General features: G+C 44.2%; 2 protein-coding genes and 1 long non-coding RNA gene across 6 annotated transcripts; 1 reads left to right on the plus strand and 2 right to left on the minus strand.

The window, feature by feature from the left end:
- Positions 1-282: 282 nt before the first annotated feature.
- Positions 283-145,527, minus strand: LOC141050066 (uncharacterized). 2 transcript variants are annotated; one of them, XM_073546932.1, is made up of 15 exons: positions 145,435-145,527; positions 145,142-145,272; positions 141,319-141,404; positions 137,543-139,810; positions 133,491-133,685; positions 93,122-93,289; positions 92,253-92,354; positions 85,365-85,475; positions 69,892-70,005; positions 50,951-51,129; positions 14,928-15,085; positions 13,864-13,906; positions 11,913-12,099; positions 5,085-5,220; positions 283-665 (listed from the first exon to the last, which is right to left on the minus strand). In XM_073546932.1, the coding sequence occupies exons 3-15, from the start codon at positions 141,371-141,373 to the stop codon at positions 566-568; spliced, it is 3,816 nt and encodes a 1,271-aa protein (XP_073403033.1). In that variant the 5' UTR covers positions 141,374-141,404; positions 145,142-145,272; positions 145,435-145,527; the 3' UTR covers positions 283-565. The 2 variants fall into 2 exon arrangements, with proteins under 2 accessions (XP_073403033.1, XP_073403102.1); XM_073547001.1 differs by lacking the exon at positions 69,892-70,005.
- On the plus strand, positions 50,110-51,489 carry LOC141050221 (uncharacterized). The gene is made up of 2 exons (XR_012220501.1): positions 50,110-50,845; positions 50,967-51,489. It is a non-coding gene; the product is annotated as an uncharacterized lncRNA (long non-coding RNA).
- A 22,873-nt stretch (positions 145,528-168,400) lies between the features above and the next one.
- Positions 168,401-217,926, minus strand: NUDT12 (nudix hydrolase 12). 3 transcript variants are annotated; one of them, XM_073547185.1, is made up of 7 exons: positions 217,791-217,926; positions 212,079-212,274; positions 197,931-198,499; positions 193,460-193,627; positions 176,243-176,356; positions 171,970-172,169; positions 168,401-168,595 (listed from the first exon to the last, which is right to left on the minus strand). In XM_073547185.1, the coding sequence occupies exons 2-7, from the start codon at positions 212,270-212,272 to the stop codon at positions 168,485-168,487; spliced, it is 1,356 nt and encodes a 451-aa protein (XP_073403286.1). In that variant the 5' UTR covers positions 212,273-212,274; positions 217,791-217,926; the 3' UTR covers positions 168,401-168,484. The 3 variants fall into 3 exon arrangements, with proteins under 3 accessions (XP_073403286.1, XP_073403294.1, XP_073403302.1); XM_073547193.1 differs by having other exon boundaries at positions 217,826-217,923; XM_073547201.1 differs by lacking the exon at positions 217,791-217,926 and adding an exon at positions 216,278-216,342.
- Between the last annotated feature and the right edge of the window lie 70,432 nt (positions 217,927-288,358).

A 288,358-nucleotide genomic window follows, 5' to 3' on the forward strand; every position in this document is an offset into this window, starting at 1 on the left:
TTATGGGTACCACACTGTGCGTATGCAACGTTTACTTAGATGATACGTTCTTAAGTACTATCCAAATAAATCCCAGGATTTGGAGCATCATCACATTCCTTTCTCTATCATAATAGGTAGATTTGTGAATACAATTTTTCCTCCAGAGTAGTATATATAAATCACAAAATAACACTATAATAACATTTATATTATTTTTCATTACCAATCATCCTTATTTTATAAAAAAAATATTCCAAACCCATTAAAATAGTTTGTTGTATAATGTGATTTAGACTTAAATAACAGAAAAAAATTACCTTTATTATTCACCAACATGCCATTTACAAAAGAAGAAAATAAATATTTGTATGTTTGCTATATATATTCATTCCATAAATCTTGTCTTCAGGCCAGCACATTTATGTGTTTACAGTGATCTAGTCCAGCTTAGAACATGCGATCAACATCTGACCAAGGGAACACAGAACTCATCTTGTGTCATGTAGCAAAAGAAAGACATTTCCTGCATAATTTCGTCCATTATTTCAATTCTACAATGTGAAGAAATAATAACCAAGTTCCTTTACATTCTTGTCTCATCTATTGGCCGGCTCATGAAATCCTGAATTGCTTGATGTAACGGTAGCCACTTGTTTATCGATGTCTTCAGAGCTGTAATCCAGCTGGTAAAATAATAATTTATATTATTGTTATAGAAGAAGACAAGATGGCATGTAACAATTTATATACTAAACTACAGGATGGCTATATGTATTTTCATATACCTACTATTCGGCCACCCCTAAACAGTGCTCACAAGCAGAAATGGTTGCAGTGGCCCCAGACATACACGAAGACTAATTTTCAAACAGTCTTGTTTACTGATGAGTGTCGAGTAGTGTTGAGCATTCCGATACCGCAAGTATCGGGTATCGGCCGATACTTGCTGTATCGGAATTCCGATACCGACTTCCGATATTTTTTCAATATCGGAATTCGGCATCGGAATCGGAAGTTCAGTTGATTGACGGCCTGACGTCATCATGATGCGCGGTGTGTGCGCATCATGATGCGCCGTCATTTCGGGCCTTCCGGGGGTCTCTGCCGGCCTGCCGGGGGGCTGTGCCGGCCTGCCGGGGGGCTGTGTGGACTGCCCGGGGTCTCTGCCGGCCTGCCGGGGGGCTGTGCCGGCCTGCCGGGGGGCTGTGCACCCTGTGGGGGTCTGTACCGGCCTGCCGGGGGGCTGTGCCGGCCTGCCGGGGGGCTGTGCTGATGTCCGGGGGTCTGTGCAAGCATCGTCCGATGGGACTACAAGTCCCATCGGGCGATGCCTGCTACCATGACAGTGATTGACACATTAGCCAATGATGGGACAGTAGTAGTCCCATCATCCGGCTAATGTGTTAAATGTTAAAAAAAAAAAAAAAAAAAAAAATACTACATACATACTACATGCTACATACATACTACATATATACTACATACATACTACATACATACTACATACATACTACATGCATGCTACATACATACTACATATATACTACATACATACTACATACATACTGCATGCTACATACATACTACATACATACTACATACATACTACATGCATGCTACATATATACTACATGCTACATACATACCACATACATACTACATGCATGCTACATATATACTACATGCATGCTACATACATACTACATATATACTACATGCATGCTACATACATACTACATGCTACATGCATGCTACATACATACTACATACATGCTACATATATACTACATACATACTACATATATACTACATGCATGCTACATATATACTACATACATACTACATATATACTACATGCATGCTACATATATACTACATACATACTACATACATGCTACATATATGCTACATATATACTACATACATACTACATATATACTACATACATGCTACATATATACTACATACATACTACATATATACTACATGCATGCTACATATATACTACATGCTACATACATACCACATACATACTACATACATGCTACATATATACTACATGCATGCTACATACATACTACATATATACTACATGCATGCTACATACATACTACATGCTACATGCATGCTACATACATACTACATACATACTACATGCTACATACATACCACATATATACTACATACATACAATACATTCATACAATACATACATAGACATACAGTACATATAACATAGAGTAACATACTTACCAATACTTGTCACATTGTTCCCCGAAGCCATTGTCTTTCCGGAATAAATATTAACATAACAAACCACAAAAATACTCACCCACGATCCGAAGCAGTCCACGAGTGTGTCCCACGACGATCTTGGGTAGAGAACTGCAGCATCAGATGATGCTGCCGTTCTCTACGGGCTGCAGGAATCCAATGACGGAAGGTAGGTATCCTTCCGCACTGTATTCCTCCGCCACTTAAAAAAAAAAAAGTCCCTAGTCTCACTTTATGCCATTGCTGTGTGGGAAATTCCCACACAGCAATGGCATAAAGTGAGACTAGGGACTTTTTTTTTTTTTAAGTGGCGGAGGAATACAGTGCGGAAGGATACCTACCTTCCGTCATTGGATTCCTGCAGCCCGTAGAGAACGGCAGCATCAGCTGATGCTGCAGTTCTCTACCCAAGATCGTCGTGGGACACACTCGTGGACTGCTTCGGATCGTGGGTGAGTATTTTTGTGGTTTGTTATGTTAATATTTATTCCGTAGACGACAATGGCTTCGGGGAACAATGTGACAAGTATTGGTAAGTATGTTACTCTATGTTATATGTACTGTATGTCTATGTATGTATTGTATGAATGTATTGTATGTATGTAGTATATATGTGGTATGTATGTAGCATGTAGTATGTATGTAGCATGCATGTAGCATGTAGTATGTATGTAGCATGCATGTAGTATGTATGTAGTATATATGTAGTATATATGTAGTATGTATGTAGCATGCATGTAGTATATATGTAGCATGCATGTAGTATGTATGTGGTATGTATGTAGTATATATGTAGTATGTATGTAGTATATATGTAGCATGTATGTAGTATGTATGTAGCATGCATGTAGCATGTAGTATGTATGTAGCATGCATGTAGTATATATGTAGTATGTATGTAGCATGCATGTAGTATATATGTAGTATGTATCATGTAGTATGTATGTAGCATGCATGTAGTATATATGTAGCATGCATGTAGTATATATGTAGTATGTATGTTGCATGTAGTATGAATGTAGCATGTATGTAGTATGTAGTATGAATGTAGCATGTATGTAGTATGTAGTATGAATGTAGCATGTAATTTTTTTTTTTTTTTTTTTTTTTTTTTACATTTAACACATTAGCCGGATGATGGGACTACTACTGTCCCATCATTGGCTAATGTGTCAATCACTGTCATGGTAGCAGGCATCGCCAGATGGGACTTGTAGTCCCATCGGACGATGCCTGCACAGACCCCCGGAGCCTGCACAGACCACCGGCAGGCCGGCACAGCCCCCCGGCAGGCCGGCACAGCCCCCCGGAGCCTGCACAGACCACCGGCAGGCCGGCACAGACCACCGGAGCCTGCACAGACCCCCTGGCAGGCCGGCACAGCCCCCCGGCAGGCCGGCACAGCCCCCCGGAGCCTGCACAGACCACCGGCAGGCCGGCACAGACCACCGGAGCCTGCACAGACCCCCTGGCAGGCCGGCACAGCCCCCCGAAAGGCCCGTACAGACCCCAGAGAGGCTGTACAAGGGCAGGAAAGGGTTTTTCTTATTCCGATACCGGAAGTCCCATAGACTTGAATGGGACTTCCGGTATCGGAATCGGCGATACCGATACTTTTTTTAAAGATCGGCCGATACCATCCGATACGATACTTTGAAGTATCGGATGGTATCGCTCAACTCTAGTGTCGAGCAATCCTGGATGGTCCAGATGGATGGAGTAGTGGATTGTTGGTGGATGGCCACTATGTCCCAACAAGGCTGCGACGTCAGCAAGGAGGTGGAGGAGTTGTGTTTTGGGCCGGAATCATGGGGAAACAGCTGGTAGGGCCCTTTAAGGTTCCTGAAGGTGTGAAAATGATCTCTGCAAAGTATATAGAGTTTCTGACTGACAGCTGTCTTCCATGGTATAAAAAGCAGAAACGTGCCTTCAGGAGCAAAATCATCTTCATGCATGACAATGCACCATCTCATGCTGCAAAGAATGCCTCTGATCATTGGCTGCTATGGGCATGAAAGGAGATAAACTCATGGTGTGGCCACCATCTTCCCCTGACCTCAACCCTATAGAGAACCTTTGGAGTACCATCAAGCAAAAGATCTATGAGGGTCGGAGGCCGGTCATATCAAGACAGCAGCTCTGGGAGGCTATTCTGACTTCATGCAAAGAAATACAAGCAGAAACTCTCCAAAAACTTCCAAGTTCAATGGATGCAAGAATTGTGAAGGTGATGTCACAGAAGGGTTCCTATGTTAACATGTAACTTGGCCTGTTAAGCTATTTAACTCCAAAATATCCTTTTTATTCAGTGAATGTGACCTCCTAATGCTGCAAATTCCACAAATGAACATTTTCAGTTCTTTACAACAGAGCAAATGTTTAGAAATTCTACTGTGCCTAATAATTTGGAACAGTGCAATTTGAGTTTTTATTCATTTTGGAGATTATACTGTTATCATTGGGAGGTTTCTTCAATAAAATTTGATGCATACTCTAACCGGTGATGACTTTTATTAGACTGACTGTCATTTGTACCGACTATTTAGGAAAATCAGAGAAAAATATAATTTGCATAATAATTTGGAACACAGTGTATACTTTGACTTATTCCTGCCATGAATCAATGTTGAAAGGAGACAAGCCAATGCTCAAAGCGGGTTTTGTTTGATGTAGGCTGATAAATCCACTGTATTCTGTGATAGGAACAATATATATTTTTTGTTTTTGGCTAGTAGAGCAGACCTGTCTACAAGCCACAATGCACACAAACAAAACAGTGCAATTTGGTGACAGATCTGCTTCAATGGCTGCATCTGTATGCCACTCACCGTTTGTTTTCTGCTGCGTGTCCTGCACTGAGATAGAATGTTTTAAACTCTTCAGACGGGGGTCTTAGTTCTATAATACAGCGACGGGAGTTCACTGATTGCTCGCTGACAGTATATCCTTGCAGATAGATGCCACCTTTTAATTAGAAGGGGAGAATCAACAGCAAGAGTTAAATTATGCCAATGGAATGGGTTTGTAGGGGGTCTACCCCTGTCAAGAACTGAATTACACTGTGACTCAGAGAAGATGCTCCCCTCTGATTTGTGTACATTTTGGACTAGTCCTTTCCCCCCTTGCAGTTTGCTGTGTATTGGTTTGAGCAAGAAGCAGTTAGTGTCTGTTCAGGAAGGGTATAGAGGGACTCATGCCTGGGTGAGAGACATAGGACAATAAGGGCAATGTGTCTCCTAAAGGTATTGTCACACTTAGCGATGCACCAGCGATCCCGACAACGATATGACCCGGTCAGGATCGCTGGTGCGTCGCTAAGTGGTAGCTAGTGAGCTGCCAAACAGGCAGATCTCACCAGCGACATAGCAGCGGTCGCTACTTACCTGTCAGACGAGGCGATGAAGACGTCCTCCCTCCCGCGTCCACGTGTCGCTCATCGTCACAGCAGGAAGCTGACGACGAGAAACGGTCCAGGACGTTCTCGCGCGATCAGTGATAACCAGCGGGGGAGCCAGTCGGAGGTAAGTATCACACATAGCGATATCACTAGCAATATCGCTGCTACGTCACAAAACCAGTGATGTTATAGCGATATTGCTAGTGATATCGCTTAGTGTGACGGGCCCTTTACACTAAGAGACTGGTAAATGAACTAATTGCTTCAATGCAGAAGATAGTACCCATTTACCGCATGATTGCTCACCAGGACCGCGTCAGTAGGAAAGCGTACCATCGCACAGCCAAGGTGGGTCTCCCCAACCACCTGTAACCTGTCTAACTGGGTGACCAGATTTCAGAGCACTGCTAAGATTTATAATGTCAGCTCAGGCCGCCCTAGAGGGTGAGGCCCACAGAAAAGTATTCCTGCAACCGGAGGCCACGCGTAACACCTTGAAAGAGATGGTGACATTTCTGGAGGAGATATACGGTGAGCATCTCCGGCCAAAGTTCTTCTACCAGCTGCAGCAGGAAGGAGTCACTCAATATGCCATGGCGTTACAGGAAGTACTAGCAAAAGAGCAAAAGAAAGAGGCAGATGGAGTAAGTGGCATAGGATCTGTGGACCAGATACTACGAGAACAATTTATCCTGGGACTCTACAGTATTCCCCTGAGGCAGGTCCTGTGTGAGCAAGGTAGAGTGGACCCTGCCTTTAGCTTTCGACAAATATTGGCAGAAGCAGTGAACCGAAGCAAAGAAGAAAGCTATGCTTCTGGAATGGTACAGACTCAGACAGTCGCAACCCTTATAGGCGTAAAGAATGAAGAGGTTCTGATCAGAGTAGTACAAGATCTGCAGAGTTCCCTAAATATTATGCAAGAGAAGTTGACTCAAATGAAAAGCAGATGGTGACCAGCTTTGCCTCTCCTGTCGCCTACCTGGCACTACAATGTCCCTATTGGGCCTTCCCCCAGGCTCCCAAACCTGAGCCTCCCTACACAAGTCTGCTGAACCCCTACGGTCCTCCACCCACTACACCTTTATGTGGACCATTCCTCAATATCATCCACCGACAGGACCTAGGCCTGAGCCGATCTATCCGGGACCCCAGTGTCCTCCACCAAGGCCTGCTATTCAGGTTCTAAAGTCACCTTCCATATGCAGATGAAGAGTATATTGTCAGGATGCACAGTGTTGGTGATGTGGAAGCAGAGGACACTTCGCTAGAGGTTGTTGAAGTGATTTGTAAGGACACCCAGAACTGCAGTTAAACTTCCGGATCCCGCACTAGTGGGATGAAGTGCGGGGGGGGGGGGGGGAGTTGAGGGTCAAACCACCAAACACAACTCTGAACATCTGGTGGCATTGTGTCCTATCCTGCAAGCTGAATTTGAAGATATCATACTGGACTGCTTAGTGGATACAGGGACACAGGTGATGACATGCCCGAGTCTTACTTTACCTATTACTTTCTAACGATGGCCAAGCCAGAATGGGAGACGCTGATCCAGTTAACATCAGCTAACCAGCAACCGATCCCCATCACGGGGGTCATGTGGATGAATGTGCAGCTATGTGGACAAGATGTGGGAAGAAAAGGCATCCTGCTGGTTCCCGAGCCATGCAAAGAAGATGTACTGGTAACAATGGGCATGAATATCCTGTGAGAGTTGGACCAGATCATGTTCACTAAACGGGGGCCTAGCTACTGGAAACAGACATCTCTGCACAAAACCTCCTGCAAAGCATTCAAATGGCTAATCCGTGTCTGTGGGACACAAAAGAGTATCCTGGTACACCAGTCTGTGTGAGTGATCCCCACCCTACTATGCCTTTTGAAACCTTCTATAACCTTGAATATATGGAGGGGGTTATCGAACCGGTGAGCCTAGCAGAGGTAGGCCAGTATGCCCTGGCAGCCCGTACATTAGCAGTGGTTCATAATGGTCGAGTACTCATCAGAGCCGTGAATGTGAGACAGAGAAAAGTCTGCTTATTTCTACATCGAAGTGAAGCACTGAGTCAGAAAGAAGTGACCCTAGCCCCTGTCTGGACCCTGGCAGTCACGGCCGAAATGCAAGAGGACCCAACCTCAGAATGGAATGTGCAAGTCATCGTGGCCCAAATGGGGGTGGATGTGAAGGCTCTCGATCCGGATCATATACAAGCAGTTGAAGCAATAGCGTTTGAGAATCAGGCCGCGTTTGCCTGACACGTCGACTACTTTGTCTGCACAGACGTCATCACCCATGCAATATCAATGGGGGACACTTCTCCAATCCGAGAGTTACCTCCCAAGCTTTACCAGGAGGTGAAGACCTTATTGAAGACCTTGTTGAAACAGATGTTGGATTTTGTGAGTGTTGCAGAGTAGTCAGAGTTCATAGTCGGCCCTATTGGTGCTTGTCAAGAAGAAAAACGGAACCATTTGTTTTCGCGTGGACTACCAGAAGTGGAATGCATGTACTGTGAGACTCATTCCTGCTTTCCCACATCGAAGAGCCCTTTACAGCTCTAGGGAAGGCTAAATACTCCTCCACTCTGAATCTAGCTTGTGAGTACTGGCAGGTAACGGTGGAAGAAAAAGGCAAAGATAGTATTCGTATGCCCCATAGCAGTGTTCCCCAATTCCAGTCCGCAAGGCCCACCAACAGATCATGTTTTCAGGATTTCCTTAGTATTGTTAAGGTGATAATTGCATCATCTGTGCAATACAAAGGAAATCCCGAAAACATGACCTGTTGTTGGGCCTTGAGGACTGGAGTTGGGGAACACTGCCCCATAGGACTGTTTGAATTTAACAGAATGCCAATCGAACTATCCAATGCACCGGGTACGTTCCAGTGTCTGATGGAAAAGTGTCTGGGTGACCTGAACTTTGAAGCCACTCTGATATACCTGGACAATATCATTGTGTATTCCCCTGCCTTTCAGGAACACCTGAATAGACTCGGGCAGGTACTCAGGCTATTATGGACAATGGCCTAAAGATGAAGCCAAAAAATTGTTATTTTTTCAAGGAGCTCGAGTACCTGGGTCATAAGGTGTCCTAGGATGGAGTCCTGCCTTGTCAAGACAAAGTAACTGCAATGCAGCAATAAACAGCACCCAATGGTGTCGCGTACAAGATGAAGATGCAGGGTTGCACCAAGATAAAGGCAGGGTTACCTAGTGAAAGCTACTCAACAAGGAATAAAGTGCTGACCTAGATGTTTGAGATTAAGTCCGTGCTGCGCCAATGTGACAGTTTGAAAGTTTAAGGAGCTGTTGTATACCGAACGTCGCAACAGCCTGCTGAGTTAGAGACAAGGTGGCAAGTAGTAATCAGGGAAAGTGTGGCACGAGAAATTGCCAAAGAAACTCATGAGTTTGGAGCCCACTTTGGACCAGGAAAGACTTTCTAGTGGCTGCAGCGTTAGTTTTCCAACATAAAATCCTGTTTTTGAATAAAGTCTGTGTTTTGTTTCTGCCTCCTCATCTACTGTACCGTATTTGAATCTTGCCAGATGGTATCGTTCAGACACCACTACAGATGGCATAGCGAAATCCTCTACCACTACCTGTGAGCTATTGTATAAAGCCTAATAACAATACACAGTCATGGCCAAAAGTGTTGGCACCCTTGAAATTTTTCCTGAAAATGAAGTATTTCTCCCCCAAAATTATTGCAAATATATGTTTTGCTATACATATGTTTAGGAATAACACAAAATAACTGGGAAAAAAAAAGGTAAATTGGATTTAACTTCAGGCAAAACCCCCAAAATTGACAGACAATAATTTCCTCTCAAAAATATCTTTACCGTAAAATAGTTGTCCCTTACAAGACAAACCTTTAATAATAGGCCCAGGCAGGTAAAAAAAGCAAAGATATTCACCTGCTGGCCCAGCGTTGGTCTTCACGTACTCAGTGCAGTGTCCACACTGGTCTGCTGGGATCAATATCCAGCAAGGGCATCATGTGAGTGCTGCAGCCCATTTATGGCCACTTTTTGGCCGTATAGCCAATGTTATGCCCTTGCTGGATGTTGAACATGTCTGGCAGGGACACAGCACTGAGTATGGATGAATGACACCAGTCCAAGAGGTGAATATCTTCCTATTTTTCACCTCCCTAGACCCAGGAATTTGTCCAGTACTAGATAACCCCTTAAAATTACGATAATGCCAGGCCAATGCTTGAGTGTAATACGATGTCCGTATCTTAAGATATCCCTATATTAAAAAGACTCGATGTGTGGATGATGAATCCTTGGGTCCTAGTACGAGGCTGGGGGCAGAAAAGAATGAATCTGAACCCCGGCAAAGGTAAAAAGAAAGCTTTTGTGTAAGAATCAGGCCATAGAGGGGCATCTGAGGCTGGCAAACAGAGAAATTAAGTGACAGGGTCTCTAGGATTTTAAGGACACTATGCAAAAAAAGCCCTATCACCTGGCTCCAATGTGTAAAAGTAGCTAGTACAGTTGTGGCCAAAAGTATTGACACCCCTGCAATTCTGTCAGATAATACTCAGTTTCTTCGTGAAAATGATTGCAATCACAAATTCTTTGGTATTATTATCTTCATTTAATTTGTCTTAAATGAAAAAGCACAAAAGAGAATGAAGCAAAAAGCAAAACATTGATCATTTCACACAAAACTCCAAAAATGGGCCAGACAAAAGTATTGGCACCCTCAGCCTAATACTTGGTTGCACAACCTTTAGCCAAAATAACTGCGACCAACCGCTTCCGGTAACCATCAATGAGTTTCTTACAATGCTCTGCTGGAATTTTAGACCATTCTTCTTTGGCAAACTGCTCCAGGTCCCTGATATTTGAAGGGTGCCTTCTCCAAACTGCCATTTTTAGATCTCTCCACAGGTGTTCTATGGGATTCAGGTCTGGACTCATTGCTGGCCACCTTAGAAGTCTCCAGTGCTTTCTCTCAAACCATTTTCTAGTGCTTTTTGAAGTGTGTTTTGGGTCATTGTCCTGCTGGAAGACCCATGACCTCTGAGGGAGACCCAGCTTTCTCACACTGGGCCCTACATTATGCTGCAAAATTTGTTGGTAGTCTTCAGACTTCATAATGCCATGCACACGGTCATGCAGTCCAGTGCCAGAGGCAGCAAAGCAACCCAAAAACATCAGGGAACTTCCGCCATGTTTGACTGTATGGACCGTGTTTTTTTCTTTGAATGCCTCTTTTTTTCTCCTGTAAACTCTATGTTGATGCCTTTGCCCCAAAAGCTCTACTTTTGTCTCATCTGACCAGAGAACATTCTTCCAAAACGTTTTAGGCTTTTTCAGGTAAGTTTTGGCAAACTCCAGCCTGGCTTTTTTATGTCTCGGGGTAAGAAGTGGGGTCTTCCTGGGTCTCCTACCATACAGTCCCTTTTCACTCAGACGCCGATGGATAGTACGGGTGTCAACACTGTTGTACCCTTGGACTGCAGGGCAGGTTGAACTTGTTTGGATGTTAGTCGAGGTTCTTTATCCAACATCCGCACAATTTTGCATTGAAATCTCTTGTCAATTTTTCTTTTCCGTCCACATCTAGGAAGGTTAGCCACAGTGCCATGGGCTTTAAACTTCTTGATGACACTGCGCACAGCAGACACAGGAACATTCAGGTCTTTGGAGATGGACTTGTAGCCTTGAGATTGCTCATGCTTCCTCACAATTTGGTTTCTCAAGTCCTCAGACAGTTCTTTGGTCTTCTTTCTTTTCTCCATGCTCAATGTGGTACACACAAGGACACTGGACATAAGTTGAGCCAACTTTAATCCATGTCAACTGGCTGCAAGTGTGATTTAGTTATTGCCAGCACCTGTTAGGTGCCACAGGTAAGTTACAGGTGCTGTTAATTACACAAATTAGAGAAGCATCACATGATTTTTCGAACAGTGCCAATACTTTTGTCCACCCTCTTTTTTATGCTTGGTATGGAATTATATCCAATTTGGCTTTAGGACAATTCTTTTTGTGTTTTTTCATTTAAGACAAATTAAATGAAAATAATAATACCAAAGAATTTGTATTTGCAATCATTTTCAGGAAGAAACTAAGTATTATCTGACAGAATTGCAGGGGTGTCAATACTTTTGGCCACAACTGTATACCAGTGTATACCAGTAACGCACAGCACTGCACAACAGCTAAAACGTCTTGGACCGTTCAGACAACATCTCATATCATTTCATGTTCCAACATTCATTAAAAGATAAGCATTACCAAGAGCGCTTTTTGAGCGAATGCTGGAGTAGAAATACAAGCAGCCATCCTTCAGGATACAGTAATGCTCTATCCAAGTGTCCTTGTTTCTGTCCATTTGATGCAGGAGACCTAAACATTCTGGGTTCTTGATTGCAAGAGGAGGAAGGGAAATATTGTGCATGGTGACATCAACCCACACGTGGTTCTGTAAAAGTGATGAAAGGAAGCAGTGACAACATGTTGAATAAAATGTTCTCTTCTTGCCACCTGTACAGATCATTATGTTGAGCTAAAACTGTTCTTTTTTTACAAAAAATGCAAACAGAATCTTCGGTAAAAATTTGATATCAATGGGCGTAAGTAATGATTCGTTATCAACAAGTTCAATATTACAACCTTCCCACTTATTACAGATCAATGTAAAACTTAAAGGGCCCTGCTCTCTTTACAATTAATATTTAAAATAATTTTTGGCACAACCAACCAAACAGCTGACTGAGCAAGCCATGATATTGTTTTATTCTGAGGTCTATGGGGTCCTCCTCTGGCTTCCTCCAGCCTCGCACAGCTTGGTTGTCAGCTCTCTATTTGTATATGGAGACACCTTAACTTAAATATCAAGTTTTAGATCTTCCCTCTACAGTTTCGTCATGTAACAACAGTGGGTTTTGTTTTGTAGTTTGCAAGGAGGAACACATATTTGGTCATGGTATGCTAGCTATGTTTAATAGAAAAACATAGGGAGCGGGCACCACCCATGCAGTATGTAAAAGTAGGTGATGAAACCCCATACAGCAAACACAGCACGTATGACACAGCTATATAGATGGGTCCAGCACACTGAAGAAAAACCAAATAATTCATGTGACACAGAAAATACCATTGAAAACATTGAATATTCAATATAAGATCCATAAAACCCCCAAAATACTATCTATCTCACCATGTAAGGTAGCAAAACACCATCATAGAAAATATAGAAAAAAGGCAAAAAGAATCTGTGCATAATTGCATAATGCTTGATTATCCAAAATAGTAAAATAACCAAAGTAGGCCAATAAATAATACAGCAACAGATGAAAAAATGTGTAAATCTATAAATATTACCAAATAGAAAGAAACAAGAAGGGATGCCAAAGAAGAATAAGGGGGTATTGTGATAACATTTTATCATGGTACGACGGTATTAATCATTATGATATGATAGTGATATTTGATCATGCATAGCGCTATTCCATCACTATATGAAGGTAATATTTGGTCATGGTGTGGGGATACTTTTCATTCACTGTATGATGAGAGGATTATGGAATAACAATAATTCAGTCATGATATTATGGCAATACTTTGGGACAAGTTGACGGTATTCACCAAGGTATAAAAGTGAGGCTTGGACATAGTATAGCACTATTATTTATTTGTGGTATAATGGCAGTATTTAACCATAAAGCAGAAGTATTATTGCGTTACTGTTGCAAAGTATTATTTGCCGATATAAGTATGATTTAGAATATTTGATCATGATGGGAAAACTATTTGGTGACAGTGCTAACATGGGACACATGGGGTGCAATATTTGGCTGCCGTGTGAATTGCTAAATATTAGCTTGCTGGGAGACCACTAATGCCCTTGCACAACACTGTTCTTTTCCTCAAGGTGCCCTGACTTTTAATAGTCTTGTATCGCTGTGATTTTAAGTCTTTTACGCAAAAAAAATGACAGTATAGCATTTTAATAAAGCACTTAGCATATTTTGGTTGTCTTTTTCTCTAACGAATCCAAGCACTGCCGCCTATATACCAGGGACAGATTGGGGGCCACTGCTGTAAATCAGACTTGTTTCAACGGAAAACATAGATCCCCTCATTCTTACAATCGGCAACTTGCTTTCCCCATCTGATCATACATTTATAATATGCCTAAATCATGTTTTATTGACGTATTTCTCTGGAACATTTTGCTTCTTACCTGGCTAAGGGGATGTATTGCTTTATCCATAGCTTCCAGCCACCTACAACACAAGATACATGATGAGACCACCCATTAGATGCATCTGCCACATAAACTCTAATCCTGTACGGAATAACACCCTTAGGTACCTGAAAAAAGAGATCCAGTAATATTACAAAAAATAATATTTATTGTTAAAATATTTTCAAAATTAATTAACAGCAATGCCCAGTAGGAGGCACAAAATTCACTGACAGGGTTATATGTGGCCACTGAAATCATGTGTATACAAATATAACAAACAGTGCAACATATTTATATTTCTCAAATGATACGAACATTAACAACCAGTGTCTGTAAAAAATACTCCTTATATGTAACACATTCCCCTATACAAAAAGTCAATCACATGCCCATTTCAAAAGGGTTCCCATTATAAATAAAGCAATATACCCATATAGCTATGCATGGAAAATATTATGGCCATTGAAATAAATGCGCTAGTCCAAAGAGCCAGGGTAATTCTGGTGTAAATAATAAACAAGGAACCTATAATGCTACCTCAAATAACAGGGCATAAGTGGCGCAGTGTAGCGTGTCCTCCGTCACCCCAACGCGCGTTTCGCACAGGCTTCATGATTTCAGTGGCCACATATAACCCTGTCAGTGTACTTTTGTGCCTCCTACTGGGCATTGCTGTTAATTAATGTTGAAAATATTTTAGCAATAAATATTATTTTTTGTAGTATTACTGGATCTCTTTTTTCGGGTACCTAAGGGTGTTATTCCGTACAGGATTAGAGTTTATGTGTTTAAGTGCCAGTATTTTGTATGTATATTTTGGGACATTTTTGAATTTAGCATCTGCCACATAGTACTATAATATGATATAACTTTGGATTCAATATAACTTTTGTTTGATTGAGTTTGTACTTTTTGTCACTTCTTAGCCAGTCTTGTAAATAATATTTCTATATATGCCTCTAGAACAAAGTATGGGATTCTTGACATTGTTAGACAATGTCATGTTTGCCATGTACAAGCTGGTGAACAGCTAGCTAAATACTGCTGTAAATATCTACCTTTTCATTTCTTGGTTGGATGTGGCACAAAAATAGAATATCCGATTTCCAGATTGTGGGACACATCTAAAGACAAATGGTTTCCCCAGAGTAGTATCAACGCCAATTTCAGAGCCTTCTAATTTGGTCACCTCAAGTGGACGGCATTTTCCTTCATCCTGCATTGGAATAAGAAATATTACTCTATTAATTTGTAGTAAAATGACAAATATCATGTGGTATTTGAACACTTTTTTTATGTTCCTCTGTGTATGTACCGATGATCCAATCTATCTGCATTGTCCTGGTAACACCATCAGTGGTCATGGACTTGAATTTGAAGAGGAATTCAGTATAATCATGGATTTTCATCTTGTCTGATAGTACCTCATATTTATAGGCCAAAAACACAGTTTTATTTGACAGTGGTTGAGCGTTTCAGTGCATTTCTAATGCAACAACATATTGAACTATGTCAGGCTTGAGATATCCTGTGATATATTTTACTTGACATCAACTCTCAGAAAATTCACATGACAAAAACATTTGTGCAACTTGTCTGTGACTTGCCATCAGTGACTATTTTAGGTCTTTGATTTTGCCAGGGGCGCACACTGACAGCTTGGGGCCCCTGTACAAGAAATGTCTGTGCCACCCTCTTTACCCGGCACGTTGCTTATTAATTAAGCTAATCTGGCTACTTACCCCTTGGAGCATCGAGCTCAGAGCAACAGGCCACATTGCCTTCATTATTACCACCCTGCAAGCAGGCGCACACATAGAAATCACCGGGCCCATAGCAACAGTTCTAATTGGTCCCCCCAAACCTGTAGAATATATATACTGCTCAAAAAAATAAAGGTAACACTAAGATGCCACATTGTAGATATTACTGAATGAAATATCGCAGCTGCAAATCTTTATTCATCACATAGTGGCATGCGTTGAGAACAAGAAAACATAAAAATGATCAATGTAAATCAAAATTAATATCCCATGGAGGTCTGGATTTGGAAGGTTACTCAAAAACAAAGTGGAAAATCAAATTACAGGCTGATCCAACTTCAGTGAAAATGCCTCAAGATAAGGAAATGATGCTCAGTAGAGTGTATGGCCTCCACGTGCCTGTTTGACTTCCCACCAACACCTGGGCATGCTCCTGATGAGTCGGCAGATGTTGTCATGAGGGATCTCCTCCTTGACCTGGACTAAAGCATCTGCCAACTCCTGGACAGTCTGTGGTGCATGAAGCGAGACATGATGTCCCAGATGTGTTCAATTGGATTCTGGTCTGGGAAACGGGTGGGCCAGTCCATAGCTTCATTGCCTTCATCCTGCAAGAACTGCTGACACACTCCAGCCACATGAGGTCTGGCATTGTCCTGCATTAGGAGGAACCCAGGGCGAACCACACCAGCCTATGGTCTCACAAGGGGTCTGAGGATCTCATCTCGGTACCTAATGGCAGTTAGGCTACCTCTGGCGAGCACATGGAGGGCTGTGCGGTCCTCCAAAGAAATGCCATCCACAACCATTACTGACCCACTGACAAACCGGTCATGCTGATGGATGTTGCAGGCAGCAGATCGCTCTCCACGGTGTCTCAAGACTCTGTCACATGTGCTCAGTGTGAACCTGCTTTCATCTGTGAAGAGCACAGGGTGCCAGTGGCGAATTTGCCAATCCTGGTGTTCTGTGGCAAATGCCAAGCGTCCTGCATGGTGTTGGGCTGTGAGCACAACCCCCATCTGTGGATGTCAGGCACTCAGACCATCCTCATGGGGTCGGTTTCTAACCGTTTGTGCAGACACATGCACATTTGTGGCCTGCTGGAGGTCATTTTGCAGGCGCTGGCAGGGCTCCTCCTGTTCCTACTTGCACAAAGGCTGCGGTAGCGGTCCTACTGCTGGGTTGTTGCCCTCCTACAGCCCCCTCCACGTCTCCTGGTTTACTGGCCTGTATCCTGGTTGCGCATCCAGCCTCTGGACACTACGCTGACAGACACAGCAAACCTTGCCATAGCTTGCATTGATGTGCCATCCTGGATGAGCTGCACTACCTGAGCCACTTCTGTGGGTTGTGTCAGGAGCACCGCACTGCACTTGCTCACTGAGCCAGTGCGCGTGTCCTGAGTACAAAGACTGTGCACAAAGATACCTGCGGAGCGGGCAGCAGTGGTGACAATGCATGCTCCAGGACCTGAAGCACGTGACTGCTGGGGGCGTGGTCTAAGCTCAACAGAGCTAGGAGCTGCAGGGAAACTCCTAGAAAGGTAACTACAGGACAATGTTACCAAGGGGCATAGACAGAGACAGAAACCAGATCAAGCCGAGGTCAAAGCACGAGATAGCAATACAGTACCAAAGGATTAGACAGAATGGATAGTCAGGACGTAGCAATAGGTCAAAAAACCAGAACAGGCATTAGACAGTACAATAGGGGTAAACTGTAACGGAGTAACGATAGCCAAGCCAGGAGGTCAGAACCAGAAAAGACAATAGTACCAAAACGAGAGATGGAGTACAGAGTGAAGAAACAAGCCGGGTCATACACGGGAAGCAAACAAACAACGCAGAGTACACGCACACCAGGGGTCAGACACACGAGAACAGCAGTATAACTGACAGAGAATGCTAGTTTGGAGTGAGTATAAATACCCCTCCCAGATCCAAAGAGAGGCCGGCAAAAGTTAACAATGTGAGAACAGAACATTAACCATGTCCTAACCATGACAGGTTGTAGAGTCCGTCTCATACTACCACGAGTGTGAAAGCACAACCAACATTCAAAAGTGAGCGAAACAAGAGCCAGAAAGCATTGGTACTGAGATGTGTTCTGTGGTCCCCACCTGCAGAACCACTCCTTTATTGAGTGTGTCTTGATAATTGCCAAAGATTTCCATCTGTTGTCAATTCCATCTGCACAACAGCATGTGAAATTGATGGTCAATCAGTGTTGCTTTCTAAGTGTACAATTTGATTTCACAGAAGTTTCATTTACTTGGAGTTATATTCTGTTGTTTAAGTGTTCCCTTTATATTTTTGAGCAGTATATATATATATACATATGTTCACCGTGCATACATAAATCCTTTCATTTGATTCTGTTGGTTCTAGCACAGTCATACTTGCAGTCTAGTGACAACTCATACAGAACACTGCAGACGTGGCTGACACTCTGGTTGGCAAATGACAGCAAGTGTACAAAGCGCCTCTTCGTGCTTATGTGATAACTGATGGAACCAGCTGAGCCCTACCATGTATATATTACATTAAATTATATGACTGGTATATATTCTATCTGGTATCTGGTAGTAGACTACAAATGAGAGTATGGTATAATGTAGCAAACTGCACTATTACATACAATGGTATCCTGTAATAGATGTACTTAAAATGTTTCCTTTCTTTCACCATGGCTGTTGAAACCACTGTATGACATCCATAAGAGGCACCTGTTTAACATATGCATCATGGTGTATATGCTGAACAGAGGCCAAAAAAATAACGTTATCCCCAATCCTAATGATAGAGATAACTTACTGATTGTTGTACATCTGACCACTGGAACCTACCTTCACCAGCGATCCTGAGAACAGGACTCTGCAGCTCAGCCACAAATGGATTGGAGGGGCACATGCCTGACTTCTGCTTTATTCAATATCTATGGAACTGATGGAAATAGCCAAGCGTAGAGTTCAGTAGCTCTATAGAAAATGAAGACAGCAGAGGCCAAGCATGCACAACTCTGCTCCATCCAGGACGAGACTGCTGAGCCCTGTTCTCAGAGTCTACAGGGGATCTAGCGGTCGGATCCCCAGTGATCAGCAAATTATCCTCGATCCTATAGGTTGGAATAAATTGATTATTTGATGAATAACCCCTTAAAGAGCCAGGTTGATTTTCCTTTTCTTCACAAGTACAGAACCAAAAATAAATAAGTTCACACGCACACGCACGCACGTGCTTCTCACAAAATTAGAAATACATCAAAAAGTTAATTTATTTCAGTTCTTCAATACAAAAAGTGAAACTCATATAATATAGAATCATTACAAACAGAGTGATGTATTTCAAGTTTTTATTTCTGTTTATGTTGAGGATTATGGCTTACAGCCAATGAGAACCCAAAAGTCATTATCTCAGTAAAATAGAATACTCTATAACACCAGCTTGAAAAATGATTTTATAATCAGAAATGTTGGCCTACTGAAATGTATGTGTAGGGAAGGTGACCTGACGAACGGACGGACTTGTCAGAATAGAGAAATATAGGTTTGCACAGGTGTCAGTTATTACAGTGGGGAAACAGCTAGGAAAGTGTAGTGGACGTGCAGTACCTTGGGTTGACCATTAGAGGGCAGGGAGGAGTGTCAGCATAGGACTTGACATCAGCTTAGGGCTTAAGAAACCGTTGGTCATGGGGGGCGGAGTTAGAGGGAACCGGGAAAGATATAAATTTGACAGGAAGGTTCCAGAAAGTTCCAGTCCCCAGGGGGAGCTCAAGTGACGAGGAGTGTTATGATTGAGTCACCGTAGGAGGCAAAAACAGAAATGCTAGCTTAGTCCAGAAAACCAGAGAGGTTGGCAGCTATCGGATTGCAGACCCCTGATCCTATCCACAACAACTAACAGTAGCCGTGGGGGGTTCCTACGATGCCCTAGACCCCTCGATCACAGCCGGAGAATTAAATAGGCCTAAAGAAAGAAAGGGGAAATCTAAACTGCCCCAGAGCAGACCCCAATGCAAAAGGCAGCCCCCAACAAATAATGACGGTGAAGCAAGATGAAAACACTAACACAGACAGAAAGATAGACTGAGCAAAGACGGGGCCCAAGCTAACTAGATAGGAAAGGACAGGAAGGCTGCTGTCTGCAATCCGTGAAAAACCCTATGAAAATAAGAGCCAACAAACTGACAGTGAAAAAGGCCCTGAAGACGCTAGGCTTCAAAAAAGCTATGTCAGTACTCAGGGATATTCTGAAGACAGAGGAACCGGCAAAAGGAGATTCAGCTCACCCCAGCAGGGAATGGCAGAATCCAGAAAAGCAAGGAAAACAAAAACAAAACACAAATGCTAACAGGCAAAGCAGAAAACTTAGCTTTAGAGGAGCAGGAATCAGACTGGTGTCCTAGAAGTCCACAGAGAAATCACCAGCAGGGCAGAAGGGCGTCGGCAGCCTTATATCCAGTCTATGACTCCACTCAGCCAGTCATCCTCATTAGGCTCAGGTGCCTGATAATCAGGCTCATTACCTTCCTTTACCAGAATAAGGAGTTCACCAGACCTCAGTGACGAAGGGGAAAATGAACTCACAACAGTACCTCCCCCTTGAGGAGGGGTCACCGAACCCTCAACCACGCCACCAGGGCGATCAGGGTGAGCCCGATGAAAGGCACGCACCAATCTTTTGGCATGAATATCAGAGGCAGAGACCCAGGAATTATCCTCCTGACCATAACCCTTCCACTTAACCAAATACTGGAGTCTCCATCTAGCCAGACGGGAATCCAGTATTTTCTCTACCTCATATTCCATGTTACCTTCAACCAATACAGGGTCTGGAGGTGTCACCCCAGGAACAACTGGTTCAACAAACCTCTTCAACAAGGACTTATGGAACACATTATGGATTTTAAATGTGACAGGAAGAGCCAAACGAAAAGAGACCGGATTAATAATCTCCAAAATCTTGTAAGGTCCAATAAATCTAGGCTTAAACTTAGGAGAAGCCACCTTCATAGCAATATTTTTTGATGATAACCACACCATATCACCAACCTTAAACTGGGGACCAATGGTCCTATGTCGGTTGGAAAACCGCTGGGCCTTCTCCTGGGAGAGAGATAACTTATCCACCACTTGGTCCCAGATCTGGTGCATTCTCTCCACCACAGTGTCAACACCTGGGCAGGCAGAAGGCTCCACCTGCCCTGAAGAAAATCGAGGATGAAACCCAAAGTTACAAAAAAAAGGTGACATCAAAGTGGCAGAACTAGCTCTATTATTTAAAGCAAATTCGTCCAAGGGCAAAAATGAAACCCAATCATCCTAATCAGCGGAAATAAAACATCTCAAATACGACTCCAAGGTCTGGTTTGTTCTCTCTGTCTGCCCATTGGTCTGAGGGTGAAAAGCAGAGGAGAAGGACAACTGAATTCCCAGCTTGGAACAGAAAGTCCTCCAAAATCTAGACACAAACTGAACTCCTCTGTCAGATACAATGTTCTCAGGAATCCCGTGTAAGCGAACCACCTGTTGCAAAAACAGGGGCACCAACTCAGAGGAAGATGGCAACTTAGGGAGTGGTACAAGATGAACCATCTTAGAGAACCTATCACAAATCACCCAAATAACAGTCATTCTTTGAGTGACCGGCATATCAGAGATGAAATCCATTGAAATATGGGTCCATGGCCTCCTGGGGACCAGCAAAGGCATCAACAACCCACTAGAGCGAGAACAAGATTTAGACTGGGAGCAAGTCCCACAGGACTGCACAAAATTCCTGACATCATGAGACAAGGTGGGCCACCAAAAAGAGCGACTCACCAGATCTCTAGTACCAAAAATACCTGGATGACCAGCCAATGCAGAGCAATGAACTTCAGACATCACTCTCTTCTTCCACTGGTCAGGAACATACAACTTTCCACTGGGACAATACTCAGGTTTGTCCTCCTGGAACTCTTGCAGAGCAAGTCTCAAATCGGGCGAGATGGCAGAAAGAACTACCCCTTCGCCTAAGATGGTAGCAGGCTTGGTCACCACAGGAGAATCAGCAAAGAAACTCCTAGAGAGGGCGTCTGCCTTGACATTCTTAGTTCCAGGAAGAAAAGAGACCACAAAATCAAAACGTGTAAAAAACAAGGCCCACCTAGCCTGTCTAGGGTTCAAGCGTTTAGCCGACTCTAGGTAAATCAAATTCTTGTGGTCAGTGAGGACCACAACTTGATGTTTAGCTCCCTCCAACCAATGTCTCCACTCCTCAAATGCCCATTTCATGGCCAACAGTTCCCGATTCCCCACATCATAGTTACGTTCAGATGGAGAGAACTTTCGGGAAAAGAAAGCACAGGGATTCATTTTAGATGTTACAGGATCCTTTTGGGACAAAACAGCTCCTGCACCAATCTCAGAAGCATCCACCTCTACCTGGAACGGGAGTGAGACATCAGGTTGCCGCAAAACCGGGGCGCAGGTAAATCTTCGCTTCAGCTCCTGAAAGGAAGCAACAGCCTCCGGAGACCAATTCAACACATCAGCACCCTTCTTAGTCAGATCAGTCAATGGCTTGGCAATACTAGAAAATTTTGCTATAAATTTCCGATAAAAATTAGCAAAACCCAAAAACTTCTGGAGGGCCTTCAAAGAAGTGGGCTGAACCCAATCATAAATGGCCTGTACCTTGGCCGAGTCCATTTCAATAGTTGACGGAGACAAAATAAATCCCAAAAATGAAATCCTCTGTACTCCAAAAAGGCATTTCGATCCTTTGACATACAGGGAATTCTCCCTCAAGATCCGGAACACAGTCCGAATATGCTCCACATGTGAATCCCAATCCTTGGAGAAGATCAAAATATCATCCAGATAGATAATCAAAAATTTATCGACAAAGTCTCGGAAAATATCGTTCATGAAGCACTAGAAGACAGAAGGGGCATTAGTGAGCCCAAAAGGCATCACCAGGTACTCAAAATGTCCCTCCGGAGTATTAAACGCTGTCTTCCATTCATCCCCCTGCTTAATGCGGTTAAGATTATACGCTCCCCTGAGGTCAAGCTTGGTAAACCAGCAAGCACCTCTAACTCTAGAGAATAGATCCGAAATCAGGGGTAACGGATACTGATATTTAATAGTAATTTTATTGAGGGCATGATAATCAATACAAGGCCTTAAAGAACCATCCTTTTTGGCCACAAAAAAAACCCCGGCACCTAAGGGTGAAGAGGATGGTCTAATATGACCCTTCTCCAACGCTTCCTTAATATAGGACCGCATAGCCTCGTGCTCGGGTACAGATAAATTGAAGAGCCGACCCTTGGGAAATTTACACCCCGGGCTTAGTTCAATTGCACAGTCATAACTCCTATGAGGAGGCAAGGACGCAGACTCATTCTCACTAAATACATCATAAAAGTCCGCCAAATAGTCAGGAACATCATGCGACTGAGGAGAGGTGGAAAAAACCGGAGCCTCACTAAAGGCACACCGACAACCCCAACTCACCACAGACACAGATTTCCAATCCAAAACTGGATTATGAATTTGCAACCAGGGAAACCCCAGAACAACGGCATCATGCAGACCATGCAACACCAAAAATCTGCAATTTTCTTGATGGTCTGGGGCGACCCGCATGACCACCTGGGTCCAAAACTGAGGTATATTTTTAGCCAAAGGAGTAGCATCAATCCCCCTCAAGGGGATAGGCGTCTGCAGAGGTGTCATCGGAAATCCACAACGTTTAGCAAAATCCAAGTCCATTAGGTTTAGCGCTGCTCCCGAATCCACAAAAGCCTTGGCGGAAAATGTGGACAGGGAGCAGATCAGAGTAATTGCCAGAAGAAACTTAGGTTGAACACCACCAACAGAAAACGTGTGTGCAAAGCGTTTCTCTCGTTTAGGACAAACAGAAATAATATGCGAGGCATCTCCACAGAAAAAACACAGCTTATTACGCCTTCTGAACTCCTGACGTTGCGCCCTAGACAAAACTCTATCACATTGCATAGGTTCAGACGTCTGTTCAACCGGTGGCAACACCTCTCGTGCAATCCTGCGTTCACATAAACGCCGATCAACCTGAATGGCTAATGACATAGAATCGTCCAGACCAGAGGGAACAGGAAATCCCACCATAGTATCTTTTACGGCTTCTGACAAACCCTTCCGAAAGAGAGCAGCCAAGGCATTATTCCAGGTAGTAAGGACCGCCCACTTTCGGAACTTTTGACAGTACAACTCTGCAGAATCTCGACCCTGGTTCAATGCCAACAGGGTCTTTTCAGCCTGATCAATAGCATTAGGTTCGTCATACAACAACCCCAAAGCTTGAAAGAATGCATTCACATTAGTCAGAATAGGATCATCTGGTTTCAAAGAAAACGCCCAATCCTGGGGATCACCACGCAGCAAAGAGATGACAATTTTAACCTGCTGCGCGGAGCTCCCTGACGAGTTAGGCTTCAAGGCAAAAAATAATTTACAATTATTTTTGAAACTCAAAAATTTAGATCGATCCCCAAAAAATACATCAGGTGTAGGGATCTTTGGTTCAACAGCATGCGAACGAGCAAGGTAAGCGGAAATTCCCCGCACTTCCGCAGCGAGCTGCTCCACACGATCAGACAATTGCTTTAACTCCATTGAGAGAAAAAAAAATTCCCCCTACGGCCTCAGAGATATAGAGGAAAGAATATATACACACTTTTTTTTTTTTTTTTTTTTTTAAACACAATTCTTTCCTGCTATTGAGTACCCTAGGATCTGCGGTATGGCGGGTGATTCTGTTATGATTGAGTCACCGTAGGAGGCAAAAACAGAAATGCTAGCTAAGTCCAGAAAACCAGAGAGGTTGGCAGCTATCGGATTGCAGACCCCTGATCCTATCCACAACAACTAACAGTAGCCGTGGGGGGTTCCTACGATGCCCTAGACCCCTCGATCACAGCCGGAGAATTAAATAGGCCTTAAGAAAGAAAGGGGAAATCTAAACTGCCCCAGAGCAGACCCCAAAGCAAAAGGCAGCCCCCAACAAATAATGACGGTGAAGCAAGATGAAAACACTAACACAGACAGAAAGATAGACTGAGCAAAGACGGGGCCCAAGCTAACTAGATAGGAAAGGACAGGAAGGCTGCTGTCTGCAATCCATGAAAAACCCTATGAAGATAAGAGCCAACAAACTGACAGTGAAAAAGGCCCTGAAGACGCTAGGCTTCAAAAAAGCTATGTCAGTACTCAGGAATATTCTGAAGACAGAGCAACCGGCAAAAGGAGATTCAGCTCACCCCAGCAGGGAATGGCAGAATCCAGAAAAGCAAGGAAAACAAAAACAAAACACAAATGCTAGCAGGCAAAGCAGAAAACTTAGCTTTAGAGGAGCAGGAATCAGACTGGTGTCCTAGAAGTCCACAGAGAAATCACCCGCAGGGCAGAAGGGCGTCGGCAGCCTTATATCCAGTCCGTGACTCCACTCAGCCAGTCATCCTCATTAGGCTCAGGTGCCTGATAATCAGGCTCATTACCTTCCTTTACCAGAATAGGGAGTTCACCAGACCTCAGTGACGAAGGGGAAAATGAACTCACAACAGAGGAGACTGTGACAGTTGCCGCACTGTGAGGAAAACCCAACCAGGGGGACTGAGGAGAAAGGAAGTCAGGGGGTGGTCCTGACAAGAAGTACCGCAGTACAGACGAGGCCCCGGGGAAACACATACCGAGTTGAAGACGATACCTGACCAGAAAAATTACTGTTGGTGTACGGGCCTAAGGCGGCCACAGTGACCGAGCTGACAGGAACGTCGTTAAGCAGAAAGGGACAGTACGTGTATTTACGTCCCTGGTGATAAGTACGGTGTGTGTGTAACGGGGCCTGGACACGGAGGGCCGTGAAGAGAATTGGCGGTGTATTGTGAGGGCCGTCAGTCGGACGGTGGGAAATAAACTTGGATCTGTTGCACCCGAAAACTGCCTCCATCTTGTGTCTGTACGTTACTGCGTGATATACAGAGTGACCACCCCCCAGCCCAGCCCACCGACCCTATACTTGGCGTAGTCGGCAGGATCAACACCGCTAATACAATATCTTCTGCGGCAGGCCTGCCTCTGAGGGATGTAAACAGACTTGGACTGCACTGTTTGGATTATAAACACCTGTGGATTACAAATTGCCAACCAGTGGATTACAAATTGGGAGCGCTGTGGCGTATCTGCGTTGCCAACAGAGGATCCGGGGCGGTACCAGGTTTGGAGCAAGATGGCGGTGCTGCTTCAGCGCAGAGGAGAGGTCCGGGTGTTTGCAGTCATTCTGGATGGACTGGGACCACCTCCTACGTACCCCTGGGGACAGCAATATGTACCAGGAGGCCGACGCTCCCGCATACTGGACCCTGGAAGGTGGGTGGAAAGGTCTGCCGTCGCCCCACCACCCAGCAGAGGGAGTGGCACCGAGGAAAAGATTGGCTGCGGCTGTTTGGCGCCATTCGATTGCAGCGGAGTGAAGAGCGGAGACTGCAGGAGCGGCCGCGGAAAGATGTGACGGAGACCGCGGCGCCAGGGAAGGTGAGAGTTCCCCCGGCTCTGCCAGCGGCTCTGCGGGTGGCCCCCGCAACTCAGCCACAGCACGCGGCCTCCTGTGATCCCGAAAGGCTGGCCAAGGAGGACTCCACTGTCTATGCGGAGCTGAGTGGGCCCTCCACTCCCAGCCCCGAGCCACCCCGCCCAGTGACGCCACGCCTGATGTTGCCGGTGCAGAGCCTGTTTCCAGAAGACGCTGTTGCGTCACCCCTGCAAGGGGTAACATCCTCCCTGAAACCAGCTGTTACTCCGGTTATGCTGGCTCCGGCTGAAGCTCCGGATGGAGCCCACCCTGCGGCCGCGGTTATGCCGGCATTGGAACTGGCTGCGGCCTATTTATCAGGCCCTGTGGCCCAACATCCGGAAGACCTGTTGGCCCCTATCCGCCACCCGGCCCCAGCGGCTGCTGGGCTGCAGACATCACCAGCTGCCTCTGCCCTGTTTTTTTTCCCCAGCTAAGTCCCGCCCACCGGACTCCCAGGCTCACACCAGACCCTCCATTTGGGTCGCCGAAGTGGTGAAAAGGAAGAAAGCCAGGGAGAAGGAAGTATGGAACCTGCTTCATGCAAAGGGGGAGGCTGGCATGGCGGCGACATGATCTATGGGACGGCTCGTGTATACGAATATACCCAGGGGGTATGGGTTCATACACGATCTGGCTACCGGCCAGAAGGTTTATCTTAATGTGGCCTCTATTCGTCACGGCCAGGCTCTACACAAGGGGGACTTGGTGTCATACTACAAAGAGTACTGTCCTCGCGACTACTACGCGGTAGCTGTGATTGATGAGTCCGAAGGTCACGAGCCCCCGTAGAATGAACTCACAGGACATTCCTTACATCCCGGGAGCTCCCCGGCTGTGGGGCCCCTCGCTGCTGGCCACTAGGAGGTGGCTTGAACTTTCAAATTTTCGTTGCACCGTTGTGCAAATCACAAGGACAGTTTGCGTCCAAGTTAATGGAAAAAAAAAAGTTTAATATAAAATTTAAAGTTTTTGTGTGTTAAGCCTGACAAAAGCGGGGATATAAGGAGAAAGGAAGTGTCCATGTTAAAGGAAGGGGGAGGAGAAAATCTGTTATGTTTATGTTTATTATATGTTGGTTTTAACAAGCAATAGAAAAAATGTAAGAAAATGGGGTACTTGTGATATTAAAGAGTTGTTCTGATGTATGATATGCACAAGAAAATGCGACAGGTCCTGGTAAGAGAGGGTTTGAGCGACCAAAGGGAAGTGTGAGATCCAAAGGGGTCTATGTGTTGAGAAGGTCTGGGAGACCGAGACGCCGACCATGACGTGTAACCAAAAGAAAGGCCAAGAGATGGAAGACGTGAGAAAGACAGTCATCCTAGGTCAGGTCCCTGACACCACGGACACCCCTGAAGGAAGAAGGCGGAAACCGACAATGATCTGGTAGGTGTAAGGCCTCGATCATGGTGTACCGGATAGTGGAAGGTGACAGTAGGGGAGAGTAGGGGAAGGTACACGCTGGAAAGAGAATCCAGGTGTACCTAGCCCAATTTGAAAGACGTTGTCATGTGGCGTGCGCGCTGGCGAGTAGCAGTAGGCTGCTCGGAGCATGGTGCTCCCGGTTTGGTTTGGCCCCCGCGGGTAGTGGGTTTGGCCCAACAGCTGGTCCGACAACAGAAGGTAGGGTAAGCTTCAGAACGACGAAGGCAGGGATTACGATTGTCGAGGACGACAATAGACAAAGGAAGGGTGAGTGTAGGGAAGGTGACCTGACGGATGGACGGACTTGTCAGAATAGAGAAAGGAAGGTCTGCACAGTTTAGTCAGGTGTCAGTTATTACAGTGGGGAAACAGCTAGGAAAGTGTAGTAGACGTGCAGTACCTTGGGTTGACCATTAGAGGGCAGGGAGGAGTGTGAGCATAGGACTTGACATCAGCTTAGGGCTTAAGAAACCGTTGGTCATGGGGGGCGGAGTTAGAGGGATCCGGGAAAGATATAAATTTGACAGGAGGGTTCCAGAAAGTTGCAGTCCCCAGGGGGAGCTCAAGTGACGAGGAGACTGTGACAGTTGCCGCACTGTGAGGAAAACCCAACCAGGGGGACTGAGGAGAAAGGAAGTCAGGGGGTGGTCCTGACACGAAGTACCGCAGTACAGACGAGGCCCCAGGGAAACACATACTGAGTTGAAGACGATACCTGACCAGAAAAATTACTGTTGGTGTATGGGCCTAAGGCGACCACAGTGACCGAGCTGACAGGAACGTCGTTAAGCAGAAAGGGACGGTACGTGTATTTACGTCCCTGGTGATATGTACGGTGTGTGTGTAACGGGGCCTGGACACGGAGGGCCGTGAAGAGAATTGGCGGTGTATTGTGAGGGCCGTCAGTCGGACGGTGGGAAATAAACTTGGACCTGTTGCACCCGAAAACTGCCTCCATCTTGTGTCTGTACGTTACTGCGCGGTATACAGAGGGACCACCCCCCAGCCCGGCCCACCGACCCTACATATGTTCAGTAAATGCACTCAATACTTGGTCCGGGCTTCTTTTGCATCAATTACTGCATCAATGCGGCGTGGAGACGATCATCCTGTGGCACTGTTGAGGTGTTATGGAAGCCCAGGTTGCTTTGATAGCAGCCTTCAGCTCGTCTGCATTGTTGGGTCTGGTGTCTCTCATCTTCCTCTTGACAATACCCCATTGATTCTCTATGAGGTGGTGGTCAGGCGCATTTGCTGGCCAATCAAGCACAGTGATACTGTGGTTTTTAAACCAGGTATTGGTACTTTTGGCAGTGTGGACAGGTGCCAAGTCCTGATGGAAAATTACATTTCCATCTCCAAAAAGCTTAGACGGCTGCGCTGACTTTGGTCTTGATAAAACACAGTGGACCTACACCAGCAGATTACATGGCTCCGCAAACCATCACTGATTGTGGAAACTTCTCACTAGACCTCAAGCAGCTTGGATTGTGTGCCTCTTCACTCTTCCTCCAGACTCTGGGACCTTGACTTCCAAATGAAATGCAAAATTTACTTTAAACTGAAAACAACACCATGGACCTAACAATCCAGTTCTTTTTCTCCTTGGTCCAGGTAAGACGCTTCTGGCGTTATCTATTGTTTATGAGTGGCCAGACACCAGGAATGCGACACTTGTAGACCATGTCCTGGATACTTCTGTGTGTGGTGGCTCTTGAAACAATGACTCCAGCGGCAATCCACTCCTTGTGAATCTTCCCCAAATTTTTGAATGGCCTTTTCTTAACAATCCTTTCAAGGCTGTGGTTATCCTGGTTGCTTGTGCACCTTTTTCTACCACACTTTTTCCTTCCACTCAACTCTCCGTTAATATGCTTGGATACAGCACTCTGTGAACAGCCAGATTCTTTAGCAATGACCTTTTGTGGCTTACCCTCCATGTGCTTGACTGCTGTCAAGCCAGCAGTCTTCCCAATGATTGTGGAGCCTACTGAAACAGACTAAGGGACCCTTCAGAAAATGCTGCAGTTCTGCTAAAGTGTCATGTATCTATTCAGCATCAACATATACATAATAAAAGCATGCTAGATAGCCCATATTCTCTGCTTTAACACAGAAAATGCTGCAGTTCCATAAATAGGAAAGTAAATAATTTCAGATTGCAGACACAAACATGCCCCAAAAAAACCCAAAACCTTTGTAGGTCACTTATCTGAGTATTGTCAATGTCATCGTCCCGTCGCTACGCGTTTCACCCCCTGTTAATTTAAGGGCTCATCAGGGGACCACAGATAGGAGCACGCCATAGTGGCTTAGTTGTCAATGTTGATGCTGAATAGATGCATGACACTTTAGCAGAACTGCAGTATTTTCTGTGTCTCATTAAAGCAGAGAATAAGGGCTATCTCGCACGCTTTCATGATGTATATGCTGATGCTGAGTAGATGCATGACGCTTTAGTCCATTAGGACAACTGCATATTTGCACTTTATTATTGAGCAAGTTATTAAAACACTGTAGGGAAAGCTCTTAGATAGTAATTCAACAATATCTAGGTAGTGGAATTCTTGGCCAGCTAGTCTTTTATATGGCCCAGTATACGGGATAACTGGTCGGCTCAAGAATACCTTCTTGTGAGGGTCCGTCTGAACATTTACGTCTATAATGGGACTAATATCCTTACAAAAGAATTAGCGTTTTACTATGCTCAAATTAAGGCATTGTTCTTGACTCAATCTAGGAGCATTAAAGAATATTGTTGTTCATACAAGCAATTTTATTTGCCATTGGTTACTCAGCATCATATCTGTGTCAGGTTTGTGGTCTAGGTGTGGTTTTGTTAAGTTTTGTCTTTTTGCATTGTCTATTGTGTTACGTGTGTAGTCCTTTATTTATAGGGGACTATTTTACATAAAAAAATAAAGGAAAAAATTAATTGTGGGAAATTATTCTCACTTGTGGTTATTGGTTTCAAAACCTACCTGTCAAATAGTTGGTTTTAGCATTTTTCTTTTGTAATATATCTAGCTAATTGAGTAAACAATAAAGTTCATTTTTTATGGGGGTTTTCTCTACGGTGTTATCAATAAGTATTCCCAGTATAATAGAAGTATTTAAGGTGTTTTTAGGAACCATGAATACCAACATGTACTGTGACATACTGTAGCAGAGCATGATCCCCTCACTTCGGAAACTGGGCCGCAAGGCAGTACTCCAACATAACCTCCAAACACACCTCCGAGAGGACCACTGCCTTCCTAAAGAAACTGAAGGTAAAGGTGCTGGACTAACCAAACATGTCTCCAGTCCTAAACCATACTGAGCATCTGTGGGGCATCCTCAAGAGGAAGGTGGAAGAGCGCAAGGTCTCTAACATCCACCAGCTCCGTGATGTTGTTATGGAGGAATGGAAAAGGATTCCAGTGGCAACCTGTGAAGCTCTAGTGAACTCAATGCCCAAGAGAGTTAACCCCATCACGACCAGTGACACAGCATATGCGTCATGAAAGTCGGTGCCATTCCGACCAATGACGTATAACCTGTGTTATGACTTCAAAGCCACCCTGCGGGTCGGGTGACTGGGGTCAATGAAAGGTCACCCAACCCCCAGATACAGGGGGCTTTGTACTTCACCACAGGGGGCGTGGCTTCGCCCCCACATGGCTACGATCGCTCTGATTGGCTGTTAAAAGTGAAACAGCGAGAGTGATAGTAATATTTCATCAATGAAAATTGATGAAATATTACAATCCAGCCATGGCCGATGCTGCAGTAGCATCGGACATGGCTGGAGACCCAGATCCGACCCCCCCCACGACTCACGCCGCCGCCGTCATCATCTGCTCCCCTCCCCCTTCTTTCCGCTCTCCCCACCTTCCGACCCCCCCTCACCCCCCGGGTACCTCCGATGTCCCGCTCCGGCTCTCGGTGTCCCGTCGTACTGCTTCATGGGCATCGCCATCTTGGAAAATGGCGGGTGCATGCGCAGTGCGCCCGCTGGCTGCAGATTCATTCATTTTGATCACTCTCACAGTGATCAAAATAAAATAAAAAGTAAATAACCCCCCGTTTATCACCCACATAGGTAGGCACAACTAATAAAATAAAGAAAATATTTTTATTTTTCCGTTAGGGATGGAATTAGGGTTAGGGTTGGAATTAGGGTTAGGGTTGGGGTTAGGGTTGGAATTAGGGTTAGGGTTGATATTAGGGTTAGGGTTGGAATTAGGGTTAAGATTAGGGTTACGGATGTGTTGGGGTTAGGGTTGGCATAAGGGTTATGCTTGTGGTTAGGGTTATGGTTAGGGGTGGGATTAGGGTTGTGGTTAGGGGTGTGTTGGGGTTAGGGTTGGAGTTAGAATTGAGGGATTTCCACTGTTTAGGCACATCAGGGGGTCTCCAAACGTGACATGTTGCCACCATTGATTCCAGCCAATTTTGCGTTCAAAAAGTCAAACGGTGCTCCCTCCCTTCCAAGCCCCAACGTGTACCCAAACAGTGGTCTTCCCCAACATATGGGGTATCAGCGTACTCAGGAGAAATTGCACAATAACTTTGAGCATCTCTTTTCACCTGTTACCCTTGGGAAAATAAAAAATTGGGGGCTAAAAAATTATTTTTGTGGAAAAAAATGATTTTTTTAATTTCACATCTCTGCGTTATAAACTTTTGTGAAGCACTTGGTGTTTCAAAGTGCTCACCACACATCTAGATAAGTTCCTTGTAAGGTCTAGTTTCCAAAATGGGGTCACTTGTGGGGGAGCTCCAATGTTTAGGTACACAGGGGCTCTCCATACGCGACATGGTGTCCGCTAACGATTGGAGCTAATTTTCGAAAATGGGGTCACTTGTGGAGGGTTTCTACTGTTTAGGCACATCAGGGGCTCTGCAAAAGTAACAACGACCGCAGACCATTCCATGAAAGTCTGCATTTCAAAACGTCATTACTTCTCTTCCGAGCCCCGACGTGTGCCCAAACAGTGGTCCCCCCCACATATGGGGTACCAGCATACTCAGGACAAACTGGACAACAACTTTTGGGTCTAATTTATCCTGTTACCCTTGTGAAAAAAAATTGCGGGCTAAAAATCATTTTTTTGAGGAAAAAAATGATTTTTTATTTTCACGGCTCTGGGTTATAAACTTCTTTGAAGCACTTGGGGGTTCAAGGTGCTCACCACACATCTAGATAAGTTCCTTGGGGGCGTCTAGTTTCCAAAATGGGGTCACTTGTGGGGGTTTCCACAGTTTAGGTGCATCAGGGGCTCTGCAAATGTAACATGACGCCCGCAGACCATTCCATCAAAGTCAGCATTTCAAAATGTCACTACTTCCCTTCCGAGCCCCAACGTGTGCCGAAACAGTGGTCCCCTCCCACATATGGGGTACCAGCATACTCAGGACTAACTGGACAACAACTTTTGGGGTCCAATTTATCCTGTTACCCTTGTGAAAAAAAAAATTGCGGGCTTAAAATCATTTTTTTTTGAGGAAAAAAATGATTTTTTATTTTCACGACTCTGCGTTATAAACTGCTGTGAAGCACTTGGGGGTTCAAGGTGCTCACCACACATCTAGATAAGTTCCTTGGAAGGTCTAGTTTCCAAAATAGGGTCACTTGTGGGGGGTTTCTACTGTTTAGGCACATCAGGGACTCTGCAAACGTAACGACGACCGCAGACCATTCCATCAAAATCTGCATTTTGAAACATCACTACTTCCCTTCCGAGCCCTGACGTGTGCCCAAACAGTGGTCCCCCCACATATAGGGTACCAGCATACTCAGGACAAACTGGACAACAACTTTTCGGGTCCAATTTATCCTGTTACCCTTGTGAAAATAAAAAATTGCGCACTAAAAAATTTTTTGAGGAAAAATTTTTTTTTTTATTTTCACGGCTCTGCGTTATAAACTTCTGTGAAGCAACTGGGGGGTTCAAAGTGCTCACTATGCATCTAGATAAGATCCTTAGGGGGTCTAGTTTCCAAAATGGGGTCATTTGTGGGGGAGCTCCCAAGTTTAGGCACACAGGGGCTCTCCAAACACAACATGGTGTCCGCTAACGATTAGAGCTAATTTTCATTTCAAAAAGTCAAATGGCGCTCCTTCCCTTCTGAGCCCTTTCGTGCGCCCAAACAGTGGTTCCCCCCACATATGGGGTACCAGCGTACTCAGGACAAACTGGACAACCACTTTTGTGGTCCAATTTCTCTTGTTAGCCATGTGAAAATAAAAAATATCATGCTAAAAAATCATTTTTGAGGAAAAAAAATTATTGTTTATTTTCACTGCTCTGCATTATATACTTTTGTGAAGCACTTGGGGGTTCAATGTGCTCACTACACATCTAGATAAGTTCCGTAAGGGGTCTAGTTTCCAAAATGGTGTCACTTTTGGGGATTTTTCACTGTTTAGGCACACAGGGGCTCTCCAAACATGACATGGTGTCCGATAACGATTGGAGCTAATTTTCCATTCAAAAAGTCAAATAGCGCTCCTTCCCTTCCGGACCCTGCCGTGCGCCCAAACCGTGGTTTATGACCACATATGAGGTATCGTTGTACTTAGGAGAAATTGCCCAACAAATTTTAGGATCCTTTTTATCCTGTTGCCCATGTGAAAATGAAAAAACTGAGGCTAAAAGAAAATTTTTGTGAAAAAAGTACACTTTTTTTTACGGATCAATTTGTGAAGCACCTGGGGGTTCAAAGTGATCACTATGCATCTAGATAACTTCCTTGGGGGGTCTAGTTTCCAAAATGGGGTCACTTTTGTGGGGAGCTCCAATGTTTAGGCACACAGGGGCTCTCCAAACGCGACATGGTAACCGCTAAATATTCCAGCATATTTTCCATTCAAAAAGTCAAATGGCGCTCCTTCCCTTCTGAGCCCTTTCGTGCGCCCAAACAGTGGTTCCCCCCACATATGGGGTACCAGCGTACTTAGGACAAACTGGACAACAACTTTTGTGGTCCAATTTCTCCTGTTAGCCATGTGAAAATAAAAAATATCGTGCTAAAAAATCATTTTTGAGGAAAAAAAATTATTTTTTAATTTCACTGCTCTGCGTTATATACTTTTGTGAAGCACTTGGGGGTTTAATGTGCTCACTACACATCTAGATAAGTTCCGTAAGGGGTCTAGTTTCCAAAATGGTGTCACTTGTGGGGGTTTTTCACTGATTAGGCACACAGGGGCTCTCCAAACGTGACATGGTGTCCGATAACGATTGGAGCTAATTTTCCATTCAAAAAGTCAAATAGCGCTCCTTCCCTTCCGGACCCTGCCGTGCGCCCAAACAGTGGTTTATGACCACATATGAGGTATCTTTGTACTTAGGAGAAATTGTCCAACAAATTTTAGGATCCATTTTATCCTGCTGCCCATGTGAAAATGAAAAAACTGAGGCTAAAAGAAAATTTTTGTGAAAAAATGTACATTTTTTTTACGGATCAATTTGTGAAGCATCTGGGGGTTCAAAGTGATCACTATACATCTAGATAACTTCCTTGGGGGTCTAGTTTCCAAAATGGGGTCACTTGTGGGGGAGCTCCAATGTTTAGGCACACAGGGACTCTCCAAATGCGACATGGTAACCGCTAAATATTCCAGCATATTTTCCATTCAAAAAGTCAAATGGCGCTCCTTCCCTTCTGAGCCCTGCCGTGCATCCAAACAGTGGTTTATGACCACATATGAGGTATCGTTGTACTTAGAAGAAATTGCCCAACAAATTTTAGGATCCATTTTATCCTGTTTCCCATGTGAAAATGAAAAAATTGATGCTAAAAGAAAATTTTTGTTGGAAAAATTAAAATGTCCATTTTTTCTTTCCACGTTGCTTTAGTTACTGTGAAGCACCTGAAGGGTTAATAATCTTCTTGAATGTAGTTTTGAGTAGCTTGAGGGGTGCAGTTTTTAGAATGGTGTCACTTTTGGGTATTTTCTGCCATATAGACCCCTCAAAGTGGCTTCAAATGTGAGGTGGTCCCTAAAAAAAATGGTTTTGTAAATTTTGTTGTAAAAATGAGAAATCACTGGTCAACTTTTAACCCTTACAAAAAAATTGTTTCCAAAATTGTGCTGATGTAAAGTAGACATGTGGGAAATGTTATTTAGTAACTATTTTAAGTCACATAACTCTCTGGTTTAACAGAATAAAAATTCAAAATTTGAAAATTGCGAAATTTTCTAAATTTTTGCCAAGTTTCTGATTTTTTCACAAATAAACGCAAAAATTATCAACCTAAATTTACCACTGACATGAAGCCCAATATGTCACAAAAAAAACAATCTCATAATCGCTAGGATGCGTTTAAGCGTTCCAGAGTTATTACCTCATAAAGGAACACTGGTGAGAATTGCAAAAAATGGCCTGGTCATTAAGGTCAAAATAGGCTTGTTCATGAAGGGGTTAAGGCAATGTTTGAAAATGATGGTGGCCACACAAAATATTGACATTTTGGGTACCATTTGGCCATTTTCACTTAGAGGTGTACTTGCTTTTGTTGCTAGTGGTTTAGACATTAATGGCTGTGTGTTGAGTTATTTAGAAAACACACCAAATTTGCCTGCAAGGGCCCCCCTCTACCTCTGGACCCCACTGCAGTTGCAACGGCGGTATGTGAGCCTTATATTTTGCTGTAAATAAAACAGGCAAGTTGTAAGTAAGTTACATGGCAATTGTGTAGCTTCTAACGTGCGACCAGCGACAGAAAGTCCAATCTAACACATTTAGACTTTGTGATGTGGTATATTGCAGGTTGCAGTAGCACACGGTGAGAAATCAATACATTCAATGTTGTAATATGCCACTACGATTTCAGTATCGCCGTGTCACCTTAGCCTATATCTCACACTGAGAAACCTGCTCTAAGCTATTGGGGGCATATTTTCTTTTCACCACTGTGCTGATGCCTGCTTATGTTTGACTAGCTGCTGGCCGATTCTAAAGCATCAGGTACTCTACTGTAGACTATGACCTGCGGGAGATTAAAATAAAAAAAGTGATATACTCACCATCCGACGGCCCCCGGACTGTGTCCCTCCTTTCCACGCTCCCGACATCTTCCGTTCCCAGTAATGCTTTGCGCCAAAGACCGCCGTTGACGTCACTCTCGCGAGAGCGTGACGTCATCAGCGGTCTTTGGCGCAAAGCCTTACAGGGAACGGAAGATGCCGGGAGCGTGGAGAGAAGAGAAAAAGTCCGGAGACCGTCGGAAGGTGAGTATATCACTCTTTTTTATTTTAATTCTATTTTTTTACACGTTTATGGTACCCAGGGTCCGGAGGAATCTCCTTTCCTCTGGACCCTGGGTACCGCTAGCCGGTCATCTCCCGGCTGTGTCGCCGCTGACGCCCGTGCGCCCGGACATGAGTCGCGGCAACCGTCGGGAGATCAGCGGCTAGCGCCGCTGATCTCCCAATGGTAGCGGTGGCGTGCGTCCTTCTAATTGAGGACTGTGCCTGCGCACTGCGCCTGTCGCTGATTGGTCGAGGCCTGGCGGCCGCGATCAATCAGCAACGCAGGATTTTGGTTACAGACAGACACCATAAGACGATTATACAGTTTATATAGATTAGCATCATACAGATAGAAGAAGTACAGGCCCCAGTGAAAACTACCCGATAACATCCACTTTGAAAAAATAACTGATTAGGTGCCAAATACTTTGCTAAAATCTTTGCAATGGAAAAGGGGAAAAAATTATTCTGCTTTGTAGTCGCTATTACGTTGTGTAGTGAATAGTTTTGAGGCGCATGCTCGGGTTCTATCCGAGTATCTTGTAGTGCTTTACTAATATGCTCGAGTCCCTGTGGATGCATATTTTGTGGCGGTAGACAGATGTAACATGTGAGGATTGCTTGTTTGTTAGGTAATACCTGCATGTGTCACATCTGCCAACCGCCACAAATCATGCAGCCACAGGGACTCGAGCATATTAGCAAAGCACTACAAGATAACACCTGAGCATGCTTGGATAATACCTTATCCAAGCACTCTCGCGCAACACTAGTAGCCAGTTCAACATCAAAATTTGGTGAAAGGCTGTTAAATGTCCTGATTTTGCAAATTAAATAACGGTGAGCATGAACTGGTATGATTCACATACACATGAGGCAATGCAAAGTTCAACTTTATATGGTAGAGGCACAAATAGCCCACAGGACATACTGTAGGCACCTTCAGATATAGAACAATACTGTAAGATACTGTATGATGTGGTTGTAGTGGGAGAAATGATGGCAGCTCGCCTGCAATCTTATGTACTCTTTGGATGTGGCAACTGCTGTGAATCTGGATGGATTAAATAGCATTTAGAGCGCGCTCTCTCTCTGACATGTAATGAATGGTTCCTTTTAACAATTGTACAGTTAGACATGTTCTTTTATTCATAGATAAAAAGTAATGAACAATCACAGTGAGCCAGGATTAGAATAAAAGAAGACGTCTAACTGCTCGATTTTCTATAGGAACCATTCATTATCATTATCTGTTGGAGAGACAACATGCTCTAACTCAGTGTTTCTCAACTCCAGTCCTCAAGACCCACCAACAGGTCACGTTTTCAGGATATCCTTAGCATTGCACAGGTGATGGAATTAATGCTTGAGCAGGTGTTTTAATCACCTGTGCAATGCTAAGGATATCCTGAAAACATGACCTGTTGGTGGGTCTTGAGGACTGGAGTTGAGAAACACTGCTCTAACTCCTAATATTTTTTCTTTAATACAAAGCAAAGTTCAAGGCTCTCATGGCACCATGATACCTATCCACAGTTACTCTCTAATTTAAGGAATCCTAGAGTCAGAAACTCCTTGATTGTCCCTTTCTGCACTGCTAACGCTCCTCAGATGCTAGGAACATAGATATGGACACTTTCTCTTGTCGCCAAATCTGCTCATCTTAGCTGGGAACCTTCCAATAAAGCCCAGCCACCTTCTTCTCTTACCACCAGCACAAACTTCACTGGCCCTCCCCGCACAACACTGTAATGGCAATTGGGCATGCCTCTTTACTTAAGATGGACAAACATATCTTCTTCATTGTTGCTCTGGTAGATGAATCAATATCTCTCGTGTGCATCAATTACTTCACTTTTAAAAGGGCAGCTTGGTTAGACTCCTCTGGCTGCTTGGATACATCTGCCAACAAATATTGCTTTGTGTAAGGGTTTGCACTGTTCCACCCTACTAAAGGGTTCTTCTTATTTAAAAGTTGGTGTTCACTCACTCTCTGTAGCCTTGAGGACCATACATTTCCTGACTTATATAAAACACTAGATGGAGGGCGGTAATGTCACGATGGGGGGAGGCTTTGCAGTGTTGCGAATCTCTCCCCCCATGTGCTCACCCACCTGTCCACGTTCTCTTTCCCCATGTGCTGACTTCTCCCGTCTGTGCTCTCTTCTTTGACTTGTCTACCCCATGTGCTATCCCCCTTGTCTGCTGTCTCTATCCTTCCTGTGCTGTGTTCTCCCCTCATGTGCTGTCCCATTTGAGCTGTCTCCCCACTGTGCTCTGCCTCTCTCACCCCTGTGCGCTTTCACTCCTCCAGCTGCTGTCTTCTCCTCTCATGTCATCTCTTCTTTGACCTGTGTACCCCATGTGCTCTCCCCCTTGTCTACTCTCTCTCTCCACCACTGTGCTGTCCTCTTCCTTCATGTGTTCTCTCCGTACGGTCAGACAGACAATTTTTAAAATGAACTTTCGTTCGTGGAAAAATCACTTTATTGTGACCAGCTTGCCTGTAGAAATGTCGCACATCTGCCGCCGGGATCAACCGAATAATTCACTGCGCCTGCACGGAATTCGTGCAGGTGCAGTAAATCAGACCACCGCCATCTTTGCGCAGACAGATAGTGGCGGTCACATTAAAACTGCGCATGCACTCCTCTTGTACAAAGATGGAGGTGGTCAGTGAATCATTCGGCTGATCCTGGCGGTGGCGGGTTCGCGACGGTGTGTTCGCGACGGTGTTCCGCTGGTGGTACCGCGCAAGAGGCTACGTACGGCGTATACAGTGTGTTTGTGGTGTGTACGGTGTATACAGTGTGTTTGTGTATGTGTGGTGCGTACGGCATATACAGTGTGTGTGTGGTGCGATGGTGTTCCGCTGGTGGTACCGCGCAAGAGGCTGGTACTACCAGCAGTTTCCATATTGAGACACCCATCACTTGGGTGTCCCAATATGGCGCTTGGTGAACTTCCGCCGCTTGGAATTCTGGTATCCGGATCATCTGGACGGAACAGGATGTGAAGACATTACAAGGTAAGTATATATTAGATAATCCAAGTTTGTCCAATGTTGGGCAATCATTACTGTTCTATCAAGAAGCCCATAAAATATTTGCACTTGCCCCAAGCAATACTAATTGTCTATCAATGTTCTGGACCATCTGACAAGTCTGGCTGTGACTGTCACAAACTTTATCTAAGTACTCACAACAAGGTTGTTGCTCCCTCCTTATGAGCGTAACAGAATATAACTCAGGCTTGCCAAATACTTCAGTAGTTCAGCTCAACAACAGAGTTCAAATATACATATTCCTATAAGGGGTTGGGTCGATACTTCTCAGTTTAATCTTCTTACAGACATGCACAGGACAAGACACCAATGAGATGCATAATAATTTATTGACTATCACTGTCCCATGATTTCTTGTTTCTTACACATCTGTTTCCTGGCATTGCAGCTTGTAAGTAGGAGAAGTAAGCATGGCAGGAATACGAACTTGTTTTGAAGGTTCGCACAGCCTGTAAAAAAGGACCCAAACTGATTTTTCCTCTTTCTAATGTATAGGCTCCATAATTAACAGTTACAGTAGATATAAAGATTATGTTCAAATTACGTGTGACATTAAAGGTGGAAAATATGCTATGATTCTTTTCGGTATGATTTTTTTTATATGACAATATTATAAGAGGGGTATATGGCGTTTTTTATCCACTGTATATACGTCCTTGATTATATAGTTTCTTGAACACAAAAGTGCTTTGCAGCCGAGTAGAGCTGAAGAGATGAAATGAGAACGACCTGAGCACTTTATATTTTTGCTCCAAGATGATATATACAGTGCCTACAAGTAGTATTCAACCCCCTGCAGATTTAGCAGGTTTGATAAGATGCAAATAAGTTAGAGCCTTCAAACTTCACACAAGAGCAGGATTTATTAACAGATGCATAAATCTTACAAACCAAAAAGTTATGTTGCTCAGTTAAATTTTAATAAATTTTAAACATAAAAGTGTGGGTCAATTATTATTCAACCCCTAGGTTTAATATTTTGTGGAATAACCCTTGTTTGCAATTACAGCTAATAATCGTCTTTTATAAGACCTGATCAGGCCGGCACAGGTCTCTGGAGTTATCTTGGCACACTCCTCCATGCAGATCTTCTCCAAGTTATCTAGGTTCTTTGGGTGTCTCATGTGGACTTTAATCTTGAGCTCCTTCCACAAGTTTTCAATTGGGTTAAGGTCAGGAGACTGACTAGGCCACTCCAACACCTTGATTTTTTCCCTCTTGAACCAGGCCTTGGTTTTCTTGGCTGTGTGCTTTGGGTCGTTGTCTTGTTGGAAGATGAAATGACGACCCATCTTAAGATCCTTGATGGAGGAGCGGAGGTTCTTGGCCAAAATCTCCAGGTAGGTCGTGCTATCCATCTTCCCATGGATGCGGACCAGATGGCCAGGCCCCTTGGCTGAGAAACAGCCCCACAGCATGATGCTGCCACCACCATGCTTGACTGTAGGGATGGTATTCTTGGGGTCGTATGCAGTGCCATCCAGTCTCCAAACGTCACGTGTGTGGTTGGCATCAAAGATCTCGATCTTGGTCTCATCAGACCAGAGAACCTTGAACCAGTCTGTCTGAGTCCTCCAAGTGATCATGAGCAAACTGTAGACGAGCCTTGACATGACACTTTGAAAGTAAAGGTACCTTACGGGCTCGTCTGGAACGGAGACCATTGCGGTGGAGTACGTTACTTATGGTATTGACTGAAACCAATGTCCCCACTGCCATGAGATCTTCCCGGAGCTCCTTCCTTGTTGTCCTTGGGTTAGCCTTGACTCTTCGGACAAGCCTGGCCTCGGCACGGGAGGAAACTTTCAAAGGCTGTCCAGGCCGTGGAAGGCTAACAGTAGTTCCATAAGCCTTCCACTTCCGGATGATGCTCCCAACAGTGGAGACAGGTAGGAAAGGGTTTTGTACCCCTTGCCAGCCTTGTGACCCTCCACGATCTTGTCTCTGATGGCCTTGGAATGCTCCTTTGTCTTTCCCATGTTGACCATGTATGAGTGCTGTTCACAAGTTTGGGGAGGGTCTTAAATAGTCAGAAAAGGCTGGAAAAAGAGATAATTAATCCAAACATGTGAAGCTCATTGTTCTTTGTGCCTGAAATACTTCTTAATACTTTAGGGGAACCAAACAGAATTCTGGTGGTTTGAGGGGTTGAATAATAAATGACCCTCTGAATAAACTTTTCACAATTTAAAAAAAAATTAAACAAAGAAATAACATTCTTTTTTGCTGCAGTGCATTTCACACTTCCAGGCTGATCTACAGTCCAAATGTCACAATGCCAAGTTAATTCCGAATGTGTAAACCTGCTAAATCTGCAGGGGGTTGAATACTACTTGTAGGCACTGTATTTTTCCCAGTATTGGTAGTGGTTTGATTACGCAGGCATTCGGCATGTACGCTAGCAGAGGTTTAACCATAAGCCTATTTCATTGCTAAGCTGTTTACATAAAGTACTTAGGCTTACACCCAGGAAGATGGAAGCAGAACAAAGCATTTCATATACAGAATATACAATTATATGCTAATGTTATCATTGTCGCGAACATTTTAGGGAAAGCCCTGTCATGTATAACTGAAAAGGTAAAATATATGGTACTGTGTGAAAATCAAGGACCGATTCATTACGAGAGGAACAATATTCCTTCATTAATAAAGTGTAGCTCATACAGTATATAGAACCCTAATAGATTTCCTGGCCTGATGAAGATGATGTACTTACTTTGCCAATCCTTAACAGGATGTCTCTGTAATAATGTGTGAGCAAAAGTCACTTTCTCAATGAAAGTCTATGAGAATCAGAAGGATAATGTTAAAGACTTACATTAAAAAAAAAGAACTACCGTAACTGCCTGTGGCGTGAACCAGGAAGAAGGAGCTATGGTCACACGAGGCAGGAGGGTGCTGAAGCTCTGCTGCAAACGGCAGAAGACGGCCATTTGTAAGTATTGTAATGAATGCACTGTACATACATTACAGTTATCTAATGGACAGTAAAATTAAAAAAGTGCTGGAATGGGACATTAACATGATTATATATTTGCTAGGAAAATGTGTTTTAAGGAAAAAAGCCTAGAAAAATTCCAACTATCTATGTGAACAGTGTTCAACCCCTTAATGACCGACAATGTGTCAATTTATGAAACTTGCTTGGATGCTGAGCCGGCTTCATACCAGGCAGATATCGGCTGTGTCACATAGCCAGCATTCTGTATGTAATGGCAGTGGCCAGAGCTTGCTGATTGCTGCAGTCTACTCATTTAAATGTCGCTGACATTCTCTGATGCAATCACTCAGAATCGATTGGTTACCAGTTAGCCATGGGCCTGAAGAAGGTCCTAGAATCATAGAATCATAGAGTTGGAAGGGACCTCCTGGGCCATCTGGTCCAACCCCCTGCTCAAAGCAGGATTCGCTAAATCATCCCAGTCAGATGTCTGTCCAGCCTCTGTTTGAAGACTTCCATTGAAGGAGAACTCACCACTTCTCGTGGCAGCCTGTTCCACTCATTGATCACTCTGTCAAAAAGTTTTTTCTAATATCTAATCTGTCTCCTCCCATTCAGTTTCATCCCATTACTTCTAGTCTTTCCTTGTGCAAATGAGAATAAAGTTGATCCTTCTACAATGTGACAGCCCTTTAGATATTTGTTGACAGCTATTAAGTCTCCTCTCAGTCTTCTCTTTTGCAAACTAAACATTCCCAAATCCTGCAACCTTTCCTCATAAGACAGGGTTTGCAGACCGGTCACCATTCTGGTCGCTCTTTTCTGAACTTGCTCCAGTTTGTTGATGTCTTTTTTAAAATGTGGTGCCCAAGACTGGACACAATATTCCAGATGAGGTCTGACCAAAGAGGTGTAGAGGGAAATAATGACTTCACGTGATCTAGACTGTATGCTTCTGTTAATACATCCTAGAATTGCATTTGCCTTTTTTGCTGCTGCATCACACTGTTGACTCATATTCAGTCTGTGATCTATTAGTATACCCAAGTCTTTTTCACATGTGCTGTCACTTAGCCCTATTCCTCCCATTCTGTATATGCTTTTTTCATTTTTATTGCCCAGATGTAGTACTTTGCATTTCTCCCTGTTAAAAACCATTCTGTTAGTTGCTGCCCACTTCTCCAGTTTATTTATATCTTTTTGAATCCTCTCTCTCTCTTCTCTAGTATTAGCTATCCCTCCTAGCTTTGTGTCATCAGCAAATTTAATCAGTTTACCCTCAATTCCTTCATCTAAATCGTTGATAATGATGTTGAACAATACAGGGTCCAGGCCAGAGCCCTGTGGTACCCCACTTGAGACATTCTTCCAACTGGATGTGCAGCCATTTACGACCACTCTTTGGGTCCGATCACTAAGCCAATTATGAATCCACCTAACAGTTGCCTTGTCCATTCCATAATTAGTCATTTTTTCAATAAGGATTGTATGAGAGACTTTGTCAAATGCTTTGCTGAAGTCAAGATATACTATATCTACAGCATTTCCTTGATCCACCCAATCAGTGATTCCGTCATAGAAGGAAATTAAGTTAGTCTGACATGACTTATTAGTTACAAACCCATGCTGACTCTGTTTAATCACTTCATTCTGATCCAGGTACTGACATACATGTTGTTTAATAATTTGTTCAAAGATCTTTCCTGGTATAGAAGTCAGACTCACCGGCCTATAGTTGCCTGGGTCCACCTTCTTCCCCTTTTTGAAGATAGGAACAACATTTGCTCTTCTCCAGTCTTCTGGCACTTCTCCTGTTCTCCAAGAATTTTCAAAGATTATGGAGAGGGGTTCAAAAATTTCTTCTGCTATCTCCTTCAGTACTCTGGGGTGTAATTCATCTGGATCTGGAGACTTGAATTCATTTAGGTTAGCTAAGTGCTTCCTCTCTATCTCTCTGTTTATAGATATCCTGGATTCTTCTATTCCCTTAATAGGACAGTGAAGAACAGTTGATGTTACATTTCCTTTCTGAGAGAAAACAGATGCAAAATAGGAATTTAAAAGTTCAGCCTTCTCAACGTCCTGTCTTACCATTTCATCATTTTCATCCTGTAAAAATCCTATAGCATCCTTGACTTTTCTTTTACTTTTGACATATCCCCAAAATCCTTTATTATTGCTTTTGACATCTCTTGCAAGCCTCAATTCATTTTCAGCTTTAGATAATCTGATGTGTGCCCTGCAGGTTCTGCAGACAGCATTATATTCTTCTTTAGATATGCCTCCCTCTTTCCATTTTCTAAACATTTTTTTCTTCCTTTTTAGCATGTGCTTAAGTTCTGTGTTCATCCATCCTGGTTTCCTTAAATGCTTCTTATTCTTCCCTCTTTTCGGAATTGTTAACAACTGTGCTTTAAGAATTTCATTTTTCAAGATTTCCCATCCTTCCTGGACATTTTTGTCTTTAAGGATATCCAGCCATTGGATCCCTCCAATTCTCTTTCTGAATCCCTTAAAATCTGCCTTTCTGAAATCTAACCTTGACGTCTGAGTCTTCACAGGTCTTCCGCCTGGAGTTATCCAAAATTCTAAAATAGCATGGTCTCTACCTCCTAGGGTCCCAGCCACTTTTACCTCCTCAACCATTTCCTCCCTGTTTATAAGGATTAGATCCAAGGTAGCAGTTCCCCTTGTTTTCTCCCCAACCTTTTGGAAGATAAAGTTGTCAGCAAGAGAGGATAAGAATTTCCTTGACCTGCCATCTGTCACGGGGTTACTGGGACAGAACAGAGCCAGAAGACCGCAGCATCTGCTTTGCCGCTGAGAAGAAGCACTTCTTCGGCGTATTAAGGGTGTTTGTTTTCTTTCTGCAGGACAGGGGTTAATCGGTCACGTGGGAATCCCTGCTTTCAGCTGTGCTTGGTTAACCACTCCTCTCTCCTATAAAAACTAGGCCTGCAGGCCAGATCATTGTCTGAGATAGCATTTGCTACAAGGATCTGGAGAGAAAGAGGAGCTGGTGTTTGGAGTGCTGGAGGAGTTTATTGTGCGACGGTTGCTTGGTTTGTACTCTTGGAGATTCCTCATCCATTCCAGCTTTGTTTTCTTCCCCCATCCTTCACACCCTAGTGTATACCTCTGCTGCTTGTAAGAGTATTATTTGAGAGTGGAATTTTCTTTTACCCTTGTCTCGTTCCCCTGTCTGTCGGGTTGGTGTACTTCGGTACACGGTAGCGCCTCTCTTCCCCGGGAGGGGGGAATGGGACAGACGCAGGGCTAAAGCTAGGAGACAGGGCTAGGGCGGAGGCCCCGGCATCCATGCCATCTGTGGTATCCCGGGGAACAGGGCGAGTTAGGGTGCCCCCTAGTGTCAGGGCCAGGAAAGGTGCCCCTGGTCTCAGTTTACTCGCCAGCCCAATCGTGACACCATCTTAATCCTTCTGTGCAGCTCAGGGGAATAAAGTAAAAACACAAAAAATATATAATAAAATTTAAACCACCTCTTTCTCCCCATTAAAATAAAAAATGTAAAATTATATATATATAATTGGTTTTGCCATGCCCACAAAAGTCTACTATATTAAAATATAAAATTGATACCGTACTAGAAAAAAAAATAGAAAAGCCAGAATTACTGCTTTTTGGTCTCTGAACTTTCTCCCCTAAAAATACAATAAAAAGTGATGAAAATATCACATGTACCCCAAAATGGTATCAATAAAAATGTCAACTCAGCTTACAAAAAACAAACCCTCATCCAGCTCCATAAACAGGAAAATAAAAAAGTTACAAGTCTCAGAAAATGGTGACACAAACAGAAACTTTTATTTTTGTATTATATTTTGTTGTTTTTTTTCAACATTACAATGACAGTATAACTGGACATGGTATCACCATAATTGTACTGGGCTGGAGAATCGTGTTGCCAGGTCATTTTTGCCATTAATCCAAAATCTCAAAAAACAATGGTGGAATTGCATTTTATTTTATTTATTTTTTTGGCAATTTTGACACACTGGTTCTCCAGGCTTGGGACAAAGTCTGCGGTCACTATATGTGACAGTGTGTGTCTACTCGGCATGTGGTCACATCACCCATCACGGCAGTGTCGGTGATTTATGATACCGTGAGTACTGAGTAATGTACCGTCACATAACGACTGCAGCTCTTAGCTCTCTTTATTTTTTGTGGGAATGGTTTCTATGTGTGGTTTATGACACTGCACCGTGTAAATGTTACAGCAATTTACATTCTATTGAATGAAGACCCTTTAGCTCAGATGAACGTTAGGAATATTGCTCTGCATTCATTTAGTCAACCTGATATTTTCCGAATTGAGTTTTAAAAAATCCTAATAAAGAAAATATTCTAAAATATTCACATTACACCAGCTGGGAAATGAAAATAAACTGTTCTCCACCTTCCCAGTAAGTGTCAGTATTACTATCACACATGGATAGACAGTGCTGCTGAAATGTCCAATGCAGATAATAAACGCCACCTTGTGGACGCACACTGAACTGAGATGCAGAAAAATCCTGCAATTATTTCATTTTCATTGTAACAATGATTTCCAAAATGTCCAGTTTAATATTTTTTTTTTTTTACATTTATGTAAAATAAATTGTCGCTTCAAATTGTCTGAAAATGTATCCTTGAAAGTGGATACACATTGTAATATTGAAAATGGCAACAAACAGATGCAGCTATGTTAACTATACCGTGATGCAGAATTTGACACTTAAAGGGGTTGTCCAATCATATGATACTGATGACCTATCATGAGGGTAGGGCATCAATGGGCATCCATATTGGATCGGTATGGTCTGATACCAGAAACCCCACCAACTAGCTGTTATTAGCTCTGGCGGTGGCCGGGTATAAACACAGCATGGAGCTGCTCTGCACAACTCCATTCAATGTGTAGAGTCCGTTGCAGAGTACTGCAGATCAGCTCGTATTCAAGAAAAGGTTTATTCCGTCCTCTGACTCAGAATATGTTCACTAATTTTGTAGCAGCTCTACTTTTTTAGATAATCTACCCCCAAAAAATGTAGGTGTACCTACACATGAATTTGAGATTTTTTTTCCTTGACAGGGGTATTATGCAGTTCCAAAACAAAATTTTTTTTCGGGTGCCAATGTTTTTTTTTTTTAATGGATTTAGGGTACTTTGAGTCTAGTGAATTACTTTTGCTGAATTAATTCTACTTTTTGTGATAATTCATCCATGAAACTAATGCATTCCCCCAATGTGACTTGTGTGTGATAAGAAATGCAATAACTTTTGGCCTTTTGACTCTTTAACAGTGTCTTAGGTAATTACGTATCCCATATAATTGTTTTGTTTTTCAATTTGTAGGCTTACAATGCTATAAAAGCAACTTTTTGGAGCCAGAGCCAGAATTCTACTGTAATTAATTAATTAGCCATTGAATATCTCAGAAACTAGGTTCAATCTGGCAAAACCAAAGTCATATTCTTAATCAGTACCATAAACTTAATATAAAACCGTTCAGACATCGTTGGCACCAAAATCATTATATACCAGTGTTATAGAATCAAAGATGGTTATTAAATACAATGTGCATTTTAAATTATTATTAAGGTATTAGTCAAATATATAACTGATCATCTGTGATTCAACATCGAATTTGTCAGCGGAGTGATCCATAGAAATGTGTGGCAACGCAGTAGAACACAGGGCCGTATTTCCCATTAGGCACTCTCGGGCACGTGCCTAGGGCGGGACTCTGCGGAGGGGTGGCACCTCAGCAATGTTTTTTTTTTTCTCCGGTCGGTCCATCCCTCCTCCCCCCTCTCTCGATGACATCATACTCACCTCCTGGCTATGGTTATGCTATACCCACTAGCGCAGATGATTCTGAGTCCGAGGCTTTGTCAAAGAATGACGTTACATCACAGAATGACATGCTTTACGGCATGCGTTGTGATGTGCCAAATAATAGGGATCAATGGCAGCGTTAACGGACTGCGTTACACTGCGTTATACCATGGTGTAACGCAGTCCGTCTAACGGACTGCCTAAACGCAATGTGACCCCAGCCTAACCCCGCAGCACTTTACATACATCATCAACAATGTCCCGATTGGGGCTCACAATCTAAACAGCCTATTAATAGGTCTTTTGAGTGTGGTAGGAAACCCACACAAACACGGGGAGAACATATAAACTCTTCTCAGATGTCATCCTTGTTGGGATTTGAACCCCAGACCCCAGTGCTACAAAGCTGTTGTGTTGACTACTGAGCAACTATATACAGTACTAAGCCACCATATACAGTGCTAACCACTGAGCCACCGCGTACAGTGCTAACCACTGAGCCACCGTGCTGCCATAATAGCTATGCAAGAATATTTTTTCTGGCAGCATTGTATATTAGCTTCATTTCACCCCTTCAAACTTTTTATATGTGCATGTAGCTCTTTCCAAGACAAACTCCATAAATACCTTTATATGGTCAGTCCCTTTCTCCCATATTCAGAAATCAGCATTTCAATTGATATATAAATAATGCCTAACGACTATGGTGGATATTATCTGTCACTCCAGCTCTATCTCCCACAGAGTGCCACCTCCTTCACTGACAGCCTCTATGCTGTGTTTCCTTCTGGAAATAAGAGCTGTAAGTCGATCAGGAAAAGGTGGCACTGAGCGGGTATAGAGCTGGAGCAACAGATCTACTCCCTCATTTGAATATGTATGCAAACCGATTTCAGATGACTGGACTGAACATGTGAAAATATTGCTGGAATTGTCTTTGAAAGAGCTACATGGGCATACACATAGATTCGGACTCTATTCCCTATGGGACTTGCGAACATGTGCAGCACTTGTGGTTTTGCACTTGCGGTGAGACAAATAAAACGCAGCTAGTAGCGTTTTTTTCCGTTGCTGCAAGTACCGCATTTGCGGGATCGCGGCAAAACTGCAAGTGCCGCACATGTCCGCAAGTCCCAGAGGGAATGAATGAGGCCGAATGCAGCGTTGCCATAAGTGATCCGTTACGTGACAGATGCAGAAAAACTGCCGGATCTGCCGCGAATGGCGAAAATCGCTGATGTGAAAGTAGCCTAAGTCACTGCCGACAGTGTCTGCATTAGTCATACTCACCAATGGGGGGGGGGGGGCAGCACGAAAAGTGCTTAGGGCAGCACAAACTCTGAATACGGCCCTGGCAACCCCATTGACGTCTTTTCACTTCAAGCTGAGTCAGTGTGCTCCTGGTTTTGAGAGTGAAAGGTTGGTATTAACTAGACGCTGTCTGTTCCTTCCTAAATACTTAAGAATTCAAAGCGGCGGTGCTTACTGATTAAGCTGACAACCATTCTTAAATGTATTTTTGATTTTGTCTAATCTTTATATTTTTCACCCTTGCAGGGTGTCCTCACGAAGACACTGTTTGAATCATTCCAATTGCTTTTGCTACGTTTGTGGAGTATATACATTGAGGAAACAAAGAAAATCCATATCTGAATTTGTGAAAAGAGCATTCCTAAGCTATTTCAAAATAAAACTAGGGGACCATAATAAGACATGAGCTCCACACATTGTCTGTAAGTCTTGTATTGTATTGGGCACCATCAGCAATGAACAAGTGGTACAAGGAAATGTCTGAACTTTGACATATCTATGGTTTGGAGAGATCAGAGGAAACACAGAGATGATTGTTACCTCTGTGTGGTTACCATAAAGGACATTAATTGATGTTATCGGAGTAAATTATAATTACTGATCTGCCACTACACATTGACTGCAGTTGTTCGGTGCAGCTCTACTCAATGTTTACGTCCAGCCACTGATGGAGGTACTAACATCTGATTTGTTTGGGTCTCTAGGTGTTGGGTCTCACCAATCTGACACTGATCATCTATTTCAGAGATGGGTCGCCAATATTTTACTCTTAAAGTGTAAGTTAAAGTGTAAAGTGCCGGATAACAGTTTTCGGCATTGTAACATATACATCGTTAGAAAATGTTACATCTACAACATTGCATGCGATATCTGATATTTACCTTTTTATGCTTGTAGTAGTGAAGACTCCCATCATGTTTGAGAACGAACCACCTCTTCCTCCATCCTTTCAACAATCCTGAATGAGTTCGCTTATGTAAATAACCCCGGCATGTTGGTCTGGGAGTATTAGGAAAGCGGCTGATGTCTGATCCAACCACCAAAGTCAAAACATCAGGGCCTGAAGAACACAATAAATTAGAAAAGATAATAAACCAAAAATATTCTGTACTCAAGTACCCCGCGGAATCAGGAATCAAGTACCAAGGAATCAGGCGCAGGTTCAGACACAATAACAGGCATAAACTTCCATCATTAGACTGATCTGAAGATGGGGTTTAGGGCCAATTATTAGTGATTTCTCATATGGGTTGATCCACAAGTAACTCATTAGAATTTATTGATGCCATCCTGTGGGCACAGGATAACAACATCATTCAGGATGTAATAACAAAATGGACTTATGTTTTAAATACACTGCAAGTTGGCCCTTAAAATAAATATCCTGTTGTGGTCAGTTATGCTGGTCTGACTGCCAGCATTGCATGTTTTCAGGATTTCCTTAATATTGACCAGGTAACAGAATAATTATCAGAGCATTGCCATGGCTTTCCTCTCTATTGGATACAGTCGTGCTCAAAAGATTAGATACCCCAGCAGAATTTTTGCTTTCTTGGCCTTTTCTCAGAGAATATGAATGATAACACTAAATTTTTTCTCCACTCATGGTTAGTGGTTGGGTGAAGCCATATATTGTCACTCTACTGTGTTTTCTCTTTTTAAATCATAATGACAACTCAAAACATCCAAATGACCTTGATCAAAAGTTTACATAGCCCATTTCTTAATACCATGTTTGCCCCCTCTAACATCAATGACAGCTTGATGTCTTTTGTGTTAGTTGCGGATGAGGTTCTTTATTATCTCAGATGGTAAAGCTGCACACTCTTCTTGGCAAAAAGCCTCCAGTTCCTGTAAATTCCTGGGTTGTCTAGAATGAACTGCATGCTTGAGATCTCCCCAGAGTGTTTCAATGATATTGAGGTCAGGACACTGATATGGCCACTCCAGAACCTTCACTTTGTTCTGCTGTAGCCAATGACAGGTCGACTTGGCCTTGTGTTTTGGATCGTTGTTATGTTGGAACGTCCAAGTATGTGCCATGCGCAGTTTCCGGGCTGATGATTGCAAATTTGCCTCTAGTATTTGCTGATGAATGCAACACGTTATCTTTCCTTCAACTTTGACCAAGTTTCCTGTGCCTTTGTAGCTAACACATACCCAAAACGTCAGCAATGCACCTCCGTGCTTTACTGTAGGAATGGTGTTCCTTTCATCTAAGGCCTTGTTGACCTCTCTCCAAATGTAACGTTTATGGTTGTGGCCAAAAAGGTCAATTTTGGTCTCATCACTCCAAATTACCTTGTTCCAAAAGTTTTCAGGCTTATCTCTGTGCTTTTTTGCGTATTGTAGGCGAAATACTTTGTGGCATTTGCGCAGTAATTGCTTTCTTCTGGCAACACGACCATGCAGCCAATTTTTCTTTAAGTGCCTCCTTATTGTACATCTTGAAACAGCCACACCACTAGTTTTCAGAGAGTCCAGTATTTCAGCTGTTATTTGTGGGTTTTTCTTTGCATTCTGAACAATTTTCCTGGCAGTTGTGGATGAAATTTTTGTTGGTCTACCTGACCGTGGTTTTCTTTTTACAGAGCCCCTGATTTTCCGTTTGTTAATCACAGTTTGAACACTGCAGACTGGCATTATCAATTCCTTGGATATCTTTTTGTATTCCTTTCCTGTTTTATACAGTTCAGCTCCACCTTTTCCCGTAGATCCGTTGACAATTCTTTTGCTTTCCCTATGACTCACAATCCAGAAACGTCAATGGCTAGAAGTAAGATGCAAGAGTCTATCTGGATCCCAGAAACTCACTCAGCTTTTATGCACACGCACTGATTGCAAGCAAACAGGTCACAGGTGAGAATGTTACCTTTAGTAGCCATTCAAACCCATTTGTGTCAACTTCTGTGCATTTTATCATGCCAAAATCAGCAGGGTATGTAAACTTTTGATCAGGGTCATTTGGATATTTTGGGTTGTCATTATGATTTAAAAAGAGAAAACAGTAGTTTGACAATAAATGGATTCACCCAACCACTAACCATGAGTGGAGAAAAAGTTTTGGTGTTATCATTCATATTCTCTGAAAAAAGACCAAGAAAGCAAAAATTTGGCAAAGAAATCTGCTTTATGGTTTTTCTTTAATCTCCTTGCTGTCTGTGATTCTTCAGTCATTCTCCCTGTCTGTTAACGACAGGTGACTGCTGAGATTTCAAACTTCAAACAGAGGTTGCATGTCATTCACAGACTAGAGGCAGGTGGAGTGGCCGGGGAAACACACACAAGAAGAAGACCCCGTGTACAGTCCAGCCCCTGAGCACCAAAATCTATTGGCAGAAAGCTTCAAATGGTGATTAAAGAAGAACCACAAAGTGGATTTCTTCACCAAAGATATCAATTTAGTCTGTATTACTGCGCGATTACAGCCATGACTTTACTCTACATTACAAATCGTTCTAACAGGTTCTCTTTCCAACATTACAATTAGGTTGAACTTTGTAACTTATCAATTAAAGACAATAAGCAATTCAAGCCAAGCTTATTTTGGTAAGGAGCCATACAGTAAGGGAAAACCTTAAGGCATCCATGCACATTAGATGAAAATGGGAAAACAAATGATTGTTTGTCGAAAGCCCCAATCGTACTTCGGCCTACATCAGTCAATCTTGGCTTTTTTCCAGCCAGTGCTTATCAACATCTGAAACAATTGAACTGTTTATATTGATCGTTCTTTTCCCCAAGTTGAAATCATCTACTTAATTCCAGTTTTATCTAATGTGTATGGACTCCCTACAATAGACTTACAAAACCATGGAAGGTGGCCCAAAGGCACATGCACATGATACACTGAAGAAGAAGAAGAAGAAGAATGCTAGAGTGACTATCGCACATATCCACATATGTTGTGGATAGTATATCTGTAGAAGTTATAGGGTGGGCAAAAATAAAGAAAATCAATACCCAGATGCATGATATCCATTTTTCAAAAGATGATTATGTGATTTCTGTTTTCTATATTTCAATACAATTAATGTAAAATACAATAATATCATATATTGTGTGTCTGTAATTAGGGTCAGCTTCAAGCTTTACTTTGTTTCACTACATTTTTGCCAAGTTTTAGATTCATTTTTGGTAGTTTTAAAGGGGGATTTACAAAATAGTCAAGCCCCCTTTGAAGAAAAAAGCTGTCGTAACCATCAGTTATCACTGGGGGACACCTGGGTTGATGCATCGCCTTCAGTGTCCACTAGAGTGGATGAAAGTGGAGTACCTGACGGAGAACGTCCTTTGGTGATGTCGATATACCGATATCTTGTTGAAATAAATGCAAAAAAGGGCTATTCCAGGGCTGAATTATGTCCGTCGTAGGATTGGTGGTTGTGGCTGTGCCTTGTACTGCATTTAAAATGAGGAGACTGCAAGCACGTAGGGTGCAGTAACGGACTATACACAGACCAAGGGTGAAAGGGGTTTATTATACAGTAGAAACTCCACGCAGGGAGAAAACGGAGGAATAATATTCCCTAATACAGCAAAAGGCTAATGGGGATAACTTGAGGAACAGGGACAAGTAAAGCCGACAATACAATAAAATATAACGTATCACTCAGGCGCCAGTCACGGTTGAACTTCTGTCTGTGACTGGTGCTGCCTAGATTGCATCACAGTGGAGGTCTGCCACAATCCTGAGGTAAATGATGTAGTATCTTTTGATGTTAGAGGTGTCCTCCCGTGGTCCTGATGATGGCGGCAAATCCTCGGGATACCCTCCATTAATTTATCAGTGGGCGCGGCGGTAGTCGGACCGCCACCGATCACGTCTTTATGGCTCATCCAAAGACGCTGAATTTATCAAACCAGTCATGTTCACAAATCGTGGACGTGATGTTGACTTTGTGTGCCCGTCTGCATGTTGGACGAGCATGTGAGCTACCTGCTATTTACCTACACTAGCTTGTAAATCGTATCCATGTGGACTGGCACATAGGATTATATTGGTCCCTGTGCTGTCCGTTCTCCACATGGACAGCACAGGGACCAAATACATGTTCATCTGCACGTACCCTAAGTATAGGTCATGAATATGACAGTCCAGCAGAACATTGATAAAGCCGCACATAGCCTTAACATTTAATTTTTCATCTCCAGTAAAATGGCTCTGCTGGCAGGGATAGGGTTAAACATCTGATTTCTCGTTATTGTGACTTCATTTGTCAAAGTCAGCTGCGCGCTGCACAAAAGAAATGGGAAAATAGTAGATATTTTGTGCAATGATTGGCACATTTCATCTTTGATTTGACAGACGAACAAAATGGTTGCAGTGAAACAAGAACAATGATTCAATCTGTTTTGTTCTGGATTTACAAACTGCTCTAGAAATTAATAAAAATTTTTATACATTTACTGTATCATACTGAGAAGGCCTGAATATAGCATTTCAGCAGAAAAGACTGCAAATTGGTAGCTGTGCTAATATTATTATCCGAAGCTTTTAGTCCATAAAGTGATGACGATACGAAAGAAAAAAAATTTCTGTTTGAAGAAATGAAACAAAATTATATACTTTATTGGCAAAAGATGAAAAATGGGACATTGGGCAACGATAAAGATGATTATATGAAGCTGCTTAGAAACCTGTAACTAGATTTTTGTCCCCCCCCCCCCCCGAAAGCAGCCTGATGTAGGGGCAAAGATCCCGATTCCAGCAATGTATCATTTACTGGGCTGCTTGCTGCAGTTTTGATGAAATCACTCTTTTCTCTGATGCAGATAAAGCAGTTCTCTGAATGTTGAGCTCTGTATAACCTCACCCATACCACTGAATGCCAGCTTCCTGTTTGCCCTGTGCATAGGCAGAAAGATGCCAATCTGTGGTGTGAACAGGGTTACAGAGGTAATGAATATGGAAGACTACATGGCAGAAATTACTAGTCCATTAGTAATGATCTTCGGCTGATAAAACAATGACTTTGTCAAAACTGTAGCAAGGGTCTCTGTCTCTATATCATGTTGTCGTAGATGGGGTTGTAAAAACTTTGTGATGGATTCCTTTTAAGTGAATTGAATAGATTTCCTTATTCGTCACCTCTATCAAGTAACCTTAAAAAGAGCATCACCTTCTCTGGAAAACTCAGTATGTCCATAAATTGCATAAATAGCACAGTAGTGCAATCCTCATGTGCGTATATAATATAATTTTAGGGAAAAATAGCATTTGTGGTGGCGAGAGGCAAATATACAGGACATAAACTGGCGGTAATACAAAGGAAGTGGCTTGATTCAGCTAGTAAATGGCTTGGGCATTATAACAACCTTGCCCACACACAGGGCACATCTACTTAGGGCTGGCATCACCACCTGGCACACCCAGGCAAGTGGACTAACGGGGGGGCACGCACTATTGGCACCAGGCCCCCCTCACATCGTAATTTCAACTGCTTCAAATACAGTCATATGTTAAAGTTCGGGCACCCCTATTAATGTTAACCTTTTTCTTTATAACAATTTTGGTTTTTGCAACAGCTATTTCAGTTTCATATATCTAATAACTGATGGACTCAGTTATATTTCTGGATTCAAATGAGGTTTATTGTACTAACAGAAAATGTGCAATCTGCATTTAAACAAAATTTGACCAGTGCAAAAGTATAGGCACCCTTATCATTTTCTTGATTTGAACACTCCTAACTACTTTTTACTGACTTCCTGAAGCACTAAATTGGTTTTGTAACCTCATTGAGCTTTGAACTTCATAGCCAGGTGTATCAAATCATGAGAAAAGGTATTTAAGGTGGCCACTTGCAAGTAGTTCTATTTGATTCTCCTATGAAGAGTGGCATCATGGGCTCCTCAAAACAACTCTCAAATGATCTGAAAACAAAGATTATTCAACATAGCTTTTCAGGGGAAGGATACAAAAAGTTGTCTCAGAGATTTAACCTGTCAGTTTCGACTGTGAGGAACATAGTAAGGAAATGGACGAACACAGGTACAGTTCTTGTTAAGCCCAGAAGTGGCAGGCCAAGAAAAATATCAGAAAGGCAGAGAAGAAGAATGGTGAGAACAGTCAAGGACAATCCACAGACCACCTCCAAAGACCTGCAGCATCATCTTGCTGCAGATGGTGTCACTGTGCATCGGTCAACAATACAGCGCACTTTGCACAAGGAGAAGCTGTATGGGAGAGTGATGCGAAAGAAGCCGTTTCTGCAAGTACGCCACAAACAGAGTCGCCTGAGGTATGCAAAAGCACATTTGGACAAGCCAGTTACATTTTGGAAGAAGGTCCTGTGGACTGATGAAACAAAGATTGAGTTGTTTGGTCGTACAAAAAGGCGTTATGCATGGAGGCTAAAAAACACAGCATTCCAAGAAAAACACTTGCTACCCACAATAAAATTTGGTGGAGGTTCCATCATGCTTTGGGGCTGTGTGGCCAATGCCGGCACCGGGAATCTTGTTAAAGTTGAGGGTCGCATGGATTCAACTCAGTATCAGCAGATTCTTGACAATAATGTGCAAGAATCAGTGACGAAGTTCAAGTTACGCAGGGGATGGATATTTCAGCAAGACAATGATCCAAAACACCGCTCCAAATCTACTCAGGCATTCATGCAGAGGAACAAGTACAATGTTCTGGAATGGCCATCCCAGTCCCCAGACCTGAATATCATTGAACATCTGTGGGATGATTTGAAGCGGGCTGTCCATGCTCAGCGACCATCAAACTTAACTGAAGTGGAATTGTTTTGTAAACAGGAATGGTCACAAATACCTTCATCCAGGATCCAGGAACTCATTAATAGCTACAGGAAGCGACTAGAGGCTGTTATTTTTGCAAAAGGAGGATCTACGAAATATTAATGTCACTTTTATGTTGAGGTGCCCATACTTTTGCACCGGTCAAATTTTGTTTAAATGCAGATTGCACATTTTCTGTTAGTACAATAAACCTCATTTGAATCCAGAAATATAACTGAGTCCATCAGTTATTAGATATATGAAACTGAAATAGCTGTTGCAAAAACCAAAATTGTTATAAAGAAAAAAGGTTAACATAAATAGGGGTGCCCAAACTTTAACATATGACTGTACTTACCTATCCCTGTTCCCTGCTACTCTTCATCACCTTCTGACTCTCTGTGATGTCTCAGGAGCACGCCCTCTGTGCCGAGCAGAAAGAGAGAGACCGGAGCAGCGGGGAACGAGGACAAGTGAGTGTATTTCATTATTATTTTTTATGTATGAAGCATTATTTGGGGCTCATTTTACTGTATGGAGCAATATATGGGGCCCATTATACTGTATGGAGCAATATGTAGGACCCATTGTACTACCTAGAGCAATATATGGGGCCCATTATTCTGTATGGAGCATTATGTGGTGCCCATTATACTGCATGAAGCACTATGTAGTGCCCATTATACTGCATGGAGCACTATGTTGTGCCCATTATACTGCATGGAGCACTATGTTGTGCCCATTATACTGCATGGAGCACTATGTGGTGCCCATTATACTATGTGGAGCTTTATATGGGGCTCATAACACTGTATGGAGGACTATGTGGTGCCCAAAATACTGTATGGAAGACAATACTGCCCGGTTTCTGAGCTATTGTAGAATTTACAATAGATATCACTCATGTAATGTAAGAAATAAGTGAAATAATTGGCATTGTACTATACCTATATTTCTCTGCTGTATCTGTGCATCATGAATGATGGTATGAGATGAGGCCATGTGTAGACCCTTCAGCCTCACAGCATTGCTTCACCTACGAAATGCTAAAATTCCAGTGGAGGTTAGAGATAATCTATTATGGTTGGTAATCTTAGGATGGCGTCAAGCTAGACGAGTTAGTGGTCTTGACCCCCACGTCTCGATGTTTCTTCCCTTTCAAGGTAATCCCTGTTTCCTACAAGGCAAGCCACCTCCCATTTACTAGGTGCTTGGAAACAATGGGTGTAGACTGGTCCGAGATACGTTAACAAATAATCAATGCCTTCTTACCTTAGAGGACATGGTTTTCAAATACCCAATCCTTACAGAAGACAATTTTACTATCTCTCAAATTAGACATTACGTAAGCTCAATATTGCGAGACATACCGGATGATGCTAGAACGCACCCTCTAAATTTAATATCCATTAAAGCCCAATTGGGAACTTATTCTATGAGTCTTATATATAAATCATTAAAGCCTTCTATACATTGGTCGAACTCTTCACCAGGCCCAGGAAAATGGGTTGCTCAGTTAACGAACTGTCGGGTAAATGACCTTTTGAAAGCCACACTGCGTATTAACTCTATATTACCATATGACAGTTACATAACCATGTCTCTTATGATATTTCATAGAGCATACATCTCCCCGGAGGTCAAGTCTAAAATGTCCCCCTCAGGGGACTATCCCTGCCCTAAATGCTTACACTCTCCAGCTGATTGTTACGGTTGTGCTATGGAGAGGTAAGGAGACTAGTACAACCCGGAGTGGACCCTCTGGGTCACGGCTCCAGAGCCCCTGCAGGCGAGCTCGCCAGGTGGAACCACCCCCTATACAGGGAGTGTTAGGGGCAGGCCCACAAGGGATGAAACCGTGACAACCGGAGCCAAAGGGACGACTGGGTAGTCACCAGGGAGGCAGAGGCAGAGAATCCGAGATGCAACAACAGAGGGAGGTAACAGACTGCGGAACTAAGAGACAGGGAGTTCCCGGGTCAGGCGGAGACTGGAGGCTGCAAGAGAGGGAGATATATGATAACATATAAGACACGGAGCTCAGGAAGAACAAACCAAGACTCTAATAAGCAAGAGACACACAGAGAGCCTACCCAAGATGGGAGCAGGGAGAGACACAAGAGCCGGAAAGACAGGGACACAGGGAGAGCAATGGGGGAGGACACAGAGGCTGCTAGCAGTAGAACCGGCAGAGAATACACAGAAGCAGGACAGGGCCTGAAGAATGGGCGAACGCTGGCCGAACGGACAGCGACACCTAATAAGATTAACAGGCGTCTTACCTAGAGAGACGCCGGGAAGATATAGCCGGTGGGCGCCGCCATGACGGGGGCGGAGCCACCGCGTCAGAGGTCCCATCAGTCTGAGCGCCGGGTGGAACGTCGGACGCATGCACGCAGGACCGACGTCTAGGAGGCCGGATGTCGGGAGCGGGGACGCACCGTGGAGTGGGAGCACGGCGGGTGGTGCGCCTGGGGCTGCGCAGGTAAGTGATGGTGCCGGTAGGGTGCGTGACACTGATATTTTCCATTGCCTTTGGGACTGCCCAAAAATAAGGGAGGTGTGGGATACACTTCTGCAACATCTTATCAACACTTTTAGCAGATCTATCTCCCTCTCCCCGGAATAGGCCATATTTAATACTCTCACACAGGACCAGTTGGTGAGGCTTTCTGTCCAGAAGCGCCGCATCTTGTCCATATGGGCGGGAGCCACACGTAAAAGCATTCCTCATTTGTGGGCACAAGATGTAACACCTTCTTTAAGCCTAATTACTACAAAAGTAACATATCTCTTCAAAATGGATTGGACAGAGGCCTTACTTAATAAAGAAAAAGACACCGAAAGCTTTTTTTTCACATGGTCCTCTTTTATTAATACTCTCTTCCACAAGCCAGGCGATACATAGTTGTTTCCAGCTCACCAACTGGTATATGAGAGAGCAGCTTGCCGACTGGATTGAAATTGTGTTATTGAGTAGCTTGTTAAACTGGATTGAAATTGCGTTACGAAGTTATAGAGTCTGCCCGGGGAGTGGGGGGAGGAGGGGGAGGCTTATAGTTGAAAAATGCCATCTAATGTTAATAATATTGCATAAATGTTCTTCTGTTATGTTATTGGACATTATATGTATACTTTGTATTACACTCAATAAAGACGGTTTAAAAACAAACAAACAAAAAAAGAATGATGCTATGTGTTAAAGGGGCCCACTGAGAATATTTCCTCCGGGGCCATAGAAAACCTGCAGCTGGCCCTGTACCGCCCTTCTTGAAACCTACCGTATATACTCGAATATAAGCCAAGATTTTCAGCCCATTTTTTTGGGCTGCAAGTCCACCTCTTGGCTTATACTCAAGTCATATACCGGAGGTCGGCGGGGGAGCGGGGGTGTCAGAGATCATACTCACCCCCTCCTGGCACGGTCTCTGCAGCCCCCTTGCTTCTACCATGGTCTCGGTGCCCCTGCTCTTCCTGCGTTCAGCGGTCACGTGGTACCACTCATAAAAGTCATGAATATGTGCATATTCAAGCCTTTAATGAGCGATACCATGTGACCACTGAACGCAGGAAGAGCAGGGGCACCGAGATCATGGAAGAAGCAGGGGCTGCAGAGACCGTGCGCCAGAAGGGGGTGAGTTTGACAGGGAAGGACGGGGAGCAGTGCAATATTCACCTGTCCCTGTTCCACCGCCGCATGCTGCTCTGTCCTCCTCGTCCTCTGACTGTGACGTTCAGGTCAGAGGGCACAATGACATAGTCAGTGCACGCCCTCTGCTGAACGTCACTGCAGAGACCCGGGAGACAGAGTGGCACGCAGTGGTGGAACGCGGACAGGTAAATATCGCAGGCGCCAGGGGCCTGAGCCAGCGGCAACACCGGCACCTGGCCCACATAGCGCGCCAGTGTCCCCACCTGCTCAGGACACTGGCACCTGGCCCCCAGCGACGAGAGGTGAGTATGTCTTTTTTTTTCTTAATAGCAGCAGCAGCGGCAGCAGCAACATATGGGCCGCATTTATCTATGGAGCATCTTCTTGGGCCACCATTAACCCTTGTGCAGCATTTTATGGGGGTATTTATCTATGGAGCATCTTTTTGGACCACCATTAACCCTTGTGCAGCATTTTATGGAGGGTAATTATCTATGGAACATCTTTTTGGACCACCATTAACCATTGTGCAGCATTTTATGGGGGGGTATTTATTTATGGAGCATCTTTTTCGACCACCATTAACCCTTGTGCAGCACCACCCTCGGCTTATACTCGAGTCAATACGTTTTCCCAGTTTTTGTGGCAAAATCAGGGGTCTCAGCTTATACTCGGGTCGGCTTATACTCGAGTATATACGGTAATGGAAAGCAATAGAAAAGTGACACTACTGTTATATGGCAGTTCTAAAGTTTCATTAGGTTCCATGGAATGGACTATTAAGTGTCAAGCCAAAAAATAGAATTACGAGCAGTATGAGAACAGTTGAAAAAGGCTTCCTATAAACCAAAATGTGTCATCTTAAGGCTATGTGCCCACGATGCGATTTTTAAGCGTTTTTGCCGCGATTTTCGGTGCGAAAACACTGTGAAAACGTCTAAAAATCTTGTACAGAACGCACCCCATGCATTCCTATGGCATTCCACACATGCTGTGCTAATGCTGCGCTTTTTTCCGCGGCGGAATCGCATCGCAGAAAAAAATCACAGCATGGTCATTCTTTTGTGCGGAATCGCAAAGAATTGCCGCGATTCCGCACCCATAGGAATGCATGAGAATCGCTTACTTCCCGCATGTGGCTATGCCCACCATGCGCGAAGTTAAGCGTCTCATGTGCGGTTGGTACCCACGGTGTGGAGGAGAGGAGACTGTCCTCCAGGCCCTGGGTACCATACCCCTGTAAAAAAAAGAATAAAAAATAAAAAATCGGGGTATATTTACCTTCCGACGTCCCGCGCTGCCTTCCCGGGCCTCAGCGATCCCAGTAATGCCTTGCGGCAAGGTCCTGTGATGACGTGGTCTCGTGAGATCACTATAGCAACGCGAGACCAACGTCATCACAGGTCTCGCAAGGCATCGCTGGGAACGGGAGCGTCGCTGAGACCCCGATTTTTTTTTTTTAATCATTTTTAACATTCTATTCTTTACTATTAAGGCCGCATAGGCGGCCTCAATAGTAAAAAGCTGGTCACACTTGTCAAACACTATGTTTGACGAGTGTGACCAACCTGTCAATCACTTTCCAAGCGATGCTTCAAATCGCTTGGAAAGTGCTTGAATATCGCACGCGAAAATCGCGGCAAAATCGAGAACATAATCGCGGTCAAATCACGCGGAAAAAACGTGCGATTTCTGGGAAGGGGTCCGGTTTTCAGTGTCCGGATTTAATCACATCGTGGGCACATAGCCTTAATGTACTGTATGGATTATTAAATAAATCTGGATTTTGAATATGCTGACATCATCCTGTGTTGATTGTACAGCAGACGATATTGTCAACTGCAGCATTTGGCAAAATGATATTTGTGAGTTAAACAATCAATCTAATATTTAATTTATAATTTGGAAGTGACTAACTGTATATATCTAATATAGCATAGTTACATATTATTGTGTCTTGTATTATACTGTATGTATAGCGCCAACACATTCTCCAGTGCCATACAATCCGGGAAAGTAGCAAATACACAGAATTGCCAACAATATTTGATAAAATGGCTACTAAGCAGTAATATAATAAATCATTGTTCCCAAGAGCTTACAATCTAAATGATACTAAGGCAAGTTGTTACATGTTACAACAGATAGGCTGGATGCAATGGCGTAACTACCGGGGTAGCAGCCGAAGCGGTTGCTTTGGGGCCTGGCCCATATAGGGGCCCGGGTCCCCAGCTCCGATCAGCGCTACCCCAGGGGCGGACCTACCGCCCGTGCACAGTGCAGCCCGTGCATTGCACGGGGGCCCCAGGGGAGAGGAGGCCCCTCCAGCACCGCAGAGCTAATTACTCAAATTAGCCATGTGGAGCGCCAGGCGCAAGGAGGAGAGGAGTCAGCCCTGAGGTGAGATGATATCAGCGTCAGTCATGCTGTGTTGCACTGCTGCTGTGGGGGAGGAGAGGAGGAGACAGACTGTCTCACTCACTGTGCCTGTGGCGCCGGCAGGATGGTGGCTGCAGCTGCAGGTCTGGCTAGTTTCATACTAGCGTTTATTCCCTGCAGCGCACGGCGCCGCTAAGCCACGCCCCTGCCGCCTCCCTGCCCGCCCAATCCGGTTATCGCCGCCTACTATCGCACACGGCTGCATGCGATCTGCGCACCCTATCTTTAGCATAGGGTGCGCAGATCGTGCGCTGGCCGTGCGCTAGTAGGATTTTAGCGTGCGCTGCGCACTTTTGAAGGTGCGCCGGTATGCGCAGAACGCAGCATGTTGCATTTTGGCGCGCAAGGCGCACCTTCAAAAGTGCGCAGCACACGCTAAAATCCTACTAGCGCACGGCCAGCGCATGATCTGCGCACCCTATGCTAAAGATAGGGTGTGCAGATCGCATGCAGCTGTGTGCGATAGTAGGTGGCGATGACCGGATGGGGCGGGCAGGGAGCCTGCAGGGGGTGTGGCTTAGCGGCACCGAGCGCTGCGTGGAAAATAAGCTAGTGTGAAACTAGCCTTAGTCAGTCACTTGTGTGTGTGTATGTATGTGTGTATGATGCATGTGTGTGTGAGTCTGTGTGTATGTATGTGTGTATGATGCATGTGTGTGTGTCTGTGTGTATGTATGTGTGTATGTCTGTGTGTGTATGTATGTCTGTGTGTATGTCTGTGTATGTATATGTGTGTATGTCTGTGTGTCTGTATGTATGTATGTGTGTCTGTGTGTATGTCTGTGTGTGTATGTCTGTGTGTATGTATGTATGTATGCATGTATGTCTGTGTGTATGTATGTGTGCATGTATGTCTGTGTGTATGTTTGTATGTCTGTGTATGTTTGTGTATGTGTGTGTATGTCTGTGTATGTCTGTGTGTGTATGTATGTGTGTGTGCATGTCTGTGTGTGTATGTATGTGTGTATGTATGCATATGTGTGTGTATATGTATGTGTGTGTGTCTGTATGTATGTGTGTCTGTGTGTATGTATGTGTGTGTATGTCTGTGTGTATGTGTGTATATATGTGTGTGTGCATGTGTGTGTATATATATGTGTGTGTGTCTGTGTGTATGTATGTGTGTATGTGTGTGTGTGTATGTACAGTGGGGAAAAAAAGTATTTAGTCAGTCAGCAATAGTGCAAGTTCCACCACTTAAAAAGATGAGAGGCGTCTGTAATTTACATCATAGGTAGACCTCAACTATGGGAGACAAACTGAGAAAAAAAAATCCAGAAAATCACATTGTCTGTTTTTTTTTCATTTTATTTGCATATTATGGTGGAAAATAAGTATTTGGTCAGAAACAAGCAATCAAGATTTCTGGCTCTCACAGACCTGTAACTTCTTCTTTAAGAGTCTCCTCTTTCCTCCACTCATTACCTGTAGTAATGGCACCTGTTTAAACTTGTTATCAGTATAAAAAGACACCTGTGCACACCCTCAAACAGTCTGACTCCAAACTCCAATATGGTGAAGACCAAAGAGCTGTCAAAGGACACCAGAAACAAAATTGTAGCCCTGCACCAGGCTGGGAAGACTGAATCTGCAATAGCCAACCAGCTTGGAGTGAAGAAATCAACTGTGGGAGCAATAATTAGAAAATGGAAGACATACAAGACCACTGATAATCTCCCTCGATCTGGTGCTCCACGCAAAATCCCACCCCGTGGGGTCAGAATGATCACAAGAACGGTGAGCAAAAATCCCAGAACCACGCGGGGGGACCTAGTGAATGAACTGCAGAGAGCTGGGACCAATGTAACAAGGCCTACCATAAGTAACACACTACGCCACCATGGACTCAGATCCTGCAGTGCCAGACGTGTCCCACTGCTTAAGCCTGTACATGTCCGGGCCCGTCTGAAGTTTGCTAGAGAGCATTTGGATGATCCAGAGGAGTTTTGGGAGAATGTCCTATGGTCTGATGATACCAAACTGGAACTGTTTGGTAGAAACACAACTTGTCGTGTTTGGAGGAAAAAGAATACTAAGTTGCATCCATCAAACACCATACCTACTGTAAAGCATGGTGGTGGAAACATCATGCTTTGGGAATGTTTCTCTGCAAAGGGGCCAGGACGACTGATCCGGGTACATGAAAGAATGAATGGGGCCATGTATCGTGAGATTTTGAGTGCAAACCTCCTTCCATCAGCAAGGGCATTGAAGATGAAACGTGGCTGGGTCTTTCAATGACAATGATCCAAAGCACACCGCCAGGGCAACGAAGGAGTGGCTTCGTAAGAAGCATTTCAAGGTCCTGGAGTGGCCTAGCCAGTCTCCAGATCTCAACCCTATAGAAAACCTTTGGAGGGAGTTGAAAGTCCGTGTTGCCAAGCGAAAAGCCAAAAACATCACTGCTCTAGAGGAGATCTGCATGGAGGAATGGGCCAACATACCAACAACAGTGTGTGGCAACCTTGTGAAGACTTACAGAAAACGTTTGACCTCTGTCATTGCCAACAAAGGATATATTACAAAGTATTGAGATGAAATTTTGTTTCTGACCAAATACTTATTTTCCACCATAATATGCAAATAAAAGGAAAAAAAAACAGACAATGTGATTTTCTGGATTTTTTTTTCTCAGTTTGTCTCCCATAGTTGAGGTCTACCTATGATGTAAATTACAGACGCCTCTCATCTTTTTAAGTGGTGGAACTTGCACTATTGCTGACTGACTAAATACTTTTTTTCCCCACTGTATGTGTGTATGTCTGTGTCTATGTGTGTGTGTATATATGTCTGTGTGTGTATGTATATGTGTATGTCTGTCTGTGTGTATGTCTGTGTGTGTGTATGTATGTCTGTCTGTATGTCTGTGTATATGTATGTGTGTGTGTCTGTGTGTGTGTGTGTAGGTTAGCCTGGCCCTGGAGGAGATGCGGACATGAGAAGACTGTGATGAGGAGAGAAGGCCATGATGCCCGGGGTGATGGGAGAAGGCCATGAGGGGTAATGGGAGAAGGCCATGGGAGGTGATGGAAAGAAGGCATTGATGGGGAGAAGGCAGTGATGGGAATGATGGAGAGAAGGGAGTGATGTGGAGAAGGCAATGATAGGAGTGATGGAGAGAAGGGAGTGATGGGGAGAAGGCAATGATGGGAGTGATGGGGTGATGGAGCAGGCAATGATGGGGAGAAGGCAATGATGGGAGTGATGGGGTGATGGAGCAGACAATGATGGGGTGATGGAGCAGGCAATGATGGAAGTGATGGGGAGAAGGCAATGATAGGAGTGATGGGGTGATGGAGCAGGCAATGATGGGAGTAGGCAATGATGGGAGTGATGGGGAGTCAGTCACAGAATGTATAGCTTCAGACTAGTTCAGTCCCGCCCCTTCCTTGAGCCCTCGCTGTCTATTAGCTCTCTGCAGAGCTGCCTGCCGCATGGACCTCTGGGAATGTCTTGAAGGGGGTGTGTCTTTGAGGGGGCCCCGTTTAAAAGTTTGTTATGGGGCCCAATCAGTTCTAGTTACACCCCTGGCTGGATGTCTTTAAAAGACCAAAGGGCTTCAAATTCTGGACTTTTTAGGAATTGCATAGGCCTTCATGACGAGGTATTTTTTCAGGGGACTCAAAATATGAAATGAGGAAGTATGCCTAATTGTGTGAAATAGTGCAGTCTAGAGAACAGTCTTGTATGGAAGATGTACAATAAAGAAGTAGGACTCCATTCAATAAGAAATTAAAGAGCATGAGTAAAATAATAAAAGAAGAGATGGAGGAAGGTGTCTTGTGGAATCCTCTATAGGTGAAGACCTTAGGTTTAAATATTTATTTGGGAGAATAAACATAAAAAAAACCAGTTCACAGATTTCTAGAGCAATAGGTATAGTTTTCTTTAAGGGCCTGTCACACTAAGCGATATCACTAGCAATATCGCTGTAACGTCACTGGTTTTTGTGACGTAGCAGCGATATTGCTAGCGATATTGCTATGTCTGATACTTACCTCCGACCGGCTCCCCCGCTGATTATCGCTGATCGCGTGAGAACGGCCTGGGCCTTTTCTCGTCGTCAGCTTCCTGCTGGGCTTCCTGTGGCACCGGCGAGCGACGCGTGGACGCGGGCGGGAGGACGTCAGGATCGCCGTGTCTGACAGGTAAGTAGCGACCCCCGACCCCTGCTATGTCGCTGGTGAGATCTGCCTGTGTGGCAGCTCACTAGCGATCACTTAGCGATGCACCAGCGATCCTGACCGCGTCATATCGCTGGTCGGGATCGCTGGTGCATCGCTAAGTGTGACAGTACCTTTAAAGGCGTAACTGCAGACTTCTGAATCCTTACAGCAGAGGTCCCCAACCTTTCTGACTTTGAGAGCCACAGTCAGCTTAAACAGAGGGTTGCGAGCCACATTCAGCACTGAGAGAGGGCTGCGAGCCACATCCAGCTACTGTCCTCTTCAAAGTAGTGTCAACCAAAACCCCCATTACAGGTATAATGATAACCAAAGCTTTTCCACAAAAATCACTCCAAAGCAGTTCACTGAGATCCAGGGGTTCCCACAATCCCCCCATTCAGTATTCTCCCATCAAGCACTCCAAACAAACTGTCACATCCAGCTTTGCGCACCTCCTCTAACAGGTAGCACCATCCTCCAGTGTACCATACCAAAAACATGTCTAAACCCCTAAGGCCAGTAAATGTGCATCCATATCTGTTCTTCTGAGCAGGGCTACTCACAAAATTCACCATTTTGACATGTGCTAGACCTGGAGTTAATGCACCAAGCTGGCAGACGTCACGAGCCACAATTCATGGTACCGCGAGCCGCATGTGGCTCCCGAGCTACAGGTTGGGAACCCTTGCCTCACAGTGTGCAATGAGCTTGCTGTCAAGATTCACCGGTGTTGCCGGAAAGAGGAGGAGATCAAGTGACAACAAGTATTCAATATACATTCTTCTGGCCACATTCAGGGTTGCTAACTTGACTTTATTTTTTTTTAAACATCTCATCAAAAATTATGGACAAACGATATTTTTTATGGACACACTAGAAAACCATAATTACCGTAATAATTTGGATTATAAGTGATACATATCTACAGCCCATAATCTGATATGAAGACATCAGCTGCATTCACTGTAAACTGAAATGTAAGGGTGATGACTACAGTCTAAATAATCTGTAGAAAATCCTTCAAGAAAGGATTCAAGAAAACCATGGACACCTTCAAATTTTTTTTCCAGACAGGGCAAAAAAAGTGCCCTATTTTTATAGACTGCCCAGGAATTTCTGGATGGTTAGCAATCCTGACTACATTGATAATACAGAACTTGAAATATCACAGCAGTTTCTTCTGTAAATGCTGGGTGCCTCTAAGAGCGTGGAGGCCCTGGGCAATTGCCCAGTACACTCCCCAACACTAGTCATGAGAGTAACAACAGACTTATCAAAAGACCAGAAAACTGCTTTAAGTTTCAGTTCAATGTCCACCAGCCATATTCAATGTAAATACCCCGGCTTTGTTGGAACCCCCTGGCGTCCAGCACGTAAGGCACATGCCCCAAAGCTACATCTCTGCAGACTTCTTCCACCAAAAAAGGCCCATCTCTGGACCAATTATATAGTAAAAATTTGTCCTCAATGCCAGGCTGGCTATTGGCTGCCCAAAAATATTTTGACAATGGGGGAGACTACATCTTCCCACAATCCAAGAGTTTTATATAATCATCTGGACTAAAAAAAAAAAGAATCATTTTGCACTGCAACCACTGATTCTCAGGCAAAAATACTTAAAAGGTATTTTTGCTGCATGCATTTACTAGAATCATCTACTGCATACCCATGCGTGATTATATACTGCATATACAGTACTCTGCATATACAGAAACACTAGCTAGACTGAGGAATAATTACATAGTGCAAACTAGCTAGCGATTTGGAGCAAGGGATTTTGTAGGGTAAGAATAAAAGCCAAAGTTGTCTTCAGTCTTACCATGATTAATGTCGAAAGTAAAGAATTGATGTATATTTCCTATTTTGGGGCCATACATAGGAGAAATGCGTTTTGTAAGCACAGCGAGCACAGTTCTGTAGCTGCAGTTTTTTTCTGATGAGAAAAAATGAATGTACAATTAATATTGCTGCCAGCCTGCAAATGTTATCTGCTTTATATACTGTATTCAGCAGCTAAAACAATGCTACAGAATATGTTGGCGTTATATGTACAAAATGGGAACAAAACAGTGTAAATAATAATTATTCTGTAAGTATTTTGTGCATATACAGTTGAAACCACACTATATAAAAAGACCCATATGCATGTTTTTCTCAATATCTGAAATGAAATCAGAATAAACCTTTCCCGTTTTAGGTCAATTAGGATTACCATAATTATTAATATTTGCCAAATGCCAGAATGATAAGAGAGAGAGAATGTTTTAAGTCATTTTTATTACTTACTGCAAAGTCAAAAGTTTACATACACTAAGATTACTATGCCAATTCTGGGACTGCCCATATGATGACATCATGTGTTTGGAGTCTGAGTTAATTAGAGACACACCTGTGGATGTATTTTAACACACACCTGAAACACACTGCTACTTTGTGTAGCATTATGGGAAAGTCTAAAGAAAGCTGCCAAGATATGAAGAAGAGAATTGTGGACTTGCACAAGTCTGGCTCATCCTTAGGTACAATTTCAAGATACCTGACAGTACCTCATTCATCTGTACAAACAATTATACGCAAGTACAAACAAGATGGGAATGTCCAGCCATCATACTGCTCAGGAAGGAGATGGGTTTTGTGTCCCAGAAATGAACATGCTTTTGCCCAACATGTGCATATTAACCCAAGGACAAAAGCAAAAGACCTTGTGAACATGATGGTGGAAGCTGGTAAGATTCTGTCAATATTCACAGTGAAATGAGTACTGTATCAACATTGACTGTAACGCCACTGTGCCAGAAAAAAGCCATTAATTAGTTCAAAAGAAACATAAAAAGCCAGAGTTTTGTTTGCAAATGCACACAGGAACGAAGACCTTCATTTTTGGAGACATGTCCTGTGGTCTAATGAAACTGAAATTGAACTTTCTGGGCATAATGACCATCGTTATTTTTGGAGGAAAAAGGGGTGAAGCTTGGAAGCCTAAGAACACAATCCCAACTGTGAAACCTGGGGGTGGCAGCAGCATGTTGTGGAATTGTTTTGTTGCAGGAGGGACTGGTTCACTTCACAAAATAGATGGCATCATGAGAAAAGAAAATAATGTGGCAATACTGAAGCAACATCTCAATACATCAGCCAGGAAGTTAAATCTTGGGCAGAAATGGGTCTTTCAAATGGACAATGGTCCAAAGCATACTGCCAAAATGGTAACAAAGAGGCTTAAGGATAACAAAGTCAATGTTTTGGAGTGGTCATCACAAGGCCATGATCTCAATCTTATTGAAATTTTAAGGGCAAAGCTAAAAAGGCAGGTGCGAGCAAGGCGACCTACAAACCTGGATCAGTTACACCAGTTTTGTCATAAGGAATTCCGACCAACTATTGTGAGAAGCTTGTGGAATGATATCCCAAACATTTGACCCAAGTTATTTAGTTAAGGATATGCCTTAAAACATTCTCTCTCTCATTATTCTGACATTTGGTAAATATTAATAATTATGGTAATCCTAACTGACCTAAAACGGGAAAGGATTTTCTGATATCATGTCAGATATTGAGAAAAACATGCATATGTGTCTTTTTATATAGTGAATGTAAACTTCTGGTTTCAACTATATATATACATACACATTTATTATTGGGTAGTATAATTATCCTGATTTGGGAAAAAAAACAGTGTTATTACAATTATATACACAAACAATATATTTCTAAAAAAAAATTACAAAACAAAGAAGCACTAAACCTAAACAAAGTGAAAGCTTTCAGGTCCACAGACCTGAGACTGAGAAAGGCTATCTATCTATCTATCTATCTAGTCACATACCTCCCAACCGTCCTCAAGCCTGTGGGAAAGTCATGAAATTGGGGAGATATCCTACTGTTCCAGTAGGTCAGGGGTGTTTCTCAACTTTAACTGTACATTGGGGAAAATAAGTTTTTGATACACTGTTGATTTTGTACGTTTTCCCACCTACAAAGAATGGAGAGGTCTGTAATTTTTAACGTAGGTATACTTCAACTGTGAGAGACACAATCTAAAAATATAAAGCAGAAAATCAGGTTGTATGATTTTCAAATAATTGAATTGCATTTTATTGCGTGAAATAAGTATTTAATCACCAACCAGCAAGAATTCTGGCTCTCACAGACCTATTCGTTTTTCTTTAAGAAGCCCTCCTACTCTGCACTCATTACCTGTATTAATTGCACCTGTTTGAACTCATTACCTGTATAAGAGACATGTGTTCACACCATCAATCACACTCCAACTTCTCCACCATGGCCAAGATCAAAGAGATTTTTAAAGACACCAAGGGCAAAATTGTAAACCTGCAGAAGGCTGGGGTGGGCTACAAGACAATAGGCAAGCAACTTGGTGAAAATGCAACAACTGCTGGCACAATTATTAGAAAATGGGGGAAACACAAGATGACTGTCAATCTTCCTCAGTCTGGGTTCCATGCAAGGTCTTGCCTCGTGGGGTAAGGATGATTCTGAGAAACCTCAGGAATCAGCCCAGAACTACAAAAGAGGATGTGGTCAATGACCCGATGAAAGCTGGGACCACAGTCTGAAACTTTAGCATTAGTAATATATTACGCCATCATGGAATGAAATCCTGCAGGAAACACAAGGTTCTCCTGCTCACACTAGCACATATGCAGCCCCATTTGAAGTTTGCCAATGAACATCCGGATGAACCAGAGGAGGCATGGGAGTAAGTCATGTGGTGAGATGAGACCAAAATAGAATTTTTTTTGAGGAAGAATAAGGATGTGTACAACCCCAAGAACACGTCTCAACCATGAAGCATGATAAGGGAAACATTATTCTTTGGGAGTGATTTTCTGCAAAGGGATCAGTACGACTGCACTGTATTGAAAGGAGGATAGATGAGGTCATGTATTGCTAGATTTTGACCAACAACCAACTTCCCTCAGTAAGATCGTTAAAAATGGGTAGTGGCTGGGTCTTCCAGCATGACAATGACCTGAAACACACAGTCAGAGCAACTAAGAAGTGTCTCCATAAGAAGCATTTCAGTGTCCTGGAGTGGCCTAGCCAGGACCCAGACCTGAATCATTGGAGGGAGCTGAAACTCAATGTTGCCAGCTACAGCCCTGAAACCTGAAAGATCTGAAAAAGACTTGGATGGAGGAGTAGGCCAAAATGCCTGTTGCAGAGAGTGCAAACTTGGTCAAGAACTACAGGAAAGTCTGATCTCTGTAATTGTAAACAAAGGTTTTTGTACCAAATATTAAGTTCTTTTTTTCTATTGTGTCAAATACTAATTTTATGCAATAAAATGGAAATTGATGATGCAAGAATCATACAATGTGATTTCTTGAATTTTTTTTACGCTTCTGTCTCTCACAAGTGAAGTGTACCTATGATAAAAATTACAGACCTCTCCATTTTTTGCAGGTGGTAAAACTTTCAAAATCGGCAGTGTATTAAATACTTTTTTTGCTCACTGTATATGTGTCCTTGAACACTAAGGGTGGAGCAGGGAACCATCAGATCCCTGCACCACCATTATGCTTGTGTAGAGATTGAAGAAAAAAGCAAAGACATTCAGGTCACTTTGTATTCACAATTCACGGGAATGGAAACAGACAGCACCTAGTAGTCAAGGAGTAGCGATGTGAAAGGGCATGCACAGGGCCGCCATTAGGGCATGACAGCCCTTACTGCTATATGGGGCCCGGTGAACAGCAGTACAGAAGGGGGGCCCGCATGTCAGGGGCCCCACTCCTGTGCTCCTAGTCATTGGGCCCCAAGTAATGTGTGCCGCGGCCGGGCCCTAAGTGCTGTGCGCTGTGGCCGCGCCTGCTGTGCGGCACGCACACATCAGAAGAGCAGCAACAGCGGCCGACGTCAGATGAGAGCTGCGCAGAAATGAAAGAGGTGAAGGACCTGTGGTGTCGTCTTCAGCTCCGCCCCCTGATCACATGACGATGACGTCACCACAGGTCCTTCAGCTCACAGCAGCAGCTGCATCTTCACTGCAGGAGCGCGGTCAAGTAAGTAGAAAGTTTTTTTTTTTAATTTAAATACTGAAAGCGTCCAATATGTTTCCCTGGCAGGATGGAGACACATGGACCATGTGTCTCCATCCTGCCAGGGCAGATTGAAGGCACACAGGCAGATTGGAGTGTGACACTGGGGGCAGGATGGAGACGGGGCAGGATTGGAGATACAGGGGGCAGAATGGAGACGCGAGGCATGATTGGAGACGCGGGGCAGAATGGAGATGCGGGGCAGAATGGAGATGCGGGGCAGAATGGAGACACGGGGCAGAATGGAGATGCGGGGCAGAATGGAGACACGGGGCAGAATGGAGATGCGGGGCATGATTGGAGACACGGGGCAGAATGGAGATGCGTGGCATGATTGGAGACGCGGGGCAGAATGGAGACGCGAGGCATGATTGGAGACGTGGGGCAGAATGGAGATGCGGGGCATGATTGGAGACGCGGGGCAGAATGGAGATACGGGGCATGATTGGACACACGGGGCAGAATGGAGATACGGGGCATGATTAGAGTCATGGGGCAGAATGGAGATGCGGGGCATGATTGGAGACACGGGGCAGAATGGAGATACGGGGAAGAATGGATATGCGGGGCATGATTGGAGAAGCGGGGCAGAATGGAGACATGGAGCAGAATGGAGATGCAGGGCATGATTGGAGACACGGGGCAGAATGGATATGCGGGGCATAATTGGAGACACGGGGCAGAATGGAGATGCAGGGCATGATTGGAGACGTGGAGCAGAATGGAGACACGGGGCAGAATGGATATGCGGAGCATAATTGGAGACACGGGGCAGAATGGAGATGCGGGGCATGATTGGAGACATGGGGCAGAATGGAGATGCGGGGCATAATTGGAGACATGGGGCAGAATGGAGATGGGGCATGATTGGAGACACGGGGCAGAAAGGAGATGGGGGCATGATTGGAGACACAGGGCAGAATGGAGATGCGGGGCATGATTGGAGATATGGGGCAGAATGGAGATGTGGGGCATGATTGGAGTCACGGGGCAGAATGGAGACACGGGGCACAATGGAGATGTGGGGCATGATTGGAGACACGGGGCAGAATGGAGACACAGGGCAGAATGGAGATGCGGGGCATGATTAGAGACATGGGGCAGAATGGAGATGCGGGGCATGATTGGAAACACGGGGCAAAATGGAGATACGGGGCATGATTGGAGACACGGGGCAAAATGGAGACACAGGGCAGAATGGAGATACAGGGCATGATTGGAGACACGGGGCAAAATGGAGACACGGGGCATGATTGGAGACACGGGGCAAAATGAAGATGCAGGGCAGAATGGAGATACGGGGCATGATTGGACACTCGGGGCAGAATGGAGATACGGGGCATGATTGGAGACGGGGCAAAATGGAGACACAGGGCAGAATGGAGATACAGGGCATGATTGGAGACACAGGGCAGAATGGAGATGCAGGGCAGAATGGAGATACGGGGCATGATTGGACACACGGGGCAGAATTTAGATACGGGGCATGATTGGAGAAACGGGGCAAAATGGAGACACAGGGCAGAATGGAGATACAGGGCATGATTGGAGACATGGGGCAAAATGGAGACATGGGGCATGATTGGAGACACGGGGCAAAATGGAGATGCAGGGCAGAATGGAGATACAGGGCATGATTGGACACACGGGGCAGAATGGAGATACGGGGCATGATTAGAGACATGGGGCAGAATGGAGATGCGGGGCATGAATGGAGACACGGGGCAGAATAGAGATGGGGGGCATGATTGGAGACACAGGGCAGAATGGAGACACGGGGCAGAATGGAGACACGGGGCAGAATGGAGATGCGGGGCATGATTGGAGACATTGGGCAGAATGGAGATGGGGCATGATTGGAGACACGGGGCAGAAAGGAGATGGGGGCATGATTGGAGACACAGGGCAGAATGGAGATGCGGGGCATGATTGGAGACATGGGGCAGAATGGAGATGGGGGCATGATTGGAGACACGGGGCAGAAAGGAGATGGGGGCATGATTGGAGACACAGGGCAGAATGGAGATGCGGGTCATGATTGGAGACATGGGGCAGAATGGAGATGTGGGGCATGATTGGAGTCACGGGGCAGAATGGAGACATGGGGCACAATGGAGATGTGGGGCATGATTGGAGACACGGGGCAGAATGGAGACACAGGGCAGAATGGAGATGCGGGGCATGATTAGAGACATGGGGCAGAATGGGGATGCGGGGCATGATTGGAAACACGGGGCAAAATGGAGATACGGGGCATGATTGGAGATACGGGGCAAAATGGAGACACAGGGCAGAATGGAGATACAGGGCATGATTGGAGACACGGGGCAAAATGGAGACACGGGGCATGATTGGAGACACGGGGCAAAATGAAGATGCAGGGCAGAATGGAGATACAGGGCATGATTGGACACACGGGGCAGAATGGAGATACGGGGCATGATTGGAGACGGGGCAAAATGGAGACACAGGGCAGAATGGAGATACAGGGCATGATTGGAGACACAGGGCAGAATGGAGATGCAGGGCAGAATGGAGATACGGGGCATGATTGGACACACGGGGCAGAATTTAGATACGGGGCATGATTGGAGAAACGGGGCAAAATGGAGACACAGGGCAGAATGGAGATACAGGGCATGATTGGAGACACGGGGCAAAATGGAGACACGGGGCATGATTGGAGACACGGGGCAAAATGGAGATACGGGGCATGATTAGAGACATGGGGCAGAATGGAGATGCGGGGCATGAATGGAGACACGGGGCAGAATAGAGATGGGGGCATGATTGGAGACACAGGGCAGAATGGAGACACGGGGCAGAATGGAGACCACGGGGCAGAATGGAGACGCGGGGCAGAATGGAGACGCGGGGCAGAATGGAGACGCGGGGCATGATTGGAGACACGGGGCAGAATGGAGACACGGGGCAGAATGGAGATGCGGGGCATGATTAGAGACATGGGGCCGAATGGAGATGCGGGGCATGATTGGAGATACGGGACATGATTGGAGACACGGGGCAAAATGGAGACATAGGGCAGAATGGAGATACAAGGCATGATTGGAGACAAGGGGCAAAATGGAGACAAGGGGCATGATTGGAGACACGGGGCATGATTGGAGACACGGGGAAAAATGGAGATGCAGGGCAGTATGGAGATACGGGGCATGATTGGAGACACGGGGCAGAATGGAGATACAGGGCAGAATGGAGATACGGAGCATGACTGGAGACACGGGGCAGAAGAATGGAGATACGGGGCATGATTGGAGACACGGGGCAGAAGAATGGAGATGCGGGGCAGAAGAATGGAGATGCGGGGCAGAAGAATGGAGATGCGGGGCAGGATTGAATACACTGGGGGCAGGATAGGAGACAGATGGGGCAGGACTGGAGACAGATGGGGCAGGGTTGGAGACAGATGGGGCAGGATCATGGGGCAGGATGGATACGATGGAGACAGATGGGGCAAGATGGGGAGATCATATGGGGCAGAATGGATACTCATGAGGGCAGGGTGAGAGAACATATGGCTGAAGCCAGGAATGAGACACACGGGGGTCAGGATGGGGGATATTATTACCATAGGGGCTAATTAAAGAATATTATTACTGCAGTGATGTATTTATTTTATTTTTTGAGTATACTGTTTTAAATGGGGGGGCTTACCTGTTACTGTGCAGAGTGATACTATGTCACCTTTTTTTCTTCATGTGGTGTAATGTAGAAGTTGGGAAAAAAATAAGTTATGTGTTCTGTAAGCGGAGCTCTAGATAACTGTGTTATTTCCTGCAGAGCCCTAGCTGGAAGACGTGATGGCGATCTGTGCTGGATTAAAGATGAAAAGCGAAGATGAAGGACTTCACCTAGAGACGTCACTGGTGAGTTAGTGTGTTACCTATATACTGTATACTATATACAGAGCTCCTGTGTATAATGTCATGGATCACTGCATTACCTGTATGTAAATTGCCTCTTCAGAGAAAAAGAGGACTTGAACTCTATAGCGCCACCTGTTGGTAGTAGCGATCCTACAAGTCACATTCAACCCTTTAACGAGTCTTGTACTATGACTTAGGATAAGTCATATGACTTATCCCAAGTCATATTACAAGACTCGTTAAACGGTTGATTGTGACTTGTAGGATCGCTACTACTAACAGGTGGCGCTATAGAGTTCAAGCCCTCTTTTTTGCTGAAGAGGCAATTTGTATATTATTTTCCCAGAGGAGCACTGCACGGCGAATAAGCCTCCTTACCTTGACAAGCCAGAGCTGGCATGTCACTCTCCACAAGGAGAAACCTTGCCCCTTAGACCTGTATTACCTGTACACAGACACTGCATACTAAGTACAGGTCTCCTGTGTATAATGGCACTTATGGTGAAAGTATTGTGTTATTTTATTACTGATCAGTATTGTAGTATTCAGTCACCATGTGGTGGTAATATGTGGTCTGGACATGGTGTAGCGGTATTTGTTCCTTGTATGTGGTATTATTCGATCACTGTGGTGGTAAAATGTGGTCTGGTCATGGTGTGGCGGTATTTTTTCCTTGTATGTGATATTATTTTGTCACTGTGGTGGTGTGGTGGTATTATGTGGTCTGGATATGGTGCGGTGGTATTTGTCCCTTGTATGTGCTATTATTTGGTCACTTTGTGGTGGTAATATGTGGTCTGGACATGGTGTAGTGGTATTTGTTCCTTGTATGTGATATTATTGGTCATTTTAAATATTGAAAAATAAATAAAAATATATCTAAATTGTATTGCATATTTTAACAAATATTTAATACAGTAGAGTAGAGCTCGGCCAAAAGTGTCTACCCTGTTATGGTGGTGGCTTAAAAAATCTTTTGGCCAAAACAAAAGCTGCCGGCTATATGTGTGATCTGGTGATGGGAACTGTTAATGTGTGATAGGTGAGAAGTGGAGCTTTTCCAAGAGAGAGCGGTGGGACTGTGGACAGTTCGAGGGGTGGAGGGCAGGGCTGGGGTGGAGCCTGGGTGGAGTATCAAGGGGGCCCCGAAAATTTTGCCAGTATGGGGCCCCGAAATTCCTAGTGGCAGCCCTGGGCATGCAGGCAAATGGGATGCTTGCATGGGACATCATGATTTCTCGGATAGGCAATAAAGACATCGTAGTGAGTGAGGAGGACTGTGGGAGAATTATACTTTGTGTGGTCAGACTGTAAGAGCACTATGGGGAATCCATATTGTTGGGGACATAGTGGAATGGTGATGGTATTATTCTGTGTGGAGAGAGTGTATGAGTATCATACTGTGGATAATGGATTGTGGCACCATGATACAGTGTAAGGAACAGTGAGGGTTATCCACTAAGGGGGCATCATAATGTTTGTGGGAGACAATATGGGAGCATCGATTTTAGGAGGTATGGTAGTTTTCTTTGTTTTTATTTTAAAAACAAATTTTAACTTAACTTAAAGGGGTTTTCTCATGAACAAAAGTTCATTTTAACCCCTTAATGTCCAATGACGGACACAGTCCGTCATTGGACTTCTCCCCTGCTTTGATGAGGGCTCCGGCACTGAGCCCATATCAAAGCCAGGACATGTCAGCTGTTTTGAACAGCTGACATGTGTCCGCAATAGGCACAGGTGGAATCGCAATCCACCTGCACCTATTAACCCATTAAACGCCGCTGTCAAACGCTGACAACGGCGTTTAAACGGCGCTTCCGGCTGCCGGGCAGGAAATGAGGTCATCGCTGACCCCGTCACGTGATCGGGGGTCAGTGATGCGTTGGCATAACAACCAGAGGTCTCTTGGAGACCTCTATGATTGTTGATGCCGCTTTGCTATGAGCGCCACCCGGTGGTCGGCGCTCATAGCTATGCAGTAATTCTGCTACATATAGGCGATCTGCTCATCGCCTATACGTAGCAGAGCCAATCAAGTATGGCATGCTTATAGCCTCGGCTATTGAAGCATGACAAAATTTAAAAAAAAGTATTTTAAAAAATATGAAAAAAATAAAAAAATATAAAAGTTCTAATCACCCCCCTTTCACCCTATTCAAAATAAAACAATAAAAAAAATTACACATACACATATTTGGTATCACTGCGTTCAGAATCACCTGATCTATCAATAAAAAAAGCATTAACCCGATCGCTAAACGGCATAGTGAGAAAAAAAACCAACCCAGAATTAGGTTTTTTTGATCTCTGTGACAATGCTTTAAAATGCAATAACGGGCGATCAAAAAAACGTGTCTGCATAAAGTGGTATCATTAAAAATGTCAGTTCGGCACGCAAAAAATAAGCCCTCACCCGACCCCAGAACACGAAAAATGGTAACGCTATGGGTCTCGGAAAATGGTGTTGTTTATTTTTTAGCAAACTTTGGATTTTTTTTCACCACTTAGATAAAAAAGAACCTAGACATGTTTGGTGTCTATGAACTCGTAATGACCTGGCGAATCATAATGGTGGGTCAGTTTTAGCATTTAGTGAAAAATGAGGATGAATGAACTCATGGAGATCAACATCCAACACTGCGGAGACACAATCACATGTTTCTCAACGCAGTGATTCTAGAGCAATGCCCCCATCCCTTATGGGAAATATGTAAAAGCATGAAAAACACAAGCCGCGGAGACACCATCACATGTTTCTCAACGCAAGCAATGACTAGCCAGGTCTTTCCCCGGGAAGGAACAACCACGGGAAGGGCAGTCTCCAATGAAGGAAACCACCTATGCCAAAACATGGTATCCATCCACAGACAGCTGTTTCGGGGTATTGCTCCTCTTCAGTGTGGAGTAGGAAACTGGCCAGTAGGAGCAATGCCTAGTAGAAGACTGTGAAAAATGAGGATGAATGAACTCATGGAGATCAACATCCAACACTGAGGAGACACCATCACATGTTTCTCAATGCAGTGATTCTAGAGAAAGGAACAACTGCAGTAGCTCTGATGGTGTTGAGGTGGCCGCGTGGTTATTACAGATTGTAAGCTTTTTTAGAAGAGATAAGTTTTCAGGTTCCATCTGAAGGATCCAAATGTGGTGGTTAACTGAACATGTTGGGGCACAGAATTCCAGAAAATGGGGGGTATTCGGGAGAAATCTTGGAGGCGATTGGGTGAGGACCGAATAAGTGTGGAGGAGAGAAGGAGGTCTTGGGAGGGCCGGAGATTACGTGAGGGAAGATATTGAGAGATTAGTTCGGAAATATACGGAGGAGAAAGGTTATGGATGGCTTTCTAGGTCAGTCTTAGTAGTTTAAAGTAGTTTAAAGTAGATACGCTGGGAAATTGGGAGCCAATGAAGGGATTTACAAAGAGGGGAAGCAGGAGTGTAGCGAGGAGAGAGATGAATTAGTCGGGCAGCAGAGTTAAGGACGGACTGGAGGGGTGCAAGAGTGTTAGAAGGTAGGCCACAGAGGAGGATGTTGCAGTAGTTCAGGCAGGAGATGATTAGGGCATGCACAAGCATTTTGGTGAGGGTTGAGAAAAGGACGGATTATGGAAATAATTTTGAGCTGGAGGCGACAGGAGGTGGCGAGAACTTGGATGTGTGGTTTGAAGGACAGGGCACAATCAAGGGTTACTCAGCGGCAGGGGATTTCCGGGACAGGGGAAAGTGTGAATTAATTTATTGTGATAGATAGATTAGGTAGGGAAGGTATGAGAGATGAAGGAAATATAATTAGTTCAGATATGTCCATGTTGAGCTTGAGGAAGTGAGAGGAGAAGAAGGAGGATATGGCTGATAGACATTCTGGGATTCTGGAGAGCAGAGAGGTAGATCTAAGTGTCATCAGCATATAGATGGTACTGGAAGGACTTTATGAGTTGTCCCAGGCCAAAGGTATAGATTGAGAAGAGAAGGGGTCCTAGGACAGAGCCTTGACAGACACCATCAGAGAGAGGGCGAGATGAGGAGGTAGTGTGGGAGTAGGAAATGCTAAATGTGCGGCTGGTAAGGTATGAGGAGATCCAGGATAGGGCAAGGTCTTTGACACCAAAAGAAGAGGATCTGTAGTAGAAGGCACTGGTCAACTGTGTCAACGGCAGAGGACAGGTCTAGAAGGAGGAATATAGAGAATTGTCTGTTAGCTTTGCTGTTAGTAAGTCGTTAGTAAGTTTGGTCAGGGCAGTCTCAGTGGAATGTTTTGAACGGAAGCCAGATTGTAGGTTGTCGAAGAGGGAGATTGATGCAAAATGAAAGTAAAGTTCAGTGTGGACTTACTGCTCAAGGAATTTAGAAGCAAATGTGAGCAAAGATATGTGGCGATAGCTGGACATAGCGCTCGGGTCAAGGGATGGCATTTTGAGGATAGGTGTGATTGTGGAATGCTTGAAAGCAGAGGGAAAGGTACCAGAAGTTAGTGATAGGTTGAAGAGATGGGTTACGGATGGGTTAAGTGTAGTGGCGAGGTTGGGGAGGAGGTGGGATGGGATAGGGTCAAGTGCACAAGTGGTGGGGTGTGATTTGGAGAGAAGATGAGCAAGCTCTCCTTGAATGATTTTGGAGAGTGAAGTTATGGGGTTAGGGCATTGGTCTGGTATACAAAGGGGTTGTGGTGGTTGGACAACAAAGACTTGCCTTGTTTGGTCTATCTTATTTTTGAATTGCATGGGAAAGTCCTCAACAGAGGATAGGGAAGTTGGAGGGGGCAGTGATGGGCAGATAAGGGAGTTAAAAGTGTTGAACAACTATTTGGGGTTGTGTGATAAGGTAGATACAAGGTATGTAAAGTAGGCCTGTTTAGTAGAGGTGAGAGCTGATTTGCAAGTGTTGCTTGTTTGAATGAGATGAAGTCACCTTGCGAGTGCGTTTTCTTCCAACGCCGCTCTTCAATTCTAGATAGTTGCCGAAGCTTTTTAGTCATGTTATTGTGTCAGGGTTGTCTTTTGATTTGTCGCACTCTGCTATGCATGACAGTGGCGTCCAAGTCGATGGCTGATGCAAGAGTGGCATTGTAGAAACTAGGGGCAGTGAAGCTATGGAGGACAGTGGTAGATCTTGGAATATTAATAAGTTCCACAATTGGATGTGTTTCTGTGCTGAGATAATCTTATAAATGAGCCCCTGCTGTGTACTGTGTAGTGGCTGTGTCTAACCCTGCAAGAATGTGGTCTGATCACATCTCCAGGGCAGGGGGGAAGCAAAGGCGTATACTGACATTACAGAAGGGAATCGCAGCTAATCAGTTTGTGAGATAAAGCATTTCCCTGCCTGTTTCTAAACAATATTTTACTTCAAAGAAAGTACTTCAAAGATTTCTGATCCCATCCTGTCTGTATTCTCTCTTTTGTTTCCTCTCCTGCCCAGGAGATGTGGTATGATCAGACCTGTACCTGCACGGTCAGATTCGGCCATTACACAGTACACTGCAGGGGCACATATATAAGATTATCTCAACACAGGAACATTTCTCTTAAATCAAATTGTGGAACTTATTATTGTTTCAAGATCTATTAAAATATACTTTTGTTTGTGGAAAACTCCTTTAAACAAGTGAATGGGCCTAAGCTGCAATAATGTGTACAGTCACCTTCATATATTAATTGTGGCTTCTTATTTCAAAGGATTGAAAGATTTCCCAGGGATTGGTTCCTTACTGATATAACAAGAATACGCCATCAAGGTTTGACTCCCGAAATCTCATTTAACTGCATCTTAGTGAAGCTGCAGAGGTAGCTGGGCTTAACGTCTGCAGACACTGTAGACGAGAGGCTTCACTACGGCCCTTTCAGTTTACAAAATCCTATTCAGTATTCTAGTTGAATAAATAGGCTAAATACAGAATATATCTAGCTGGTTATGGCTAAGAACCACAGAGTACAATGGTTTGAAATACGTAATAAGTCTCATGTCTTGTAGACCTTTTGCCTAATCTTTTATAGAATATACACCAATGAAAATGTTTTCAACAATTTTGCTTTAAACATTAATTTTATCTACTCAGGTATGTGGATTCCCTACTGCCTGGAACCATATATACAATGTATAAATTACATGATGACACACTGAAATGGTTTTCTTCGCTTTCCCATGACTTGACATACACAACTGTACTTTGATTGGAACCAATGCATGTATATGAGGACTATATGTTATAGTCAGATCTCAGTAATAATAATGTTTGAACCCACCCCTGTGAATCAGCATCCTGTTTTATGATCAGCAATATTGTTATTAATTTTTATATATTTTTTTTTGTAGGAAATACCACTGAACTTTAGAGACAGCACAGTGGTCGGCATTTCTACACTAAGGTTTCAGGGTAATGTGGTGATCAGTATGATAGCTGGAAGAGTCTGTCCACTTCTCTAATTCATAAGGCTCTTAGCAATGGAAATTCCTTGAAGGTAATTGAATGAGAAAAAAAACAAGGCTGCAGCCATCAGATTACTGAAAAATTAAAATTAAAAACAAGTTTGCAAACAGTCAAATTGAGGATGACACTGAATTCAATCTTCACTCTTTAGCATGAAGTCTTTAAAGGGTTATTGTCATATGTTGGAAAGTGCTTCTAAAATAAGCATTTTATAATTCCCTACTCATTACAATTCCCATACTTTCCATGGTTCCGGTAATTTCAATTTTATATTTTACTATTAACTGCCTATTGAGGTTGAAAACACTGCACCAAAGCTGATACATATTGATATATAATATAGTAGAATACACATTGCTATATACAGTACTACACCGTGGGCAAGGTCCAATCAGTGTTATGAGGACAAAAGACAATACACAGTGATTTTCCAATTTGAGGAGGACATACACAGGAGCAGCAGCTCTTTTGGAAAATTATGGATCTCCATCATTGAGATGCAATTTATGATTTTGTGCCTAGAAGACAAGGAAAACTATAAATGTACTGTATTTATTTTTTCAGCTCATTTCTTTAGGGAGTGCATCCCTTTCTCTTTCATTAACTCTTTTAGCTTCCGATCTCTGCCATCTTCTCCTCTATGATACTCCCCCGAAGCTGCAGTTGCAATCCTACTTCAAGTATCAACATCGGGAGAGCACAGTTTGGGAAACTGCAGTAATGATGCTGGTGGCTTGACCTGTCAATCAAGAAGGAGTTCCCACCGCTTAGCAATCAAAAAGTCGACTGGTTAAGAAGCAGTTCCCTCCTGAACAGACAACATGGGAGCAAACCTATTAAGCCAAACGCAACATATTTCATGGATACAATCACATGAGATCCCTAAATCTCTATATAGGTTCATGCTTACCTTGCCTTGCTAAACTTGCAGCTTCAGAGTGAGGAATACTAGTGACGTCAGTTCCATTTACAGCCATTACTATATCTCCAACCTGAAGTCCAGCTTCTTCTGCAGCACCATCTGTTTTATATACATGATTAAAATGAAGAAACAGATGGCATTAAGGCATTAAAGAAAAATCTTACATCCATACAAGTAAATATAAAAAGCCAGTCAAACATAGAAATATGCGTGTGTCTAGTCATGTAGTGAAGCATTTTACACAGTAAATCCATATATTATCTGTAATATACCAGGACTCATCATAAAGAACCAGCATGCAGTTGAAATAGACATAGGCATTTTGCCATTTCTAGGGAGTAGGATTGGCCATTCTCCAAACCAGTTATTAAACGGACTGTCAACTCGGAGAACCAGTATAACTACGGCCTGCTGCTACAATTGAAGCTATAAGCGCCAGCCCTTCCAGAGTCGAGACAACATGCAGCAGTGTCATGCGTTCACCTGATCTCGCTTGTTCACTGCTGTGCTTCAGAAGAGGCGAGAATGTTGGGAAGGTAATCACTCCAAGGAATCAAAGAAACAATGTACTTTTAGTGATATGTTAGCATCACACATACCATTTGGAATTATGGCCAAAAAGGTCAACCTTGATCTCATTCAGACCATAATGCTTGTTCCCACATGCTTTGGCAGACCTGATGTAGATTTTGGTAAAACATAACCGAGCTTGGTGTTTTTATTTGTTAAAAAAAAGCTTTCCATTGGACCAACCTACCCCACAGGCCGAACATATGAAAAATATGGGAGATTGTTGTCACATGCAGTACACAACCAATACCTCCAAGAAATCCTGCTAGAATAGCTTTACTTTATATGGAGTTAATCTGAAATGTGCCATCGTTGGTGTGACGACTCCTGGAGTGGACCCTCTGGGTCGTGACACCAACCCTCCCAGGGCGAGCTGACCTAGTGAAGACCACCCCCTATACAGGGAGTGTCAGGGGCAAGCCCCAGGGGGTGAGGCACCACGACTGCTGGCACCAGGCGGCCGGCTCACAGGAGACACGAGTGGGTGAGAGTGTCTGCAGGAACGTGTAAAGTGTGGACACGGGAACACGTGGTATACAGAGACTTCGTTCGTCGGGTGTGAGTGAAGCAGGAAGCATGCAAGGAGCACGTCAGAGCACTGAGTCAGGCAGCAGGTGTGCCAGGAGGTGTAACAGAGTAAGAGACTGAGTACAGGATCAGAGTGTGTGCCCGGAGGCACAACTGAGTATAAGACAGAGCACGGAATCAGAGTGTGTGCCAGGAGGCACGACTGAGTACAAAGCAGAGTGCAGATTCAGAGCGTGTGCCAAGAGGCACAACAGAGTGCAAGGCAGAGGACCTGAGTACAGCGCACAGCCAGGCAGGGACACGGCAGACCAAGCCAGGAGCACAACAATAATCAGGCACCTCCCCTAGGGGGAGGTCGTCTGATATAGCACATGACTACTACTGGTTCCGGGTCAGGACCTAGCCAGAAAGCACATGACCACTACAGGTTCCGGGTCAGGTCCTCCATTACCATAGAGAGGACCGAGCCCTACACAGCACTGACAGGAGCGCACAAGCGCAAACGTGACATGTAGGAGGAGGCCCGGGGACGGGAGCTGCGCGTGCGCACCCTACGGGAACCCCGGAGTGACCGCAGCTCCGGAAGAGATGACGTCGGGACCGAGGTCCCGCCCCCAGGTGAGCACGGCGTGACAGTACCCCCCCTTTACGCCCCCTCTTTCTAAAACTGGAGAGGAACTTAGACAAAATCTGGGGTGCGAGGATATTCTCCCTGGGTTCCCATGACCTCTCCTCGGGGCCAAAACCCTTCCAATCGACCAGGAACATGGTTCTCCCTCTTACCTTCTTCATGGCCAAAATGTCATTCACCTCAAACTCATCCCCCAAGCCAACAGGCTGGGGTGTGTGGCCTGGAGAAGGATGAAATCGGTTAAGAACCACAGGTTTTAGGAGAGACACATGGAAGGAATTGGGAATACGGAGTGAAGGAGGCAGCTTCAATTTGTAAGCAACATCATTAATCCGCCTGAGGACCTCAAAAGGACCAATGTAACGGGGACCCAGTTTGTAAGATGGTACCTTAAGGCGGACGTATTTGGTGGAGAGCCACACCTTGTCACCAGGGAGAAATGGAGGAACGTCCAGGCGCCTCTTGTCAGCGTGTAATTTCATTCTGTCCCGTGCTTTCTCGAGAGCGGTTTTGGTCTCCTGCCATACCCTGGAGAACTCCACAGACTGAGAATCGGCAGCAGGTACCCCCGAGACAGGAAGTACCGGTAGAGGCACATTGAGATGCTGTCCAAAGACGATGAAGAAAGGAGACTTGGTAGACGATTCACTGGAGTGATTATTGTAGGCGAACTCAGCCCAAGGAAGTAGACCGACCCAGTCATTCTGATGAGCATTAGAAAAATGCCGGAGATAGGATGTAAGGATCTGGTTGGTGCGTTCCACCTGCCCATTGGTTTGGGGGTGATAGGCGGAAGAGAAATCCAATGACACTTTCATGAGTCCGCATAGAGCTCTCCAGAACCGGGAGGTGAATTGGACCCCTCTATCCGACACGATGTGCTGGGGGAAGCCGTGAATCCTGAAGATATGGGAAATGAAGATCTTCGCCAAGTCAGGAGCAGAGGGTAGTCCGGGAAGAGGAATGAAGTGAGCCATCTTTGAAAATCGGTCTACAACCACCAAGACCACAGTACAACCGGAAGAACAAGGCAGATCAGTAATGAAATCCATGGCTATGTGCTGCCATGGAGCCGACGGAATGGGAAGCGGGAACAGAAGACCGGAGGGTGGTTGTCTGGGTATCTTGTTCTGGGCACAGGACGGGCAAGATGCTACAAAGTCTTTAACATCCTGGGAGAGTGAAGGCCACCAATAATGGCGAGAGATTAAGTCCAAAGTCTTTTTGACACCAACGTGGCCGGCAATCTTGGACGAATGTCCCCAATTTAGCACTCGTTTTCGGTTATTCTCAGCCACAAAGGTTCTTCCCAGAGGTAATGTGGTTAACTTGACAGGAGCCACAGTAATTACTTTGGATAAATCAATGATATGAGAGGGTTCTTCCTCTGCATCAGACGACAGGAATGATCTTGACAACGCATCCGCTCTAACGTTCTTATCGCCGGGCCGAAAATGTAGCTCAAAGTCAAAGCGGGCGAAGAATAGGGACCACCTGGCTTGCCGAGGATTGAGCCTCTGTGCGGACTGGATGTACGCCAGGTTCTTATGGTCTGTGAAGATCTTGAATGGATGTATGGCACCCTCCAGTAAGTACCTCCACTCCTCCAAGACCAACTTAATGGCCAATAGCTCTTTGTCGCCAATGGAGTAGTTCTGCTCAGTGGAGGAAAATACTTTAGAAAAGAAGCCACAGGTGACAAAACGTCCAGAAGAGGATTTCTGCAGAAGGACTGCGCCAGCCCCAGTAGAGGATGCGTCTACCTCGAGAGTGAAAGGTCTACTAACCTCAGGTCGGTGAAGCGCCGGAGCAGCGGCGAAGGCTTGTTTCAACGACTGGAAGGCCTCATCAGCCTCAGAGGGCCAAGCCTTTGGGTTAGCTCCCTTGCAGATAAGGGACGAGATGGGGCGAACCAACGAGGAAAAATGAGGAACGAACTGTCGGTAGTAGTTCGCAAAACCAAGGAAGCGTTGGATTGCCTTCACCCCATGGGGCTGTGGCCAATCGAGGACGGCGGACACTTTTGCCGGATCCATGCATAGAACTGATTCTGAGATAATGTACCCCAAGAATGGCAGGGACATTTGCTCGAAGGCACATTTCTCGAGCTTGGCATAAAGGCGGTTCTCCCTCAGGCGCTGGAGGACTTGACGCACGTTCTTTCTGTGGGCGGAGAGGTCTGGAGAAAAAACGAGGATGTCATCCAGATAGACTACCACGCAGGAGTACAGCATATCCCGGAAGACGTCATTCACGAACTCCTGGAAAACCGCTGGGGCATTGCAGAGGCCGAAGGGCATGACCAAGTACTCGTAGTGACCGTCTCTGGTGTTAAAGGCGGTCTTCCACTCATCCCCGGAACGAATGCGGATCAAGTTGTAGGCCCCACGAAGATCCAGTTTGGTGAAAATTCGAGCTCCTCTAAGTCGGTCAAAGAGCTCCGGGATCAATGCCAATGGGTACTTGTTCTTGACCGTGATATTGTTGAGGCCTCGGCAGTCTATGCAAGGATGGAGGGAGCCGTCCTTCTTTTTTACAAAGAAAAATCCCGCTCCCGCGGGCGAGGAGGACTTACGGATGAAACCTCTAGCAAGGTTCTCCTGGATATAGTCAGACATAGCTTGGGTCTCAGCAGGGGATAGCGGGTATATCCTACCCCTGGGTGGCGTAGAACCAGGAATGAGGTCAATCGGACAGTCATATGGCCGATGGGGGGGCAGAGTCTCGGCCTCCTTCTTGTCGAAAACATCTGCAAAGGACCAGTAAGCCGACGGCAGACCTGTAGGTGCCGGGGATGGACCGGCAGAGTTCATCAGACAGACGGGCAACAGGCACTTCTCCTGACAGAACGGTCCCCACCGGAGTATCTCGCCCGACCGCCAGTCCAGGGTTGGCTCATGAGTCCGTAGCCAAGGGAGGCCTAGAAGAAGTGCGTGAGACATGGTGGACAAGACGAGGAAGGAGATCTTCTCCAGGTGCAGGGCTCCGATCTGCAGCTCGATCTCTTCGGTGGCCTGGGTAACGGACTCCAGCACGGACGTACCATTGACCGAAACAATCGACCGAGGAGTCTCCAGGGATCTGACAGGAATCTGGTATTTTTTAACCGCCTCGAGTGTGATAAAATTCCCCTCCGCGCCAGAATCCAGGAAAGCCTCCTCAGAATAATGCTTGGCACCGAGATTCAATAATACGGACACGAGCAGGGGAGGAGAGGAATCACGTACACCTAGGGAGGCCTCTCCTATCAACCCTAGGCGGAGAAGTTTCCCGGCTTCTTGGAGCAGGAAAGGAGGAGGGGAGAGGAGCTCCTCTCTCTGGCTAATTCACGGGCACGTTCCTGAAACCGCAGGTCGATGCGTGTTGCCAGTGAGATCAGATCCTCTAAAGAGGTGGGAGTATCCCGACCTGCCAGTACGTCTTTGATCCGACTGGACAGGCCACGCCAAAAGATCCCTACGAGAGCCTCGTTGTTCCAACCGAGTTCGGAGGCCAAGGTACGAAAACGGATGGCATACTGTCCTACCGGTAGCATACCCTGATGGAGGTTAAAGAGGGACTCGGTGATAGAGGCCAGCCGACCCGGCTCGTCGAACACCTTGCGGAAGGTGTCCAAAAAGGTGGAAAGCCGAGAGACGAGTGGGTCATTGCGCTCCCAGAGGGGGTTCACCCATGCTAATGCCTCCCCCTCTAAGTGTGAAACAATAAAGGCAATTTGGGCGCGCTCAGTGGGATAGTGCTGCGGCAAAAGCTCAAAATGTAACCGGCATTGGTTCAGAAATCCTCGACAAATCTTAGGGTCCCCGCTATATCGGGGTGGCTTGCCGAGGCGCGGTATTGGGTGCGGGGCCGAGGACTGGGCAGAAACGGATTGTATGGCCGACAAACGAGACTCCATGGATTTCAAAAAGACCATAATCTTGGTCTGACTCTCCCGTAGGAACACCAGTTCCTTTTGGATGGAGGTGGTGGCATCAGCGGGGTCCATGGCCTGATTATACTGTGACGACTCCTGGAGTGGACCCTCTGGGTCGTGACACCAACCCTCCCAGGGCGAGCTGACCTAGTGAAGACCACCCCCTATACAGGGAGTGTCAGGGGCAAGCCCCAGGGGGTGAGGCACCACGACTGCTGGCACCAGGCGGCCGGCTCACAGGAGACACGAGTGGGTGAGAGTGTCTGCAGGAACGTGTAAAGTGTGGACACGGGAACACGTGGTATACAGAGACTTCGTTCGTCGGGTGTGAGTGAAGCAGGAAGCATGCAAGGAGCACGTCAGAGCACTGAGTCAGGCAGCAGGTGTGCCAGGAGGTGTAACAGAGTAAGAGACTGAGTACAGGATCAGAGTGTGTGCCCGGAGGCACAACTGAGTATAAGACAGAGCACGGAATCAGAGTGTGTGCCAGGAGGCACGACTGAGTACAAAGCAGAGTGCAGATTCAGAGCGTGTGCCAAGAGGCACAACAGAGTGCAAGGCAGAGGACCTGAGTACAGCGCACAGCCAGGCAGGGACACGGCAGACCAAGCCAGGAGCACAACAATAATCAGGCACCTCCCCTAGGGGGAGGTCGTCTGATATAGCACATGACTACTACTGGTTCCGGGTCAGGACCTAGCCAGAAAGCACATGACCACTACAGGTTCCGGGTCAGGTCCTCCATTACCATAGAGAGGACCAAGCCCTACACAGCACTGACAGGAGCGCGCAAGCGCAAACGTGACATGTAGGAGGAGGCCCGGGGACGGGAGCTGCGCGTGCGCACCCTACGGGACCCCCGGAGTGACCGCAGCTCCGGAAGAGATGACGTCGGGACCGAGGTCCCGCCCCCAGGTGAGCACGGCGTGACAGTTGGAAGTAACAAAATCTTTCATTGCCTACTTTTGACCTGGTGACAGGTCCTGTTTAACTACTTAATTCACTAAAACCCGTCACTGATTTGGCATTCTATAAAATAACCAGATTTGCTGAATGTGCGTGTTCTTTTAATAGGGAGATTTCTGCAGAGCTCTTGTAAGATCTCTATTTTGCCCAGGCATTGAGAATTATAATATAACACCTAGATACTGCCATGCCTCTAATTATATCACACACATACATCTTGGTCATAAACTAAGCTATTCTTTTTGACAATAAATAATGCACTTACTTGTATCAACTTCAGTAACCAGAATAGGCTTTGAAAATTGGATCCGAAATCCCCATGGGTAGTCGCCTGTACCTTTTGCAATTCTCACAGTACGTTCACGAACTGTTCAAAAGGGAATACATATTCAGAGTTTATTCATTTGCTGCTACAACTGGGAAAAGAAGCCAATTTGAATCCTAAGTATGTTTTCCCTAAGTATGCAGGTCAACTGTCAAGGAATGGAAAATGGAATTAATTAAAATAATGGATTACAATAATAACAGCTGGCTACTCTCAAAGGATCACGATGTCAGAAAAATTAGGACAACAGAAGTCATCAAGATATCTGCTTATCTTTAAAACTGATTTGTGTTATGGAATGTATGCAAATTGGTATTTGGATCATACCATACCTGAGAAGAACGGCACCCCTATTCTTAGACTTAGTAGAGGTTATCCCAGTGGGCATGTTCCCAATCATTGAGATCTGATGACTGCAGTAGGAGTGCCGTTGCTCAAATCTCAATGACTTAGACTTTCATGGCATAGCCAGATGTTCTGCAATATTTATATAAAGTGACAGCGTTTTTAAAGGTGTTGTCTGTTACTTTTATGATGATGGCCTATCATCAATATCAAGTCTGTGGAGGTGCAAGAACCCATCAGCCCCACCGATTAGCTGTTCCTGGTGTCAGAATGTGGCCAGTTGTGGAGCGAAACAGCACAGCTCCATAAACTATACAGTGGCCACATTGGCCCTATTCATTCAGATACAGTCTGGCGGTCATTATGCAGTTGACGGAGTGGAACAGCACAACTCTGTCAACAGCATAGTGGCAGTGGCTATATCAAAATAAAGAGGAGCTGATCAATGTGTTATACATAATTACCCGCTACGGATCTTGGTCTTTTGCTGAGACATCGTGGACTGTTGTCAGGGCTGCAGTCATCACCTCGAAATATCCATGAGGCTGAGTGAAAACTCTCTGTATATAATCCTTTATCTTTACTTTCAGACCGTGAAGCGAGATCTACTGAACGAGTTTCTTCTGAGTTTCCTGAAAGACATAATGGAAAAAAAAAATGTTCAATGAGATGTTACTTTAAGAGTACGGTCACATTTACACAGTGCATGCCAATGGACGTCCAGTATATGCATGAAAACTGTCAATTGATATAAATGCACCTATAGGCTAAAATATTCAAGACATATTTAATAAAATACTCTTTTGACCATGTTTTGATCAGTTTACATAACAATGAATTTTTTTTATACATACTAAAAGTATAGTTGACTATGTTTTTCATACCCATTATTCTTTATTAATGGCAATAAAACTTTTAGCTGTGTATTTCAATTATTCTAAAGTATATATGTTTTTACTAATTAGGTGGAAAAAATACTCTTCTAGGCACACACTCCTCCCCATAGAAAAAAAAAAAAAAAATATATATATATATATATATATATATATATATATATATACCACAGTATATAGCTTTCTATGAAATTCTGATTTTTAGAAACACTGACATATTAGTGTTTACCTCATTTATGCCTTCTAAACTCCAATAATCTCCCCCTTCAAAGGCACAAATTGTGTATTTTTTGCTTTTTGCTTTATGAGAGGTATGAGTTGAAGATTGTTTTTTAAAGAAGTATGTCCATATCTCTTTGTGGTTTGAAGAACTTGGTAGCTCCAAAGGCATCTCTAGGATGGCTCGCATTGATGTTATCCAACTTATGGTATAAGACGCTCATATGCAGCTACAATGAAGGCCCTCATTTATAGTGAAATTAAGCACATATAGCCATAATGTAATTTTATCAGTTCCTTGAAAAAGTCAGATTGACTGTATCTCTTGGTAATCGGTAATAGTTTAAGCTGATTATTTCATGAATCTGCTGGAATATCTTTGGAAGATAGTCCTGGCAAAATGGGTCTTATGTTGAATAGACTTTAGGATGAAAGGATGCGTATAATAGAGAAAATAGTCTTCACTATTTGAAATATTTGGACAAAACAGGATAAACATTGTATCTAGATCTGTGATGTGCACAAGGTTGAAAATTAGTAAAACATGGAAGAAAAAAGGCACAAAGTAACTTCTTCAACTGGCAGGAAGGTTGGACCTGGAACTCCTGTGGTGGTGGATACTACTTGTCTACACTTTGCACAATTGACACAATGTTCAACAGTCCAGTATTTAGGTATAAAAAGATCAGAGAATAATTAGACTTAGATATTGCTTACAGTGATGGCGCCAACTGCATGCTGTGTGATAATGTCACGATGGTGCTGGAACTATGGCCACTAAACAAGTCCCTAAAACTATAGGCACCCTAATCTATCCCTGTCCCCTGAATTGCTCCTAACGGTGGAGATGCCGGGTTCACGTACCTTGCTATGCTCTTATATCAACCCCTATCTGACCCCTCCCCCACCCAAGGTAGTAGGAAGCTGAAGTGTATAGGAACACAATATCCATACAAACAAGAGAAGATGACAGGGATAAATGAAAATATCAACCATTCAAAATACACACAACAAACAGAGTGGGACACAAGAGAGTTTAAGGAAGCAGAAAACAAATAGTAGAGGATGAGGATGTGCACACATACAGTACAAAACTCTTCTGAACAATCTCTAAACGCCAACTCCAACCACAAACTGCACCTCCAACTCCAGAACCAGGCAGTAAGAACACTGGCAATCCCTAGGTGCCAAAGGCGAGCATATATAGCAGAGGGGAGTGGCCAATACTGAACAGCTGAGATAATCCAAGTAAGAAAGCTTCAGGAGATCAACTGATATATCAGAAGAAAAAACCAACGATCAAAAAATCCCAGAGAACCATGTCGAAATTGCAAATATAATTTATTAATAATTTACAGACCAAGGTAAATAGAAAATAGTGAGGAGCAAGGAACCAAACCAATTGCACATGTAAGAGAAAAAGGACACATACATGGGTGGGATAAAAGGGAGAAAAGATAAATGTAATCAATATTCAAATCCTGGCTGTAAATACATGCTCACACATAAGATTACAAAGCTCCCAATTAGCCTCAATAAGATCACAAGAAGATGGGCATAGTATTGCAAAAGAATCACAGACAGTGCTGTAATGAAAGAATTAAGTATTAGAGGTTTTTACCTGAACAATAATAGGAGGCAGCCCACCCGATGTGTCCCTCCCCGACAAGCGTTTCAGCGTGATTGCCTTTCTCAAGGGGTGATGGGAGGAAGGGAAGTGGGGAATTTAAAAAGCGCTGTCATCACCAATCACAGACAGAACCCTGGACATGTGATCTATGCAGCCAATCATATCCCAGTCAGCCTCCGAAACTTACTTGAATAATGCCCCTGTTGTCATGAGGATATCAGATATCCAATTCGCCATAGCTGCGTCCTGTATGCCTTCCAAGACGTATGTATAACTATGGCAACATAAGACGCAAAGCGGCATCCGAGCTCACTGCAGCCATGTCCAGACCGCCTTTGATGACACGTGTGTTACCGCGGCAACACAGGACGCTCTATTATAAGCTCGTTTAATAGACCGTCTACTATAGCCTCTCTCTTTAAACCTATAGAAGAGGTCCTGTGCCTGTCTTTCGAAGCCACGATCATCGGAACAGATTCTGCGTAAACGCAGAAACTGCCCGATTGGGATAGAATTAATAAGTGGTTTAGGATGCGCATAACAATTATATATATATATATATATTATATTTAAGTTTGTCTAAATTGTTGCCCAAATTGTTATGATCTCATATTTGTGATTTCATATTTTGCCAGGTTTCTATTTTTCAGCGGTCCTATGCCGGCTTAATTATGCCCTAGTGATTTTATGCTGGTTCAGTTATAATTTCCTGTATTTATGATCATTTTAACGCCGGCTTCATTATATTCTATTCTTATGCCTCAACGGCTGTTGTCCGGCTGCTAGCACGAGTGTGCTTCGCTGATCCCGGGGCACCCGTCGACTTTCGGCGTCCTTTGTTGTCCTGGTGAGCAGTCACATGTCTGTGACGTCACCGGTCAGCTGACGCCGCTTCGCGTCCTGTGTTGCCGCGGTAACACATGCGTCATCAGAGGCGGTCTGGACATGGCTGCAGTGAGCTTGGATGCCATTTTGCGCCTTATGTTGCCATAGTTATACATACGTCTTGGAAGGCGTACAGGATGCAGCTATAGCGAATTGAATATCTGATATCCTCATGACAACAGGGGCATTATACAAATAAGTTGCAGAGGCTGGCTGGGATATGATTGGCTGCATAGATCACATGTCCAGGGTTCTGTCTGTGAATGGTGGTGACAGCACTTTTTAAATTCCTCACTTCCCTTCCTCCCATCACCCCTTGAGAAAGGCAATCACGCCGAAACGCGCATCGGGGAGGGACACACTGGGTGGGCTGCCTCCTATTATTGTTCAGGTAAAAACCTCTAATACTTAACTCTTTCATTACAGCACTGTCTGTGATTCTTTTGCAATACTATGCCCATCTTCTTGTGATCTTATTGAGGCTAATTGGGAGCTTTGTAACCTTATGTGTGAGCATGTATTTACAGCTAGCATTTGAATGTTGATTATACGTCTATTATCCATCTTTATATATTTTTTGCCTAATATTATCATGACACCTTGTAGTATAAAATCTCCTTGGTGAATAACATCTATGGGCAATTATATTGTATCCATGAAGTGTATAAGGAGATCAACTGATCAGATTAACCCTTGCACTCCTAGCAGGGAAAAAACCTGCACAGTTTAATACTGTGGTGAAGTGCTTCTAACCAGTGCAGGAGTACTTGAAACCAAATGCTGTGGCATCCCTATGCCAGTACTCCCTCTTTCAAGAGGGACCTCCAGAACTTGAGTGCCGAGTTTATCAGAGTGTGTTGCGTAAAAAGATCTGACCAACCTGAACCAATGGAAGTCAGATGAAAGTACTCACATTATTTCTTCAGGACTGTAACCCTTTCAGTGTACCACAAACTGAAGAAAGTGATGAACCAAGTGAGAATCAATAATCTTAGCAATCTTCACAATTCCCATCAACAATGACCGGGGAAGGTGGTGGTGGAGATGGCCTAGAGGAAGCAATGTATTTTTTGAGTAGAGATCTGTGAAGCACATTATGAAACCTAAAAGTGGGTGACAAAGCAAGGCTAAACACTACTGGATTCGTGACAGTCACAATCTTATAGGGACTGAGGAACCTGAGGCCAACTTCCAAGCAGGAATCATCAACTTAATGTTCCTCGTGGACAACCACACTAAATCACCAACACACATGTCTGGACCCACCAAATAACTCCGATCAGCCCCATTCTTATATTTGGGCCCCATCTTTTTCAAATTATTATTATTAAGAGCACCTTGCCACACTGATGAAATAGGTGAAGAAAACTATTCCTCCTAAGGTATTCCTGAAGAACTATTCCTATTGGAAGAGCAGAAATGAGGATGAAATCTGTATGCTCCAAAGAATGTTATTCACTGCAAATTCAGATAGTGGTAAGGAAGTAACCAAATCTTGCTGATTCTCAGACAAAAAACGCTTAAGATAAGTTTTCAGATTCTAGTTTACACATTCAGTGGATGAAAGGCTGAAGAAAAAGAAAGATGGATCCCCAAATGAGCGCAAAATATTTTCCAAAATTTAGAAATAAATTTCTTTGACAAAAACTTGTGCTAAGGTTTTAGCCTTAGGTAAAGGTAAAGATAGTAGTGCAATGAAGTGAGACATCTTGCTGAATGTGTCCACTACCACCAATATAACCTGCAGATACAGGTAGATCCATGACAAAATATACCGACAAATGAGTTCAAGGTCTACTGGGAATCGGGAGCCCCAGATGGACGAGTATGAAGGATCATCCTGGTCCACCGCAGGCCACCAAAAACGCCAAGTAAGGAAATGTAAGGAGGCTTTATTACCAGGATGTATGGCCAAGATCAAATCATGATGTTTGCATAAAACTTTAAGATGGATATTGAGAGAAACAAACAGATTACCTAAAGGTCAGGCAGCAGGGGTGTCCCCCTGAACCTCTACAACCTCCCTCTCCAGATCAGAGCAAATAGTTGCAATAACTACCCCTTTCTGTAATATAGGAACTGGTTCACAATTATCTCCTCCAACAGGAAAACATTGAGATAAAGCATCCTCCTTAATGTCCTTATTCCCTGGCCTATATGTCACAAAAAGATGAATCTGGTGAAGAACATTGATCATCTTGCCTGTCTAGGTGTCAGACGCAGATTTTATATATAAACATTTTTATGATCAGTGATTACCATGACTGGATGTACTGCTCACTCCAGAAAATGTCGCCGCTCTTCAAAAGTACATTTCATTGCCAAGAGTTACCTATTACCAATGTCGTAGTTTTTCTCAGCAGACAACAGTTTCTTTGAAAAGTAAGCACATAGATGCCATTCACTTGAAGGTGCACCCTGCGACAATACAGCTCCACACCCATTTCTGGGTCAACCTCTGCAATGAATGGCTGAGTGACGTCAGGTTGTATAAGAATCGGCACGGAAACAAAACATTTCTTTAAAGTATCAAATGCCTTACTAACTGGACTGGACCATTTGGAAAAGTCAGACCCTTTCCTGATCGTATCCAGCCTCTATCAAAAAGTTTTTACGAACTTATGGTAGTAGTTGGCAAAGCCTAAAAACCTTTGAAAAGCCATTAAGTCCTCAGTACGATCACAGTCCAGTACCACCTGGACTTTTGCCAGATCCAAGCAAAAACGGGTGGATGATAATAACCCAGAAAAGGGATCTCCTGAACTGAGAACAAACATTTCTCTGGTTTTACAAATAATTTATTCTCTCTGAGTATCTGCAAGACCAGCCTGACTAGTGTCAGGAGGAAGACCGGGCTACGGGTACCTGTTCAGTAGCCAAAAATACAGAGAAAAATTGTATCTATCAAAAGTTATGCTTTAATAAATATATATGGTACAAACATTATGTAATAACAAACATGCATGTGCATATATCAATATCATGTGACTAACTCCATAGGTCAATATAAAGACCAGGAAAAGCGGGACCCAAAAATATAATAACACATGCACCATTCAAAATAGGTCACACAGAAGGTTAGAAGTTATTTAAGGACACATGTTATTTAGCGATAAGGAAAGAGTAAATGAATAAACAATACTAAGTTCCCTAAAGCATATCAATCACTATACCGCTAGTTGAACATTATATAGTGAGGGTAAATAGACATACCAATACTGTGAATACCTCCCATTGACACAAAATAGCGCCTTTACATGTATATAATCCTATGCACGGTAAAGGAGGCCCCCTGAGGAAGCGACATCCTTTGTACGCGAAATGCGCGTCGGGGTACATGACCAAGGTCCAGACGGGACGTCATATACACCACCATGGGTAATTATCTCTTACCAATCTTTTATTAAATTCCTCCTTTACCATGCATTGGATTATATACATGTAAAAGCGCTATTTTGTGTCAATGGGAGGTATTCACAGTATTGGTATGTCTATTTACCCTCACTATATAATGTTCACCTAGCGGTATAGTGATTGATATGCTTTAGGGAACTTAGTGTAGTTTATTCATTTACTCTTTCCTTATCGCTAAATAACATGTGTCCTTAAATAACTTCTAACCTTCTGTGTGACCTTTTTTGAATGGTGCATGTGTTATTATATTTTTGGGTCCCGCTTTTCCTGGTCATTATATTGACCTATGGAGTTAGTCACATGATATTGATATATTCCCATGCATGTTTGTTATTACATAATGTTTGTACCATATATATTTATTAAAGCATAACTTTTGATAGATACAATTTTTCTCTGTATTTTTGGCTACATATACTTGTTGTTCCTCCTTGTTTGAAGTATGATATTGAGTCGCCTTATAGCATGGACATTTGAGATTTTTTGCTGGTGTTTCTATTTGCAATTGGGTACCTGTTCAGTGCTGGGTCCGGAACTGTTGAGGCTGCGTCCAGTGTTGCTGGGGGGAAAGAATGGGGAACCGGACAGGACCCATGACATGGTGAGCGGGGCGTCGCGAGAAAGGGGAGAGAGCAGGAAGCACGGGAAAAGAGTTTAGTTTCCCGCCGGCAGAGGAAAGAAGGGGATGTGTTCCACATGCTGCAAAGCGAGAGGAAGTGCAGAGCTGAGACCTGGCAGAGGTTACTTGAGGGTCTCCGAGAGCCAGAGAGCTCGCAGAGCAATGGGCGCACAATGAAGCAGTGTGCAGCGCTCGCATTGAGAAGCAAGTGCCAGGTACAGGATCGTGTGGTGTGTTCCCCCTCACTGACAAGCGTGCAATGGAGCACGCACCGGATAGAGACTTCATCCAACCCCTGCTTTACAGATTAATGGACTAGGGGCTCAACGGGCAAAAACCGGTGACCTCCCATTGCCACCAGAAGCTAGATCGAGTGTTGGCAAGTTATGCCTGAAGACGCAGTGCCGGCCGCTGCTGTTATTTCAACTCTCATCAGACTGTATATGAACGAGGAGCAGAGAAGTCACAATAAGTGAAGTTTAATAATAAGACTGTTGTGTTATTTCATAATTCTACTGTTAATTACCCGTTACCTCCCTGCGAGAAGTTCATTATTGTTATAAATTAAACTGCACTGTTGTTAATCCTTGCTCTGCATTCCCTATGTTACTGCATCCTTACACCTGCTAACATTTGGCACAGTCGACAGTATGCAGTCTAGGAACGCAGAGGCAGCAGATCAATCTGTCATCAGTGCCCCGAGGTCCAGCTTGCTGCTGGGGGCCATGCTCAGCAATCTCCCAAAGTTCATGGGGAGTAATTTAATGCTGTGGGACTGGACTGAGCAGGTTAAAGGCATGTTGAAGATGCACCTTATGACTCCTGCTATGCAAGAAGAGATTGCTGTGATGGCCCTGGGCAGTGAGGCTAGATGTTCTGTAATGTTTCGCCCCCCTCATGAACAGAACACTCAGTGACTCAATATATTAATGCACTGCAAGAGGTAAACGTGTGTATCACCAAACGAGACAATTTGGGGACAATAGGAGTGGGACCTCCTGATGGGATATTGCGGGATCAGTTTGTGGCGGGCCTCAGGGACGTGTCGGTTAAGCAAGCCTTGCGGGAGTGCCTGCGTGCCAAACCGCAAATTACCTTCTTAGAAATTGGGGCGGAGGCACGCGTGAGAGGGCAGGAGCAGGTGACAGCAGTCTTTGCAGGGCTGGACCGGAGAAATGAGGTACCTGCCTCGCCCGCGGCTGAACCTGAATGGGCCCAAGAGATCCGGAAGGAAATACAGAAAATGCGGGAAGAGTGGTCCAGCTTCAGAAGAGCCCCCATTGTAGCTCAAAATATGCCTAGAGACAGGAGTGACTCCGAGTCCCGCTTGCTCGTCGAACATCGCCAGGGAATGGGACAATCTCATTCAGAATAGAATCCGACTTGTTTCAAGTGTGACCAAGGAAGAAAAAAAAAGACCGGGTATTTCAATGTATCCGCGCTGACCACACAAGGACAGGATTATTCTTCAAAGCTTTATTGTGCCAACGTGTTTCGTGGCAAATATGCCACTTTCTCAGGGCCAAAGTATTACAGTATCTGTTTACAGCAGTGGTTTTATACAAAGCCTTCATGACATCACAATTACAAACAACAGACATCGCTTTTGGAAACGCCCCCTCCAATGTCAAAATGTCATACACCAGTCACAATAACTTTATATACTGTAAAGATCTAATCTATGATAAAACACATTAAACATCTAAACAATCAATCTTTAATTTGAAAAAGTATATGAAACCTATAATCACTACATATTAAAATTTTATAAAAATAGAGTTAACTAGAATCAAACCCACAGGTTTTAGGCAAGACAAAACACTTAAGGCTTCCCAATACCATCATACTATTTCTCCACTTGCTAGGAATGATTGTGGCTTTATACAAAACCTTCATGACATCACAAACAGACAAAACATCAATTCCTGTGAAAATGCCCCCTCCAATGTCAAAATGTCATACGCCAGTCTCAATAACTTTATATCAAACTATAACCTCTGATAGAACACGTTAAACATCTAAACAATGTTTGGGGTATCTGCTGGAATATGATCTATAGGTGTAACTCATAGTGAGGCTTTATTCCCATGTTTTTCAATACAATGTCGAGACAAGCCATGTTTTGGATATCCTTTAGAGATATTGTTTCTAAGTGAGTTCATCCTTTGTTTCAAGTGTGGGAATGCCGGACACGATGCCGGAGGGTGTGTGAGATGGGGACCGTCCCTACCTCGGCAGCCATTAAACTAGTGGGCTCCGTGTCTGGGGGATGCTGCCCAGAGCCGGAGAGACCAAGGAGAGAGGACAGTCCCAAAAGTTTGATTTATACAAGTCCTACAATCTGGGCGAGCCGTCCGTTGCTTGATTGATACTGGTTCGCAAGTGATCACCATGCCGGATGTGTACTTTAGACGTCATTTTCCAGAAGTGTCGCGGACAGAGTGGGGCCCAGTGATCAGATTGACGGCAGCCAACCAGTTGCCCATTATGGCCTCAGGGGTGCTCTGGATGGAGATTAAAGTGTGCGGAAAGGATGTGGGCCACAAAGGAGTCGTGTTGATTGCCGGAGATGTTGGAAGCGGGCCTACGATGACTCTCAGGATGAATGTACTGAAAGAAATTGGAAACTCCTGACCAGTGAGCCATAAGAGGCCTTTCTGGACCATTGAAGCCCCCAAACCCCCAAAAGAAAGGTATTTCAGCAACTGATGTGGGCTGCTCAGGCCCAGGAAATGTCAAGCAAAGGGAAAGTTTGGGGAAAGGTGGTTCCTGCAGCTGCTAAACTCATTCTACCGCCTGGTCAGACTGTGCTCACGTTGCCGGTACGAGCCTGTTGAGGGACTGGAAGTGCAGATAGAGCCAACAACGGTGGATCTGGTACCCCCAGGATTCCTTGCTGCTTGGACATTAGCCATGATCCATGATGGCAACATTGTGATGCGGTGCGTCTACCTGGGAGATGATAATATCACCCTCCCGCCTAGGAGTTAAGTGGCTCAGGTACTAGGAATGCTGGAAATGTTAGTGCAACCGAAGGCCATACAGTTGGCAGTAATGCAAGGAGATCCATGTACCCTAGCCGTAACAATGACACTGGAGAATCTGTCTGAAGCATGAAGGAGGGTCGTTGGACCAGACGTGGGCCAAATTGACAGGATTCTCACCGCAGCAGGTTCAACAGGTGGAAGATGTACTGGAGCGCTACCAGAAGGTCTTCACTCACCGTGAAGATGACTTCGGGTGCACCCAGGCTATTGCTCACAAGATTCCCACTGGAAATGCCTCACCAGCTTGGGAAAGATATTGACAGATACCTCCTCAGATGTATAAGGAAGTGAAGGAGATACTGGCTCACATGTTGCAGAGTGGAGTCATACGGGAGAATCAAAACCCGTGGGCGGCTCCGATTGTTTTTGTTTGGAAGAAGGATGGAACCCTGCGCTTCTGCATTAATTACAGACAACTGAATGCTTGTACGGTGCGAGGCGGGACTAACTATTGCCCAGAATTGAGGAATCTATGTTTGCCTTTGGAAAAGTGAAGTATTTTTCATCCTTGGATCTGGTCTGCGGGTACTGACAGGTGGCAATTGCTGAACACGATCGGCAGAAGATGGCGTTCATACTGCCCATGTGACTGTTTGAGTTTAATAGGATGTTCTTTGGCTTGACTATCTTTCCCGGGACGTTTCAGCCGTTAATGGAAAGATGCTTGGGGGACTTGAATTTCAAAGCAACACTCATCTATCTCGATAATATCATCATCTATGCGGCCACCTTTGAGGAACATCTTCGGCAGCTGGAGCAAGTGTTGAGTCGACTGCAGAATCAGGGCCTGAAAGTGAAGCCCTAAAAATGTCACCTTTTCTGCAAACAAATTGAGTGTCAGGAACACATCATATCCGCTGAAGGTGTGAGGCCTATGCATGAAAAGATAGCAAGAAAGGCCCGCCCCGACCACAGTGAAAGATGTTCTTGGAACTTGCTAGGTTATACCGAAGGTTCGTAAAGAATTTTACCCATCTCGCTAACCCACTGCTGGAACTACTAAAGGGAGTGCCATCTGGTTCGAGGAATCGAGATATCCAATGGGGAAGCAGCCAGGATGAAGCCTTTCGAGCCTTGAAAATGGCCTTGACGGAAACCACAATACTCGCCTATGCGGATTTCTCACAGCCCTTCATCCTTCACACTGATGGGGGCCATTCTATCACAAATGTGGGAAGGAAAGGAATGACTGATAGCCTATGCGAGCCTGTCTCTTCATGACTCGGAACAGAACCAGGACAATTACAGCTCTTTCAAGTTGGAAATGCTGCATTGGTGCGGGCAAAGATCGAAAAGTTTGCAGAGTATTTGTCGGGGTCTGATGTCCTGGTGCACACTGAGAATAATCCCCTAGCCCACCTGGAAAATGCAAAATTGGGGGCCTTGGAACAACGATGGGTGGCCTGCATGGCGAAGTATCGATGTTAGATTGCTTATCGGTCCGGGGCTGAGAATACACAAGCTGATGCTCTCTCTCTCTCGAGAGTGACTCATGAGCAGCCTGAACGTGACCGAGACGAAGAATTGGAGGCTGAGGAGATTCCTTTTTTTTCCCGGGACCTTGCTAGGTCGTTGGTAGAGACGCAGGGACAGATCGGAGAGGCGTCTGGAGAAGAGGTGCTAGGATGACCTCAGGATCACTGGGTGCAACTCCAGCAAGCAGATAAGGAACTTGCCCAGCTGAGACAGTGGGTGGCTCTGAAGCAACTTTCCAGCCGGCGAAAGAGAGAAGCTCTGTCCCCAGGGGCTCTGCATATTCTGAGACAGTGGGAGAGGCTCCAGTTAGAGGATGGATTGCTATACAGAAGAGTACAGCTAGTACAGGAAATGGGGGTCACTTGGCAAGTAGTGCTCCCAGAAAAATTGATCCGTGTGGTGGCTACGGAGGTCCATAAGAGAAGGGTTCACTTTGGTCCAGAGAAGACATTCCAGTGGTTATAGAAGTGTATCACCCTCGATTGAGGACGGCAGTAGAGGAGGCCTGTCAAAGATGTCAGAGCTGTGAACTAGCTAAACCTCCAGAGCAGAGAATCCCAACGCAGACCATCTTAAAGTTATTGATGATTGACTACTCAGCTGTAGGCCCGGCACATCTCGGTTATGAACACTGCCTGGTGATGACCGACCACTTCACCAACTTCGCTGTGTTGACTCCGACCCGGGGCTAGATTGCTGAATCAGCTTCGCAGGCCATGTGCGGCCGGAGTTCATGGCTGAATTAGTCTGGGTGTACAACAATCGAGTGCACAGTACAACAGGATACACTCCGCATACTTTGCTGTCCGGGCGAAAGGGATGGGTGATCACAGAGCTGGAGTTGGACCCGGAAGAAGAGTACTCGCAGACAGGGGTGTCTTCCTGGGTCCGAGAACATCAACATCAACTACAGACTCTTCGTCTGCTGGTACAGACGAAGTTCCGAGAAATCCAGCACCATAAAACAACACCTACGCAAGGGACAGCTCTAAGGGCAGGAGATCTGGTGTTGATCCAGGACCAGCGGCCCCACGGAAAGCTGGAACATTGATGGGAGAAGACCCTGCATCGAGTGAAATGCCGAGTTAGTGCTGACGGGCCGGTGTATGAAGTTGAACCCGAACTGGAAAAAGGCACCCCTACTCGAATAGTTCATCGCAGTATGTTACGGCCCTGTATGTCACAGGGTCCGGAGAAAGGAGAGAGAGTGCCGGACGTAGCCTAGGCACCCAGTTTAATGGTTCTCGACTGATGAGATAATCGCCTTAGCACTAGCCTTGAATAATTCACCGTCCACCGGTCCCAGGGAAATGTATGGGCCTGAAGCAACAGAGAAGGCAGATTCATTGGACTAAATATTCTCTCGCCTCCTATTGGTCAATCTGAATTACGCCGGTCAGAGAACCTCCCACTCGTTATGGACAAAATCAATTTATTTGGCAACAAATTATTCAAGGAGTGGAAGAATGTGAGCGTCTGCTGAAGGAACTCTTGCCCATGGAATGGTGAGTTTAAGGAGGGTGGGAGTGTAAGGAGGAAGACCGGGCTGCTGGTACCTGTGCAATGCTGGGTCCAGAATTGTCGAGGCTGTGTCCAGTGAACTTTTTTGAAATTACCAAATGGCTGCAATGAAACAAAGAGTAACAAATTTAAAGGGGTCTGAATACTTTCTGAACCCACTGTATGTCCCACTGAGGTCCAGTTTAGAAAACCATTTTGCCCTGATGATCTGGTTTAAGAGGTCCAGAATGAGATGAAAAGGATATAGATCCTGGACCATGATAAACCCCCATCTTTTTACTTAACAAAGAAAAAACCTGCTGCAATGGGAAATGAGGATATAACCCTTTGCCAGACTTTGTGCAATATAGCCCTCATAGCCTGCCTCTCTGGACCAGAAATATGATATTACCTACTCTTAGGCAGCTTGGCCCCAGCAGTAAGAATAACAGCACAATCACAAGGATGATGAGGGAATTTTTGACACCCCTGTTCCGAAAACACTTCTCCAAAGTCAGATAGGTATTCCGGGAGAGATTGGTTATCCACCCAGGCTAACCTGGTGACCAAGCAGTGTTCCTCAGAGTACTCACTCCACCTTACCACCTCCCAAGTTTGCCACTCCACTACAGGATTATGCAATGTCAGCCATGGTAATCCAAGAACCACAGGAGAAGACAAGCCCTCTAGCATATAACAATCTATAAATTCTGAGCGCATGGCCACTACCTGCAGATGTATACATCGGAATATCTGATAAAATACCCTGGACTCAAGGGTGCTGAGTCAATGTCGATTATGGGTATAGGTCTGGATAACTTATGTGGCTGGAGACCCTGGTCCTGGATCAACCTGGCGTCAATCAGAATAAATCCCGCCCCACTGCCCAGGAAGGCTGAAAAAGCACCTTACTTTTGTCAAAATGGATCTCAATCGGTAAAAAAACTGTGACCTACACACTGAGGAAATATGTACACCCAGGTTGCTAAAGTCTCCATAACCTGGGCTCCTTAGTTTTCCGTTGGCTGATTGCAGTTCGGTATGAAGGACTAGTACCCACAAAATGACCCTTCCTACCACAGAAAAAACACACTCTCCCTTTTTGCTGAACTACAGAGTGACCAGTAAAACAAGTCATTACGACCAACTGCATGAGTTCCATGGTTGACGCAGCTTAGATTTCCTTGACCCCAGGCCCCCCTCAAAAGTTGAAGGGTCTCATTATGTCTCTGACTAAGGGGGTGGTCCACAAGGATAGCTGATGTAAAATACTGACCCTACACTGTAGGTGTGAACGTGGCCTTAGAAGAAGACACAATTGAAGGCCTTTTCACTGCCAATATCTGTACTCCAAATGAGTACATTCTGATATCAATGCAGCAGAAGGCAGGCAAATTGAATGTAGTAAAGCAGTGGTTTTGCAGCCACTTAAATGTGTAATGTTTTTCTTTATAAAGTATGAAAGCAAATCCACTAATAAAGTGATTTGCAAAATCATAACTATTTAAAAAAAAAAGATAAAAAGTTTAGTTACTCATTAGGGCAACATTTTCAATTCTTTCATTGATTTAACTGCTTTTTTTCTCAATGAGATGAAAGAGAAAAAATGCTCCATTTTCAGTACCAAAGATTACTAAAGCTGCATTGAAAACTTTGGTATTTAACTGGGTTTTTCCTGCGGGAAACAAATAAAAATAAAGAAATACAGGAAAAAAAAAGCCACATGTGAACATACATTGTTAATTAAACAATAACAACTAAGTAAATAAGATTTCTTGAAAGGTTATATACATATTGTGGAAAATTCCTGTATTGCAAAGTCCTTTAGAAATGTTAAAATCTGCAAGAAATCAGCATCAAAATCCACAGCAAAATTATCAGCAAGTTTTGCTGCAGAAAAGCTGTAATTATGCTGCGGAAATATCTGCAGCAAATCTTATAGGCATGAACACCAAAAAAAACGTTGGTTTGGCCCTATACAAAGAGGATGTGATGTCATAGAACCTGAAATGATTGCAATAAATGTAAGAATAAATTCTGTGGAAAGAAATGCACTAAAAATGCAAATGCAAATTTGCTTGCAGATTTTCATTCATTTTTATGCAGTTAAAAATTGCACTGATATGCATTAAATGAATTGACCCCCAGAATCCGCACTTCAATTTAGCTAGCAAATGTTTGCCGGCACGAGGATCAGCACTCTAAGGCCGGTGTCCCACTAGCAACTGCAATGCGAGAAACTCGAGCCAGTCTCTCACCTCAATACCCGGCACTGCCGCCAGCGGTTCGGACCAGAACGTTCAGCTGCATAGAAATATAGTACATTCCGGTCCCGAGTGCCGGCGGCAGTGTCGAGTTTTAGGGCGAGATTCTCGCAGTGTAGTTGCAAGCGGGACACCGGCCTAATGGTCTGATTATACTGTGAGCAGCACTGTGTTAATCGACCCCAACATGCTTGCCAGTCGGCAGTCTTTGGGTATGTTTCCACGGTCTGTAACGGCAGCGCTTTGGACCCAGCTCTGTCCAAAGCGCAGCCGGCTTTTGTACGTGTGGTGATTCTGCATGTGTTCATTGAACCATGTGGAATCACTGCATCCTATACATAGACTGTGATATTTATCTTGCGGAGACTGAGTGTCTCCGCAAGATAAATAGACCTGCTGCGGTCTAGGAAGACGCGCTGCATGTCCGGTTACGCAGGGAAGCCATGTAATAGTACATAGCATCCAGTATGCTGTAACATCTGGACGCAGCGTCCAATCCGCAGCGTTTCCTGACCGTGGAAACATACCCTTTCAATAGACTGTTTACAAAGGCTGACCTGGCTTCAGATGCATACTGAATGATCAATAATAGATCATTCAGTGCACATAGAACAATGATTTTTTGTGTGCAGCACAACAGATAATTTCACATGGCAGTTGACCGTTTTGCTCATTCTTCAGATGATCAGCATCTTGCTTTGACTGCACAATTAGAGAGAAATGAGCATTGCTTATTGCTAATATACAGACTATGCAGATCACAAAGTTTCTTTCTAGTACCTTTATGTCTTTTTCAATCTCTATCTGAGCTTTAGATAGCAGAATGGGCAGTCCTATTCTTATGTGCTAAAACTACATTTCCCAGCAACACTTGCTTCTCCTCAATGCTGCAGACCAGTAGCACTTCTGATGTATACTTCTGACAAGACCCAACTTTCTAAATTATCATGAAGCTAATCTAAGTGTATTATTCACCTTATACTTCTGCATATTCTCTGCTCCTGTACAGTACCCTGTTTGACCGATTTCAAATTCTGACATCTATGTCAGTAGAGCCACAATGTGGTTTTACACGATTAGCTAGTTCTAGCAGGACTCTACTTTCCTGCACTTTACCACAACAGTTGTGCAGAACTGTTTTTTTTGCCTCCTGCAGACAGATCAGTAATTTAACATTGCAAATACTGCTCTGTTAATGCAAATTACAGAAGATAATCCTTTGCATTGTGCATCAATAGAGCAATATTTGCAGTTTCACATTACTGTCTGTCTGCAGCATCAATAAACACATCTCAACTTTTCTGAGGTCCTGAAAACCGAGTTCCATACTGCAGTATTTCTCTCATTTTAATTCCATCGTTTTACAGACTATTCTGTAGTACAACTTTCCTTTATGTCCCCTCTATACACAGCCCAACTTGTGGTATATATCTCCTTTCTGTCCACTTTATGTACAGCCCATCCTGCAGTTTATCTCTCCTCTCTGTCCCCACTGTATACAGTCCATCTTGTAGAATATTTCTTTTTTCTGTCCCCTCTATATCCATTCCATCTTGCAGTATATATCTATATATATATACAGTGGGGAAAAAAAGTATTTAGTCAGTCAGCAATAGTGCAAGTTCCACCACTTAAAAAGATGAGAGGCGTCTGTAATTTACATCATAGGTAGACCTCAACTATGGGAGACAAACTGAGAAAAAAAATTCCAGAAAATCACATTGTCTGTTTTTTTTCATTTTATTTGCATATTATGGTGGAAAATAAGTATTTGGTCAGAAACAAAATTTCATCTCAATAATTTGTGATATATTCTTTGTTGGCAATGACAGAGGTCAAACGTTTTCTGTAAGTCTTCACAAGGTTGCCACACACTGTTGTTAGTATGTTGGCCCATTCCTCCATGCAGATCTCCTCTAGAGCAGTGATATTTTTGGCTTTTCACTTGGCAACACGGACTTTCAACTCCCTCCAAAGGTTTTCTATAGGGTTGAGATCTGGAGACTGGCTAGGCCACTCCAGGACCTTGAAATGCTTCTTACGAAGCCACTCCTTCATTGCCCTGGCGGTGTGCTTTGGATCATTGTCATGTTGAAAGACCCAGCCACGTTTCATCTTCAATGCCCTTGCTGATGGAAGGAGGTTTGCACTCAAAATCTCACGATACATGGCCCCATTCATTCTTTCATGTACCCGGATCAGTCGTCCTGGCCCCTTTGCAGAGAAACAGCCCCAAAGCATGATGTTTCCACCACCATGCTTTACAGTAGGTATGGTGTTTGATGGATGCAACTCAGTATTCTTTTTCCTCCAAACACGACAAGTTGTGTTTCTACCAAACAGTTCCAGTTTGGTTTCATCAGACCATAGGACATTCTCCCAAAACTCCTCTGGATCATCCAAATGCTCTCTAGCAAACTTCAGACGGGCCCGGACATGTACAGGCTTAAGCAGTGGGACACGTCTGGCACTGCAGGATCTGAGTCCATGGTGGCGTAGTGTGTTACTTATGGTAGGCCTTGTTACATTGGTCCCAGCTCTCTGCAGTTCATTCACTAGGTCCCCCCGCGTGGTTCTGGGATTTTTGCTCACCGTTCTTGTGATCATTCTGACCCCACGGGGTGGGATTTTGCGTGGAGCACCAGATCGAGGGAGATTATCAGTGGTCTTGTATGTCTTCCATTTTCTAATTATTGCTCCCACAGTTGATTTCTTCACTCCAAGCTGGTTGGCTATTGCAGATTCAGTCTTCCCAGCCTGGTGCAGGGCTACAATTTTGTTTCTGGTGTCCTTTGACAGCTCTTTGGTCTTCACCATAGTGGAGTTTGGAGTCAGACTGTTTGAGGGTGTGCACAGGTGTCTTTTAATACTGATAACAAGTTTAAACAGGTGCCATTACTACAGGTAATGAGTGGAGGAAAGAGGAGACTCTTAAAGAAGAAGTTACAGGTCTGTGAGAGCCAGAAATCTTGATTGCTTGTTTCTGACCAAATACTTATTTTCCACCATAATATGCAAATAAAATGAAAAAAAAACAGACAATGTGATTTTCTGGATTTTTTTTTCTCAGTTTGTCTCCCATAGTTGAGGTCTACCTATGATGTAAATTACAGACGCCTCTCATCTTTTTAAGTGGTGGAACTTGCACTATTGCTGACTGACTAAATACTTTTTTTCCCCACTGTATATATATATTATTTCCGCTCCCTCTATATACAGCTTGTAGTATATCTTTCCTTTCTGCCCCCTCCATATTCAGCCCATCCTGCAATGTAGCTTTAATATCAGCTCCCTGTATATACAGCCCCATCCTGCAGTACTTTGCTTATGCACTGCTTCCTGTAATATGATCTGCACTGTAAGGCAATGTTCACACATTGTGTTTTTTCAGCATTTTTTTAATGCTAATTTTCAGCTGCATTTTACAGTACCAGCATAGTTTGTGAGATTTCAAAAATCTCATGCACACAGCTTGTTTTTTTTATCCTAAGTATTTTGTGCAAAACCTTGTCACTTCTTTCTGCATTTTTCACCCATTGAAAGCAAAAAAATGCTGAAAAAATTTAGGTATCAGTTTTTGCTGCGTTTTTGATGCCAAAACCTGATGAAGTAGAATTATATATTTTTATTTGCACTAAACTTGATCAGCATGCACAAGAGGTAAATGCACCGTGACAAAAATGCAGGAAAAAAAACACAACAAAAAGTAAGAAAAACATGCTTTTTTGGAAGCAAGTTTCTTACTGCGAAGAGAGCAGGTTTTGCCTGTGGGAAAAAAAACATATCAAAAAAGCAAAATGTGGACATAGCCTAATAAAACCTGTTATCCTTTCTGAGATTTTCATCAGTCACAAAAGAAGTTCCACTCTAGACATATAGTACATCTATGTTGGCAGGAAGCCAGCTGAGAAAAAGACTGCATTGAGCAGGATCAACTAGGACCCCTGGAGCTACAGGACAGTTCCAACAGCAAGTGAAAGGCAAATGGAACTTGGAGGGGCATCATTAGTAGGGTGATATAGGCAAAATGTGGTGATTTGAAAAATGGGTTATTATATTGGCACAAATTACCGCTAGATGTGTAGATTACTATAAGACCACATTGTTTTTTTGGGAATACTCCTTTTAAGCCAAAAGCTATTTGACAATAATAAAGATTATAATCATAACATCTTCTTATACAATTAGCTTATATTATACACGGTAAACTTAAATCTCACTGGTAAAACGCACAGAGACAATCCGCATGTTGCCTAAGGTCATTATTACCCCTAAAATAAAAGATATCAACAACGTAATACACTAAGGCATTAGAATCATCATTGCTATAATTGTAAGCAGAGAATGGCATTGCTTCTGGAGAAACTCACAATACATGAGAATTTCTTAAACACCAGTATCTTAATCATAATGATTAGCAGAACAACATGTCCTCCCGATAAACATTTCAGTCTATTAAAGTGTCTAGGATAAACACACATGCATTTACCTTCGCGGTCATTCTGCAAGGTATAATTCTCCATTGAACATAATGAGAGCGTGATGCCAAGGCCACATGCAGAGGAGTGGTACTTATAAAGCACAAGTACATGTATTTTTATCTGGCTGTACTCATTTGAACAGTACGCATGATGAATCATGAAGAGATCTAGTTAACAACACAATGCTAGAAAACAGATGGTTATATAAGCTGCAAAGTTACGTGAAGCAGCTAGTGCATTAGTAAAAATAAGCGTCACAAATACCACTGTGAATTTGTCATTTTCAGCAATTAGTTAAGCTATGCTAGACAAAGGTGTAAGGAGCTGGGCTGCTGCTGTTGCAGTCATTTCCTTGAAGACACCAATCGCGTTCTCGTAATGTCGTGACAATTGTGTCCTGCGTCTTTTTGTAAATACCGTTATGTGATGTAATATGTATAGCTTGACCATAGGGATAGAGTGGATATTTGAGACTAGCCCAGAGTGCGAATGGCTGGGTCACAGGAAAAGTTAACATTTCCTGTCAGAGAGTCAGATAGGGCCTGGAGTGCGTAGTGAGTGGACCTGAAGGTCCAAGGTGAGCAGTGCCGCATTTTGAGGTGACTAAGTGAGAGGAGACCGAAGACGAAGGATAGCAATTTCCGGAGCATAAGTGCAGAAATGGGTCCTAGGAGAGGATAACTAGCCATGAGACCCCATGCTTATAACGCTGGAAAGTAATGTGCCTAAACAGGACTGAATACGTGGGACGAGTAGAGTGTCCCGGGCAGGAGTTCCAGGGTGTTAGCATTACCAGCCATACTGGCAATCTGAAGGGAAAGAGGACGCGGAACTGCAGAAAAAATAAAGGACGCTTGTTAGTCGGGACTGTAGTGTTAAACCTGGATTGTGGGGAAGTAGGGAGAAACAGTAGATGTAGAGAACCCAGGTTATAGGGATTGAAACTGTGAGGAAAATGCTTTTAGTTGTAAAGGAAATGGTCATAAGACTGTGTCCCCGCTGTCTCTTGCATCTACTGTAACTCTTATCAATTTGTCGTTCAGTAAAGAGTTTATTTTTGAACGGTGGTCTCCCTCATTGAACTGTGAAACCAACAACAATGGTTAGGCTGGGTTCTCATTACGTTTAGGCAGTCTATTAGATGGACTGTGTTACACCACGGTATAACGTGGTGTAACGCAGTCCGTTAACGCTGCCATTCAGCCGCATTGTCGGGCGCATCACGACGCATGCCGTAAAGCGGCATGCGTTCGCAATGTGCCATCATTCACTGATGGAGCATCGGACGTGGGCTGCAGCGTCTGAGGCTCCGTCACCGCTAGCGCAGATGAATCATCTGTGCTAGTGCAGATATGAATCTTCTGAGCTAGCGGGTATAGCATAACGTGATCGCATTATGCTATACCGTTAATGCAGCCCGTCATCGCTATGCGTTGAACGGGCTGCTTAACGTAATGTGAACCTAGCCTTACATGTGGCCTGCTCAGGTGTAATGCCCTCACAGCACAAGTGCACACATCCAGCCAGGACCTCTACTCTCATGTAACGTGTCGGGGCTTAAGATACGAGTACCTCACTCATGGCTACCAACCCACGCCTCGTTACAAAGTCCCGGACTATTTATACTTCAATGATGTGTGCAAAACAGACATGAAAAATAAAACAGTGTATTGGAGCACATTGGAGCATTCACACCCAAATTGATCAATGGATTGGATTCCTTTAGGGTTTTTAAGGGGTTGTTTATGTTAGGATATGTGTGACGTCCGCCTGCGGGTCTGGGCTGCTGCCAGGCAACACCCCGAGAAACACTGATACCCTTTACCCCTATACAGGGATCTGGATTTATAGCAGAGCCCAGGAGGCGCTGTCTGAATAGGAGCAGTGACCAGAGCAGGATGGTCGCCAGAAAGGTGTTCCAATACAGGACACAAACGTGGAGATATGCGAGTCTAAACCAGTCGGGCAGCAATGGTACAAAAATGGTAGACAGAAGCAGAGTCAGATTCAGGCCGAGAGTCATAAACCAGAAGAGTAGCAGAGGTACAGAATCGTTAGGCAGAAGCAGAGTCAGATTCAGGCCGAGAGTCATAAACCAGGAGAGTCGCAGAGGTACAGAATCGTTAGGCAGAAGGAGAGTCAGAAGTCCAGGCCAAAGTCAGTCAGTCAGAAAGCAATTCACACAGTAACACACAGGGGAGCCAAGAATATATCCGGCGGCTTGCAAGACCAGTCCCAAGGTATTTCAGGGATCAGGTCACCCCTCATAGGTTCCTGGACTGATGATGTCATCAGTACCGCCCCCAGGACCAGGCCAGATGGAGATGCAGTAACCTCTTGATGACTGACAGAGGGGTGGAGCCTGCGTCCACCAGATGCCTGCGCAGGTGCCCTTACTCTGTCAGCACCATAACTCCCGGGCGAGCCATGGCGCCTCCTAGTGACCGCGACAGGAGCAGCAGACCCAGAATTTAACGGCGACGTGACAGACCGGCGCCTCCTAGAGGCTAAAGCCGGGACAGTAGGCTCTGAGCCTGACGTGACAGAACCACGGCCCTGTCCGGTGGCCGAGGCAGGAACAGCCGTCCCTGAACCTGACGATAAAGTGGCGGTCCGGCGCCTCCTAGAGGCCGCGACCGGAGCAGCAGGCCCTAAGTCTGGCGGAAACGTGACAGTACCCCCCCTCCAAGAGGGGCCTCCGGACCCTCAAAACCCGGTTTATCAGGGTGAAGGAGGTGAAACCTTCTAATCAACCCCTTGGCATGAATGTCACTAGCGGGGACCCAGGACCTCTCCTCTGGGCCATAGCCTTTCCAATGAACTAAATATTGCACAGACTTTCTCACTAAACGGGAATCAAGGATGCCCTGGACTTCGTACTCCAAGGCACCCTTGACCAAAACTGGAGGAGGAGGGGACTGGACGGGATGAATTGGGGAGCGGTACACCTTGAGAAGGGATTTGTGGAAAACATTAGGAATTTTAAAAGACTGAGGGAGCCTTAAACGAAAGGCTACCGGGTTAATTACTTCTAATATCTCGTAGGGGCCAATAAACCTGGGCCCCAGTTTGGCAGATGGCACCTTAAGCTTAATGTTTCTGGTAGACAGCCAAACTTTGTCCCCAACTCCTAGGTGCGGCCCCGTGGACCTCCGTTTATTTGCGGCCGAAGCCTGCCTGATCTGGGACCCTTTCAAGTTTGTGTTCACCTCCGACCAGATTGTCCTTAAGTTACGTATGGAATTCTCTACTCCCGGAAGCTCCGACATCTTGGCCGAAAATGAACCAAAACGTGGGTGCAAACCATGATTGCAGAAGAACGGGGTGGTTTTGATAGATTCCTGGTACTGGTTATTTAGAGCGAACTCAGCTAATGGGAGATGTTCCGCCCAATCAGACTGATGTTCCGAGACATAGCAGCGAAGATATTGCTCTAGAGCCTGGTTGGTACGCTCCGTTTGACCATTGGTCTCAGGGTGGTAAGCGAATGAGAAGGATAATTCAATACCAATACGTTTGCAGAATGCTCTCCAGAATTTGGAAACAAACTGGGTACCTCGGTCGGACACAATATTCTCTGGAGCGCCATGCAGCCTTATTACATGAACAATAAACAACTTACTCAGAGTTTCTGAATTAGGTAATCCAGAGAGGGGAACAAAATGACATTGCTTACTGAACCTGTCCACCACCACCCAGATACATGTCTTCCCCTCTGTGGGTGGTAGGTCAGTAATGAAGTCCATGGAGATGTGGGTCCATGGACTCTCTGGAGCGGGCAAGGACTGGAGCCAGCCGGCAGGCCGATTGTGAGGGGACTTGGCGCGAGCACAGATTTCACAAGCTAGTACATAATCCTTGCAGTCCTTAACTACCGTTGGCCACCAAAAACTCCTAGTCACAAGTCTGGCGGTATTATTAACCCCAGGATGGCCTGCCAGGACGGAGTCGTGCGACTCCTTCAGAACTTGTAGGCGAAACGGCGCTGGAACAAACAATTTCTGGGGGGGCGTCGAGTCAGGGGCTGGTTCTGGGGACCTACGAATCTCCTCCAGAAGGTCCAGAGACACAGCCGACACAACAATACCATTGCTCCGAGTCCTCAGCCTGTGAGGGGCAGAAACTTCGAGAGAGAGCATCAGCCCTCACATTTTTGGTACCAGGACGAAAGGTTATTAAGATATCAAACCTAGAGAAGAACAAGGCCCACCTCGCTTGTCTAGGATTTAATCTTTTTGCTGACTCCAGGCAAGTCAGATTCTTGTGATCTGTAATCACAGTGATCTTATGTTTGGCGCCTTCGAGGAAGTGGCGCCATTCCTCGAAGGCCCATTTGATCGCCAATAACTCCTGATTACCTATATCGTAATTCTTCTCAGTGGCAGAGAATTTGCGGGAGAAAAAGGCACATGGGCGAAGCTGAGTGAGTGATGCAGTGCCTTGCGACAGCACTGCTCCCACTCCGACCTCAGAGGCATCCACCTCTACAATAAACGGGCGGTCCAGATCAGGCTGAACCAAAACTGGGTTGGCTACAAAGCACTCTTTTAACGTAGCAAAAGCCTGAATTGCCTCAGGGTTCCAATTGGTCACGTCTGCCCCTTTTCGGGTCAAATCCGTGAGTGGTTTAGCAATTTCGGAGAAACCCCTGATGAATTTTCGGTAATAATTTGCAAACCCTAAAAATCGCTGCAGCGCTTTTAGCGACTTGGGTTGCACCCAAGTTTTAATAGGTTGGATCTTGGCAGGATCCATACGGCAGCCTGTGCTTGAAACCACATATCCTAAAAATTGTACCTCCTCCGCAAAAAAAACACATTTCTCCAGTTTAGCAAACAGGGAGTGTTCTCGCAGTCTCTGCAGTACAGAGCGAACGTGCTGAGCATGTGTCACAGGGTCAGCAGAATAAATCAAAATGTCATCTAAATACACGACGACATACACCCCACAAATGTCCCTGAAAATGTCATTTACAAAGTGCTGGAACACGGCAGGTGCGTTACTGAGTCCGAAGGGCATTACCAGGTACTCAAAGTGGCCAAGAGGGGTATTAAAGGCTGTTTTCCACTCATCCCCGTCTCTTATGCGGACTGGATTGTATGCCCCCCGGAGGTCCAGTTTAGTAAACCAACGGGCTCCCATTAGCTGATTAAAAAGATCAGGGATGAGTGGAACCGGGTACTGGTTCTTTATAGTGATTGCATTCAATTCCCGGTAGTCAATGCAGGGTCTGAGACCACCATCTTTCTTTTCTACAAAGAAGAAGCCAGCTCCAACTGGTGAAATGGACGGTCTAATAAACCCCTTTTTTAAGCTATCAGCTATGTACTCGTTCATAGCCTGACGCTCTGGACCTGAGAGATTAAATATTCTCCCTTTTGGGAGACGGGCATCTGGAATCAGATCTATAGGGCAATCATACTTTCTGTGAGGGGGTAGCTTTTCAGATTTTGCAATAGAAAAGACATCCTCAAAATCTCTGAAGGCAAACGGTATGTGGAGGGGTTTAACTTTAACTTGGTTTACTGTTAGCGACATGCAGTTTTCCTGACAGTGTGAACTCCAGCGTATAACATCGCCTAGGTGCCAGTCGATGACTGGATTATGCTGGCGTAGCCATGGCATCCCCAAAATGACTGCAGCAGACAAATTATCCATCACAAAAAATGACATAACCTCGGTATGCAATGCTCCCACCGACATAGTGATTTTGTCAGTAACAAATTTAACCCCCTCCTGGACAATAGATGTGCCATTAATAGCCGTAGTTTTTATAGGGGCATTAAGTCTTAATAGGGGTACACCGAGACTTTTAGCAACCAAAGAATCCATAAAATTCCCTTCAGATCCACAATCCACATATGCGTTCACACACTGAGATTTCTGACCAAAAGAAAGGGCAATAGGCAATAAAACTTTAGCCGCATCTGCGGGCAATACCTGTGCCCCTGGGCAACCATAGCCAGAGTTGCCCAGAGGCCGATGTCTCAGTAGTATGGATCTCTGATGCTCAGCTCTCTCTCTGAAGGCTCCAGACTGCAGCATACTGGTGCAGGAAGATGAAAGTGCTCCTTCAGGCTGTGCACTGAACCAGGTGTTTAGGCCAGAAATCAGCTCAGTCAGAAGAAGGGAGAGAAAAAAAAAATTCAGGGAGACTGCTTTTGTATATGCTGGATATATACACAAGAAGCAGTTTTTTTTTATATGGCCGGATATAATGTGGCGTCCGCCTGCGGGTCTGGGCTGCAGCCAGGCAACACCCCGAGAAACACTGATACCCTTTACCCCTATACAGGGATCTGGATTTATAGCAGAGCCCAGGAGGCGCTGTCTGAATAGGAGCAGTGACCAGAGCAGGACGGTCGCCAGAAAGGTGTTCCAATACAGGACACAAACGTGGAGATATGCGAGTCTAAACCAGTCGGGCAGCAATGGTACAAAAACGGTAGACAGAAGCAGAGTCAGATTCAGGCCGAGAGTCATAAACCAGGAGAGTAGCAGAGGTACAGAATCGTTAGGCAGAAGCAGAGTCAGATTCAGGCCGAGAGTCATAAACCAGGAGAGTAGCAGAGGTACAGAATCGTTAGGCAGAAGCAGAGTCAGATTCAGGCCGAGTGTCATAAACCAGGAGAGTAGCAGAGGTACAGAATCGTTAGGCAGAAGCAGAGTCAGATTCAGGCCGAGAGTCATAAACCAGGAGAGTAGCAGAGGTACAGAATCGTTAGGCAGAAGCAGAGTCAGATTCAGGCCGAGAGTCATAAACCAGGAGAGTAGCAGAGGTACAGAATCGTTAGGCAGAAGCAGAGTCAGATTCAGGCCGAGAGTCATAAACCAGGAGAGTAGCAGAGGTACAGAATCGTTAGGCAGAAGCAGAGTCAGATTCAGGCCGAGAGTCATAAACCAGGAGAGTAGCAGAGGTACAGAATCGTTAGGCAGAAGGAGAGTCAGAAGTCCAGGCCAAAGTCAGTCAGTCAGAAAGCAATTCACACAGGGGAACCAAGAATATATCCGGTGGCTTGCAAGACCAGTCCCAAGGTATTTCAGGGATCAGGTCACCCCTCATAGGTTCCTGGACTGATGATGTCATCAGTACCGCCCCCAGGACCAGGCCAGATGGAGATGCAGTAACCTCTTGATGACTGACAGAGGGGTGGAGCCTGCGTCCACCAGATGCCTGCGCAGGTGCCCTTACTCTGTCAGCACCATAACTCCCGGGCGAGCCATGGCGCCTCCTAGTGACCGCGACAGGAGCAGCAGACCCAGAATTTAACGGCGACGTGACAGACCGGCGCCTCCTAGAGGCTAAAGCCGGGACAGTAGGCTCTGAGCCTGACGTGACAGAACCACGGCCCTGTCCAGTGGCTGAGGCAGGAACAGCCGTCCCTGAGTCTGACGATAAAGTGGCGGTCCGGCGCCTCCTAGAGGCCGCGACCGGAGCAGCAGGCCCTAAGTCTGGCGGAAACGTGACAATATGATTCTATAGTTAAGGGAGTGATCAGCTACAAGAAACACCTCTTGATCTGGAGGAAACGCGGTGCTTTACATGGACAGCCCATTCATTTAACTGTGTAGTGGTTCAGTTCCAATCCATTCTGTTCATCTGAATGGGGTTATTCCTGCAGTAACCACAGGATTTCTTTAAGCCTCATTCACATAAATAGGACAGTTGCTGAAATGTTTGTGTCAAATCTGCTCTATATGAGCTTACCCTAATGATTTATTTCTTTTGTTGTGTAGATACAGGGAAAATGGATACTAAGATGCAAATTTATCATTGCTGAATGTGCAACATTTTAAAGTTTAGGCTATGTTCACACAGCGTTTTAGCATACATTCAGTGGCTATTTCCGTAGCCCCCCAAATCTGGATTTTGGAGTATGTGCTGATGGGGCCATTGGCTATATTGATGCAGACAGTCACATTCTGCTCTGTCAGGCATCATTTTGGGCCATATATACCTAGTGGAGGTTTGTAGTAAGATGTAGTTAACTATGTCTTGCTGCCTACCTCCAATAGGCATATATGGACGAAAATCATGTATGACAGAGCACACTGTGACTCCATATTCATCATGATTATCAAAGGCCCCGCTAGCGCATATCCCCTAATCCTATCTTTGCAGAGCTTTGAAATGAAGCCTCGACGGAGTCACGGAACAAATGCTAAAACGCTATGTGAACATAACCTTATTGAAGGAACATTAAACTTTTTATTCTAAAGATGTGGAAAAAGAGCCGCAAAGATAAGCATCTTAGCATCTTATAAGTAGTGACAATTCATCAAAACTGTCACTTTTTAGTTTCAGTCATTACAGACAAGGTGATACCAATTATGACAACTTTATTTACATGTTATCACTTTTTAATAATAAAATCCAATATTTCAAAAAATAGTCTTATTTCTCGCCATATTCCAAGAGACATAACTTGGGACAGGAGTAGATCACACATCATATCTCTCCTGTCCCTGCTGCAACCTGCTAGCTCCATCAAAGCACTTTTAGAAGGCAATATAGCAGCCTGAATCACAGCTATAGAAGCAATGGAGGGCGCATTAGAGATGATCAGATTTAGGGCTCGCTCACACTGGCGTATGTTCTCTCATGCGAGAGAACCAGGCCGATTATGCTAATGACACTTGGTTCAAACTCAGTCACAGTTTGATCCGAGTGTCATCTGGGTGTGATCTGAATCTATCACCTGAATGAATCACTGCACAGGTGTGAAGAAAGTTGAGAATTTAATTTCTCCATATTCTTAATTGTCATTGTGCATGTATATCGAACTGCACTTGGATGACAAAATGAGACAAGAATCACAAATGCAGTTGTGATTCACCCCAAGATATCACGAGTTAGGCCGGGGTCACACCTGCGAGAAACTCGCACGAGTCTTGCGTCTCAATACCCGGCACTGCCACCAACACTCGGGACCGGAGTGCTCAGCTGCATAGAAGTACATGAGCAGCACACTGCACAGTTTTTATCCTGTTAAATATTGCAGTCACCATGCTATATAGCACTGTGTACTTACAATTGCTCATTTTGCCTTTCTACCCAGATAATTCTCTTTTTTCTCCTCTATGTAGAAATGGAAAGTGTATTGTGTCTGCATTTATCATTCTCATCTTTAATTCCTGACCCAGCTGCTCCCTCCTGCCCCTGACATGGATTTTTGCAGTGACTGATGACTCATACTGGGAAAATTGACCTCCTGTTTCTACATAGAGCTTAGAAGAATTCAGCTTGTCTTTTTTTTAATAACATGATGTCATAGTATTAATGGAAGAGAGAATATTTAACTGGGTAAAAAAAGGTAATATGAGCAATTGAAAGTACACAATGCTATATAATTAGATGCCTGTAATATATTAAGAGGATAAACATTTGATAGCAATTCTTATTTAATGGAGTTTTTCTTCTTTTTTTTTGTCGTCTATAAAACATGTTTTGCTGCTATTCAAGAATCACATTTTTCAAATTGGCAGGGTAAAAAGAAAATTTTATGTTCTACTTTTAGGATTATTATCTTCAATATAATTTTCATAATTTTGTAATTATTTATAAAAAAAAGCCTTCATGTAATGTTGGTTGCAGCAAAAACACAAGATATTTTATTAGAAAATAAAATCATCTGAATGTGTAATTGTTCTCATACACAAACAAGGATTGCTTTGGTGAGTTTCAAGGTCTTTATAGATTGTTAGATTGTCAGAGTCAAGGTACCAGGTTAATCCATGGGCTACTTCTAAGGGTTCTGTTACACATAGCGACGCACCAGCGATCCCGACAACGATGCGACCTGGTAAGGATCGCTGGTACGTCGCTACTTGGTCGCTAGTAAGCTGTCAAACAGGCAGATCTACTCAACGATGCAGCATCGATACGGCGATCTGTATAACGACCTCGACGGTCGTTGGGACCTTGTCACACCGCAGCTATTCTGACGACAGACCTCAATAGGCGTGCTTCAGCGTTGCCTTTTCCACGCCCCTCTGCTCCTATTGGTGGCCACTACTGCGCTATCACTACGCGGTTTGCTTCAGAGTCCCTGTCTGAGTCGCTAGTGCGCTATTTATTCGTGGGTCCACAGTCACTGACACGGGGACACACGATTATTATAACTGTACATGTTAAATGTTATGATTGCATATAATTGATAGCTGATCTATAAAAGGAAACGCTACAAAGATCTTAATTTGAGATCACCAATCAGAGCTGAGGGGGCGTTGAAAAGACAAAGCAAAATCACGTCTGTGTCCCTGAGTTCTGAGTCGCCAACGAGGTCACTTGTTGTTGTTATGGCATCAAACACGGCGATGCATGCTGGCCAGCGGGACACCAACGATCAAAAAATGGCCTAGGATCAAGCACGATCAGCGATATAGCAGTGGGGGGCCGAGATCGCTGGCGAGATCGCTGTTGCATCACAAAACCTTTGACATTTCAGTGATCTCGCTAACGATCTCGCTATGTGTGAAGTACCCTTAAGGGTCACTGGTTAATTAGAGGAGCTCAGCAGACTATGGATTTGCCTACTACTTCCATTGTAGGGCTACATTCACACATCCGTGTGATATGTCCTAGCTCTGTCTTTTTTTTATGGGCAGCATAATGACCCATACAGTTTCATTAATTTATAAACACATCAGTTTTAAAAATGAATCCATATCTCAGGTGTGTGAGACTCAGAGCATGTACCTATTCTCACCTGTTTTGTGAATCCAACTCAGCCATTAAATGTCTGTGGGGATTCATGTAAAACACATGACAAACTGAAGATGGATTTTGTGCTTCAGAGTTCCATCCAAGTTTCATCCATTTTTAACTGATACATTGTTAGGAGTCAATGGATAATTGAAAGGTCAGACGGTCTACCTGCTTTACTGAAAAAAACTAGGACGCAATATAGATGACAGCTTAATTTACCCTATATTTTGATAGATTAGGTTTTTTCGGATATAACATCCGAAATATGTTTTTTTTCCATTTATTTTTAAAAGAGGAATACTGAGGGTAATTTGATTTTTTATATTTATTTTGTTATATTCTTGAAAACTTTTGTTTTTCTTTTTTTTATACTGTACTTTGCACAAAAACATAGGAACTATCGTGCAGAAAAATGTCAGGAAGTGCTTTGGATTGATGAGTCCAGAAATAAATGTTGAAACTATTTTTTGTGATACACAGGGCCTAGTTTTTATGTCATTTAATGTCGGGAAAAATAAAAAAAAAAGGAAATATGTGTCTGTTTTTCAACATTTGCTCATATTTTCACAACCACGAGGGACCACTAAAATATGTTTCAAAATATGTTCCCCTTTGTTTGACAATTATTCTTTATATTACTATATGTAATTATTTGTATTACATTCTATATAAACTTTTGTCCAGCTCCTTGTTTGATATGCCAGGAGAAAGAGCTACATCAGATCTGAAATATTTTGCATGTTTTTATGCCTCATTAACAATTTTAATCCAGTATATGTGCACCCCATTCCTTTCCAAGGATTGGATTTATCCTATTCGACAGGCGTAGTAAGTAACAATTCTAGAGTACCACACATGCTTCAACCCTCACTGTTTACCGGTGAGGGTTACGCTTGTTCATCCACCACCAGTAAGTGCTTCCTATCCATTTTCTATCATTTCCTGCAGTTTTACTCTATTAAGTGTTTATCTTGTTATATTCACAGTTATCCTGTATGCTGCAATACTATGGTATTGAACTATACAGTATAAATGACCAGATGATCGCAGGTTCATGTCTCCTAAGAGGGCTAAAAAATAACGTTAAAAATAAACTATAGTTTTTAAATAGATACAGTTAAGTCCATATATATTTGGACAGAGACAACATTTTTCTAATTTTGGTTCTAGACATTACCACAATGAATTTTAAACAAAACAATTCAGATGCAGTTGAAGTTCAGACTTTCAGCTTTCATTTGAGGGTATCCACATTAAAATTGGATGATAGGTTTAGGAGTTTCAGCTCCTTAACATGTGCCACCCTGTTTTTAAAGGGACCAAAAGTAATTGGACAGATTAAATAATTGTACATAAAATGTTCATTTCTAGTACTTGGTTGAAAACCCTTTGTTGGCAATGACTGCCTGAAGTCTTGAACTCATGGACATCACCAGACGCTGTGTTTCCTCCTTTTTGATGCTCTGCCAGGCCTTCACTGCGGTGGTTTTCAGTTGCTGTTTGTTTGTGGGCCTTTCTGTCTGAAGTTTTGTCTTTAACAAGTGAAATGCATGCTCAATTGGGTTGAGATCAGGTGACTGACTTGGCCATTCAAGAACATTCCACTTCTTTGCTTTAATAAACTCCTGGGTTGCTTTGGCTTTATGTTTTGGTCATTGTCCATCTGTAGTATGAAATGACGACCAATCAGTTTGGCTGCAATTGGTTGGATCTGAGCACACAGTATGGCTCTGAATACCTCAGAATTCATTCGGCTGCTTCTGTCCTGTGACATATCATCAATAAACACTAGTGACCCAGTGCCACTGGCAGCCATGCATGCCCAAGCCATCACACTGCCTCTGCCGTGTTTTACAGATGATGTGGTATGCTTTGGATCATGAGCTGTACCACGCCTTCACCATACATTTCTCTTTCCATCATTCTGGTAGAGGTTGATCTTGGTTTCATCTGTCCAAACAATGTTCTTCCAGAACTGTGCTGGCTTGTTTAGATGTTTTTTAGCAAAGTCCAGTCTAGCCTTTTTATTCTTGATGCCTATGAGTGGCTTGCACCGTGCAGTGAACCCTCTGTATTTACTTTCATGCAGTCTTCTCTTTATGGTAGATTTGGATATTGATATGCCTATTTCCTGGAGAGTTTTGTTCACTTGGTTGACTGTTGTGAAGGGGTTTCTCTTCACCATGGAGACTATTCTGCGATCATCTACCACTGTTGTCTTCCGTGGGCGCCCAGGTCTTTTTGCATTGATGAGTTCACCAGTGCTTTCCTTCATTCTCAGGATGTACCAAACTGTAGATTTTGTCACTCCTAATGTTATTTCTCGGATGGATTTTTCCCGTTTTTGCAGCTTAAGGATGGCTTGTTTCGCCTGCATGGAGAGCTCCTTTGACCGCTTGTTTCCTTCACAGCAAAACCTTCCAAATGCAAGCACCACACCTCAAATCAACTCCAGGCCTTTTGTCTGCTTAATTGAGAATGACATAACGAAGGGATTTCCCACACCTGTCCATGAAATAGCCTTGGAGTCAATTGTCCAATTACTTTTGGTCCCTTTAAAAACAGGATGGCACATGTTAAGGAGCTGAAACTCCTAAACCCTTCATCCAATTTTAATGTGGATACTCTCAAATGAAAGCTGAAAGTCTGAAGTTCAACTGCATCTGAATTGTTTTGTTTAAAATTCATTGTGCAATTTACAGAGTCTCACCCTTCCGCTGACTCACCGGGATTAGAGCTGCTTCCAGTGCTGAATACCCCCACCAGTGGTTCCCCACTTTTGGCATGCCCCCACAGCGAGGAGATAATGACCAGCTTAGGAAGCTAACTGAGAGCAGTGAGCTATGTGGCCAGGTGACCTGATTGTCCCAACCTGGATTGTTTAAGATGTCTCTGAGGTTTTAGTGATGTCAGCGAAGCAGTCCTGTGTTCTTCCAGCCGGGGCCATAGTCCACTAAACTAATCTTGTCGAGTGACATGGACCAGAAAAAAAGTTTCTTTATATAGTTCACAAACGAATGAATGAGGCCAACCTGCATTGTTAGATTATGTTGTAAGGGGTGTACTGGGACTGCCTTGTGCCCCACTCCCTTTGCCATAGTCCCTGTTATTATGTGTTATGTCATATATGTTTTGTAATGCTGTTACTGTGTAAATACACTGCTCAAAAAAATAAAGGGAACACTTAAACAACAGAATATAACTCCAAGTAAATCAAACTTCTGTGAAATTAAACTGTCCACTTAGGAAGCAACACTGATTGACAATGAATTTCACTTGCTGTTGAGCAAATGGAATAGACAACAAATGGAAATTATTGGCATTTATCAAGACACCCTCAATAAAGGATTGGTTCTGCAAGTGGGGACCACAGACCACATCTCAGTACCAATGCTTTCTGGCTGATGTTTTGGTCACTTTTGAATGTTGGTTGTGCTTTCACACTCGTGGTAGCATGAGACGGACTCTACAACCCACACAAGAGGCTCAGGTAGTGCAGATCATCCAGGATGGCACATCAATGCAAGCTGTGGCAAGAAGGTTTGCTTTGTCTGTCAGCGTAGTGTCCAGAGGCTGGAGGCGCTACCAGAAGACAGGCCAGTAGACCAGGAGATGTGGAGGGAGCCGTAGGAGGGCAACAACCCAGCAGCAGGACCGCTACCTCCGCCTTTGAGCAAGGAGGAACAGGAGGAGCACTGCCAGAGCCCTGCAAAATGACCTCCAGCAGGCCACAAATGTGCATGTGTCTGCACAAATGGTTAGAAACCGACTCCATGAGGATGGTCTGAGGGCCCGTCGTCCACAGATGGGAGTTGTGCTCACAGCCCAACATCATGCAGGACGATTGGCATTTGCCACAGAATACCAGGGTTGGCAAATTCACCACTGGCGCCCTGTGCTCTTCACAGATGCAAGCAGGTTCACACTGAGCACATGTGACAGATGTGACAGAGTCTGGAGACACTGGGGAGAGCAATCTGCTGCCCAAAACATCCTTCAGCATGACCGGTTTGGCTGTGGGTCAGTAATGGTATGGGGTGGCATTTCTTTGGAGGGCTGCACAGCCCTCCATGTGCTCGCCAGAGGTAGCCTGACTGTCATTAGGTACGGAGATGAGATCCTCAGACCCCTTGTGATACCATATGCTGGTGCGGTTGACCCTGGGTTCCTCCTAATGTAGGACAATGCCAGACTTCATGTGGCTGAAGTGTGTCAGCAGTTCCTGCAAGATGAAGGCATTGAAGCTATGGACTGGCCCACCCGTCCCCCAGACCTGAATCCGATTGAGCACATCTGGGACATCATGTCTCGCTCCATCCACCAACGTCACATTGCACCACAGACTGTCCAGGAGTTGGCGGATGCTTTAGTCCAGGTCTGGGAGGAGATCCCTCAGGAGACCATTCACCGCCTCATCAGGAGCATGCCCAGGCATTGTACAGTAGGGAGGTCATACAGGCACGTGGAGGCCACACACAATACTGAGCCTCAATTTGAATTGTTTTAAGGACATTACATTCCACTTTAATTTTGTGTGTGACTCCAAATCCAGGCCTCCATTGGTTAATAAATTTGATTTCCATAGATGATTTTTGTGTGATTTTGTTGTCAGCACATTTAACTTTGTACAGAACAAAGTATTCAATGAGAATATTTCATTCAGATATAGGATGTGTTATTTGAGTGCTCCCTTTATTTTTTTGAGCAGTGTATATACGTTGCAGGGAAAGAGCATTACTTTAGTTAGCCCACTAGATGGGGGCACTTTAGCACACTTTTAATAGGATAAGAAGAGGTTAATTTAGGAGGGGCCAACTGTGGGTAAGGCAGAGAGTTTCCTGCATTTTAATCAGTAGGGCCTGAGAGCCAGGACAGAGCAGTTGGCAACGTAACAGCAAGTATAGCCCAGTCTTCCAGGGCCTGTGGGCCGAAGGTAACAACAGTAGTGGAATGCAGGGCAGCTCCAATAGGCAGCAGCTAACTATGTGGGCTGATGCCCTTTTCTCTGGGCCAAAACGGACAGGGGAACTCCTGAAGATAGTTAGGCTGGCCAGAAGGAACGCTGCGGCGCCAGACGAGTCGGTACGACCCTGTGACATTCCGGACAAGGCGAGGGAAAGCAAAGGGACAGAAAGGAATGTGCTCTGTGATGTTCCTTTTGATGTTGCTGTGACTGAGCTGGACGTGCTGAGAATGGAATCAAGTAAACTTGTTTATTTGAAGTTGGAACTGGACTCTGTCTCTCTTTGTTTAAAACCGTCAGAAGGAAATCCTCAGCAGAACAGAGAGGACCCTGATGGATCTGAAAGCGCAAAGAAAGGTACGCTACAAAGGGGACATTGTGTACATGTGACGGAGGGCCAGGGTGCACTGAAACAGCCACCATTGTGGGCCACGACTATGGCCTTGAACTCCCTCACACTTGTAGTGCGGCAGAATCCCCTAACCTTGCAACATGGGGATGCCATTGATGTGACAAGGAAAGGTGAAGATACCCTGGATGTGATTGATACTCTGGATGTGACTGATACCCTGGATGTGACTGACACTTTAACTGTGACAAAGATGGAGACTCTGAAGATGTCTGAAAAAAAGGAACGAAAATCGAGGACAACTTCAACCCCATCCCTCGTAGGCGTCCGGACTCAGAAATGGCGCGAAAGTCTGTCCAGCAGAGTTGGCGGCCTAAGCTAGAGATACATTCCTCACTGAACTGTGCCCACCTATGGTGGGCATGATGGAGGAGAAGAAGACCTCGCCCCTTGCAACAGATCTCTAAGGAATAAGTGACCCCACCTTGGAACAGGTGGGGTCCAGAAGAAAACCCCATATGCAGATGTGTGGCACCCTAGCAAGATATGGCACCAGCAGCGATGAACCACTCATGCACATGGAGTTGTGGCGACATAGGCCACATCGAGTGGAAATGGTGACAGGAGGAAGAACAGGCCCGACCCAGAAGGCTGAGGGGAGTCGCCGACGAATTCTGGATCGACCAATTTCCTGTACCTGCAGAGGAGCGGTGCTGGCGACTGCCAGAGCCAGAACATCATTGTTGGGAGCTGGAGGAAACAAGAGACTGCCCCAGAGGAGCTGGCGCCAGAAGTGGAGGAGTCGGTGTGCGCAACTGCACTGGTGGAAGGATCCAACGGTAGCGGGATGGTCACGGCCGGGATGCTTGAGCAGATGGTGGTGAGTGGATCTTGGCCCCTGACTCCGGAAGTCTGGACTGCCCCAAACTCCGGAGAGCAGGCCCATGCGTAGCAGCACTCTGTCCCTCGGTCTGTCTCATTTCCATCAGGAGACAGAGGGCGCCTTTCCATCCCCCAGGCAGGCCGCCTGGATTGCGGGGGTCATTGAGCATAAGAAGCAGCAGAAGGAGGTGTGGGCAGAGCTGCGCTGACCAGAAGGGGGCGCTATGGCCAGACGTCGCACCAGTGAGCAGCTGGTGTACGCAGATGTGGACCATGGCTACGGTTTCATTTGGGAGATAGACACGAACGCAAAGGTGTACGTGAACGCCAGCTCCATAAAATATGGAAGACCTCTTCTTCAAAGAGGATAAGCCCTCGAGGATATTTTGCTGTGGCCGTTAACCTCTATGAGGAAGATGATTTGGAACTGTCATGGTTTGTTTGGAAGTTTTGGCTGGTACTTCAGGGGTTAAGGCTTTTAGCCTCTCTCTGGCTATGAGAGGGCTTTAAATAGCCTCAGCTGGGCTCCGGTCTTTGTCAGTTAAACTTCTGCTCTCGGCTGAGTAGTTTGACCTTTGTGCGCTTGTGCCTTGTGCCTGCTATTTGTATGTTATCCTGTTACTGACCCGGTTCATCTCCCCGTTTGGCTCTTGTCTATTGATTCGGTACTGCTCATTGGTTTGCCTGGTTTCTGACTTCTGCTCCGTCCTGACTGCCCGTTTTGCCTGTCCCCTGGTACTTCTGCTGCCCTCTACGGTTTCTGACACTTGGCTTGTATTTGACACCTCGCTCTTGTACCTCATTGGCTCTCCTGACCTACCCCTGTTCTCTCGGCCTCCGCCGCTCTCCTCTTTCTTCCCCGGGAGAGTTGCAGCTGGCTCCGCCCCGGTTCCACCCCCTGCGGTCATGTGCTGCAGGTCTTGCAGGTCAGCGATCGTGCCCCGTCCCGGTAAGCTTTCTGTGTGCTGCCCAGCCCCGCTCGTCTGTGACACAGAGGGACACGTATTTGGTAAGGTTGTCTTTAATTGCACATTTGGACATATGCTGCTGTTTTAACTAAAATTAATACTTTTTCTGGTTCTTTATGGGTTATTTTTTTCACCTGTAGATTTGTATATTTCTGCCTAAAGAAAATATGGCTAAAAAAAGTCCCTTAAATAAGAGCCCCTTAAATAAAAGTATCTCCATTTACCAGTAAATATTTTATAATATTCCCGTTCTCAATTTATCCCACAACTGTGGCCTGTGCTGTGTATTCTAACACACGGACACTGCACTCTGAGTGTGTCACTGTGGTTTATAGCTCTATGGCATTTATCCAGCAGGTGGTAAAAATCCTTATACAAGGGCTGTGCATGTGATGTCTGGGCAATTATCAGTTTAGGTAAGTGAATCTTTTCTGGTTATTGGATATAGTCTATTATCATGTGCTGGTGTGACGTAAAGTAACTTAAACTAGAATCACACATGCTGGCCAAATCACTATCCACAATATACGGTAGACCTCATCTTCAAAATGGGATTAAACAAACTAATTTTGCATTAATGGCTGATTGCAAAGTATTAGCAATGTACACAAGACATAAAAAAATCAACAGCATGTTGCATGGGGAATTAACAAAAACATCCTGTTGGGCTAAGTTCACACTAGGCGTTTTTGCAGCAGTTTTTTTTTTTTATGCACATTATCAGCTGTGATTTACAGTACCAGCAAAGTTAATGATATTTCAGAAATCTCATACATCCACAATGTTTTTTTTCCAGATTTTGTGCTTTGCATGTTTTTTTGCACAGTGGAGCATGTCACTTCTTTCAGCATTTTTCACCCATTGGAATGAATGGGAAAACATGATATTTTTATGCAGCTTCTTTCTTGCCAAGAGATCAGATTTTGCTTCAGAAAAAAACGATTAAAACGCCTAGTGTGAACTTACCCTTAATGTACAATGTAAAAAGAGGCATCAATTCCTTAAGAAAACTTAGGGAGTGTAAGTCAATCGATCGCAATGTGACTCTTGGTAACTTGTAAAGTATCTAAACTACCTATTACACTGGTCAACAGCATTTTTGGTGCCAAAGATATTTCATCGAATTTAGGGTATTTTTGGGGTGCTGATTCTGAATATGTCATCAGTTTTGCCAGATTGGCTCAAGTTTTTGAGATTTTTGGTATCTTATTTATAGCACTTGTTGGTAAATGCGACGCATCATCTCATTAATTTCTTTGGATTAGTACTTGAACTGAGCAGTTCTCAATATAGTTTTGTGTTAATTAGTGTTCTAAAAGTTTGTTCATAGCTTGATTTTTGCACTAACTTTATGTTGTTGTCTGTTTTCCAGTGAAAAGCATGAACTCATCAAGAAGAAGTTGTCTTAACGATCCAGACTCATTCTGTTACATTTGTGGTGAATACACACTGCCAAAACATAGAAGAAACATAACAGACTTCGTAAAAAAAGTGTATTTTGCCTATTTTGGGGTTATGCTTGGGGACCAAGACAAGTTTTGGGCACCACACATAGTGTGCAAAGCATGTATCGAATTATTACGAAAATGGAGCAAAGGACAAAGAAAAAGCTTCAAATTTGGTGTTCCAATGGTGTGGAGAGAGCCAAAAAATCATCATGATGACTGTTATTTATGGTAAACACAGGTACAGGCACATCTTCACAATGAGGGACAGGCCTTCTTGCAGATTCCATGTTACTCCCATTTTCGTTTCTTATGCTTATTGAATCCTTGCACTTGCACTGCACAGAAATAACAGTCATCATGATGATTTTTTGGCTCTCTCCACACCATTGGAACACCAAATTTGAAGCTTTTTCTTTGTCCTTTGCTCCATTTTCGTAATAATTCGATACATGCTTTGCACACTATGTGTGGTGCCCAAAACTTGTCTTGGTCCCCAAGCATAACCCCAAAATAGGCAAAATACACTTTTTTTACGAAGTCTGTTATGTTTCTTCTATGTTTTGGCAGTGTATATTCACCACAAATGTAACAGAATGAGTCTGGATCGTTAAGACAACTTCTTCATGATGAGTTCATGCTTTTCACTGGAAAACAGACAACAACATAAAGTTAGTGCAAAAATCAAGCTATGAACAAACTTTTAGAACACTAATTAACACAAAACTATATTGAGAACTGCTCAGTTCAAGTACTAATCCAAAGAAATTAATGAGATGATGCGTCGCATTTACCAACAAGTGCTATAAATAAGATACCAAAAATCTCAAAAACTTGAGCCAATCTGGCAAAACTGATGACATATTCAGAATCAGCACCCCAAAAATACCCCAAATTCATTAAAATATTTTGGACACCAGAAAAAAAAATTTTTTTCGTTGACCTGTGATTGCTGTTACTATTGTTATTATCATATTTATTTCACATTTGCTCTACTCTTTTCCAGTACTCTCTGAATGCAGTTTGACTCAGTAACCAAATACCTAAGATTGGTATCTTATTAATACAGTGGAAGTAACAAGTATCTCACCTGACTCCTCAGTGAAATTGCTGGTGATGGAGCTGCCTCCTGCTGAGCTGCAGTTTCTTGTTTCCTTGAACTGTTTCCTTTTCTTAGCCCAGCGAACAGACCCTTCCTCCTGAGAACTTTCACAGCTTCTCAATTCCTTCAATACCAAGTCTTTAGACAGTCTTAATTGTTTGTTGAAAGTTTCTTGTTTTATATCTGGTTACAAATAAATGATGTTAGCATGCTGCTTTCCTTTATATCACAAACTGAGAAATCGATGGGTGAATTCATCACTGTCTTATTTGCCTATACTTCTTTAGAGAGTTTATTCACATGGTGTTGTGCTTCTCACTCCATTGGGGGCTACCATCTGAATAGTCATACAATTATATTCAGACATTCCCCCTGCACAGCCTTTTATTTGAATGGGACAAAATAAGTGTGAATTATGAAACGCTGGACTCCTCTTAGTTTTCTCTAGACACACTAGCTTGGATAATTACTTTACTGTGTTTGGCAAAAAAAGACAGACACTGTCAGAAAGGAGGTCAAAAGGAACCCAAAGTTTCATATTTTGGACTCTGCCTCCGTACAGAAAAGGGATTCCTGGGGGAATGTCTAGAAAACAATGGAATGTTTAGCAGAGAGCAGAACGTGATGTGATCACTATATTAGATAGACTTACAGGACTTTCAAAATTTCCAATTCCTTTTACAGAAACTGTATTAGTTTATGGCCCCTGATAAAGCTGATGTGTTTGGCCAACCTCAAGTCATCTGTAGGCTTTTTTGAACAAGGTAACCACATGGACTTTTAATTCCTGATAATGCTATTTTTTCATCTTAGGTGTTTGTGAGTATAAAGAACCACAATAAAGGATTTAGTAAACTATCGAAAACTATATTGCACATTTGTAGCTTTATGCTTTTATGTCCGGATTTTCATTTATCAATCACATCATGATGAAAACTACATCAGGTTTCATCTGATTGTTTTACAAGTTTCAAATGCAGAAATATGAAGCCATCTAAAGTGAAGTGCATTTGGTTTTTAGTCCCTACAAATTTTTTTTTAATTGACTTTTATTTTTGGATCCGTGAAGAATGAGAGGAAGATCAATCCATTTGCCTAATGTTGCCATGAAAACCAGCTGAGATGAAAAGCAGATCTGCATGTTACATGAGATTTAGCCCACACATCCATTAGATGGTAGGCTTATAATGTTAAAGGGGTTGCCCGCTTTGGGCAACTAATATATCTTTGAACTAACCCATGACTTCCCACTGGGACTCCCAGTGATCGACTGTTATCTTAAGAAAAACTAAAGATGCACCATGAAGCATTATACAACGCCCATTGAAAGGTATTTACGTGTAATCCACAGATCTGCCACATCATCCAAAGTGAGGTGCTCTGGCTAACAGATCCCACACTAATAACTCAAAAATCTTTAATAGGTTTTTCCAAACTAGAAAATAACTTTATTTTATTTATTTATTTTTTTAAAACTGCAATTGGCAAATGTATAATCAAGCCATACTTATGTAAATTATATTGGTAAGCCATTATTTTGGTCCTCACATTCTCCTCAAAAGTTAGCACTTAGACACATAATAGTACATTATTAAAAGGGGTTAGCAAGTTTTATATTTTGTACATCTTGAGAACTTTGTATGTAGGCGTATACTACTACAATAGTCTCTTGGTAATATACATGTGAACCCACTTTGGACCCCATTATAAGTCAATAATGGCCATCCGGCACTAGTGACATGTGAAAAATTCAACTGATCCAGCAGAGCATTTTCACTGCAAAGAGTAGTGTGACCAGAATATTACATAATTTTGTGCTTATCTTGTAAGTATGGTCATGAGTTATCTATACAGTTGTGGCCAAAAGTATTGACACCCCTGCAATTTTGTCAGATAATATTCAGTTTCTTCCTGAAAATGATTGCAAAACACAAATTCTTTGGTATTATTATCTTCATTTAATTTGTCTTAAACGAAAAAACACAAAAAGAATTGTCCTAAAGCCAAATTGGATATAATTCCACACCAAACATAAAAAGAGGGTGGACAAAAGTATTGGCACTGTTCGAAAAATCATGTGATGCTTCTCTAATTTGTGTAATTAACAGCACCTGTAACTTACCTGTGGCACCTAACAGGTGTTGGCAATAACTAAATCACACTTGCAGCCAGTTGACATGGATTAAAGTTGACTCAACCTCTGTCCTGTGTCCTTGTGTGTACCACATTGAGCATGGAGAAAAGAAGACCAAAGAACTGTCTGAGGACTTGAGAAACCAAATTGTGAGGAAGCATGAGCAATCTCAAGGCTACAAGTCCATCTCCAAAGACCTGAATGTTCCTGTGTCTACCGTGCACAGTGTCATCAAGAAGTTTAAAGCCCATGGCACTGTGGCTAACCTCCCTAGATGTGGACGGAAAAGAAAAATTGACAAGAGATTTCAACGCAAGATTGTGCGGATGTTGGATAAAGAACCTCGACTAACATCCAAACAAGTTCAAGCTGCCCTGCAGTCCGAGGGTACAACAGTGTCAACCCGTACTATCCGTCAGCGTCTGAATGAAAAGGGACTGTATGGTAGGAGACCCAGGAAGACCCTACTTCTTACCCCGAGACATAAAAAAGCCAGGCTGGAGTTTGCCAAAACTTACCTGAAAAAGCCTAAAATGTTTTGGAAGAATGTTCTCTGGTCAGATGAGACAAAAGTAACATAGTAACATAGTTATTAAGGTTGAAGGGAGACTTTAAGTCCATCTAGTTCAACCCATATCCTATCCTAACTTGCCCTAACATGTTGATCCAGAGGAAGGCAAAAAAAACCCATGTGGCAACAGTAAGCTTCACATTGGGGAAAAAAATTCCTTCCCGACTCCACATACGGCAATCAGACTAGCTCCCTGGATCAACGCAATATTAAGGAGACTAGTGTATATACCCTGTAATATTATACTTTTCAAGAAAGGCATCCAGTCCCTTCTAGAGTAGAGCTTTTCGGGCAAAGGCATCAACATAGAGTTTACAGGAGAAAAAAAGAGGCATTCAAAGAAAAAAAACACGGTCCCTACAGTCAAACATGGCAGAGGTTCCTTGATGTTTTGGGGTTGCTTTGCTGTCTCTGGCACTGGACTGCTTGACCGTGTGCATGGCATTATGAAGTCTGAAGACTACCAACAAATTTTGCAGCATAATGTAGGGCCCAGTGTGAGAAAGCTGGGTCTCCCTCAGAGGTCATGGGTCTTCCAGCAGGACAATGACCCAAAACACACTTCAACAAGCACTAGAAAATGGTTTGAGAGAAAGCACTGGAGACTTCTAAGGTGGCCAGCAATGAGTCCAGACCCGAATCCCATAGAACACCTGTGGAGAGATCTAAAAATGGCAGTTTGGAGAAGGCACCCTTCTAATATCAGGGACCTGGAGCAGTTTGTCAAAGAAGAATGATCTAAAATTCCAGCAGAGCATTGTAAGAAACTCATTGATGGTTACCGAAGCGGTTGGTCGCAGTTATTTTGGCTAAAGGTTGTGCAACCAAGTATTAGGCCGAGGGTGCCAATACTTTTGTCTGGCCCATTTTTGTAGTTTTGTGTGAAATGATCAATGTTTTGCTTTTTGCTTCATTCTCTTTTGTGTTTTTTCATTTAAGACAAATTAAATGAAGATAATACCAAAGAATTTGTGTTTGCAATCATTTTCAGGAAGAAAATTAGTATTATCTGACAAAATTGCAGGGGTGTCACTACTTTTGGCCACAACTGTACATAGTAAAAAGGGTATATAAAAATAGTTGCAAAAAAGTTGGTGATTATAGGTCATGCCCAAGCTTAATGAGATCTAAGCGTAAGAATAACACACAGTTTGACTTAGAGAGTGACTAATCATGGTGCTTTTATACCCTGTAATAGTTGATCCCATTTCTCATGGTTGGAGTCAGATAGGAGAGCTTGATTTTCAAATAAATGTATAGTACATCTTGGTCAGTCTGACTGAAGGTAAAGTTATGGATTATCATGTATCATAAAATGGTATAATTAAGAGTTACCTTTTTTATTCATTTTATTAATTGAACTTTCAACTTTCTCCAGATAGTCTTCATCTTTTTCAAATTTTCTTGAATAATTGTCTTCCAAATCAGATTTTGACAGGTCCGGAATCTGAAAAGTCATTGACTCGAAAGAAGTGCCAGGGATGGCACTATCAGAACTATTTCTTTGAGATGTGTTGTTACTTTCTTCCTGCTCTGGATCTGTGGTTCTATTGTCTTCTGTAATACATGACCCATCATATATGTTAATGTGGTGTTCCATAGATAAAAAAGGGTCAAATGACTCAGCTGTTTGAGAAGAAATATCCGGGCCTACCAGTGCACTCTGTTCTTCAAACGAACCAGGTATTTTGTTGTCTGTATCAGGTTCTTCAACATCGGAAACAGGCGTTAATACTGAGTCTCTTTGCAACAAGGAAATTGTAAACTCTTTGGAAAGTTCTCGTTGCGCTCGAACAGCTGGTGCCTCAGTGTCACTTTGAATTAGCACGCTTTGGTCCAGGTCTCCTGTTACAATAGTAACAACTGAGCTTCTTCTTTTTCTATTTGTATTTTCTGGTTCTGTAGAGTTAGACTGGCTTACTTCAGAAGATTGCAGACATTCAGCAGGCACTCGGCTGTTACTGGCTTTCCCCAGACTATATTCTCTTGACGTGCTTCCAGAAGGAGGAGTAACCTGTATTAAAAGTCTATTGCTTTGTGACATTGAACTATCTTGTACTTCTGTATGATTATCACTGTCTAACATCTCTTCATCAAACCCACTTTCACTAAAATCGACATGTTCTTCAGCATGCTTCATTATGTCATCATCGTCATACAATTGATTATTCTCAGTGGCTAAAGCACGCTCATCATTTTTAAATGGACCCAAAAAATTTGATTGAGTTCTTTCCACATCTTCTTGGCCACAGCATGAAATTGTCTTTCCATGATCAGGTGGAATGATGTTATCATTCTTGTCTTCACCGAGTCTTCTGCTGCTTTGAAACGTTGAGGACACTAGGGTTCTTTTGAAGTCTACAGAGGAAACATGAGGTTGAGTTCTTTGAGATGCTGGATTTGATGCAAACAACTGTTGTTCCACTTCAAAAAAAGATTTCCTTGTGGTGCTACTACAAGTAACATATGGCTCATAATACAGCTGTGGAAATGTTTTACATCTCATTACTTTAGCATGAAGGGGACAATCACTCTTCCTTGAGTGACAGTACTTAACTGGTTTCTTTGTACGCTGCTTCCACTGTTTAAGGTACTGAATGTGGGAATTTTCACTTCTTTCCTCAGGGCACAGCTCATCCTTTGAGGATCCTTGCTCAGTTTCTACCTCAGACCACGATGATGATGATGGAGATGTATAATATGGTTCTTTCATGATCTCTCCTAGAACTAAGGCCCCATCTTTGGAACTTACAAATGTTTCTTTTTCATCTGCAAACTCCGCAGGAGGTGGAGGGACATCAACACACCACTCAGGATATCTGTAATCAGAGCAAAATTCTTTCCCATCGTTAAGACTAAAATCAGACATCAGGTAAGAGCTGCAAGATCCTTCAGTTGAGCGGTAATCATTAGTTTCAGTAAAAGCACTTCCAAATACTTCATTATTTTTCTGTTCGTCAGAGTCTATGTGAACTGATACATTTTGTCTAGCTTTCACTTTATATTTTACTTCTATACCTTCTCCTATTATCTCTAATTTTATTAAAGGCTTGTCACAACTCTTGTTTTCTGATGCAGCCATGTCTGACAACTTTCCAGAATTCTCCATAAAATCCCAGTTGTGGTTGACATCATGCTGACTTTGCTGGTGTTCTCTGTCATGGTAACTTCTGCTCTTCTTGACACTTTTTCCATTGATAATTATAACATGAGTTTTATAGTTTTTATCTATTGCCTTATTTATTTCTAAATTCAGATGAAATCCATCCGATGTGACAGTAAATTCCCCATTGTCCTCTGCTTCATCTGTATTATGGTGGAGTTCTTCTTTATCACATGGTGACATTGTATCTTGCCAAGTAACTTTTACATAATTATCCATTTTGTCATGTATTGATGAACTCTTCTTACTTTCTGCTGGTGTGTGGTGATGGTCATAGTCTTTACTCTCACAGTGCTGAGGCTGTGCATGTGTTTCAATCTGGAAAGTCCATGGGTGGGAGTGATCATTGGCTTCTTCCTTCTGGCTGTCTTTAAATTCCTTATCTGTTTTCTGACTAAAGGATTTTCTACGGCAACGGCAAACAAATGGCAAGCGTTGATCTAAAAAAATGGACAAATGTTAGAACCTTGAAAGGTAAAACATGATAGAACGCATTAGTACAAAGTAACCAAAGTGTCTCTTTTCAATTTTGTAAATATTGTTGAGTTTAAAGAGGTTGCCAAACAAAAAAAAAAAAACATTTTCAGTTAAAACACTTAATGGGTTTTCCACTTTTAGAAAAGTGGTCAACAAATGATCAGATACTGGTAAAAAACACAAATATAGATTTTACTTAACCTCTTCAGAACTTGTGTCATCTCCCCGCTGCAGGTCCTCTCAGTGTTTTGGTGGCAATAGTGAAGTCAAGTCAACAGAGCACATCACTGCTGCAGCCTATTCTTAAGCTCATTGGCCCTGGCAGATGTAGATGGCACGAGCCTCCAAGCTAAGTGATTGACTGCAGCGGTGATACGCTCTTTCGTCATGACATCAGCACTGCAGACAAAACACAGAGACCGAAGCTATCACTAAACCCACGAAGGGTAAGGACTATCTGTATTTTTTTTTTACTATTATCTGATAATTTAGGGACTACTTTTATAGAAATGGAAACCTATTTAAGAACATTGTGAATTTGTTTCCATTTTTTCTGTGTTTCAAGAGCTGTTTAATGTTTCAATCTATGTAGACATTGCTTGTTTGTGGGTCGAGTTATGTGTTTTGATGGTACCATTTTGAGTACAATAACATTTATTGTTTTTGGTAGGATAGGGGGATGAAATGGGATAGAAAATATTTGGGCAATCAGTGAGAATTTCTCCACAGATCCATAACATCCTATATCACAAATATGAATGAATGTCCCCTTAAATTAAATTTTTTGAGGTACAGCAGCTTTTGTTAAATGGTGTGTGGTGCTCAGCAAGAAAAAATCACATGTAGAAGTTGAAGCTGATTTTTCAGAATCCATTTTTCACCATTGGTGGTTTGGACATGGAAAATGGATGTGCAGGTCAAAGAGGCATGCATGAAGAGGAAAGAAGGACTACGGAAAAACCTAGACCCATTGTAGCGATCACATGTGAAACGGTCGTAGTCCTTTTTTCCTCTCCATGCATGCCTCTTTGACCTGCATGTCCATTTTTTATGACCAAGCCACCAATGGTGAAATAAAGGATACTGAGTAATCAGCTTCAACTTAGTGAGTGCCACATTTTTTCTTCTTTTGATCAACGGTTAATAACTACCTGTATAAGGTTGGATGCCAAGATGTCGATCATTGACTTAGATCGGCCATTTGAATCAAAAGCCCATACAGGAGTTAGCAGAGATTGAGATATGCATGTTCAAAAAGTTAATAAAAAACTATATTCAGCATGAATTCAATGGTACTTAAAATGTAAAAAAATTAAAAAAAACTTTTCTAGATAAATCTCATATTATGTTAAAATATCCTGTATGAAAAACAGTGCAAACTCAAATTTGCAAACTGTCTTTAATGAACTGGAAACCAGCTCAGGTGAACAGTAGATGCAATGCTTTTACATAATGCCATTGCCTGACTTACATTCATCACTGTCTGAATTGTTTCGATTTTTGGGCTTTCTCCGTTTTCTGCTCATTCTTTCTCTGTGAGTGTTTTGAAACTTCTTGCTGAATGACAAAAATACAAATGTAAAAATGTTAATAATGTGACAAAATATTAGCAAGACACTGATAATCTGCATGGGACATTGGATTTTATTTCATTCTCCATAAACACCCAACATCCCATTACTAGCCTACAGACCGTCGAAAAACAGCATACTGCATGTGGATTGATCTGCAGTAGAGATGAGGAAAACGATTTGTGGACTCCGGTCCACTGTACAGAGGACTTGTTAATCTCTTACCTCCCGGGATCCCTAGCGTAGCTTTTGATGACATCACACCATCCTGGTTAATCAAAAGTCCTACAAGTCAATCCACCCATCTCTAATCTGCAGTGAATGTGAAATCCAGCCAATATACATTACATATGCACTGGTATTATCTGCTGTATCTATTGCTGTCACTTAACATCATTTCTTTCCTCTGACAGTGACTATTTTGCAATATATTGTGTAAGCGTCCATTTATCATTTCTGTAGCCTTGATATCAATCTATTGAATACGTGAATATTCATTTAAACTGTCCATACACTTGACATAGCTGTCAGCTAAACTCCACAGACACCGGTCTAATCCCTACTTTCTACACGCGCCATCGGCTCGGTTGAGTGTTTTAAACAAGAGAAGAGAAATTCACTGCCAGAAACATCGTCCCATTAAGGGCCTGTCACACTAAGCGATATCGCTAGCAATATCGCTATAACGTCACTGGTTTTTGTGACGTTATAGCGATATTGCTAGCGATATCGCTTAGTGTGATACTTACCTCCGACTGCTCCCCCGCTGGTTATCGCTGATCGCGCGAGAACGTCCTGGACCGTTTCTCATCGTCAGCTTCCTGCTGTGGAGATGAGCGATGCGTGAACGCGGGCGGGAGGACATCAGGATCGCCGTGTCTGACAGGTAAGTAGCGACCCCCGTCCCCAGCAATGTCGCTGGTGAGATCTGCCTGTGTGGCAGCTCACTAGCGACCACTTAGCGATGAACCAGCGATCCTGACCGCGTCATATCGCTGGTCGGGATCGCTGGTGCATCGCTAAGTGTGACAGTACCTTTAAAGTCGTCGGGTTCAGATTACAATCATCTAATGTGTATGAAGCCTTTCGAATTATCTACAGCAGGCCAATATTCTCCAACTTATCATTGTCCAGAAACTACAGGCTGAAGACCACTAATCCAGGCCATCAAGAGATTAAATGTTACTGAATAAGATAATGTTTTAGCTTACAAACTCATTGTAAAATCCAGAAGCTATACTGCGCATACAGAAGAAAAACTATAATAAAACCAATTTTTATAACCTATATACTGTATATAGTGTGCCCACTAGTTACAATATGAAACTGTTAAAGGCGAACTATAACCCCCCTCACGATATATGACGTAAGTTTACATCATATGTCGTGTCCCTACCTTTGATGCAGGATCGTATGCCAAACCCACATATTTCTTTGCACATGACAGCTGTTTTAGTCAGTCATCATGTGCCTCTAACAGCCTGCAGGTGGAGTGGACCACCCCCTGCGACTGTTAACCTGTCTAACAGCGGCATTTACGACATGCCGAAAGGGGGGGAGCGTCATTCCACTTTCCCATCGTCGCGTCCGTGATCACAGGGCACCAATGGGCTGCCATGACAGCTGGGGGTTTGCTGATTACCCCCATGCTTGTCATTATGATTATCCTATGAAAGCCAACCTGTAGCTAGCATTCATATATCGTGATATCAGCTATGCATAGCAGGACTCATGCACTGCTATGTATAGCACAAGAGATCAGACGATCATACCTTTAAGTTCCCTAAGAGGACTATTAAGTACAATAAAAAGAAAAATAAATAGTTTTTAAAAACATGAAAAAATAAAAAAACACAGTTTAAATCACCCCCTATGCCTCATTGAAAATAAAACAATAAAAACATAAATACGCATATTTCATATAACTGCATTTGTAAAAGTCTGAAAATAAAAAATACATTAATCAGATTGATAACGAGAAAAAAAAAATCAAACCGACAAAATTTGGTTTTTTTTTGTATGCCGCAACATTGCAATAAAATGCAATAAGAATTAATCAAAACATCATATCTACCCTGATATGACACCAGTAAAATGACAGCTCAGTGCACAAAACATAACCCCTCACACAGCCCCATGTCTTGAAAAGCGTAAACGTAATGGATCTCGGAAAATGGCGACAAAAGCAAAATTGCATTTTTTTTTTTTTTTTTTTGCAAATTACCATTTTTTTCACCATTTAAATAAAAAAACAATGCGATATTGCACTTTTTTTTAGCAATTTCAATGAACTTGGAATTCTTTTCCCATTTTTCAGTACTCTATATTGTAGAATGAAAGTTGTTATACAAACTCATCCAGCAAAAAAACAAGCTCTCATACGGCTATATTGACAAAAAAGTAAACAAGTTATGGCTCTTGGAAGAAGGGGAAGGAAAAAATTAAAATGAAAAAAGGAAAATGGCCATGTCACGAAGGGGTTAAAGTATTGTACATTGAAATATTAATTCTATAGAAAAATAAAAAACTTATAGCACATGTACAGTATGTTCCTCAAAGAAGTGCCGGTAGGCCGACAATCTGCAAGGTCAACTTGCCCCCACTGCTATGCATTGATTTACATGTGTTTTTCCAAGGGTAATGTCTGTGGTTTAATAAGCTGAAAATGGTTTTAAGCTGGACTATAAGAGTATTGCAGATTGGGAACACACTGAATGCTGTATAAGACAATGTACCCTAATGAGTTCGTTGAAGTGGTGGTGCAGCACCGTGCCTGTTTATGGTCAATGCATTTAAGTGATTAGGACAGAACAAGACACAAGCAGTAAAGATACCGCTTTTTTAAAAGAGCAAAATTACAATGACATTCATCAATCTACAAAAAGTGGTTGCAGTAAGCTCTTATTGCCTATCATAACTTACTCAATTACTAGCCATTATATATATAGAACTTTGGTTATAGAGATGTCATCAACCTCACACTGGTTGAAATCATAGAATAACGGTTTGCACAAGTAAAAGGCATATAAACAGCAACAAAAAAAATTCTATGATCCTGTGAAATTCTCAACATTTAGTGAATATATCCCATTTCTATTGATTTTATTAGTTTAGCAAGAAGCTGTGGACAATCATTCCCTGTGAGGAGAGTGGAACATACTAATGCTTAGCACTGTTAGCGCAACTTGTGGCTAGCTTGTGCACAGCTTCAGTGGTATAAAAGCATAAGATTAATAAGGTTATATATATGCATATATAATATATTATATATAATATATATATGTGTGTATATATATATACATATATATATATATATTGTATGTATGTTAGAAATAAAGAAAATGGAAGTGTCACAAACAATTAAACAATTGCAAATCTATTTTAGACGTAGTCTTTATTTTACGTCTTAGCACCATTATCTTAGTAGTGTCTATTTTTTTTAGAGCCTATGATGATTGTTACATACAGTGTGTATTGTGGCATATGTAACAAATCCCTATCACTAACATAGTGAACAATGGTTCTCAACCTACTTATCATACGGAAGCTTCTCAAAAATTTTCTATCCTTGCGAACCCCTTCTATTATTCACGAATCAAACCCAATTGCACGGACAATACACAGCTCTCAAACCTCATGTACAGCTGTATCATACCGTTGGGCGTCATTTACCACAAATGGTCAAGAGCCATGCCGGGGCAGAGAATGCATTAATTGACTCACTTGTAAAATATTTCATCCACCCCCTTCAATTGCTCATTAAATGGACCAGGAAATCAACGCTCTTCTCTACATCCAATGTGGACTTCTGCCGGTGAATCCAAGATGTGTACAGAAACTGTCGTTGGGAAATACTAAGAAAAAAGTGTTATATTGTTAATATTAAAATAAATAAAGCAGGGTTAATATTAATAAAGCATTTAGAACACAAAAAAATACCATTTGTAGAATTTAAAAAAAAAAACATTATGAGATATTTGACTAAAAATTAAAACTAATTCACAATGACAGCTCACCTGTAAACTGGATTCTACCTGAAGAACAATTCCAGTTCTTCTGTTATAGGAAATTGTTCTGTAATCAAGAGAGGGACCTGTGAGACGTCTGGTGTCCAGCTTTGTACTGCTCCTTTCTTTTAGGCTATTTTTGTCATGTAAGCTCACAATCTGATTAACACCTTTAATCCAAAGTAGAAGAACCATGGTCTCCTACCTTTAATCAGCCTAGCCATATCATGTTTCACTGGTAGCTAGTTAAAGGAAATTTACTAGACACATGTGTAGTATACGAGTTGACTTTAGCCTAAAGGAATATTTTCATGTATTCCAGTTCTTTTATAGAACACAGATATGAAACCCAATCATTTTTAAATAGATTCAAATAGTAGATAAATCCAGTGGCTAATGCACGCTCATGAATATAAGTGTATATAAAGTTACACATGTATAATTATCAAACTAATGCACCAGGAATATTTTAAAATTCATAAAAGTAGTACATTTGTCATACACCAAATGAATAAATTCTGGGATGCCATTAGAAAATGAAGCACAAAATTGATGCAGCTAAAATTGAACCAACGTATAACTTTTACAATTTTTTTGTGAAAATATTGCCGTACCTATGCCAGCGGAAGAATGAGAAGTGTGTTTAAATGTACTGTAAATTGTCTTTCCTAGGACTCTAATGATAAATTTCCCCCAATATGTTGACATACTGTATTGTAATGCTATTCTAGCTATAAATTCATAGATTTTAGAATCAATTCATTGACTCTCTGACACCTGTTATAGACACTGTGACATGCACTCAGTGTACATTCTTTTTTTTACTATTTTTTCTGCCTGGACAAAATAATAGTGTAATCTATAGTATGTGAAAATGCTCCTAAGCTGAAGACGACTTGAAGTTGTGTGTGCATGATGCCTTCATTATGAGCAGAGTTCTAAGACTATCAGTATATTCACAGTGCTGAATGCTCAACACATGTGAAACTACTGCATATGATTACTGAGAACCTCAGAAATCAGTTACAAGTGAAGATGCCATTGAGGTGTATCAAGAAACATGATGTGTACCTCCCTGGATACTTATACCACAGGTTGAGAATCCAGGGTATGGATGATAAATGTTGGACTTGTGGAAGCCCTACTCCGTATCCTTCACCAATCACTAGTGCAAGGTACCCATTGTCCCAATTGAAACTTACTTGTATGAAGTTCCAGAACTTCATGTATGTCAAGTCCCATTAGTAGCCAACCAAATTAGAAATTCAATACTTTTGTTACAATGTTTATCAGAATTGTGCTGTATATGTGTCCTACAATGTGCCATCTATTATACTAGTATTTTAGAATTTCTCCTCTAGAATTCCTTTGGGAATGCTTGACCTCAGGGTCTAGGATGCTATTGCTATCTCTGGATACCAATGTTGACAGTGATAACTTCTTTTTATGATGGCTGTGATAATCAGCCATCATCTGCCCCTAACAGATTGATAGCGTCATTTGGCAGGTTAACGGCCACAGGTGGAGATCCACCTGTGGCCGTTAACCCGCTAAATGATGCTATCTGTGACAGCTGCATTTAAAGTGCCAGCAGGCACCATTCTAACCCATCAATGGATCTGCGATGTAATTGCAGGACGCCGATGGGTTGGCAATGGCATGACAGCCAGGGGTCTGCTGAAGACCCCGGTGTCTGCCATCATGGTACTTCTGGGAAAATTAGCCCGTGTCTGGCGAGCTGACCCAGTGAGGACCACCCCCTATACAGGGAGTGTCAGGGGCAGTCTGCTGGAACCAGGTGGACGGCTCAAAGGAGGCACGAGACGGTGTTAAGCATGGTATCACGGACCTGCCTGTTGTGTTCCTTGATCTTCATGATGCTCTCTGTGCTTCCAACAGAACCCTGAGACTATCACAGAGCAGGTGCATTTATACGGAGACTTGATTACACACAGGTGGATTATATTTATCATCATTAGTCATTTAGGACAACATTGGATCATTCAGAGATCCACAATGAACTTCTGGAGTGAGTTTGCTGCACTGAAAGTAAAGGGGCCAAATATTATTGCAACCCCCACTTTTCAGTTTTTGAATTTCCACAAAAATTTAGAATAACCAGTAAATTTCGTTCAACTTTACAATTGTGTTCCACAGGTTGTTGATTGTTCACCAAAAAGTTACATTTGGTATCTTTATGTTTGAAGCATGATATGTGGGAAAAGGTTGAAAAGTTCCAGGGAGCCGAATACTTTCGCAAGGCACTGTATATAACTTGAGTACCAGACAGGAAATCACTGGGGGAAATCCCCAAATTTTTATCACACAGACGTATGAGGCGTGTCACAGATATACCACACTGTCAAACATGTTTTTTTGTTTCTTGGTGGATGCAAAAGAGTGCTGCATATAACGAGAGTGACAGACTGGCCCCAAAAAGGGAATTTAGGCCTAAAATGCCTCAATTTTTGGCACACGGATGTATGAAATGTGTCAGAGATAGATCCCACTCTAAAATCTGGCCTGTTTTTGTAAAATAATGTAACATAGCGCTGTATATAACTTGAGTACCAGACAGGAAATCACTGGAGTACGGTCCTAAAATCCCCAAATTTTTATCACACGGACGTATGAGGCATGTCACAGATATACCACACTGTCAAATATGTTTTTTTGGTTGATGCGAAAGACTGCTGGATATAATGAGAGTGACAGACTGGCCCAAAAAGGGAATTTAGGCATAAAAATGCCTCAATTTTTGGCACACGGATGTATGAGGGGTGTCAGAGATATAACCCCACTCTAAAATGTGGCCTGTTTTTTAAAAGAATGAACATGCTGTATATATGTACAGTTTCACTCAGGAAAAAGAAAGAAAAGCGCCGTAAACTGGAAAATGTTTGAGCACACACATATATGAGCTGCCATGGAGATACCACTACGACAAATATGTGCATTTTTTTTTGCCTAACTAGTGCTGTATAGAAGTACAGTTTCACCCCGGAAAAATAAAGAAAAGGGCCTTAAACTGGCAAAAGTTTGAGCACGCACAGATATGAGCTGCCATGGAGATACTATTATGCCTACCCTCGCCTACTGTATTATCACCCATCCCTTGAAGATTGTGAGCCCTCGCGGGCAGGGTCCTCTCTCCTCCTGTACCAGTTATGACTTGTATTGTTTAAGATTATTGTACTTGTTTTTATGTATACCGCTCCTCACATGTAAAGCGCCATGGAATAAATGGCGCTATAACAATAAATAATAATAATAATAATAATGACAAATATGTGTTTTTTTTAGGTGCCATTTTTGGCCTAACTAGTGCTGTATATAAGTAGTTTCACCCAGGAAAAAGAAAGAAAAGCGCCGCAAAGTGGCAAAAGATTGAGCACACACAGATATGAGCTGCCATGGAGATACCACTACAATAAATGTGTGGCCTGTATTCCAATTGCACCTGGGGCTAGCTATATATGGCTAATATATCCTACAAGTAGCAGCAGCACCAGAACACAGGAAGAGAATGGACCCTCTTGATGTATGCAATGCGCTACACACATACACTGCCTGCAGGCCTTGCACTGATGTGTATACAGCAACGTACAATACCCTGCCTGCCTAACACTGGAACCTATGTACTTTGGAAATAGTCCTTAGAAGGACTGTTGGTTTAGCTGGATGTATTTAGGATGTTAGACCCTACACTAATATATCCCCAATTCTGACCCTATCAAGGCAGCCTCTCTCCCTACACTCTCACAATCTGGAGCTGAATGCACCGAGCAGGGCGGCGTCCGGTCCCTTATGCCCCTGATGATGCTGTGCGGCCAGCCAATCACTGAACGACCACAACAAAGATGGCTGCTGCATTTCATGGCCTGGCAAACAATCCTTGCACCGTGATTGGGTTTCTAAAGTCCGCCAAAATTGCTGTGTGGAGACATTCGATCACCACTAAAAATGAAGTATTGCTCCCAGATAATTATTGCAATTACGCATGTTTGCTTAGGCCGGTTTCACACTAGCGCATTTTCAACGCGCGCACGGCCGGGGGTAGCTCCGCCCCCGATCCGGCTCTCTGCCCGGCGTGCCCGCCCCTTCCTTGTAGCGCCGCCTCCTAGCGGACAGCGGCGCCTGCGATCGGCGCACCCTATCTTTAGCATAGGGTGCGCCGATCGTGCGCAGGCCGTGCGCTAGTTGCGCTTTGACCTGCGCTGCGCACTTATGACGGTGCGCCGTGTGCGCCAAAATCCGAAAAGTTCGATTTTGGCGCGCACGGCGCACCGTCAAAAGTGCGCAGCGCAGGTCAAAGCGCAACTAGCGCACGACCTGCGCACGATCGGTGCACCCTATGCTAAAGATAGGGTGCGCCGATCGCAGGCGCCGCTGTCCGCTAGGAGGCGGCGCTACAAGGAAGGGGCGGGCACGCCGGGCAGAGAGCCGGATCGGGGGCGGAGCTACCCCCGGCCGTGCGCGCGTTGAAAATGCGCTAGTGTGAAACCGGCCTAATACACATTTATATCCTTTGTGGGTATTCGAACACTACGAAAAACAGACAAAAAAGTGAAATTGGACATAATTTCATACAAACCCTAAAAATAGGCCAGACAAAATTATTGGCACCCACAACTTAATTTTGGGTCCACACCCTTTAGAGTAAATAACTGCAATCAATCACTTCCTATAACCAGGAACAAGCTTCTTACACCTCTCAACTGGAATTTTGGACCAATCTTCTTTTGCAAACTGCTCCAGGTCTCTCGTATTTGAAGGGCGCTTGCTCCCAACAGTTACTTTAAGATCTCTCCAGAGGTGTACAATGTGATTTAGATCCGGACTCATTGCTTCAAAACTCTCCAGCGCTTTGTTTCCAATCATTCATGGGTGCTTCTTGAAGTATGTTTGGGGCCATTGTCCTGCAGGAAGCCTCATGACCTAGGACACAAATTCAGCTTTCTGACACTGGGAACTACATTGCGACCCCAAATCCTTTGGTAATATACAGATTTCATGATGCATTGCACACAGTTAAGGCTCCCAGTGCTAGCAAAACAACCCCAAAACATCTTTGAATCTCCACCATATTTGCCTGTAGGTACTGTATTCTTTTCTTTGTAGGCCTCATTCTGTTTTCTTGGTCTCATCTGTTCACAAGACGCTTTGCCAGAAGGAAATTGGCTTACTTGCATACATTTTGGCAGACTAGTCTAGCTTTTTTTATGTCTGTGTCAGCAGTGGAGTCCTCCCGGGTCTCCTGCCATAGCGTTTAATTTAATTCAAATGTCGATGGACAGTTCATTCTGACACAGATGCACACTGAGCCTGCAGGACATCTTGAATTTCTTTTGAACTTGATTGGGGTTGGTTATCCACCATGTGGACTCTTTTGCGTTGCTATCTTTCAGCAATTTTTCTCTGCTGTCCTTGTCCAGGGAAATTAGCTACAGTGCCATGGGTTGTAAACTTCTTATGTTGCACAACGTGGACAAAAGAACATGAAAATCTCTGGAGATGAATTTGTAACCTTGAAAGTGTTGATATTTTTCAACAATTTTGGTTGTCACGTCTTCAGACAGTTCTCTTCTCTTTTTGTTCTCCATGCTTAGTGTGGCACACGCAGAATTAAAAAATTTAGTCAAATTTTTCCATTTTTATCTGGTTTCAGGTGTGATTTTCAAATTGCCCACACTTGTTGCTTGCCACAGGTGAGTTTGAACGATTATCACATGCTTGAAACAAAGTTGTTTACCCACAACTTTGGAAAAGTGCCAACAATTTTGTCTCGCCCATTTATGAGGTTTTGTGTGAAATTATGTCCAGTTTGCCTTTTTTCTGTTTTTTTTGTGATGTTCCAATACACACAATGGAAATAAACATGTGTATAACAAAACATGTGTAATGAGAAAGTATTCATTTTATGGAACAATTTCGAGAGTGCCAACACTTTTGGCCATGACTGTAAATTTGTGCATAATGAGTATGTATGTATTTTACCTGCATAATGTCTGTGTGTGCACAGTGTGTATATGCATGTGTAATGTATACATGTGTATTTGTATGTCTTTGTGTAGAACTGTAATGTAAACATGTGTATGTTCACATTTCATAAATGGAGAGCCACTGACATGTCCTTCACAGTCATTTTCTTTTAGTGTCCATTCCTGAAGCTATGCATCTCTACTGTGTTGCTTCAATGCTAAGACAAAATAATTGGAAATAATTCAAATGGGTTACCTATAAAACTATAATCTAAGTATTTCTATCTTCGATATTTATGGCATAGCCACAGAATGTCCAAGTGAGATGGCTAGTAGGGACTTCAGTAAATGAAAAGATGTACTCCAAACTCATCTCTTTGCATAATTTTGAAATTCTTTGACTGGGCTCCTTGACCTTAGCTCCTTTTCAAGAGACCCATATTCACCCAATAAGTGTAGGTTTTAAAGATAGACCTTTCACTTATCAGATGTTTGTTGCTTACTTTGTATGTCCACAAACAGGGTGTTGGTCTAAGAAAAATGCTTCCTTATTTAGCACCATCATATTCTGTAGATCTTTACAGAAATCATCGATCATCACTGTCTCCATTGGGGCTCACAATCTAAATTACCTATCAGTATGTCTTTGGAGTGTCAGAGGAAATCGTAGTATGTGGAGGAAACCTATGCAAACACAGGGAGAACATACAGTGCCTTGCGAAAGTATTAAGTTATAGGGGCCAAATAATATTGCATGCGCCACTTTTCAGTTTTTGCATTTCCACAAAAATGTAAAATAACCAATACATTTCATTCAACTTCACAATTGTGTTCCACTTGTTGATTCTTCACCAAAAATGTACATTTGGTATCTTTATGTTTGAAGCCTGTTATGTGGGAAAAGGTTGAAAAGTTCCAGAGGGCCGAATACTTTCGGAAGGCACTGTATAAATACCTTGAAGATCGCAAATTGCTGCAGAATATGATGATGCTACAACCCCTGGCAGAAATTATGGAATCACCGGCCTTGCACGATGTTCATTCAGTTGTTTAATTTTGTAGAAAAAAAGCAGATCACAGACACGGCACAAAACTAAAGTCATTTGAAATGGCAACTTTCTGGCTTTAAGAAACACTAAAAGAAATCAAGACCAAAAAATGTGGTAGTCAGTAATGGTTACTTTTTAAACCAAGCATAGGGGAAAAATTATGGAATCACTCAATTCTGAGGAAAAAATTATGGGATCACCCTGTAAATTTTCATTCCCAAAACTAACACCTGCATTAAATTAGATCTGCTCGCTAGTCTGCATCTAAAAAGGAGTGATCACACCTTGGAGAGCTGTTGCACCAAGTGGACTGACATGAATCATGGCTCCAATAGGAGAGATGTGAATTGAAACAAAGGAGAGGATTATCAAACTCTTAAAAGAGGGCAAATCATCATGCAATGTTGCAAAAGATGTTGGTTGTTCACAGTCAGCTGTGTCTAAAATCTGGACCAAATACAAACAACATGGGAAGGTTGTTAAAGGCAAACATGCTGGTAGACCATGGAAGACATCAAAACGTCAAGACCGGAAACTTAAAACAATGTCTCCAAAACAGGAAATGTACAACAAAACAAATGAGGAACGAATGGGAGGAAACTGGAGTCAACGTCTGTGACCGAACTGTAAGAAACCGCCTAAAGGAAATGGGATTTACATACAGAAAAGTTAAACAAAAGCCATCATTAACACCTAAACAGAAAAAAACAAGGTTACAATGGGCTAAGGAAAAGCAATCGTGGACTGTGGATGACTGGATGAAAGTCATATTCAGTGATGAATCACGAACTTGCATTGGGCAAGGTGATGATGCTAGAACTTTTGTTGGGTGCTGTTCCAATGAGATTTATAAAGATGACTGCCTGAAGAAAAAATGCAAATTTCCACAGTCATTGATGATATGGGGCTGCATGTCAGGTAAAGGCACTGGGGAGATGGCTGTCATTACATCTTCAAGAAATGCACAAGTTTATGCTCATATTTTGGACACTTTTCTTATCCCATCAGTTGAAAGGATGTTTGGGAATGATGAAATCATTTTTCAAGATGATAATGCATCCTGCCACAGAGCAAAAACTGTGAAAACATTCCTTGAAAAAAGACACATAAGGTCAAAGTCATGGCATGCAAATAGTCCAGATCTCAATCCAATTAAAAATCTTTGGTGGAAGGTGAAGAAAATTGTCCATGACAAGGCTCCAACCTGCAAAGCTGATCTGGCAACAGCAATCAGAGAAAGTTGGAGCCAGATTGATGAAGAGTACTGTTTGACATTCATTAAGTCCAAGCCTCAGAGACTGCAAGCTGTGATGTGTTGGGAGTGTTTTTTGGTTTGTTTTCATGATTCCATAATTTTTTCCTCAGAATTGAGTGATTCCATATTTTTTCCCCTATGCTTGGTTAAAAAAGTAACCATTACTGACTACCACATTTTATGGTCTTGATTTCTTTTAGTGTTTCTTAAAGCCAGAAAGTTGCCATTTGAAATTACTTTAGCTTTGTGCCATGTCTGTGATCTGCTTCCTTTCTACAAAATTAAACAACTGAATGAACATCCTCCAGGGCCGTTGATTCCATAATTTTTGCCAGGGGTTGTATATAAGCAAGCATCGTAAATACATGAAATGTCAGATTTCCCAATTCATTTTTGCATTAGTAGCATAGCACTTTGCTCGATCTCCACTTTGTCAGTGAATGCAGCTCTGTTATCTCTTCCAAATAGCCACAAAAAAAGTCATTTCATGCATGTAACTTCTACTAAACTTAACCGTGACTAAGTCAGAACCAAAGGAAAAAAAAATGTCTCTAATGGTCTGGGAAAACAACTTCCTATATTTACCTCTAGACACCATGTCAGCCGTTGTTTTAGCTGCTCCAGTAAGTGCCAACTTCAATTGGCAGCAGAATTAATTAGTAAATGTGGAAGCAGCACTAATTACTCGTAAGATGCTATGGAGTTATCTGCTATAATGCATTACAGCCCCAAGCTCAAATACACAATGGCTTCGAGAGAATTAGTCTGGTTCATGAGCTATTAACACAATGTCTGAATGCGAGTAAATGAAACTTGGAACATTATTATATATTTATACACTGGCGTTCCAGCTTTTATCACCATTTACATTATTCACTAATTGGACTTATCGCTGTTATTTGCATTCTGCAAGGCGTCTTACACGTTACCGATGCAGTGTGAAGTGAAACAAGAGCTTGGTTGAAATGTACTAAATCTTTATTTTTAATTGGGAAAATGATGTCCAATTTTAACACACTGAAGCATTTACAGACAATTAGAAAGAATAACTATAATAGATAAGCATGTCTTTTTTTAATCTGGAGTTTGCACAGTCTAGGGCATGATTTTGCCAAGTTTTAGTGCCCAATTAATTAACTTTACTGCACAAAAATCATTATGGGATATTTGCGGCATGACATCTGCAGGCAGAGAACAAACAAAGCAGTAGCTGAAGGATGTGCAGGGTGCTGTCTGGAAAACCTGTGCCATCTGTTGTCAGCAACTGGGTACTACAAGCGGTGCGGCTACATTACTACATTTCATTCGATAGTATCGCTCTGGCTTCACATTTACAATTCAATTAAGATTAGAATGGATTGAACAACAGAGAAAGGATATTTCATAAAGCATCTAAAACATTTAAGCTATAGAGATAAATATTGCTGATGACAACCATCCCCACAGAAATTATAGTAAAAAACTCTCTAAACCCATATGAACAAGCAATGTGAATGGTTTTTATATATGTAGTGGGATCTGAAAGATGATGGCAGGCAGCAGGTCATATATACACCTCCTGATGTCAGAACTAGGGATGAGCGCATAGCTTCGGATAAGAGCTTATCCGAATAGTTTTAGCGGTTTCCAAATAGCTGTATGGGGAACCCGGATACCTGGAGCGCTCCTGATAATCAGCCGTTCGGCGCCAGAGCTGCACATGTCGCGGCTGTGTGAGTCACAACACATGCATAGAGAGCCCAAGAAACAGGCTCTCCATGCGTGTTGTGACTGTCACACAGCCGCGACACATGCAGCTGTGGTGCCAAAGTGCTGATTATCAGGAGCGCTCCAGGTATCCGGGTTCCCCATACAGCTATTTGGAAACCGCTAAAACTATTGTCTCTTGTCAGAACCAACAAAGATTACAAAATTCTTGACAAAGTGGTGCATAATCTGCACCTTATCTCTTCCAAAGTATAAAGATGTCAAAATGCCCTGAGACATGTAGATCGGTGTTATGGCACACCCTGGCACCCAGTTCCCGATCATACCTACTTTTCAGATGTACAATAGTTTCAAATAGTTGCTTCACTGCAAGTCACAGATAAATAGGACAAATATTTGGGTCATGCAATTTTTTAACACTTGATTTTGTGTGACGAAAGCCACCTCGTAGCCGTAAGAACACAGTAGTATCATGTAGGTGGATCCAGCATAGCATCACACAGTCCATTTTTAAATATTTATTTTGCCACATCTCTTTTAATTTACTGCTTTTATACACATAAAAGACTAAGTGAAAGTCGTGGAAGAAGAGGCTGTAGCTCTTTGGAGGATTTTAACTTTACAGAATTGAAGACAGAAGGAGATGAAAATGTGTTGGTATTAAAGTTTGGGGGAACCATTTTCATGTACCCTAGTGCAGTATTGTATCATGTGAAAAAACGCTACGTACTGAGCCGTGACTGAAGCCGCGCAGTCGCACCTCTATGACTGAAAGCCTGAGCCTGTCAGGAGTAATAAAGTTCATTTCCTCCAAGCAGCAGGGCTCTCAGCACTGCGGCCGGTCACCTTCAGAACGCTATAAATCTGCAGATTAATTCCATATCGGCAGGTTAATAGTTAGCGTTTTTCTACATGACATGTTCCCTTTTATGTCACACAGTTCTAGTTTATTCTCTGTTAGGCTGGTTTCACACTTGCGTTTTTTTGCGCTGCTTTTTAGCGCAAAAAACCACATGCGTTTTTTCCCCTATACTTTAACATGGGTGCGCATATGTGCGCATACATATGCGCACGTACGCGTTTGTATGCGCATGCGTTTTTTGCAGTGTGCGCTCGGGCGCACAAAATGCATCCTGTTGCATTTTTTGTGCGTCAGACTTGCCCCCCAAAAACGCATGCGCAAGCAATGCGGTTTTTTTTTTTTTACAGCAAAACACCCATTAAAGTCTATGGGTGCGCATACCTGCGCACGTGTGCGCAAAAAAAGCATGCGGTTTATTTAACAAAAATGCACCAAAACCCGCAAAAAAACACACACAAACGCATGATGCGTTTTTTTCATGCGTTTGTGTGCGCAAGAAACGCGCAGCAAAAAAACGCAAGTGTGAAAGTAGCCTTAGCCTCTTCTGAATAACTGCAGGAAAATCTGTCTCATTTTTGCTTTAAAAACCAACAAAAAGTCTGAGGACAATAATAAAATTTATTACAATTTACAGGTTTTACAATTTATAGATTAGTTTTAGAAGTAGCAATCAAAAAGAACATAAAGTATGAGTCATGAAAGCATCAGAAATGGAAACACAATGTGAAAGACAATATACAATGCAAATAATGTTTATTTTTACTTTTGAAAGCTTCAATAGCAAATCAATATGGTATTTTGGGACTTTTAAGACCTCCCTCACATGGTCATCCGTAATCTCTCCTGTTTCTCCTCATTACCATGAGCAATGTGCTTAGCATTCATGTGTTTTCAAAAAGGAGATAGGAGAAGGACCCTGCCAGACAGTGCTGGCAGCGGCTTTTCTTCAGAAGAACAAAGAGGTTGTGCATTACAATTCAAACTGCCAGACCCTCATCTACCCCAACATCATCTGTCTGGGAAGAGTCGGGAGGCTCCCATTACACATTAGACTGTTGGTCAAACTTGGCGATTAAGTAGCTTGCTTCAAATTGGTAGTATATGGCTAGAATATGCCACCAGTATCTGCTGGTCTTAACTGTTAGAATAAAGTAGAAGTGGTACTTGGTTAGCACAAATACCACTTCATCTCTTATCGGCTTAACTCTGTCTCTTTTTTTTTTTTTTTAAAGCTGCATGGTTGGCCATTTACTAAAAGATAAAATAATCTGAGCTAGGGAACAGATGAGGGTGCATGGCAATTTCCTGCAATACAGAAATAAGCGACGTCACAATGGTCAGATTTCAACAAAAGCCAACTCACTCTAACTGTGCATTGTACACAACCCATACCCTTCATGCTAGGCATACTAAAAGCCAAGTATTTTCTTCTTCGACTCCATCTATTTCCAAGACGACATTTTAGCAAGATATAGTTGTCCTGCTCTAGTTCATCCTCATATATAAAATACATATGCGACAAAATATCGAAAGAAAATTCCAAGAAGGGCCGATTCTACACAAAAAGAAAAGGTTGGGCCCAAAATAACCTATTTCACCGTCACACAGAAACTTAAATCATTCTGTCTCTATACAGTATCATGTTGTTGGCAGAATATCTTATGTCTACAACAGATGATGTGCTGCCGAGAACAATGATTTTTGTTACAACATATCAAATCACCCAATGAATGAGTGTTTTGCTCGTTCACTGGGTGATTGATTGCTGACAGGTTTATACCTATGAATGCTCATTTGCACTACAGGTATTTTTAAATGTGGATGCAACTTGGTCCAACCCCAACCCCCTCAAAGCTGGCCATAACTCCAAGCAAAATATTTACATATTTTTGGCTTTGTATAATTCTGACTTGGGTACCGTTTTCTAATCCTGAGTCTATACTGCACCTCAAACTTCACACTATGTACACAGTATGTATAGAAATGAAATAAACCATATATGCAAAACAAAGGGTTTGTAACAAGGATTTGAAAAAAAATGCATTTGATTATAAAAGATGCAGCAAAAATAGTGGGATTATTAATTCTAAGCTAACATTTCCTTTCAAAGGAACATTATATTAATACATACTATACCTAATGGCAGCTACTTATACACTGCTCAAAAAAAGAAAGGGAACACTTAAACAACAGAATATAACTCCAAGTAAATCAAACTTCTGTGAAATCAAACTGTCCACTTAGGATGCAACACTGATTGACAATCAATTTCACATGCTGTTGTGCAAATGGAATAGACAACAGATGGAAATTATTGGCAATTATCAAGACACACTCAATAAAGGAGTGATTCTGTAGGTAGGGACCACAGACCACATCTCAGTACCAATGCTTTCTTGCTGATGTTTTGGTCACTTTTGAATGTTGGTTGTGCTTTCACACTCGTGTAGCATGAGACGGACTCTACAACCCACACAAGTGGCTCAGGTAGTGCAGCTCATCCAGGATGGCACATTAATGCAAGCTGCGGCAAGGTTTGCTGTGTCTGTCAGCATAGTGTCCAGAGGCTGGAGGCGCTACCAGGAGACAGGCCAGTACACCAGGAGACATTGAAGGAGTCTTAGGAGGGCAGCAACCCAGCAGCAGGACAGCTATCTCAGCCTTTGTGCAAGGAGGAACAGGAGGAGCACTGCCAGAGCCCTGCAAAATCACCTCCAGCAGGCCACAAATGTGCATGTGTCTGCGCAAACGGTTATAAACCGACTCCATTAGGATGGTCTGAGTGCCCGACGTCCACAGATGGGGGTTGTGCCCACAGCCCAACACCGTGAAGAATGCTTGGCATTTGTCACAGAACACCTGGATTGGCAAATTCGCCACTGGCGCCCGGTGCACTTCACAGATGAAAGTAGGATCACACTGAGCACATGTGACCGACATGACAGAGTCTGGAGACGCCGTGGAGAGCGATCTGCTGCTTACAACATCATTCAGCAAGACCGGTTTGGCAGTGGGTCAGTTATGGTGTGGGGTGGCATTTCTTTGGAGGGCCGCACAGCCCTCCATGTGCTCGCCAGAGGTAGCTGGACTGCCATTAGGTACAGAGATGAGATCCTCAGACCCCTTGTGAGACCATATGCTGGTGCGGTTGGCCCTGGGTTCCTCCTAATGCAGGACAATGCCAGACCTCATGTGGCTGGAGTGTGTCAGCAGTTCCTGCAAGATGAAGGCATTGAAGCTATGGACTGGCCCGCCCGTTCCCCAGATCTGAATCTGGGACATCATGTCTCGCTCCATAACCAATGTCACGTTGCACCACAGTCTGTCCAGGAGTTGGCGGATGCTTTAGTCCAGGTCTGGGAGGAGATCCCTCATGACAACATCCGCCAACTCATCAGGAGCATGCCCAGGTGTCGTAGGAAGGTCAAACAAGCACGTGGAGGCCACACACACAACTGAGCATCATTTCCTTGTCTTGAGGCATTTCCACTGAAGTTGGATCAGCCTGTAATTTGATTTTCCACTTTTATTTTGAGTATCCTTCCAAATCCAGACCTCCATGGGATATTAATTTTGATTTACATTGATCATTTTTAAGTTTTCTAGTTCTCAACGCATGCCACTATGTAATGAATAAAGATTTGTAGCTGCGATATTTCATTCAGTGATATCTACGATGTGGTATCTTAGTGTTCCCTTTATTTTTTTGAGCAGTGTAGCATGATTGTCATAGAACTATGTGCAAGAAATGGTGTCGCCTTTTTAATCTTTTCTTGATTGAGAAAATTGGCAAAGAAGTATAAACAGATTAAATAGTAGTGTTTTGGTTAACCATTCATAGTCCCTTTGCTTCTTTTTTGTCAGCAGAAACCTAAATTTTTTCAAACATGGTGGCAAGCACAAATGACAAAGGTCTTTTTAGAAGTAATATTTAAAAATGCTACATTTTTTTATGCAACAGATTTTGGTAAAAAGCTGTCATAAAAGTCGAGAGATAACATTACATTTTGAGATATATTAGAGACTATGACCACCTATATACAGAATTTAAGTACATACAAATTTGAGCAACTTTGTAAATATTTCACAGGACGTATCTTGCATTCCTCCCTTCTTGTTCGGAGTCTGCATAGATATCGCTCTGGGGATTTGCAGCTTTGCAAAAGTGTACAGACTTGAAAAGGACCTGGCAAATTATCTAGACATAGATATATAAAGCAGAATTACCCAGTCTAAGACGACATTGAGGTTGAAGGGTAACTACTTTCAAGCAACTTTTCAGAATAAGATGCTGTGTACATATGAAATAACACTATCTCTGGCCATTCTGTCTTCCATCTTGCATTTTCATCAGTATTTTCATCTGCAGGCTCTGTCTCTTAATTATTAATGGACTCTCAGCAGGGAGGAGACCAGCTGATATGATGTCTGTCATATACAGTTAGGTCCATATATATTTGGACAGAGACAACATTTTTCTAATTTTGGTTCTATACATTACCACAATGAATTAGAAACAAAACAATTCAGATGCAGTTGAAGTTCAGACTTTCATTTGAGGGTATCCACATTAAAATTGGATGAAGGGTTTAGGAGTTTTAGCTCCTTAACATGTGCCACCCTGTTTTTAAAGGGACCAAAAGTAATTGGACAGATTAAATAATTGTAAATAAAATGTTCATTTCTAGTACTTGGTTGAAAACCCTTTGCTGGCAATGACTGCCTGAAGTCTTGAACTCATGTACATCACCAGACGCTGTGTTTCCTCCTTTTTAATGCTCTGCCAGGCCTTCACTGCGGTGGCTTTCAGTTGCTGTTTGTTTGTGGGCCTTTCTGTCTGAAGTTTAGTCTTTAACAAGTGAAATGCATGCTCAATTGGGTTGAGATCAGGTGACTGACTTGGCCATTCAAGAATATTCCACTTCTTTGCTTTAATAAGCTCCTGGGTTGCTTTGGCTTTATGTTTTGGGTCATTGTCAATCTGTAGTATGAAACGACGACCAATCAGTTTGGCTGCATTTGGCTGGATCTGAGCACACAGTATGGCTCTGAAGACCTCAGAATTCATTCGGCTGCTTCTGTCCTGTGTCACATCATCAATAAACATTAGTGACCCAGTGCCACTGGCAGCCATGCATGCCCAAGCCATCACACTGCCTCCGCCGTGTTTAATAGAGGATGTGGCATGCTTTGGATCATGAGCTGTACCACGCCTTTGCCATACTTTTCTCTTTCTATCATTCTGGTAGAGGTTGATCTTGGTTTCATCTGTCCAAAGAATGTTCTTCCAGAACTGTGCTGGCTTGTTTAGATGTTTTTTAGCAAAGTCCAGTCTAGCCTTTTATTCTTGATGCTTATGAGTTGTAAGGTACTCCTGGGGTGGACCCACTAGACCGTGGCAACGAACCTCCCGAGGGCGAGCTGACCAGGTGGACCACCCCCTATACAGGGAGTGTATGGGGCAAGCCCACGGGTAACTATCACCACGGTACCCGGGAAAGTATGAGCAGACAGACGGGTAGGTCCAAATAGCAGGCACTGGACAGACGACACGGCTCGGAGACACAGGAGAGACGGCACGTCTTGGCGGGACAGGAGGGATGGCTCGGCTAGAAGACGCAGGAGGAACGGCACAGCTTGGCGAGACAGGAGGGATGGCACGGCTTGAAGACACAGGAGGGCAACGAACGAGGACTGAAGCCACAGAACCTAGGAGAGAGAGCACAAGAGGAACTGGGTAAATGCACGGGAGAAAGCTAGGGAGCACTAGGAGGGCGGCCAGAGTCACTAGCAAGTTCTAGTGATAGTCAGGCATCGCCTCCAGAAGGAGGCGGCCTGATATAGGGAGAAAGAAGAGCTTCCAGGTCATGACCTCCAGCTGGAGGAGACGCGCGTCCTCAGGTGGGGGAGGGCGCGCGCCCGGCCATAGCGAGGAAACGCGCCCGCCGAGGAGGAGGAGCGGGAGCGCGCACCAGGGGGCTGGACCGAGGCGGCCGTGGGCCGTGGACGGGAGACCGGGCCGAGGCCTGCAGCGGCCGGCGCGGCAGCGAGGAGAACCCCGGAGAGCGGGAGAGCCGGGGCCGGAGGGAGGTAAGAGAAGTCCACGGCAGCCGCCGCGTGACAGTACCCCCCCTTACGCGCCCTCCCCCGCAGACCGGACAAAAATTTAGCCAGGATTCGAGGAGCTTGGATATTCTCCTGGGGCTCCCAGGATCTCTCCTCAGGACCAAAGCCCTTCCAATCAACCAAAAAAAAGGTTTTCCCTTTTTGCTTTCTCATGGCCAAAATATCTCTCACCTCAAATACATCGTCTGCGGCGGCAGGCGGAGGTGAATGAGGAGCTTCAGAAAGGAAACGATTGAAAATAACTGGCTTAAGCAAAGACACATGGAAAGCATTAGGGATGCGGAGAGAAGCGGGAAGACGCAATTTATAGGAGACATCATTAATACGGGACAAGACCTCAAAAGGTCCAATATAGCGGGGACCCAGTTTGTGGGACAGGACTTTGAGGCGAATAAACTTGGAGGCTAGCCAAACTTTATCACCTGGGTGATAAGGTGGAACATCCAGGCGCCTCTTGTCTGCGTATCCTTTCACCCTGTTACGCACCAACTCGAGAGCGGTCTTGGTCTCCTGCCAGATCCTGGAGAATTCGCCGGACAGAAGATCAGCCGCCGGTACACCCGAGGCGGGGGGAACTGGTAGAGGTACACCAGGATGTAGACCGTAGACGACAAAGAACGGGGATTTGCCAGAAGATTCACTGATGTGGTTATTATAGGAAAACTCAGCCCACGGGAGTAATTCAGACCAGTCGTTCTGGTGGATATTAGAAAAGTGCCGGAGGTAGTTCACCAAACTCTGATTCGTCCGTTCTGCCTGACCGTTGGACTGTGGATGATAAGATGAGAAGTCGAGAGTGACATCCATCGATTTGCATAGAGCTCTCCAGAAGCGAGAGGTGAATTGGACTCCTCTGTCCGAAACAATATGTTGGGGCAGTCCATGGAGACGAAAGATGTGCTGGACGAAAATCTTCGCCAAGGCGGAAGCCGATGGCAAGCCAGGCAAAGGGATGAAGTGTGCCATTTTAGAGAATCTATCTACTACCACTAAGACGACAGTACACTTGGCAGAGGAGGGTAGGTCCGTAATAAAGTCCATGGCGATGTGTTGCCAAGGTGACGAGGGTACTGGAAGCGGATGTAGAAGACCAGAAGGCAGCTGCAGAGGCACCTTGATCTTGGCACACGAGAGACAGGAGGCGACGAAATCCTGGACATCTTTGGAAAGGGTCGGCCACCAGTAATAGCGGGACACCAGAAGAAGTGTCTTTTTATGGCCGAGATGACCCGCCAGCTTAGAAGCATGGCCCCAGTGGAGGATTCGTCTACGGTCCCTCTCAGAAACAAAAGTCTTGCCAGGTGGGGTAGCGAGGAGAGAAAGTGGTGCCAAGGTGATGAACCTGGATGGGTCCAAGATATGTGCAGGTTCCTCCTCGACATCCGTGGAAAGAGAGGACCTGGACAAGGCGTTGGCTTTGAGGTTCTTGTTGCCTGGACGAAAATGCAGGTCAAAATCGAATCGGCCGAAGAACAGAGACCACCTGGCCTGCCGAGGGTTGAGTCTTTGTGCAGACCGCAGGTACGCTAGATTCTTATGGTCTGTGTAGATTGTGAAGGGATGTGCGGCGCCCTCCAACAAGTACCTCCACTCCTCTAGGGCTAACTTGATGGCAAGCAGTTCTCGGTCTCTGATGGAATAATTCCGCTCTGGGGTGGAGAATGATTTTGAAAAGAAACCGCACGTAACGAGCCTGCCGGAGGAGGACTTCTGAGACAAAACAGCTCCGGCTCCAGTTGCGGATGCATCCACCTCAAGGACGAATGGTTTGTTGACCTCAGGGCGATGGAGTACGGGAGCCGTGGCAAAGGCACGTTTCAGAGATAGAAAGGCTCCTTCTGCTTCAGGGGTCCAGACGTGTGGGTTGGCTCCCTTACGGATCAAAGACGAGATAGCGCCAAAGAGGAGAAATGGGAGATGAACTGCCGGTAGTAGTTTGCGAAGCCGAGAAAGCGCTGAATGGCTTTCACCCCTTGAGGACGTGGCCAGTTAAGCACGGCCGAAACCTTCTCAGGATCCATACGCAGACCAGAGTCGGAGATGATATAGCCCAGAAATGGAAGAGAGGACTGTTCAAAGGCACACTTCTCCAACTTAGCGTACAGACGATTCTCCCTCAAACGGAACAGTACGCGGCGGACATCTCTTCTATGGGTGGACAGATCAGGAGAGAAGACCAGGATATCGTCGAGGTACACCACCACACAGGAATACAGAAGGTCTCGGAAGACGTCGTTCACAAATTCCTGAAAGACTGCGGGAGCGTTGCATAACCCAAAGGGCATGACGAGATACTCATAGTGTCCATCTCTGGTGTTGAAGGCGGTCTTCCACTCATCTCCGGAGCGAATACGGATGAGATTGTAGGCTCCACGGAGATCCAATTTAGAAAAGATTCGTACCCCACGTAGCCGGTCGAACAACTCGGGGATGAGAGGTAGCGGATATCTATTCTTAACGGTAATCTCGTTGAGACCACGATAGTCAATACAGGGGTGCAAGGACCCGTCTTTCTTCTTGACAAAAAAGAAGCCAGCTCCAGCAGGGGAAGAAGACTTTCGGATGAAGCCCCTGGCCAAATTCTCCTGTACATATTCGGTCATGGCCTGGGACTCGAGTGGACTCAACGGATAGATCCACCCTCGGGGCGGAGTCGAGCCAGGAACAAGCTCGATAGGACAATCATATTGCCGGTGCGGAGGGAGGACCTCCGCTTCCTTTTTATCGAAGACGTCCGCGAAGGCCCAGTAAGCCGAAGGCAACTCCGCAGGGCCCGAGACAGGAGACGAGCATTTGAGGGGTCGTACTGGGCGGAGACATCTGGTTTGGCAGAAGCGGCCCCAGCGAAGAATGTCTCCGGACCGCCAATCCAGAACAGGTTCATGCATTCGCAACCACGGAAGACCCAGGAGCACGGTGTGGGACAAAGACGGAAGCACGAAGAAGGTTATCTTTTCACGGTGCAAGACCCCGATCTGTAACTCCAGCTCTTCAGTGACCAGTGTAACAGCTTCGCGCAAGGGAGCACCGTCGACAGAGGCTAACTGCCGGGGAACCTCCAAGGACCTGACAGGTATCCCTAATCTCTTCACCGCCTCGAGTTGGATGAAGTTTCCCGCAGCCCCAGAATCAATATAGGCTAACTCCGAAAAACGTTTGGAGCCCAGGAAAAACAGAAAGGGTCAAGGGTAGAGAGGTGTCGGTGACACCTAGGGAGGCCTCTCTTACCTGTCCTAGGCTGAGAAGTTTCCCGGCCTCACAGGACAGGAACGCAGGAGATGGGAGGCGCTGCCACAATAGAGACAAAGGCCATGAGCGAGTCTGTCCTGGCGGCGAAGCTCCGCGGGCCTGAGTCGGTCCACTTGCATGGGTTCGGGAGCTGCGGCCGCGGCGGAGGACCGCGAGTGTGGTGGGCTGTGTGTCGGAGGAGAAAAACGATTGGGCCTTCTCTCCCTGGCGATCTCGCGGGAACGCTCCCGGAAACGTAGATCCACTCGTGTTGCCAGCGAGATGAGGTCCTCCAAAGACGTGGGTGTATCCCGGCCTGCCAGCTCGTCCTTGATTCGGGACGATAAGCCTCGCCAAAAAGCCCCAACCAGGGCCTCATTGTTCCACCCCAGCTCCGAGGATAACGTACGGAACTGGATGGCGTACTGTCCTACCGAGAGAGTACCCTGGCGAAGGCAAAATAAAGACTCGGTAGCAGAGACCAGGCGACCGGGCTCATCGAAGACCTTACGAAAGGTCTCCAAGAAGGCCGCGAGCTGGGAGACTATCGGGTCATCGCGTTCCCACAAGGGATTCACCCAGGCCAGTGCCTCACCCTCAAAGTGGGAAATCATAAAAGCCACTTTGGCCCGGTCGGAGGGATACTGTAGGGGAGCCAACTCGAAATGCAACTGGCACTGGTTGATGAACCCCCGACAGAGTTTGGGATCTCCGCTATAACGTGGGGGTTTGGCCAACCGGGGAGAGGAGAGTGGGACTGCCACAGGTGCCGGGACTGCGGCTGCCGTCTGTAGGGCTAGTAAGCGGTTATCTACAGAGGCAATGTAGTTCAAAATATGGGCCTGGGTGTCGCGATGCTGGGCCAGTTCCTGCTGCAGGCCGGAGATCTGGGAGGCAATTCCCGGATCGGAGGTCTGCAAAGAGGAGAGTCGGGACTCCATCGATTTGAGGAACGACATGATCCTCGCCTGGTTCTCACGAAGGAACAAAAGTTCCTTTTGGGTCGGGGTCAAGGTACCAGCGGGATCCATGGCCTGACTATCCTGTAAGGTACTCCTGGGGTGGACCCACTAGACCGTGGCAACGAACCTCCCGAGGGCGAGCTGACCAGGTGGACCACCCCCTATACAGGGAGTGTATGGGGCAAGCCCATGGGTAACTATCACCACGGTAGCCGGTACCCGGGAAAGTATGAGCAGACAGACGGGTAGGTCCAAATAGCAGGCACTGGACAGACGACACGGCTCGGAGACACAGGAGAGACGGCACGTCTTGGCGGGACAGGAGGGATGGCTCGGCTAGAAGACGCAGGAGGAACGGCACAGCTTGGCGAGACAGGAGGGATGGCACGGCTTGAAGACACAGGAGGGAAACGGACGAGGACTGAAGCTACAGAACCTAGGAGAGAGAGCACAAGAGGAACTGGGTAAATGCACGGGAGAAAGCTAGGGAGCACTAGGAGGGCGGCCAGAGTCACTAGCAAGTTCTAGTGATAGTCAGGCATCGCCTCCAGAAGGAGGCGGCCTGATATAGGGAGAGAGAAGAGCTTCCCGGTCATGACCTCCAGCTGGAGGAGGAGACGCGCGTCCTCAGGTGGGGGAGGGCGCGCGCCCGGCCATAGCGAGGAAACGCCCGGCCATAGCGAGGAAACTCAAATGAAAGCTGAAAGTCTGAACTTCAACTGCATCTGAATTGTTTTGTTTAAAATTCATTGTGGTAATGTCTAGAACCAAAATTAGAAAAATGTTGTCTCTGTCCAAATATATATGGACCTAACGGTAGAGTACAAGACACAAACAGGGATTCCTGCTCTTCATTCCTAAGCAAAATTAAAAAGCAGTACTGAGCAGTGTAGAAGTGAAACCAGCACTGAGGTGAGGTAAAAGACTTGGTAGAAATCTAGCACAATATTTCCGTGTCTCCTTTGCATGTTTTCTCACTCTGTTCCTCACTATACCCTCATAATAGAATATTATGAGTGTTGCTTGTAACTCGACACCTTACTTTGCACAAGATGGAGCTGAGCTTTTTTTCAGAATGGATGATGACTTCAGGAAGCAGAGTGAGGAGGTGGCTTATACACAGAGAAAGAAGTAGGTTTTTCTGATGCGTTACATAACAAAGTTTCTTATATTTTCTATTGATTTATGCAAAGTTTGTGGAAATTCGAAATTCGCATTGAAATTTATAATTATATATAGATGTGGTATATATTTAATATCAGAATGATCAAATTTACCAATGACCTCGATTCTGCGCTTTATTGTTTTAGAAGAAGCGTGATGCAATCAAAATTCCCAGATGCTGTAGCAGCCGCGAGAGATAATACAAAATAGTCTTGCATACGTGATTTGCCAGGGCAGCTCAATGACACGGGGCAAAGTAGAGTATTTGATAGAGTAGCTCACAGCATTACAGTGAAATATGGTAGTCTTGCATTTGGGATTTTGAGAAAGCACAACTTAGGATTTCCTGGTTCAAAGGTCCAATATTTACGCATCATCAATAAGGATGCCTGAGCGCATTTGAAACACGTTGACGTTTTATCTCAACTGTTACTGCCCTGTATTTTAATGATGCGAAATAAAACAAGAAGATTTTATCACACAGAGTAGGATCATCTACTTGAAACTTTGATCTGTTGGCATCTGGAAATAATGAGGTCCTGAACCCCGAGTGAACTATGAACACTGCAGGAAGGGTAAACTGGCTACTGTTGGTCTATTGTTCTTAATCTTACACACCTCATTTAGATAAAATCAGAAACTACTTTTCTTCAGCTTTATAAATTGACATGCGTTATCATTACATTGTAATTTCTTTGAAATAAGATGCCCCTTTTTTCAGGACATTACAGGTTGGCATTCATTCCAATCCAGTACTTCATTAACTGGTGAGCGATGGAATGTCTTGGCGGCACTACTAGGAATTGCTGGTTTCCTTTAATTAAAGCTTCTACAACCTACATGAAAGAAAAAGAGAAAAAGTTATAAATGTTTCCACAGATTTGTAATATGCCTTAGTTTAGATGTCAAGGAGCACTTTAGAGCACTATTATTGGAAAACAGTGGCAATTGTAAAAAAAAAAGTTTTTCCAAAGAATCCCTGACAAGCCTGGCAATAAACGGGGGTTGGCCAGTTAATATTAATGGCGTTGAACAATACAGAAAAAAAATTAAGGCGTGGATGCTCTTAACATTAAAAGCAGTGGCATATTCACCTACAAGCAGCCCTGTGGATGCATCTGAGACCACTCTGGAAATCTGCACCAGCTTCAGAAGCGATGCCTGCTCCTTTAAAATCACAGTACTGCTGGAGCCGGTGATTGGCTGCAGTGGGCAGGTGAGTAGAAGAGCATGAGATCAAAGAAGCATCCAATGACGTGCTCTGTTAGCCACCTACCCCACTGAAGCTAATCACTGGATTCAGCGCTCCTGTGACCTCTGAATGGATGAGGAGGCATCTAGGCATCACTTCCACAGCTCGTATAGACCTCCAGAGCAGCCTGCACTTGATTCATAGGGCTGCTGGTAGGTCAGCATGCCTCTGTTTTTAATTTTAAGAGCATTCATGCCTTAAGGCTGTGTGCCCACGTAGCGTTTTTTAAGCGTTTCCGCGGCGTTTTTAAACACGCGGTTAACAGAAAATGCACATGTTGTGCCAATGGTGCATTTTTTACCGTTGCGGAATCGCTTAGCGGTAAAAAACGCAGCATGTTCATTAATTTTGCGGAATCGCCAGCGATTCCGCATACCATCAATTATATGGGCAAAAACGCATGGGAAAACACATGTATAAACGCTTGACAAACGCTTGTCAAAAACCGCATGCGTTTTCCTGGGAGCAGGGTGTGCGATTCTGCTCAGGTTTGTTCTGCATGAGAATCGCTACGTGGGCACTTAAGGTTTTTTTTCCTGTATTGAATGTCCCCTCTAAAGAATTCTGTATTTAAAAAGGGGGTCCCCTTTTTAGGATACTCGTCTTTTCGCCAGAGTAGAGAGCTGTAAGGGTATGTTGCACACGCTGCGGATTCTGCTGCGGATCCGCAGCGGATTCTGCTGCGGATCCGCAGCGGATTTGGCCCTGCGGATCCGCAGCAGGTGTCAAACTGCAGGCTAATCCGCAGATAAAACGCAGGTCTTTTGACCTGCGGATTTACCTGCAGATTTTGCCAAATCCACGCGGAAAAAGCCGCAGCACAATCCGCAACGTGTGCACATGGCCTAAGAAGTAGGATCATTCAGTCTTCAGAATCTGTCTTGTATGAAACATACATCCCATTGTTTGGATTAGGCACTGTGTAATATTTAGTTCCTCTTGTGGCACAGTGAAGAAGCAAAACACTTGCTAATAGGTTTTCCTACAGATTACAGCTGATCACTGAGGGTCCCAGCAAAGGAACACAATCTAATGAACTTATTTCTAATAGATCCTTCTAAGAAATAAAAATTGCCCATAGCAAAGAATCATTTCATAGAACTTATCGGCTGTCCACTTCCTCTAGTAGTGCAGCTTTTCTCACAAACTGATCAGCACTTCTGTCCATAAAATGGCTGCTGGTGAAGGCGCGTGTGATCAGACCTGTCCATCAGAGCCCTCCAACTGTAAACCACGTAACATGGGAAAGCTGATTTTCTATAGAAGGAGAAGGATGGACAGATATGATCACATGCTCCTCTACCAGCAGCCATTTTATGGATAGCAGAGCTCATCAGTCTGTGAGGAAATATGCACTCACAAGAGAAAATCAACTAATTTAAGATCTCCAACGATTGCAGAAAAAAGGGGGCAGAAGCGCTCGGCTGAGTGCCTGGTCTCTTCTGTGGTGACCGCCTTTGTTTGTAACACTTTGGAGTGGTGAGATTAGTAGTTTACAGACCGAAAGACTTTCGATGAGCCACCACACAAATCGGTGTTATGGCCTCTTCATAGGTTTTTTAACTAAGGCCCACTCAGGTGAATCAGTGGCTCCAAAAGAGTGGATTCCCAGTGATCACAAAGTCATAGGATATCCTAATGATGTGCCATTACTTAATGAGATTGAAATAGCTCTTTAAAGACGACAACATCAAAATTGGCCAGATTTTACTTTTATTTTCGCTGCTCCCTGAGTATTCTGGTTGTTGTTTTTTAATTCTGCTATACAGCTCCAGAGAGCCTATTTATTTAGTGCCTTTTCCAAGGGGGATGTTGCTCATAGCTACTAATAGAGAGCAGGTGAGGTGAAAGACATGCGCGCCCCAGAGAATCCTATGAGTCATGCCCCTTTGGTAAAGACCATAACATTTAGTGCTAAATTAAAAGATCCATATGACTGGAACTGTTTTCAAAATAAAAAAAACCCTGAATACCCAGGGAAGCAGCGGGAATAAGATACTGTAGAAAACAAGCCAAAGCCATTTTTGGTCTGGTGACAGGTCCTCTTTAAGAGTATAATTGGTATCATAGAACAATTTGCACTTCCCACATTTGTATAATGTGTAATTTATGATCTTGTGAACTCCCTAAAGGTGCGATGTGCAGTGTCAAAGAAAGGACCACCGATAGCATGCTTACTGGTTGGCGGTCGTATAATAGCCGGCTGAAACGGCTGTACAATATGTAATGGATTGTTCAGTGCACACAAGCCGCCATTGTTCTCAGCAGTGCCGAGTCCTGTTTACATATGAAATTGCACTGCCGAGAGTGAACATGCTTTGTGCTGCCATTCGTGAACGAGCGATTTTCACGATTATCTTGAAATGAGCATTCTTAAGAGCTCCCATTCACGATTATTGTGGAGTCTATATGGACCTTATATAAGTTTTCTATAGTAACTCTGTACCGAGAGAGAACATAACTGGTGTACATTATACACTGGGGATTGGCACAGAAGAAATGTGGAATATATTGAGACCCATAATCTAATACTTTATGTTTAAGTGAAGTGCTTATTTAATAATTTATGTAATCATTGAGAGAATCCCTAAATTGGGATACAAAGCTGCACAATAGCACGCTTGGAAGAAGTCCCCATATGAACAAGACATTGCCTAAAGCAAGGCTTTCATCTAACCACTATAACATCTGCGGCTTTGCAGCCCGGCTCTAATATTTCAGCTCACAAATAAAATAAAAAGGATTGTTTTACACTCCATCAAGTCTCAGGAGCTTGCATAAGAATGAACAGATCCTGATGGAAACGGCCTTCTTTTATATTTATACATTTTATCATTACAGTAAAGTCCTAGAATCTAAACATTGCCCCCTGTGCCTCAGAAACGCTGCGATATGTTTTACAAAACCAGAGTAATCAAAAAACAATCAATACAAGAAGGAAATGAAATTGAACTTTACCTGTTCTCTAGTGAACCAACGAGCATCTTCTATTTCAGTCTTGTCAACTGTAATTTCTGTAGATATTGCAACACCTAAGCAGCCGATCATAAGGGAGGAGGGCATTGGCCATGGCTGGCATGAAAAATACTGAACATGGCCAACATTAACGCCACTCTCCTCCTTCACTTCTCTACGGACAGCGTCTTCTATCGTTTCTCCTTTGGAAGAGAGGAAATGACAAGGTAAGTAGTGTGGAAAACTCACAGATCAGAAAGCATCACTTAGGAAATTCACAGAAAATATTTTTCTCTTTTAAAATAGAACTTTTATTAAATATTCTGAATAAAATTCAACCCTAAATAATATCTACAGGTGAAAATAAAACTATACATAAACAACCTCAAACTTTGTGTGATGTGACCCCAATGTAAACTTTGATATACTTCAATAAAAAGACAGGCCAAACGAATATGTCCTATTAGGCCACAATAATAACGCAATTATTTCTTAGTATGTATAAGGGACAATCCATTAACCAAATTCACATAGAAACAACAGCACTACACCTGCTGACACAGTAGAATTACTGTATATGCTCGTGTATAAGCCGACCCGTCTATATGCCAACCCACCCCCTAATTTTGCCACAAAAAACTGGGAAAACTTATTGATTCGTGTATAAGCCTAGGGTGGAAAATGCAGCAGCTACTGGTAAATTTCAAAAATAAAAATAGATACCATGAAAATTAAAATAATTGAGACATCAGTAGGTTAAATGTTTTTGAATATCCATATTGAATCAGGAGCCCCATATAATGCTCCATACAAAATACACCCCATATAATGCTGCACAAAGGTTAATAATGGCCCCATAAGATGCTCCATAGAATTATATGCCCCATATAATGCTCCATAAAGGTTATGGCCCCATAAGATGCTCCATAGATTATGCCCCCATAAGATGCTCCATAGATTATGCCCCCATAAAATGCTCCATAGATTATGCCCCCATAAAATGCCCCATAGAATATTCCCCCATATGCTGCCCCATAGACTATGCCCCCATATGCTGCCCCATAGTCTATGCCCCAATATGCTGCCCCATAGAATATGCCCCCATATGCTGCCACATAGAAAATGCCCCATGGAATATGCCCCCATATGCTGCTCCATGGAATATGCCCCCATATGCTGCCCCATAGAATATGCCCCCATATGCTGCTCCAGAGATTATGCCCCCCTATGCTGCTCCATGGAATATGCCCCCATATGCTGCTCCATAGAATATGCCCCCATATGCTGCTCCATAGAATATGCCCCCATATGCTGCTCCATAGAATATGCCCCCATATGCTGCCCCATAGAATATGCCCCCATATGCTGCCCCATGGAATATGCCCCCATATGCTGCTCCATAGAATATGCCCCATATGCTGCTCCATAGATTATGCCCCCATATGCTGCTCCATAGAATATGCCCCCATATGCTGCTCCATGGAATATGCCCCCATATGCTGCTCCATAGAATATGCCCCCATATGCTGCCCTATAGAACATGCCCCATATGCTGCTCCATAGAATACGCCCCCATATGCTGCTCCATAGAATATATCCCCATATGCTGCTCCATAGAATATTACCCCATATGCTACTCCATAGAATATGCCCCATATGCTGCTGCAAAAAAATGCCATACTCCCCTGTCCTGCTCAGGACCCGGCACCTGAGATATTCACCTGTCCGGGGTCCATCGCTGCTCACCACTGTCTGCCTGTCCTCTGTCAGTGCCTCTTCAGCCAGCAGCACCCCCGTCCCCCATCCCCCGCTGACCCCTAGGTATATGACTCGTGTATAAGCCGAGAGGGGGACTTTCAGCCCAAAAAAATGGACTGAAAATCTCGGCTTATACACGAGTATATACGGTAATTAGTTAAAATTAAGCAAGCATATTTAATAAAAGTGATATTTTAAGAGAGCTGGGTAGTATGGCAACATATTAGTCACAGCCTGGAGCAATGTAGTCAAAGTGACAGAAAACCTGAAGGTTATTATATCGTGCTATTGTTCTCTGTAATCAGCTACTTCCAGATGAAAGGAGGCAGACTGCATTGCCAATTGGTCACGAACAGGATGTCCTAAAAAATATCTGCAGTTCTGAGATCCTCCGGAAAAATGTACATACAAATATGTGAATGATTGTAGGAGGTCTTTCTTCAAGGCGGAAAATTAATCACCATTCTTACAAATGAACCATAATTCTGCAGCTCTGACGTAAAACAGTCATCAATACAGAAAATCCTAATACAACTAACAAGATGCTAAACGGACATAGTTATAGGGATTAAAGTGGGTATAAGCTGGTGGCATCCTCTGGGACATTTATAACATATCTATAGGATATCTATAAGATATGTTATAAATGTCTGATGCATATGGGTCCTAATTTTTAAATCAATTTAAGAAATTTTTTAATCTCCCATAGAAATGGATGGAAGGAGGTCTGGATTCGCCTAACTGCTGTTGTTCTGTCTCCGACACGAATAATGACTCTTAACTGTTTATTTCCATTACATAAATTCAGTTATAATGCTCAGTTTGCCATACAGTTTATGTTTATTGTTCCCTTAGCTCCATCTAGTGGCCAAAAGATATAACTGCAGTGTTATTCTGTCACTTAGTTTCATTTTCATTCTTGATTTCCCTCCAATTCCCAATGCACCCTGGGTAAGTTGCAAGGCATCATGGTCTAAGACTTCCCCTTTTCTCTGTCCAGTCGGCCTTTTCTGCCAAGCCTGCTTCATGTGGACATCTCATTTCTCCACCTCCCCTCGTGTCAGCATCGTCGGTACGTAATCACCCTATTTCATCTAATCCTGTCCTAGATCACCCTCCTTAGTCAGCTCCCCTGTTAGCGCAGGTAGTCTGTATATGTATATATGTATTTTTATGTATCCATACTGATTCATTGCATTGTATGTCTTATTTGTAGTTTCACCGTGCAACTATATACCATCGCGTTCAATAAACACAGATTCAACCTACAGTCTTCTTATTGGACCCCCGTTATAGCGGTTTAGCTACCCGTATAAGCTATATGAACCCTGTGCATTTAGCTGAGGACGGAATAGCTGTGTTAGTCCACTATTGTGAATAATGGAATCCTGTTAATTGCATCCACTTGCTTAATGTGATTTAGGAATCTCTTAGGCTTGAGATCATAAAATGGTTTATCTGGTCACAGTATTTGTTAACATTTCTCTACATGGCTTACTGGTGCATTTTCTCCTGTTCATGACCAGTCATAATTTTGTGAGTCTTTCCATATCTGGGGTTTAAAAGCTATAAAGTTATTTCTCATTTGGTTAATCGTTTGTGCAATGTTTTTTCATTATGTGAGAGATGGGGCTTTACTTTGAAGCCATGTTTATTTGTAATTTTTTTGGGAATAATAAGGAAAGATGTAAAAAAAAAAAAAGGGCCTGCTTTTAACATTTTTTTTTAATTAAAGAAAAATATTTTATTGCAATTGTGTCCCCTTTTCATTTTTCATTACAACTGTATTAATTTAGAGTTTATACAGTTTTGGTTTCTTTATTTTCTCTTTATTTTTTTACAATTAAGTGTTCTTTATAAAGTAATAGAAGAACATTTCGAGGACAGGTCAAGAACACTTTAATATTATTTTTTTTACATTACTGATTTACCCTGTTACTTGGGCTGACATGTTGGCTCCAGTTACAGAAGCACTGCAACCTCATAACATGCACTCAGCAGCTACTTGCCTAGAAGCTGCCGATCATGTGATTGCAGGATCGGGAAGTGTTATGACTGCTTCTTGAACTGTATGCACAGCATTCATTAAGCGCTATCTATACAACGATAAATAGGTCTGAGACAAGAAACCATCTCTGACTTCTCTATGTAGAGAATGGCTTTCTCTGAGATTGGCTCCATCTTCTGTAGTGGCATTATCTCCATAAAGCTTCAGACTCCAGAAGGACATTCAGAGACATCTTGGCAAAGTCACATGCAGACGTTTTAAGTGCTTTGTTGATCATGTACAGTTAAATATAGGATGCAAAAAAAACGATAACAGAATATTTTCTGAAGTTGCATGGAGTGCAGTGACATCTGTTCCTCTCCCTAGTGGGGCTCATGGTCTAATTTGCTTGACTCCCTAGATATCAGTATGTTTTTCTGTGTGGGAGTAAAATGATGCTGCCAAAACGGTTTCCATGTGTGTATATATATGTAACTATACATAACATTACCATGTACATGATATATTTACCTGGTTCAATGAATCCTGCTAAACATGAGAACATACCCGGAGGAAATATCTTCTTTCTCCCCAGAAGACAGAGGTTTCCATCAGGGTGAACAATGAGCATTATCACCACAGGATCTGGATGTGGAAAAGTTGAAAAAGCAACAGAGAGTTTATGTTCTATTTACTTACTGCAATAACATCTGCTTTATTATTTACCTGTGCTGTTCACCTTTTGCCCTCCTAAGAACACAGTATAGAACACCTACAGTTTATAATACTTGTCTATATATAATGTTCTGATATCAAAGGGGCTGTCCGGGCATATGATATTGATAAGCTATCTCTAACAATATCAGATGGCTGGAGGTCCAATACCTGAGAACCCTACCGATCAGCTGCAATCAGCTCAGGCTGCAACCTGGATGTAAACAATGGATGAAGCTGCACAGCACAGCTGTTCAATGCGTAGCAGCCACTGAAGAGAACTGCAGATCTGATTCAATTTAAGAGAAAATTAAACTGCTAAAAATAGGAGCTGATCTGCAATTCTGCACAGCATCCATCACACAGTGAACAGAGATGTGCTGTTCAGCGGTGTCCATCCATTATTTACATCTGGCTGCTGCTGGAGCCGATGACAGCTGATCTATGGGTGTCCAGACTATCGGACCATCACCAATTCACTTGAATAGCAGAATATCTGTAATTCACCGTAGTAGCCACTACATATTGAACAGAGCTGGTAACCATCAGGCCGCCACTGGAGCTCATGTCAAGTGATGTGTGGGGGTTCCGGGTACTGGACCTCAACAATTCTCTTAACCCCTTAACGACCAAGCCATTTTGTAGGTTAATGACCAGGCCTTAATTTTGAAATCAGACCACTGTCAGTTTATCTGCTTATAACTCAGGAAAGCTTCAACAGATCCAACTGATTCGGACACCGTTTTTTCGTGACATATTGTACTTCATGTTAGTGGTAAAATTTCTTCGCTATAACTTGAGTGAAAAAAAGTAAATGTGGCGAAAATTTTGCAATTTTCAAACTTTTAATTTTTATGCCCTTAAATCAGAGGGATATGTCACAAAAAAATAGTTAATGAATAACATTTCCAACATGTCTACTTTACATCAGCACAATTTTGGAATCAAATTTTTTTTTTGTTAGGAAGTTATAAGGATTAAAAGTTAACTAGCGATTTCTCATTTTTACAACAAAATTTACAAAACCATTTTTTTAGGGACCACCTCATATTTGAAGTTGCTTTGAGGGGTCAATATGACAGAAAATACCCAAAAGTGACACCATTCTAAAAACTGCACCCCTTAAGGTGTTAAAAACCACATTCAAGAAGTTTATTAACCCTTTAGGTACTTCACAAGAATTGAAGCAATGTGGAAGGAAAAAATTAACATTTAAGTTTTTTTTCCCAAAATTTTTCTTTGGACACAATTTTTTTAAATTTTGTCAAGGGTTTCAGGAGAAAATGAATCACAATATTTCTTGTGCAAATTCTCCTGAGTACACCGATACCCCATGTGTGGAGGAAGACCAATCTTTAGGCGCACGGCAGTGGTCAGAAGGGAAGGAGCATGATTTGAGATTTTGGATGTCAAATTAGCTGGAATCGAGAGCGGACGCCATGTCGTGTTTGGAGAGGCCCTGATGTACCTAAACAGTGAAAACCCCACATAGGTGACCCCATTTTGGAAACTAGACCCCAAGGAGCTTATCTAAATGTGTGGTGAGCACTTTGAACCCCCAAGGGCTTCACAGGTTATAACAGAGAGCCGTATAATTAAAAAAATCATATTTTTTCCACAAAAATAATCTTTTCATCCCCAATTTTTATTTTCCCAAGGGTAACAGGACCCCAAAAGTTATTGTGCCATTTGTTCTGAGTATGCTGAAACCTCATATGCGGGGGTAAACCACTATTTGGGTGCATGGCAGAGCTCGGAAGGGAAGCAGCGCCATTTGACTTTTTTGGCTGGAATGGAGATCGGACACCATGTCGCGTTTGGAGAGCCCCTGATTTGCTTAAACAGTGGAAACCCCCCACAAGTGACCCCATTTCGGAAACTAGATCCCCCAACAAACTTATCTACATGTGTGGTGACAGCTCTGAACCTCAAGGGCTTCACAGAAGTTTATAACAGAGCCGTAAAATTAAAAAATCATATTTTTTCCACAAAAATGATCTTTTCATCCCCAATTTTTATTTTCCCAAGGGTAAAAGGACCCGAAAAGTTGTTGTGCAATTTGTCCTCAGTACGCTGATACCCCATATGTGGAAGTACACTACTGTGTGGGTGCATGGCATAGCTCAGAAGGGAAGGAGCGCCGTTTGACTTTTTCAATGCAAAATTGGCTGGAATTGAGATTGGATGCCATTTCACATCTGAAGAGACTGATGTGCCTAAACAGTGTAAACCCCCCACAAGTGACACCATTTTGGAAACTAGACACCCCAAGGAGCTTATCTAAGTGTGTGGTGAGCACTTTGAACCCCCAAGTGCTTCACAGAAGTTTATAACGTACAGCCATGAAAATAAAATCATATTTTTTCCCAATAAAATTATCATTTTGCCCCCAAATTTTTATTTTCACAAGGGTAACAGGAGAAATAGAACCCCAAATGTTGTTGTGCAATTTGTCCTGAGTATGCTGATACCCCATATGTGGGGTCGAACCACTGTTTGGGCGCATGGCAGAGCTCAGAAGGGAAGGAGCGCCGTTTTGGAATGCCGACTTTGATGGAATGGTCTGCGGGCGTCATGTTGCGTTTGCAGAACCCCTGATGTGCCTAAACAGTGGAAACCCCCACAAGTGACTCCAGTTTGGAAACTAGACCCACCAAGGAGCTTATCTAGATGTGTGGTGAGCAGTTTGAACTCCCAAGTGCTTCACAGAAGTTTATAACGTAGAGCCGTGAAAATAAAAAAATCATATTTTTCCCCAAATTTTTATTTTCACAAGGGTAACAGGAGAAATTGGACCCCAAAAGTTGTTGTGCAATTTGTCTTGAGTATGCGGATACCCCATATGTGGGGGTAAACCAATGTGATCGCCTTACTGCGATTTTATTTTTTATGCTGTTCCTCGTGCGGTATTAGTGATATGGTGACTTCATTCCTCGAGTCGGTATGATTACAGCGATACGAGATTTATATCCTTTTTTCGTGTTAAGCTTCTGTCACACACTAAGGCTATGTGCACACGATGCGATTTTTAAGCGTTTTTGCCGCGATTTTCGGCGCGAAAACGCTTAAAAATCGTGTACAGAACGCACCCCATGCATTCCTATGGCATTCCGCACATGCTGTGCTAATGCTGCGCTTTTTTCCGCGGCGGAATCGCATCGCGGAAAAAATCGCAGCATGCTCATTCTTTGGTGCGGAATCGCAAAGAATTGCCGCGATTCCGCACCCATAGGAATGCATGAGAATCGCTTACTTCCCGCATGTGGCTATGCCCACCATGCGGGAAGTTAAGCGTCCCATGTGCGGTTGGTTCCCACGGTGTGGAGGAGAGGAGACTGTCCTCCAGGCCCTGGGTACCATACCCCTGTAAAAAAAAGAATAAAAAATAAAAAATCGGGGTATATTTACCTTCCGGCGTCACGCGCTGCATTCCCGGCCTAAGCGTTCCCAGTAATGCCTTGCGGCAAGGCCCTGTAATGACGTGGTCTCGCGAGATTGCTATAGTAACGCGAGACTACGTCATCACAGGTCTCGCAAGGCATTACTGGGAACGCTGAGGCCCGGGAATGCAGCGCGGGACGAAAAGCAAATGAGAGAAGCATGAGAGAATGAGATAATGAGAATGAGAGAAAATGAGAGAAAAGCATGATGAGAGTAGAATGTTCTCTTCACTGGAGAGAGAATAATTATTCTGGAGAGAGAATAATAATGAGGAGGAGGAGCGCCGAGAGATGGCTGCTCTGGCATGAGGCTCCTGAGTTTTTTAGTTTTTTACCCCGTTTAATTGTTAATTCTCCCTTTGGTTCACTCACCATTGCGTAGCTACAGGATTCGGCAGAGCTGGGAGTAGTGTGGAGACTGCGATCAGCTGGGACCGGTGTCTTTCTGTCCTCGTGGAGCTCCGTGCCTGGATTCAGCTGGGAGAGAGTGAAGCTGCTGTCTGCCTGCCTTGTACCCATTTCCAGCATGCAGATGATCCCAGGATAGGAAACCTGGTGGAGTGTGCGGTGCTGGAGTTGTTCTGGAGATCTTGTGGTCCACATGGAGCTGTAGGGCTACAGGATTTGGCAGAGCTGGGAGTAGTGTGGAGACTGCGACCAGCTGGGACCGGTGTCTTTCTGTCCTCGTGGAGCTCCGTGCCTGGTTTCAGCTGGGAGAGAGTGAAGCTGCTGGCTACCTGCCTTGTACCCATTTCCAGCATGCAGATGATCCCGGGATAGGAAAGCTGGTGGAGTGTGCGGTGCTGGAGATGTTCTGGAGATCTTGTGATCCAGGTGGAGCTGAAAGGGTGAGCTGGGCAGGTTTGGACTGACTGTTGGCGTGTCCCCTGATGTCCCTGTCTTGTTGCACCCATGCCCTCCCCCCCAGCAGTGCTGGGAGCACCCTTTATGGAAAGTTGTACATTTAACTCTGCTAAGCTGTGACTGTTCAGTCTTTATAGCTACAAGCTGAGTGTAGTCATGGCCACTGCACTCTGTAAACCTACTCTTATGATTTCAAGGGACGATTTATTATTCTGGAATCATCCGCAATTTCTCATGGACTCCCCTTCTTGGAGCATGATTGCTAATTCAACAATTGAGTACATAAAATCCATTACTTCTGTGAAACCTGTGGAGGTGTACTGCAAGAGAGGTAGGAGAGGAGGAGTCCTGGCACGCCTTCGGAGGAGAGGGTTCAGAACAGCTCTTCCTTCACTCCACTTGGCTAATGTCCGTTCCTTATCTAACAAAATGGAGGAACTGAACTTACTTTGTAACATGAGATCTGATATGGCCAATTCAGCTGCTCTTTGTTTTACTGAGACCTGGTTGAATGACACCATCCCTGATTGTAGTCTGGATCTACCTGGTTTTGTTATCTACAGAGCTGACCGTGATTGTGTAGCTTCAGGTAAACAAAGGGGGGGTGGGGTATGTCTCTACATCAACACTAGCTGGTGCTGTGATGTTAACATACTGGGAAAAGGTTGCTCTCCAGATCTAGAGTACCTTGCACTCAATTGTAGACCATTTTACGCTCCAAGAGAGTTTTCATCTATGGTTCTGGTTGCAGTATATATTCCCCCTCAAGCATCTGTTAAAGCTGCTATTGGTGAATTAGCTTGCAAAATATCAGAATGGGAGAAAGGATCTCCTGAAGCATTTGTGATCGTAATGGGGGACTTTAACAAAGGAAAACTCAACCTGGATCTCCCCAAATTTACTCAACATATAAACTGCTTCACGAGAGAGAACAATACGCTTGATCACTGCTATACTGTCTTAAAAGGGGCCTACAGGGCAGTGAGGAGAGCAGCAGTGGGCTTTTCAGATCATTGTCTAATTCATTTAATTCCAGCCTACAGGCAAAGGTTGAAAACATCCAAACCTACAGTTTATACAAAGAAGACATGGTCTGAGGAGGCAAAATTGCAACTGCAAGCATGCTTTGAATGCACGGACTGGGAGGTATTCCAGGAAACATGCTCGGGTCTGGATGAATGGGTTGATGCAGTGTCCTCATATATCCGTTTTTGTGAAGACACGTTTATTCCATCCAAATCTGTCCACTTTCGGGGAAACAACAAGCCGTGGTTTACAAATAAAGTCAGGTTGATCCGTAAGAGAAAAGAGGAGGCTTATAAAGCAGGCGATATTACTGAATTCAAGAAACTTAGGAACTCGCTATCTAAAGAGATCAAGTTAGCCAAACACGAGTATGCAAAGATTCTGGAGGAAAGGTTCTCATCAAAAGATACTAGATCTGCATGGAGAGGATTAAGAGAGGTCACCAATTATAAAAGCCACCCCACTATAGTGAACCCCAGCAGAAGTCTGGCAGCAGAGTTAAATGAATTCTACTGCAGATTTGAGGCAAGCTCTACACACAGTGGCTATTCATCTCTAAGCTCCTCAGTCTGTTCATATAAAGATCATTCATTGTGCAACACCCAAGTAGTGATCTCCGAGGCAGAGGTGATACGCATCCTGAAGGGACTTAAGGTCAAAAAGGCACCTGGCCCTGATGGTGTATCTCCAATGTGTCTGAAAGTATGTGCTACCCAGCTTGCCCCTATACTGACAAATATATACAATGTGTCGCTGAAAGAGTGCGTTGTACCTCAGTGTTGGAAAAATTCCACAATTATCCCTGTCCCCAAGAAAGTGGAATCCTCTGAGTTGAACGACTATAGACCAGTAGCACTCACATCTGTAGCTATGAAAGAATTATGATGTCCCACCTGATAAAATTCACGCAGAAGCTATGGGACCCGCTTCAGTTTGCCTATAAGGAGAATCGTTCGGCAAACGACACTGTCAATCTGGCACTGAAGTACATTTTGGATCATACAGATGAACGGCACTCATATGTCCGGATTCTTTTCATGGACTTTAGCTCAGCGTTCAATACCATTGATCCGAATTTACTTCATAAGAAAATGGTAGCTCTTGGAGTCCCTCTCAACTTATGCTTGTGGATTTATAACTTCCTGACAGCCAGGATACAGAGTGTAAAAGTTGGACCATTCACTTCGGACACCTTGGTCACAAACATCGGGGCACCTCAGGGGTGTGTTTTGTCCCCGTTACTGTTTTCTCTCTATACGAATGATTGCATCTCTTCAGCAGACTCAGTAAAAATCTTGAAATTTGCCGATGATATGACACTGATTGGTCTCATCAGGGGAAATGCTGAAGACTTGTATCGGAGTGAGGTGGAAAGAATATGTGACTGGTGTAAAGCCAATAATCTTGTACTCAACACTAAAAAAACTGCTGAGATGGTTGTGGATTTTAGGAAAGATCAACATGAGATACTTCCAATCTACATCCATGACGAAGTGGTTCTTAGGGTCACAGAGACCAAATTCCTTGGTGTTATCATCTCTCATGATCTTAAATGGGGGAAAATGGATGCTGTTATAAGAAAAGCACAACAGAGGATGTTCTTCCTGCGTCAGCTGAAAAGATATGGTTTGTCTAAGAATCTGCTGATCTTATTCTTTAATGCTGTCATCAGATCTGTGATTTGTTCCTCTCTGATAGTCTGGTATGGGGGAGCCACTGCGCATGACAAACTCCGCTTACAAAGGACTTTCAGAACAGCAGAGAGAATTATAGGCTCCCCCCTGCCTAAAATCCAGGATCTTTATGATAAGAGTATTCGATCCCACGCATTGAAAATTTCATCCGATCCCTCTCACCCGGGACACTCCTCATTCCAACTACTCCCTTCAGGACGTCGCTTCAGAGTCCCCAAATGCAGCACCAACCGCCATATGAACAGCTTCTATCCACTCTCTGTTCAACAATTAAATCGTCATGTGTAGACTATATACTGTATCTGTCTTGTTAGATGTTACTTGTTGTATCTGTTGTTATATATTATGTTGCCTCTTTGCCACAAAGAATTCCTTGTATATATGTAATATGTACTTGGCGATAATAAATTTGATTGATTGATTGGGACGCCGGAAGGTAAATATACCCCGATTTTTTTATTTTTTTTTAGCATTTTAACATCCTATCTTTTACTATTGATGCTGCATAGGCGGCCTCAATAGTAAAAACCTGGTCACACTTGTCAAACACTATGTTTGACGAGTGTGACCAACCTGTCAATCACTTTCCAAGCGATGCTTCAAATCGCTTGGAAAGTGCTTGAATATCGCACGCGAAAATCGCGGCAAAATCGCGGTGAAATCGCGCGGAAAAAAACGCGCAATTTCTGGGAAGGAGTGCGGTTTTTAGTGAGCGTTTTAAAACGCTACCTGTGCCCACAGCCTAAAAGACGCATTTTTTTGGAAGAATTTTTTGTAATTTTTGCATCGCTGTATTTTGAGAGCTATAATTTTTCCATATTACGGCCGACAGTCATGTGTGGGCTTTTTTTTTGTGGGACGAGCTGATGTTTTTATTGGTACCATTTTCGGGCATATAACGTTTTTTGATCGCTTTCTATTCCGATTTTTGTGGAGGCAGAATGAACAAAAACTAAAAAATTCAGGAATTGTTTTTTTTCCCTCCGTTCTGCGTGTGGTAAAATTAGTATGGCAGCTTTATTCTTCGGGTGACTGAGATTACAACGATACCTCATTTATATTTTTTTTATGTTTTGTTGTTTTTTTACACAATAAAAACTTTTATAGAAAAAATAATTATTTTTGCATCACTTTATTCTGCGAGCTATAACTTTTTTATTTTTCTGCTGATGGAGCTGTATGGTGGCTCGTTTTTTGTGGGACAAGAAGACGTTTTCAGCGGTGTCATGATTGGAAAAAGTATAATGTGCTACTTTTTTTTTACAGCGTTCACTGAAGGGGTTAACTAGGGTGACGCTTTTATAGATGGGCTTTTTACGGACGCAGCGATACCAAACATTTGTATTTTTTTTTTTTACTTAAAAATGTGTATTTTTAGGGGATTTTTAAAATTTTTTTTTTTAAAAAATTTACCTTGTTTACTTTCACTTTCAGGTATAATACATTACAATGCTCCAGCATTGTAGTGCATTATACCTATGCTGAAAGCTGCTGACACCTTTCAATAGCTGGATGACCTGGAGGCAGGGCTGTGGAGTCGGTAAGCCAAACCTGCGACTCCGACTCCTCAATTTCCCTTACACCGACTCCGACTCCAACTCCGACTCCACGACTCCGACTCCCACACATATTGCTTATATTTAAGTGAAAAATTTATTGTAGTACAATGTGAACCTCAGACATTTAATCATTTTTATGATCCAATAATCAAGATATTTAGATAGAACAGAATATATATTGGTGTACTACCCGGTTTTCATTCTTTTTGGTACAGATACGATATGGATAGACAGATATGGATAAATGGATATATAGATAGAGCAGATTTCTAATCTGCTTTTGCTATTGAAAACATTATCTATGAGCTCAAAAACCTTTCAGGTGATGCAGTTTTTTAAAAAGATGATCAGCTTTTGCAGCTGAAAAACGTATCCTCAAAAAACACAGGAAAAACGCTGTGTGTGAATGTAGCCTTAGATCAGGAATAGAACAGTCATTTATAGGACATTTCATAACTTTCCCAAACTCCTATAAAAAAATATTCAGCACATCCTGCATTGAATTACTGTACCCAATTTATTATATATTTTAGGAGTCGGAGTCGGTCCATTTTATACCGACTCCAACTCCGACTCCACCAAAATGAGCACCAACTCCGACTCCGACTCCACGACTCCGACTCCACAGCCCTGCCTGGAGGTTGTCATTATACCTCCGGGTCATCATGGCACAGGTCGGGCCCCGCTGACTTGAGGCAGAGGGAGCCCCCTACCCTTTGCCTCCCCCTTTAAATGCTGCGATCATGCTAGATTGTGGCACTCAGTGGGTTAACAGCCTAACTTCCATACCGGCGATCCCTTTAGAGAGGCCTGGCGTCAGAACCAGAGCGCTGAGTGGATTTGCCCTGACTTCCATACCAATGATCCCTTTAATAGATGCCTGGGTTGCGAATCAGAGCCCTGAGGGATTTACCCTAACTGCCATATCGGAGATCCCTTTAAGAGAGGCCTGGGGTCAGTACCAAAGCGCAGAGTGGATTTGCCCTCACTTCCATACCAATGATCCCTTTAAGAGGGGCCTTGGGTCAGAACCAGATCGCTGAGTGGATTTGCCCTGACTTACATACCAATGATCCCTTTAGTAGAACCCTGGGGTCAGAATCAAAGCGCTGAGGATTTGCCCTAACTTCCATGCAAGAGATCCCTTTAAGAGAGCCTGGGGTCAGTACCAAAGCACAGAGTGGATTTTCCCTATCTTCCATACCAATGATCCCTTTAAGAGACCCTGGGGTCAGAACCACAGAGCTGAGTGGAACGGTCCTAACTTCCATACCGGGGATCCCTTTAAGAGAGGCCTGGGGTCAAAACCAAAGCGCTGGGTGGATTTGCTCTGACTTCCATATCGGAGATCCCTTTAAGAGGGAAGATGTGCCTATAGGATGGAGGATGTGTGATGTTTATATGGGCACGGGAGGGGGGATTCATTTCTGTCATGTGCTCTCTGCTCCTTTTTGGGGGGCAGACAATGGCTGGGAGCTTATGTTCCCAGGGTTGCTAGATTTCTCCCACCATGTCAGTGTCTGCTGAGGTGTTGTCAAGTGGGAAAACTTGCTCATAGCAACTAATCACAGCTCAGCTTCTTTTAACTAGCTCTGGTGAAATGAGAGATGCTTAGTGATTGGTTGCAAGGATTACTGTTGCTCATAGCAACCAATCACAGCTCAGCTTCGTTTGAATAGCTTTGGTGAAATGAAAGATGCTTCGTGATTGGTTGGTGATACACACATACATACATTCAGTTTTATATATATATAGATTTTTAAGAAATACCCATGGTGTAATAGACATCTTTCGTTCAATATAAAAAAATCAACTGCCTGACAAATACTTAGAAGCTGCTCTAACTGCACAACTAAAGCTCAGCAAGATTCTTGGTATTACATGCCAAGCTGTGCAGTGAGGATTTCACCGAGACAGCTACATAGCTCTGGGTCTATTACATCAAAATGAGAGACTCTATTTTCAATACATGTAAAGACGATCAAAACGCACCATTTTCTCTAGTTTAGAGAGACTTTTTGGATCTGATCCAAGAACATATACAGTACTTCATTATGAAGCACTCCTGTACATTCTTCTATTTAACTTCTTGCGGACAGTAAATAAAAGTCGGCGCTTGCTGGGCTTTTTGGACCACCGACGTATGATTACAATCGGCGGTCTTGCAGTGATCGGGACCCCCACACACCTATAAGCGTTGGGATTCTGGTGCAGAACGCTAGCTCTGCACTGGCGACATCATTGGGACCTGATTGGCTTAGGTTCTGATGACATTAACCCTGTGTTATCTTCTAGGTGACGTAATCAATAGCGATAGCAGCATTTAGAAGATTGTAAGTCCCAGCCAGCAACAGGGTCTACAAGGGGATCTACCAGTGTAAAGCTGACAGGTCTCATACATTGCAGTTATGTATGTATTCCAATGCATGAGACCAGTGATCAGAGAAATGAATGTTGAAGTCCCATAAAGGGACAAAGTAAAAAATTTAAAAAGATAGCAATTTTTAAATATATAAAAAAAAAATAAACATGGAAAAAACATTATACTAGTAAACACATATGTTTATGTAAAGACAAGAATAAACCAAAAAAGTACACACATTTGGTATCGCGCCATCTGTAATGACCTGATCTATAAAAGTGTCACATTAGTTATCCCGTTCAGTGAACACCATAAAAAAAGTTTAACAAAAAAGTGACTAAAAAACTATGCTTTTTCCTCTTACTGCCCCCCAAAGATTGGAATAAAACACGATCAAAAAGTCCAATGTAAATATAACTGAATACGTCACCTAATCCTGCAAAAAAAGTCGGCATACAGTCGTCAGAATACAGTGATGCAAAAATACAGTTTTTCTTGTGTCGATTGCTGCATAACATTAAAAAATTATAGAAATTTGGTATTGTTATAATTGTACTAACCCAAAGAATAAAGCTGCTTTATCACTTTTACCACACGGTGAACGACATAAAAAAACACAAGAAAAAAAAACAATTTCTGAATTGCTGGCTTTTGTTAATTCTGCCTCCCAAAAATCGGAATACAAAGTGATTTAAAAAAAACATGGATTTTTGTGAGTACTCACCGTAAAATCCTTTTCTCCGAGACGCTCATTGGGGGACACAGGTACTGTGGGTGTATGCTACTGCCGCCTGAAGGCTGACACTAAGTGAACAAAAAAAGGTTAGCTCCTCCTCCGCCGCATACACCCTCGCCCCGATTGCGGGCGGAACTCAGTTTAGTGCAACAGCAGTAGGAGAACACAAAACAAATCAGCCTTAATGCAGAATACAATCTGTCTGGAAAAGGCCCACCCTAATCTCAACAAAAAATATATTAATTAAATAAACAAGAGCCAACTTGGCTAACAGGGTGGGTGCTGTGTCCCCCAATGAGCGTCTCAGAGAAAAGGATTTTACGGTGAGTACTCACAAAAATCCATATTTCTCCTTCGTCTCAGGTACTGTGGGACGTCCTAAAGCAGTCCCTGGGTGGGAGATTGACTCACCGATCCAAGCCACACACACCTCTTAACTAAAGGTGTGCCACTGCTGCTTGGAGAACTCTTCTACCCTGGCTCGCATCTGCCGAAGCCTGAGTATGCACATTGTAATGTTTAGAAAATGTGTGCAGGCTGGACCAGGTCGTTGCCTTGCATACCTGCTCCGCCAAAGACTGGTGCCGAAGCGCCCAAGAGGCGCCCACTGCCGCACGGCACTTAGAAACCGGATGTTTACCTTGGTTACCAGCTCCCTGCACCAGTGCGCTGGTATCTCAGGTACACAGCGACGCGCCTGCTCGTCGTCGCTGTCCTGATCGCTGCTGAGATCTGCCTGTTTGGCAGCTCACCAGCGATCATGTAGCGACACACCAGCGATCCTGACAAGTTCATATCATTGTCGGGATCGCTGGTGAGTCGCTATGTGTGACGGGGCCCTAAGGCTCTGCTCACATTTATCCCGCACTCTAAGCTGAGCACGTAGCCCACACTTACCTTTTACTCAGCAGCATCTATTGTTGCTTGTTTTCTGGAAGAGTCAAAATCATCACTACACCTGTACATAAATTCCCAAAGGGGTGTAATTTCCCAAATGGGGTATTCTGCTCTTCTGGCACTTAGGGACTCTGTATTCGGAGTCCGCAAACAGGTCTTTGAAACTTTGTTCTCCAAGAGTCAACAGTCCAAGAGTTTGTAAAATGGGGTCAGTTATGGGTGGTTCTACCAATGGAACATGGCAACCTCAAACCATTCCAGCAAAATCTGCACTATAATATGATGCTCCTTCCCTTCTGAGCTTTCCACTGTGTCTCAAAAGTTTTTAACCACCTATGGAGTATTGGTACTCAGGTGGAAAGTACAATTTGTTACGCAATTTCTTCTATTACCCCTTTCGAAAATTACAAACTTAGGGCTAAACCAACATTTTTGTGGAAAAAATGGTAATTTTTCATTTACTCAGCTCAGTGTTATTATGTTACTCAGCTTCCCTAGATGGAGTCCTCGAGAGGTATAGTTTCCTAAATGGTGTCACTTGTGGGAAAAATGTGATTTTTTTATTTTCCCGGCTCAACGATATAAAATTCTGTGAAGCATCTGTGAGTTGAAAGTGCTCACCACACCTCTAGATAAATTCCTTGAGGGGTTCTCCACCACATATGGGGTATTAGGATACTCAAGAGAAATTACTCAACAAACTGTTTGGTCCATTTTCTCCTGCTACCCCTGTTAAAATGAAAAATAAGGGGCTAAAGCAACATTTCTGTGACAAAAATGTGATTTTTTATTTTCATGGCTTAAAGTTATAAAATTCTGTGAAGCACCTGCAGATTGAAGGATGCTCACCACACATCTAGGCAAATTAGGTGTAGTTTCCAAAATAGGGTCACTTATAGGGAGTTACAGTAGGCACATCAAGGGCTTTGCGAACGCGACATGGCATCCGATATCTATTCCAGCCAATTTTGCATTCCAAAAGTCAAACGGCACTTCTTCCATTCCGACCCCTGTCATATGCCCAAACAGTAGTTTTCCATCACATTAAAATTCTTTTAAGCACCTATGAGTTGAATGGTCTCTCCACACATCTACATAAATTCCTTGAGGGGTGTAGTTTCCAAACAGTAGCCACTTGTGAGGAGCTTCCACTGTTTACGCACATCAAGGGCTCAGCAAACGCAAGACGGTATCCGCTATTTATTCCAACCAATTTTGCATTTCAAAAGTCAAATGGCGCTCCTTCTCTTCTTAGCTGTGCCATTCGCACAAACAGTAGTTTTCCATCAAATATAAGGTATCGTCGTACTTGGGCGAAATTGCACAACAAATTATGTGGTCCATTTTCTCCCGTTGCTCTCGAGAAAATGCAAAATTTGGGGCTAAAGTAACATTTTTGTGGGAAAAAGTAACATTTTCATTTTTTCCTTTCACAATGCTTTATTTCCTGTGAAGCACCTGAAAGGTAAATAAAGTTCTTGAATGTGGTTTTGAACACTTTGAGGGGTGCAGTTTTTAACCCCTTAGCGACCGCCGATACGCCTTTTAACGGCGGTATTTAACTGTACTAAAACCACAGTGTCGCTAATTCACGGCGCTGTGGAGAAAGTGAATAGCGCCCCCCAGTGTCGGATTTTCTCCGACCCCAAAGAACATGAATCGGTCAGTTTTTACCGACCCCGCTTTTGCGATCGCCGTTATTAACCCTATAACGGCGACCGCAAACAAAAAAAAGCCGCGATTGTGCATTAAATTTCTCTTTCTTCTGATGTGATCACACATCAGAGGAGAGAGAACTAGGGTTCCCGATCCCCCCCCCCGGTACCTCTCCGTGGTCCAGGATCCCCTCCCGGTGGTCCCACGTCCCGCCGGGGTCCTCCGGGGGGGCGCCGCCATCTTGGATCCGGAGAAAATGGCGGGCGCATGCGCAGTGCGCCCGCCGGCAGATTCCATTCATTCATTTTGATCACGATGATAAAACTATCATCGTGATCAAAATAAACAAAATAACAAAATCCCCCCGTTTATCACCCCCTTAGTTAGGCCAACATAACGAAATAAAGAAAATATTTTTTTTTTCAGTTTTCCATTAGGGTTAGGGTTGGGCTAGGGTTAGGGTTGGACTAGGGTTAGGGCTCGGGTTAGGGCTAGAATTAGGGTTAGGGCGAACTAGGATTAGGGTTAGAATTAGGATTAGGGCTGGGATTAGGGTTAGGGTTGGGATTAGAGTTAGGGGTGTGTTGGGGTTAGGGATGGAGCAAGAATTGAGGGGTTTCCACTATTTACCAACTTTTGGGGTCTAAAAATTGGGTCTAAAAAAAATCACTTTTGTGGAAATAAAAAACTTTTTATTTTCACGGCTCTGCGTTTATAAACTTCTGTGAAGCGCTTGGGGGTTCAAAGTGCTCACCACACATCTAGATAAGTTCCCTAGGGGGTCTAATTTCCAAAATGGGGTTACTTGTGGGGGGTTTCCACTGTTTAGGCCCATCAGGGGCTCTGCAAAAGCAACATGACGCCCGCAGACCATTCCATCAAAGTCTGCATTCCAAAATGGCACTCCTTCCCTTCCAAGCTCTCCCATGAGCCCAAACAGTGGTTCCCCCCCAAATAAGGCTGGTTTCACATTAGCACTTTTTAAGTGCACGCACGGCCGGGGGTAGCTCCGCCCCCAAGCCGGCTCTCTGCCCGGCGTGCCCGCCCCTTGCTTGTAGCGCCGCCTCCTAGCGCACAGCGGCGCCTGCGATCGGCGCACCCTATCTTTAGCATAGGGTGCGCAGATCGTGCGCAGGCCGTGCGCTAGTTGCGCTGCGCACTTTTGACGGTGCGCCGTGCGCGCCAAAATCAAACTTTTCGGATTTTGGCGCGCACGGCGCACCGTCAAAAGTGCGCAGCGCAGGTCAAAGCGCAACTAGCGCACGGCCTGCGCACGATCTGCGCACCCTATGCTAAAGATAGGGTGCGCTGATCGCAGGCGCCGCTGTGCGCTAGGAGGCGGCGCTACAAGCAAGGGGCGGGCACGCCGGGCAGAGAGCCGGCTCGGGGGCGGAGCTACCCCCGGCCGTGCGTGCGCTTAAAAAGAGCTAATGTGAAACCAGCCTAAGGGGTATCAACGTACTCAGGACTAATCGCACAATAACTGTGGGTATGATTTCTCCTGTTACCCTTGTAAAAATAAAAATTTGGGGGCGAAAAGATCATTTTTGTGGAAAAAAAATGGATTTCTTATTTTCACGGCTCTACGTTATAAACTTCTGTGAAGCACTTGAAGGTTCAAAGTGCTCACCACACATTTAGATAAGTTCCTTAATGGGTCTAGTTTCCAAAATGGGGTCACTTGTTGGAGGTTTCCACTGTTTAGGCACATTAAGGGCTCTCCGAACGCAACATGGCATCCGATCTAAATTCCAGCCAATTCTGCGTTGAAAAAGTCAAACGGCGCTCCATCCCTTGCGAGCTCTGCCGTGTGCTGAAAAAGTGGTTTACCCCCACATATGGGGTATTGTCGTATTCAGGAGAAATTGTACAACAAATTTTGTGGTTGATTTTCTCTTTTAACACTTGTGAAAATAAAAAAAATTGGTTCTGAAGTAAATTTTTTGCAAAAAAAAGTTAAATGTTAATTTTTTCCTTCCACATTGCTTTAGTTCCTGTGAAGCACTTAAAGGGTTAATAAACTTCTTGAATGTGGTTTTGAGCACCTTGAGGGGTCTAGTTTTTAGAATGGTGCCACTTTTTGGTATTTTCTGTCATGTACACCTTTCAAAATGACTTTAAATATGATGTGGTCCTTAAAAAAAATGGTTTTGTAAATTTTGTTGTAAAAATGAGAAATCGCTGGTTAACTTTTAACCCTTATAACTTCCTAACAAAAAAAAATTTTGCTTCCAAAATTGTGGTGATGTAAAGTAGACATGTGGGAAATGTCATTTATTAAGAAATTTGTGTGACACATCTCTCTGATTTAAGGGCATAAAATTTCAAAATTTTCCCCATATTTCCGTTTTTTTCATAAATAAACACAAGACTAAAAAAAATGGTTTTGTAAATTTTGTTGGAAAAATGAGATATTGCTGACAAACTGTTAACCCTTCTAACTTCCTAACAAAAAAAATGTTTCTAAAATGATGCGGATCTAAAGTAGACATGTGGTAAATGTTATTAACTATTTTGTGTGATGTAACTCTTTGGTTTAATGGCATAAAAATTTAACATTTATAAATTGCACAATTCTCAAAATGTTGGTATTTTCAAAAATAAACACAAAAAATATTGACTTGAATTTACCACTATCATGAAGTACAATATAGCATGAAAAAACAATCTCAGAATCAAGGGGATCCGTTGAAGCGCTCCAAAGTTATTACCACATAAATTGACACTGGTCAGAATGGAAAAAAGTGGCCTGGTCAGGAAGGTGAAAACATGCTCTGGCGCAAAAGAGTTAAGCACTCACCCACTCTTGGGTATGACGTATTGTGGATTCCTTTTAGACTGGGGCATCCTTTTGTTACACATGTTCGCTTATATCCGCCTTCCTCAATTATTGTCTTACCACCACAGGTTGGACAGAATTTGTATCGATTGTGCCAGGCAAGGACAGATCGAGCTTGTGCCAAAATACCTGAAAAAAAGAGAGCGCAGAGAATGGGGATGCGTTAGAGTACAGAACATTACACACTTTTATAAAAAATATTACACATGTTGTATTAACCAACAACACAAGACCTTTTATGTGACAAAATGGACTATTAAGTGGGGGCCCCACCCAAACTTTCTTGGCAGCTGCCGTGGCCTCAGTACTCAAGTAAGCAGCAATGACGAGTACTCCAGACATAGCATTTAGACTCTGTCCAGATGCAGACGCGACCTGCCACCTTGCCTCATCCATGAGACCCCGATTCTCCCACTGCATTTAGACTCTGTCCAGATGCAGACGCGACCTGCCACCTTGCCTCATCCATGAGACCCCGATTCTCCCACTGCATTTAGACTCTGTCCAGATGCAGACGCGACCTGCCACCTTGCCACATCCATGAGACCCCGATTCTCCCACTGCATTTAGACTCTGTCCAGAAGCAGACGCGACCTGCCACCTTGCCTCATCCATGAGACCCCGATTCTCCCACTGTATATATTTATCTATAACACTTTCTGGTCCCATCCAGATATCAGTAGGTGATCTTAACCTATACTGTTATACATTAAACGCAATAACATGTATGACCTAAGCATCCATGCCCTAAATAATTTCTCTTTTCAAGTGAATATATAGATGAATTTCTCAATACAAACTACATATTAATACCTTATGAAAGGGCTCTCATCCATTTCGTTTAGCACAGTATGGAACTTATAGTTGAAAGGACTACCATGACAAGTTCTATTGACAAATATCAGGCACCAACACATAAAGGAAGGTCCCACAAAACCCTACCCCTCATATTAGGTACAAAATTAATCACATTTTGGAAACTCATCTACATAAGGGTACCACTGATCATAAAACAGCCTACTTTCTAACAAATCCACATCCTGACACACCCATGTTTTACATTCTACCCAAGTTCCATAAGTTTATTCACAAACCTCCTGAACTTGCTTTTGTAGCATGCATTTCTTTATATAGAATGGATCTTAAGACTCACTTAAATGTTTTGACTTGAGCAATAAGCTACCCTCAACCACTATTACACATGTGTCCTAAACACACTGATCGCTAAGAAGGGACCAAGATATCTCAGCACTGACCTCTACCCTAGACCTATAGACAGTATCAGTCTTCTACACTGCTCAAGTTGTCACTCTAAATCCACTAAGGATGCCATGTAATGTTCCCAATGCCAACATATTTCAAGACAGTCTCAGATGAAGCCCAAAAATCTTTAAGATTGAATGAGATGACCACTAAATTCCTAAAAGGCTGATATCAAACAAAACTTCTGAATAAAACAAAGCACACAAACTAAACATGACATCAGAACAATATCAAACCTTACCATACCCCAACACCACCAAGGGTCACCTTCATTCAGACATAACACCTGATCGTGCCAAATATACATCATGTTATAATAAAAATATGGGCAACTACTTGGGAATCCTTATTCCACGCATCACAGATTTCAAGAATCAAGCGACTGGGAGAGATTTGCTAATATACTATATTAGGTTTGTATCTTGTTAAACAGACCACATAATATCAGGGATCATCTGGTGAGGGCTGACATTGGAAGCCTTAAACATAAACCTAAACAGCTTTTAGGTAACAAATGGACTAGCTCTTTTTTTTTTATCAAGCCACAAATCAACCATCAAATGTGGCAAAATCTGGCCTCCTATTCTCCACCACTTTCACAAGGACAAACACTAACTAAGATAGCAAGTGATTGAAGGAGTCTCAAGCCCAAGGACGGTAAAGGACCACACAAACACAGAGAATCAGAGAGAACAGAGAATCCTAATTGGATTTATACATTATAAGACCTCACACCTAAGGGTTTGAATCGGGAATTTGACTTACCAATATGAATATGCTTTCAGAACTGTATATATGCATTGTCATTTCCATTTTTTTTCCTCATATACAGTGAATTATTCAAGAGAGGTTGAGGTTGGGTAAGTACACTGGCATTTCTCATCCACCTTCCCTGTACTAAAGTAAATGCAGAAATGTGCTATCCCTTGAGTTTCTCCCCATTATTTTGCCTGTATCTTACCCACATACTCTCACCATGTAACATACTACCCCTAGCCTGCGTCAGTCTCAATGATGCATTGTTACTTTGCCAAGACGGGTGCACACAGTTGCACAGGTACTAACTGGACAGCTCCTCTTTGATGCGCCACTCTCCCTCCTGCCGCCAGAGACTTCCCTGTAACTTATGTAATGATGCACTTCCATTTCGGAAGACAGCACTGAACTCCCTCCCTAAGTCATGTGCCACACTTTGCATCAAAAACAGCTCCATTCCGTAGCTCATCTCTCTTTTGACCCAAATTGAAGCAAAACCACATCTATTAGCATGACAAACACCACCCCATACCTTTTATGCTGTCTTATGCAGATTTATATTAACCTAGTATTATTTTGCATGAAATCGTATTGAATGGTTATTCTTGTCAGCACAGAATGTATTCTTCATAAGAATACATTTTTTTCTGGGGTATTTATGTGTATTCCTTATTAAACTGGCAATAATTATACTTTCAATATCATTATTTCTACTGGAGGTATTCTTTACCATACCATGATGTATGTTTGATGGCTTACTGCATTAAATATGATGCTGCTGTAAATAGAATTGCTGTTATGTATATATTATAATTAATATTATTTTTCTCTAAATGTTCACGCCATCAGACTGTAATTCCATTATTTTAATTTTAGCGACATTGAGATAACAACCTTGGGGGTGTTAAATCATCAATACCTTGTCGCCATAGTACCACTGTGTACATTCTTTTAACACCTTTGCACAATTAGATGATATATTTGGTATATAAATAAATCTCTTAGGCCGGTTTCACATTTGCGTTTCAGGGTGCAGCGACGGCCTGCACACGGCTGCCGCTAAGCCCCGCCCCCTGCTGCGCCTCCGCCGGTAGCTCCGCCTCCGGGCGCATGACGCTGCATGCGTCATGCGTCCCCTATCTTTATCACTGAGGACGCAGGCCTTTTGACGGTGCGCCGAGCACAACCAAATTGCAACAGGTTGGCGCTGGTCGGCGCACCGTCAAAAGGACGCAGGCGCCGCCAAACGCATACTGCGCACGGCCTGCGCCCTCAGTGATAAAGATAGGGGACGCATGACGCATGCAGCGTCATGCGCCCAGAGGCGGAGCTACCGGCGGAGGCACGGCAGGGGGCGGGGCTTAGCAGTGGCCGAGCGCAGGCCATCGCTGCGCCCTGAAACGCAAATGTGAAACCGGCCTTTGATGTTTTTTTTTATCAATTGTGGAGTGTGCAGTGTGCTTTATGTTTCTGGATTAATGTTGATTTTGACCTCAGCGGGCGAGAGGATTACACGACTTGCTATTGAATTATTGCCTCTGGCTAGTGCTAATACACTTTCCTCTTTCAAGGTGTATAAATATGAATAAAAAGGTTGGTATAAATAATTTTAAATAGCAAATTACACTTGGCGCTTCCTACTGTACATTCTCTATCTTATTAATGTACTAGGACGGGTTTTCATCAGTGTAACAAGGCAGTGGCCATTTTTTATTTATTACAGTGATTACCTCTCTAGACAAAACAAGTATAGTAAAGTACACCACAAAAAAAAAAAAGAGTCTAGATTTGTGGCACTTCCAGAAATACAGAAACCAAGAGCAAGAAAAAGGAAGCAAAAATGCCATAAAATACAAATTTTATTGATACATATTAATTAAAAGTAAATAAAAACATGATAATGTAAGGACAAAAAATGCAAAAGTAAGCCGCTTTCAAAAAAAGGAATACACTTTTTCCTTAGGGGAGAGTGTGACATTTTTGGAAGTTCTTGATAACTTTCTTTGTACCCTGGATATAAGCCTTTCTAGTGCACAGTCTGAGTCAAGCATTAAGGGTGACTTTTCCACCAATATTTGGCTTATTTTTGGTGTATTCCTTTTTTTGAAAGCAGCTTACTTTTGCATTTTTTTTATCCCTACATTATCATGTTTTTATTTACTTTTAATTAACATGTATCAATAAAATTTGTATTTTATGGCATTTTTGCTTTCTTTTTCTTAGTTCAAGTATTGTAAAGGTATTTAGGAATTAATCTGTATTAATATTCTATTTTCTTTTTTTTTTAAAGTCTAAAGTTTCTGATAATCAAACCCCATCCTTTTCCATTAACACCAGAAGAATACAACATCAGAGCCCATGCTGTATTGGTATGAAGAAACAATGTAAAATTAACAGTTATTAACCCTTATACCTGCTTCAGTGCTGACCAGTTGCAGCAGGGCTGGCATCGGTGGCTGAAGAAAATAGCAGCCTTCAAATTTTCTCTCAAACTGATCTGTAGATAAATTTTCTACATTGAGGGCAAACCAGGCCACCAGTCCATCTTCCTGTTCTGCTGAAAATGGATTATTTAATTGGGTTTCCACTCCAAGAAATATTAATGAGACCTCATCGGGCCTTGACAAGAATTCCTTCACATCATCATGCTGAAGTCTGCAGAGCTTGATTTCTGGCTCCTGTGTGCTATCTTTTGTACCAATTAGCGATACGAGAGGACATAGGTTGGAGAAAATGATGTACACGGAACTGGCATGTGTGTGCTTGGATGTTAACCAGTTAGTTTCTGTCCGTTTATCACTCCTTCTGTCCAGAAATGTACTGCTGAAATAATTCTCATGCTCCTCTTTAGAATCCGACAAGAAATGAGGCTTTGCTCCACCTTTTGCATTTGAGAGCAAGTTAACAATGTGTTTGTGTCCCCAAAACTTGGCTATATCTAAAGCAGTCTGTCGGGATTTGTTCACTAATGTCTTGTCGCACCTAAAAAGAAACAAATGATAAGATGCAGATACATATTTAACAGTTTCTTATGATGAGGATAATAATACATAAGACAGCAAACTTTAGCTAACATCACATATGTTAGCAGTGAAGAGCATCTAAGGCTAGTTTCACACTTGCTTTTTTTTGCAGCGCGTTTTTCCCGCAAAAAAACGCATTGAAAAAACGCATACAAAAGCATACAACTGCTGCGTTTTTTTCAAGCATTTTTATGAGCATGCATGAAAAAAACGCAGCGTTTTTATGCGTTTGTATGCGTTTTTACCGCGTTTGCGTTTTTTCCAACATTAGGTGGCCCCTCACACTAACCCAAACCATGACTTTACTAACCCTAACCCTGACCCTAACCCTAACCCTTAACCAAACCATACTTAACCCTAACCCAAACCCTAACTAACCCTAACCCTGACCCTAACCCTAACCCTTAACCAAACCATACTTAACCCTAACCCAAACCCTAACTAACCCTAACCCTAACCCTTAACCAAACCATACTTAACCCTAACCCAAACCCTAAACCCTAACTAACCCTAACCCTGACCCTAACCCTGACCCTAACCCTTAACCAAACCATACTTAACCCTAACCCTAAACCCTAACTAACCCTAACCCTGACCCTAACCCTTAACCAAACCATACTTAACCCTAACCCAAACCCTAAACCCTAACTAACCCTAACCCTGACCCTAACCCTGACCCTTAACCAAACCATACTTAACCCTAACCCAAACCCTAAACCCTAACTAACCCTAACCCTTAACCAAACCATACTTAACCCTAACCCAAACCCTAAACCCTAACTAACCCTAACCCTGACCCTAACCCTTAACCAAACCATACTTAACCCTAACCCAAACCCTAAACCCTAACTAACCCTAACCCTGACCCTAACCCTTAACCAAACCATACTTAACCCTAACCCAAACCCTAAACCCTAACTAACCCTGACCCTGACCCCAACCCTAAACCCCCTTAACTAACCCTAACTCTAACCCAAACCCCTAAATTCCATGGTTAACAAAAAAAACGCATACATAAGCATGCCAATGCGCACCCATAGACTTATATTGGGTGTCTTGCTGTAAAAAAACGCATTGCGCGCGCATGTGTTTTTTTGAGGCAAATCGGACGCACAAAAAATGCAACAGGTTGCATTTTGTGCGCCCGAGCGCATACCGCAAAAAAACGCATGCGCGGTAAAACGCGTACAAACGCATGTGTATGCGCACATAAGCGCATCCCATGCAAAGTATAGGAAAAAAAACGCATGCGCTATTTAGCGCTAAATTACCGCAAATGTGAAACCAGCCTTACATACATATTAACATAGTATTTAAGGTTGAAGGGAGACTGCAGCAAACACTAAGCTCCATATTGGGGAAAAAAATTCCTTCCCGATTCCACATACGGCAATCAGACTAGCTCCCTGGATCAACGCAATATCAAGGAATCTAGTATATATACCCTGTAATATTATACTTTTCAAGAAAGGCATCCAGTCCCTTCTTAAATTTTAGTAAGGAATCACTCATTACAACATCATATGGCAGAGAGTTCCATAGTCTCACTGCTCTTACAGTAAATAATCCGCGTCTGTGAGTATGCTTAAACCTTCTTTCCTCCAGACGCAGAGGATGCCCCCTTGTCCCCGTCACAGGTCTAAGGCTATGTGCCCACGTAGTGATTCTGAAGCAGAATAAACCTGAGCAGAATCGCACACCCTGCTCCCGGGAAAAAGCATGCATTTTTTGACGCACTTTTGTAAGCATTTGTCAAGCATTTTTGCATGTGTTTTCCTAAGCGTTTTTGCCCATATAACTGATGGTATGCGGAATCGCGTGCGATTCCGCAAAATTAATGAACATGCTGCGTTTTTAATCGCTAAGCGTTTCCGCAGCGGTTAAAAACACACTATTGGCACAACATGTGCGTTTTTCACTAAAAATCAATTGGATGCTTTTCTTAAGCGTTTCTGCAGCAGAATCACTTGTCTAAAAGTGCTGCAGAAACGCTTAAAAAACGCTATGTGGGCAAACAGCCTAAGAGTAAAATGATCATTAGAAAGGTCTTTGTACTGTCCCCTCATATATTTGTACATTGTAATAAGATCACCCCTAAGCCTTCATTTTTCCAAACTAAATAACCCCAAGTGTAATAACCTGTCTTGGTATTGCAGACCCCCCAGTTCTCTAATAACCTTGGTCGCTCTTCTCTGCACCAGCTCCAGTTCAGCTATGTCTTTCTTATACACCGGAGACCAGAACTGTAAGCAGTATTCTAAGTGTGGTCGCACTAGTGACTTGTATAGAGGTAAAATTATGTTCTCCTCATGAGCATCTATGCCTCTTTCAATGCATCCCATTATTTTATTTGCCTTTGCAGCAGCTGCCTGACACTGGCCACTAAATGTGAGTTTGTCTTCCACCCATACACCCAGGTCTTTTTCAGTGACAGTTTTGCCCAGTGTTTTACAATTAAGCACATAATTATACATCTTGTTCGTTCTACCCAAGTGCATGACCTTACATTTATCCCCATTAAACCTCATTTGCCATTTATCAGCCCAAGCTTCTAGTTTACAAAAATCCTCCTGTAATATAAAATTGTCCTCCTCTGTATTGATTACCCTGCAGAGTTTAGTGTCATCTACAAATATTTAAATTCTACTCTGTATGTCCCCTACAAGGTCATTAATAAATGTTAAAAAGCGTGCCTAATACTGACCCCTGTGGTACCCCACTGCTAACCGTGATGCAGTCCGAGTGTGCGCCATTAATAACCACCCTTTGTTCCTATTCCTGAGCCAGCTCTTAACTCACTTACACATATTTTCCCCTATCCCCATTGTTCTCATTTTATGTATCAACCTTTTGTGTGGCACCGTATCAAAAGCTTTTGAAAAGTCCATGTACACCACCACATCCACTGCACTTCCTTGGTCCAGTCCAGAACTTACTTCTTCATAAAAGCTTATCAGATTAGTCTGACAGGAACGGTCCCTCGTAAACCCATGTTGATATTGGGTCATGAGGTTATTCTTCTTCAGATACTCCAGTATAGTATCCCTTAGAAAACTCTCCAGGATTTTACCCACAGTTGAGGTTAAGCTCACTGGCCTATAATTCCAAGGTCAGTTTTTGTTCCCTTTTTGAATATTGGCACCACATTTGCTCCTGTGGTACAGACCCTGTAATTATGAAATCTTTAAAGATTAAAAATAATGGTCTATCAATAACCGTACTTAATTCCTGCAGTACTCGGGGGTGTATACCATCTGGGCCTGGGGATTTGTCAATTTTAGTGATTTTTAGACATGGCCGTACTTCCTGCTGGGTTAAGCAGGTGACATTTAATGGAGAATTTTTTTTATCACTGATTATATTGTCCGTCATGGGATTTTCTTGTGTAAATACTATTGAAAAAAGTCATTTAGCATATTGGCTTTTTCCTCATCCTCATCCACCATTTCACCCAGACTATTTCTAAGGGGTCCAACACTAATCATTTTTTAGTTTCTTAGGGTTCTTTTACACTTGCCGTGTTTTTGTGGGCTGTTTTTGCGGCCCCAATAGATTTCTATGGGGTGGCAAAAACGGTCCGCAAAAAAATTCATTGGAGCCCCGTGCGCTGTATGGCTGTGAGGGCTGTATATACGGCCATGAAAAAATATCGAGCTTGCTCAATATTTTTCACAGCTTACGGACACGGCCGCAATACATTTCAATGGTACTGCAAAAACAACGGTAGCTTGTTTTTGCGGTACACCGCAAAAACGGGCTGCTAAAAACCTGGTAAGTGTAAAAGAAGCCTTACTATTTATGTAGTTAAAGAATATTTTGGGATTATTTTTACTTTCTCTGGCAATGAGTCTCTCTGACTCAATCTTTGCTGCCTTGATTTGCTTTTTACAGAATTTATTTAATCTTCTGTATTTATTTAATGCCTCATCATTACCTACTTGCTTTAATTCTCTAAATGCTTTCTTTTTGTCACTTATTGCGCCCCTTACAGCTCTATTTAGCCATAGTGGTTTCCTCCTATTTTTAGCATGTTTATTCCCATATGGTATATACTGTGCACAGGTCCTATTCAGGATGCTAATAAACGTCTCCCATTTCTTTGTGTACTTTTATGTCTCAGGATATCGTCCCAGTTTATTGCACTAAGATCATCTCTCATCCATTGGAAATTTACCTTCCTGAAGTTTAGTGTCCTTGTAACCCCTCTGCTACACATCTTATTAAAGGACACATGAAAACTTATTATTTTGTGATCACTATTACCCAAGTGATCCTCAAACCTTATATTTGATATATGCGGTCTGGCCTGTTGGTTAATATTAGGTCTAGCAGTGCCCCCCCTTCTTGTTGGGTCCTGAACCAGTTGTGAAAGGTAATTGTCTCTCATAGTTGTCAAAAACCTATTACCTTTGCAGGAACTGCAGGTTTCAGTTCCCCAATGTATTTCAGGGTAGTTGAAGTCCCCCATAATAATGACTGCTCCTTGAGTCACAGCTTTATCCATTTGCTTTATGAGGATATGCTCCGTTGCTTCCATTATTTTTGGAGACTTATAACAAACCCCTATCAATAAATTATTATTTTTCCCCCTCCCCTTATCTCCACCCACAGGGACTCTACATTTTCATTAGATTCACATCTGTCCCTGTTTTTGATATGCAATCAATGATATATTATGATACAGTCTAATAAGAGATGTACAGTGTCAGAAAGCCATTTTTCTGAAAACTGAAAAAACTAGCAAAGCCTAAAAAAGCCATAATCATATTGTTCCGCTGAATCTTCGACTTGTGCCATAAACTCCAAATGTACTGGTAGTGAGAATGTGCGACCACTGCTCCTATAGACAAAGAGAATAGGGCAGTGGTCGCACATGCTCACTACTGCTTTATTTACAGAGGGGACGTTAAAGGGGTTTTCCATTATTTTTTCACCCACCTGTTATATATCATAGCTTTTCAAAACAATACCTTTTGTAATTTACTTGCATTAGATGTACAGCTTCTATAAGCGCGCCTCAGCAGGGATTACATGGTACTGGATTGTGATGGAGATTCTTCTTCCTCCCCTGTCATGTCTGATACTTCATGTTTCTGGCACAGGAATCGTACACAATGAAAAGAAGTTGTCATTGTGCTCCTGGTGGTGGGTGTAGAGGTTTCGGATTGAATGACAGCTTGCATGAGTGTGCATCCTGAAGATACTTTTAGCCTGCCTTAAGCAAGCTGAGCAGGCAGTGTGATTCAGCTGTAGAGCAGGGCTGACACCTTGCTAGTGAAGTGCTGCCATCTGCATTTCAAAAGCAAAGAGGTTCTGTAATCTAATCTGTGTAAGGCTATTGCTTTAAGGCCCCGTCTCACTAAGCGACTCACCAGCGATCCCGACACCGATATGAAGGTGTCAGGATCGCTGGTAAGTCGCTATGTGATCGCTGGTGAGCTGTCACACAGACAGCTTCACCAGCGATCAGCACAGCGACGCCGAGCGCCCGGCATCGCTGGCTATCGCTGTAGAAAATAGTATCACTGGGACCGGAGCGTGGAGAGAGGCAGGATGGCTGAACAGGACGTCGGAAGGTGAGAATAACTATATTTTTTATTTTTTTTAATTATTTTTTTACACCTGATCGCTGGTCTCCCGCTGTCTCACACAGCGATGTGTGCTGGCCAGCGGGAGACCAGCGACCAAAGAAATGTCCAGAGGTTTCTTCCAGTGATCCCGGCAGGGGGGCCGCTCGCTGATCGCTGTCACACACAGCAATCTCGCTGGTGAGATCGCTGTTACGTCACAAAAGTTGTGACTCAGCAGCGATCTCGCTACCGAGATTGCTTAGCGAGACGGGGCCTTTAGAATAGGTCAATAAAGAGAGACAAAAAATCAGCACCACTGCTCCAACACTACTTTTCCCAAAATGACACACACCTGAAGACGCATAAAATGCCCTTGGAACGGGTGCTCTATCCGAGAAAAAACAATATCTTAGTCCATGCAAAAGAGAAAATAAGGATGGCACTCACCATTCATAAAATCCACATTTTTATTTCACCATTAAAATCTTCAGCAGGGGAGCAATGAGTGTGGTTACAGGATGACGGCTGTTTCACGTAGGCAGCGCGAAACGGCCGTCGTCCTCTAAACACACACACATTGCTCCCCTGCTGAAGATTTTAATGGTGAAATAAAAATATGGATTTTATTAATGGTGAGTGCCATCCTTATTTTCTCTTTTGCATGGACTATTGCTTTAAGGCCCCGTCACACACAGCGAGATCGCTGATTTTGTGACGCAACAGCGATCTCTCCAGCAATATCGCTGTGTGTGACATGCATCAGCGACTGATCATGCAGGAGTGGGGCATTTTTTGATTGTTGGTCTCCCGCTGGCCAGCGTGCATCGCTGCGTGTAGCAGCGGGAGACCAACGATCAGCGAGCTCCCAGCGCTGTAAGCAGATGCTGGGAGCTGGTATCCAAGGTAAATATCGGGTAACTAATCGCGCGTCGCTTAGTTACCCGCTGTGTACCTTGGATACCTGCGTGCTCGTGCTGGGAGCTGGTATCCAAGGTACACAGCGGGTAACTAAGTGACGCGCGCGCTTAGTTACCCGATATTTACCTTGAATACCAGCGACCTCGCTGGTCCTGATCGCTAGTGAGAGCTGCCTGTTTGACAGCTCACCAGCTTTCATGTAGTGAGGCACCAGCGATCCTGACAAGGTCGTATCGTTGTCGAGATCTCTGGTGCATCGTTTACTGTGAAGGGACCCTTAGAAGGCTGGCTGAAATTTGCATAACAAACACAGTGGGGTGCATGTAATCAGGGTAAAAGGAGGCATGGGGGAGGGAAGAGTTTGGGTGGAGAATGGGGGGGGGGGGGCTGATAAGTGTTGCCTCACAGGCCATTGCAATGCCTGATGGAACTTGTAGTATTAAAACACAGTAATCCTGGGGACAGGAAGTGATTGATGTAAACATCAGAGATGCAGCTGGCAGACACCAAGTGATGTTATTCCATGATAAAAGTATATATTATTATACTAAGAATATGGATGCATTTACTGGCACTTAATAGCAAGATTAATGAAAAGGGTTAGGGGAGTGGACAACTTCTTTAAGACCTATATTTTTGCGATCCCAATGGTCAACCACCCAGCAATCATACATTTTCACGTGTCCTGGGGGTTATATATGTTAGTTATGAGACAACCCCTTTAAAGGAAATCTGTCACCCCCTGGGGCGGATATGACCTATTAATATGGGCATACAGGTAATAGAAATGTTAAGCTAGTCCTACCTGTATGCCCCATATTAGTGGTCTTGCTGTTGAGAAGTTGAGAAATCTTATATTCTTTCCTTATGCTAAGGATTTCTTCCAGGCTCTGGGGCATGCGGTGCATGGAGGAAATCCCTGCCTCCTGTCTTTATTATAATAGCACCCCATCCCATGCACGTCAGTTCTGGCGCAGAAATCCCACGCAAGGTGAAATAATAGAGCTTAGTGACCATCCTGATTGGGTACACCTTGTCGCGGTATAAAAGCTTTCATATATTTTTTGATCAGAAAAATGTCAACTAAGTACCTAATGCTATTTTGCATTTAAAGGTAAACTTTCCCTCTTCAGAAAGAAAATAGCCAAACAAACCACACATCCACGATTTGAACACAAAATACAGTTTAAACATTAATTTTCATAAACCTGCAGTAAGGAAAAATGACCTGCAGGTGGCACCACACTACCCCAAAGCACACTACCACAAGGCTGCTGCAAGACATCACAAACAAATCCAAACATTTGCCTTGGGGGCTTTGCAGCTTGGTGAACTGCTTGCCCAGCCTATTTCAGGCACATTGGAGGATTGCACACTTCACTGCAGGTGAGACATATATGCAAACACAATTGTAAACATGCACTGCCTATTGAATTGCACACTTCCTCCGTTCATACTCCACCCACACACACAAATGATACACCATTTGAAAGGTCTATATAAAGCACAGGAACAAACGCTTCAAACAGCTGGCCTGTTCCTACCAAAACCAGTGTTCTCACACGGCCAGTTGTACGTGGCACTTTCAAGAGTGTGAAGCTTCAAAAATATACATTTTTCCGTAAGCGATACTTACAATCAAAAAGTCACTGAGGCTGACATTATCACCCCCAATGTTGTGTGTAAGGAGGTTTTATAACACCGATATTTTATTTTGCTAAGACATTTTTTGGCCTCTACTTATCACACCAATTTTTTGTATTACCAATCTACATATATAAATACCTGTCTGTGTTCATCATCTCATGAAATACATTTACATTTGATCAGCTTGCTTTTTCTGAAATTGCCTGCGCCCCCGACCACCAATATGCGAAAATTTTGCACGGGCCAACTAGCATGTACTATTGCTATTTTTTTATTTATTTACTGTTGGCTATTTGCTCATTGTTTTGATCCTAGGTTTTGCCAATTATATAGCCTTGTAGCTTCCTGTAGAATGGGTGGCTGGAAGTGCTGCTGTGCCAAAAAGTTCAATCCTCAAGCAATTAGGAATCGTGATTGTATATCCTAGCACTATGTCATCACTTTTAGAAAAGAAAAACGTACCTCCATTTATATATACTAAATAGTATGTTCCAGGCTTACACGCCTATGGAGGGATTGTGGTACATAAACACAAATGCAATCATTCTATAGGATTTTAGAGATACATGAGGCATTAATACAGTTAAATATTAACATTAGCCATATGTAATATCATGCAAGCAGAGGTCAAACTGGTGACAAGTCATGCCTCGTATATACCAATTAGGGAAGGAGGCAGGCCGGTGGTCATCTGTCAGTGCTTCTAAGCTACTAAGGAAGCACAAGGGACTAAGCTGTAATTATTTGGAAATTGGGGCAACTCCCTGTCGAAGGAATGAGGTGCCCATTTACTGATTCTAGCAGAATACTGAGGAAAAGCAAGTATCAGGAGAATAAGCTACACAATTTTACAGTTATAGTGTGTGTATAAATCAGTGTATAGGTCGTATATGACATGTAATGTCAGGTTCACAGCTCTCCATGTGCAGTGCATTTAGTGGATTGTGCTGGCCTGATGTACAAAGTATTGGGAAGTTTACTGGAATGGACAGCTGCAACATTTCACTGTAAGACCAGATGTCTCTTTTTTGTAGTGAAGAGTATATTAAAGGGAACCTGTCACCTCATTTTTGGCCTATAAGATTCGGCCACAGCCATCAGGGGCTTATCTAAAGGATTCTGTAATGCTGTAGATAAGCCCCCGATGTAACCTGAAAGATAAGAAAAACAAGTTATATTATACTCACTGGTGGGCACGGTCGGGTGCGATGGGTGTCGTGGTCCGGCGCCTCCCATCTTCTAGCGATGACGTCCTCCTTCTTACTTCTGACGCGGCCCCTGCGCAGGCGTACTTTATCTACCCTGTTGACAGCAGAGTAAAGTACTGCAGTGCGCAGGTTCTGGGCCTCTCTGACCTTTCCCAGCGCCTGTGCACTGCAGTACTCTGCTCTGCCCTCAATAGGACCAACAAAAGGAGAAATGAGGAGTAATGGATTCAATAGTAATTATAAAAATACAAAATTTATTAGTTTACGCATGCACAGTAAGAAAATGAGTCATACTCAGATTTACATAAAATCAGACGCAAACAGGGCAGATCTGTCAAAAGCAATAATAAAGGATTTTGGGGATATGTCAAAAGTAAAAGAAAAGTCAAAGATGCTATAGGATTTTTACAGGATGAAAAGGTAAGACAGGATGTTGAGAAGGCTGAACTTTTAAATTCCTATTTTGCATCTGTTTTCTCTCAGAAAGGAAATGTAACACCAACTGTTATTCACTGTCCTATTAAGGGAATAGAAGAATCCAGGATATCTATAAACAGAAAGATAGTGAGGAAACACTTAGCTAACCTAAATGAATTCAAGTCTCCAGGTCCAGATGAATTACACCCCAGAGTACTGAAGGAGATAGCAGAAGAAATTTTTGAACCCCTCTCCATAATCTTTGAAAATTCTTGGAGAACAGGAGAAGTGCCAGAAGACTGGAGAAGAGCAAATGTTGTTCCTATCTTCAAAAAGGGGAAGAAGGTGGACCCAGGCAACTATAGGCCGGTGAGTCTGACTTCCATACCAGGAAAGATCTTTGAACAAATTATTAAACAACATGTATGTCAGTACCTGGATAAGAATGAAGTGATTAAACAGAGTCAGCATGGGTTTGTAACTAATAAGTCATGTCAGACTAACTTAATTTCCTTCTATGACTGTATCACTGATTGGGTGGATGAAGGAAATGCTGTAGATATAGTATATCTTGACTTCAGCAAAGCATTTGACAAAGTCTCTCATACAATCCTTTTTGAAAAAATGACTAAGTATGGAATGGACAAGGCAACTGTTAGGTGGATTCATAACTGGCTTAGTGATCGGACCCAAAGAGTGGTCGTAAATGGCTGCACATCCAGTTGGAAGAATGTCTCAAGTGGGGTACCACAGGGCTCTGTCCTGGGCCCTGTATTGTTCAACATCTTTATCAACGATTTAGATGAAGGAATTGAGGGTAAACTGATTAAATTTGCTGATGACACAAAGCTAGGAGGGATAGCTAATACTAGAGAAGAGAGAGAGAGGATTCAAAAAGATTTAAATAAACTGGAGAAGTGGGCAGCAACTAACAGAATGGTTTTTAACAGGGAGAAATGCAAAGTACTACATCTGGGCAATAAAAATGAAAAAAGCATATATAGAATGGGAGGAATAGGGCTAAGTGACAGCACATGTGAAAAAGACTTGGGTATACTAATAGATCACAGACTGAATATGAGTCAACAGTGTGATGCAGCAGCAAAAAAGGCAAATGCAATTCTAGGATGTATTAACAGAAGCATACAGTCTAGATCACATGAAGTCATTATTTCACTCTACTCCTCTTTGGTCAGACCTCATCTGGAATATTGTGTCCAGTTTTGGGCACCACATTTTAAAAAAGACATCAACAAACTGGAGCAAGTTCAGAAAAGAGCGACCAGAATGGTGACCGGTCTGCAAACCCTGTCTTATGAGGAAAGGTTGCAGGATTTGGGAATGTTTAGTTTGCAAAAGAGAAGACTGAGAGGAGACTTAATAGCTGTCTACAAATATCTAAAGGGCTGTCACATTGTAGAAGGATCAACTTTATTCTCATTTGCACAAGGAAAGACTAGAAGCAATGGGATGAAACTGAATGGGAGGAGACACAGATTAGATATTAGAAAAAACTTTTTGACAGTTAGAGTGATCAATGAGTGGAACAGGCTGCCACGAGAAGTGGTGAGTTCTCCTTCAATGGAAGTCTTCAAACAGAGGCTGGACAGACATCTGACTGGGATGATTTAGCGAATCCTGCTTTGAGCAGGGGGTTGGACCAGATGGCCCAGGAGGTCCCTTCCAACTCTTCGATTCTATGATTCTATGAACAGGGAAAGCAAAAATAGCAACCCGTGCTCACCATAAATCATCACAAAAAGCTTTAACAATACATGCAGGATTAACCAAGGCCATAAAGAAGTATTTCCATAGCCAGAAAGAGCAGGATATCCTGCATAGATACACTAAGGTGCTAAGTGGTAGTGAAGATAATCAAAAACATTCCCAAGGGTGTCGCCGCCTTGGACCTGGTTACCCGTGCATCTCGGTAAGCAACCTGCCCCTAATGTACACATATATAATAAAGGTTTGGGGTTACTTTGGTAGGTTTTTGCTTATCTTCACTACCACTTAGCACCTTAGTGTATCTATGCAGGATATCCTGCTCTTTCTGGCTATAGAAATACTTCTTTATGGCCTTGGTTAATCCTGCATGTATTACTAAAGCTTTTTGTGATGATTTATTGTGAGCACGGGTTGCTATTTTTGCTTTCCCTGTTCAGGTCTGCACTGTTACCGCCTGATTTTATGTAAATCTGAGTATGACTCATTTTCTTACTGTGCATGTTGTCAGGAACACCACACTGAACTTGCTCACTGAGCCAGTGCGCGTGTCCTGAGTAAAGCGAACAGTGCTCCAAGATACCTGTGGAGCGGGCAGCAGCCGAGTAGATGCGTACTTCAGAGCCGCAGGACCTGAAGCATGTGACTGCTCGGGGTGTGGCCTAAACTCCACAGAACTAGGAGCTGCAAGAGAACTCCTAGCAGGGTAACTGCGAGACAAAGTTACCAGGGGGCATAGACAGGGAGAATAGTCAAGACGTAGCCAATGAGTCACACACAGAGATAGCTGCAAGGTACAAGAGGGGCGAGCAGAGAGTAGTCAGGTCACAGACAATGAGCCATACACAGAGATAATCACGCAGTACAGAATCAACAGGCAAACTCACAACGGGAAACAGAACCGGGTCAGAACCACATAAACAAGCTATAGCAACAAACAGGCACACAGGGGTCAGCACACTAGGCCAAAGGCAAAAGTATAACTGGCAGGGATTGAAGCTTCCCAGGGGTTTAAGAAGCTCTCCCAGAACCAGAAAGAGGCCACAATCATTAACCCCAGGTGTGCAGGTCAAAACCTGCACCGAGCTCCAGACATTAACCCCAGGTGTGCAGCTCAAAAACCTGCACTGGGATCATGACACATGTGTAAACTTATAAATTTTGTATTTTTATAATTACTATTGAATCCATTACTCCTCATTTCTCCTTTTGTTGGTATCATTTATGTAGTGGAATATTACATATAATGGCGGTTTATTTATTTTTGGTACCGCATATGTCTATTTATAGAGTATTGGGCGTTTCTTTATGCATCTGCCCTCAATAGGGCAGATAAAGTACGCCTGCGCAGGAGCCGCAGCAGAAGTAAGAAGGAGGACATCATCGCTAGAAGATGGGAGACGCCGGACCGGACCGCGACACCCATCGGACCGGACCAGATTCCCGAGTGAGTATAATCTAACTCGTTTTTCTTATCTTTCAGGTTATATCGGGGGCTTATCTACAGCATTACAGGCCAAAAATGAGGTGACAGATTCCCTTTAAAAAAATCTTAAGACAATATAACTGAATCCCCAGCCTTCTTTTTTTTCGCCCTTCATCCTCTTCTCTTTTCAGTCTGTTCCACAGTAGAGCACTCCCCGTTCTACATACAGTAACACCGTGTACTTTCCTATAGCTCCAATTGAGAGAACATTTTCTGGAGGATCTTTAGTTACTTTTCAATATTCGCTTTAATGTCTCTTCTATTACAGAGCGGCAAATAACAGTTTTAACTACATCTCAAGACTCTAAATTGCCTACATTTGTGTAAAGGACACAGATAAGTAAGGCTTAGTCATTTTAGCTGTGAAATTCATACTCTGATATAATTGAAATATGTCACACTTGGTGTCCTGGAGCACCGATGCTGAGATCTTCTAATGTAAACTATTCAGTGTAAATTAGGGCTGTGGAGCTGCAAGTTGAAAAAGTAGAATAGACTGATTTTCTTCTATAATTGTATTAAGAAGCCGGCATGAAGCAAATATAAAAGAAAGATATGTGTAACTACCCTTTCTCCAAAAGCATCTTCACTACATCAAAGTGGCCATTCCTGGCTGCGTACATGAGAGCACTCCATCCATTTTCAGCGGTTTCATTAATGATGGAGGATGAATGACTGAGAAGAGCAAACAGCTTAGTAGTATCGCCCAGAGCACAGAAGTTGTGCAGCTGAGAAACCATTTCCTTCCTGGGATTTTGCATTTCTGAAAGACATTGAAATAGAGGCATTATAACGGAGCACAATTTATCCCTTATATTTGTAGTACAGATCACCCCTACACAAGGTAAGACAAGGCACATAATATTGTCAAATGGGATGTCACAACTCAAGTTGTGCATAGAAGAGGGCAATATGAATTAATAATCAATATTAATGACTTTATGTGTGACAAAACCTTCCTACTTTTCTACGTGCTGCTCCTGTATTTCTCATTCAGCGTGAGTTCTTGGTTTTGGAGACACTCATCCATAAAAAAATGCGTGCAGTATCTCATCCAGCCAACCAGTCTCCTACATTGCACTGATGAGAGGTAAGAACCCTGAAACAGCTGTCTGCAACTTAACGTCATTTCCTTTTGGAAAAGATACTGGTTTGGCAGAGTCATGTGGCAAAGCTCTTTGAAGGGTCAATAATGACTTAAAAGATTGCTACCTTCAATAGGTGGCACTAGAGATCTTGTTCTCTTCCTCCGTGAAAAGGCAATTTGCATATTTTACTTCCCAGGAAGCAAAGCTACGCATCTCCCTGGTGGTGTTCAGAAAATTTATCTCCTTTCCCTTATGTTTTGTATTGTGTGCATTACGGAACATGAAAGGGGCCAAGTACGGTGCCCTGAAGGATACCCTTAACTTTACCAGGAAATAGTTCCCAATGATTGTCTTCGAGAAAGGCCGTAGTCATGAATATGCAGAGATGAGGCTCCATTATCTGGTAAGTAAGGAATAAATAGATGAAACTCAAATGTCCTGGACAAAATACTATTCTTCAACCCCTTAGTGCACCCACGTACGTCACAGAATGTGCTTATGTGGAGAGGGCTTAGGAAATTAATCCACTCCATACAGGGCAGCTGCAGACTGTGCCAGCATATGCCTCTAAAACCAGCAATAAGAGCTAGCTCTGATCACAGTTGTTCAACCATTTAGAAGCCTCTATTAATCACCGATAGATTAAATAATCTGGTTGCTGGTTCATGTCCCAGCCGTGTGAAGCAATCGAGAGATGCAGATGGGTTGACATCGGAGCTAGAGGCCTACTGCAGTCTTGCTTCACCTATAAAGCACAGCTGACGGCTTGGCTTCAAAGTGGAATGTGATTATGGTATAAACAATTGCAGCCCTCACAAAGCTCCATCAACAGAAAATTAAAAAGTTATGGCTCTTGGAAGAAGGGAAAGAAAAAGTAAAGTGCAAAAACGAGAAATAAAAGCAAGGCCTAGTACAGAAAGGGCTAAAGAATTAATTCTAGAATATGTTCATATTGCTGAGCTGTAAAGAGTCTTTGTGGGAAAAAGAAGCAACTGTACATCTTTTTGCAATGCCATCCGCCTGTTGCTTCATCGCTCCCCAGCATCACGCTCCTGTGCAGGCGTACTTATCTGCCCTGTTGAGGGCAGAGCAAAGTACTGCAGTGCGCAGGGCTCCTCTGACCTTTCCAGGCGCCAGTGCACTTGCAGGTCGGATCGGAGGCTTCTCTACAGCATTATAGAATATAATAGCATTATAGAATGCTGTAGATAATAAGCTCTGAAAGGCAGTGGCCGTATTTTATAGCAGGCCTTTAAAGGGAGCACGTTTCCACATGGTACAGTAACAGACCTGAATAGGATTGGGGGCCACTAGAAACCCATATTATAATTAGCATATTTCAAAAAGTTGATGAAATTCCAGAGCCTGCTATAAAAATGTATTTGACAGAGCTGCTATGCTTCGGCCGCCAAATGGCTGGTGTCATACCCCAACAAGGAGATAATGATGGCCTATTCTGAGGCTAGGCCATCAATAAAAAAGCGGCGGCCAACCTTTTTAACGGTGGACAATCGAAATTCAAATGTTTTGCTTATGACTGCGGCATATGGCTCTATGTGTTTTTAATCAGAATTTCATAAAGTGATGACAAATGTGTTTGTTTTGTCACTTCATTATTGAAAGGGAAGATACAACTATATTGATACTTTAAGACTACATTTGTATATCTATAGCTTTTCCGCAGCAAAGTCTGCGTGTAACAAGCAGATTAAGGATTGTGCTTCGTATTTGCCTCAGATTTGACCTTTTCGGTCGCAAAGAGTGAAATCCATGCACGATTACGCAAAAAGGATTGACATGTTACAGATGTTAAAATCCGCAATGAAGGTCAATTTCTGTGCAGGTAATTTCAGCAAGGTGTAGATGAGATCTGATGATGAAATGTCATTTATTTAGCTGGTAGTGTATTGCAGATTTTCTGCACCAAAGAGGCGACATGTGAACATGTGCTAAAGTTCCGAATGACTTCTGCCTAGAACCACGGTCCAATCAGGAATATCACACAATTGTTTTTCAGATTTCTAGAGCCTATGACAAACATGAGGCGGCCACAACCCAATAGTTCGGCAATGAGATCAAGTTCAAGTGAGGACATGATCTCAATCTCCTTCGCCACCAATCATTTACCTATGAGTATCCAATGACTTGGTATGAAGTATGCGGTTTACTTAGAATAACAGAATTAATGCATTTTTAAAGGGAACCTGTCATCAGGATTAACCCCTAGAAGGTATTAGGAAAGCTTTATCAGCACCCTAAAATCCTCTTTAACGATAAGAACTGTGAGCCCTCGCAGGCAGGGTCCTCTCTCCCTCTGTACTTGTGAGTGACTTGTTTTGCTCATGTTTATTGTACTTGTCTATATTTGCCCCTTTTCACATGTAAAACGCCATGGAATAAATGGCACTATAAAAATGTATAATAATAATAACAACAAAGTTTAATTGTCCCTGCTCTGCATGCGGTCATTGGACTAGTCCAGGACAGCTGTCAGTCAGTGTAAGACCCCGTTCACACGTTCAGTATTTGGTCAGTATCTTACATCAGTATTTGTAAGCCAAAACCAGGAGTGGAACAATCAGAGGAAAAGTATAACAGAAACATGTCACCACTTCTGTATTTATCACCCACTCCTGGTTTTGGCTTACAAATACTGAGGTAAAATACTGAACGTGGCCTGACAAACCAGCGTGTGCGGAGAGAATGGATGAGGTGAAGAGGGACGGTTCTGTGTCCTCCTCCATGCTATCATCACACATGCCAGGAAAGGAGTTACACAGTTGTTGGCGTGCTCCCCACACACAGTGCATTGATTGCCAGTGAATAAGTCTGGTGATCGCAAGCTGGTTTCACAGGGACAATTAAACATAGTTTTTTAACACTTCTATTTAACGTTTAGGCAGGCTTCATTAAAAAGGGTATAAGGCTAGTTTCACACTAGCGTATGGAGGAGCTGCGGAGGGATGCGGATTTCCTCCGTGAAGCTCTGCCCACAGCCATCCCTCCTCCGTGAAGCTCCGCCTCTGTGCGGCCTGCGTACCCTATCTTTAGCATTGGGTACGCAGGCCATGCCGCTGTATGCGGATGCCTCCGTATGCATCGTTTTGACAGTGCAGCAACTGCACCAAAATGCAACAAGTTGCGTTCAGCGCAGGTTGCCGCACCATCAAAACGACGCAGGCGGAGGCATCCGCATACAGCCGCACAGCCTGCATACCCAATGCTAAAGATAGGGTACGCAGGCCGCATGCCGACAGAGGCGGAGCTTCACAGAGGCACGGCAGGGGCGGAGCTTCACGGAGGAAGTCCATATCCCTCCACAGCTTCTCCATATGCTAGTGAGAAACAAGCCTTAGAAGGCTTATAGAGAGCTCCTGATACCTTCTAGGGGTGGAACCCTGCTGTGGTTTTCACAATCCTCTTGCAATAGGACAGGTTGGGTGGCAAAACCAGTGCTAGTAATATCCCAAAAGTAATAGGAATGAAAAAATAACTTTTAACCATGCCAAAGGAGTTGAAAAGAAAAGTCTTGAGTGAGGAAAAGAAGGGCTCTATTCTGACTTTACTAGCAAAGGGATACAGTGAGCGCCATGTTGCCTCGATCTTGAAAATTTCTAAGATGGCAGTCCATTACAACAATTTCAAGCAGCAGACATTTGGGACAACAAAGCTACAGACCGGCAGAGGGCGAAAACGACTCTCCACTGACTGGATGTCACTCAGCAACCGCAGGATGACATCAAGGAACCTACAAAATGAATGACAAATGGCAGCTGGGGTGAAATACATGGCAAGAACAGTTCATAACAGGCTCCTAGAGGAAGGGCTCAAGTCATGTAAAGGTAGAAAAAAGCCTTTCATCAATGAAAAGCAAAGGAGAGCCAGGCTAAAATTTGCCAAAGACCATAAGGATTGGACCATAGAGGACTGGAGTAAGGTAATCTTCTCTGATGAGTCTAATTTTCAGCTTTGCCCAATACCTGGTCATCTAATGGTTACACGTAGACCTGGAGAGGCATATAAGCCACAGTGTCTTGCACCCACTGTGAAATCTGGTGGAGGATCAGCGATGATCTGGGGATGCTTCAGTAAGGCTGGAATTGGGCAGGTTAATCTTTGCGAAGGACGTATGAATCAAATCGCATACAAGGTTATCCTGGAAAAACAGTTGATTCATTCTGCTCAGGCAATGTTTCCCAACTCTGAGGACTTGTTTTTCCAGCAGGACAATGCGCCATGCTGCACAGCTAGGTCAATGTATGGATGAAGGACCACCACATCAAATCCCTGTCATGGCCCCCATTGAAAACCTCTGGAATGTAACCAAGAGGATGATGGATAGTCACAAGCTATCAAAGAAGAACTGCTTAAATTCTTGAACCAGGAGTGGCATAAGGACACCCAAAAGCAGTGTGAAAGACTGGTGGAAAGCATGCCAAGACGCAAGAAAGCTGTGATTAAAAATCATGGTTATTCCACAAAATATTGATTTCTGACCTCTTCCTGAGATAAAACATTAGAATTGTTGTTTCTAAATGATTATGAACTTGTTTTCTTAGCATTATTTGAGGTCTGTAAGCATTGCATGCTTTATTATTTTGACCATTTCTCATTTTCTGAAAATAAATACAAAATTTAGTGCTTGGAAATGCGAAGACATGTCAGCAGTTTATAGAATAAAAGAGCAATTTACATTTTACTCAAAAATATACCTATAAAGAGAAAAATCAGACAACCTGAACATTTTGCAGTGGTCTCTTAATTTTTGCCGGAGCTGTATGTTTCTGGGCTGTATTGTATTACATGTTATATTACAGGGGCTGTATTATATTTCGTGCGCCGTGTTGTATTACATGGAATGTATTATATTAGGTTACATATCACATGGGCTGGATCATATTACACGTTTTATATATATATTACATGCGCTGTGTTGTATTACACGTTATATATATGTCACTTGTATGTTATGTGTGTGTATATATATATCATGTTACTTGTGCTATATTGTGTTACATGCACCATGTTTATAGTGCTACAATGTAATCTGTTTACATTGTCATGTTAGCCTACTGGGAAGAACCACAACTCCCAGAAGGCCTGAGAGGCTTGTCCTGCCGTCTCCCTTTCGGGGTCCCTACATAATAAGTGGGCCCGCTATGGTGCCAGGCTCCGGGAGGTCGGCTGATACCTGAGTGTTGGAGGCGGCGGGCAAAGTGCGCTTACAGGGCTGCAGGAGGATCACTGGGAAATCCTTTACTTCCTGCTACCGTACATCCCCTAATAGCAGCGCCCTGAGCCTACATATGAGCAGAGCTGTGCTCACGGCCGGATAGGAGGCCGGTTTCACATTAGCGCTTTTTAAGCGCACGCACGGCCGGGGGTAGCTCCGCCCCCGAGCCGGCTCTCTGCCCGGCGTGCCCGCCCCTTGCTTGTAGCGCCGCCTCCTAGCGCACAGCGGCGCCTGCGATCGGCGCACCCTATCTTTAGCATAGGGTGCGCAGATCGTGCGCAGGCCGTGCGCTAGTTGCGCTTTGACCTGCGCTGCGCACTTTTGACGGTGCGCCGTGCGCGCCAAAATCCGAAAAGTTTGATTTTGGTGCGCACGGCGCACCGTCAAAAGTGCGCAGCGCATGTCAAAGCGCAACTAGCGCACGGCCTGCGCACGATCTGCGCACCCTATGCTAAAGATAGGGTGCGCCGATCGCAGGCGCCGCTGTGCGCTAGGAGGCGGCGCTACAAGCAAGGGGCGGGCACGCCGGGCAGAGAGCCGGCTCGGGGGCGGAGCTACCCCCGGCCGTGCGTGCGCTTAAAAAGCGCTAATGTGAAACCACCCTTATTCTTCAGTTTCTTTACTCCGCAATTTTTTCTTTTATGTTATTTTTATAGGTTTAACAACAAAAAATAAGCATCACAATAACAACATGCAATGTAGCGAGGTGCTCTGATGTGAATACGCTTAAAAACAGCTACAAAAATTATAAAACTGGCACAAAAGTAGGCATCAAACTGGCCACCGAAGGGCATTAATGAAAGGGTTAAATGACTTGGGACACTGATATTAGACTGCAGATATACAGAGTAGGGAGCCCCACATCAAAACCAGGTCTCTCCAGCCTGGCCCCAGGGCCGCCATCAGGGCATGACAGCCCTTTCAAGTGTATGGGGTCTGGGGATTAGGGGGTCCAGCCGGCGCCCGAGCACGCTGGCAGCCCGGTCCGTGCTCAGGCCCCGGGCCCCCCCCACATTTTGGTCAGCCTGAGGCTTCCGCTTCTCCAGTGCCTGCGGGCCCACCCCCCCTGCACCATGGTCCAGCGCCGCCCCCACCATGGTCCAGCACCGCCCCCTCATCACACGCTGCTCTGCTCCACTTCCTCATTCCGGAGCAGAGCGGTGTGCTCGCGCCAGGTGGCACTGGGAGTGGTGGGACGATGGCAGAAGACGGTGGACGGCAGCGGGAAGAAGATGGCAGGCAGAGTCACGAGTCGGCGGCGAGCGAGCAGGGTAAGGTAAGTAGTCTGTCTTTGTCTTGTCTGTCTCTCTGTGGCGGCCGCGCTGATGATGGGGGAGCCAGGGGGCCTGGCTGTCGGCTGATGATGGGGTGAAGCGTGAGCCAGGGCCAGGGGCTGATGATGGGGTGAGCCAGGGGGGCTGATGATGGGGGAGCCAGTGGTCCCAGCTGATGATGGGGTGAGCCAGGTCTAGGGGCTGATGATGGGGGAGCCAGGGGCTGATGATGTGGTGAGCCAGGGGGCCTTGCTGATGATGGGGGAGCCAGGGGGGCCGGCTGATGATGGGGTGAGCCAGGGGGCTGATGATGGGGGAGCCAGGGGTCCCAGCTGATGATGGGGTGAGCCAGGGCTAGGGGCTGATGATGGGGTGAGCCAGCGCCAAGGGCTGATGATGGGGGAGCCAGGGGGCCCGGCTGCTGATGGGGTGAGCCAGGGGGCTGCTGATGGGGTGATCCAGGGGGCTGATGATGGGGGAGTCAGGGGGCTGATGGGATGAGCCAGGGCCAGGGGCTGATGATGGGGTGAGCCATTGCCAGGGGCTGATGATGGGGGAGCCAGGGGGCCTGGCTGATGATGGGGTGAGCCAGGGCCCAGTGGGACAAATCTCCAGTGCCCATGATTAGTAGGCACATTATTGACTGTCTCCACAGTCTCCACCTGCAGCTCAACCCGTAGTTTTATCCTTTTAGTCAGCACAGACTGTGCTAACCAGTACCAGCATGTTGACTGTCTCCACCTGAAGCTCAGCCCGTAGTCCTATCCCTTTAGTCAGCACAGACTGTGCTGACCAGTACCAGTATGTTGACTGTCTCCACCTGCAGCTCAGCCGTTGTCCTATCCTTTTAGTCAGCACAGACTGTGCTGCACAGTACCAGCATGCTGCTGACTGTGTTGGGGTTAGGGTTGGAGTTAGAATTGGGGGGTTTCCACTGTTTGGGCACATCAGGGGCTTTCCAAACACAACATGGCGTCTGATCACAATTCCAGCCACTTCTGCGTTGAAAAAAATCAAACGGTGCTTCCGAGCTCTGCCATGCGCCCAAACACTGGTTTACCCTCACATTTGGGGTATCAGCGTACTCAGGACAAATTGCACAACAACTGTTATAAATACCAATAAAGATGATTTTTTGTAGTGTGTAATCAGTGATTATATATGCAGTAATATACACTTTCCATTTATTTGGTGGGCATGCTGAGGCGGCAGCGGTGGGCAGGCTGAGACGACCATTACATTCTTCTTGACTGGGTGGTGGGCGCGGCGGCAACACCGGCTGTGTGAGTAAATAACAAGTCCATGTATTCGTTTGAACACCATTTCAGTATGTGATTGTACTTATATATACGTTGCAATTGGGGAGTCGAAGGGGAAGAGGGAAGGAATGATTGTATAATGATTCCTTCCCCCTTCGACTTCCCAATAGCAATGTATATATAAGATTTTGGTCAAAACAAAAGCTGATGGCTATGTATGTGATATGGTGTTAATTAAAGTTGAGCGAAACGGGTCGGTCAGATTCAAAAGTCGCAGACTTTCGCCAAAGTCGGGTTTTGCCGAGCGAAACCCGACCGTAGCGTGAGGTCGGCCATGCGGTCGTCGACCCGAGCGCCAAAGTCAGATTTCACAGAATACTTGCACGTGACTATTTTTCAGCCAATGAGCAAGGACGTACACTGTGGGCAACGAGAGATGACATGTGCAGCGTCGATCGAGAGAGAGAAGAGATTTCGCGCACTTTAAAAAAGCGGTCCGACATGTAGGTGTGTTTACTGTCCTCCACTCCCTGCCGACTTTGCTTCCCCATTGGCTTGCACTGGGTTTCGTGTTTTAGTCGGACCTTCGACTTTTCCCGATAGTCGGACGATTTCGTTAGACTCGACTTTTGAGAAAGTCATGAAACCCGACTCGACCCTAAAAAAGGCAAAGTCGCTCATCTCTAGTGTTAATGTGTGATTGGTGAGGGCATGGTGCAGAAGTGAAGTTTTTCCAAGAAAGGGCGGAGGGATTTTGGAAGGTTTGTGGGGTGGAGGAGGAGCTAGGGTGGAGGTGGAACTGGGGGTGGAGCCTGGGCGGAGTCTCAAGGGGGGGCTCCATAAATGTTGCCAGTATGGTACGCCGAAATTCCTAGTGGCAGCCCTGCCTGGCCCGAATGGGTTCTGAGCATCAAAACAGGCATCATAGTGGGAAGACAACCGATTTTGGCTTTTTGAATAAATAACTGATGTTTTTGAGGATTTAAATGACTTTGGGCCACTGATCTCACACTAAGAATACATAGATAGTGATGCCCAGCATCAAACCCAGGTCCCTCAGCCTGGCCCAAATGGGTTCTGGACATCAGAATTGGCATCAAAGTGGGCAAACAGCCGATTTTCACAGATTTGAATATGTAACTGATGTTTTTAAGGGGTTAAATGACTTTGGGACATAGATCTCACACATCTATTACATGCATAACATGAGTTACTTATTCAAATCTGTGAAAATTGGCTGTTTGCCCACTTTGATGCCAATTCAGATGCCCAGAACCCATTTGGGTCAGGCTAGATGGACATGGGTTTGATGCAGGGCATCAGTGTTTGTCTATTTTTTGTGTGTGATCAGTGATCCAAAGTCATTTAACCCCTTAAAAGCATCAGTTACTTATTCAAATCTGTGAAAATGGGCTGTTTGCCCACTTTGATGCGAGTCCTGTTGCCCAGAACTCATTTCGGCCAGGCTAAAGGAACTTGAATTTGATGTGAAGGATCAATATGCATGTAATAGTTGTGTGAGATCAGTGGCCCAAAGTCATTTAACCCCTTAAAACCATCAGTTACTTATTCAAATCTGTGATAATGGTCTGTTTGCCCAATTTGATGCCAATTCAGATGCCCAGAACCCATTTGGGCCAGGCTGGAGGGACATGGGTTTGATGCTGGGCATCACTATCTGTCTATTCTTAGTGTGAGATCAGAGGCCCAAAGTCATTTAACCCCTTAAAAACATGAGTTACTTATTCAAATCTGTGAAAATGCCAGTTCTGATGTCCAGATCCCATTTGGACCAGGTTGGAGAGACCTGGTTTTGATGTGGGGCTCCCTGTTCTATATGTCTGCAATGTGATATCAGTGGCCCAAAGACATTTAACTCTTTCATTAACGCCCTTCGATGCCTACTTTGATGCTGTCATGATCCAGACCCGGTTTTGAGTCCTGTCTTTCCATGTTCCCAGTCTGGTCATTTCAGGGGTTAATTTTTCTCAACCTCAATCTGGTTTCAGGTTTGCTATTTAGCTGCGCTGTATCCTGCAGGCAGTGTCAGCTATAGCTCTGCCTTCGGCGTGTGTATCTGACTCTGGTATATCCTGATTTGTCCTGCTGTGATCCCTGACTTACCCTGTGTCTGTTTATTCCCTCTGTCTGTCCTTACTCAGTGTTTCCCTGTAAGTTTGTTAACTCGCTGGTTTTGACTTGGCTTACATTCGGACCTGCTTCTGTCTTTTGTCTTTGTCTTATCCGCTTTCGACCATTGCTGATCCCCTGGCTTGTTTCTGACCACGTGTACTGCTGTGACTTCTGGTACCTTTGCTCCTGACTGTTTCTGACTCGGCTCGTTTGACCACTCTTTTGCCACCTGGTGGCGCTTGTGCTGCTGCTCAGTGCTGCTACGCTGTGTGTGCAACCTCTCTTCCCTCACCAGTACCCCCTGGTGGAGGTTGCCCTATACTTCATTGCAGTAGCATGACAGATGCCCATTTTTATGCCAGTTTTATAATTTTTGTAGCTGATTTTAAGTGTATTCACATCAGGGCACCTCGCTGCATTGTATGTTATTAATGTGATGCTTATTTTTTGTTGCTAAACCTATAAAGAACAGAAGAGAAAAAAATGTATTTAGAGCACACTTAGGCCTTGTTCACACATTTTTATAATACTGTTACCGGAAAAAAACGGTACCAGTGTCTTCAGTGTTTTGGATCAGTGTGCCATCAGTGTGTCCTGCATGAGCCATCTGTGTACCATTCATTTTTTTCCAATATGGCTGAAGAATAATCAATTCCAGAGCTTAATTTGCAATGTTATACACATACCGCACACGGACCGCTTATGGATACCATACATATCTGAAACATGGACATGTGTAGGGGGCCTTAAAATGGTAGCTACTAGCAGTTATCCAGATTGTTTGGGGAAGTGCATTCAGAAAACTAGCACACTTCGAGAGAAGTCCTGGAGGTGTGTTTTTAGGAAACACTTGAAACTTTGACTACTGGGAGTAACTATAATGTGGGGGATTGAGCAATCAAGAAAACGGCACAAGAAAAATTTTAGAGATGGGAGTGTGAGGTTTGAGGTATAGAGGATATCAGTCAGGTTACTACAGTAGTGAAATGGACATCATGGGTAGAATGGCAAATCTGGAGCTATCATTGTAGCATGGAGATACACTTTGACATCTAAGGGTGCTGTCAGATCGCCATATAACATGGACGACGATCGTATCACAATGCTTGTACTGGAAGTCGGCTCTCCTCACCCAAGGGTGGCAGCGTGCATTTCTATGCACCTGTCATACTTGGGTCAGGAGAGCCGACAGCCAGTCCGAGCATTGAGATGCGATCGTCGTCCATTCTACACAGCTGTCTGACTGCGCACAAAAAGGAAACAAAGAATCGTATTATTCAAGAAGTGAGCTCTGGAGACAATTGTTCTTTACAAATCTTAGTATGACTGGATATTAGTGACGCGCCCCAGAGGCCATGGGATACTCGGTACCGGGCCGGTCGTCTTAAAGGAATGTGTCACAGTGGCAGTGACCCGGTCCGTGGCCCCAGGCGGTCATGTAAAAGGGGAGTATTGATTAGGGATAAAGTTTATGTAGTGATTCGTGACGCCAGTTGGAGTGTTCTACTGTAGAGTAGCCGGCACTGCAGATGATCCCTGGGGGAGTAGATGGTGATGGCAGTGCAGATGTTTAACCCTCTCCAACCAGGGCTGACCCCCAGAGATTGTGATGGAAGTAGAAGGCACAGAGTAATAAGGCAGGAGACAAGGAAAGTCACTTTATCATATACTGTAGTTCAGGTGCAGTTCAGAGGAGATATTACAATTAACACCAGGTTACAGTCTGCTCTGCAGAATGGGAGTTAACCTTCACTATGCTGTGACTCGGTGTAAGCTTCCTGCCATTCTGAAGCCTTTTGGGACCAAGGCTTGTCGGAGTTTGAAACTTTTCAGTATAGCCACTGTGTTTTCCTCCTCTGGCAACTTGCAGTTTGGATCCTGTGTGAAGCTCCAGTTCCTTCTTGCACAATCCTTCACTGATCCTAGTTTGCTGCAGCCTTCCTGGGGAAAACATTCTGCTGTTGGTTGTATAAATCCACACAGTCTCTCAGCTTACCACCGTGCTCTGAAAGCATGGATGGCCCTAGGGGCTGACTCCCTGATTCTTATTAGCTTTGCTCCTGGAGGAAGCGCATGTCATGGCTTCCAGGAGCATTCTCCATTCTCCCTCCTTCACTGAAAGCAACAACTTGACTCCTCCCCCTCCCAGTTAGGGCATGTCTGCAAAGCTCTAAGCTTTAGACAAGTAAGGGAGTGAGGTGAATTGTGTGTGCGTTGTTTTCTCTAGCAGAGAAAGCATAACTCCCATTGCGCGCAAAACACACACAAAACAGTACATATTCCACCCCTCTGTGGTGGCAAAGACACAGGGTGCCACATAAGCTGTGGAAGAAATGTGTCACCTAGAATCATTGTGTAAATGACTAGAAACTGCACTAGAGGTCTCACCTGGAGGGCAGTAGGCTGCATCAAAAGACCAGGAGGAAAGCTGGGTGAAGGAGCCCAGGCGTGGCTAGGAAGATAGTAGTGATGACCATAATAGTTAGTAACCGTGATGGTAGACATTTCACTGCATCAGTCTACATTCCTACTATTGCTACTATGCAACACATACTGAATCATGTTGTTTTCAAGGTTTGTTTTCCATTCAGTTTGATTATTGAGAAATGCCCAATCCATTATTAAAAGAGTGTTTTACATGGTACCATTTTGAAATAAAAAATTTGAATAGAATTTTCCAATATCAAGTTTTTGACATTTTTCCCCAGAGAAGTGGCCAGGCTTGGGTATGGTCAATAATGAATCCCCATTTTTATCCCTACAGGAGTATTTCCATTTTGCACATTTAAGGCATTGAACCTGCTATCATTCGATTTCTTATACTATATAATACAATACCACAGTATTGCAGCATGTAGCGAAAATCACTGTCTCCTGTGAAGCTCAGCCTGTAGCTGAGCTTCACAGATGTACCAAGATAACAGCAACGGTAACCCATCAGTGCCAAGTGATCGCTTTGCAGGGAGCCAATAGGAGCAAGCACCTGCAACCATGCCATTGAAATGCCGTAGTCAATTTAAATGTTTAACAGTAGCGATTGAAGCTCAGCTCTGGCCCCGCTGCTAGACACAAATGCATTCAACTGCCAGTTAGACAGCAAAGAGACACCTAGTGGCCTGAGTATAGATTGCTTATTTAGCACATAAAATTGTCCAGTGGCACAGTGAGCAAGTGACAAAAGTAAAGCTCGTTCATATGTCTAATCTTCAAACATGAGAAAAACAAACCAATTATTTTGATTGGAGTTTGATCAGAGTGTAGTCTGAGTGCAATCAGTTTTTCTCATACATGGAGAAAAAATAAAGTTTTTCCACCTTTGCCATTCTGACAGTTTGTGATGACATCTGGATGCTGTCCAATTTTTTCAGGGATCCATAGACTTGCATTGCGGATTTGAGCCGATTTTCGGGTTAAAATTGGACATCTATTCGATATTTTACGTAGATCACTTGGTAAAAGAAAAGAATCGAACCTATGCACAGTTCCATAGAATATCAAAGGTACGAGTGCTATCTGTGAGACTCATACCAGAATATCGGACATGTAATCAAAACCCAAAAAAGAAAACCAAAAAAAAATCTACACTTAACTCCCAAACTGGTGAAGTTCCTCTCTACTCTTCAATGTCCTTGCCGGTATCTTGGAATCAATATGTCACTTCTGCAGACAATCAGCAGCAACCGTTTAAAAATGGAAAGGCTGCAGCCAATCAGCAGCTGTCCCCTTGCTGGACACTGCTGCCAGGAGACTGTCAGGGCATACAGTGCAAAGTGCAGACAGGCAGCACCAGTCCAGGAGTTGAGTCTTTTTTTTATAATATAAATCTCATTGGGTCCATTAAAATGATTTGTTTTTAATAGTAGAGAACCCTTTTAACATGCATATAACATGCCTTTCCATGGGACATCCAAGCACAAAGGGCATTGGTATTTGGTGATCTGCTTAGAACTTTTGCCATAAAGTCATATTAAACTGTGTATCATAGCCTTCAGGCTATCAGGAACAAGAGCACAAAGCACAAAACTCTGTGTCTACATAAAACTCCGGCTTTGTGTCTACATATGGGTTTATAGCCCTTTGTGGCATATTATTCATTTGATTTAACAAGCACGTGACTGCAAGGTCCTTTTTCTTGTGGTTCTTTTTGCATCTGCCTCTATTGATACACAGGTCTCTTGTTCAGAGGTAGGTTTGTTTTTGCTGGGTTCCCATGACTACGTTGTGTATTGGCTGTTCTTGACAAGCCTCTCTCACACCTGACTAATTGATGATTTACCTAATGACTTTTGACTACATAAGGTTGACAAGCCTCTCTCCCTCACTTTCCCCTGAGGAAGCCACGTGGTGTGGCGATACGCGTGGGGTCTTTCCCCCTCTCCCCTTTGTGACCGGTCACTCTTCTTCTCCAGGATCCAACAGGTCTTATTCAGCCTTAATTACCTTCTCTCCCCCACCCTCTGTTTATTTCTCAGAGGGTTTTTGCTTTCATCTATCCCTTTTCAGGATTCCATTTATGCATTTTTAGGGGGCTTTTGGCAGCAACTATTGATTATTGTACTGTATTATATTTCATTGTGACTCTGTTGGTCTTACCTGGATAATTATTGTTTGCCACCGATATTACTATTGTATCTTTTGACAAATTTCCAGGTTTTTCTGGTGTGTTTTGATTAATTTTTGTCATTATTGTCAGTGGCTCTGTGTATTTCATTATAACCCACTCCCGATGCACATAGTGGAGGAGGGGTTCTTTCTGCGTGGGGGGCACTTATAAGTCCCTTCATGCTGTTGTACAGTTGATAACCTTTTGTTTTTTTTTAATTGTTTTTAAATTTGTCTGTTGATTGTCTAACTTTAATTGTCTCAATAAAAATTAAAAATTGTTGTTTGTCATACCATTTGTGGTGATCCTTGCCTTTACATGCTACTTTTTCCTCTATTTTGTCTCTTGTAAAGATGTGACTTTTCCAAACAGTGTTGCTTCAGTGCTCAGTAATAAAATTCTTTCTTTCAAGTGATTGATTCCTTGAGAACACAACTTTTGGACAAGTTTATATAACTTTTTAAACACTCCAATGGGAGATTGTTTATCTCTGGTTCTGATACAATATAATACAGTAAATGCTGACAGAGATAAATAGAAAGGGAAATGTTCTTTCTATCAGAGTATCACAGTGCCTTGTTGAAGGGCATTTCTTGGGTCCCTGCTGTATTAATGACAGTTTTGTGTCAGCCCTTTATTCTTGTGTGCCCCTGAGGCAATGGCAATGACAGGCCCTGCTGTCTCCCCATATGTCCTGATACATGAATAATGCCATATAGCTTTACATATTGCACATTTAGCAAAATATATGCCCCAGTTCAAAAGAGCTGTTTAGCAACAATCCATTTTTATCATTTCTTCACATAAAAAAATCTATTGTCACTTAGTGTGTATATATATATATATATATATATATTTATATATATACTGTATATATATATATATATAGTGAAGACCTTACTCTGGTAGGCCAATTTCATGCATACGAGTACGGACCACGATGCTTGGATAACCTGATTTGAGCTCAATAGCCTCAATTTCAGCTGTGAGGCTTGTTGAGTTCATTTCAGGAGGCCAGTCCAGACATTGCAGTCCATGAACAGACAGTGCATGACAGACGTGTGTAACTGGCCTAAACATCAAAGGACCAGCCCACAGCTCTATGCAAATGTGGCGCCCCTGAGGATTCAGTTGCCACAGAGGTACTGCACCACCTCCTGAGGTGTGGTACCCCACCATCCAGGTGAGTTGGAGGCTCCTAACCACGCTCCAACACTCGCATCCCACACAACATGGTAGTTCAGCAAGGCCACATTGCGGCTCCCTGCTTGGAGTGTAGCAGAGCACCTTTGGTGGCTCCCTGCTTGGAACACGAAATGTGTTGGGAGGTGGGTGGAGTTTAGAATACATAAAGAGCGGGAAGGGTCAGTCAGTCAGTGAGTGGGTCGGAGAGAGTCAGTCGGAGAGGAGTGAGGATCCCTGGAAGAGGGATGGAGGAAGGAGTGCTGCAGCTGCCTCAGTGATCTGAGCCAGCTGGCACAGGAAAGGAAAGAAGGAGAAAGACATTGGACTGAAACCTGATCTTCTATGAGAGAGGGATTAGTACGGAACGAAGGAGTAAAAGGGAACAGAGAGGAAGTGGGTTAGAGGAGAACCCTGCCTAGAAGTTCTAAGCACAAGGCCGGGGCCCGGTCCCCGAGGTTGTGTGGATACTGAAGGTCCTGCAGCAGACACTGGTGGAGTAGTGGGCTGTAAATGCACTACTCCCATCTAAGACTTGGGGTCACAACAGCAACGTGAATAGTGAGCCGGGACTCAGGAGAGAGGAGTCCCCGAAGCAGGCTACAGCTGTCTGCCGTACAAGTAGAGTTCTTGGGAACATCTGTCAGGAGGCACTCCAGTGTAACTCAGTACTGGGAGTACTTCACACTTAAAGGCGCTATAAGAGGAGACGTTCAGAAAGGCACATGTTGGCGGAGTGTTGGAAGGGAGCATTCCATCTGATCTGGAGGTTGACTGAGTCCCTGTCCCGGAGGACACAGCACGGAGGCAGGCATCTGTGTGTGCTACAGACTGTGAGTAAAGCTTTGGAACTGCAGGTCCTGGTGTCCTCCAATTATTCCTGCGCCAACACACCCTGTACCACTACATCTGCGTATCAGCTTCTACACGCCTGCACCTCTCCTCTGCCCCTACATCTACACTGCCCTGGGGCTACAGCTCCACCTGTGGGGAGCTTCACCATCTTGGCTGCAACACACCACCAGCTCCAGAGGATCTGCATGCAGCGTCGGCCCAACATCTGACTTGCCGAACACCACAGGTGGCATCACGAACTAATTAATTTACAAACCACCATTCAACACCCCTGATTACTTGGGCGCCCAGGGCCACGGACCGGGTCACCGCTGCTGTGACACATCCCCCTGACACCGGCCTGGTACCGAGTACCCCACGGTCCTGGGAGGGCGACCCACAATCTTCACTCAGCAACTAGCAAGTCTTCTTCTAGCGGTGGACAGGTGCGATGTCACGAGGATACCGCAACAGAGAGGGGCCAGAAGATTACGGTGTCTGGTTACACAAATTGTTGCGCTTTTTAGAACTTCTTCACCTTCCTATTAAACAGTGCAGAGATTCCTTGCTGTCATGGCAAGGGTTACTCAGTTCAGTTGATCTACTGGAACTCTCCATTCTGATTTGTCTAGTATATAAGCTTGTCATTGGGAGTTGCGAGTTGCGAGTGATAGCTCTACTTCCTGGTTTGGTGGTGAAGGAGAAAGTTCAGTGTTTGGAGTCAGTGGTTGGAGAGTTTTTGTGGAGATTGCTGTGTGGAGTTGGTTTGCGTGTTTTTGCTTATCCTTTCACATTTGGTTTACCTTTCTATAACTCTTGTTTCCCAGTCTGTTGTTTTGTGAGTGTATTTTTATGATTGTATTTTCCTTTTATCCTTGTCTGTTAACCCTGTCTGTCTAGTTAGTGTTTTCCTATACACTTCAGCCCCTCACCTTCCTGGGTGGGGGAGGGATCAGATTAGGGTTAAGTTAGGAGCATAGATAGGTACCCATAGAATACAGTGTCTCCACCTTCAGGAGTAATCTGAATGATAGTGATAGACTAGGGAATTAATACTGTGTTCTGTGACTGTTGGGGATGGGGTGATGTCTTGTTAGTAAGATGTGTAGGAGTTATAGAAGGAGGCAAAGAAATTTTTCCCTGGCAGTGTAAGGCTGGTTTCACATTAGCGCTTTTTAAGCGCACGCACGGCCGGGGATAGCTCCGCCCCCGAGCCGGCTCTCTGCCCGGCGTGCCCGCCCCTTGCTTGTAGCGCCGCCTCCTAGCGCACAGCGGCGCCTGCGATCGGCGCACCCTATCTTTAGCATAGGGTGCGCAGATCGTGCGCAGGCCGTGCGCTAGTTGCGCTTTGACCTGCGCTGTGCACTTTTGACGGTGCGCCGTGCGCGCCAAAATCGAACTTTTCGGATTTTGGCACGCACGGCGCACCGTCAAAAGTGCGCAGCGCAGGTCAAAGCGCAACTAGCGCACGGCCTGCGCACGATCTGCGCACCCTATGCTAAAGATAGGGTGCGCCGATCGCAGGCGCCGCTGTCCGCTAGGAGGCGGCGCTACAAGCAAGGGGCGGGCACGCCGGGCAGAGAGCCGGCTCGGGGGCGGAGCTACCCCCGGCCGTGCATGCGCTTAAAAAGCGCTAATGTGAAACCAGCCTAAACAGATGCAGCTCCCAGTTTTGGAGGCTTCATGACCTGTGTAGTTTTGCATTGGTGCTGAATAGTGATGAGCGAGTACACTCGTTGCTCGAGATTTCCCGAGCATGCTCGGGTGAACTCAGAGTATTTGGATGTTCTTGGAGATTTAGTTTCTGTCGCTGTAGCTGCATGATTTGCGGCTGCTAGACAGCATCAATACATGCGTTTTTCAACTTTAGCATTGCTTTCAACCAAGACAAATGCATTCACTGGGAAATGTTATTTTAACAGTTTACAACCTTCTTTGGCCATGTGTTGTGTGACACATCATCAGACACATCCTGCTTCATTTATGAAGGAGTGACTCTGAAAGTCACAAAGTCTATTTTTAGAGAGCCAGCAGTCGACTCTCACTTTTCTTAGAGAGCCTTCAGCCGGCGATGCTCTGTTGTTCCCATTATTAAACACTGGGTCTCTTATACTGTTATTGTATATGCAATGAGTGGCAGGGCTGTCCAAAATTTGGAAACACCTAAACAACCCATTAAATAGACGTCATGGATGACCACATGCAACCATAGTTCCCAGTATTCATTTCGTACTCCCATACTGTTTGCTTATGCATTGAATGCAAGGCCTGCCCTGCACCAAAGTTACATGCACCCCAATAAGCCTTTGAAGCCACATACTGGATGGCCACATGCAACCATAGTTCCCAGTATTCATTTGGTGCTCCCATACAGTTTGCTTATGCTCTGAATGCAAGGCTTGCCCTGCACCAAAGTTACATGCACCCCAATAAGCCTTGAAGCCACGTACTGGATGTCCACAGGAAAACCCACTTCACATTATTCATTTGGTACTCCCATACTGTTTGCTTATGCATTTGTGGCGCCCCTGAGGGTCAAGTCAACACAGAGGTACTGCACCTCAACCAGAGGTGTGGTATCCCACCTTGAAGGTAAGATAGAGACACCTGACCTGACTCCGATATGACTTCTACATCCACCACACACTGTAGCAGCAGGTGCTCCTAATCCCTGTGTCATGCCCGCTATGTCTGCTATGCTGCAAGATCCCTGAAGCAGTGTGCACACGCACCTCATGTCTGCTATGCTGCAAGATTCCCAGAGCAGTGTGCCTGCGCACCTCATGACTGCTGTGCTGCGTGACTCTTGGAGCAGTGTTTAGGCGCACGCGTACCTCATGGCTGCACGCCGTTGCTGTGTGCGCGCCCGTCTCTGCTCTTCCTGCTGTGGTTGTCTCTGTGGTCCTGCCCCTGATCATGTGACTTTTCCTATGTTCCAGCACTGTCTGACACAGCTAACCTCTCAGTGTTTCTGGAGCCCCTGATCATGTGACCTTCTCTATGGTCCAGCCAGTCTGATCTAGCAATGCTCTCTATGATCCTGGAGGAACTGAACCGGAAGTCCTTCCCTGGTCCTGACCCGGAAGTGCAGGTGCTATGGTGCTATATCAGACCGCCCCTTCCTATGGTCGGGGCCTGAGTCTCGTGTTGCTTCCCTGCATGGCTGCTTGGTCTGCTTGGTCGCTCTCTGTATTCTGTGCCCCTGCACTCTGCCCTGTAGTGCGTATCTGCACACGCTCTGTGCTTGTATTCTGCCTCTTGTCCCATGCCTTGTCTTGTGTTGTCTCTCGTGCTGTGTTTGTCCTTGTTCTGCTTAGACTTGTAGTCCTTCCTTTGTTCTCTGCCTTATCCTGTTTTGCTATGTCTGGCTTTGGCTATTCTGAGCCTTGTAGTACTTCCACGTTCTCTGTCTCTGCCTGGTTTTCCTTACTCTGCCCTATGGTGCTCTCTAGCACATTTCCTGGCTAGTCTCAAGGTTCTCCCTTGACCTGGCTCTGGGCTTCGGCCTACGCTCCGCTGCTAGCCCTATACTCTCTCTGACCCCACTCTGTGCTTCTGCCTACGTTCCGTTCCTTGTTCCTTACCTTGTCTAGCTTTGCCTTGTTTCTTGCCATGCCTTGCCTTGTTTCTTCGTGTGCCCTTTGCATGCGCCTGGCCTTCCTAGCCTCCTGTCTGTGCCTCAGCCGTGCCTGCCTGCTTGTGCCTCAGCCGTGCTCGTTGGCCAGTGACAGCTGTGTCGCCTGTTATGCCTCAGCCGGGTTCGCCTCAGTCTTGCCCGTCTGTCTGTACCTCAGCCTGACCAGCTAGCCAGTGCCCCAGCCGTGCTCTCTGTGCTTCCTTGCACCCACGCTGTCTCTGCATTGTGCTTTGCGTGCTTCTCTAATAGCACGCGCAGGCCCTAGCCTGCTCGTTGGCATACCTTGCCGTGCTTCTGTAAAAGTACTCGCAGGTCTTGCCATGTACCCTGTCATGCCCTCTTGCACGCACAGGCCCTAGCCTATACCCTGTCGTGCCTTCTTGCACGCACAGGCCCTAGCTTGTACCCTATCATGCCCTCTTGCACGCACAGTCCCAGGCCTATACCCTGTCGTGCCCGCTTGAATGCACAGGCCCTAGCTTGTACCCTATCGTGCCCTCTTGCACGCACAGACCCTAGCCTGTACCCTGGCGTGCCTCCTAGCACGCGCAGGCCCTTGCCTTAGCCTGAACCCTGGCGTGTCTCTTAGCACGCACCCTGACTTGAACCCTGACCCTGGCATGTCCCTCGGCACGCGCAGGACCTTGCCTTGAACCCTGACCCTGGCGTGTCCCTCGGCACGCGCAGGACCTTGCCTTGAACCCTGACCCTGGCGTGTCCCTCGGCACGTGCAGGACCTTGCTTTGGACCTAGAACCCTGGCGTGTCCCTACACACACACCATGTCTTTTCCTTTGAACTTTGGACCCTGGCGTGTCCCCTACACACGCACCGTGTTTTGTACTTTGAACCTGGTGTGTCCCCTACACACGCACCTTGCCTTGCACCTTGCCCTGGACCCTGGTGTGCCCCTAGCACGCACCCTGCCTGCAACCTTGCCTTGGACCTTGGCGTGTTCCCTAACATGCACCATGTCTGGAGATCTGTCGTGCCTCCTTGCCTGAACCCTGGTTTGCCTGCCGGATGCCCGGAACCTGCCGATCACTGCCAGAGATTGTAAGCCTGATGACTGCAGCCTGATGTCCGCAGCCTGATACCCTGATCCTGTCGATCGTTGCCAGTTGTCCGGAGTCCGATGCCATTGAGCCCTTGCCTGCACCCAGGCGTGCCACCTGGCACGTACCATGCCATGGACCTTGGCATGCCCTCGCATGCACCTTGCTGTGTTTTCCCTGTTATCACGTCTTGCACCTGATGTAACCTTGAGTTTGCCTTAATGAAGATACCTTTGAATTCACGTCTTGTCTTGTCTTGTTTCCTGCACGTCCTTTGTCGTCAGACACTCATTCTTAGTGTCTACCTGAGCCGGCCGTCTGATTCCAGCAGTCGTGGTGGTTCACCCCCTTGGTCTTGCCCCTGACACTCCCTGTATAGGGGGTGGTTTCTCACTAGGTCAGCTCGCCCTAGGTGGGTGGGTGCCACGGCCCAGTGGGTCCACTCAAGAAATCGGCTCAGCAGAAGCTGAGTCCGTCACACCCTGCAGGCTAGGAAAGGCTGTTAGAAGGTGGTTGGAGCTTGAGGGTTAGAGCGGGAGAATAGAAGGGAAGTTATGAGAGTCTTCCCGTAGGGGAAGAAGGGGAAAGACGTGCATAGGCAACCTTCCCATAGGGGAAGGAGGGAAGAGATAGATTTGTACAGCAGACCCCTGGTCTGGAGGGGCTGCTGGTACGGACTGAAGGGTGGAAGGAAGCTCCCTGAAGAGTCTCGGCCCCTAGCCTAGTGAGTGGACAACAGGACTCAGCTAGAAAGCCGCCAGCTGTGGTAACTTTAGGGGCCACAGCCAACAACCACAGTTATCTTCTCCAGAAAGGCAGCCATAAAGGATCATGAAACGCATTGGGCACGTTATCCGACAGGGTCTGCGGCTGCTGGCTTGGGACACCGACTGTGAAGTGCTGAGAAGGAAGAGGAGCGGAAATCAACACAGTGAGATGGCCAGGGAAGGCATAAACTGACAGGGAGTTTGTGTTCTACATCTGCCTGGAAGTTGGCTGGATCTCTCACCTGGAGGACCCAGCACCAAGTGAGCATCTGTGCACACCAGAACTGTGGGTAAAGCTTTGGAACTGCATTCAGCTGTGTCCTCTGAATTCTTTCTGCAATGCCTTCTCAGCACTGCTACATCTCTTGCCTAACACTACATCACCATCTTCTATAACATACATCTTCCCTGGGACAAAGCTCTGCCTGTGGAAAGCTATTCCATCTCTGCTGCATCCCATCATCAGTCCCAGAGGATCTGCACTGCAGTGCTGGTTGCCTCTGACCAGAAACAACAGGTGGCGCCACGAACACTCATTACAAAAACTCTTTACTTCTCATCCCCTGTCAATAAGCCCCTTTTATTGGATGCCCAATGGCCACATGGAACCATAGTTCCCAGTATTTATTTGGTATTCCCATATTGTTTGCTTATGAATTGAATGCAAGGCCTGACCTGCACCAAAGTTACATGCACCCCAATAAGCCTTTGAACCCACGTACTGGATGGCCAACAGGAAAAACAAGTTCACATTATTCTTTTTGTACTTCCATACTGTTTGCTTATGCATTTAATACAAGGCCTGCCCTGCCCCAAAGTTACACACACCCCAATAAGTATTTGAACCCACGTACTGGATGGCCACGTGCAACCAAAGTTCCCATTATTATTATTTTTTACAGTCACCTAAAGTTTGCCCATGGAGTGAATACAAGGCCTGCCCAAAGTTTGCACACACTCCAAACCCCCAAGGAAGAAATGTGGAGGATGGCCTCCGAAAAATGTTTTCCCAATTTAAAGGAGCGGGTCTTCTATACTTGTCATGCCCATACACTAAGTTTATGGGCTGACAAACATTTCCCCCTGGGGGGTACACATCAACATACTGTGTCAAAATTTTTTTTTACTGCCATCATAAACACCCTTGCAAACAATAACGTGGTTTTCTACACAGTTGCTGATGAGAAGGTGCAGGTTTTTAGCAGAAATACGGTGGACCAGTCATTGGATGAAGTGATCAGGAAAAAGGGCATAGTGATGGCAGGAATGGGAATGTACGGGTTTAATTACAGGGGGGTCATGGGAGGTATGAGATCCAGGATCCAGCCTACAATGATTAGTTGCTTACCTACCACCAATTATCAGAATGCGTTTGATGCCCGTCAGAAGATAGGTGTAATAGATGCGCGTCTAAAGCTCTGCCTAAAAGATGCCCGTGAGAAATAGGTTGCCAAAGATGCACTTGTCCGTATAAAGGGTACAGTGCAAGATGCTCGTGAGATGCTTATGGATCGCCCTCCCAGGGCTGTGGGGTACTCGGTACCGGGCTCGATGAGCTTCAATGGGAGATGTCACGGCAGCTGGGACCCGGCCCGTGGCCCTGGGCGCCCAATGTAAAAAGGGGGGAATGTTCAGTGTGCTTATGATGATTAGAGTTTACGAATGAATGAGTCGTGACGCCACCTGTGGTTTTCAGCAATGAAGATGTTGAGCCGACGCTGCGGACAGATCCTCTGGGACAGATGGTGTGGTGCAGCAATGATGTTATAGCCCTCCACAGGCAGGGCTGTAGTCCCAGGGCAGAGTAGGTGAAGTAAAACTTAGATGATGTAGTGTCGGGCAGAGGGGATGTAGCCGTGCCGAGCAGGTTGACGCAGGAATAAGTGGGGGACACCGGGGCATGCAGTTCCAAAGCTTTACTCACAGTCTGTTGTGGCACCAGAGCCCGCATCCATGCCGTGTCCTCCGGGTCAGGAGCCCCGCCAACTTCCAGGCAAGATGAAGTACTCCTTTCCAACACTCCGCCAACATATGTGCCTTTTCTGAACGTCTCCCTCTTAGCGCCTTTAGTGAAGTACTCACAGTACTGAGTTACACTGGAGTTCCTCCTGTCAGAAGTTTCTATGAACTCTACGTGTACGGCAGACAGCTGTAGCCTGCTTTGGGGACTCCTTACTACATAGTCCCGTCTCTCTCACGTTGCTGTTGTGCCCCTGTGGAAGTCTGGTGTGGAATAAAGTGGTGACAACTTCTATTCCTCCGGTGTCTGCTGCAGGACCATTAGTATCCATACAACCTCGGGGACCGGACCCCGGCCTTGCGCTTAGAGCTTGAGAAGGGTTTTCCTCTAACCCTAATCCTTGGTTCTCTTCTCCTCACGTTCCGTACTAATCTTTCCCTTCTTATGGAGAGTCAGGCTTTCTATTAATGTTCCTTTCCTGTGCCAGCGGACCCAGGTCACTGAGGTCGGCTGCAGCACTTCCTTCATCCATCCCACTCAGGGGATCTCCTTTCACAGACTGACCTCGTCAGACTCCTGTGACAAACTGACTAATTCCTACACTCTTCCCGCTCTTTTGAGTGCAAAACTAAACTCCACCCGCCTCTGTGGTGCTAATAAAAATATGGATATCTTATAGCCTACATATTGTAATAGATTGTTTATATGCTTTGATATAGTGTGGTCATTAGACCAAGGGTGGAAAGTATGGCAAATATGAAATATGGTTGTTTGAATCCAAACACTATATTGCAATATACTATGGTGTAATATCATTAATGCTGAACTTTGATACTGAGACACAAAGCGCTTGCTCTGTGTCAATACCGTAAGACAAGGAATTGTTCTGTGGTCTTTGAAGCTCTGTGTTTCAAAGATTCCTTATCCTGATTTGCACACAAGTGATATTTGCTTTGACTGAATACTTTCTCTTTACTATATCCTGCCAATTGGGGGGTGGTTGATGGGAAGGAGCTTTCCAACTAATTCTGTGTGGTGTATTACAATAGGAATAACAACTGTATAGATAATGAATATTTATGCTGCTTGAACAAGGAAGTCTTGTGCTCGGTAATAGTATGATTCTCGATTGACAAGAGAGACCAAAATGTTATGGTCTCATGTAACATATGGTCATGCATGACATCAATAATCGAGGACCGATTGTGATACACATCTGACATGAATGCGTGTGTGCCTGGGTTACGATAGGTATCCAGTTTTCAGAATAGGTGATTATGGAAGTCATGCTGCCCATATGTTACCATCTTAGAGCATTATGCTATGAGCATGAAGAATTAACTTTGTAATAAGCAACATATGTTGAACTTTGAACAGTGATAGACAACTTTGACAAGTTGACCAGAGGCAAACAGAGCCTGGGTTATAATCAGTAGCAAAACAATCCTGATGCATTGTGCTATTGTTAAGAGACATACTAATGGCAAACAAATCTCTGGTTGGTGAAGATTGTAGTAGTCTATAACAAACAGACCTTGAAGTCTTGTGCAGATTCAAGATTCTGATGCAGACTAAACATACTGCACAGTTGTAATGTGGGAGTGTTGTGTATAAAAAGGTGGACCCGGTTCAGCGAGGAAGGGACATTTCCAGAAGGTATCGTGGGTGCACGGTTTCTGTGATGAAAAGACCAGAGTTTTTCCTTCTCATTGACACTGTGGTCCCTCCAGTGGAGAAGTGATGTTGCAATACTACTTGGTAATGTATGGATGCTTATTTCTCTATGTACTATACTTCATAATAATTGTATGATTCACATGAAATTAATTCCATTCCATTAATTTGGTGCTTTATCATTTAAATTATTCATTGTATAATAAAATTGTGTCATATCAAAGTGGTGCCTTTAAAGCCATATCCGAACCTTTATTGCTGAACAGTTGGCAATACAGCCTCCCAGCACGCTTTGTGTTCCAAGCAGGGGGCCACCAAGGGTGCTTTGCTACACTACTATGTTGTGTGGGATGCAGGTGTTGGTGTGTGGTCAGTTGTCTCCACCTTACCTGAATGGTGGGGTACCACACCTCAGGAGGAGGTGCAGTACCTCTGTGGCGACTGAACCCTCAGGGGCGCCACACTTAATTCTAGAAAGTAGCAGATCACTATTGGAGGTAAACCAAACAAACTAATGGATGCTCGTGCAAAAACAAAGTTTAAAGAGGAGTGTGTTAGGGGCTGGCGGAACGCACCAAATAATAAAGATGGTATTTAGGTGCGTTCGCAGCCCTTGGTCCACCTTGCAGAGGTATTAACTGCTGCTCGGTAATGGCGGATGTGATATGGCAGTATAATAAAGGGACACACTGGATTAACCTCACCCAATGTGTACAGAGGCAGACTCTGTTACCTCACAGAGCCGCACAACCGCCAAATAATAAATTCCGTAGCCTGTTTGTACTCACAGAGCTTGGCAGTGTGAGCGCTAGCGTATAGTCTCAGGACTCTGCCCCTGAGACACTGGGTTAGAGTCCCTCTAGACACGCTAGTGCTCGGCTCCATGGCTGCGGTGCCAGCAGGACAATAGCTGGAGGAAACGTACACTCAGTGTAGACTGCACCGCTCTGGCGGACGCCACTAACCTCCCTGACTAGGACACGGAAAGCACGTGACTTGCGCATGGCGCCGCACTGGCAGTTGCAGCTATTTACTGTGGTACTGTACTGAGTTGCCTTGTGCTGAAGGGCACAATATGGCGCTAAGAAGAGTGCTGTGACTTGGAGCACAGTGGCGTGAGCACAGCCACCTTTTGGCACTGACTAACTCCGAATCCCTAACGACAAGCACAACCAAGGGTAGGGGTTTCCAATGAGTCAGTCACCAGATACATGCATCCATCATCATACACACCATGAGTATTAGAGTCTATGCTAGCGCATGGCCGTGCGGCCATGCGGCTCTTTTATAGCAGCGTCCTTGTGGGACCTTCCTGACCTTCCTGATGGTCCAATCCGAGCTGGAGGAGGACCTGAGCATGTGACCTCCGATCTCCAATGAGAGATCATCCCAAGAGCATGCTCAGTGGACCAAAAGGAGGACTTAGTCCCTGGAGTAGCTCGCTGCTGACCAGCATGCGTTGCTATAGCTGGACCAGAGGTGGCAGCAGCAACCAAACCTACACAGCTGGTCTGAGCAGAGTGCCTGGATCGACGAGTCTGCTGAGCAGCCTCCTCTGCGGCCAGAGAGGCATTGGAGACTGCAGACTGCAAGGCTAGGGATCTCTGCTGTGCAGCTACAGAAACCCGATGCCTAACATTGTGCACCGGCCATAACTATCAACACACCCGTGACACAAGGTTCTTCATCTTCACCTATACATATTACCAAGAACATCCAAATTTCACATCCAAATGCGATTTGTTCTGGTGTAAAGAACACTGTTAAAGGAATGACAATAAATGTAGTTAACCCTGGACCTGTGAAAGAACAGATTTCCTCTTTACAAGATATGGACGATGATGGTTTTGATGACGACTTGGAAATTTCCAAAATTCCCACCAAGAAAATGAAGATCTCAGCTGCCCACAATATGCAAAAAAACAGCCGTGATTGTCTGTAAATTCATTTTCTCTTGGCCAAGCTTTACCTCTTACTAAAGTGGTACAGAATGATGCATACACAGCTCCCATGTCTACTCAGCACAAGATTTCGCCACCTTTATTGCACACAAGGTCTATAACCAACGTGTCACAGACACTTGAAACAAAGGAGGCAAGTTAATCAGTAGGAATCACAAAATAGTAGCACCACCGAAAGTACATAACAGCCAGTGCTGTCTGTGAAGCAGGAATACCGCAGGCATAAAACCATTTGTTCCTTCAGGTGCACACCAAATCCAGATGAATAATCCACATGAAATTAAAAAAAGTGGCACTCACTGGAATGAAGTCCAAATTTTATTAGTCAAAAGATGAAACATCCTAGGCAGGCAGAGGGCCGAGAAGTGTGGAGACAATGGCCGTTTCGCGCTGTATTGCGCTTCTACGGGTGACCCGTAGAAGCGCAATGCAGTGCGAAATGACCGTCATCTCCACACTTCTCAGCCCTCAGCCTGCCTAGGATGTTTTAACATCTTTTGACTAATAAAATTTGGACTTCATTCTGGTGAGTGCCACTTTTTTCATTTCATTAAGTTAATCAGTAGGGCCAACTCCAAAAGAGTCTGTCTTTTGCCCTTTCAAAGGCACAAAAATGACCATTAATAATTTTCATCCAAGAGTCACTGAGGAAGACATGGAACTTTTCTGTGTATGAGGTGCCTTGAAGCACACCAGCTTGTTGAGTTCTGGAGTTGCAGAGGTTGTGTTTGTAAGAAAGGAAGATGAAGTTGGTGCCTACAAAAAAATCCAACAGATAACTAGATGGACAACCAATGAAATGCAATCTTCCTTTGAATGTTAGTGTGATAATCTTAGAAGTATGGGCTGGTCTGAGGTTAAGTAACACCCCATCAAAGAAGGTGAATCTAGAAGAAACAGAACCTCCTCCTCCTCCAGTGGTGCTTAAAATGCTCCAGCTGAAGTTGATCCTGATACTATCTTAAAAGCAGTCTTTAAATCCTCAGGGTCATCAGCAGTCATCCAACCACCTGCATTTAAGATTAAGCTCTGATGACACCAACACAACTTGGAGACTGTAATAAGAGAGATTCACAATTCACATATGGGAACAGAGACACCTTTAAAAATAAAAAACCTTCATTTTTATTCTTGGTTTTTGTTTGTCGCTGATGATAGTCAGCAGGTAGATGATGTTTGAAGAAGTCTGGCATCAGACATTGGACAATTAATCCTGTTCACAGCATTGTAGTGCAATTCACCTTTGTTGTGGGGCAGTTACGTTATTGCATCAAGAATTTCCATTTTCCCCTTGCTCTAGTATTGTGATACAGCATGATTATGGTTCTACTGTTCTGTTAATGGAGGCTAAATGTTGAATATCTTGTTTACATTTGTTCAATAATCTGTCGCTACTTTAAAGATAATCTTTGTTGTTTTCTAGTCTTAATATCTGGATTCCAACAAATGTACCTTAAGACCTTCATATTCCAGTAAATGGGGGGGGGGGGGGGATTACTAAGTGTGTCCATCGACTGTGTTATAGACAAATACATTTTTTTTTGCCTAATTAATGTTTCACACTGTAAAAATGGCATCCAGAACTGTTGAATCATAGGCATTACTTATTGGCCTGCGGTTGAAGCATGTTGTGATATGTGTGATCTGAAGACCGAGAAATGCTGAAGGAAAATCGATACGCTAATAGTGATATAAATACTGAGATGTGTACAGAGGAATGCTGGGAGGACACAGATTGTGGTTTTCTATTAACTTTAACTGAATTTCAACATTTTTATTTAATGATGGTAATAATTAAAAAAAATTACTCTAGTGTTGGCAGGACACTGTGCCATACCACGACTATCTCTTTGCTCTTCCTGTACAACCCTATAATTTTTTTCAAATTTATATTTATTTGGACTCCTCACTGGAAGATGGGGAAACACAAGAAACGATAGGTGAACTCTGCTGAGAAAAGAAAAATGCAAAGTCTTCAGCAGAAATGAGAGGAGAGGGAGAAGGTGCTGGGGACAGAGTAGAGAAATTAAAGTTTTGAAAAACTGTTTAGGGTTGTGAGACTGGGAGAATATGAGAGATGAGAAGTAAGGTTGTTTTGTGTCAGTGAGCATGGACTTGAAGCTATCGATGGCCTGCTTGTATGCTATTAAGTGCTTGGCAGAACGGGAACTCTTCCATCTACGCTCAGCGACCTTGGAAGCCCGTCTCAGTTCTTTGGTCAGGCTGGTCAGCCAGGGTTGCCTGTTGATTGTACGAATTTTGCTGTGCATGAGGGGGGCGGCCGAATTGAGTGCTGCTGTTATTGTGGTGTAATATAAAGTGGCAGCAGGTGCCATTTAAGGAAGCCATGTCTGTAAGAGAGATATGGGACTTGGAGTGTGAGTGTAAATTGAGGTGTTTGCGATTTCTGCGAGGGTGAGCGAGTTCGTGGAGTGGGGGTTGCACACTCGGAGAGGAGAGGGGAGAATGTCAGTAGGTTGTGGTCAGACAGGGGGAGGGGTGAGTTAATGAGATTAGTAAGGGAACAGAGGCGGGTGAAGATTTGGTCCAGCGTGTGACCATCTTTGTGAGTGGCCGCGGAGGACCATTGAGTGAGGTCGAAAGAGGCAGTCTTTGATAAAAGTTTAGAGGCAGCTGAGGTGGAAGTGTCAATGGGGATATTGAAGTCACCCATGATGATAGAGGGGATTTCAGCAGAAAGGAAATGAAGTAGCCAGGTGGTGAAGTGGTCGAGAAAGGTGGAGATGGCTAGTTCTGGGTGGCGTTAGATGACAGCCAGCTTGGGGTTGGAGGGGAATAGATGCGAAAGTAGTGCACCTCAAACTAGGGAAGAGTAGCAGAGGATGGAAGCGGAATTGTGGTAAAGGAGCAGCTATCAGACAGGAGCAAGCCAAGTCCTCCACCATGTTTGTTGCTGGGGTGAAGGGTGTGAGAGAGATTGAATAGTAACTGAGCAAACCTGGCAGGAGGACATGCAGATCAAAGACAGCAGCAACAGGAGGAGGGAGGTGTAGCACACCAACAGGCAGGATGAAGCAGTGTGGTGGCTGCAGACACAAGGCGGGCATCCGTTACTCGTAACACCAATACAACGGAAGTTGGCAGTACAACTGTTAAGTCTTCCAAGTCTGTTTTTTTAAGACTCTGACGATAACCCCAAAAAGGCCATTTGCACCACGTGCCATGCCGCATCAGCAGGGGTACCAAAACTACCAGCCTGACCACCACCAGCATGATCAGGCACATGGCGGCAAAGCACCCGACTTTATGGACCGAACCCCAGGCTTCAGGAACAGTGTCTGCGGGTGACACCATTGCTTCTTCCACTGTTGTGCATGCAAGCCAATCCCCTGTTCACGGTGCATGCAAAGATGCCTCCTGCCCTGCACCTGTCATTGGCCACACTCAACTAGCAAAGTCATCAAGCACGTCCATGTCCTTGTTCCAACGCAGCCTTTAGTAGTCCATATTACAGTCACTGCAACGCAAGGGGAAATACACAGCCAACGCCCCACAGGCCACAGCACTAAATTCACACATTTCTAGAGTTGAGCGACTTTGGTCGGATCGGGTTTCGTGAAACCCGAATGAAACAAAATAAGTTTCAGATGAAACTCGTCCGACTAGAGCAAAAAAAGTCGGAGTTTCGTCCGACTTTTATTTCCCATTGACTTGCATTGGGGTCAGGTTTCGGACGAAACTCCAACTTTGTTTTGCTCTAGTCGGACGAGTTTCATCTGAAACTTATTTTGTTTCATTCAGGTTTCACGAAACCCGATCCGACCAAAGTCGCTCAACTCTACACATTTCTCGTCTGCTTGCTTGTGGTGACGGAAGCTTTTCGCAACCTGATGGTGGCGGCCGTCCCAAGGTACTTGGTCCCCAGCCACAACTATTTCTACCCATGTGCTGTACCAGCATTACACAGTCAAGCATGTGTCCCACAACATTACCCGTGCCCTCATCAATGCAGTTACTGGGAAAGTCCAACTAACCACAGACACGTGGGCAAGTGCTTGTGGGCAGGGATGGTACATCTCGCTGACAGCACACTGAGTTAACATAGCAGAAGCTGGGACCCAGTCGGACCTTGGGAGACCATGTCACAGATGTTTGGAGGAGACAGGTTGGGGATGGCTTGGTATGTCATAGTTTGGGTTCTGAACGGTAGACTCTGGGCAATAGGAAACCAGTAAAGGGCCTATCAGAGAGGAGAGGCTGTGGAATACCGGTACTTGGGATGGAACACATTCTCCCGATGTCGATAATTGCGCGCCCTACGTCAATCTGGATTGTTTCTACAGTCTACAGCTCCTGTACCTCCTCCTCTTCAGCTTCCATCTCCCAAATAACCACATCAGTCACAAGCTGGAAGCACTGCAGCACTGCCTCAGGCAAGCGGCAACAGGCTGTGCTGAAGCTAATATGCTTAGGTGACAAACCGCACAATGCTGAAGAGTTGTGGACAGCTCTAAAAGAGCAGGCAGATCTGTGGCTGACACCGCTGAACCTACAGCTAGGCATGGTCATGTGTGACAATGGCAGGAACCTGGTGGCAGCTCTGAGGTGAGGCGAGCTTACACACGTACCATGCCTGGCCCATGTGCTTAACCTCTTTGTTCAACGTTTTCTTCAAAGCTACCCATCTGCTTGGGAAAGTACGCCACCTGTGTGCCCATTTTAGAAAGTCAGCTAAAACTTCAGCCGCCCGTGCCGTGCTTCAGCAGTGTTTGCAGCTTCAGGCTCACCGACTGGTGTGTGAAGTGACTCCCAACGCATTGGAATTCTACACTGCTGATATTTGAAAGGATTTGTGAGCAGAAAAGGGCAGTTGATGACTACCAGCATCAACAAGGCCATTGGTATTCAGTGAAGACTCCACACATAAGAGCTCAGGAGTGGACATGCATGTCAGACATATGTACCATCCTCCAAAAACTTTGAGGACTCCACCAAGATGGTGAACATCGATGATGCCATAATTAGCGTCCACATCACGCTTCTCTGTGTTCTAATAATAATAATAGTTATTTATAGAGTGCTAACATATTCCGCAGCACTTTACAGTTTAACAGTTTCAAACACAACAGTCCTAAGTAACAACGTTAACAATAATACAATAATTAAATCTAAATAAAACAACCCTGCTCATGAGCGCTTACAATCTACAATGAGGTGGGGGAGATACAATGTACAGGGGTATATTTACAATGATGTATTTACAATCTGTATTTACAGTCTGGCACGCATGGCTGAGTTTAGGTTACGCTGCCTTTCATGTGACCTTCGCGTTCTCAAAATTTTGGGTGACAGGCAATAATGATTGGTTACACTTCTAGATCCATGCTACAAGGAGAAATTTATATCTCTTATTCCCGAGGCAGACAGGTGTACTAAAATGTTGCACTTCCAGACGGCCCTTCTTGCGGAATTATTACAAAAAATTCCCATCTGAAAACACTGGCGGCAGATGTCACAGTTCGTTGAACAACCAAGGAGTACAGGTGAGAGAGACCCAACTCAAATCCAGCAGAGGCATTGGAACACTGGCAAAGTTCTGGGAGAGTTTTATCAGACCCTCCCATCGCCCTGGCCCTAAGGCACGGGGTACTCTCACAAGGAGTGCAAAGTTTTGGAAGATGCTGAGCGAGTACCTTTCTGATGGTACCAATGTCCTCTGTGATTCCTCTGTGCCTTATATTTATTGGGTATCCAAGCTGGATGCGTGGCATGAACTGGCATTCTCTCCTGCACACGTGCGCTGTACTCATGGTCTTGGAGCACACATCGCCTCGCTCTCTGCCAGTCCCGCTGCTAGCGGCGGGAGCTGACAGGAACAGTCCTTCACGGCGCCAGTGCTCTAAGGATGGAGCACCCTGCTCAGCCTCGTATGTGTTGCTTGCACCTGCCAAAACTCTCTGCTGTGGTGCGTGCTCTCTTAGCCTCACACCCTGCCTCTAAGTCACTGTGTCTGTCTGCTGCAGTCCGTCGCAGCGCCGGCACTTTGTGTGCGCAGCGCGCTGCTCCCCTTGCTGCTCGCACGCTGACAGTGGAGGACTCGCTCCAGCTTCCTGTGCTTTTTCCCTCAGCTTCCAGGTGGTTTTCCTGCCTAAACACGCCCCCTCTTCCTGGGTAAAGGGGCCTGTCCATTCCCCTATTCCTTCCCCCGGGAAACAGGGGACGCAGCATGACAGTTCCAGACCCGTTGCAGCACAGGTACCCGCAGCCCAGTCTTCCTCCTTACATATCTGTCCAATTAGTTCTTTAATGCAAACATTATAGAAGGCATGTTATCCAATTTTCTAGTGCAAATGGTACATTACATCTAGAACAGTTTCACTTTGAAGGACTTTGTGGCTCACATCAATGCACAACATGACACTTGTCTCATACTTCACAATTTCGGTGGTAAATCCTTTCCACACAGATAGGTTGTGTTTTGTCACTTCTGTTACATCATTTGGGTGATAATAATTCATACCTATTTGCTCAATATTTATCATATTCAGAATCCTTCGGAATATAATGTTGTAAAAGTGAATGCAATTTGGTGAAGTTGGTGGTAACTCATTGGTGAAAGTAATTGTAATCTTTATAATTTCTCCATTGTGTGTGCGGCCTCATTGATCTAACTTTGTTTCTTTGGCAAGAAAAGAACAGCTCCATAAAAAGTTTGTGCTTTTCCTATTAATTCATCATGCTGGTAAAGCAGAGGTGACCATAGGAATCTACATTCCATCTGTGGACTGAAGTCAACATGGTACTGGGACGAGACCCACTGGGGTCTAGCAATCAATTTGACATAGTTTGTGCACAGCTGAATAGAGTTGGCAGAAAAAAAACAGATTTTGATTCTATGACATGTTGGATGGATTGTCTACTGGAAAAACCCATATCATTGAAGTCACGTCTACGACCACCACGGTCTCCATTTTACACATCTTGAAATCCAGCCGAAATGTAAAAATCTCTAGCTTCTGTTCTAGCAACTGCAGGTACTCCTTTTTGACATTATCGTCATACAAGTTGAGTATTACTAGGTGATGGCTTGTCAGAGTTTGGCCCAGGAACACCAGGCTTGTGTGGTTGCGAATCCTGGCCCCTTTCTCTTCCACATGCTCTTGCTCTTCCAGTCATGATTTAATCTAGAAGCTTTTGCCTTCGTAATCCACCCAAGCATTCACCCTCCACTCCTCATACTTTCTATCTGCACAGTAACTGACTTTAGACAGAAGATGATGGTGGTAGTAGTTGTTGCATTTGAACCCCAGTCATAAGAATTTGAAACAGAAGTCTTTTTACTGAAGGTACTGGGGCATATTATTATTTGCAAGCAGCAGTAAACTGAGGTCCGGAATTACACTCACGGTTGATGATTACTGTGTACCTGCAGACAGTCAGATGTTAGTAACCTCTGGTTTTATCTCTTCTTCAGCACTGTGCTCTGTTTGCTCCCTGACGTAATTCTCCTTTCTAGAGGTGCAGTGGTATTCTTCCTCATATGAAGACTATTAACTCCCCTTTTTGTGCCAGTCCACTTTTTAAGCAAAGCTGTAAGGGAGCAAGTAATTCCTTCACCTACAAAATGGCCTCCTCTTACCAAGATGTCCAACCACCAACTGACACTTCAAAGTTTAAAACTCTGTCCCTGAACTTGGCTCATTCCCCTTCTCTGTGACGTTAGAGCCAATACTCATTAAAATGGCGGCTGCTAAGGGTAATTATTCACTTATTGCCATTTTAAAATGGCAAATGGGAATAAAGCTGTAGCGCCCCCAGAGTCAGAAAATCTGTGGGGTTTCAGCTACCCCGGAAAACATGGTGCATGGTGCTAACACACAGTCTTGGTGGTAAAAATGTAACTTGTTTTATCTTCACTGCCCAAATTTTACTATTCTGACCAGTGTCACTTTATGTGATAATAACTCTGGAACGCTTCAGTATATCCCCCATCCCACTCATTCTGAGATTGTTTTTTTTCTTGACATATTGTACTTCATGGGTTATAGGAAGTTTCGCCCCCAGCAGTTCGCCCCCAGGTACATTTCGCCCCCACATGTTTCGCCCCTATCATTTCAAATGCTGGGGACGAAATGTGCAGGGGCGAAATGTACCCGGGGCGAACTGCTGGGGGCGTAACATCCAAATCCCACTTCATGATAGTGATAAAAATATCTTCAATATAATTTGAGTTTATTTGTCAAAAAAATGGGAATTTGGTGAAAGTTTGGAAAATTTTCAAACTTTGAATTCTTATGCCCTTAAATCAGAGAGATATGTCACACAAAATAGTTAGTAAGCAACATTTCCTACATGTCTACTTTACATCAGCACAATTTTTGAAACAAATTTTTTTTGTTAGGAAGTTAGAAGGGTTAAAATTTGACCAGCAATTTCCAACAAAATTTGCAAAACCATTTTTATAGGAGCCACATCACATTTGAAGTGACTGTGAGGGGACTATAGGACAGAAAATATCCAAAAGTGTCACCATTCTAAAAACTGCATCCCTCAAGGTGCTCAAAAACACATTCAAGAAGTTTATTAACCCTTCAGGTGCATCACAGGAATTTTTGAATGTGGAAAAAAATTAACATTTAACTTTTACTTTAGACCAATTTTTTTATTTTCACAATAGTAACAGGAAAAAAATCAACCACAAAATTTGTTGTGCAATTTCTCCTGAGCATGCCGATACCCCATATGTGGGGGAAAAAACACAGTTTGGGCACACAACAGGGCTCAGAAGGGAAGGAGCGCTATTTAACTTTTTAAATGCAAAATGTGCAGGCATAATTAGCGGACCCCTTGTTCAATTTGGAGAGCTCGTGATGTGCTTAAACAGTGGAAACCCCCCAACAAATGACCCCACTTTGGAAACCACACCCCTCTAGGATTTTGTCCAGGGATATAGTGAGCATTTTGAACCCACAGGTACGACACAGAATTTGATAACATTAGGTCTTCATATTAGCTAAGTGCTAAGTGCTCACTACTACAGATTGCATCGGGTGCTCGGGTATGCACCAAATATCGTGGGTGCTTGAATGACATGCTCGAGTCCCTACCCTGGAAAACGTCTTCGCTGTTTTGCTTCTCACGGTTGATATTTCTGGACGGATGATGTTGCTATTTCTGGTGAAGTTTTGCTTTTTGCTTATGTAGTGTGCAAAGTAAGTACTTTACCTTTGTGGTTTATATTATGCAAAAGTGTATGCAATATCACACGATTTACTGTTTTCTGTAATCATTTAATTGTTGTAATAAAATGAATCGCCTTCTTTAAAGCCATATCCAGCCCTTTAAGTCCTTGGCAAAACAGACTCTCATCACTACAGAAATGTCAAACATGTGGGTGCAAAATGTTCTTTAGGCACACTGGGGCTCAGAAGGGAGGGGGGCATTTAGACTTGGGAGCGGAGAATTTGCTGAATTTCTTTTGGGGAGCGAGGAGCCATTTAGCTTTTCCAGAGCCTTTGTGTTACCTGTAATGTGGAAGCCCCCTATATTTCCATTAACAGATGACAGATCTGAGTGGGGACTTGCTTTTTTTGTGAATTGAGTTGAAGCTTTTATTGGGAACATTTTACATACTGTTTGGGATCACATTTATCTGGCACTCAACGCTGAGCACTTACATTAGGGTTTACATCTAAATCTGTCATGGGAGTTTCAGTCTTCCAATTAGAAATCGTCCAGACCTGAATAAGTAAGATGCTTCTTTATTGGACATGCCGGCATGGAGAGAGAATGACGACCACACAAGATGTGAGGAGTCCTCTGTCTAACTCAATACATATTCTTAAGAGTTTAAATAGCAAAGCCAAAAGGGTGTTGGAACATTGCGTTTGCAAAAAAGAGTACATACAATATGCTGAGCTTGTTAGAAATCCTTATCTACAGTTACCAGAGAAGTCATGTAAGACAAGGAAACCTGCTAACGTTCACAAAAAGTAACACCCAAAAGTAACACCCATGTATTACATCAGCTGAAAAGAGTTTCAAAGTCTTAAGCAAAAATAAATGGCATATATGCAGTCATGTGCATAGATACATATATACATACATATATATACATATACACACACCCATACATACATACACGCATGGGTACATATATACACATATATATATACACACATACACCCATGCACACAAAAGAAAGGACTTCATTACAATTATTATAACATTCTCTCATCTTGTAATAAAATCATCTATCTGTACACATTGGGGACAGATTTCTTTTTGTCAGATTTCACAGAAGATCTTCATATAATCTAGAGGGAGAGTAATACGTTCAGTATATTTATCATTAAGTCCAAAAATTTTCATTCTTTCGTTGGATTCCAAGGTCTCCATTCCTTGATACATAGGTTTTTGTTATGGCAGAGTCAATCAGTCTTTGAACAAGTCCTCTAATACATAGAATAGCGCAGCATCCACAAATTGTCAGCACTCCGGCCACGATGGTAAGAGATGTCAACACAGAAATGAATAATCCGGACCATTTCCCAAACCATCCTTCAGTCCAGGAATATGTCGTCATAGCCAGAGTTCTCTGCTAATTCATTAGACAGGGCAGTCAGTCCATCAAGAGCTTTGGAGATACTTCCATCAGGATCTGTATCAGGGATAAAGGGTGCAACAAAAATCCTCCAAACATTTTATATACACCTCCCTTTTCTGCTAAGAACTTGTCTAATGCCATCCTATTCTACCAAGCCATGAGAGGAGATGGTCCTAATTGCTCAGCTATCCCTTTAACTGCATCTCAGGTATAATTAACAAATCTCTGCTGGTTATAGTATAAGTAGTTTATCCAATCTACATTCATTTTTATAATCGCCCACCAAATTTTGGATTCCCACCCGGCTGCTACCTGGTTCCTAGCCTTGTACTCGGTGGTCACTCCCCTGGGAACTCCAATGTCATCTATGTAGATACTAGAATCGAAGGATCCTTGCAGAGTTTCACGCTTCTGTCTCTTCCACTACGTACCTTTGGCCATATCCCTGTTGACAACAGGTGGAACGGCATGATTGGCTGGACCACCGCACAATCCCCTCGGGAACCATGTGGTAGTCTAGCTCTTATGCTTTTATCACCGCATAACCACCATATATCCGCTCTCAGGGTAGTGTGGTCTGACCATATGGCTGAGTACTTGGCCCTGTGGGAGACAATGATCCATTCTCTACAAGAATCGCCTTGGAGCTCTCCGAAGTCGTGCCCATGCCCTGGAAGACTAAAACAAGTATAGTTACCAGGATTAGCAATCACCTGTGGTGGGACATCCGGTTTCTCAAGTGGTGGATATAAAAATGATAACATTTTACATTTTCCTTCCCTTTCTGAGGAGACATAAGTTTTACTATACAACTTAATTTTTTTTAAGCTTTTTGCAATGTAGTTAAGCCATTCTAGCCATTCATTCTTCTCCTCACAGCCTCTCTCTAAAGCTAGTTTATCTTCATAAGTTAGGTTAGACAATCTAACTATGAACCCTATGGACTCTGTTAGGGTTAATTTCTGACATACCTTCCTTGGGTCTATGTATGCTATTATTCTGAACTTCTATGTAGAAATATCATATTGGCTCTAATCCTGACATATCAGCTCCTATAACCTTTGATCCCTCATCTTAGGGTTTTTTAAAAGTTCTCAGTAGCTGATTACAATTATTCTTATTTGTGTAAGGGGATCTCCTTTTTCCTACTGGGGAATCAGGCTTTAAATCTATGTAGCCATAAGGCTTATACCTATAGTCTCGGGCTACAATTGTCCATGCTGCTTTACTCCAGTCACACACATACATCCCCTCTGCTATTAGAGCTCATAACACAAGCATACTTATCAGACTGCTAGTTTCACAGCTTGTTCCCTGTCTCTGTATCATTTATACAACAGACAGAAATCCACTAACATGGCGGCCTCCTGCCCAATTTCAAAAGTAAGATTGAAAGTCTTAAATCTGAAACCATTCTACCACCCAGGACTTTCCTCTCCTGCTGGGTCTATTACCCTCCACTCTCCCATCACTATGGTCACGAAGCATATACATGTGACTAACCCTGATGTACACATCCTAGATCTGACCGTCTTGTCCGGGTAGGGGGATGAATGGGAGACTTCACCAGTTTGAGACAAGCTTTCCCTTGTGGAAAACCTCCCTTTGTAGCTGGACTTTGACAAGCAAGTCAGATCCTACTCTGTCCCTACCTGTCTGACAAGTTTACAATGTGAGCGATGGACCCAAGAATCTTGACCGCAGTAGAAGTCCACAGGACTTGGTAAGGACCTTCCCACTTAGGATGGTGCTGATGTCTCTTCTTTATCATCTTCACAAGGACCCAGTCTGCAGGTTTCACGATCTCAGGTTTTGTTAGTGGGTTTCCTGGAACAAAACTACGAGTAGAAACTTCTTTGTGAGTTAATATCTTAGCCATATATTCTGCTAATGTACAACCAACTTCCGCATCTATTCTTTTAAAGGATTTTAGCTGAGGTAACAGAAAAGATCTCCCGTATATGATTTCAAAGGCTGTCAGCACTACAGATGTCCGTGTGACATACATATTTAGTACAACCAATAGGCGACAGTACAACCAATTTTTCCTGTTTCCTGCATGGTCTTTGTCAACCTGTTTTTCAAGCTCCCACTGTGTCTCCCAACCAGTCCGGCTGACTGAGGATGACAGGCACAGCGGTTTCCCAACTCAATTGACAATGTTTTTAGGTAATAACAACATTACTTAGTTTACTATATATTTTCTGGAACCCCAAATCTGGGTATGATTTCCTTTAGAAGGGCCTTCGGTACCATTAATGCACCAGGGTGGACAGCTTCAATCCACCTGCTGAAAGCATCCATAATAACAAGGCCGTACTTTTTCCCTCACACTTGTTCAATAAAATCCATACAAATGTCTTGGAATAAGTATTCAGGGTGAGGACATTGTCCTCTCTCTGGTCTCAGATTCCTTTAGGAATTATTTTTGCACAAGTAATGCAGATTAAACAAAAAATTTAATAGTTAGTAAAGCCATACATCATAAATACGTAAGATATGACCTCTACCATCCCCCCTGTTGAGACATAGCTTATGCCATGGCTCAATACTGTGACATATCTGAGGAGGTTACTGTGCAGTTTATACATATAGGTCATCTATAAAGAAATAACCCCTTGTGTTACCAATTTTTTTTTTTTTCTTTTTTTCTTTTAATGCCGATAGCATGTTATCCACATACAGTATAAGAGTATCTGGCTACCTTCTGGTGACTCACATTGAGCTAGGTTAGCCGATTTTACCTGGAAAACAATAGTAGGTGATTCACAGTACCCTTGTGGGATTCCGGTGAATGTATACCTGCTCCCCTTATATGTGAATACAAACCAAACCTGGCTATCTGGATGTACCAGGATGTTGAAGAAGACATTACTGATATCACTGTAAAGACCTTATGTTCCGGCCTCCAGTCATTCAGCAGAGTATGGGGGTCTGGCACTGTGGGGGCTCTTGTTATCACAGCCTAGTTTACAAATGGGGGCGCCCTCCCTACTGGAAACAAGGCTGTGTTACAAGGTGAGCTGGACAGGGTATAATCACCCCTTTTATCGATCCCACATCTGCAGGTCATGAGGACCACAAAGATTCTGGGTATGTGGTCAATTCTTCCTTTAATTCTAGGAAAGGATCAGCATTTCTCACTCGTTCTCCTGCCTCGCTGCAGGTGGACACTGGGTTTAGAAATGGTGTTCCACTTTAGTGCTTGTGATTATGCCTGCAGTCTGGCATTGTAAAATGAGCCATCACCCAAATCCTCCCATCGTTACTTTCCTTACACTCTTCAACAAAATCACCAAGGAATTTCCATGATCTACCTTTACATCTGGAAAGGGAAACATGTGGCTCAGTATCTCTAAAAAGCAAAAACAACAATTTAATTTGTTCTGACAGTTTACACCTGACGGCACAGTTCACTTTATAATTCCAGTATATGGTGTGCAAAGAACAATCTAGAGCATGGAAATTCTCATATTTTACATCAGGACCCCTGAAATACCTGTAGTACATGGTGCTGTGTAGTTCTTCAGGTGTGTGAACATCTACATTTGTATACCTTTATCTATCGCTTCCTTGATGAAGGACTCTGTAATAAAGGATGGTCCTGCAGTTATTAGATCTAGACTGTAATAATATCTGGATTCTCCATACCTCTGGAGCACCATTGTCTCAGCCATGGATTTCACCTATAGTCGGCCGGAGGAAGAAAGTATTCCCAGGCTCAGGGCTGCATCATATCCCTCCCACACAGCTGATATTATAATTTGTGCAATTGCACTTTTACCTGTGCCGAGGGCCTGGTGTCTCCACAGGCGTAGACAATGGTTCTCTGTGTCTTACCACTTGCTCCTTTTACCATTATGCAGGCAGCAGACAGCCCAATAGTCGGTATCTCTTCTGGATGTACTAAGGTTCTAGTGGCTCCTGAATCAACAAGAAAAGTGACCTCATGGCTTCCCACAAGGACGGTTACTTCTGGAAATACAGTGTTTTTTATAAATGTATTTCTACTTTAGCCAAATTAAATATTTCCTCTCATTACACATTTCTTGTACCAAATTTTCACATTATATGAAATACAACCCATCTGTCAAAAGACACATTCAGGGTCTCCTAGTGGCCCCTTCTTATCTCAAAACCACAACCACATTCCACAACACATCTCATGCTCACAGCTTATCTCCCACCTCAGGACTGTTTGCTCTGGGTGGTGCCTACTCCTTGTTTGTCAAGACTAAAAAGACAATGTCAGGGATATACAATTTTTACTATTTGTTATAATATGTAAGAGGTAGGCCTATAAGTTACCAATAAGGACACATTACACATTTGATCTGAAGACTGTTCTCTCTGGGTACCTGATGAAGAAGGACCATATCCAGTCTCATTCCAGGGATACCTTCTCGGTACAATATTAATAACTTTCCAGCCATCAGATGAAATGGTCAATAACAATCCTGCCTTACAATGAGGACAAGATATTAAAATATATCTGTGGGTCTACGTCCTGTAAGGATGTTACGTAAAATTCTTATACACAAGAAAAAGACAAACAACAAGATAAGGACTATACACAATATAAACCCTGGAGCACAATGGATTTCTACCCACTTATAAGAAGTTTGACAAATATCAATGGAATTAATATGTCAACAAGAAGATAAAAAACCAACAACAACAATTCAATTACTGCTCCTAATATCCAGGATCTAAATAATCCTCACTGATTACACTATGTCCCAGATATTTACCTGCTTGTATCTCTATATCTTGCCACCTCCGTCCAATGAAGGCCTGTAAGGGCCTAGTATGACAACACAGTGTGACAAACGTGAACGGTCCCCAAGGAATGGGGTCACGATGATAAATGTGGTCACTGATCTGAACAAGATAAATATGCTCACAGGGACTTCTGACCAGTGTAACAGTACAAACACACAACATACAACAGCTTCCACAGTTAGAGAATGGACAGACACACGTACACAGAGACATAAGACAAGAGAGTAAAGTTCCCTCGTACTCCTATTCCTGAAGTGCTGAGATAAAGTCCAATGACACCGCCTCTTTATATACAAAGACGTTCCCGTTCTTAATATCAGGTATTCAGAGCACCACAGGCGCAGACTCTCCTCAGTGAAATGAGGAGGGTTCAGTCACCCTGTGTTATTAAAAGAAAAACATATAACAAAACAACATAGAATATTCTCTATGGGGATCAGGTGACATGTACCTAGGTGATTTATACCACTATAATAACCTATGATTTGTCTCCAGTCCACAGATGACTGTTGACCACGCCTACTGGACTCCCTTATACAGTCAGGATTTTATTTCAATCCTCATACATTCACTCAAGATAACATTCAAGGAGTCTCATGTGTAACATAAAACATATATTTATGGCGTTTTAGTTCTATGTAGTTTCAAAAGACAGACAAAACAGCACACTTAACAGGAAACAACATTCAACAAAGTACAGAAGACAAAACAGAAAACCGGCAAAAATTCATCTTATACCGGATTCCTTAACCCCTTAGTAGCCTTTTTTTAAAAACAGCACCCCCTGACATATTGAAAACTTCTGTCAGATAGTTTATTAACCCTTCAGGTGATTTACAGGAATTAATGCAAAGTGGTATAGCAGGATACAGCAAGTTGTCAGCTATAGTAGACAGCCGACAGCTGCTGGATCGTCACCTGTGTGGGGATGATATTCTCTTATATCTCAGGTCAGAAAAAAGATATATTGGCTGTCATTAAGGGGTTAATCTAACGAGAATCTCCCTCGATTCTCCCATCTAGATCAATTTAACGTGCACACGGAGTTTTTTATTCCACAGTAGCCTTCTCACACTGGCTTTGTACCCATTCAAAAAATAAAAAATAAAATAAATAGAGATTATTGTTATTTAGCGGAATATCTTAAAAGAACAAACAAACCCCAAATCTATGGAGCTTCGCAACTTACAAGAGCCTCTCACAAACCCCAATTGGAAAAAGTCTACCATCACAGTTCCCATTCAATTCCAAGAATAACATTCATACTGGATTAACAAGGTTACCGAATATAATGAAAATTATTAAATGTTCTTACCTGTATTCAGATACAGACGATTCCCAGAGATCCTTAGACTATACAAAATCCGTCACTTTCCCTCAGACCGGGATAACTGATTAATGCCCCTGATGACGCCTAATGTCAAGGCGGAGGACTTACTTAAGGAGTCCCAGACTTCCCCGTGCACGGTTTACAGTACTCACCGGTGAGGGAAAGGTGTTGGATTCCCGGCCAACGCACCAAAATGTCATGGGAGTTTCAGTCTTCCAATTAGAAATCGTCCAGACCTGAATAAGTAAGATGCTTCTTTCTTGGACATGCCGGCATGGAGAGAGAATGACGACCACACAAGATGTGAGGAGTCCTCTGTCTAAATCAATACATATTCTTAAGAGTTTAAATAGCAAAGTCAAAAGGGTGTTGGAACATTGAGTTTGCAAAAAAGAGTACATACAATATGCTGAGCTTGTTAGAAATCCTTATCTACAGTTACCAGAGAAGTCGTGTAAGACAAGGAAACCTGCTAACGTTCACAAAAAGTAACACCCAAAAGTAACACCCATGTATTACATCAGCTGAAAAGAGTTTCAAAGTCTTAAGCAAAAATAAATGGCATATATGCAGTCATGTGCATAGATACATATATACATACATATATATATACATATACACACACCCATACATACATACACGCATGGGTATATATATACACATATATATATATATATACACATACACCCATGCACACAAAAGAAAGGACTTTATTACAATTATTATAACAAAATCTCTGAGTGACATGACTGCTGAAACCACCGAGGTATCCATTGACTATAATGAGGAAGCAGAGTTGCTCTGGACTCTGTCTGGTCTCTGTTCAGTGGTGTCTTCAGAAGTGCACAAAACTGTGACCGTCGGCACTTTTATGCAATCCTAAAAGGACACCTCCAGATCACAGGTCAGACAGCATCCACAATGCCTCCATCTGCTTTATTATAGGGACTCTTTTGCCAGGGGTTCTGTCTGAATCACGTATTTCAGAGATTTACATGGAAACACTGGTGTAAGCGCTCAGTGCAGAGCGCAGGATAAATGTGCGCCGAGCCTTACTGTGATCTTTGGGAGGCAGAATGAAAAAATCAACAGCATGTGAATAATTGGTTTTATTTATTTTTTATGCCGTTCCTCATGCAGTATAAGTGATTAGGCGACTTTGTTCTTCGGGTCAGTGCGATTGCAGCAATACCAGATTTATACCTGGTTTTTATGTTTGGCTGCTGTCACATTCTAAAAGATGCTTTTTATTGTGAAAACTAGTTTTTGCATCACCATATTTTTAGAGCTATATATTTTTCACATTTCAGCTGACATGTTTCATATGAAGTCTTGATTTTTTTGCGGGAAGAGCTGAGGTTTTTATCGATATCATTTTCTGGTACATTACATTTTTTGATCGCTTTTTGATTTTTGGGAAAAAGAATGAAAAAAACCCAGAAATTCAGGAATAGCCTTTTTTTAAAAATACCGTTCGCATGTGGTAAAATTGGTAAGAGAGCTTTATTCTTTGGGTCAGTAAGATTATAGCGATAACCGATTTATAATTTTTTTTATGTTTTGGTGCTTTTACACAATAAAAACTATTTTATAGAACAAATAATTATTTTTGCATCGCTTTATTCTGAGAGTTATAACTTTTTTATTTTTTCTGCTGATGGAGCTATAAGGAGGCTTGTTTTTTTGCAGGAGAAGATGATGTTTTCAGCGGTACCATTTATATTTACATCTGTCTTTTTATCACGTATTATTGCACTTTTTGTTCGGCGGTATGATGATAAAGCATTGTTTTTTGTCTCTTTTTTATGGTGTTCACTTAAGGTGTTAACTAGTCGGACAGTTTTATAGAGTGGGTGTTACGGACGCAGCAATACCAAATATATGTACATTTATTGTTTTTTTTATTTACATAAATAAATGTATGTATTGGAAAAATATTTATTTTTTCTTTAGGGATTTTTAAAAACATATTTTCGCACTTTCTAATTTTGTTTACTTTTTTGCATTGTCTTATGAAGGGATATCACTGAATAGTGTGAATAGTGTCAGATAGCTGATCTGATACGCTGCACTGCAGGACTGACATGATCTGACAGGCAGTTAAGGAGGCAATTCAGTGCTTGTTCCCAGCAGGTGCTTACAGGCCATCTTCCCTGCAGGACTCGGAAGGACCCCGCGGCCATCTTGGGGCCAGGGTTCTCCATGGAGACCATCAGGACAACGCGATCATGAACTGATTTCCTGCGCGATCTTCTTCTATGCTTCAGAGGGGTTAAATGCCGGTGATCAGTGCTAGCACCGATCGTTGGCGTTGTTGCGGGGTGTCAGTTCTCACATAGAGTTGACACTCGCACACGCAATTGCCGCGGCGCTCAGCGTGAGACCACGCAGTCGTGCCGCTGTACATATACTGCTCTTTGCAGAAACGCTGATCCTGCAGATCAGTATATGTATGGCGCATGTCGGGAAGGGGTTAATCAACATTTTTTCCAGTATTATGACAAAATTCAAAAAAGATTTGAAAAAAATATATAATTTAAGTAAACTAAAATTGATTTTTTTTAATTAAAAAATAGGAAATTTCAGTGTAATTTGTGAAGGAAGCAAGAAATACCAAAAATAAGGGACTCAAAATATGTTGCTAGATGGTCGAGATGCAACTCCATTTTCTCTTCCTATGTAGACAACTTGACATTTAGCCAGTATTTATTACAATTTGCATGAATTATATGTGTTAACTTATTTACATTCAGTGTTTAGTATGTTTCAGATGATCTTTTTTCTTTCCCCCTTTTTTTCCTTCGTTCCTTTTCCTTTCTTATTCCTTTCCTTTACTTACTCGTTCCTCTCCTAAGGGCTCATACTCACTTGCAAGAAATACGGACGAGTGCAATCCAATAAAAAAACGGATTGCACTCGGACCAATGTTTTTCAATAGGTGACATCTCATTTGCAAGTTTTTTCTCAGTCGAAATTGGACTGGGAAAAAAAAATCGCAGCATGCTGCATATTGCTGCAATTCTCGGACGAGACTCGACAATGCAAGTCAATGGATGCAAGAAAAAAAATTGGACAGCAATCGCACCATATATATATATATATCTTTATATTTCATAGAGAGATGCATAGTAGAATAGCCGGTAATTCATTTGTTGGCTTTTGTAAAATCATTGCAGAAGCCGACAAGATAGGAAACATGGTTTACATACAGTAAACCATTGCAGAACAGTTAGACTTATATATTTCCCTAACTAATAATGTTATTAGTATGTGTGTGTGTAAAATATTGGAGCTGTAGGTGTTAAATTAAAGAATTCATTCACAGAAAAAAAGCCAGTGACTGAGGGCAGATATTAATAGCCTAGAAATGGACCATTGTTATTGGCCCCCTCGGCTAAAAACATCTGCCCCCAGCCACCCCAGAAAAGGAGCATCTGTAAGATGCGCCAATTCCGTCACTTAGCCTCTCTCTTCCCATTGCCCTGTAGGGGGTGGCATATGGGATAACAAAGGGTTAATGTCACCTTGCTATTGTAAGGTGATATTAAGCCTGGTTAATAATGGAGAGGTGTCAATAAGACACCTATCAATTATTAACCCAATAGTATGAAAGGGTTAAAAAAACCACAGACATTGAGTCTCGCATTTTAATACCCGGCACTCAGGAGCGGAGAGTGCGGCTCCATGTATTGCTATGTGGCCGCACACTCCGATCCTGAGTGACGGCGGCAGTGCCGGGTATTAACATGCGAGACTAGGCCGTATTCCTCGCATGTGTGATCCCGGCCTAAGACTAAAGTCTTTTAACCCCTTCACACCCGAGCCTGTTTTTGCCTTCGTGACCGGGCCAATTTTTTCAATTCTGACCAGTGTCACTTTATGAGGTCATAACTCTAGAACGCTTCAACGGATCCTACTGATTCTGACAATGTTTTCTCATGACATATTGTACTTCATGATGGTGGTAAAAATTTTTAGATATGAGCTGCGCTTATTTGTTAAAAAAATCAAAATTTGGCGAAAATTTAGAAAATTTTGCAATTTTCAAACTTTTAATTTTTATGCCCTTAAATCAGAGAGTGATATCGCACAAAATAGTTAATAAATAACATTTCCCACATGTCTACTTTACATCTGCACAATTTTGGAAACATAATTTTTTTTTTTTTAGGAAGTTATAAGGGTTAAAAGTTGACCAGCGATTTCTCATTTTTACAGCAAAATTTGCAACACCATTTTTTTAGGGACCACCTCACATTTGAAGTGAGTTTGGGGGGTCAATATAAGAAAAAATACCCAAAAGTGACACCATTCTAAAAACTGCGCCTCTCAATGTACTCAAAACCACATTCAAGAAGTTTATTAACCCTTCAGGTGCTTCACATGAATGAATGGAATATGGAAGGAAAAAATAAACATTTAACTTTTTTTTTCACAAACATTTTACTTCAAAACCATTTTTTTTATTTTCACAAGTGTAAAAAGAGAAAATGAACCACAAAATTTTTTGTGCAATTTCTCCCGAATACGCAGATACCCCGTATGTGGGGCTAAACCACTGTTTGAGCACACGGCAGAGCTCAGAACAGAAGGAGCGCCGTTTGACTTTTTCAATGCAGAATTGGCAGGAATTGAGATCGGATGCCATGTCGCATTTGGAGAGCCCCTGATGTACCTAAACAGTGGAAACCCCCCACAAGTGACCCCATTTTGGAAACTAGACCCCTTAAAGAACTTATCTAGATGTGTTGTGAACACTTTGAACCCCCAAGTGCTTCACAGAAGTTTATAACGTAGAGCCATGAAAATAAAAAATCATTTTTTTTTCCACAAAATGACCTTTTAGCCCCCAATTTTTATTTTCACAAGGGTAACAGGAGAAATTGGACCTCAAAAGTTGTTGTCCAATTTGTCCTGAGTACGCTGATACCCCATATGTGGAAGAAATCTACTGTTTGGGCACACGGTGGGGCTCGGAAGGGAAGTAGTGACGTTCTGAAATGCAGACTTTGATGGAATGGTCTGCGGGTGTCATGTGCGTTTGCAGAGCCCCTGATGTACCTAAACAGTGGAAATCCCCCACAAGTGACCCCATTTTGGAAACTAGACCCCCCAAGGAACTTATCTAGATGTGTGGTGAGCACTTTGAACCCCCAAGTATTTCAGTAAAGTTTATAATGTAGAGGCATGAAAATAAAAAAATCATTTTTTTCCACAAAAATGATCTTTTAGCCCCCAATTTTTATTTTCACAAGGGTAACAGGAGAAAATGGACCCTAAGAGTTGTTGTCCAATTTGTCCTGAGTACGCTGGTACCCCATATGTGGGAGAAAACTACTGTTTGGGCTCACGGTGGGGCTCGGAAGGGAAGTAGTGACGTTCTGAAATGCAGACTTTGATGGAATGGTCTGCGGGCGTCATATTGCATTTACAGAGCCCCTGATGTACCTAAACAGTGGAAACCCACAATTCTAATTCCAACCCTAACCCCAACACACCCCTAACCCTAATCTCAGCCCTAACCATAACCCTAACCACAAACCTAACACCAACACACCCATAACCTTAATCCCAGCCCTAGCCCTAACCCTAGCCCTAGCCCTAACCCTAACCCTAACCCTAACCCTAGCCCTAGCCCTAGCCCTAACCTGTGTACCTGCTTTTTTCTTTTTTTTTTCTTTACTTTTTTTATTTTTGTGACAAGATCGCTGCGCTGCGATCTGACTCATAGTAACGCCACTTCTCCTCTGATCTCACACTGACAGATGATCAGAGGAGAAGCAGCGTTACTATGTGACTAGATCACTGCCTGGCACACTGTAACGTGACTTCTCATCTGATCTCACAATGACAGATGATCAGAGGTGAAGCAGCGTTACTGTGTGACAAGATCGCTGCCTGGCACAGCTGTGCCAGGCAGCGATCAGCTGTGCCAGGCAGCGATCTAGTCACACAGTAACGCTGCTTCACCTCTGATCATCTGTCAGTGAGATCAGAGGGAGAAGCCACGTTACAATGAGGGAGATCGCCGGGAAACAAGCAGCTTTCCCAGCGATCGCTCCCATTGGCTGCTGTGACGCTGACGTCATCAGGACCTGAACCAATCAGGTCTCGATGACGTCGGGGGTCCCAGCATGCATTGTGCACCGGGATCCCCGCGTTGTAAGGTATGTGGGGGTCCAGGGGGGCACAAAACCGCCGACAGTAGATAAACGTCGGCGCTGCACAAAGCCCAGCAAGCGCCAACGTTTATCTACAGTGGGCGGTCGGGAAGCGGTTAATGAAGTAGTTAAACACACATTTTTGCCATCTTTATTAAACTCCCAATCCAAGCGAAGCCCTCGTTCTCCTGTAAAAAAATGAACAATAAAAAAGCAACAATATCCCATAACTATCTGCCGTACAGTCATGTCCCACGGCGCAATCCATCTCAAGGAGTTAAATAGTTTACAACCGGGAGCGGTGCTAATGCTACCGGCCGGCTGTAAACCACTGTGTAATGAATGAAAAGCTGCCTGCGCAGCCTCCCCGCCTGACCGGACATGAACTTTGTAGCGTGGGAAAGTTTCTGAACATTTTCCATGCTGCCGAGTTCACCTCAGGTCAGATGGGGCCTCTGGGCAGCCTCAGTGACATCAGCGCTTATTACCCCATATGACACCTCTACAGGGCATTGGGAAGAGAGAGGCTAAGTGCCAGAATTGGCGCATCTTAAAGATGCGCCTTTTCTGGGGTGGCTGGGGACAGATGTTTTTAGCGGGGAGGGGCAAAACAATGGTCCCTTTCTAGGCTATTATTATCTGCCCTCAGTCACTGGCTTTCCCTCTCTGGTGGAGAAAATTGTGCAGGAGCCCACGCAATTTTTTTCCGTGATTATATTCTTTCATTTAACACCTACAGCTCCAAAACTTTACACAAACACACTAATAAAATTAGTAGACACTGACATATAAATATGCAAAGGTTTACTATATGAAAACCATGTCTCCTATCCTGTCGGCTTCTGCAATTATTTTACAAAAGCCAACAAATGAATTAACAGCTATTCTGCAATCTATCGACCTCTCTCTCAAATATATATATATGTGTGTGTATGACATATGTAAATATATACACCTATACTATGTGTATATATCTTGTCTGTCTATTCTACGCGAACCTATTCTATTCTTTAATGTACGCGGCCTCTGCCAGCTTTTAGTATATTTATATATCTATCTATACACACACACACATATATATATGTTTTGAAGAGTATTTTGTTTTAAAGCGATGTGTACAGTTTTTTTTTTACAATGCTATTTTAACATGAGATTTAAAATAGGGAGAACTGCTGTATGTAAAAGCTCATGTTAAAATCCCATTGCCTACGGATTGCATACGCATGTCATATGCATGTCATAGGGATGTTTCGAGGAAAAATTGCACGTAAATTGCATTACACTAGCATGGCCCATTTCCTGGCAGCAGCCAAAAGACCTGCGTATTTCTCGCAAGTCACACGTGTGGTACTTGTGTAATCCATATTTTTTGCGCACCCATAGACTTGCATTGACGTACTACGGGCGTAGTACGCGGACAATCGAAGCATGCTGCGATTGGCACGGAGCGTAGAATACGGACGAGAATTATACGGCTGTTGGGAGCTGCCCCATAGAGAATCATTTGTCTGTGTGTAATGCGTGCTTTTAACGCCTCTCACTCGTCCATATTCCTCTCTAGTGTGACCCCGGATATATCCTCAGTATCTGCATTATTCTGTGTATATTGTAGGGTTTCTACTCACTTGGTTGCAGTTGAGGTAGGCACAGGAAGCGGTTTCATTAAACTGTCCAGGCTGATTTACTTAAAGGCCCCTTTAAATTTAGCGATGCACCAGCGATCCTGACAACGATATGACCCGGTCAGGATCGCTGGTGCATCGCTAAATGGTCGCTAGTGAGCTGCCACACAGGCAGATCTCACAGCGACGTAGCGACGCAGCAGCGGTTGTTACTTACCTTTCAGATACGGCGATCCTGACGGCCTCCCGTCCGCGTCCACGCATCGCTCGTCGGCCCCAGCAGGAAGCGCCCGACGAGAAATGGAGCTGCACGATCTCACGCGATCAGCAACAGACAGCGGGGGAGCCGGTCGGAGGTAAGTATCACACATAGCGATATCGCTAGCAATATCGCTGCTGCGTCACAAAATCGGTGATGCTTTAGCGATATCGATATGTGTAAAGCCCCCTTAAGACTTTATACATCGCTCAGCATAAGCAAACAAAAAGACCACCTTTTCCAGGACAGAATGAAAGTAAATAGTTCATACAGTTGTGGCCAAAAGTATTGACACCCCTGCAATTCTGTCAGATAATACTCAGTTTCTTCCTGAAAATGATTGCAAACACAAATTCTTTGGTATTATTTTCTTCATTTAATTTGTCTTAAATGAAAAAACACAAAAGAGAATGAAGCAAAAAGCAAAACATTGATCATTTCACACAAAACTCCAAAAATGGGCCAGACAAAAGTATTGGCACCCTCAGCCTAATACTTGGTTGCACAACCTTTAGCCAAAATAACTGCGACCAACCGCTTCTGGTAACCATCAATGAGTTTCTTATAATGCTCTGCTGGAATTTTAGACCATTCTTCTTTGGCAAACTGCTCCAGGTCCCTGATATTAGAAGGGTGCCTTCTCCAAACTGCCATTTTTAGATCTCTCCACCGGTGTTCTATGGGATTCAGGGCTGGACACATTACTGGCCACCTTAGAAGTCTCCAGTGCTTTCTCTCAAACCATTTTCTAGTGCTTTTTGAAGTGTGTTTTGGGTCATTGTCCTGCTGAAAGACCCATGACCTCTGAGGGAGTCCCAGCTTTCTCACACTGGGCCCTACATTATGCTGCAAAATTTCTGACTTCATAATGCCATGCACACCGTCAAGCAGTCCAGTGCCAGAGGCAGCAAAGCAACCCCAAAACATCAGTGAACCTCAGCCATGTTTGACTGTAGGGACCGTGTTCTTTTCTTTGAATGCCTCTTTTTTTCTCCTGTAAACTCTATGTTGATGCCTTTGCCCAAAAAGCTCGACTTTTGTCTCATCTGACCAGAGAACACTCTTCCAAAACATTTTAGGCTTTTTCAGTAAGTTTTGGCAAACTCCAGCCTGGCTTTTTTATGTCTCGGCATAAGAAGTGGGGTCTTCCTGGGTCTCCTACCATACAGTCCCTTTTCCTTCAGATGCCGATGGATAGTACGGGTTGACACTGTTGTACCCTCGGACTGCAGGGCAGCTTGAACTTGTTTGGATGTTAGTCAAGGTTCTTTATCCAACATCCGCACAATCTTGCGTTGAAATCTCTTGTCAATTTTTCTTTTCCGTCCACATCTAGGGAGGTTAGCCACAGTGCCATGGGCTTTAAACTTCTTGATGACACTGCGCACGGTAGACACAGGAACATTCTGGTCTTTGGAGATGGATTTGTAGCCTTGAGATTGCTCATGCTTCCTCACAAGTCGGTTTCTCAAGTCCTCAGACAGTTCTTTGGTCTTCTTTCCTTTCTCCATGCTCAATGTGGTACACACAAGGACACAGGACAGAGGTTGAGTCAACTTTAATCCACGTCAACTGGCTGCAAGTGTGATTTAGTTATTGCCAACACCTGTTAGGTGCCACAGGTAAGTTACAGGTGCTGTTAATTACACAAATTAGAGAAGCATCACATGATTTTTGAACAGTGCCAATACTTTTGTCCACCCTCTTTTTTATGTTTGGTGTGGAATTATATCTAATTTGGCTTTAGGACAATTCTTTTTGTGTTTTTTCATTTAAGACAAACTAAATGAAGATAATAATAACAAAGAATTTGTGTTTGCAATCATTTTCAGGAAGAAACTGAGTATTATCTGACATAATTGCAGGGGTGTCAATACTTTTGGCCACAACTGTACATTATTACGAGTTTACCTGCTCAGGTCAGTGTCCTTAACAAACACATTGGAAGTCTCCACAGCTCCAGTCAAAGATACTGAATGAGAAAACTGGTCTCCATGTTATCTGCCATACCACGCCCCTGGGATGGTATATGAGCAGTCAGTCCCACCCATTTTTTTGACTGCTCGTAAAACCTGGCCTTGATGCGCCTTATTAATTCTCTCAGCACTAGACATGCTGGAGCCTGCTTTCCCGGGCTTACATCACTGAACCTATCAACTTCAAAGATCCATATCTTCCCGCAAGGACCTGTCCAGCAGCCATCTTACAATATACACTGCACATTATCACTTCTACTGTCCTGTATACTGGGTGTAATTCTCAGTATCTGCATTATTCTTTATATATGCTGCACAGTACCCTTTCACCTGTCCTGTATACTGGGTGTAATCCTCAGTACCTGCATTAGCGCTTGCTCACACGAGCGTATAATGCAGTCGAGTGCAATGCGATAAAACATTGCATAGTACTTGGGGACCAGTGTTATTCTATGGGGCAGCTCAGATCTGCGATTATTTTCTCATGGCTCTTTGGCATGAGAAAACAATCACAGCATGCGGCGATTCTATTTGAGAATTGGATCACACTCGCCCATACAAGTATATAGGTGCATGTGAAATATCGAAATGCACTCGGATGTCATCTAAGTGCAGTGTGCTTACCGTGAATGCTGGCAATGGAGGAGATGGAGAAATTACTTTCTCCCTAGCCTTCACCCTGGGCTGTCCTAAATGTTCCACGGGATACTTCCAGCTCCGGGATTGATGGGATCTCTTCAACCTCTCCTACCAGTACCTTTAGAGGAAACCTATCGGGTTTACATTCTGTCTCTAGGTCGGTGACCCCTATGGCATGTATCCCTGACTCGGGACCTTCAGGTTCTGGTCAGACCTTTATCCTGGGAAGGTTAACTTTACTCTCCCACAAGGACCAAAGCATGGATAAGTCTCTTCCCAACGTAGTCCCGTAAGGAAGGGTTTTGACTACCCTCACCACATGTTTAACTTCCCCACATGGAGTGGAAAAGGTCACCTCCACTATTGGGTACTCTCAGAGTTCACCGTGTATGCAGATGACCCTGACTTTCCCCCAGTCCGTTTTAACCAGGAGATCAATGACTCATGCACGAATGTCTCTAGGCTCCCTGAGTCCAAGAGAGCCTCTGCCTGGTGTCCGTTGACGCGCACCTAGCACAGGTGGGTTCACTTGCTGCAGTCCATGGGTTCAGCAGTCAGGGGGCAGTTGGCAGCCACATGTCCCAGTCCTTGTTTGCACTGAAAACACCTGATAGTGAAAACACCTTTCCCTTGGTGTGATAGTCGCAATGGGGCAGAGTCCCATATAAAGTCCTGAGAGACCATATACCACTCGATCAGGCTAGCCACCTGATCTAGGTTGACTGGGTCCCCTTGCCCCACCCAAAGCTGTATGGCAGCTGGCAGAGCTCCCACAAGCCGGTTGACCACCACCCTCTGTACAATCTGGGTTGAGGTCAAGGTCTCCGGCTGGAGCCACTTTTTTACCAGGTGCAATAAGTCAAACGCCTGAAATGTCTGAAACCTAGCTGGTTGAGCCTGCACACATGTCCACTGATATACCCTCTGCACCCATACATAGGTATAGATCCACATCTGAGCAAGGATCTCACCTTTGAGGTGTTCAGAGTGTCCTCACCGATGATGTTAAAGTACGTCTTCTGGGCATCTCCCATCAAGAACAGGGCCACCACTTCAGCTCCCTGGTAAGCTGGCCAGTTCTTCCGTCCTGTGGTTTCTTCGAAGATGGTATGGAAGGTTTCCAGGTCGTCTTCTGGACTAATTTTCCTCAGCGATACTCTGATTTTGTCCCAAACCTCGAGACGGACTGTGGTCATCGCGGGGGCTTCTTTCATAGAGCCGCAATCTGCCGCAGTGTCAGGTGTTTAGTCTGCTGCATCTGCAATCTCTGCTGCTGCTCCTGCTGTTGCCGCTGCAATTGCAGCTGCTTTTGCTGTTGCCGCTGAGACTGCAGCTGCTGCTGAGTGAGGACCAACTGCTTCATTGTCTCCTCCATTTTGTCAGCAGGCCTGAGCTGTAGTGTTGCAGGTGTAGTGTCGGTAGTGGGCCGAGCTGGGGGATGATAGGGGGTGGTCCCACTTCTTACCGCGCAGAGATGATAACAGAGACACGATGGAGGCAGATTCTGGGTGCAACAGGTCCAAGTTTATTCACGCTGGCCGTCCGACTGACGGCACACCTCTCGGCCCTCCGTTTCCAGAGCCGCTTCTCACACCGTACACTAGGGACGTGTCTGCACACACCGTCCCTTCCTTTACTGTCGACGCTCCTGACAGGTCCGTCACTGTGGCCGCCTTAGGCCCGTAAACCAACAGCGCTTCTACTGCTCAGTCGTCGTGTTACATACGGTGTCCTTCACCCAGAGCCTCGTCTCTGCTGCGGTCCTTTCCTGTCAGGACCACCCCCCTGACGTTTCCTCTCCTCAGTCCCCTTGGTCGGATTCTCCTCAGAGTGCACAGACTGTCGTAGTCCTCCTGTCACTTGAGCTCCCCCTGGGGACTGGAACTTTCTGGAACCCTCCCTCAGTATTTATAACTCCCCCGGTTCCTTGAAACTGTCACTCTAACTGTCACCACGCCCCCCATGACCAACGGTTTCTAAAGCCCTAAGCTGCTGTAAAGTCCTTTGCTCACACTCCGCCCTGCCATCTAATGGTCATCCCAAGGTACTGCACGTCCACTACACTTTCCTAGTTGTTTCCCTACTGTAATCACTGACTCCTACCTACACTGTGCAAACCTATCTTTCTTCACTCTGACTAGTCCGTCCGTCCGTCAGGTCACCTTCCCTACACTCCCCCTTCCTTTGTCCATTGTCGTCCTCGACAATCGTCATCCCTGCCTTCGTCGTTCTGAATCTACACCTACATTCTGTTGTCGGACCAGAAGTTGAGCCAAACCCACTATCTGCGGGGGCCGAACCATACTGGGAGCACTATGCTCTGAGCAGCCTACTGCTACTCACCAGCACGCACGCCACATGACAACGTCTTTCAAATTGGGCAAGGTACACCCGTATTCTCTCTACGGCGTGTATCTTTCCCCTACTCTCCCCTACTGTTACCTTTCACTATCCGGTACGCCATGATCGAGGCCACTCACCTACCAGATCATTGCCGGCGCCCGCCTTTCCTTCTTCAGGGGTGTCCGTGGTGTTGGGGACCTGACCTAGGACGGCAGTCTTTCTCACGTCTTCCAACTCATTTTCCTTCTTTCAATTACATGTCATGGTCGGCGTCCCGGTCTCCCAGACCTCAACTCTTAGATCCCTACCGGATCTCACACTTTCCTTTGGTCCCGCAGACCTTCCCTTACCCGGACCTGTTGCATTTTACTTTGCATATTATACATCATACAACTTTATAATAGCACAAGTACCCCATTTTTTATAATTTTTTTTTTTTTCCGTTTTCTTTTGTTCATTTTAAAACCAACATATAACAACATAACATTGCATGTCTTCTTTCTCCCCCCTTCCTTGGACATGGACACTCCCTCTCTTCTAAGTATCCCCGCTCTGTCAGTCTAACAAGTAAACACAAACTATCCTGTAAGAGGAACATAGAAAAACAGACATAAAAATCACAGATAAACATTTCTTTTTTTTTTTAAAAGATGACCGCGAACTGTCCTTTTGACCTGCACAACGGTGCAACGAACTCCTGACAGTTCAATCCTCCTTTCGGTGGTCAGTAGTATGGGACCCCACAACCGTGGAGCTCCCAGGATGCAAGAAGTGTCCCTTTCTGCAAGATAGTATAAACGAGCCGTCCCGTGGGTCGTGCAGCCGCCATGCCAGCCTCTCCCCTCTCATGGAGCAGGTTCCAGACTTCCTGCCCCCTGGCCCTCTTCTTCTCTATAACTCCTGCGACCCAAACAGAGGGTCCGGCATGAGCCCTGGAGTCCGGTGGGCGGGACTTAACCGAGGAAGGACGTGGATCAGAGGCGGCCGATGATTCCTGCGGCTCAACAGCCGCTGGGGCCAGGTGGCAAATGGGGACAACCGGGTCCTTGGAGGCTGGAATCACAAGGCCCAGTCGACTTCAGCAGCGGCATAACCGCGGCCTCAGGACAGGCCGCATCCACTACTTCCAATGGAGCCGGAGTAACGGCCGGTTCCAACGACGCAGCTGCTATCAGCAGGGGGAACGCAGCAGCGTCTTCTTTGGATGACTTCCGCACTGGCGGCTCCAGGCGGGGTACCTCAGGGACTTGAGCAGGGGCCTCGCACAACTCTGCATACACCACTGGGCCCGATGTACCCAGGCCTTCCGGTGCGCAGGGGGCAGCGTGCTGCGGCGGAATGATGAGGGCCGCTGGCGGAGGCACTGGTGGTGCTGGGGGTACTCTCACCTTCCCCGGCGCTGCGGCCTCCATCACATCAATACTTGGCTTCACCCGCAGCCTCTGTCCCTCGCTCCACTGTCCCGCGGGTTTTTCCCCTAAACTCGGGGGCTCCGCTGAGAAGTCCTCTGCTGGTATTGGTGGCGGCCGTTTTCGCTGACTCCGCTCAGGCTCCGCTCCCCAGCTCAGCATCCTGCTGCTCTCCCGTGGCTCTGAGGGCAACTTCTGGCACAGCTCCATCCCCTGCCGCCACTGCCACTCTAGGCGGCCGATGCCCCGACACCTGCAGAGTCTCATACCGTCCGTTGGGCAGCACTCGAATGGCATCAGACAGCCGCAGCCAAGTTTTTCTTCTGTGCCACTCCCTCTGTGAGGTGAGGTGTCGGCAGGCCTCTCCACCATCCTGTCAGGGTCCAATATATGGAAGCGTCGATTTCCAGGCACATACTGCTTCCTTTTGGGGTACGTTGGAGGGGGTCCCAGTCCATTCAACACGACTGCAAACACCCGGACCTCTCCTCTGCGCTGAAGCAACACCGCCATACTGCACAGTACCTGGTACCGCCCCGGATCCTCTGCTGGCCACACAGATCCGCCACAGCGCTTCCCATTTGTATTCCACAGGTAGGTCATTTGTAATCCACAGGTAATTGTAATCCAAACAGAGTAGTCCAAGTCCTTTTCCATTCTTTGAGGCAGGTCTGCCGCAGAAGATGGGGTATTAGCGGCGGCGATCCTGCCGACTACGCCAAATGTAGGGGTGTGAGGGCCGGACTAGGGGGGTGATCCCTCGTTATACCGCGCAGAGACGTACAGAGACAATTGGAGGCAGATTCTGGGTGCAACAGGTCCATGTTTATTTCTTCACTTGCCGTCCGACTGACGGCACACCTCGCGGCCCTCCGTTTCCTGAGCCGCTTCTCACACCGTACACTAGGGACGTGTCTGCACACACCGTCCCTTCCTTTACTGTCGACGCTCCTGACAGGTCCGTCACTGTGGCCGCCTTAGGCCCGTAAACCAACAGCGCTTCTACTGCTCAGTCGTCGTGTTACATACGGTGTCCCTCACCCAGAGCCTCGTCTCTGCTGCGGTCCTTTCCTGTCAGGACCACCCCCCTGACGTTTCCTCTCCTCAGTCCCCTTGATCGGATTCTCCTCAGAGTGCACAGACTGTCGTAGTCCTCCTGTCACTTGAGCTCCCCCTGGGGACTGGAACTTTCTGGAACCCTCCCTCAGTATTTATAACTCCCCCGGTTCCTTGAAACTGTCACTCTAACTGTCACCACGCCCCCCATGACCAACGGTTTCTAAAGCCCTAAGCTGCTGTAAAGTCCTTTGCTCACACTCCACCCTGCCATCTAATGGTCATCCCAAGGTACTGCACGTCCACTACACTTTCCTAGTTGTTTCCCCACTGTAATCACTGACTCCTACCTACACTGTGCAAACCTATCTTTCTTCACTCTGACTAGTCCGTCCGTCCGTCAGGTCACCTTCCCTACACAGGCATAATTATGGACATGCATCTTGCTTTGGGGTATGCCTCAGTTCACACTTCCCGAATTCTCCCCCACATGTAAGTCAGCAGCTTTTGAGTCCGTGCAGCAATGAGGCAGTGACCCTAGAAAGTTCAACTTAAACGCCTTAATTTCCAAAACTTATAAAGTTAAGGGAAACGTTATCCTCTGGATTACAGCTGAGTCATCCATTACTGTCCGTACCAAACCCTTGCGGTGGGCGACTGCACCATCTTATCATTCGAGGGTGCGTCAATAGCTTTGTCTTCTCTGGCCCGTGTTCAGTCTTTACACAAACTTGTCTTGCATAAAGCTCTCTGTTCAGATGCTTGCAAAAACTCACTGACCCACTCAAACCTTAGCTGCAAGTCTAAATGGGTTTCATTGACATGGGTCACTCCCAATACCCAAAAGGAGGGAGAGATCTGCCCCACTACCAATCCTGCAGATCTTTTAAAAAAATAAAAGCCCACTTTGGGTTTTCCTAAAATTCAACTTGGTCAAATAGTATGACCAAATCCACTCTTTGGACTAACGATTCCGAGAAAATTTCAAGGAAAGACCATTAAATTGAAATAATCAGGAACAACTAGAGAGCAGGCTACTGTGTAAACCCTGGAGTATGTCAACTCCATGGAAGGTTGGCCCTAGGAAGGGGCACATAGCCCCCAGAAGAAAAATTGACTGATGAAAGGAAGATCCTTCACTATGACGTCATGGATTGACATGTGTGTACCCGCTTACCCAAGAATGAGACACAACACAACTGAAGAAAATAGTGAAAAAGGATACAATTCTTGCTGAAGTAAGAACCCTGTTATCACCAATCTCCTCATTGGATCCAGGCCTGGAGCAGCCTTCTACACTGGTCGATACTTGTGCAGAGTGGGATCCGATTCCTGTTCAAGGTGGGAGAACTTGTTCCTGCCATGCTCGGAAAAAAAATCTCAGCGCTGCTCAAGGCTTTATCTGGTGTCTGTAAGAAAGAAGAGGTAGGTACTGACAAATGGATAGGGATCTCTGGTATTGAAGTAACTCAAAGGACTTGTAGAATCATACAGTGAACAGTCATGAGAGTCATTGTATATCTATAGGCTCTGACTCCGAAAGAGCCTGAATGTATAAACAGCAATTGGTAGATCATGTATGGTAGGAAAAACTCAATGGATAGAGAAGATAGCCTGAGGACAACGCTTTAAACTGACCTAGTGGTTAGTTAATGGTAGGCTCGAATAACCAGACAAGCAAACACAATCAGGGCCCAGTGCATGGCCGAAGAAAAACCTGCAGCCATCAGTACCCGACTCCAGCATGTCTGACCTACCTGTAAGTGGACTGCCCACTTATGCTGCCATGAAATCAACTCTCTGGTATGTGGTAGATTTTCTGTTTGACTGAGACCGGACTAGAATCGCTGCAGTGGACAACCAGAAGTGATGAATACTAGACACCTCTGACTCACTGAGTGGTGAATAGAAGAGAGCATAGGCAGATGCAGCAAAGGACCCTGGGGTACGTGATAGAGGGCACTCCTGACTCACCTGACTATGGGAGAGAAGAGTGGGACCTGATGCAACAATCGACCTTGGGCAGATCTGAACCACTGGAAAGACGGCAGGTATCGACAAAAGTATCGGGTAGGTGACGCATCTAAAACCTGGATAGCGGATAGAGTACTGCTGCAGCCGAACGTGAAGGAGGATGCATCTGACTCACCTAAATACAGTACAGAACACCAGTACTACTGCAGCAGTTAACCCATGACACGACTGATCCTCTGAAAAGACAATGGTTTCGGCCTACCATACTGTACCTGGTAGGTGGTGCGTCTGAAACCGGGATAGCAGATAGAGTACTGCTGCAATCTAACGTGAGGAACATGAAGGAGAGTGCGTCTGACTCACCTGAATATGGTACAGAACACCAATACCACTGCAGCAGTCAACCCAAGACACGTCTGATCCACGGAAAAGACAACGGTTTCGGCCTACCATACTGTACCTGGTAGGTGGTGCGTCTGAAACTTGGATAGCAGATAGAGTACTGCTGCAATCGAACATGATGACCATGAATGAGAGTGGGTCTGACTCACCTGAATACAGTACAGCACACCAGTACCACTGCAGCAGTAAGCCCAGGACACGTCTGATCCACCGAAAAGACAACAGTTTCCATCTATCATACTGTTCTTGGTAGGTCGTGCATCTGAAAAATGGATAGCGGATAGAGCACTGCTGCAATTGGCTCTCAGTATCCTGCAACTAAATCGACGTGGAAAAAAACCCTGGAGAAGGGTATAGGGGAAAGCCAATCCTGTGTTGCGTTCTAGGTCAGGATACCTGACAGCATTAGGTAGAATAAGTTTTGCGTGTAGTAAGCCGCACCACGAAGTCTGCCCTTAAGTATCCTAAAGTAAATACAGATGACAGCACAAAAAGCTGGAAAGCCATAACACCATATTTGAAAAAATTCAAAGGGTGAACACATCAGCTCATAGCAAGGACAGTAAAGGTATAACCCAGAGAGGACAAACAGTGCAAAAAATCCAAGTAGTCAAATGGTAAAATTACCAAAACTTTATTAATGAACCAAGCAAAAATAGACAATGTAGCTAAAAAGTGACATGTAGACAAACAGCAGCATGATGGTGCACAGAGCCCAGGGATAGACTCAAATGAGTATAGATCTATACCAAAGTATATAGATAGTTAAAATTACATACACAAGGTCATAGCAAGATTATGTGAGCAGCTTATATACAAGGTATGGGGAAAAAAGTCCCAAGCTGGCCAGTAAAGGGTGATAGTATACATCATATCATATCCAAGTGGAAACAAACTGGATAAATCACATACCGGGATAGGGAGGAGGGCACTGTACACCCACGCCACTGACCCCAACGCATGTTTCGGATAGAAGTTCCTTCCTCAGGGGGCATGTCAATGTACAAAGGGGATGCTATTTATAGCTGTCATGAAAGTGTATGGACGAATGAATAGGTGCCATAGAGAGAATCAGCCCCGCCCCCCCGCGCCACCACGCCACTGCAATTGCCAGCAGGCCCAGCCCAACCCCCCCGCCGCAACCGCCAACAGGGACACGGGGCCCCGTGACGTCAGGCGCCAGACCGCGGGTGGAAGCGGCGAGGACAGAGGATGGGCCACCCAGCGCATGCGCAGTTGGAAACAAAAAAAAACGCGGGCGCCATCTTGGGAAAGGGCGAAATTGTGGGCAAGATGTTACATACAATGCAGAATACACTATGGGGCAGCCGCATCATACAACATAAGGCGCACATGAATGGGGAGAAGGGTGAGAAAACAAAATAATCCTAATATAGTAAGAGGAAGCAAATACAAACTTATAATATATAAAGGGGGCTGAAATATAATCAATGATGATATATCTCATAACAATATAAACCCCCATATCTACCATAGCACATTCATTTACGGAGCCTGCACAGTGAATGACAAAAAATGCGGACGCCATCATGGGAGCAAAGTTTGTGGACATATTATTACAAACAGTGTAGAATACATTATAGGGCAACCACAATATATAATATAAGGCACATATAAATAGGAGGAAAAATACAAGAACATGATAGTCCTAATGTAATAAAAGAAAATAGACACTGAACCATAATAATATTATAAGGAGAGATAATATATAGGGGGCATAGATATAATTAATGGCGGCATATAGTGACATGTAAAAGTTTGGGCACCCCTGCTCAAAATTACTGTTATTGTGAACAGTTAAGCAAGTTGAAGATGAAAGTTAAAAATGACACATTTCCTTTGTATTTTAGGCAAAACTATATATATTTTTCCTCCCAGTTTTCTATCATCACCAAGGTACAATAAGTAATTTCTGTAACAATATATAAGAAATAAACCCTAGTAGCAAGTGACTGACTCTAAAGTCAGCTCTAAGTGGGGTTGTTTTCCCCTGAAAGTTTTTGGGGCCCATTATTGTGTAAGGACCTCAAGTACTCTGATGGACCAGTCTGATGCCAATGGCAGGAAATAGGTTTCTTGAAATGTGCATCTAACCAGGTAACTGCAGGTATTGAGATCAGCCAGCAGATGGCAGCATTGGCAAATTAAATGCTAAATGTATGCTGTAAAGAAAATTCCCAAACTGCAGATATCAACCATTTATCATGTGAAGTAAAAGCTTTACAAACATACCGCAACACTTACTACACTGCCTATTAAATAAGAGTAATACCTGATCACTGGGCCCTGTTTGATTTATGGTAAGCGGCACCGGTTCAATAGTCTATCATTGCTGAACCTCTGTTAATAATGAATTAAGTAGGAAACAGTTCTTTCAAATGACAAAGATAAAAAGGTTTTTATAAATGTATCACTGGTCAGCAAAGTAAAACTATTGTAAATTTTACGGAGGTGATGCTAAAATATTATTATTGTGATAATATCTGTGGATAATGTGGGACAAATGAGACAATCATCCTGGAGAGCACCAGGCCCCTCGTCCCCCCGATATGTGGTATAACTCCTTAGCGTATCCTTACAAAAAATATTTATTAATGATTACATATTCCCTGGACACTTTTGTCTTCATTTTTAGCTTGACATGATATCAGAGAGTGCAGAAATTAGCTTCCTAACAGTACTGGGACACCTACAGGAGCCTTTCTAATATCCCATTCTACATTCATGGACATTAATATTGATATGATCCCCTTTTGTAGTTACTGTAGCGTCAACTATAGTGGCATGTAAAATTTTGGACACCCCTGGTCAAAATTACTGTTATTATGAACAGTTAAAAGCAAGTTGAAGATGAAATGATCTCTAAAAGAGCTAAAGGTAAAGATGACACATTTCCTTTGTATTTTAGGTAAAAAAAATATTTATTTTCATCTTTTACATTTTAAAAATTACAAAAATGAAAATTTTGGGCACCCATGGAGATTTGTGTGCACAAATAACTTTGACCAAGGTTAATAAAAAAATTTAAATATAACACTAAAATATAGCAATCCACATAAGATTTTCTGATTGCATCTTTCAGAGTTCTTTGGTTAATTTCTTGTCACACAGAGGCATACAAAACTTTGCAGTCACAATCACTTATAGTGGTACATAAGATTACTGGGTACAAGCATCCATGGCATATGGACCTTACACGTGACCAGAAGAACAGTTCCAGAATACTCAGACGTCTCTTTCTGGACCCAGAGGACTGTGTGCCATACAACAAATACTCCAGTAGGTCAGCTTGTGCCCAACCTACCACCTCCTACAGAATTCTCCGCTTAGGTGTCATTCTTAGGCTCACAATTCTCTTGTGTATGTTGCGTTGGCACTTTCAAATTTCCTTGTGACAATTGGACTTCTATTTTTCTCCAAAATTTCTTCCGTATCACCACAGCTGTGTACTGTACCTACAGTGTGTATGCCACTAACAGATGCATTAACACCGGAGGGCCTCGTGTAACCAGCGCGTGTGTTAGGCGTCGGGTTCCTGCCACAGCACAGCAGGAATCCAGAGCCTTGCACCCAGCGGTCTCCCATTCTTCTCCGTCCGCAGTGGAGCCTGCTAAGCAGGTTCGTCTGTCCCGGCACTCTGCCCAGGCCAACTCTGTGGGTTTGCTTGCTGCTGCCACCTCTGGCACAGCTATGACAATGCATGCTGCTCAGCAACGAGATTCTCCAGGGACTAAGTCCTCATGTCGGGCCACTGAGCATGCCTGTGGAGTGATCTCCCATTGGAGATTGAGGGTCACGTGCTCAGGTCCTGCTCGTGTTCGGATTGGCCCATCCGAGAAGCCAGGAAGGTCCCGGATGCCCGTGGCTATAAAAGGTTCGCATGGCCGCTCGCCCATGTGCTAGTATAGACTGTATTTACAGACTATGTGGAGTGAGTGATGTATGCACGTATGAATGTCTCTGGTGAATGACTCATTAAGAAACCTCTACCCTTGGTATGCTTGTGTTGTGCAGCCTAGCCTGCTAGCACCCAGGCTTAGGCGTAGGTAGGTCTGAGATTGAGTCAGGCATCTGGCCTCACCAGGGACTCGGCACGCCTCAGTGCACGTGCTCCATAGCTAGCGTCTATAGCGGCACTCGCAGCAGCGACGCCGCGCGTTCAGTGGGCCTAGAAGGACTCTAACCCCGTGTCCTTGGGGTAGAGTTCTGTGGCCATACACTGTGTGCTCTTTTGGCCGAGCTCTGTGAGTTAACAGGCTCCAGCATCTACTCTCAGTGGTGGTGCGGCTCTGTGCATTAACAGAGTTCGCCCTGTTCATATGGGGTGACGTATCCCACGTGTGACTGGTTTTGTGGGGTTGAGCAGGTTCACAGGATGCAGTGACGAGACACTAGACGACTGATGGTTTGCAAAATAACTTATCTAGCTTTAGCCACTGGGCTTGTCTGAACAAACATACAATTAAGAACAAAACAAAACAAACAGTCCACGCAGGGACTCAACAATCTTATCCAAATTCTAATGCCACTTAGCCTTCCAGGAACTGCTGGTTTCATGAGCGTGGCCGCGTTGAGGTCACTGAGGCGGCTGTCCTGAAGTCTCGCTTCCCCGGGAAGGAATGGGGCTCAACAGGCCCTGAAGAAAGTGATGACGGTGGGGCGCAACAGGCCCTGAAAAAAGCGAGGCCGTTGGGGCGCAACAGGCCCTGAAGAAAGCGAGGCCGTTGGGGAGCAACAGGCCCTGAAGAAAGCGCTGCCGCTGGGGAGCAACAGGCCCTGAAGGAAACGCTGTTGCTGGGGCGCAACAGGCCCTGAAGGAAACGCTGCCGCTGGGGCACAACAGGCCCTGAAGAAAGCGAGGCCGTTGGGGCGCAACAGGCCCTGAAGGAAACGCTGCCGCTGTGGCGCAACAGGCCCTGAAGAAAGCGATGCCGTTGGGGCGCAACAGGCCCTGAAGAAAGCGCTGCCGCTGGGGCACAACAGGCCCTGAAGAAAACGCTGCCGCTGGGGCGCAACAGGCCCTGAAGAAAGCGATGCCGTTGGGGCGCAACAGGCCCTGAAGAAAGCAATGCCGTTGGGGCGCAACAGGCCCTGAAGAAAATGATGGAGGTGGCGCGCGGTGATGACGCAGTTCCCCTGATGACCTGTAGCCGTCTTTTATCAAGGAGTCTCTCCCAAAGCCAGGGTAGCGAGCCTTTTATCTCGCCTGTGACGAGGTGGCGTATCTTCAGGCTGGTGATGGCCGGGTCGGCGTGATGGGGGAAGGCTGGGGGGAAGTGCCCAGGCCTCTGTCGCCTGGTTATGGGTACTCACGGCCACAACCTGAGGTAAAGTTCCTCTCTCACCAAGGCGGGGGGTAGCGGGGATGATTCTCTCAGAACGGGAGCGGGGAGCAGTCTCTGGGAACAGTCTCTCACGTCTCTCTTGTCAGTAAATGTCCAGCTTTTTCCTCGCAGGCTCCTCTTGGTGCCCCTGCAAGTCACCCTGCGTCCTGCCTTCACTCTTTCTCTTCCCCAACTGCCACTTCAGCGCGTCCCCTGCTCCTTTTACCCTAGCCCCGCCCCCCTGACAACTTCAGTCGCTTGTCTCCCTTTGTAATCCTCCTGATGTGATTCCTTCAATAACTCTGATGGCGGTCCCCTTGGTTCCGGCCCAATCACTATATGGGGGTCCTCCTCCCCACATTCCCCCACCCTGTAAGCTCGCCAGTCCTCGGGCGAGGGAGTTAGTCTATTGAGATTGGCCTGTAAAGGTGTCAATATTCATTGCCATACGAACTGGTCTTGTTCATACCTTTCGGGGGGTTTGCCGGCTGTTGACCGCTCGGAGCGTCTAAGTTCGACTGGGGTGGAATCTTCTGGGGTGGTGGACGTCGGTGGGCTGCATGATGCCGGTGGGTTAATTGTGTCAACTGGCTCATTATTGGGTGGAGGGCCCTTGGGAACTGGAGGGAAATCCTCGTCGTCTGAGTCCCAGCATATGGACTCCGGTTCGGATGTCTTCGGGACGGGTTCCATTTGCTCCGGGTCAGTGGAAATACACGGGCGTAACATATTACGATGCACAATGCGGGTGGGCAGTGTTTCATCCTGCTCGGGCCGTATTTCGTACACAGGTCCTTCTGGATGGATACGGCTTAGTACCCGATAAGGACTCTCTTCCCAACGTGACTCCAGTTTATTCTGGGGGCGTTGATCAAGTACAAGCACACGGTCCCCGCTTTGGAGATGGGGAGGGGAGGTTGTATTCTTCCCTGGGTATTCCCAGTCTTGAAGTTTGGTATGTACAATTCGGTGAAGAGTTTGCAGCCTGTGGCGATGATTTCGGACCCAAGACGACACTCCGGTCCAGGGCCGAGGCTCTTCGGGGTCCAACTCTACCTCCATGATCCCTTTACCCTCTCGTCCGTACAGCAGGAAATAAGGAGTATAGCCCATAACTCGATGTACCCGATTATTATAAACCCATACTAATTCAGAAACATATTCAGGCCAACGAGCTTTCTTGTCACTCTCCAGAGTGCGTAGCATTTGAATCAATGTCCGATTAAATCGCTCATAAGCCCCATTCCCTTGCGTGTGATATGGTGTGGTCCGGGATTTATCAATCCCATAAAGATGATGTAGTTCCTCCATAACTTTCCCCAAAATACATGCTCCCTGGTCGGAATGTATACGTTGAGGACAGCCGTACACTTGTATAAAGTTTCTGCAAATTGCGGAGGCGGCTGACTCCGCGGTCTGGTCTCGAGTAGGGGTGACCACAGCGAACTTGGTGAAATGATCCACCATGACGAGGCAGTGTTCGTATCCCTGGAATGCGGGACCAATGTGCAGATAATCCACCGTCAGGAGCTCAAAGGGTGCTGAAGTCACAATCGTCTGTGTCACGGCCCTCTGAGCAGGCGGTTTGGCCAATTCACATAAGCGGCAGGTATGGCAAACTTCGTCCACAACAGCCGACAAGCGTGGGTGATAAACTTTCTGTTGTAACCATTGCAAAGTCTTTTTGACTCAAAAGTGGGCCCCTTTTTCGTGAGCCTCTTGAGCTAGTTCGTGTAGTTGAGCTCCGGGCGTAACCACCTGCCAAACAGTCGTTGAGGTTGTTTGCGAAGTGATTTTACGGTACAGTAGTCCCTTTTGGATAATCAGTCTCTCCCATTGTCGCAGCATCAGCGACAGGTCTTGGGTCAAAGTTTGTCGTTGAGTATCAGTGGGTAATTGACCAGCGGCGACCCATGTCCGGAGAAGTCCAACTTCTTCATCTTCTTGTTGCTGTTGTATCCACTTATCCCGAGATTGTTCCAGGATGCCCCTGTGGGCCTCTGGGGAAGATACTTTTGCATCAACATTGGTGAGCATGGCAGCGGTAAGAGCGAATGGTATTTCCTCTCCTTCTAATTCTTCGTCTCGATTCGGTCCGGGAGTTGTATGTCGAATCCTGGAGAAAGCATCTGCATGAACATTCTCGGCCCCTCTTTTGTAAATAATCTTGTAATTGTACTTCGCCATTCGGGCCACCCATCTCTGCTCCAAAGCCCCCAACTTTCCAAATGAGCCAGTGGGTTGTTGTCAGTTCGCACTACCACCTCGGAGCCCGCTAGGTACTCTGCGAATCTCTCCGTCATAGCCCACACCACTGCGAGGAGCTCGAGCTTAAAAGAGCTGTAATTGTCAGGGTTACGCTCGGAGTCATGGAGTGAACGGCTTCCATATGCGATCACCCTCTCCCGGCCATCCTGAACCTGTGACAACACAGCCCCTAGCCCGTGAAGACTCCCGTCAGTGTGCAGGATGAACGGCTGAGAGAAATCCGCATAAGCCAACACTGGGGCATCCGAGAGTGCAGCCTTGAGATCTCGGAAGGCCTCTTCCTGAGGGTGTTGCCACTGGATTTTTTGCCCATTGGCCCCAGCGGGAGCCCCCTTCAGCAGGTCATGCAGGGCTCGAGCTCGACATGCAAAATTCTTTACGAAACGACGGTAATATCCAGCTAACCCCAGAAAAGCCCGCACGTCTTTCACCATCTCGGGGGTAGGCCATTCCTGGATAGCAGCAATCTTCTCCCGGGATAGCCTCACACCCTCTGCCGAAACGACATGACCCAGATACTCAATCTGAGAGTGAAATAGGTGGCATTTCTGAGGCTTCACCTTCAACCCGTTCTTTTGCAGCCGGCTGAGTACCTGTCCCAACCGCTTCAGGTGGTCCTCGAAGGAGGCGGCATAGACAATGATGTCGTCCAGGTAGATCAACGTGGCCTCAAAATTGAGATCCCCTAGACAGCGCTCCATCAATCGCTGAAAGGTCCCGGGGGCGTTGGCCAGCCCGAATGGCATTCGATTAAACTCAAACAGTCCCATGGGCATTATGAACGCAGTCATAGCTCTGTCCTCTTCTGACATGGGCACCTGCCAGTACCCACTGGCCAAGTCCAGGGTCGAAAAATATGTTGCTTTGCCCAATGCAGACAGAGATTCTTCTATGCGGGGCAGTGGGTATGAGTCTTTAATAGTGCAAGCATTCAATTTACAATAATCCACACAGAATCGTAGTGTACCATCTTTCTTCCGGACCAACACGATGGGGGCCGCCCCCCGTTTTTGACTTTCCCGTATCACCCCTTTTTGCAGCATCTGAGCCAGCAAAGTTTTCACCTCTTGATAGAGTTGTGGCGGGATCTGTCGATTTCGTTCTCGGATAGGGGCCGCTCCTGCTGTGGGGATCTCATGAGTGATGGCGGTGGTACACCCAAAGTCGTCCTCATGGCTAGCAAATACTTCATGGTACTGTCCCAGCAATGCTTTTACTTGTGAAAGTTGGGCCGCAGTTAGTCCAGAAAGCTCGGCCCGCATCTGCTCCAAAATATTTCGGCCCTTCTCTTGTGTCGAGACTTCGTGGGCCTGTAAGGTTCGTATTGTTACCTCCCAAGGATCCTCGGGGTGTACTCGTAATTGAACCGCAGGAGCGGGCAGCACTTCTTCTAAAGGCTTTACTAGTTTGGCCAGTACAGTCCGTGCTTTCAGAATGGTATCTCAGTCTTCAAGGTTAATGCAGCGGACCAGGACGGTTCCTTTTCGCACCGTAGCAAGGGAACTGGCCACCAGTATGCCAGGAGGTAAGAGCTCTGAGTGACACGGCTCCACCTGCACCTCTACGCCCTCCAAAGGTATCGGGGCCCGAATTGGCAGGGCCACCATTGTCTGTCCAGGAGGCAGCACAAGCAGGGGTACCGCTGACGCAATGACCTTGCCCAGAGCCTCACCCTCCTGGCAGTCCCGATGCACCCGCGCACCTCGCACCAGCTGCTGGAATACCTGTCCCTGAGCCATGCGAGAACTCCACTGCTTCAGTGTCCTTTGTGTGGGATCATTAAGCAACAGGTTACCAAACTCTTTTAAAGTATTCATGCCTAGGGTGATGGGGTGTCGTTGATCAGCTTCTCCTTGAGTCAGCACCACCCCTCTGCGGCCGAGGGGTTTACCGCACAATGTCACCTGCACCCACACTACCTCGGCAACCGGGACCGTCAGTTGGTTGGCGGCTACTAGTCTAATCATGGGCCCCCACTGAGGCCTTGCTGCCTCTGGAAAGTTTCGTTGAAAGTACGCTGCGGGCATAGCGGTTACTTGTGACCCCGTGTCCACCAGACATCGGACGGCCTGGCCCTCTACTTCTGCCCAAACTACCGGACACTTTGCTACCAAATCTTCGGGACTTCCACCACCCCTAGTTGTGGTTTTCGGCTCCGAGCGGCGTCCCCCCAGCCCCGAGCCCTTTAGTTTAATGGCCGCCGGGGTGGTCTCCCACGCCGCGGATACTCTCGGGCAAAGTGGCCTGGTTCTCCACACTCATAACACCGGGCCGGTATAGATTGACCACCCCGCGGAGAGCGTGACCCCCAGGGACCGGGATTAACACTGGGTCGTCCAGTCTCCGGTTAGGTTCTTCTCTTTACTTCAGCCAACTCGCTCTTAATATTTTTCAATTCTCGCTTCATCTCCACCCACTGAGGTTCCTCAACTGTGTTCGAGGAGGCCTTCACACCTCGGACTTTCCCCACGGACCGCCATCCCCTGCTCTTGCTCCCGAACCCGTGCCTGACTTCTCACCTCTGAAAAGTCTATTTGGGGATTCATTCTGATCTGTTTCCGTAATGCCTGCTTTATCAGTGGATCTCGCAGTCCAGTCACCAGTAGGTCACGTAGGGTAATGTCAACAGGTCCTACCCCTACCCCGTCTTTTCTTTCAATAGCCGTATGCAATTCTTGGAGTACATTCATATACTGAGTAATCGTCTCCCCCTCTGCCTGCATCCAGCTAAACAGACGGGTCCTTAACTCTCCCACATTAGTGGGATCCCCGTGGGTCTGTTCCACTATCTGCAACACCTTTTCAAAAGTGTTGCGGTGCCCCGGAGGTTTCAACATCACTGACTTCGCACCTCCCCGTCTAGGGCCATGAGTGCCACTTCAGCTTCCAGGTCAGGGGTCATTGGGTGCATCCGAAAGAGCCCCTGCATTCGCTCTGTCCAGCTCCATAGCATAGTATTGGAGCCGGAGAATCTAGGCAGGTTGTTCAGCATGGTCCCCAATAAAATGCTAGTACGGGGGCCCTCATTATTTACAGAGTCTACAGCTTCCCCCTGACCTGCGCCACCACCGTCTACGCTCGGAGACTGCATCCTGCTGACTACGCCAAGTGTAGGGTTGAGCAGGTTCGCAGGATGCAGTGACGAGACACTAGACGACTGATGGTTTGCAAAATAACTTTTATCTAGCTTTAGGCTCTGGGCTTGTCTGAGCAAACATACAATTAAGAACAAAACAAAACAAACAGTCCATGCAGGGACTCAACAATCTTATCCAAATTCTAATGCCACTTAGCCTTCCAGGGACTGCTGGTTTCATGAGCGTGGCCGCGTTGAGGTCGCTGAGGCGGCTGTCCTGAAGTCTCGCTTCCCCGGGAAGGAATGGGGCTCAACAGGCCCTGAAGAAAGTGATGACGGTGGGGCGCAACAGGCCCTGAAGAAAGCGAGGCCGTTGGGGTGCAACAGGCCCTGAAGAAAGCGCTGCCGCTGGGGCGCAACAGGCCCTGAAGGAAACACTGCCGCTGGGGTGCAACAGGCCCTGAAGAAAGCGATGCCGTTGGGGCACAACAGGCCCTGAAGAAAGTGCTGCCGTTGGGGCACAACAGGCCCTGAAGAAAGCGATGCCTTTGGGGCGCAACAGGCCCTGAAGAAAATGATGGAGGTGGCGCGCGGTGATGACGCAGATCCCCTGATGACCTGTAGCCGTCCTTTATCAAGGAGTCTCTCCCAAAACCAGGGTAGCGAGCCTTTTATCTCGCCTGTGACGAGGTGGCGTATCTTCAGGCCGGTGACGGCCGGGTCGGCGTGATGGGGGAAGGCTGGGGGGAAGTGCCCAGGCCTCGGTTGCCTGGTTACGGGTACTCACGGCCACAACCTGAGTTTCTCTCTCACCAAGGCGGGGGGTAGCGGGGATGATTCTCTCAGAAGGGGAGCGGGGAGCAGTCTCTGGGAACAGTCTCTCACATCTCTCTTGTCGGTAAATGTCCAGCTTTCTCCTCGCTGGCTCCTCTTGGTGCCCCTGCAAGTCACCCTGCGTCCTGCCTTCACTCTCTCTCTTCCCCAACTGCCACTTCAGCGCGTCCCCTGCTCCTTTTACCCTAGCCCTGACAACTTCAGTCACATGTCTACCTTTGTAATCCTCCTGATGTGATTCCTTCAATAACTCTGATGGCGGTCCCCTTGGTTCCGGCCCAATCACTATATGGGGGTCCTCCTCCCCCCAGTTTCACACCGCTTAATTCTTCCGCCATTACTTAGCAGCAGTGTACCACCTCTGCACGGTGGACCCCAGGCTGCGAACGCACCTACTATTAATTTATAATTTGGTGCGTTCAGCCAGCCCTAACAGCGTGATTGAGTCCAGAGAATCTTGTACTGATTAGCACCTCTGAAAGTATACCACATGTACTTAAATCTTAGCAACAGCACCATTTAGAAATTGACTTGTACTGTATCTCTCTTAAACCCACTTCAGCTTTTCTGGACACTGAGTAGAATTTGCATCATCCCTACTTGCAGAAGTAGGTTTAACTTGTTTGCTACATTGTGCCACTGGAATGACCATTAGTAGATGCTCCTTCAGCCACATTACTTTCTCAATCTACTATGTTTAGGCCATGAGCCAACCAGTACTCAGTACAAGGCTAAACATGCTGAAGGACTACTACAATGCTCCAGTCACAGCACGTGGCCGCTGGCTTTCATACACAATACATATTCACCAGAATCTCTCCGGTGAACTCTAAGGATTTTTTGGCTCCAGGTGCCTTCAATAACTTCTCTTACTGTTGCAGAAAACAGATACACAATGTCTAACATACCTCAGGGTTCTTGCCTCTACTTAAAGGGGTTGTCCATTACTGTGACAACCCCTTCTTAATCTAAATGTTTGGCCCTGATAAAATAATAAAACCTATACTCACCTCCGATGCCAGCTCCGTTCCAGTGGTGTAAGCACTCACAGTCCTGGGGCTGTGATGTGGTGGAATAACACATAATGCCCAGCACCCAATCAGCGCTGGCGTCACTGTCTCCGCCTTTGGACAAATTCAACATGAAGAGGACATCTGGAATCAGCTTTAGCCCTAGCTTCCTCTTCGAGTACAGTTTGTCCGAAGGCGGAGACAGTGACGCCAGAGCTGATTAGGCACCAACGTCACATGTCACAACACCACATCACATCCCCAGGGAGGGTGAGTGTCGACCCCGCGGGAATGGCACCAGCATGGGAGGTGAGTATAGGCTTTATTTTATCGAGGTATAACATTTAGTTTAAGAAGGGATTGCCCTAGTAGTGTACAATCCCTTTAAGGCCACCAGAACTTTTACTGTGGGGTTATAAAACAGCACAGTTGTCATGACACAGGATGGGTTTTTTTCTCCTGTCCTGGTCAGATGGGGGTTAACTTTGTTTAGCCTCTCTTTGGTTCAGGGAGGGCTATTTAGGTCTGCTTCTGGCATGGTTCTGTGTCAGTGATACTTCTGCTTACCCACCATGAGTTGCTGACCCTGGTTATCATTCTGATATTGTTGTGCCTCTGTGTGCTTGTGTGTTTCATAGAGTTGAGCGACTTTAGTCGGATCGGGTTTCATGAAACAAAATTTGTTTCAGATGAAACTGGTCCGACTAGGGCAAAAAAAGTCGGAGTTTCATCCTAAACCCGACCCCAATGCAAGTCAATGGGGAATAAAAGTCAGCATTGAGTGGATGAATGTGATGTGATTGTGTCTCCGTGGCCTGTGTTTTGCATGTTTTTACATATTTCCCATAAGGGATGGGGGCATTGCTGTAGAATCACTGTGTTGAGAAACATGGGATGGTGTCTCCGCAGTGTTGGATGTTGATCTCCATGAGTTCATTCATCCTCATTTTTCACAGTCTTCTACTAGGCATTGCTCCTACTGGCCAGTTTCCTACTCCATACTGATGAGGGGCAATACCCCGAAACAGCTGTCTGTGGATGGATACCATGTTTTGGCATTGGTGGTTTCCTTCAGTGGAGACTGCCCTTCCTGTGGTTGTTCCTTCCCGGGGATAGACTTGGCTAGTCATTGCTT

Source organism: Dendrobates tinctorius, unplaced genomic scaffold (genome assembly GCF_039654945.1).
Source record: "Dendrobates tinctorius isolate UK_male_01 unplaced genomic scaffold, ASM3965494v1 ptg000003l, whole genome shotgun sequence".
In the NCBI taxonomy this organism is placed as follows: Eukaryota; Metazoa; Chordata; class Amphibia; order Anura; family Dendrobatidae; genus Dendrobates; species Dendrobates tinctorius.

Coding starts and splice junctions, on each gene's coding strand:
- NUDT12 (XM_073547185.1), bottom strand. CDS start 212,272: ATGCAAAATCCCAGGAAGGAAATGGTTTCTCAGCTGCACAACTTCTGT. Junction 198,500..212,078: donor AAGATGCTTTTGGAGAAAGG/GTAGTTACACAT, acceptor GTTTCTTTTTAG/GTGCGACAAGACATTAGTGA. Junction 193,628..197,930: donor ACTGGTCAGCACTGAAGCAG/GTATAAGGGTTA, acceptor TCTTTTTTTCAG/GTATTTTGGCACAAGCTCGA.
- LOC141050066 (XM_073546932.1), bottom strand. CDS start 141,373: ATGAGCAGAAAACGGAGAAAGCCCAAAAATCGAAACAATTCAGACAGT. Junction 139,811..141,318: donor CAATTCAGACAGTGATGAAT/GTAAGTCAGGCA, acceptor CCATTTTTTTAG/ATCAACGCTTGCCATTTGTT. Junction 13,907..14,927: donor TCCAACCAAGAAATGAAAAG/GTAGATATTTAC, acceptor CTTGTGTTGTAG/GTGGCTGGAAGCTATGGATA.